This window comes from Pyrus communis, chromosome 6, assembly GCF_963583255.1.
Source record: "Pyrus communis chromosome 6, drPyrComm1.1, whole genome shotgun sequence".
Taxonomy (NCBI): Eukaryota; Viridiplantae; Streptophyta; class Magnoliopsida; order Rosales; family Rosaceae; genus Pyrus; species Pyrus communis.
Genome location: NC_084808.1, coordinates 23,754,146 through 24,005,958, shown reverse-complemented (window position 1 = coordinate 24,005,958; position 251,813 = coordinate 23,754,146). Strand labels below are relative to the sequence as shown.

The following is a 251,813-nucleotide window of genomic DNA, read 5'->3' as shown; positions in this document are numbered from 1 at the left end:
GGACACAAGTCTGAAGGATCGTCCCTAACAACATTCCAATCCATATGCCCTGAAAATGATCATCGTATAAATGTTAATTTTAACAATTGAAGTGCTAATAAAATCTCTCGATGTAAAAACTAAAACCAACGAAATGTTGAGAGGTGAGATTGTGGGAATATGAATGAAAACTTACCTTAACACCCCAATCAAGCTTGTAGCCGAAAATTAGGCCCAAGGGCACCCCAATGACATAGTAACAGGCTATGTTCACATAAGCTACTGCAGCCTGCCATCCTGCTCCAATTGCAACCCCAGAGAGAACTGGTTGAACGTTGTTAATAACAATGCAGGTTGCCAGCAATGGTGTAAGCTGCTTCACGAGAGCTTTAACCTCCGAATCACTTGAGAACAAGGCTGGATATTTGTCCCGGGTGATGATGAGGATGAGCGAGAGGATAGCGCCGATCAAAAGGAAGTTATTACCGCTACTACCAGTGAGAACTTTGCTGTTCTTGGGTGAGCTGCTCCTAGTTCATTTGACACTCTCACGCTGCAAAATGTTTGAGTTCATTACGACAGACATTTTTGTGTGTTCTAAAGTTTGTGGACTTTGATATGAATTAAAAGTTGACCTTATTGCTGCGTTCATGCCCATAGCCAACATGACCGTCCATCCCAATATGTTCATGCTGCGAATTCAACAATGCATATATAAAAAAACTAGTCAATTAAATCCAGTTTTTCATAAACCAGAAGAAAAAAATAGTACATTGATAATATTCAAAAGCTATATTATGTTGAACAAATTAAGGACACTAGATAATTTTTACTACAAGCGATATTTCTACTTTGAATTAGACTAAAGAAAGAAGAGAGAACTCCAACGCGATAGTATATGATGAAGAGGAAGAACATATCTAAATTAGAAAATAGAGATAACTAAGTGTACGTAGTAATAAGGAATGAGGATTCTCTCTAAATCCTCTTTGTGAGGATCTTGAGGATCCTCCAATCACATCCGTTTATCGTACATTATGTGGCCAGTTTCGTCAGGTATTGTTTATATTTAATTTTAAATAAAAAGATTTACAATGATTTCTTACCACATGATATACGATGAACGAATGCGATTGGATCCAGAGAGGATCCTCAGTAATAAGGCCCCTCAATGTTTAAATCCAAATGATGCAAGCTTCCAATACAAATTTGTCAAGGACTTCTGATGACTAGAAGCATGAAATCAAAAGAGAAAAGTGATTTGACCGAAAAAAAGAGAGGGGAAAAGTGCTTTTACAGAAAGATGTTTTTCCAATTCGTGAGTCCAAAAGTATGGGGTAAAAAAAAACAAAATTGATTTTATCTTTTTCTTTATGTGGACCCGCAAAATGGGATAAAATATTGGTAATCATAAAAAGTTATATATATATTATGCGAATCAGGCAATTTTAGATTAAAGGGACGGTTTCTTAATCATATCATTTCTTTGTTTAATTAATTTATAGATTTCATGTTTTATATGAAGTGTGGTCTATGCTAAAAAAAAAAAAAGAAAAAAAAAAGAAAAAAAAATCCAATTTCTTAAACGATAAATTTGTTAGGTTAGATGTTAAATTAAGGAACAAACGAGGTTCAAATTCACGTCGTGATGCAAGTGCAATACTCCTCTGTGGAGCAAAAAATAATCAAGAATAATATGCAGGCGACACGTGGATTTTAGGGTTAAAAGGATAAAATTACCCTCAATAAACACCGGAACTCCTATGCGCAAGCAGTGTGCAATCATCCCACAATCAAGTCAAAAGTGCCCAAAATAGGTATTTGTTCAAAACTTATTTCATCCATCCTCATCAAATCTTCTTCACAAGGTAACCCCCAAAACATTCTTTTCAAATTATATTAATTAGCTAATTAATTGATTTATTACCTAATTAATCTATTAATTAGTTAATTAATTACAAATTACACCCAAAAATGCCACAAAGGGCCGATCACCATCTCTCCGAAGGGGACCGCCCATGCCCTATATATACTACCCCATTTTCTCTAAAAACTGAAGTTCTACACTCTTGCTAAATTCTCTAAATTCTCTAAACAATTTTCCCTCAAAATTCTAACTTTGGCATCGGAGGTTCTTCGGTCAAAACCCCCCTCATTCATAAACAATAAATTTGTTTAAATTAAGGAACTAACGAGGTTCAAACTCACATCGTGATGCAAGTGCAATACTCCTCTGTGGAACAAAAAATAATCAAGAATAATATGCAGGCGACACGTGGATTTTAGGGTTAAAAGGACAAAATTACCCTTAATGAACACTGGAATTCCTACGCGCAAGCAGTGTGCAATCATCCCACAATCAAGTCAAAAGTGCCTAAAATAGGTACTTGTTCAAAACTTATTTCATCCATCCTCATCAAATCTTCTCCACAAGATAACCCCCAAAACATTCTCTTCAAATTATATTAATTAGCTAATTAATTACAAATTACACCCAAAAATGCCACAAAGGGCATGTGACCATCTCTCCAAAGGGGACCGGCCATGCCCTATATATACTACCCCATTTTCTCTAAAAACTGAAGTTCTACACTCTTGCTAAATTCTCTAAACAATTTTCCCTCAAAATTCTAACTTTGACATCAGAGGTTCTTCGGCCAAAGCCCCCCTCATTCATCGTGGGCACGTGAGGCTCTTGACCTTGACCTAAGGTGTTGTTTGTTTTGTAGGTGCAATTTTGTCCAAGAATAAGAAGGAATAAGCTTGCATCCCCAAATTGGTGCCTTCATTAAGAGTTAAGTCACACACTCATAGAAGACTCTCGCATTTAAGGTTTTTCGTTTTCTTGTTTATTTGTAAATTTTTCATATGTTCTTATTCTTAGAATTTTTATTTCTAAAAATAAAGTACAATGGCAAGGGATTTGGAAACCTTGACGAACAAAACTTCCTATGTTCAAAGATCCGGATCGAATGATGGAGGACGAGACGTAGCCCCACCACGACGATCCACAAAGCTCAACACGATGGCAATAGGAGCAACTTTACCACCAAGGAGCACCACCGAGCCATGGGGACTACCATGGCAGTGGGGAGTAGGCCAGCTCCATAGCAGTGAGCCCACAGTGAGTAGGGGGCAGCGAGGCAGCCACCAGCTCAGGCCCACGCCACTTTGCAGCAGGAAGCCCAAGCACTAAAAGCAGCCCAAACCGCTGCCCTAACAACGTAAGCCCTAGCCTCGCACCCACGTGCGCCACATGCCGAGTAGCCTACTCCCGTGGCCCAGCCTGTTCCTACGGTCTAGTCTGCTCCAGTGGCCCAACCTACTCCCGTGGCCTAGCCTGTTCCTATGGCCTAGCTTGCTCCCGCGGTCCAATCTACTCTCATGGCCCAACCTGCTCCCGTGGCTTTCTAAGCAGCCCAAATCAGTCTAATATTAGTTCAACCATCCCGACTTCAAATTTCTGGGCCTAAGATTGAGCCGGGGCATTTTCATCACATTTCTCTGCGGATTTGACATTTCTCAACTCAAATCTCGTGCCCGGAGTCTACCACATTGCTCAAGCAAACGCATTTCTTCCAAGCTTTTCCAACCTAAATGGAGAACAACACTTGTCTCGACAAGGTATAGAGTTGATGAGCGCCCTCGCACAGCAGACGACCTTAGTGAATCAGCTCTTGCAGCACACCGAGATGCAACGTGCCCCTGACGAGGTGTCCCGAAGTAGGACAAGGGCAAACGAAGAACCTCTCCAGCAGCGTCTCGGCAAGCAGCCTTTCAACTAGCCATGATCCGAGCGTTCTAGCAGCTTACCCTCCCTCCTAAGTCCTTGGGATAGCGTGTACTTTCATCTTAGCGCGCGGAGGAGCATGCATTCCTGATCAAGCCCACGGACGAGCATACGTTCATGGTTGAGGCCATACTTCGATTATCAACATGGACAACCTTTTAGGCGAAGTGTTCATTCACAACTAGGCTCAAAATGAGCATTCTCCACCTCACATTGGAGTAGGCAGCACAACAGATGGAGAGAAGCAATCACTCAATCCGACTCAAGTTCAACCGGCAGCATGCAAACAGCCCGCTTGCTCGCCAGAAACATCATACATACACCGCAGCCATGATATAGATGAGTTAAGCATAAAAAAGAGTAGCCTAGACCAATAGGTCACGACTAGGGTGTGAGATCCCGTATTTTAAAATTAAAATAAATATTTATTTAGAGTTTTAGATGCCAATTTTATATGTAATTAATGGTGCAACATGGAAAATGGAGGTGGCAGGGGTGGATATGTTTAAGTGCTTAGTCACTTATATTTCTTACAAGTGTGATTATAGGTTTGATGAATAAGCAGTATAGGTTGCTTAGTCTTCATCAAAAAGTGGCTGCGTGGAAAGATTTTAGGACACCAGATTATCCTTGCCTTTAAGACCGCCAAAACCATCCAATTGCAACTAAGTTGTAGTCGGTTTCCCTAACCTATAAATAGGAGCCTTGCTCTTTTGTTTTTGGAAATGAGGTGGTGTGTAGTTTGTGAGCTATCATAGAAGAAAGAGATGGCGATAGCATGCAATGCATGCATTACGTAGAGGTTGGTGTGTGTGTGTGTGTGTGTGTGTGTTGTGCATATATATTTATACATACGTTAGAGTGGGAGCTTAGAAAGAAAAGAAAAAGGGAAATCTAGGGTTTGAGGTGTGCGGAGATGTTAGTTGGGTTGTCTTGCCAAAGCTTGGATTATCGAGGTGAGTGGTCTAGGTAATGTGTTGCAACTATTCTTATTTTTTGATAAACGGAAACCATGAGATATCATGAGATTTATCTATATTCAAATATCTCTCTATTTCAAGTCAAGCATGTTGGAATTTGTGGAAATGCTTTCGGAACTATTAATATAGTGATATGTGAGTAATTGGAATTGTTCATGGAGCATGAGAATTTTAGTGTTACATTAATCCGAAGGATAAATGTAAACTGCACACGGGGACATTAGGGCATGATGGCCAGTAGGGGTCACGTGGTGAGTTACAATTTATGAAGGATATAATGAACACATAAAGGGATGATGTGATATGGAATTACATGGCTAAAGCTTTGATATTATTATCCTATTTTATAGTACATTTAAAATGGCATTGCCTGATTGGCATATTTCATATTCTACTCACTGAGCGACGATGGTTGTTGCTCACCCCTCACCTATTATTTTACAGAAGAGTTATTTGGCAAGACAAGTGTTATTTGGCAAGACATGTCATAGACGAGCTGAGGTTGTTTTAGATAAGGGTTTTAAGGATTTTAATTTATTACTTTTGTACACCCTGTAAGGATTTTGGAATTATTTTAATAAGAGGAGTTTATTTTCCAACCCGTTCCAATTTCCTTTTAATTATGTAGCTTTTCACTCACGTTTCGGATTCGGGTTTGAGTTTGTATTACCGAGCTGAATCCGGGGGCGTGACAGAACGGTATCAGAGCCCAGTTATTAGATACCCTTGGAATGTTGTGGAGCCAGTTAGATAGGTTGAATTGAATTGAGCTAGTGATATAGAACTTTAAGAGTAGACTCGAAGGTCTAGTAAATTTCGAGGATGAAATTTCTTTAAGGAGGTTAGATTGTGAGATCCCGTATTTTAAAATTAAGATAAATATTTATTTAGAGTTTTAGATGCCAATTTTATAGGTAATTAATGGTGCAACATGGAACCTGGAGGTGGCAGGTGTGGATATGTTTAAGTGCTTAGTCACTTATATTTCTTACTCGTGTGATTATAGGTTTGATGAAAAAGCAATATAGGTTGCTTAGTCTTCATCAAAAAGTGGCTGCGTGTAAAGATTTTAGGACACCCGTTTATCATTACCTTTGAGACTGCCAAAACCATCCAATTGCAACTAAGTTGTTGCCGGTTTCCCTAACCTATAAATAGGAGCCTCGCTCCACTGTTTTTGGAAAGGAGGCGGTGTGTAGCTTGTGAGCTCTCATGGGAAAGAGAGATGGAGATAGCACGCAATGCATGCATTACATAGAGGTTGGTGTGTGTGTGCGTGTGCGCGCGCGCGCATTGTGTACATTCATACATACTTGTGTGTGTGTATATATATATATATTGTGCGTATATATTTATATAGACGTTAGAGTGAGAGCTTAGAAAGAAAAGAAAAGGGAAAGCTAGGGTTTAAGGTGTGCGGAGATGTTAGTTGGGTTGTCTTGCCAAAGCTTGGATTATCGAGGTGAGTGGTTTATGTAATGTGTTTCAAAATATTCTTATTTTCTGATAAACGAAAAGCACGAGCTATCGTGGGTTTTGATCTATTTACAAATATCTCTCTATTTCAAGTCAAGCATGTTGGAATTTGTAGAAATGCTTTCGGAATTATTAATATAGTGATATGTGAGTAATTGGAATTGTTCATGGAGCATGAGAACTTTAGTGTTGCATTAATCCGAGGGAAAAATGTAAATTGCACACGGGCACATTAAGGTAGGATGCCCAGTAGGGGTCACGTGGTGAGTTACAATTTATGAAGGATATAATGAACACATAAATGGATGATGTGACAAGGAATTACGTGGCTAAAGCTTTGATATTATTATCCTATTTTATAGTACGTTAAAATGGCATCGCTTGACTGGCATATTTCATATTCTACTCACTGAGCGATGGTGGTTATTGCTCACCCCTCACCTATTATTTTACAGATGAGTTATTTGGCAAGACAGGTGATGGATGAGCTGAGGTTGTGTTAGATAAGAGTTTTAAGGATTTTAATTTATTACTTTTGTACACCCTGTAAGGATTTTGGAGTTATTTTAATAAGAGGACTTTATTTTCCAACCCGTTCCAATTTCTTTTTAATTATGTAACTTTTAACTCATGCAGGATTCGGGTTTGAGTTTTTATTACCGAGTCGGGTCTGGGGTATGACACAAGGGCAGCCGAAAATTCTACTGCCTCAGCAGAGGCAAATTCAAGAAGAAGTTGACAGGCTCCTGACTGAATGATTGCGTAATTTCTCACGCAACGAGGCTACTGACGATGCGCTTCGATGAGACATGACCAACATAAGCATGTCATCATTCACGGATGAGATCGAGCGGACAGATCCCGCTCGCGGGTTCACTATGCCTTACTTCACTTTGTATAAGAGAGACGAAGATCCGGATCTACATCTTAAGCACTACTGCAGTACCATGATCCTCTTCAGGAACGATGACGCGCTTATGTGCAAAATTTGGGCCACAACTCTACAAGGCGAGGCACAAGACTGGTTTCACACCCTACCTCCGCAGTTAATCCGGAGTTTCAACGAACTTTCCTTAGTTTTCACTAAGGAGTATTCGTCTAATTGCTCAATCAAAAGGACATCCGACCATCTCTTCAACATCATAAAAGACCCTTGGGAACCAATTCGTGACTATGTCAAGAGGTTCAAAGTGGAGAAGGCCAAGATTGTTGGCTACAATGAAGACATAGCAATGACAGCTAGGGGTGGGTTCAAAAAACCGAAAACCGAAAAAAACCAAAAACCAAACCGAACCGAAACTACAAAACCGAACCGAACCGAATTTGGTTGGTTCGGTTTCGGTTTTTGAGGTTTGGAAACCGAACCGAATTGAACCGAACCGAAAAAAAAAATCATATATAAATACTAAAAAATACATGTTGTCGTCAGGGTTTGAACCCTTTCCCTACAGGTTGGGGTTGGTTGTTGCAAGCCAACTTGACTGTAGGCTTTATGTTGTTATAATTGTACCAGTAATTTATTTATAGGTTTCTTATGTTTAATGCTTTATAAAATTTCTTAACTTTACAAACCCTAGCTGTCTCACTCCCATTTCATTTCAGATCTCAAACACCTCTCTGTTCCGTCCGCTGCTTCCTCTTTGCCTTTGCTTCCTCTCTTTCTCTCTCTCTCTCTCCCTCCCTCTCCCTCTCCTTCCTCTCTTCCTCCAAATCACTCTCTCTCCAATCTTCTCCTGTCCTCCTCGCGGATTCCTTCTTCCAAACCATGATTTTCCCTCGCCCTTTTCGAGATCCGACAAAAAGAGGAATTGAAAGAGCTTGTGACGATCATGGCTATATCGCTGCAACAAAGGTTGTGGTTTTATTTATTTGTCAATTCATAGGTTTTTAATTGTATGGTTACCCATTTGAAATTTATGTAATTTAAGGTGAAAAAGTTTGTATTTTTCTCTAAATATGTTTTGGAATTTTCTAGATCTATTGTGGACTTGACTATGAATTTGAATGTGGGCACTGGGCATGCGCTATTGAAGTCCGATTATGGTATTTAGAAGAACCCAATTGCTTCTTCTTTTTTTTCGATTTGCATCGATCAGTTAATTTGTTGAGTTATTTCATGATTTTGTAAATTTTAAAGTTTTTGAATTTTGAATCCTGGCGATGTACATTTCCTTGAAGAATATATGTTTATGTATTTGCTTAACTTTTGAAAATTTGAATTCGTTCTGCTTGATCACAAATAGTTGAATTACTTGAATATATTCAGGATTTTGAGGCTCTCAATTCTCTGATATATGAGAACTGGGAGGTTGATAGGTAGGTTCCTTCCATTTACATCATTTAAAAATAAAAATAAAAAACTGAAACCGAACCGGAAAAAACCGAAACCGAAAAAAACCGAACCGAAAAAAATGAACCGAACCGAACCGAACCGAAATTTCGGTTTGGTTTCGGTTTTGGCAAAAAACCGAACCGTTTTGAACCGAACCCACCCCTAATGACAGCATTCAGAAATGGGTTTCCCACCGAACACCTTTTATTCGAAAAATTGATCATGAGAGAAGAACTGACCCTGGCAACTTCGTATGCTTTGGCAGAAAAGCACGCACTGTAGGACGAGGCCAAGCAGTCTAACAAAAACGAGTCAGAAAAGTAACGCATGGAATGTTCCCCGACCAGAGAATACTCAACGCTTGAAACATTCACCAAGTTCTTAGTTCCAATCGGCCAAATTCTCCGTAAGTTCAAGAATGAACCTTGGTTTAAGCTGCCGCCACATATGAAAAACGATTTTACCAGGCTGGATCAGACAAAGTATTGTGCATTCCATTAAGGACCAGGCCATACTACCAACGGCTGCCAGACGTGGAAACAATACCTTAAGAAGCTAAGAAATGAGGGCCAGTGTGATAAGTATCTTGACAGGTCAACAACACGGCCTATATAAGCAGGGGAAATCTCCATCACCCCCTAAACCCTGTCAAAGTTTTTCCAAATAAGTTCGAAGTCTCAAGCAGCTCGACAAACAAGACCTTACAAGCCGAGGATTATCTAGTTTGTTATGCAATTTCTACCTTCCAACACAATTGATCCATTATGTATTCTCAATGAAGATTCAAGAAGTTATTCATAAGCCAAGCTCAACTACTGTCTACAACGACTACTCAAACCCCCATCCGGGTAAGCTCTTCAGTGCGAAAAGGTAAACTAATTGTTTTCCAGTGCGAGAGGGTAAACTAATTGTTCTTCAGTACAAGAGGGTAAACTAATTCCCCAACACCCATCTGAGTCTGCTCTCCAGTGCGTGAGGGTAAACTAATTCCCCGACACATATCCGGGTTTGCTCTCCAGTGCGAGAGAATAAACTAATTGCTCTCCAGTGCGATAGGGTAAACTAATTCCCTGACAACCATCCAAGTCTACTCTCCAGTCTGAGAAATAATTTCTCTCCAGTGCGAGAGGGTAAACTAATTCCCTGACACCCATCCAGGTCTGCTCTCCAATGCGAAAGGATAAACTAGTTGCTCTTCAGTGCGAGATGGTAAACTAATTGCTCTCCAGTGCGATAAGGTAAACTAATTCTCCGACACCCATCCGGGTTTGCTCTCTAGTGCGAGAAGATAAACTAATTGCTCTTCAGTGCGAAAGGGTAAACTAATTACTCTCCAGTGAAAGAGGGTAAACTAATTGCTCTCCAATGCGATAGGGTAAACCAATTGCTCTTAAATGCGAGAGGGTAAACTAATTACTCTCTAGTATGATAGGGTAAACTAATTCCCCAACACCCATCTGGGTAAGCTCTCTAGTGCGAGAAGGCCACATAGCTCAAAAGATCGAATGCTTGAAGACCAACTAGACAGCGAATGGTCAGGGAGCAGCAGCCATTTTGCACTCAACAGTTCACTCATCCGACTGCTCCATCTACAGCAGCTGAGAAATCAAACTCAAGCAGTTTCCTTAATTTTGGCAAGACGACTATTGACCCTTGCCGGCCGACGTGCCGCACCACCCTGAAGGATGCCCCACGACAGCACCACCTAAGAAGAAGATAAGGAGAACTAAGTTTTTCTTACATCGATGCGGCACGAAGAAGACAAATAAATCAATGGAAGATTGTTCTTTACACGGACAAGCAAAGAAGAGTGCTAGGGGAGGGGGAATAAATATCCTCTAGTTTTCTCTCTTTCTTGTAAGGACAAATAATTGCCCTCTGAAGTTGATTTAACCCCTATTTAAGGTAGGCTTAAATAGGTTTTGGAAGCGATTTATTTCCCTTTCCTAGAAGAATCTAATTCCAAGTCTAAGTGAGAATCTACACCTGCTGCCCTTTCTTGCAAGGAGCCCAGTAAGTGTGGGGGCATTTGTGGAGCAAAAAATAATCAAGAAAAATATGGAGGCGGCACGTGGATTATATGGTTAAAAGGGCAAAATTACCCTCAATGAATACTGGAATTCCTACACACGGGCAGTGGGCAATCATCTCATAATCAAGTCAAAAGTGCCCAAAATAGGTATTTATTCAAAACATATTTCATTCATCCTCATCAAATCTTCTCCACAAGGTAACCCCCAAAACATTCCTTTCAAATTATATTAATTAGCTAATTAACTGATTTATTACCTAACTAATCTATTAATTGGCTAATTAACTACAAATTACACCCAAAAATGCCACAAAGGACTGGTCACCATCTCTCCAAAGGAGACTGGCCATGCCCTATATATACTACCCCATTTTCTCTAAAAAAACGAAGTTCTACACCTTTGCTAAATTCTCCAAATTCTCCAAACACTTTTTCCTCAAAATTATAACTTTGGCATCGGAGGTTCTTCGGCCAAAGCCCCCCCCCCCCCAAATTCATCGTGGGCGCATGAGACTCTTGGCCTTGACCTAAGGTGTTGTTTGTTTTGTAGGTGCAATTTTGTCCAAAAACAAAAAAGAAGAAATTTGCATCCACATCCTCTACCACTGTGATAGAGGACCACTTGTGCCATGAGACATTTTTTCACATGCTTATAAGATGAACTAGGCTTGACAATGTCTCTAAAAAATACCTAAAAATTAAAATGTAATTAGCAGAGTTATGAAGAGATTAAGTACTCACCATATGGATAGGCCATCCACAGAAACTTCTGCATTCTTGAGATACCCAGCAAAGAGAATCAGTGCCATGAAGTACCATACTTCTAAACTGCACAAGATTTAAAAAAACATAAAATCAAATGAGCTTGTTCTGGAAATTCATTTGATCATTTGGGATTTCTATGAAACCAATAGATATAATATAAAATTAGAATTAAACAGAATCTATAATATTGTAGATAATTGTTATTCGCATTTCACAAAATTAATCACGAACAACTAATTTAAAACTTGTTTGATAATTTCTTTATTAAGTTTTTAAAATTTGACCTTATTTAGATTTTTTACCGTTACCAATATAAAAATATTTACTAAAAATAATTATCAAACATGTCCTAAATTGGTTAACTTAGTAAGTGCGGTGTGGTGTGGGCTACTTGTTTGGTAGCAAAAGCCGAAAAGCATAAGAAAAAGTAAATATAAAATCATATGTTAGGGAGCAAAAGGCAGACCAATAGAAGAAACGGCAATTATAAATCATGTTGAAGAATAAAGACATAAAGCTTTCAGCCGGTCCGACCTATGTGTGGATTATTGTTATCCACACATAAAGACACGATGGTGCTTGTTAGCTGGTGTGATCGCAAGGTTGTGTTTCTACTTGTATTTAAAGCTGAGCATTTTTAGTACGTACTTTGATTATCTTCGTGGTTCCAATCTTTCATTTGTCATGGCCCAAGGCACAGTTGTAAAGTTGAATCCACCTCTATAAATTTGAAATGTGTATGACAACGATTTGTTTTGGGATGTGCTATCCACATATCTCTTTTTACTTCTCTCACACCTTTAGTTAATTTTTGTACTTTGATCTTCTTCAATTCATCCAATCCGACGGTCAAAAATTAAAAAGGTGTCAAAGAAGTAAAAAGGGATGTGTGGATAGCACACCCCTATGTGATTGTTTGATACAACCATATTTGGGATATCTGTCTGTCATATCTTATGTGCATCGCACTGGGTGGATATTCACCGGATCTTCTTTGTGAGATCCTCATCAGATCTTCTATGTGAGGATGAATGTCAGATGCTATTTATATTTAATTCTAAATAAAAAAATCTATAAAGATTTTTTATTACACGATTTACGATAAATAAATGTGATTGAAGGATTCTCAAGATCCTCGTAGAGAGGATTCGGCGAGGATATTTTGAATGATTATATCTAATTTTTATAAAACTAAAAATAAAAATCCCACTTGTGTCAGTTTGTGGTGTGGTGTGAAGAAGTGCATGCATCTTCCCAAATTTCAAAAAGCAGCACGTGTGTGGTCATGTGTGACTCTTACCTTTCATCTCTAGTCCCCATCCCTCACACATCAATCAAGACTCCTTTTTTGGTGTGAAAATGATAACTTTTATTCATTTTATTTCTTTCATTTTTCTCATCGGCTTCATCTTGTTTCCTTTCCACTTCTTCTTTCTTTTTCTTTCCGTTTTCCTTCTGTACATTCTCCTTTTTTTTTCTTGTTTCCTCTTCTTCTGTTTTGCATTGTAAATTTCTCTTCTTCAATGGATTTCAAAGACAGGGAGTCGCAACAGTTAAGAAGGTGGTGGTGCACAAAGAAAGGGAGTCAAAGCGGTGGAATTTCTTCTCAGGAAACCTCCACTCCGCCTACACCGCCATCTAGACAGCCGTCTAGACCACCGCCTAGACAGCCGCCCAGGCCGCCTAAGAGCACCTAGGCGAGTGCCTAATAGCTCTCCGATTTTTCTTAACGATTCAGACCTAATCGTATCGACACCACCACGCCCAGCGCCTAGGCGGCTGCCTAGGTCATTTTTTAGAACACTGATAAATAAAAACTTCGCCAAGCGATCTATTAAAAAAAGTGATATTGTTTAATTTCTAAACTCATCCACTCTTATTATAACATGCATGTGTTTTGTGTTTTCAGTACTTATAAACATTTATTTTTGTGGTAATATCAGTTTATTTATGTTATAATTAGTTGGTTTATTTACTAAGACTACTGTATTATTGTAATTGAATTAGTAGTACTACATGACAATGTAACCACGAAAAGTTCTGTTATTTTAGCATTTAAAATTTTTACTTATTTATTTTCAATAAAAGAAGGGTAAGCACAATCTCTTTTTACCTTACATACACTTCTTATTAATTTATGTTCATTAATCATCTTTAATTCATTCTATCAAACGGTCGAAAATTAAATAGAAATTGTGAAAGATAAAAAACAAAAGAATTCAAAGGGCCGGAACAAGAAAACAAAAGAAAGATGCGTGAAAGGGGTTTTAATTACCAGAGCATGATTGCGGAAGCGAGAGACAACTTAACAAAAGCCCAAAGATTATGAAACGCCTTCCATGAGAATCCAACCCAAGCTTGACCACATGTCCCAGAAAATATATAACCCAGCTGAGCTAAAACTACGAACCACCAGGACGCGTTGAGCACGACCGCCGCACCCACCAGTCCCCACCCGACCTTCAATATCAAAATCCAGCTGAACAGCGTATGCAGGATCAAAGCCACCGCCGATATCACCGCCATGACCATCATCTTTCTCTGCGACTGCAAAAACTTGGCTATCGGGAAATTCATGGCGTACGCGAACAACTGCGGTATCATCCATATCGCGAACACTCCCGCCGCCTTCGATATGTCGGCGGTCTGCCCTATCGCTTTGAGAAGTGGCTGAGCAAAGATGTAGAGAAAGGAGAGGAGTACGGCAGTGGAGTTGAGGATCACCCACGACCTCTGCATGTAGATTCCTAACATGTCCAGCTGCCCTGCTCCAAATGCTTGCCCACATAGCGTCTCGAGAGCACTCCCCATTCCAAGCTTCAAATATATTATCAATTAATATGTGAGATTCAAACTCAGTGGGTCTTTGTCACAGTTAAAAAACTGACAATAGCTACTGACATTAATATTAGTAACTATTGCCAGTTCTTGTAGTGAGTGTTGAGCGTGGAACAAAATCCACATTTATGGATATTCATATTTTTTATATTTGATTGAAGGGTATGGGAGAGGGGGAGATATACGTACCATAACGCCGAAGGAGAAGCCGGCGATGACAGAGTTTTCAATGGAGACGGCGGCAAGGTCTAAGGTGCCAACTTGGCCGGCGAAGACTTGAGTGATTGCGCCGAGGGAATACTTGCATAGGGAGGTGAAGATGGCGGGGCCGGCGAGAAGCCATAGCCTTTTGGTTTCTTTGAAGAACTCGCGGAAGAAGTCGCGGACGCTGACGATGGGAGAGATGTCGTCGGCATCGGGAGTGAAGGAAGCGGTGGAAGTAAAAGAAGGGTTTGCCGGCGGAGCCAGGGACTCTAGGTGGTCGTGCAGGTGATGATGATCAAACTCGTCTGTCGGCGGCAGAAGCGGCTGCTTGTTATCCGCCATATATTAAAGAGAGGGAGAGAGTTTGCGATTGCGTTTGCGTAGGTGTCGAGAAATTTACAAGTGAAACGTGCGTGGAAGCCTAAGTGTATGGAAAAGGCGTGGGCGAGGATCCCTTTCCCACGTATGCTAGAGAAATTTTTAGTTGTGGCGGGAACACGGACGTGTTTTTATACAAGTTGTGAAAATTTTTAATTTTTAAGTTATTAATCTTTTAACACACATAACCCATCATTTATATAGGAACACGTGATATACCATTTCGTGTGATGTTCACATGGAAAAATCCATCTACGTGCTGCACGAGAAATTTTTGCAGGTTACCATCACTCCAACACAGATTGACAGCTGGTGTTCTAGACGAATTAAACTTCGACACCTACCCTTTGTTCGTTTTAAATGACTTGACATGGCTTTTGATCTAATTATGGTTAATTGTAATTAATAAATGCTGAAGTAAATTTAAGTTGTTAAATTTCAACCGTAAGATTGATCCAGATATGGGGTTTAGGATTTATTTACAATTTTTACAAGCTCTTGGATTTATTTACATCTGGCGCTTCTAATTAAAAGTTAAGATAACTACTAAATAATGTGGCAATGACAAGGAAATAAAAATAAATTTTAAATAAATATTTTGATAAAGGAATATTGTGAAGTTAAAATAGATCCAGCTTCCTTCCTGATCTCTTTGCCTTTTAAGTCTGCAACTCTCCAACAACAACAACAAAAAGGTTTGCAATATGACAATGACGAAATTCATCATTGTCTTTGATGCAGTGAATGCTTCTTCATGGCTATATAATACTATTTTTTTGCCATGAAAATAAAAAAAGGAAATCGAAACAAGAATGATGTCATTCCAAAAAATTCTTCTATCTGCATGAAAATATGATTTGTCTTCTTCATTCAATTACAATTTCCTCATGAAATTTTAATATCCAACCATCTTTGTTCATGTTTGCAGAGTTTACCACTTTAGTTTTCCTCCCAATTTTAACTTTTTGCAACCATTAAATAGCAAACAATAAACTACTCAACATTGTAAAGTTAATCACATCGTTGGAATTCAGGGAAATCTCCATCCCCCAATCTCCATAGATATAGTAAGGCTTTGGATACGAGTTCACAAGAGTCAAATAGGCTTCTAGGGTTTTTACCTTTTTAGCGAAATTCCCAATTTTTATTCATTTTAAGTTTTAATCTTTATTTATTTATTATATTAGTTAATAATCCACTTCATCAACTATATTATTTAATGACTAAAAGTCTCCACATCACTCTTAATTAGGACCATTGGATGTTATAAAATCTGAAGGCTCAGAAGAAATGTAAAAATATTTTTCAAAATGTTTGTCTCTTGATTCTATCCCTATATATAATTTTCCCAACAACTACTTTTATATATTATAATGTGACATGGCATGTTTAGCTTTACAAATAGACTTGTCGTACACTTTATGTTTTTAATATTATTTGTGAGTATAAACTTGTGGCATGACATCCTTACATTTTATCGGCTCATTACCGTTTACATTCACTTTGGATCCAGAGTTAGGTGTCAGCCTATGTTTTTGTGTGATGTTTTGGACTCGTATGTGATGTGACTAGCACAGCTCACGTGATGTAGTACTAGAATGTAAAACCTACACCCAGTCTATTCCATTGTCTAAATATCTATGCAATGGACTTGTGTGCTTACATAAGTTAATGAGCATTGATTTCTTATAATAACGGTTTGAGATTTAACGTTGAGATACCTTATTGTTGTACCCTGCATCTTTGACATACTTCTGCTGCAGGGTACCTACTACATACTACTATTATGATATTTTTGAGAAACCATATACTTTTTTTACAGCTAGGAATTACACTTTTCGAAAAGGTTTTACAAAATTTTATTTTCGAACTCACTCACCCTTATTTTTCGCCCCTCCAGGATTTTAGTGGCAGAGGTTTTGTGACGACAAGGATTGTTGGTAAAAGCTGTTACATAGGAGACTTCTCCTTTCGGTATAAATATCATTACTCTTCTTTTATTGCAATTTATCTATACTCTAACATCACTTGTATGATATGGATTTAGTTCCGCTCACATGCATGCACACTCTAAATTAGTCACTTTTATGTTTTAATTTATTCACATTTTCCACATCACTACACTTTATCGCTTCGTCACCTTCCAGGGGTTGGCCAACACATCCAGATTTGGGTGTCTAGATGGACATTTTGGGTCGGGGTGTGTCAATTTAAAATTCCTAAATTGTAGGAAATTAGTTGTAAGCTAGCTTAAGTATAGATATATTAAATAGAAAAATGCTAAGTTGGCAATTGATCAAAGTATCTGAATCGAATTTTGTAAAGTAACAAATGTTTAGTCTAAACAAGTTGGAAAAACTATAAGGGATTCTAATTACTCGTATATATGTATTTATTTATTTTGATACAATGACCTAAAAGGAATGTAAAAATATTTATCCATATCCTAACCCATATAATATTGAATATAATGATGTATTGGGGCCATATATATTTACCCTAAGCCACCCAATGAGTGTTGTATATACGAAACTAAACTTAAAATCTCTCACTTACAAATAAAAAAATTTACCCTAAGCCACCCAATGAGTGTTGTATATACAAAACTAAACTTAAAACTTCTCATTTACAAATAAAAATTAAGTAACATTACTAAACTATAGTGCTAAATGGCACGTGACAACATGCTGGTTTTAACATTTTGTTTTTGGTCAACAAGCTAATTTTAATATTTAGGATTAAGTCAATTAACATTTTGTTTTTTTTAAAGAGATGTCAATACCCACAAAAAAAAAAAAAGAAAAAAAAAGCAAGCTAGTATTACAATCATCTTAGTTGGACTAGTTTATTATATTTTTATCGTTACCGTATTGATCAGGTTGATCCAAAACTCTTCATTATTTTGAGAAATTAGCTAAAATAATCATAAATTGAATTTCAGTTGTTGATGGAAACAAAATTAAATACGGTGACATATTAATCAAATATTAAAAACTCAACATTTCAACATTTTAAATTACCACGAGATGGTTCTGAGGTTGTAGACGAATTTTAGGCTCGTATTCCACACAATACGTCCTATGTTTGATTCATGCCGCTAGTGAATCGCACGATAGCGACCAAGAGGAGGCTGAAATGGCTTTGTGAGTCTTCCCAGTCCCCAAAAGGGTGAACTGACGCAATGAAGCCACTAGCTGCTCCTTTTATATATATATTAAAAAAAATCAAAATTTAAATTTAAAAAATAATCATTTTGATCAATTTCCCTATTTTTAAAAAATAATTAAAATCTACTTTGTGAATATTGAACAAGTGATCTTCAGCCTTATTTGTTCGCTTAAAAAAAAAAGCACATGGGATGTGTAGCCTGCTATTTGTTACTAAAGAGTTGTATATGCACGTAAAACCAATAAGATGGCATTTTGCTAGACATATATTTGGATATCAAAACTCTTTCCTCATAATTAATTTTGTTGACAATATCCAAAGGTTGTTAGAGTTGTTATCAAAATTAGTTAGTTAAATAGCTTAGGCTGCAAATTAGTTATGATGACTATATAAACTGTATTCTCATAGTTGTAAAGTTTAATTCAGTATCAACGTAATCAATTACTTTCTCTCTCTCTTTTATTCTCTTTCTGCATTTCTGTGCTTCTCTACACTACTGTTAAGATGGTATCAGAACCACCAAACTCACGCCATGGATTCTGGTGGTTTCTTCGTAGTAGTTTGCAAATTTTTTTTTTTTCCCTCCTAGTTTAGTTTCTTTCCAAATTTCCATTAAATTTTCAGTGCTTCCGCCAGCCTCGCCAAGTCCCGACTGCAAACCCTCTGACGCTCCAAACCCAGAAACGAAAGAATCCGCGACTGAACCATGTTTGGCAGAGTCTGTATAAACATCACCCTGTTTGTGCTTGGAGGCCAAGCCGAAGACGAGGGAAGAGAATCGTCGGCGACTATCGAGTCCAGAGGTTTCATCAGCAACGAGAGGAAGGAGCCGGTGGTGATTGGGGTCGCCGATGACGATGAGGCGCTGAAAGATTGGTTTAGCCACGCAGAAGCTTCGGATTCGGGAGTCGGGGAGGTTAAGAAGATGTCGAAGAGTGGGACCCATTGCTCCATTTCTCCCGCTCCGGCTCTGCAACTCTCTGTTAGGTTTTGGGGGTTTTTTCTTGAGAACCCATTTGATGGATTCAAATCGAGCTTCCAAAACCCAGCTGGGAATGATCACATTTTCGTCTTTCTTGAACCTAAATTCCATCTCTCTGTTGATTCCGTATCAACCCCGTCGCCATTTTTGCGTCTCCGGGCTTCAACAACTACGAACAGTGAGGGAGAGAAAAGGATAAGGAAGTGTCTGCAAGTGATTCGGAGTAAGGACATTGTGTTCTGGGTTTCAAGGTTCAAGTTCTCAGGTTTTGTCTTAGATTACTAATTTTCTTTGCAGCATATCAACTGTTTGTGATAACGTCTCAGTGAGAATTTTCTTGGGAATTTTGGAAGTGTCAAGGCCGATAGTCGTATACTTCAGATTTGTGCACTCGAAAAAGGCCGATTGCCAAGAGTGTGTTGAATGCATTTTGTTTCCTCCATAAGGCCGATAGCCGGAGTGAAAAGTTCTGTCTCAGATATTGTGTGTTATTCCTTAAAGGCCGATAGCCGGAGTAACGTTCTTGAAAAAAAATTTTGTTTGTTGTTATTGTGTGCAACTCCATTAAGGCCGATTGCCGGAGTGCAGTTCTTGTTCCCTTTCTTCATTGAAGGCCGATTGCCGAAGAAGGTTGTGTTTCTTGATTTCTGTGATTGTAAGAAGTTGATTGCTGGATGGTCTGCTTCAATCTCAAACTGGGCAATCCCAGTTGAGATTGAGGGGGGATGTTGACAATATCCAAAGGTTGTTAGAGTTGTTATCAAAATTAGTTAGTTAAATAGCTTAGGCTGCAAGTTAGTTATGATGACTATATAAACTGTATTCTCATAGTTGTAAAGTTTAATTCAGTATCAATGTAATCAATTACTTTCTCTCTCTCTTTTATTCTCTTTCTGCATTTCTGTGCTTCTCTACACTACTGTTAAGAAATTTTGGCCAAATTGTGGACGTTGATCAATCTTCTGGATTCAATTTTCCATCCTCTTTTGAATTTGCTGCCCCTCCCCATTTCTTTATCCTGTCTTCAGCTTTGGATGCCTGCATAAATTTCATCGGTCTCTTTTAGCCAATAACTAAAAAGTGCAACTTCGATATGCTTTTTTGTGTATATCTCTCTTTCCACATCACACATCACATGATTTCGAGAGATGAACACAGAGAGTATATGCTATGTTGCACAGGAAATGGGAGTAAATTGAAACCCTTACCTCCTTGTTCCAGTTGGTTTTATAAACCATTATGAAAAGGACACAAGTCTGAAGGATTGTCCCTAACAACATTCCAATCCAAATGCCCTGAAAATGATGTATAAATGTTAATTTTTAACAATTGGAGTCCTAATAACATCTCTCGATATAAAAATTAAAACCAATGTCACGTTGAGAGGTGGGATTATGAGAACTTACCTTAACACCCCAATCAAGCTTGTAACCGAAAATTAGGCCCAATGGCACCCCAATGACATAGTAACAAGCTACGTTCACATAAGCTACTGCAGCCTGCCATCCTGCTCCAATTGCAACCCCAGAAAGAACTGGTTGAATGTTGTTAATAACAATGCAGGTTGCCAGCAATGGTGTAAGCTGCTTCACAAGAGCTTTAACCTCCGAATCGCTTGAGAACAAGGCTGGATATTTGTCCCGGGTGATGATGAGGATGAGCGAGAGGATAGCGCCGATCAAAAAGGAAGTTATTACCGCTACTACTAGTGAGAACTTTGCTGTTCTTGGGTGAGCTGCTCCTAGTTCATTTGACACTCTCACACTACAAAATGTTTGATTTAATTAAGACAAACATTTTTGTGTGTTCTAAAGTTTGTGGACTTTGATATGAATTGAAAGCTGACCTTATTGCTGCGTTCATGCCCATAGCTACCATGACAGTCCATCCCAGTATGTTCATGCTGCAAATTCGGCGTGTATAAGTCACTTAATACTACATTCTAGTGATATTTCTCTTCACTTGTAAGTTTAAAAACAATATCGTTTGTTCAAAAACAATACATATAAAAAAACTAGTCAATTAAATCCAGTTTTTCATAAACCAGAAGAAAAAATAATTTATAACGTCTATATTGATAGTATTCAAAAGCTGTATTATGAGCTCGTTTGGAAGTGCTTTTAAAATGACTGAAAGTGCTTTTGGTGAAATTTATTTTGAGTTCCAAAAACTCTTTAAAGTGTTTTTTAGAAAAAAGTACCAGATATGTGATTCTCTATCACTCTCTCCCTCTCTCCTTCTATTTCAAAAACAAAAATAATAAATTTTCTCACACACTTTGTGTGTGCCCATATGTGAGTATGCTATAAAAACTGTTATTGACATTTTAAAATTTTTATTTTACATTCTTGACAAATATATATTTTTTTAAATATAAAAAATTTGGTGCATACTAAAAAATTTAAAATGCTAATAACAATTTCCTATGCTAAAAAATTAAATTTGACAGAAAGAAGCTTTTCCATTTCCTGAGTCCAAAAGTATGAAAAAAAAAAGCAAAAATGATTTTATCTTTTCTTTATGTAGACCTGCAAAATGGAATAAAATATTGGTAATCATGAAAAGTTCTATACCTATATATACACACACACATACCTTTTATGCAAAGGGATTCTCCTTTTTTCCAAAAAAATAGGGATTATGTATGAGGCTCACTCTACATCGAACTTCAATGATCCGAATCGTCTATTTTGTAAGTCTCTATTCCTAGATCATCTTTACAAAAATTCAATTGAATCCAAAATCATTTGTCCATTTAATTATCAAGACAAAAATTTCATTGTTTCTTATATAACATAGTATTCGTTAATTTTGTCTTAAATATTTCCAATTTGGCTAATATTTTGCAAGGATGATCTATGAGGTGCAACTTGAAAAATAGACGGTTTGGATCGTTAAAATTCGATGTCGTGTGGACCCTACAATTAATCCCCATTTTTATGAAAAATGAAGATCCCTTCCTTTAAAGGCTTCCTCTATATATATATATATATATATATATATATATATATATATATATATATATTATGCAATCAGGCAATTTGATATTAAAGGGACGGTTTCATAATCATATCACTAGAGGGGTAAGGGAACGGGCTAAGCCTTACAATGGGCTAACAATAATGTGATTCAAATTCGCCTTTGGCCAGAATCGAACCTAAGATCTCTCACTTACCAGTGAAAATGAATACTACTAGACCGTAGTACTGAGTGGCAAATTTCATGTTTAATATGAAGTGTGGTCTATGCTAAAAAAAAAAAAAGTGTGGTCCAATTCCTTATTTGTCCTTATAATGTTTGGTAAACTTCCGCTATGAGATATTTTTTTTCTTTTTTGTCGAACGATAGATTTGTTAGGTTAAATGTTAGATTAGGAAACCGACGAAATTCGAACTCATGTCATAGTGCAAGAGCAATACTTTTCTCTACTACTGTAATAGAGGGCGGCTTGCACCGTGAGACATTTTTTCACACGCTTAGAAGATGAATTAGGCTTGATAATGTCTCTAAAAAATACATATTAAAATGTAATCAGCAGAGATTTGAAGAGATTAAGTACTCACCATATGGATAGGCCATCCACAGAAACTTCTGCATTCTTGAGATAGCCAGCAAAGAGAATCAGTGCCATGAAGTACCATACTTCTAAACTGCACATGATTTTAAAAAATAAAAATCAAATGAGCTTGTTCTGGAAATTCGTTTGATCATTTGGGATCTCTATTAAACCAATAGATATAATATAAAATTCAAATTAAACAGAATCTATAATATTGTAAATAGTTGTTATATATTCGCATTCCACAAAATTAATTTAGAACTTGTTTGATAATTTCTTTATTAAGTTTTTAAAATTTGACTTGATTTCAATTTTTCGTAGTTACCAATCTATAAAAAGTTACAAAAAATAAACTACTTTTTTTTAGCACTACACAAAATGTTGAATGCATCCTACATTAAAATTTAATATTAAATAACTTATGTAATGACAACTTCGACCTTATTATTTAAAAAAAACTAAAAAATTTCTAAAAACATTATAAATCACTTTTAACGTATTATTTACCTTCTTCAACTATTAAAACCCCTCACCCTTCATTATTGAACAAAACCCTAACCAAGCTATGTGCATTGTTTAAGCTATCTGCATTATTTTATTCCCTGATTTTGATTTCAAAGGGGATTAGTCCCAAATATCTGCTTGGGATTTCCCAAGAAACTATACTACCCAAGCCCTATTATTGATTGATTTAAGCCTAATATTTATTTATCATTCCCAGAAAACCATATTACCTAAATGCTTCTCTCTCCGGAGCTTCTCTAATAATATGTTTTTTTTTTTTTACTTTGTGCTATCAAGTTTAACCTCTAACCTTATAACAATTCTTCGGTCCTTTTAGTAATTGGTGACTCACTGTTTTCAGTGGTGAATTACTACAATATAACTCATTCAATTTACCCATTTCATTCAATTGGCACCTCTCAAGTGTCTATTTTCTTCTCTCCACATCAAGCACGCAGGATGTTAGGGTTTTTTCCTTAAAAAAAAAAAAGATTTGAAGAATGTGGGGTGTATGGGAAATGTAAGGCGTATGTTGAGAATATGGGGTGTGAGGATATTGTAGGGAAGTATGTGATGTGTATTACGATAATTTTTAATTAAAAAAACAAATATAAGGTGTATTAAGTATGTAGAGTTCATGCAACAATATACGATTGTTAATATAATAAGGCAAATAAAATAGCTGTTAAACGAGCCTAAATTAGTTAATTTTGCAAGTGTGGCGTGGCGTGAGCTACTTGTTAGCAAAAGCAAAAAAGCATAAGAATAGGTAATACAAATCATATGTTAAGTAGCAAAAGGCAGATGATTAGAAGAAGAGGAATTATGAATCATATTAAAGAACAAAGGCACAAAGCTTTCCGCCGATCCGACCTAGGTTTTTCTATATCTACACATAAAGGCACGACTGTGCTTATTAGTTACTGTTATTTGTAAAGTTGTGTTTCTACTTGTATCGAAGGATGAGAGCATTTTGCATGTTATCTAATATTCTAATGGATAAAATATTAGTTTTTTTAATCATGTTTTTTGAGTTCGAAACTTTTTCATCACTTAAATTATTATAGTACTTTTGAACTCTACTTCTTCCTCTAATAATAGTAAATTTTAAATAAACAAATAAAAGATGAGATCATTTTTAGTATGTATTTGGATTTATCTTCATGGTCCCAATATTCCATTTGGCATGACCTAAGGTATAGTTGTGCATGTAAAAGTCGTAAAGTTGAATCCACTTCTATAAATTTGACATGTATACGAAGCAATGATATGTTTTTCGATGTGGATTGTTTGGTAAAGCCATTTTTTTGAATATTTATAATATGGTATAATTTTCATCCACTCTTGTCATAACATGTAAAATAGTACCCTACGCGTTTTGTGTTTCCAATACTTATAAACATTTTTTTTTGTGATTTATCATTTTATTCATGTATTGTACTTTGCTTATTTACTGAGACTACCATAAGTTTGCAATATATTAGCTATATCATCCACATTATTTTAAGGATAATCCTAGGAAGATCAAAATTTTAAAACAAATTTACAAACCAAATGATGTGTCAACAATAAAAAATAAACACGTTAAACAATATTTGAGTAATAATCCAATCGATCCACATCATTTCATTTGTAAAACTTGGTATAAAAATTGTTCTCCCTAAAATTACTCTTTAAGTAATTGAATTAGTAGTAATACGTGTAAATGTGACCACATAAAGCTACTTATTGTAGCATTTACATTATTTCAATAAAAGAATTCAAGGGGCCAGAAGAAAAGAAAACAGAGAAAGATGGGTGAAAGGGGTTTTAATTACCAGAGCATGATTGCGGAAGCGAGAGACAACTTAACAAAAGCCCAAAGATTCTGAAACGCCTTCCATGAGAATCCAACCCAAGCTTGACCACATGTCCCAGAAAATATATAACCCAGCTGAGCTAAAACTATGAACCACCAGGACGCGTTGAGCACGACTGCGGCACCCACCAGTCCCCACCCGACCTTCAACATCAAAAGCCAGCTGAACAACGTATGCAGGACCAAAGCCACCGCCGATATCACCGCCATGACCATCATCTTGCTCTGCGACTGCAAGAACTTGGCTATCGGGAAATTCATGGCGTACGCGAACAACTGCGGTATCATCCATATAGCGAACACTCCTGCCGCCTTCGATATGTCGGTGGTCTGCCCTATCGCTTTGAGAAGTGCCTGAGCGAAGATATAGAGAAAGGAGAGGAGTACGGCAGTGGAGTTGAGGATCACCCACGACCGCTGCATGTAGATTCCTAACATGTCCAGCTGCCCTGCTCCAAATGCTTGCCCACATAGCGTCTCGAGAGCACTCCCCATTCCAAGCTTCAAACGTATCAATTACTATGTGAGATTCAAACTCAGGACATCTTTGTCACAGTTCTTGTAGTGAGCGTACAGCGTGGAGCAGAGTCCACATATGGATATTAATATTTATATTTGACTGAAGGGTATGGAAGAGGAGGAGATATACGTACCATAACGCCGAAGGAGAAGCCGGCGATGACAGAGTTTTCAATGGAGACGGCGGCAAGGTCTAAGGTGCCGACTTGGCCGGCGAAGACTTGAGTGATTGCGCCGAGGGAATACTGGCATATGGAGGTGAAGATGGCGGGGCCGGCGAGAAACCATAGCTTTTTGGCTTCTTTGAAGAACTCGAGGAAGAAGTCGCGGATACTGACGATGGGAGAGATGTCGTCGGCATCGGGAGTGAAGGAGGCGGTGGAAGTAAAAGAAGGGTTTGCCGGCGGAGGGAGGGACTCTAGGTGGTCGTGCAGGTGCTGATGATGATCAAACTCGTCCGTCGGCGGCAGAAGCGGCTGCTTGTTATCCGCCATATATTAAAGAGAGGGAGAGAGTTTGCGATTGCGTTTGCGTAGGTGTCGAGAAATTTACAACTGAAACGTGCGTGGAAGCCAAAGTGTGGAAAAGGCATCCGCATCCAGTGGTACATATATGTTCAGCGGTCCATTTTGTAGTTTCATTTAGTACTATTATAATAAACATAATGTTTTTGTCGTCGGGGAAAAAAGACACGTAACGAGGTAAAGTCGCGTTTTGATTCCAAAGTTTGCACTGCAAATCTGCACCTACATGTCAACGGCACACCTTAGTAATAATTTGTCAAATTAATTATAATTACTTATTGGCCATCTTTGTTTCTTCCTGCGTTTAACGAGCTAAATAGGTTAAACAAGAGCTGGCCAATCATTAATTCTAATTCCAAACACAATAACCATGTAACGTTGCTATTTATTCAAAGGGTAATGATAGGGAAATTAAAAACTAAATGATGTGTTACCCATAAGAGTGAGCACATTTATCAACGTTTAAGTAATAAACCAATCATCAACTTACATGTCCTTTAGTATTCAAAACTTTGTTTCCAAATTTAGTCTTCCTAGAATTACCCTTATTCAAATTATCACATATGTGCACGGCTTGTGTTCTAAAAAATAATAAAATGAAATGTTAGAGAGATCATCATTTTAGACCATATTAGTAGAGCACGTGATGTGGTGGTTAATGTTGATTTTCTTTTTTAGTGATCTAAAGAGAAGAAATATAACTATCAACCGATACATTATGTGGTTTACAATACATGATCTAAAAAAATAATCTCTCTAACATTACTCCATTATAAAATTTTCTCGCATTTAAGAATATCTTCTTAAAACGGAAAGTTCCATACGTAATTTTTGACGAATCAGCCACAAGGAAACCCAGTTGAGCTGCATAAATGGGATGTCAACAAATGTATTCAGAACTCTATTCCAAGAACACAAACTAGGTATATTACTCATATGTTTTCATATCCATCTGATTAAGACTTCCGTTGCGTCTCCCTATAAGTTATAAGTGCAATGCGAACTTTCGGAAATATTGCAGGCTATGCCCAATCGAGGAGCATGGGTTCGCAACCAAACGGACAGATAGCATTATAAATGCGTGATCATAGTATGTGTATGGTTGTGATCATCATGCCCTTTGTTTGGTATGCCTCACATTCTTCCTTTTTCTTAGTGAGGAAGGGAAGACACGCTTCCTGTAAAAGATAAATTATTACAGTTCAGTCAAGTTTTCTATGTATTACCCATGCAGTAATATAATAAGCATATTTGACCATAAATTAAGGAGATAAAGAAAAAATGATCTTGTCAGAAGAATATTTGCTTGCATGAAGAAGTGATATACATAGATATTATTAATTTTGTTATAGCTGACAACATGCAGCAACAGTACTAGTATTGAAATCTACACCAATCTTGGCATTGCTAACTTAATTTTTTGGGATGATCAGGCGAAGATGATATATACGTTCAAGAAGATAAGTGTCGATCCACGTACATATATATCAATATATGCATGAAGATCACTGTTTTCTTGGGAGGTGGTGCATGCTGTTTTCTCCACGTTATGTCCGCAGTCCCACACCGTATGTATTTTTAGATGCTCTGCCTTTCCAATTAGCTGTTGTATTTTTTAAGACAATATTTGGACGAGGGACTTTAAAATCTTAAATATGAAGTCAAGTTAGTAATAAGAATTGAATTGCAAAATTTCATATGGGGGACAGATAGAATTTCACTATATATGAGTATTAGAAAGACATGCAAGAGAGAGTTAGAGACCGTATGTGGAATGAGTCTTTAACAAATCTCTTATACGTACACGTTTTGGTGTGTGATTATATAATGTATATCTAATTCCTTTTTCTAATATATTTCTTCTTCAGTTATTTGCCTGTATGAAAGAACTGAAATTCACTGTTTGTCGGTCCTCCCACACATAAATCAACCACCACAATTAACTAGATTATGTTGAGAGTGAATTTTACATTGATGAAAAAAAGAATTCCGCATATGTGTATAAACAGTTGAGCTACTCTTCATATTGCCAATTGATTTTACAACTTCTTCAGATTCTAGTCAAGTCATGTACAAATTTTTATTTTTGAAACCAACGGCATCATTCATCAGAACAACAGGATTTGGAACGAAGGAAGTAGGGATTTTTTTTTTTTTTTTTGGAACAGAACCGGAAGTGGGATTTGGAACAAGTTTTAGCTAGATCGGCCAATGTGACAGACATGCATGCTGGATGCTGCTGGAGAATCACATCCTCTGTCAGTTCTATGTGCATTGAAAATAAACTGATTATATATTCAATTAAATAATAGTTGTACCTTATATACTCTCTCTCTCTCTCTCTCTCTCTCTCTCTCTCTCTCTCTCTCTCTCTCTCTCTCTCTCTCTCTCTCTCTCTCTCTCTCTCTCTCTATATATATATATATGTATGTATGTATGTATGTATATAGACACGTACGGGACCATCTTGAAATGGGAGGAAGATTGTCTGCCCTCCTTTTGCCATGCCCTTCTCATACTCTCCTATTTATACGGTCACGGTTAAGTCACGTCAACATTTTATATTCCTATTCCTTTTTGTCTTATTATCTCTATAAAAAAAATCAATATAAAATGTTGACGTGACTTAACCATGATCACATAATATAGGGGGGATGGAAAGGGCATGGTAAAGAGAGGGCAGACAATCTGCCTCCCTTGAAATGACTCCAAGATTGGATCATCGATTTATCATCCATTCTGTATAATTGGATCATCAATTTATCATCCATCCTATTCGCATTTGTGGAGCATATATAGTGCAGAAGATCAGATGCTCTACTGAATATATCAGGGCCAAGTGTTTTTTCAAACAAAAAATCTATTTGTTTGTATGACCACCAAAAATTTCCCAAGTGCCGCGGTTTTCCTGCAGCCATTCAGAAGTGTGAGATTGATAATAATCCACCTGAATTATATAGTGCTTATCATTTTCCTTCAAATTAACCAACATTCATTCAATTAGCATCCAAAAGAACAAATAATGAGTCGGAATGACGCATCTGATACTAAATATTATGAACGACTCATTGTAGTATGTATGGTTTTGTCAAAATCTCTCACTTGTTAGTGTAAATATATCAGCATTATATTTTAAAAAAAAAACTTAGCAACTAACTAATTCAATTCAATTTGTTAGTGCACCAAAACTAATAATTTTTATGAGAGTTTATCTTCAAACTCTTTTCTAACTTTACATACTTTTTATTTATTTAATAATTAGATTAAAATAATCAAGAATCATAGTTGAGGAAGAGAGCAGAAAATTCAAAAATCACTCCCCCATTTATAAATTTCGGCTCTCATAGACCGTTAGGTAATGCATTTTGACTGGTTAAAATATGAATGTGCCTGCAGTTGGTCTTTTATTTTTGTCCCAACAAACTAATTTAGAATAAAGTGGGTAAGACAACAAGGAGATAAATCAACGGCTTTCTATTCCTTTGGTTTGATTAATTTGGCTGCTTTCGAACAGCGATTTAACTCGTAAAGCATTTTCTGGCAGTTTATTGCTCGACAACTAAACTTTTTCCAACTGCACTTTCACATGACCTACCGTATTTGTTAGTCAAATTAGAACATCTATCTTGTTTTGGTCGCCTAATTATAATATAATCTCATCCACCAGTCAACCGGTATATGATTGCTCTCTATACTTTCAAGAACGGCAGTTAACAATCAATCATATCTCAGAAGACTTAGTTACACCACGTCAAAAGAGAATTACCTATGTGAAAAGTGTTCATCGTCATTCATGGTGTTCTAATAAGAGCTTTCGCTGAACTACTTATTATTGTACTAAATAGTAAAGAGAATTTTAACGAAAAGTTTCTGATACTGTTTATTTTAACGAAAAACTATATATTTACGCTAAAAAGTTAATCTTGGTATTATTCACTATACCTTTTATTTTATCCTTATCGTTAAAACTCAAAGTTTTTAAACTTCTTTCATTAGTTTTCCTAATAGTAGTAAAACGGAGCGTTAAAGGCAGAGTCATGGGGTCACATAATTATCATGCAAAATTCTCATTAATTCACTATGAGAGAAGGTTGCTGATTGATGAAAATAGGTAGAAATAAATGTATTTCTACATAATATTGTACTGTTAGCTGGTAAACTCATTCAATATAAGTTAATTTGTCACGAAGAGCAATATGAGAGGATTTATATGATATGAAAACACCAATGTTATGACATCTAATTTTGATAATATGATAGTATATATAAGATTTCTTTACATAATAATATATAAAATGTCATAACTATAACGGTGTATCAGTAATTATAAATTAAATTCGCTTGGCAAATCGAAAGCCAAATTTGATACGTATGTTGAAAGTTGTAAAGGCTAATTAGGCCAGTTTATGACAAAACCTTCTGTTGAACCACTTCTTTGTTTGTTTGTTTTCACCATCCTTATGTGCGATCCCAATTGGATTTATGCACCAGGGACTTGTGGGTGGATCGTCTCTCTTTTCATGTCCACCCACCCACACACACACACACATATAGAGCCTCGTCTCCTTTTGCCTGTCCGTTCTTTCTCGTCTTATGCCTCAAGCAGAATATCAGTCCCTCAGCTCTTGCCCCCAATTATTATCCGATTAAAAAAATCAGAATAATATGCATACATAGATATACTACAAAACATATTTATTTTAATAATTGCCCCCAGTCATTGTCCGATTAAAAATTTAAAATAATATGCATACATACATATACTACAAAACACATATTTATTATAAGGCTAAATAGCCAAAATGATTCATGAGATTTGCATAATCAATATAAATGGTCCCTAAGATCGTCCACCATCCATGATTTTGGTCCTTCCGTTAAAAACTCTTTGGCCACTTTTCAAAGCTTCGTAACTCAATCGTTTCTTAACTAAATTCGACCCATAATATATTAAAATGAAGATAGAAAAGTGTAGAACAAGATTATACCTATTTGGAAGCCCAATGGTTGACAGTGATGACCGGAAAATAGCCTAAAAGGTGACTGGTCGATGGGAAAACTGAAAAACTCGCCGGAAACTGGGTAAATTTAAACATTCATAACTTCTTCAATACTCAACGAAATCAAGTGATTCAAAAACGAAAATCATACTTCTCGACGTACCTTTCTAGATGGCTAACTCGCCGTGGTTTGGCCAAAAAATGGTTTGAAAGTGGCTAACCATTTTCAAGTTAGCCACTTTCGAGCCCAAATGATTAACCGATTAAAATTTAGAATAATAAAATGTGATCATGATAGATTTATACATATTGCAAAGGGCGCGGTAATCCAGTGGTTAAAAGAGCAATCATCCCTTCATGAGTGCACTATCCAGCTCGACGGGTACATAGACAAACACAAATGTATTGCTTCAATAACCTTCGTGGAATGTGGGATAAAATGGATGTCTTCGAGTTTAGGATTTTAGGCCAGTTTGAGATTTTTTTTTTTTTTAATAAAAAAAAAAAAACTACTTATACAATATTTTAAGAATAATCACTTGCAAAATAAAACGGTTGACCGCTTGATAAACTGTATTTTAAAAAAGGAAAACGAATGAAAATGGCTTGAAAACTTTGAGTTTTAACGAAAAGAACAAAATAAAATGTAAAATGAATAGTACCATAATTGACTTTTTAGTATAAAAATGTGATTTTTTGTTAAAGTGAATAGTAACGGGAGCTTTTCGTTAAAGTTCCCTTTTTAAAAGTGTTGTGAGTATGAAAAGTAGTGTAAAAGCGTTTTGTAAATGTTAATGCAAAAGTGATACAATAGTATATAATGACAAAATTGGATGGGCTAGCTGAAATTAGTACCACAAAATTATGTGTTCATTTTTTTAGCCTATATAAAATCATATAATAATCGACATGAAACAACAACGATAAAATGTAAATTTTTCTAAAAATCATCATCTAAACGACAAATTCAAGGACAATGTAAATAATTAACCTGCTAATTAAAGCAAGAATAGTAAATAAAGAGATTAAGAACGTATCAAGTGTGACTTTCATAGGAAAGTCTTAACGGAAAGTAAGGAAATTGCGGAGCTCGGGGTTTAATAGTTGAATAATTTTTTTTTTCTTTTCTTGAGCAAAAAGCACAATGGCTAGATTGCATAGAGTAAAAAGCCTTTTTTTTTTTTTTTTTGTCACATGATTTGTTAGATTAGGGAGCTGACGAGTTTCGAACTCACGTCGTGGTACAAGGACAACTCTCTTCTCCATCACTGTAAAAGGAGGGGGTATAGAGAGAGAGAGAGAGAGAGAGAGAACTTATTTTATTTTTAGCATATAGAGTATTATTTGTTACCTATCATGCACTAAGTATACATTAAATATTAATATGTATTAAAATTGAGTGGGCTATATAGATTACATGCATTAACATAAGCAATTAAAGCATGAATTTACAAAAAACCTCCCTAGGCTACATCCCACCTAAGCCTTGTGGGTGGCTCTGCTGACAACAATAATGACGAGGGCAATGGTTGTGATAGTGTTGGTGCTGGTGCCAATAAAGAAGTGTGGTGGTTGGGCTGAAGAGGTTACAATGGTGGTAAGGGCATAGATAGTGGTGGTAGTGGAGGTGGTTGTGTTTATGGTAGTGGTGGTGGCGTTAATGATGGTAGTGGTAGTGGTAGTTGTCGTTGTGGTGGTAGTGGTGGCGAGTATGGTTATGGTGGTGGTGGCACGATTGTGGTATGGTGTTGGTAATGACAATGGTGGTATAAGAGGTTAAGGTCTGTATTGGTAGATTTTGGTGATCACTTTGTTTGCCAATGATAAAAATCTGTCTAAAATGATAAAGACTGTCATTTTAAAAAAAAATTAATGAGTGTATTTCGCTTCCCTAACTAGATAGAAAGGGGAGGGAGAAACAAACTCTAACTAGAGATTCCTTGGGAATGAATCATTCAACCACAAATATAGGTCAAGAACCTTAAAGAGAGGATCCACGGTCCCCCAGATAACACAGAGAGCCAAAGAAACCCATAAAGCATCACTATGCAACCTTCGTATTTTCCATGACCCCACTCTGAGTATTCCAATCATTGTAAGCATTGCTGCCACCCTAGGAAACCCAAATTATCCAATAGAAAACACCATACAATCACCCAAGCTCTCTCTCTCTCTCTCTCTCTCTCTCTCTCTCTCTCTCTCTCTCTCTCTCTCTCTCTCTCTCAACATGCTAAACTGATGAACTTCTAACTTCCGCATCATGCCTCACTTAAGCAAGTCATTATTTGTTTAATCATGCTATCTTCGAGTCATTGATCCAACTGGAATATTTTCTAAAACTTGCTAATTCTTTCGAGATATTTCGGAACTTGGCATATAACCGAACCAAGAGAGACAAGAGGACGTTCTCAAAGCCCAAATCAACCTTGACCTAAAAGTCCCCAACACCTATCAAAACCAAATCTTTAAAAATTGCAAAGTTGCAGCCCAAACCCAGTAAGGAGCAAAGCTTGGACCTCATCTTTAACTAACATGTGCTCACGGGCCCGATCCGTTTAGTTCATGTCTTAAGAGGGCATTAGTAGGCTTGGCCTACAACTGTAACGAACTGACCTGCTAAAAGTTCGTTGGGCCTCACCGATTCCATTTAGAAGACCGCTTGGCATTTGGACGCATAATATCTTTCCAACTTCCCAAATGGGGCAAACAAGCGAAAAAAATTGGTTAAAAATGGAGTAAGATTATATCCTCTTCTATTCTCTTTACTTTCCCTCCTTTTCTCTTACGTCTTCTATTTTGTCTTTTTCTTTATAAAAAAAATTAATATTGAATGTTGACGTGATTTAATTATTACTGTTCAAATAAGCGAGGAGAAAAACAGAGAAAAAAATGAGAGAAAATCCTATTATGTTGAAATGATTCATTCTCAATTGGTCAAGTCATAAATTAATGATATATTAATTAAATACCAAAATTATCTGTAGCAATTTAGATTTGAAATTCAATTTTGGAAAAATTATGTATGCAAAAATTGAAATTGTACCCCCAGCTTTCTTATTTAATGATTTAGACTTTGAAGTAAGTTGAGATTCCACCATAAAATTAATTGGTTGTGGGAGGTGTAGCTCAATGCCTTTTAAGACATACAAAATTTCTAAACTTTCCTATGTGGGATTCACACTCGTAACACACCCCATCATGTATGAGACCGTTTAAGTTTAATATGTGGGCAACCCATTTTGCATGATGTGGGAACAAGCTTGTTGTTGGCTCCCCGTTAATTCATGAAAAAAATGTTGAAATTCATCTACAAAACCAATGAAATGTATAAAAAATAACTAAACTCTTTACAAACACATGCAAATGCTTGCTATTTCTTTATATGTGATTTATATTCTGAACACGCTGTTAATTTTTCCGAAAAGAAAAATACGGTAGTTATGGATACTGGGTATATTACATACCATTTAGGATGAATACCAACCCACTTGGATTTTAAAACCTATCAACCTAATAATACCAAATAATGCAACCCTAACTACCTAATACTTAATCTCAAGTAGTCATCTGTACAATTGACCTAATGTAGGTGTGCCTATAAAGAAATGCTTGGATCTGAACGTTCATATGCGTGCACTAGGCACAAAGAGGTGGTGGGATCAAAGTACAAGAAGTCTAGTGTTTTTGAACACATCCACTAGGCCATGTCGTCCATTTCACCATTCAACTCAATCAAATCAAAATAACATAAAATAATGGCATCTAACCTTCGTACCTATAATTTAATTTTTGCCATTTTTATGTGTCAGAAGAGAAGAAAGATATGTATAAAGACATCATTATTGAAGTTTCCACTTAAATTCAATCTCAATGAATTTTTTACATTAGGTTATTTTATTAAGTGATTCGTTAACTGATGACAAGAATGAGCTTTGCCTTACTCGAACATGTAATCAATTAATAGGAAAATTAACAAGCAAGCTAATGGAAGTATGAAAATGGTAGAAAAAACTAATGTACGAAAATGGTAGAAAAAACCAATGTTTGAGGCACTATGATACAAAAAGTTGAAAATTAAAAAACTTGAAGATAATAATATGAAAATTGCCTTTTTATTTGTTTTTATATACATACTTCCATTGCTTTATTCAAGGGAAATTTTTATTTTCTGTTTCTATTCATGTTATGGACGAAAAGTAAAAATTATGTAAAAGAATATGAAAGTCACTAACCACGCATTTAAATTTTTCCTCGAAAACAATTTAATCTTATGAATGATAAGTTGATAACAAAAACTTGTGCAGAAAATAAAGCTAAAATTACAATAAGTCTTGTTAAAAAAAAAAAATTACATTGTCATTTCTCATTGATGACAAATCATCTTAAAAATTAGAATATATGATAATTATTCACATCATCAATGTATTTATTGAATACGTGATAACTATCTACCAAACAAATATATATTATTTAATACATAACAATCATTCATGTCATCAGTAATGTCACCAAAAACAGTATGCTAATTGCCAACTTGCAACTTGCAGAACTTCTCTATCATGATGTTCTTGTTGATAAGAGGGTCCAAATCAATCCTCCTCTTTGATTAATTAAAGGAGAGAGAAAATGAAAATGATCACATAAAGAGTATGTAATATTTAATTTCGGTAGATTTTTCGGCGAGATAAGAATACAATTCGATATATTAAATGCTATAAAATAAATGGTATGAGGGGTAGGATACCGAACTATGTCGGTTGCACTGAAAAAGTTTCTTATTTAATTTTGAGCGTTACGGAGTTGGATTGGAGGAGGAGTGACGTGGCAGTAAAGGACCCCACCCCAGCCCACAGATTTGAGATATCAGCAGAACGACGTTTCTTACAAGTGCAAGCTCCTATCGCTCCACTCCATACCTCCTTTGTCCTTATTCTAACCTCTGTTCCCTTCGCCCACCGGCTTTTTATTTTCCCGGAAAAATCAACTGGCCGAGGAAGTGCGAGAAAGTTTCGTTTCGTTTCAATCTCTGTGCCTGTGGGGTTGCTGAGAGTGAGACGACGCAGTGCTGTATGTCAGTGGAATACTACTCCAGTGACTGTTACTACGGCGGATTCGGCGAGCTCGATAACCCTTCCCAATGGCCACAACTCAGGAAAAAGCGACGCCTCGTGACGCTGCATCCGCCGAATCCTCGGCTCTGCTCCGCAAGGCCGGCAAGCCGGTTCACGATTGGACCGGTTCAGCCACCGATCTGGACTCGGATCCGATCCGCACCAGACCGTCCGTGCCGACCTTGATCCGACCCATGGAGTCCCTTCCTGCTCCTTCTACTAACACAGCTGCCACCAAAGGTACTCAGAAATTTACCGTCCTATTTATATTTTACAGCTTATATTTGCTGATCGTGATTTTGACTTTATAAGACAAGGAAGTGATTATTTTTGGTGTTTGGTTGCTGAGAATATGAAGGAAAATAAAAGAAAATGTTGAGCTGCTTTTGAGTTTCTACGTGTACTGGTTAGTTGGTCTATTGAATTTCGCCTTTCCAGTCTTCTGGGGTCCAAAATCTTACACGCAGGAAAATTTTGTTTCCTCTTTTTTTTTTTTTTAAATGTTTCCTTTTCTTTTCCCCTTTAAAAAAAGTTACCTTTAGATTTAACTGCTCTTTGCTTTCTCCAATTGCTGAAGAGGAAAAGGAAAAGCAAGAATTTTTCTTTCAGATTTTGAAAACTGAATGCTACCCATTTGGGCCGGAATAGGATCGGAGATAAGTTTCTTATGATTCTTGTTTATTTGAATAGGCATTCCAGTAATGTTGAGGGCTCAGAGCAGCCACCCTTTGGAGCCTTTATCTGCTGCTGAAATCTCAGTGGCAGTGGCCACTGTCAGGGCAGCTGGAGCAACTCCTGAGGTTAGTTACAATTCGATTATCGATTATGTTTTAGCCGAAAATATGGGTTGGATTCTGTTTACCCAGAATTCAGTTTGGATGATTGATTTGATCATTTAAGGATCATAGGAATTGATTTTATTGTTTTCTGCAGGTGAGAGATAGCATGCGCTTTGTTGAAGTGGCTTTGGTAGAACCAGATAAACGTGTCGTAGCACTGGCAGATGCGTATTTCTTCCCACCCTTCCAGCCGTCATTGCTTCCCAGAACCAAGGGTGGACCTATGATTCCTAGTAAACTTCCTCCGAGGCAAGCGAGACTTGTGGTTTATAATAAAAAGTCAAATGAGACGAGCATCTGGATTGTTGAACTATCGGAGGTGCATGCGGCAACTCGAGGTGGTCACCATAGGGGTAAAGTCATTTCATCCGAAGTTGTTCCAGATGTTCAGCCCCCCATGGTATATAAACCCAGCTACCAGTTGTAGTTTCTAAATTGTTATTTATGTGTTTTCTATTAAATAAAAAAGAGAATTTCATCATTGGTACTGAAAATACAGGATGCTGTTGAATATGCTGAATGTGAAGCTGTTGTGAAGGACTTTCCTCCATTTAGGGAAGCAATGAAGAAGCGGGGTATTGAGGATATGGACCTCGTGATGGTGGATCCCTGGTAAGTTTCTAAATTTAGATTCTCTCAAATAAATACACTGGGAGAAATGATTTCACTCTATGTTATTTCTCTGTATAATGTTGCGGAGTGTGTCTCTTCTTATCAGGTGTACTGGATATCACAGTGGTGCTGATGCTCCTAGCCGCAGGCTTGCTAAACCTCTTATCTTCTGTCGAACTGAGAGTGACTGCCCTCTGGAAAATGGTTATGCTCGTCCAGTTGAAGGAATCCATGTGCTTGTGGATATGCAAAATATGGTGGTTCTTGAGTTTGAAGACCGTAAACTTGTTCCCCTACCTCCTGCTGATCCACTGAGAAATTATACTCCAGGTGAAACACGAGGAGGTGTTGATCGAAGTGATGTGAAACCCCTACAGATAATTCAGCCTGAAGGACCCAGTTTTCGTGTTAATGGGCACTTTGTTGAATGGCAGAAGGTTCTTTATTATTTTATGGAACTGTACCATTGGATTGTCTCACATCAGCATGTATTGATTCTTATTCTCTTTTTATTTTTCTGGTTGGCAGTGGAATTTCCGTGTTGGTTTTACCTCCAAGGAAGGCTTGGTTATCTATTCTGTAGCATATATTGATGGTAGTCGAGGCCGGAGGCCTGTGGCTCATAGGTTAAGTTTTGTTGAGATGGTTGTTCCTTATGGAGATCCAAATGATCCACACTACAGGAAGAATGCATTTGATGCAGGGGAAGATGGGCTGGGTAAAAATGCACATTCTCTTAAAAAGGTCGGGATACTTTCTTGTACCCTTTTCCACTTCATATCTCTTTGTTTTTTGTATTAAGGACACTTTGTGATGTGGTTTTTTTGTTGCAGGGTTGTGATTGTTTAGGCTATATCAAGTACTTTGATGCGAACTTTACAAATTTCACCGGAGGTGTTGAAACAATTGAAAATTGTGTTTGCTTGCATGAGGAGGATCATGGAATCTTATGGAAGCATCAGGATTGGAGGACAGGTTTAGCAGAAGTTAGACGATCTAGAAGGTTGACAGTGTCTTTTATTTGCACTGTCGCCAACTATGAGTATGGATTTTACTGGCATTTTTATCAGGCAAGCTGTCATCAGCCTTAATTTCACTGGGGGTTTAATTTTCTTGTTTTTCCTTGATAACAATCAGCTGCTCCATCATGTTATTTATAAGTTAAAAATGGCCAGTACTGTAATGGGGCTGGGCTACCATCTTGTTGGCATCATTTGAATTCACTTACCATAATTAATATCTGTGTGCTTCTTATCCATTTGACCTACCTGCTCCCTTTCTTTTGGGTATGATTTTGTTGTTTGAGGTGAGCAATTAAAGTGACGGTGACACTTACCAACTTTCGCTTTTTGTAGGATGGGCATATTGAAGCTGAGGTGAAACTTACAGGAATACTAAGCTTAGGTGCACTGCAACCAGGAGAAACCCGAAAGTATGGTACAACTATTGCACCTGGACTATATGCACCTGTGCATCAGCACTTCTTTGTAGCTCGTATGGACATGGCAGTTGATAGTAAGCCTGGTGAAACTTTCAATCAGGTCATACCAGTGTTCTTGGGATCCTTTCTTTGATATACTACAGTAGTTCGTTATATAGGTTTTAAAAACAAAAGTGACATCCAAGTTCATTTTCACAAGTCAAGTCTTTATATCGTTAACCATTTCAAGTCATTTGAAGAACCAAGTAGCCTTGTCTTGCTGTGATTCGATGTCCAGTGTTTGTTCTCTTAAGACTTCTACGATTATGATTCATTATTCATGTCCTGTATTGGTTTGTTGTTCAAGTGTTTCATGGGTCAATTGATTTATTGACTCAATAAAGCTGAGCTTCCGTTGGGTATTGATGTTGCCTTATCTAAGAAAATGTCAGCTTTGCCCTCTCCACAAATGAATTGTGGGAAAAATCTACTCATGCATATGAAATCTGAAAGTTAGCCCAAACCCCAGTAATTAGGAGCCAGTATGAACCCATATGAAGTTCTTGGGATAAACTTTTATGATGTTGGTGCTATATGTGAGATTCTGAAGCTTGGTTTTCTGTTATCCCGTGGTTATTAGGTTCCTAGATTTTCTGAAATTGATGCCAATGCTTTATGAAATGATGGGAAAATTAGTTTCGTATCATTCATAATTTAAAATTTCAAGAGTAGAATTCTAATTCACATTGCTTACATTATTATTGCCTCTGGGTCAACTCTTTCCTCTCTCTCTTTGAATATATTGATAACCAGCCCTATTTATTTCTCTTTGTTTGCTGTTTTCCCTCAGGTGGTTGAAGTAAATGTCAAAGTTGAAGAGCCAGGAAAGAATAATGTTCATAACAATGCATTTTATGCCGAGGAGAAATTGCTGAAATCAGAACTGCAAGCAATGCGCGATTGTAATCCTCTATCTGCTCGCCATTGGATTGTAAGACAACATTCCTTGATTGCTTCAGAAATGAGTCAATTATTTTCTTTACAACTGAAGTATGTTATTGCTTAAATGCCACATGCTATTTTGTTATTTTAGGTCAGAAACACCAGAAACGTCAACCGCACTGGGCAGCTGACAGGTTACAAGCTAGTACCTGGCTCAAATTGTTTACCATTAGCTGGTTCTGAGGCAAAATTTCTGAGAAGAGCTGCTTTTTTAAAGCATAATCTTTGGGTCACATCTTATGCACGTGATGAAATATATCCTGGAGGAGAATTTCCTAATCAAAACCCACGTATTGGGGAGGGATTGGCCACTTGGGTTCAGAAAAATCGGTCGCTGGAAGAAGCTGACATTGTTCTGTGGTGAGTGGGCTTGCATTATCTAATACACTAAGTTGTTACTGTGCGTGTGTGCAGTTGTGTGCGTAGTCACATTAAAAATTGGACGTATCCTAAACTCTGAGCATTACTAGGCTGGGAACAGTAATCGTAATTTTTAGGGTACGATGTTCGAACTAGGAGGGTATAAATGGTCTCCGAAAACTAACTGTAAGTGAATACCGAATAAAGAGGTTCACGATCTGATCAATGTCCGATTGTTACAGGTATGTATTTGGAGTGACACACATTCCTCGACTGGAAGACTGGCCGGTTATGCCTGTGGAACGTATTGGTTTTACGCTCATGGTACGCAACATATTGTTCAACTTCTTCGTAACTGTTCACTTGTCCATAAAATTAGTTGCATTTACCTCTTTCCTAGGACAGTTATATTCAACGTGTGATGCTTTCGACACGTGTAAAATTTGAAATCAGTACTTCATGGGATCAAATGCATATAGATTTAACACGAATTTGCACCTCTGATACTTGTGAGCTGCTAGCTCCCAAGTGCACACATAGATTTGATAAAAAGATTCATGATTCTGGTTCACCTTATTATTTGTAACGCAGCCGCACGGGTTCTTTAACTGCTCACCGGCGGTGGACGTCCCTCCGAGCACGTGCGAGTTGGACCTCAAGGACAACGGGATGGCTGCAAAACCTATTCAGAACGGGTTGCTCGCCAAGCTCTGAAAGGATGACGTACCTACCTACGAATCACTGGGAGATATTGTACGTATCCATCTCCATATACTAATTGAAAATAATGTGGCGTGCTTATGAGAAGCTAATTATTTTTAAGGTAGACGATGAACTGCTAATCATGTTATAATAAAAACATCTGGTGCTCAAACGTCTGTGTCGAGCCCTTTGAATACACGGTGACAATGTGATGCTCCGAATGGGGCTGACTTTTTTATTTTATAATTTATATATTATAATATCTGAAATAATTTGATATTATTAAAAGAAATTAAACATTGTTTTTAATATTTGTTATTATACTATCGCTGTCTCACTCCTGGGTTCATTTGTTAATTAATATTATATATTTTATTAGGTTAAATTATAGGGAGTTTTAACGAAAGCTCACGGTACTGTTCATTTTAACGAAAAACCACATTTTTATACTAAAAAGTCAATCTTGGTACTATTCACTTTACATTTTAATTTGTCCTTATCATTAAAATTCAAAGTTTTCAAACCATTTTCATTAGTTTTTCTTAAATTATAAACGTCAACTTTTGAAAACAAAGACAGTAATCACGGTAAGTAAACTAGGTTTTGTTCACAGAGAAGCTGATGGTGTTGTGCATGGGAATAGGATAGGAGAAGCTGATGGTGTTGTGCATAGGAATAGGATAGGCTCTGCTCACTTTGCCCTTCTTGTGTTTTGTTACAGGTTTAATTAACAGTAAACTAGATTTTAATTCTTAAATAAGATCAAATTTAGATTAATGTATGTACAAGATTTTTTTTTTAATTTTTAAACGTTATTATTTACATTAACGGGGGAGGGAGATGAGCTTAGCCTCACAATGGCCTAGCAATAATGTGATTCAAATTTTCATTTGGCGAGAATCGAATTTAAGATTTCTCACTTACAAGTAAAAAGTAATACCACTAGACCGTAGTACTAAATGGACAAGATTTAAAATTGAATTAAGTCTCTTGGTTCTATTTAAATGCGAGCATTTATATTTCATGACATTTTATTTCTTCTTTATTTTTGGCAATTTCATGATTTTTCTTTTAATTGTATTTTTTTCAAATTTACACTAATTCTTTATAATATTTTTTGGTACATTAATATAGTTCGTTATAGATGGAAGTTTTTAATAAAAAACAATTGTATTCTGAAAATGGTGGTTTTAAATGGGGGAGAAATTTGAGAAATGGAAAATTCCAATCAAAACAGTTGGTCCTTTTGGCAACGACCATATTTTCCTTGTGCACCAAGAAACTGAGTATTTCTTTTTTTCGGAAATATCCCCTCATCCACGCTCCAAGTCCGCGTTTACTAAAAACTCCCACTCCAACTGGACCCCACGCCCTTCCCTAAAAACGTCGAAAAGAAAAAAAAATACAGGGAGGTTGGAAAGTCAGTCTGAACACGAAGTACCTTAAAAAGGGTTACAGAGAAGACTAATTGGCTCGTCTCCCCACTAATTTCCGAGAAATTATAGTATAGTAATGTAGTACCACGTCAGCCGTGGTACTTCCATTCAAATTTATTCACGTGTCATTATTTGTAGAGAATTTTAACGAAAATTTTACGGTACTGTCCATTCAGAGTACAAATCTGTCCGTCCCCTTAACATTAAATTTATTCAAATCTATTCATGTGTCATTAAATGAGATTAGATTCATGCTTGTCATTCAATCTCTCCCTCCTCAATTTCTCACGGCAAGCTTTTGCCCCTGATCCTCCAGAGCACGAATCCGTCCGTCCCCTTAACACCACCAATCAAATTGTCAATTTCGTGTAAAAAAGTTTGGAGCTTTCGTGACTCAGAAAGCATTACATTTCTCAAGATTTCAGATTTCATCTAAAATGGAATAGGAGGAAATACCTCTTGCTGGGGCACTCTTTTTCCTATGACTGAAGCTGAGGAAGAGGCGGCAGCCGGAACATCGACGGCGGAGAATTTGAAATCGCCGAAAGAAGGAGTGTCGTTGGGCCAAAGGAAATCGGTGGGTTGGGTTTCGTCGATGTAATCAAGATACTCTATCCATTCCCCCATTACAAATTACAAGAGAGACTGAGTCCTCTGCTATTAATATGATTCTCTGGACTTTTGATGTAAATTTAAATTTGGTTATTTTTGAAAAGAAAAAAAAAGTAATCATACAAAAGAATAAAAATAAATCAATTTAAATTTTGTTTATGATATAGAAAGTTGTTTATTTTGTTTTATGAATAACTAGTCTCTTATCACACCGATACGCTTCTGACAATTGATTTTTTTTTTATTGTTTTACTTCTTTTTTTTTTAATTTTGCTTATGTTAGATATATTGTTTTTTTTTTTATGGAAATACATTTTGAAAAACAATGAACGTAATCACTCACACTTTCACTGCATGCGTATTATGAAAACAAAGGTGGTTTCTGGTGGGTTTATCTTATTTAAATTTCATTTCATTTGGGATAGGTGGTTTCTGGAATTGAAAAAGGTTTTCTTCGGTTTTCACAATTTTTAAAATTTAATTATTTAAATTAAAAAAGTAAAGCCAGTTTATTTCCAACCGTACCAAATAGGAACACATGTCAGATTTGAAGTGGGAGTACCATAAGTGACGTGGTATTACTGTACCACACTATAATTTCTCCTAATTTCCAATCCACGCGCCCTTCCCGGGAGTGAATTTAATTTTTAGATTCCCCACCAGCAAGAACAAAAGCGGAATTTCAACAGTACACAGCAGTCACCTGACACCCACGCAAACATATCCACGAGTATTAAACTGACAAAATACCCTTCCCTTCTTCTTCCCCCGCATTTTTAACTCGGCCGCTGACTCGCCATCGACTCCATTGACTCGCCCTCTGCAAAACAAAACACACAGTAGAAATTCCGGTGGGCGATGGCTTCGGAGGAGAGGCGAATAGAGGACGAACTGTCGTACCCGATTCTGCTGGCGGAGAGGGTCCGGACCGCCGTCGACGAGTCGGAGTCGTTCAAGCTGGAGTGCTCCGAGGTGGGGAAGCAGGTGGATCGTCTCTCGCAGAAGCTCCGAACCGTGGTCCGGTTGGCCACGGCGGCCCCGGTTCTGTACGAGCGCCCGATTCGGCGCATCGTCGCCGAGGTGTCGAAGAATCTGGAGCGGGCCCTGACCCTGGTCCGTAAGTGCAAGCGCCAGAGCTTCCTACGACGTGTCGTAACCATCACGAGCGCCACGGACTTCCGCAAGCTCTTCAACTTCCTCGAGTCCTCCGTCGGCGACATGAAGTGGCTGCTCAGCTTATTCGACCCGGACACCGCTGGCAATAACGGAATTGAACTCTCCCTCGCCCCGATTGCCAGCAACGACCCGATTCTCTCGTGGGTCTGGTCATTCATCGCCACCGTCCAAATGGGTCAGCTGCCGTATCGTATCGAGGCCGCCAATGAGCTCGCCTCGCTGGCGCAGGACAACGACCGGAACAAGAAGATTATTGTCGACGAAGGCGGAGTCTCACCGCTACTGAAATTGTTGAAAGAGGGCTCGTCGCCGGATGCCCAAATTGCGGCGGCGACGGCGCTCTATAATCTGGCGGGCGATCAGGAGAAGGTGAGGACTATTGTGAATGAGGTTGGGGTGCCGATTATTGTGCAGGTTCTGGGCGACTCGCCGATGAGGGTTCAGAGCCGTGTGGCGACCCTGGTGGCGCGGATGGCGGAGCATGACAGCATTACCCAGGAGGATTTCGCCAGGGAGAATGTGATCAGGCCGCTGGTGACGCTACTGTCGTTCGAGACGTTTGGGGAGGATCAGAATAATGATCAATTGGGTAAGCAAAGCATTCATTCTCTGATTCAGATTAATAGGGAAATGGAGAAGAGCACATCAGCAAAACCGCAACCGAGAGGCAGTAGCTGTAGCAGTGACAGTCTTTATAGACCTTATTCGAATACGTATTCAAGTTCTTCGTATTCTTATTATTCGGAGGGTAGTAGCCGAGGCGGGCATTACAGGAAGGAGAGGGAGAATGAGAAACCTCATGTAAAGCTTCAGCTGAAAATTAGTTGCGGCGCGGCGTTGTGGATGCTTGCCAGGGGCAGTGTTTTGAATAGTAGGAGGATAACGGAGACCAAGGGTTTGCTTTGTTTGGCTAAGTTGGTGGAGAAGGAACAGGGTGAGTTGCAATTCAACTGTTTGATGACTATAATGGAGATTACGGCTGCGGCCGAATCCAATGCTGACCTTAGACGAGCCGCCTTTAAGACCAATTCTCCGGCTGCCAAGGCGGTTGTGGATCAGCTCTTGAGACTGATCAAAGAGGTGGACAGCCCGATATTGCAAATTCCTGCTGTAAAATCGATTGGCTCGCTTGCCAGGGCGTTCCCTGCTAGAGAGACGCGGGTCATTGGTCCGCTAGTCACTCAACTTAGCCACAAAGATCTTGACATGGGAACTGAAGCAGCAATTGCACTGGGGAAGTTTGCTTGTCCGGATAATTTTCTCTGTATGGAGCATTCGAAGAAGATAATCGAGTCCAACGCTATCCCGCCTCTGATGAAACTGCTAAGAGGAAACGAACACTCGGAGCGGCACGGATTGATTCTTCTTTGCTACCTTGCATTGCACTCTGGGAATACCTACTCTTTGGAACCGACTAGGGTATTGACAGTCCTTGAAGGGGCTGATCGCAGTGCACTCCCCCATCATCCCGAGTTGAGAGAGTTGGTGTCCAAGGCGATATATCACCTCAATCTGTACCACACCGGAGTTCATTCGCAAGGGATGACATTTGACATTTGTGCCGTGAATACAAATTCTCCAAGGTAGAAGATCGAAACGTTTTTGCGGGGTATGATCGAAACGTTTTTTAATGGAAGGAAACAGGGATCGTCGAAAGACAGTAGATTAATAAGATAAAAGTGCAGACAGTTACATTTCGTTTTAATCTTTTGAGTTTCGACCTGCACGGGCGATTTGGTCGCGCCCGACTCCATGTTGACCACGGTAGGAGTAGGCATGAGAGTGGCCCTGAGCATGAGTTGTCCGAGCCAAATAATCATGCCAAAGTCTCTCGTGAACAGTTAAATTGTTTGGTGAGTAGGATTCCAAAATTAGTGAATCAGCAGAGGTCGGACCAACTCCAGCTGTAGAGGCTCTCTTGTGCACTCATTATCGGCCTCATGGCCTGTCGTCCCTGTAACAAACTAGCATCATAATCAAAGAACAACTATACATTGTTTACGATTTGTTCATGAAAACTAAAATCAACTTGCACGGGAAAGTTCGAAACTGAGAACACTAACACCTGGATGCTATCCGTCCACCATGGCGAGCAATTATACAAGTTTTCTCATACAAACAAAAATCTCAACTAGCTGAGTTTCCAAAACATGCCTTAGTCACAGTAAAGACATCAAATAATGGTTTACTTGTTTGATACGGGTTAGCAGTGGACTAAATATACCTGAGGGCCAATTCACCTGTCGCTTGCTCCCCCGCTCCTTCTGCAAGGCGAATCCTGATCAACCTCAACGTGTGCTGGAACCGTGAGATTGATATTGTAAATTCACTTCATACAACATGGTTGGCCATCAACAATCCCTTTACAGATACAAGCAAATGCTAAAGTAGAACTGGTATTTCAGCTACAGTATTACTTGTACATCAATCAGGCCACACTTATAGAAGAGTGCATGCATGAACCATTGTTGATAACAAAACTGTCCATATCCAATACAAGAAAGAAACTACCATCACTCATCAGAAGAGGATGACTGCACAACCTCGAATGGTCGCAGGAACCAAAGGGGTATTTACAAACCGTCAAGAAGATGAGGACGAAGCACGCCAATTGTCGACAATACACATTACATGATCACGCGAAGTTGCTGAAAGCTGTTGAAGAATTACATTCTTGACATGAGCCGCGGCACTTTCCCCAGCTCGGGTAGCAAGTTCCAAGTACACTACAGCCTTCATCTTTTCTTGTTTCTGCAGATATTAGCATCAAAGCTTCAATCAGTCATAGACTCCCACATACCATAACAAATTAAATAGTTACACAAAATACTTGGAGCTAATGGAAGACTTAGGAGCAAAACTGAACGCAATAGCATTCTATGATTCATACAGCCGACCCCACTTAGTGGGATAAGGCTTTGTTGTTGTATGACGAAAAAGATGAAAGCTGCTAGGCTGTTTGGCCATACAATCAAATCAATGGATCCCGCTAAAACAATAATTTTATGAATGCAACACATGAAACTTACAGAAAAAAGAGCGACCCCATACTCATATTGAGCTTTACTGTGACCGCAATCAGCTGCCTGCTTCATCCACTTTCTCGCTTGGCTATAACTGCGAACCAATCCTTCCCCAAATTTGTAACACAGAGATACATTATACATGGCACGCAAATAACCACCTTCTGCAGCTTTCAAATACCATCTAGCCTGTACGAACAAAAGAAAGCTTATCAAATGACAGTTCTGATTCTGAATAAGGAAGTACATCGGGCAGACAGCGAAGCACACAGTGCCTAATGCTATCATCATACAAAAATGGCTGCAACTTAATAGCTAGAAATTAAATTGGAACTGCATTTAGTTAGGATATGATGGCATACCGCCTCTTGTATGTTACGATTCACCCCGCGGCCTTGATGCAGACAAAGTGCCAGTTGGTACTGAGCTCGGGTATGGCCGTCGTAAGACGCACAATATAACCATTTTACAGCTTCCTTTGGATTTGGAGGTTCAGCTGCATTTTTCATAAGCACAATTAATGCAGCACTGATTGAAAGCAGTACAATTGCACCCAGATAGACCGTACGAGTAAATTCCAATCCCACAAAAAATTAAATTCTATCACAAATTTTCATAATTTCAATACTAAAAAAGTAGATAATTAGTAAAATTAATACCTTGCAAATACGAAATCCCCAAATTGCACTGCCCAGCAGGGTCGCCCAATTCCGCAGCTTTCTGATACAAAGCGACGGCCTTCTCCTTGAGGCCCCTCTCCCAGTATATAAGCCCGGCGTCCACCATAGCCATGGGGGAACCACAAGCCGCACCCATCAGAAACGCGTCGAGCGCCTTGTCCGTATTCCGGCTGACTCCTCCGCGGCCGTGCTTGAACCGCTTCCCCCACCGCATGTACATCATCGCCTGCCTCAGCTGCTGCAGCGCCTCGCACCACGTCTTGCACGCTAACGACGCCGCGCTCAGGCTCGGGTGGCTGAGCGTCAGCCCGATTTTCGTCACCAGTTCTACCGGCAGCGTCGAGTAATCCCGACGGTCCGTTGATGATGATCTACTAGCGGCGGTTCGATTGCCGTGCTTTGTCCGGTGAAGATCGCTGTGACTTCCGCCCTTGGCGCTCCATAGCGGGAGCGCCTTGAAGCGGGAACCGTCCGATCGACCAGGCCACGTCGTCTGCTTCATCTCCGTTTACCAGAGGATTTGCAGACTCACAGTCACACTCTCGCGGACCGACTGACAGTTTTGTTCATACTCATACAGGCCCGTTGACCCACTTAGTCCCCAGCCCAATCCTTCTTTTTTCAATTAGGTTTTTTTTTTTTTTTTTTTTTTTTTGGGTATCATTGGAGCCTTTGGAGGAAGGGAAACTGAACTTGGAAATTCTTCTATAATTGTGAACATCATTGGCCCAAAAATATCTTTGATTGAACAAGTTCAAAAGAAGAATAACAATTTGGGTTTTTTTAACCCTTCCCATTATGGTTCTCTCCATTAATTCGAGAGTTTAACGACACGCTTAATGTGTTCGTTGGAAATGAGAATTACCAATGCACAATCTTCCCGTTTGAATAAGCTTTAAACTTCTCGCTTACACCATTCACTTTTTTTAGACAAAGTTTGTTAGATCTCTCATTGACTAGGGAAGAGGATCCTCTATGCCTTATATGTACATGCCCACCTCTATATAACACGAGGCATTTTGGGAGCTTGCTGGTTTTGGAGTTCATCGGAACTCGGAAGTTAAGCGAGTTCGCGCGAAAACAATCCCAGGATGGGTGACCCCCTGGTAAGTTCTCGTGTGAGTTCCCATAAACAAAACCGTGAGGGCGTGGCCAGGGCCCAAAGCGGACAACATCGTGCTACAGTGGAGTCGAGCCCGGGATGTGGTGGAGCCCGGGTCGGGATGTGACAAAGTTACTAAGAAAAATTTAAGTTATAAATTACAAAATAGATCAACCATAATTAAGTATTGAACTTCTTCTTCATAAAAACAAATTTGTATTCAATTAGTTACAAGTACAAAAAAAAAAGTACTACTAAATCGTAATATTGGTGCTAAAACCTACAATCAGCCGTTTTAATTTCCTTTAGACCATCTCCAACCCTTGGGCTAAAACCTAAAATTTTTAGTCCAGAAACAGTTTTTCTCCTCCAATCATTCTGGCCTAAATTTTTTAGCCTGAGATTATTAAAGAATAAATTTAGACTAATTTTTTCTTTTAAAGTAATTTTAAAAAAAATTATGTACATTATCATAATTTAATTTTATGAACATTTTAACCTACAATTATTTAAATTCCGATAAATATTGAAAAATCATTTAATTTGGATGAATTTTGAGTTAAATAAATTGTTTAATTATTTTAGCTGTTGGATTCAATAAATCCTGGAAGACATGCCCATGTGGGTGGGATCATGCTGGTGGTGCCCATACCATTTTCTGGGCTAAATCTTGAAGGGAATTCGGCTTTTATTTGGCTTTTAGCTTTTAATCCACACATTTAGCATGGGTTGGGTTGTGTATGAAGGAGGAATAAAATTTTAAAAATAGCATTTAGCCCAATGTTGGGTTTAACCTTAGTGGAAGAACATGGTTAAAATATTTGTCTCAAACATTACACGTGAGCTCCAACATAGTAACATTTATTGACTCATAATATTCAAACTAGGATCAAAGACTCCATGGGGGAGTAGAGTCAAACTTGGCGGTGGAGGCACTGCGACGACCATTGCTTGTTTTGTACGGTGGTGGCTCCCAAAACACCACTATCAAGTCGTTGCTAACTTTTTGAAGCATGAAATTCCAGCCTGTAAAATCCACCCCCCAACCGTCAACAAAATGGACCCCCACATCCACATGCCGCCCAATCACTGATAAGTTCTCTTTCTAATTTTCTATATACGTAAAAGATGGATAATGTTACAGAGATTGTAATTAATCCTATATTGTAAACTATAGAGAGAAATGTTAAGAATATTTTTTCAAAAGTGAGATCCTTTATAGACTTTCTGACATTTTATGTTTTTGGCACAATGTATCATAATGTTGGTACGAGAATTGACGTTAAACTATGAGATGGCTAAAAGTTCATGTAGAGTCCCACTTTGACATAGTCTCCTTAACATTTCTCAACTATATAACGTGGTTGTTGATAATTAAATTATTATTTAATATTAATTAACGTGTTTTATTTTATTTTATTACAAATATGATTTGAAATTTTAATTTATATAGCTTTACTCTGTATGTAAATGTTAAAACGTCGCATGTTAATCGAACTTCAGTCGTCACAAAACTAGTTGTAAATTTCGAGGAAAAAGATTGCTTGCACTATACACATGTTGCCCCCACAAGAAAATAAAACAAGATTTCGATCTTTCCAGTTCATTGTTTATGGAGTGAAGGCCACAAGGACATAACAGCTGCATATATAGAGAAGAACTTACAAGAAACTGCGAAATTCTTAAAACGTTAATGCAGTGGTACTTTAATTACGAGATATTTTTTTTCCTCTTCTCATTTCATCACGTGTCAATTGTTATTAGGTGTACAATGTACTTTTTGAAGGGCCAACATTTGTTGAATGGTATTGTCATTAAGAGTCTAAGACTGAATCTTGATTAAGTATATGAAAGAATCTCTCTTTAGTTATAGTCTTCAATTGTCATTGTGTAAGTAAATTAAAACACATGACAGATGGCTTGATATAAATTTAAGATAGCGTCGCCTTAGTATTCGGATTCCATGTTAGTTTCACTGCTTGTCTACGAAACTTTTAATTGTTAAATAATTTGTCTATAAGTCAAAACTTGGTGAGGACGACGGGTAAAACTTTGATATGCAACTGGAGTGGTTAGTTGACTGGGATTTTGTATTATTTGAAATCGTGATTAGTTGAGTGTATTAACAATTCTTAATCACTTTGGGGTTTAAGTAGTGGTACAAAGACTACATCCAAATCCGTATTTGGTGGTGATATGACATGTTCTAGCATAATCACGGTTTAAAAGTTCTTTCTTCCCTTGTCGTTTTCTAATGTGGTTTAGCAAAATAATATGCAATGTAATCCAATATGAAATATGAACCTTAGCAAATATCTAATATCTTAGTGGATATGTTGTTGAGTTTTTACACATGTTTTTCGGGTTCGAAACTCCCTCATTCCATAAACTATTGTAATAGTTTCGAACTCTCTTCACCTTTCTAATAATAGTAAAATTAAAAAATAAAAATAGCCATAGCATGCCAAGAATCCTTGCTAAATACAAGAGATTTTGCAATGTGCTTAGAACACAGGTGGTACACCTAAGTGCGGATGGAAGTAAGGATCAAGGTTGTCCCAGGACTATCTGAGTCTGAAAAATACACATGTGAAGGTCTTCTGAGGACCCTCCGAATGTTTAGTACAATCCCTTTTGTACTTACTAAATATTTGATGTAATGTATATCTCGACATGTTGCGTTGATAGCATTCGACAAGTTCTCTATATATCACTCATTAGATTGCTTCAGCGTATGCGATATCTGTCGACGTGTGCATAACAAGCCCACCAAGTAAATAAACTGATTTTTTTTTTTTTTTTGCATGCTTCGCATTTTGTTTCTATTTAAAAAAACTTATATTTAACACTGGGACACCTAAGGTTCAAATTCTGGATCTGCTACTAGATACATCATATGTTATTATACAAGTAATAAAAAATCTTATTTTTCAAGTATCTCACCACTTATATAACGACATGTAGTGTAACAATTCGTGTTCTGAGCACACTAAAAATTTCTCGCAAAAAAACCATTTGCTTTCTCTGCCAAACGTTGTATGAGAGCTGCTCTGAAATCTTGCATTATTAGGTCGACTAACAGAACCATAAAAGCTCCCCTTCACTTATTATTTTAACGTACATTTATAGATCTCTATGCAAGACTTATTGAAAGACTTATGAAGACGAGAACAAGTTATATTAAATGAGTTTATTATTATTGTGATTTCTTGATTGGATAATGTAGCGTTCTGAGAAGAAAAAAATATATGTTACATTGTATTATTGAACAAAAAGGCTATGTTGGCGGTGAATTCATATTATGTAAATCTTCTTTTGAAGACAAGATGTTTAAAGAAAAACTTATTGCTACTCAATTTTTGTAAACGTTGATAGAGTTTACTTTTGTTTATTGATAGATTGAGTATTTAAAGTATCGAATGGGCTGCTTTCGGTACTTGAAACCTAAAATTAAAGTGAGTAACAAGTAAGAACTAGAAACTTAGGATTCTCTTTTTTTCTATTCCCCTCTTATCTTCTCACACTTTCATTTTTGTCTTTCTCTCTCTATCAAAAAATCAATACAAGATGTAGATGTATCTTAATCGTAACTGTTTAAATAGGAGGGGAGAAAAGGGGAGAGAGATTAAGAGGAGAGAGAATTATTCTCCTTAAACTCCAAGCTTTAAATGATTATACACCCGGCAACAATTTACATATTAATAAACCATTTCAAACATAAAGAAAAGGTAGTGCTAACCACATTTTTTTACCTCTCATACACCTCTGTTAATTTTTTGTCCATTGATCTTCTTCAATTTATTAGATCCAACAATCATAAATTGAGAGGGGTGTGAGAGGTCAAAAATGGGTATGTGGATAGCACCACAAAGAAAAATTGAACAAAAGTAAATTTTCTCAACACATCATGCCTTTAAAAATGTAGGGTAATGCTATTCACACATCCCCTTTTACCTCTCATAAACTCTTGTTAATTTTTGTTCATTGATCTTCTTCAATTCATTCGATTTAACGGTCAGAAATTACATAAATGTGTGAGAGGTAAATATGGGTGTGCGGATAGCACCACCCAAAAACAATTGAACAAAAGTAAATTTTCTCAACACGTCATGCCTGTAAGAATTATTGTTCAGAGTCAGATGGCTTATAGGGTACCACTATTCACGCACCCTTATTAATTTATGTCAGTTGATCTTTTATAATTTATCCGATCCGACGGTCAAAAAATAAAAAAAAAGTGTGAGAAATAAAATAAGTATGCTAGTAACACCACCTTTGTAAATAATATACAAACCCTGCCATCAACATAAAATCAATTGGGTTTCAAGCCCTTTCCATGATCATTCCATATTCTATTGCAAAATGGAAACTTTAATCAAATTAAACTACAATTTTCAGAGATAAGTGGGATCCTCAATTATTGGTGTGCAAAAACTTAAAAGCTTGGAAGTGCAAAATAAGGGCCATTCAAACTCACATAGGATTCTAATCCTTCCCTCCCACCCCACATGTGATCTGTCCTTTTCAATTAGGGCATGACGTGAGCTATGACTCTATGACTATGTATCAATCTATCACAATTCACAATAGCTGAATATTAGTCCGAGGTGGGTGAGTGGGAGGTCGTCGCTCATGGCGTATGGGACTCTATCACCAGACTCTTAAGTCTTAACAGGATGATGATGGCAGAACTGCACAGCTTTCTCAGCCACCTGGGTCCATGGCTCAAGGGTTCTGTGGCCTGTGGGGCTTCCTTGGCCGATCAGGACGCTAAGATGACAATGTTACATACCAATTATATAGGAGAGGTTTAACAAAACATTTTTGGTATTATTTATTTTTAACGAAAAATCATATTTATAGTTTTTTCTAATACTATTCACTATATCTTTAAAAAGGGCTTTTCATTAAAAGGGAAATTTTTTTGAATTTTTCGTTAGTTTTCTTATTATATAATGCCATGTAACAAAGTTAAAACATTATGGAAATGCATGATAATTTTAGAACACTAGTATGTCAACATGAGATAAACACGTTAAGATGATGGCTAGTTTGTGAGTAAAAACACATAATAACTCGTGATAAGTTTAAGACGCTATCATCTCATCTTTGTGTCGCGTCTACTAAGTCTCAATCAGGGCCGGCCTTGAAGGTAGCCCAAGTAGGCGCCCGTCTAGGGCCTCCACTTCGGAAGGGCCCCAAAAAAATTTTATATCCTGTAATTAACATATAAATACAAAAGAAATATCATAATTCATTTGTTAGTGTAGTGGAAATGTTGGCTTCATTTTTCTTTGGGGTGTTGAGTTTGAAACACGAAGCTGTCTTTTAGTCACTAGATTTTTCTTATTTTTCAAATTTACTCCCAATCCATCTGTCCAAATGCATATAAAGTTTTAAAACTCAAGTCTCTTTGCAATCTTTTTTCTTTCAACTTATCATTCTCTCTATTTCTATCAAATGTTTAAACTAACTTCTCATTCTCTCCATTTCTATTGAACGTTTAAACCAACTATCATATGGTTTTAAAGATTGTACTTTAAGGTAATCAAAACTTTGAATTATATATTTTTCTTTTCAATAAATTTTTATTCAATGGATTATTCTAATATTCAATTCATTAGTGTGATGTTGATTTTAGAAGGAAAAAAAAAAACACAAGACAAACAATTGGCGTTGAATTTATTATACTCGTCAATCAAGTTTTATTGTTATTTACTCTCTTGACCATCAAATTTTATTGTTCTTCACTCTCAATCTTAAACTCATAACTGCAAACATTTAATACATTTGTGTTTAAAAGTGTGAATAGTGTAATGTTTAATTAATGTTTGTATATTTATCTTTTTTTTAATTTTTAATAATATTTGATGTGAAAATATAACTTTTTATGTATTTGACGATTTTTTTTTTTTTATACAAATTAATATACAAAGAATCAGAGATCAGAGAATTTTAAGACCCCACTTCGAAAGCTCGCCGATCGGCCCTAGTCTCAATGCTATGGTCCTATGGAGGAACAGTCGGACCTTATCTTGTAACCCATTGAAAGGGACTTCTTACCCTATAGACTCACAGTTTGACAACTTTTTTGGATGCTTACCAAGATTTGACTTGGAGTTTGTCACTCTCCATGCCTAAGCATGATCATGAACAAGAACTCTCGAAGAAAAGCGATCGCAGTTGGACGAGGAACCAGAAAAAACCATTTCTACGTGAGTTAGGTCGGTTGATAAGCACCGTGTCCTTCCATTTGAACCGAGTTTGATTCGAACAGATTAGAGTAAATTAAAACCTCGCCGTGTTCAAAAAACCAAAAACCAGAAAAGGAGCAAGAGGCAAGAAATGTCAGCAATCTCACTGAGCAGTGAGCAGAAACAGAGCAAAAATTCATGAAGCAATTAAGCTAAGATCTGGAATTTTATTTATTTATAATAATTACCTTTTACATAATCATCTCCTAGCTACCTTCCCAATACGAAGATCCTAAAGATTATCATTTCAGACTAAAAAAACAACAAAAACTAAAAAAAAGCAAAGAAATTGGAGCCAAAAGTGCATCTAAAAACTGAAACTTTCAAAAGTCAATTGGCGCTCTCAACATGGCGTCGTATAAACACGGTTTCTAAATCTGGAGGAGTGAAGAACTCCCTAACACCATTAAATTTGCACTTCGAAGCAGCCGCCGCTTTTCGTTTTCTGGGAGCCGGCGGACACGTCAGAGTCGCCGGAATCCTGGACTCTTCCGCCGTGGGAGTCGTCGAGCACTCTTCCCCGTCATCTTGCTCTACCGGGTTTGTATACAACGGCTTTAACGGCGCTCGTAGTGGGATTCCGGCGACGACCCATGTTTTTTTAGGGTCGGAATCGAAACCCATGTGATCCAGCGGCTGAGATTTCCCGGAAAATCCCATTTCTCTCTACGAAGTTGTAGCGGAATCGGTGAGATATATATAGCAGGGAATAAAGGATGGAATAAAAAAAAGATGGGTTCTTTTTTTGATAAACGAAAGATGGGTTCTTTTTCCTTCCCTTTTTGCGATGAAAACAGAGGAGGCAGGGAATAAATGGTAACCAGTGGGAAAGTGAGAGGGAAAAGATGAAAGGGACGAGAGGGAGAGAGATGGAAAGGTCGTTTGGATTTGGGTGGTCTGATATCAGTGACAGGGAAAAGGGGGGAGGGAAGAGGGAGAGGGAAAGATTGCGCTTTAAATGTGGGAAGAGTTTTCAGAGTTAATGTTCCGTTTATACCAATCAGTCAGAGAGACTTCAGCGATGGGAGTCACAGAAACAGGGGGAGAGAGAGAGAAAGAGAACCCGAGGAAACTCTCGTGACATAAGCAAAGTAAGAGATAAAATAAAGAGAGAGAAATAAAAATAGCATAGGGTTGGGAGGGGTGCCCGTGGAAATAGCTGACCCGGTCCGCGGATGGACAAATGTTTCGAGGATGGTGTCATATTGCTGAGAGTAATGTATATAAAAGTTTATACATAAGATGATATTATTGGATTGAGACGTTGTAATAACGATGAATTTGATTCATATAAATTGTTTTTGATATCGTCACGCAATGTAACTAAAAAAGTTGATGTTATACACAAAATTAGTTGGTGTAATAGGAAAGGTAACTCAATTCTTTCTAAGTTTTTACAAAGTTCGTTTACAATTGACTTTTGAAATTGCTACATTTGTCTTCTAGAAACTCAAAGTCAGTCGACGAATACAAAAAATTCAACAATACTATTGGTGTATTGAAACACTCTTTCAAGTGTTTATATTAAATTACTTATAGCAAAAACATTTATGAATCTAGATAAACAATCTCAAATCGTCTTTTAATTTTTCAATTTGAGACATGCTTTAATTCCTTGCAATTACTAATTTACATATTATCACTATAGTGGGATTGATACATCATGGACCTATGATAATTTTCCTAAATAAACCCACATTCTATGACATGGGGGAATCAAGAATATTACGTAGCTGCATAACAATTATACTAAAAAAATGTTGGGAAATGAACACAAATTCTTTTAGCCTCTTGCACACCCTTGTTTAATACTGGTCGTTAATTTTGCTTGACTTATTAAATATAATGGTTAGAAATCAAGATGAATGTGTGTGAAACTAAAAAGAGTGAAAATTACCCTCCAAAAAGTTTTTTAGATTGGTGAACCGTAACTCACATGTAGCCACAAACCAATCATTTCTCGTTTTCGTGTCATACTCGTTATTTCAACGAGTCGTGTCGTGTTAAACCCGTTATCTTAACGGGTGACCCAATAACGAACCGATTTGTTAACGGGTTAAATTGTTTCGTGTCGGATTACCAGGTCATGCAAGAAATTGTCATCCTAATATCTAGATCTGACAAACGATATCTTATCAGTTTTTAACAAGTCACCTAATAACGTCCTAACACATTAACGAGTTCTTAATGTATTACCCAATAACGCCTCGATTCATTAACAGATTGACCCGAAATCCATTATTTTTGTGTCGATTTAACGATCGTGTAAAAAATTATGAAGCCTACTTACATGGGTGGGGTCCACGGCAGGATTGCAGCCGGGAGCAGCGTGGAACGGGGCCAGGGGAGGGAGGAGGGAGATTGACTTGGATTTTGGCGCCAAGAATTGGGGCCTGGGGATCGGCAACAGTACTCAAATATTCCCTTATCTTTACAGATGCCCGCTCTTTTTCCCATTTATAATTTTATCTTTCGTTGCGTCACTCTGCGTGCCCTTTTCCCTTTCCTTTTTTCTTCTTTAATTCCTGTGCCTTTATTATATATCTTTTATTTTCTCATATTTCTTTGATTGGGATCAAAGCTATCAAATCAAATTAAGCATCGTATAAAGAAAAACAAACAAATTAAACTACAATCGTCGTGGTGTACTCGCAAATAGAATGAAATGTCAGAGCGATATTGGTTTTGAAATTTAGTGTCTGAAGTAACAAATTGTATTTTTTTCTCTTGTTTGATAAAGTGCAAGAACGAACAATAATGTGGAGTTACACGAGGTATTTATATCCTATTAAAGGGTAAACACATCGTACTTTTGATCTACGATTCGATTCCCATCCATTCTACTTACCCATGCAGAGCATTTTTTTTTGTTAGAGCTGGGCACCAAATCGATCAAACCGACCGATCCAAACTATATTAGTTGGCTTGGTTTGGTTTTGACTAAGGAATAAGGTCAAACAATTTAAAAAATTGAATCAAACTGATCTACTTTTGGTTTGGTTCAGTTTTGATACTTTTGAAACCAAACTGAATCAAACCGATTAATAATACTTTGGTTTGGTTCGGTTCGGTTTCAATGGTTGTATTGGTCAAAATTTAACCAAACCAAACCTTTGAATACTAGTTAATTCAGTTATATTTTTAATGTCAAACCAGATTAACCGATCCGCACTCACACTAGATTTCTATGATAATGAAAAGAAGTTTGAGCATCTAAATGATTGTTTATAGGAAAAAGAAGAAAAGCAAAAAGAGGATAAGAAACAAGTACTTTGACATCCAAAATCAACCTTTTCCATGTTCCAAATTCGATGCTCATTCGACTTGTTCATTAGGGTTGTAGGGACAGATCAAGTTCTGCGTAACCAGATCATGCAGATGTCAGAACCTTCCCATTCCTCCATGCTTTTAACAGTCTGGCCACATTGCCCAGTGATTTCTTCACACAAACACAAAACACCACTCACTCCCACGCAAGAAAAGTATAAAAGCCATGTTTCTCAAAGTGGTATTACAACTTGGCAAGACTTTCCCTCAAAATTGTGAGTCTTATATGTTATCGAAGATATATCTCATCTAGTGATAAAATAATGCTTTGTTACATGATAAATAAGATACAATTATGCTAATAAATGAAATAGGTAATTCGCCGATTAAACCTAAAAACAACATGCATTGTGCCAACTTCCTATTAAGTATGGAGAGAAAACATACGAAGACTCATCTGGATTACCTATGAAGAGAACTTGTCTAATCCAATCCTCATAAATTGTCGGATATCATCACCTTATAACTTGTCCATTCTACTTCCCCCCAAAATGAAAACCCCTTCACCTTTGCTCTCATTTCTTACTTAAATATTTCTAGAATCCTATGATTCAATCCAGTTCTATCAAATCCAATCTCAAGCACGAAACAAGTCATTCCTAAAAGAGCAATTTGTATGAAACTAGTTCATCCGACGTGACATCCTGTGCAATAATCAAATATCATGTGAATAAAAACTTACACATAACATAATGTTATTGAATTAAGACGTCATTGTAGTGGCAAACCAGCAAACCATGTAAGTTCTCTTTCCAAAGCTAAAAGAAAAGGGTAGGACAAAGTTAATGGACCAGAATGAGCAGTATAGTAAGGCTTTAATGAAGTCTCCCATCACTATTGGTCCCCATCTAGATTAAAGTTGGAATTTAGTGCTCTGCAATTTTACATCAGAAGCTGGAAAGCAGAATTATAAATACATACAATATTTAATATGTAAGAGGTGAAAGTAATTTTGGACAGAAGGAGGAAGTTTACAATTTATACAGCGTAATGTGAAAAGTAGACAGGTTTGCAATACTAGCTTTGCATAAGCTGGAGGTTATAAGAAATCTTTTGATTTTCCGGATCTTTACATCCTCGAGTAGCCTCTCTGACCTTCGTATTGATCCATGAACTCGTCGTTGAACTTCTTGAAGCTATCCATGATGGCCGGCATGTCTTCCTCAGCCGGTAAGATGGTTGTCCTCAAGTGGAAAACCCTACATGGAGAAGTGAAAATGAAACAATCAGAAACTGTTGTTTGATAGTGCAGCTAGTGTAAACAGAATTTACGGTGTCCCTCTAATACTTCTGTGCAACTTGTTACAGTAGGCTCAGTAATGCGCATCCTAAGATTTGTGTCGCACGCTAAAACTGAAGATTGCTAAAAGTTATTACCCTTCTTTCTGTCCGAACCCTGATCCAGGGACGGTGGAAATGCCAGTGGCTTCCAGAAGCTTGAGACAGTAGAAGACGTCGGGAACTTTTCCAGCCCGTTTAGCAGCCTCTATCGCTCTTGGTGGCAAGCGTATTTGTGGGAATGAATACATTGCACCTAAAACCAATTTTCTTAACCGTTAACATAAACAGCCATTATTTCTATGAGGCAAACTTGAACGAGTTGTAAGGACCTGTAATACTTATTTAAAACAACTTTTTACCTTCTGTGAAATTGCAAACGACATTTCTGCAGCTGTTAAATCCATCGGTCATAATATGTGCTCTTCTCCTCAAAGATTCAAGGACCCCCTTGCTGCAAATCAATAATTTAAATCCATCATTATTTGTCGCTTCAGGAAGGCATCTCTTGATACCACTCATCACCAACGTTCCAAATCTCATATCATATTGTGAATTTCAGATAAACAAGAAATACCTATAGTTACCATTTTTGAAGGTTTTCATGTACATCAAATCGTTTACATGAAAAGATGGTAAAAGCGGAGTCAAAGTTAGACCTATCTAAGCAGCGACTTTGATGAACCATGGAAAAGCAGAACAGCTTTTGCCATTTAGTTTCCATTTAATAATAGGAGCAGAAACATTCACGTATACTTTTATAGGGCATACCTTTCCCTAATAAACTGCTCATATGAAATGTCTCCAGGTTTCGGAGGGTTGACCATCATCCCCATCTGCAAATAGACCAAGTAATTTCCTAATTTAGATAAACAGTTTCGGACAGAAAGATGAGTTCTATAAAGAATAACACATCGACATATTTAGTTTTCACTCACAAATATTTGTGCAGGAACATTTGGACTGAGTGCTATTGATACAACCTTATATATCTCATCAACTGTCTGCAACATGATATCATGAAAACAAACACATCAATGAGCGTTGGAGCTTATATACTGAATTTAAGAATGCTTGAATTTATTCCATTCTACGAGAAGATGGCCTGATTGATTCAACATGCAAGCATCAAACACTAATTTATCAAGGTCTGAAAAAAAAGCTTAACTTGTTCCAGTATTAACTGACATGTAACATGAAAGTTAGGAGGCTTCTAGTTGATCAAATCTTAAACTTGTTTATAATCCCCTTCGTTCAAAACTCGATTTATGCAATGCCAAAAGACAAAATAATGGAGGCACAAACCTTTGGAGGGATGTTTGTCATCTCAAAGTATCCACCCCGCTGTCCACATTCACCCCAATATCCTTTGGAGACGGTGTGGAAAGAGACAAGCTGGACTTCCTTGCTTATAGGTAGCCCCATACCCATCAACACCTACAAGTATTATCAGAATTAAAGAATTACTTACCGATTGGGGCTGAAACTACAAGGAAAGGCACATGCAGTTAACTCTGATAGCTAAAAGTATTTACCTTTCTAGCACTAATAAAGGGGCGCTCGTCCTGGTATACATTCTGCTGATAAACTTCGTCCCCAAGCAAGACTAGGCTTTCATGGTAACAGAAGTTCAATATTTCTCTTAAATTAGCTTCGCTAAGACACTGACCAGTGGGGTTTCCAGGGTTTATAATCACCATCGCTCTTACCTGATTGTATTGCACTAAATATTTAGTTGGTAATAAAAAGCATGACAGAAAGTCAACATTGATTGCAACCATAAGAAGAAATTGACATTTAACCCTATATTCAAAAGGACTTAGATATTAATCCAGGAGGCAAAAGGAGAACATTGGAAAGGAAATTTCTCCAAAAGCATGCGGAAACAACTCTATACTTTGGGAAATCCTTATTGAAAATTAATCAGCCAACGTATTAAAGTGCCTGCTAAATGTCAAATCAGATTGCGGGTTGCTCCTATTCATCCATTCATCTAGTTTACTCTTAGTTTGAAAACACATATCCTGCAATCTTCCATAAACGAGCCAAAGAAAAAGATACTAACAGTGATTCCATTCGCGCGAGCCTGTGCAACTGACTGGCGAAGATTATTAACATCCAGACCCCAATTTGCTGTTTCCTCTAGGTAATATGGAACAAGAGAACCGCCAAACAGAGATATTGTAGCCGAATAGAGTGGGTATTGTGGGACTGGAACCAGAATCTACCAGCATCCAAAATAAGATTATGTTTGGAGAGTATTGAGGTGTCCAAAAAGAAAGCCCGAAAAAGGAGAACATTTATATAATCTGTTATCTATTGTCATTTAGGATGATATATTACCCCATCCCCTTCACCACGGATAATAGCATTCAAGATCTGCATCACACCTTTGCTAGCACCATCGGTGAGATATATGAGCTCTGGGTCACTGTCATTGGGGCACACCAAAAAATTAACAAACACCTTAAATCACAACTTCAGAACCAAATTAACAACTTTATCGCCTCTGGGAAGAAAAAGTACAGTAAAAGGATTGATATCTAGCAACCATCACCTAGGATACCCATCACGTTTCTCAATGAACTCTGCCACTTCCTTCCTAACTCCTGGAATACCTCGGGAATCGCTATAAGCACCTACACATACAACGTGAAGGGAAATATTCGTTTCAAGTTAATAAAAGGCGCTCTTAAACTTTGGCGGCCCCAGAAACAACTTCTCAGCTATTTGCAGATAATGGGGATCAAGCAATTTCATGTTTATAATAACCGGCAATAGCAAGTTAGAAGGTAGGAAGAAATTATTGAAGATATAACATAATAATTACACCAACTATTGACAAGATAAGATGTTTCTCTAGCTTTCAAAATACAAAAGAAAAGTTCCAATTAACATGATTCAGTCAGATACTGAGAAAATTTGATCATCACACCATGAACATGACATCGACTGGTGATCACTAGGGCAGATCATTGAGGAGAAAGGAAAGGAAGATCTTACAAAATATGCTAAATTTTGAAATAAAAGAACATGTCTTTCAAAAAGTTAAGATTGGCAGCACCAGTTAAACTATTTACCAGTTGTGCGAGTGTGTGTAATAAGGTTTTGGGAGTTTAATACACGAAAAATCATTCTTCAGTGAATTGGATATAGTCAAGTTCTTTTATCATGATAACATCACATGAAAGGCAGGTAGGGGAAGACTGATACCTAGACCACCCGAAGTAATTGAAAGATAGTGTTTAGCTCTTGAAATTGCATCAGCAGGAAAGAGCAGCCCTACATTAGGGTCATCTAACAGAAATGGAGCTTGGCATAGAGCAACCACCTGCAACAAAAGATTACTTGATCAGAACAAGTTTTACAGACAATTCAAGTTAGCAACTCAAACAATTCAAACTTAAAAAAGTGAGTAATAGCTTAGCAACGAAAAAAACTATATGAGAATATGAAGGACCTGGCGAGGGAAAGTCAGTGGCTTCTGTCCTAGAGCGTGAGGATTCCCAACATTTGTGAAAATAATCTGCAGACAAGAAACTCAAATAATGAGACAGCGCGAAAATTTGATATAATTGTCATTGGGACAATTAATCCACTTAAACTCTGTTCTGTTGCCATATATATGTTAAGTTGATTGCAGTTAAGAAGACACGCATGCCAATTTTACAAGAGTGAAAGCCAAGAAAAACCGCATTGCCAAAAAAAAAAAAAAGAAAAAAAAGTGGCATCTGTACCTTCTTTCCTTCCTTCTGAAGCTCAGAAGCTCGAAGATACAGCTCACCTCTAACAGCATACTGAGCCTTTTTCACGTTCTCATTCAGTGACTCGTAGTCCAATGCCTTAAGGGGCATGATGATAGTTTTACGTTCTTAAAAGTTTTACTGCAACGCAATGAGAAGGCAAAGCAGCCAATTTATGCACTCACTCCCTAACCTGCAGATTTTCGGAGTAAGTTATTATAGTAACAAGAACAAGAACAAAAACAAAAACGATCATATGGAAAAATAAAAGGGTTCTTCACAAATAATTCCTTGAAAAATCAAAACTCCATTCCATAGTTAAGAACACTATTTTAAAGAAGAACGAACCCTGGACCGCGCCGTTATTGCACCAGATTGTTATTACACAACAGGTGAGGTTTTTTTTTTCCTATCAGTTATCAGGAAGACTACACTCGTTGAGTGAAACATAGCACGAAAGGCGAAAACAAATATATACGTTGTGAAGATGGCAGCTTGAATACCTACCCAGTCACCAGCCAACTTAAATCGCAGAACTCATTATTTATTCACCTAAATTCTGTATGGCCTGCAGTTTTTTCAGTGTCACCATGTAAGGTGACTATGACTGGGGTAACTAAACCAAAAATTAAAATTTCACATTAATAATAAACTAATTCACTGAATGGACTAATCATCCTGATTAACAAACTAAAATTAAGAGAAAGCAAAACCACACCAGCATTAATAAGAGCAACCGCAACCACAACTATCGAACCGAAAGCCTAAACAATTATATCACAAATCATGAATCCTATAAAACTTGGAAAAGATGTAATATTTTGTTCAGAATCACCAGAAACAGGACACCCCAAACGCGGAAAACCAAAAAAGAAACGACTGGAGTTGGCAAATGGGAAAACTACAGATGAACCAATGAGGCACCGATCACATATCTTGACCAAAAACCAAAACTTTAAGTTAAACACCAACCAAAAAGTAAACCCCTTCGGCAGATTGACACAGAGATAATAACCCAATTCACCAAAAAGCTCGAGGAAAAAAAAATAGAGAGAGAGAAACTCAGAAAGGTACCTGCGAACTTCTGGGTTGGCGGCGAAGTCTGTGGAAGTTGCAGGGAAAACCCAGGTGGGTAGTGTTCTTCGGGCAGGGGAGATGGGTGCACAAGTTCACAAGTGTGCTCTGACGTATAAAAAATGAAGGGTTTATTATTATTGTATGGGGGAAAGGATCAGAGAGAGAAAGGTACGAACATTAGTGTGTGGTAAATGACGTGAAGCAGCAGAGCCACTGAAAATATTTAAACGGATTATTGCCGAGGGAGAGGATAAATCTCTTGCGATAAATGTGGTGCAGCTTTAACACTCTCTCGGTCCTTCTTTGGCAGATAACGAGAGCGTTTTGGCCTTCATCTTCCTTTTTCACACAATGTGATTGAGATGCCATTGTCGCTCTCACCATCAGACTTATTCACCCAGAATAATGGAGTGGTTGATATTTTCCATCTCTGTCTCACTTCGGCAATTTTTTTTTCTTTTTCTAACAAACGATAATCTAGGTGAGGAAGTGGAATCACAATCAACTAGTAACCATGCAGTTCAAATTCATTTTTAACAAGAATCAAATATAAGACATATCACTTATAAGTACGCAAGAATATCGATAAACGATGGTACTAGTTAGGCCAAGTCGTGGTATAGCTGCAGTCAACACCACTTGAAGTGTTTGAGTTGATTTGTAACTCCATTTTTTTTATCCAATATTTGTAACTCTTATCTTTACAGAAGTTGGCTAAGTGGGAATTGGATCCTCTTCGAGGCAATGCCTTCGGATCCTGTTGTACGGACAATATAGACGGTTAGATTTTGATCCAACGGTTACAAAAAGAGAGTTCCTCTAAAAGTTTGTTAAAAAAAAGAATCTGAAATTTGAATAATTTTATTGCTAGACAATTGTGAGGCTTAGCCCACTCCTCCAGCCCCTTAATGTATATAATATGTTAAAAAAATAGGAATTAACTTGGTTTCTTAATGGATAAATAGGAGTTCCTCCTTAATTCACTACGTAGCTAATTTACAGATTATACTTATGATCAGAATAATTCATATTATAACACACTTCGTAAAGATCAACCTTACAAAAAATTCAATAAAATATGAGATTGTTTAGTCATTGAATTGTATAAAAACAAATGGACAGATTCGGTGAAAGCATTAAGAATTGCCTATCTATTTACTACAATTGATTGAATAAACAACCTTATTTGTAATTGTTTTATAACCCGATCATGCCACATCAGTCAACTTAACATATGACAGTCCTTTCCAAGCCCAAAAGGCCCATAAACTATAGTTTTTGATGGTCCAGCGGGCTAAGCCCAGGCCCATACTCAGTTAACACTTGCAGAACAACTGTCGCTATCAGCTCACAACATAAAGCTCTGAAAACCCCAGCGAGGGTTTAAGAAGTTCCAGTGGTTCCTTCCGCTCTCTTCCTTTCATCTTCCGATGACGACGACGAGGGAGACCGTGAGGCTTCGGGTGGCATTCAAGGAGCGCCACATTCTGAGCAAGTCGCAGAGGACACAAGGACTCCGGCGGAGCTGGATTCTACTCAAACCTCACCTCCGCATCATCTCCGACCTTGCCGCCCATCTCCTCCACGCTTTCGACCTCCACCGTTCTTGCCCCGATGGCCTCCTCATCTCCGTAAGAATCCCCTCCCCATAACCTAATTCCCCAAAAAAATTTGAAATTTTAACACGCAATTTTGATTTTTTTTCGCAGATGGATGGGTTTGTGCTTCCGCCTTTTGAGTCGACCTCCATTTTCAAGGATAAAGATATTATCAGGTCAGTTTATGCTTGTGTTATCGGAAAATGTGGGGTTTTTTTTATATTGGGTTTGTATTTTGATTTGTGATTTGAACAGTGTGAAAAGGAAAGAGGGCGCATTATCTGAAATTGCATTGATTGATGATGGAATAAACGCTATTGAGGTGGAGGAAATTGTGGAGAGGCAACCAATTAATGGAGGCATGAAGCTTCTGGCTAATGAGGAATTCGAAAAGGAGACCGGAGGATATGATAGTGATTCGGAAGAGGGTGAACCTGACCAATTGGAGGATATACTTCCTGTTGAAAATTCACCCTATACCGGGTCAAACAGACGGTCCAAGAAAAGGAAGCTTTCAGACAAACCTCAGAGCTCTAAGTATGTAGTTTACTCGATTTTCTGGTTATTTGCGACGGCATGCAACAATTGTATCATTTGTATGGTTGGTATACACGTTTATTCCGGGCAAAGGATATCATCACAAGAAATTTGTTTTAATTGTTGACTTGTGTTTTAATTGGAACTAAAATGAAATAGTTATTTCTTCCTCATCCAGTTGAGGTTTCTTAAAATAAAGAAGTAGTTATATATATTTCCTTACCACATCTGCCAGCGATACTTTGGCGTTCTAACTGCATTCCTGTATATTATTATGTAAGTGTTTAAGGTGTTTATGATATTATGCACGTTTGATGAGGCACCTGACTTGCATTTATATATTTCAGGAGGAAGAGAATTAAATCTGCTGCTGCCGCAGAATGTTCAGGTTTACCTGAAGACCTTCAGAATGATGTCCGTGCGGAGAAGAAAGAAAGTTCTCCTCAGTCTCGTGTTCTTACCAAAAAGAGTCGTTCCAAGAAGGAAAAGTCGTTTAGTGTAGAGGATGGACCGGATAATTCAAGCACTCCTAAAACTGACAAAAGAACCAATGGAATAAGTCAATCACTGCTCAATGGAAAGAGGTAGCTTTCTGGCCTTTTTATATATGATGATGATGATGAAATGCAAAAAGTTTTGTTCCCATAATCACCATTTTTGCTAGCTAAACCCTATAGAGCTAGGTTTTTAGAATTTTATGTTACCAAATTTCTGTAAGACTGTAAACATCTAGTACTCACCATTTTTGCTCATTTTTTCTTTTCCCCAATTTTGTTTGATAGGTCCTGTCAGCTTCAAGAGAATGAAAAAAAGGGTGTGGTTTCATCTGATATGCCTAATGAAATTAGAAAGGTAGTAGTTATCACTATAATCTGAGATGTACGTGCTGTCAGTCATACATTTTTTTTTATATCTGCTATAAGTTTAAATTTGTCAACTCTTTTTATCTTTTTTTGTCCTAGATTCCTAGTAGAAGTGCTCGACGTAAAAAGGCCAAAAGGCAATGGTTGAGGGAAAAAATGAAAGCTGAGAAGGAAGAGGTAATGCGGTGTTTAAGATGATAAATAGATAAAGATTCCTCTTTCACACACTTACACCCACAAGTGCACATGTCTGCACACATGTGGGAGTATTTGGTCCTTCAGCTTAAGTTGATTTTCTGAAGTAAATATATCTGCTCTTTACAAGAGGGACTACTTTTTTCTCCCGAAATAAAATTATCTATAGTGTTCCAATTTGCAGTTACATCAGACGCAATTGCTCAAAACAAATAATCAGCAATCAACTGGTAAAGATAAACGTCAACAACCAAACACAAACAATGAAGGAGAGGATGAACAATCAGACACAGATAGTGACGGAAAGGATGAGCAAATGAAAACAGATAACAATGAAGTGGATGAGCAACAAAACACGGATAAGGATAAGGAGGAGGATATTGTTCCTGTAGTAATTAGGCCAGGACATATTCGCTTTGAACCCCTCGGAAAAGGTATGTATGGGTCATATCTTTGGATAGACAATTACTTATGGCATTTGAGTTCAGCAATATTTTTTATGATTTCGTACTTGAATTATGGATAATTTGTTACTCCAATTATCTGATGTGTATACTTGTTCCAGTGGACGGAGATCAGCCTATTCAGCAGAATAGAAATCCAGTGGTATGTTTCTCTTCTTTAGATCATTATAGACTTTTCTTCTTCTGTAGGGGCTACTGAAACTACTCAAAAAAATTTCTTTCTTGAAAAGTAAGTTATAGGGTCTTGGAGGCTTGAAAAGAGTTCTTAATTGGCTTAATCTATTGAGATATGTGATTTCTTCATAATTGTATGTCCTGCCTGCTTCAGGAAAATTTTCAGTGGACTGGAATAACCAGCAAGAAGAGGGGTCAAAAATGGGGTATGGAGAAAACCCCACATTCAAGAAGTGACCATGAAGATCTGAATCAAGAGTCGCCTGAAATACCGGGTAACGAAAAAGATCTTCCCGTAAATGACCACATGGACTTCGATATGCTTGAGCTCTGTACCTCTTTACCTAAGGTTGGTAGCTTTCCTGCTTTCCGTTTTGTTTGCATGGATATTTGTTTCCCTCATCTAAGAAAAGATGTTAGAAAAATAAGAGTTATTGGCAGTTGGCTTTGTACAATCGCACCTTTTAGCTGCTTGAAACTTTCTTATGTCTTTTGCACATTTAGCTAATGCTCTGGACCACTTTTGAGTGAATAAATTGATATAAAGCCAGATGATACTGTAAATTGTTTTCCATATCAAAGTCACTCTTGTCCTTTATATTCCATTTGTTTTAGTATTAAGGAAATAAGTATTAATTTGCATTTTATTGTGTTGCAGGAAGGTGATCAAATTGCATATCGCTTGATTGAATTAACATCATGCTGGACTCCTGAAGTTTCCTCATACCGAGTATGACTCTTTCTTCTCTTAAATATCTATTGACTGTTATGAACATAAATCTTTACCATCAAAGATTTACTTGTCCTGTAGGTTGGAGAAGTGTCACGGTATGACCCTCAATCAAATAAGATTATGCTAGTACAGGTTCCAGAATATCCCATTGTTTTTGCGGAGACAGATGAGGCATCTGATGTGGTACCAGATACATCCCTTTACAGGGAAGATCACTCTCTAGAGGTATTTGAACTACCGCCTTTCGTAGTGTTGCAAAGTGTGATACATTCATTTACTGTTGTACTACCCTTTTTTGATGATCAATATTTGTGTGATCAAGTTATAGTGATGACTAGTACCGTCATCCTACGACCCTTTTTGTAGTTATATGCACTCATCTTTTATTTGCCTATCAGTGGCTGTGATTTACTGCTTCATAGTCTTTGATTGCTAGCATCTGACAAGTATTGATCCTTTTGCAGGTGGATTATTCTTCCCTTATTGATGTCCGCATTGTTAAGCATGGCAACCTCAACACAGCCAAAGCAGTCCATGGAGATAAAAATGCGGTATCAGGTTCCAGGCAGCTCGACAAAGACAAGGAAACTCGTGCTGCTGCAAAAGGTACTAATTGGATTTCCACATTTCGTATCTGTTTCTGCGTACCGGATGTGAAGGCTCAGTTGAAGCGTTAGACATATGAAGAATCTGAATATGATTGGTTGTTGTTGTTTACATATGTAGAAAATGGAAAAGCAAGTGCATGGGATGAAATCAGCAAGGCATTGAACGCAAAGAAGGCAGAACTGTCGCAGGAGGAGAATGGTTGGAGTAAAAACGATGGTTCAGTTAGGAGCTCGTGGTCATATAGGGGCTTGAGAGGTAGCGCATTAGGTCCAACAGTGGCTCGTTTGAGAGCTCAAGGGCTATGAAGACGTAATAGTGGTACGTTGCCCCCGAGGTAACTGCAGTCCTTCGTTTTGTGAACTTTCACAGAAGAAATAGAATACGACTTTCGCCTAAAAAATGGTACTTCCGGGGTTTGTAATGTGCAGTCGTTGGTGCAATTCAAGGCCATTTTGTTGTATATTGTGGTGTCTACTTACATTGGAATGTTTTGAATGGTCCAACGCTGCAAGAACAGAAACAATTACCTTATCAAGCCTGTTCTCTCGATCTTGCCGGAACTGAAGGTTGCGAGCAGAACTTGAGGAGCAATTCGAAATATGAGTTTGATTATCATTTCAACTTAAATGGCAACACCTTCGGTGCTTTACAGGGGAAAAATATATTCTTGATTCACTTATTTCAATCGATACTATTTTATCTGCCGTAAAAACAAAACTTATAATTTCTATCAGTGTAACGCGGACGCCGACTTGTTCTCTGTACATGTTTCTGTACCACTCCAGACATCACTCAAGCCGGTAAGAGGCCCGGGATGCCAACTCCCCTCTCATGACCTGCAACTGTTCTGTCCCGACATCCCTTTAGCTTGGAAGACCACGAATCCACAACCTTCATAAAACCTGATTCTTCCAAGTCGCGATTATGTTTTCTGTATTGATATACGGCTGAGATGGATCAGGAACTGTTCTGGCTCCTCACCTTCTCTTATTATCTGCATAAATAGGCATTCCGGGGCAAAGATTAGATATGCTAATGTGCATTAATCAGATATTGATTAGATATTACAGAAGCAATTAAGCAATAATTAAAAACAGAGAAACAATGTATGGTAATTACCTGTACAGGGGAATTCATAGGCAAACCCACGCGATCGAGGAAGTTGTGTCCTATGGCCTCCCAGTGAAGATGTCTATCCTCACATGTCGGACCTTGCCCTTCCTCGTGCAATACTTCGAGTCCCAACCAGACAAATAAGATACCAGGATTACTTCTGCCTGCACTCGTATCTGGAGCTAGCAAAAGATACGCTGATCCAGTATGAAGTTTGTGATTGTGAGACTGGTGTGCCTCCACTTTATTCAAAGAAGGCCACTGGTACAAAACAGGGTTGATCACTTCCGCTGCATGCGTGATCCTTTCAGATTTCAATTCGTTTCCATGGTGACTAACGTTCACATCTAACATTAGGTCTTCTCTGTTACTTACAGTTTCAGATTGGTTGCAAACAGTGTCCATTGCATCATCAGCCATGTCGGGTAAGGAGAAGGACCATGACCGTACCAGATTCCTTGGAACTTTTGGTGTTTCATCAACCAAAGGCACCAACATTCGAGGTGGAGGATTACTCCCTCTACGCTCCGCAATAGAGGGGGAAATCCCCTTACATGGCAAACCTGTATTTGCCATTTCCAAAGTACAATCAGGAGAAAATGCTTCTGTAGGCGACGAGGGAGATTTTTTGAAAAGCAAGCTTGAGTTATCTGCCAAAGAGATATTCTTGACATTAAATGGATCTGTGGAATCCAAGCCAGAAGGTGAAGGCAGTCGAGAAGACAAATATGACAAGTCCGACCAATTGGAAGACGAGGGTGAAAAGGTAAATGAACTGGAGTTTTCAGAGGTTGAAGGGGAGAGTGTTGGGGATTTGGAGCTGAACTTAGGACTTCTGTCAGGAAAACAAGAAAATGAGTCTGGTGAACCACAAAGACTTGTAGGTAACAGTAACTTATCGGTCAGAGGAACAAAGCGTTCTACCTCACTAAGAGTATCCGTTACCCTACGTGGGCTTTTATTTGGATAGCATTCAAAGGAATCTGGTGAACCACAAAAGTGACGTGATGCTGATAATGGCGATGAAGGCTCAATTGGGGAGACAGAGTCTTCTGCTTCTTTATGAGTTTCCACAACCATATCCGATTCATCAGTGGATGGGGTAGGGCTTCGGTTCACCTCAGAAGATGTGACCAATTCTCTCATAATTCCGCTAGCAAACTTTTGCCGCAATCTACCCCATCCATTTTCTCTGGCTGGAAGGCAAGTTTCTGATTCGGTATTTGACACTGAAAATGGTGGAACAACCCCACCTGCAAGTACCTTATGAAAAATTTCGAAATCCAAATCATATTCAGCAACCTTCCGTCCACCAACCTGACCACACATCCCTGCAGAAACCTTGTCACCTGCGGAAGAAAAAGTTTCTACCTTTTTGGCATCTGCCTTGCTGGAATCTTCTGCTAAAAGTCCGTTGGAAAGAGCATCCCAGAACTCCAACGGTTCTTCACCTTCATTGATGTCCACAATCGGGCCCTTTGCCCTCTCATACTGGATGACCTGAAGGGCAGCTGCCTTGGCATTATCTGACATCATTGTGTTGCAATCCTTTCCAATCCAGACGTAAATAGCAGATGGAACATGCACAATGAACGCCCCACGAGAGTCGAGTCCTTGTGCACCTGGATGTCCTAACATCTTTGGCACCAGATGAAGAGGATCATATGATGAATGCGGGGCCATCCGATACATCCTTAACATGGAATTTGGGCTTGCAGGCACAGCATGTACCCTCTTCTGGCACTGAAGGAGTTGACAAGCAAAACCCATATTCGGGTTGGTCACCCCTCTCGCTGCCTTCACATACTGGAACGCATCTTCAAAGCTGTGGCCCTCCCTCCACATTAGGTATGCAATGACCAGAGAGGTGGACCGAGACACTCCCTGACAACAATGCACGAAAACTCGCCCGCCTTGCTTTCGAACATCTTCAAAATAATCAAACACATCATACAGTATACTCGTAATGTCCTCCGATGGGCTATCTCGCAACCAAAGTGTCTTGTACACAAGATCATTTCTGAAATACTCGGGAGAAACAAACCCAACACAGTTCAGCACATGAGTGATCCCATTCTGCCTCAAAACCTCGCGGTTCTTAGCCACGGCATCACTTCCTAAGAATATATGATCAGCAATTCTCGAGCATTCTTTGTCGAAAAACGCAAGCATATCCTTCTTAAACTCAAACTCTCTCCCAGGTTCTTCTGGGTTCGAATTCGGAAGCGGTTTAGCCGAACCTCTCGGGGTCTGCGGTTGAGGCCAGACCCCGAGATCATCAGACCCCGCCCGCGGCCACTCCTTAACGGTATTTCTGGCTATTGAAAGGGGCTGAAGTGGAGGAAGGCAAGACCTCGCTTTACTAACCAGCTGTGGCCTCGGATATGGAATGTTAGGCTTATAGGGTGACCGGTCAGACCACGAAACCGACCGCAAGTAGGTTTTCCGGGAAGTACTTCCGGCGAGCCGGTTTGTCTCTTCTTCCCCTAACATCTCAAAGTTTTTGACAAAAATTCTAAAAACTAATCGATACCCATTGAAGGATACTTCCAGGAAATAACATAGAACCCATCAAGTTGAAAATTTTGGCATAAATAGTTGGTATTGAAATTTCAAACCCTCTCTCTCTCTCCCCTCCTTTTCTCACCTAAAACCCTTGACCCTCTCTCTCTCCTCACTTTCTCTCTCTAAAGATTAGAGCTTTTCAATCTAGGCAGTTGATTAAGAAGCAAAATTCAAACACGAAAACGACTGAGTAAAACCCTAAACCAATAGAGACGAGCAGAAAGTTGGAACGAAGGAAAAAGTTAATTGGGATTTTTATTTAATTAACTAAATTACTTGGAAAGAAGGAAAAAGTCAGGTATTTTTTAAGAGAGACTCACTTGGAAATTGGAAAAATGGGCAACAATCTTTCCAGCTGAAGAATCGCTTGGTATGTGTGACAGACTTTGAAATCCGGGGGAGAAGAAGGGAGAAGAAGGGGAGGAGGCTGAGTTTTGGGACAACGAGTTGGACTGAGTCACTTGGGGTTTGGAACTTTGGAGTGTTGTTAATGGTGGGGTGGTTTTAGACAGGAGGGGGAATGGGTCAAACTGCCACGTCGTACATGATCTAACATGCAAAGCATGTCGAGTCTTGTGATGTCATTTACACATATATGTCGAGTCTTGTGGAGGAATAGGCACTCAAGTTACGTGATTCGTAAGACAGTTTTCATCATTTAAAAAAAAAAAAAAAAAAAAAAACTACAGGTTTTGTCATGAAAGTCTATTTTTTCGACGATTGAGAAGACTTACAGAATAATTTTAATATTCTTCTAGCCACCATCGTATGATTCATCAACAATAAAAACCGAATTCATGACTTGCCGTGTGAAATAAAGCCTAAAATTCGTCTCTAACCATTGAATCACCATGTTGTAGTTTTGTACAATTTTTATAAAGGTACGAGATTTTATGTGTTTGATAATTTAATGTGGATTTCATTTTTGAGATTTGAGAGACATCAGTTAGACAACTTGTTGAAGTTTTTTTTTACTTAATCGAGATTTTTAGATACATAAATTAACTTGCACATTGAGGAGGAGAGTATCTCCTTATGATAAATTATATTATGTTATATTTATGTCTCTTATTACGTGACCTGAGCTAAAGTTGTTTCGAGAAGGGCATGGAAATGGGTAGCATGTGTTCTCAATTTCAAAGCAAGTAAAAGATCAAATCTTGAACTATAGTGAGGGTCAAGTTCTACACACTACCATCGTGATATAAAATAAATAATGTATTTGACTAGTTTTGGGAATGAGGGACACCAAAATGTAAGTACCAAACCAATATTATATTATATAAAACCCTAATTCATGGTCATGCGTTCTGGTAGTTTTGATCAGTGTTTGAACCTCCTAGTAGAGAATGTCAGAAACTAAACATGGTTCGTCATCTTTGAGGAAGTGTTTTCTTGGTCGTGCCATTTCTGGAAGGCCTCTCCTCAGACTGTTCAAAGTTCTGAAACCCTAATACTTAACGAGGAAGACAAACTGTCACCCGATCAGAGCGGCAGTGACGATTGAGTCCAACATTCTATTTCCCGGTTTTTTTTTTATTTTTTATTTTTACCAATCAGAATCGAGCAGCCAACAAGCATAACACCCCAAAACTCCATTAATAGAAGTTGAATGGAGGTGCCAAAGAGGTAATTATTAATGTTTTAAAAGACGATGGGCGTTAGTTGGGCGGTTGATTGGCGCCTAAGCGAATTAGACGAATTTAAGTAAATTAATTATATATTGTATAGATAAGTGACTATTTATACTTAAAAAAACGTATAATTGTATTAGCATACATAAATTGCAAAATAAAATGTTTTATAGATTATAAAGTATTAGAACATATTGAAAACACGAGAAACAAACATTTAATAAGTGTTCATCTAAGTATTTACCAAGTCTCTTACATCTTATTGGCAAAATAAAATGCAAAAAGAAAGTTTTTGATTTTCTGTCCAAGTGAGAGTCGCAACCTAAGCGGATGCTAAGTCGGTTTTAGACGGGCTATACGGATGCCTAAGCAAGTTTACGCACATTTTCTTAATTTTCAAATGCCTATGAACTAATCGGAGCAATGACCAACAACTTAGCACCTAGGCGACGCTAGATGGAACTTAGACGGCGCTAGGCGGGAATTTTTATAACCATGGTAATCATCATGACAATGCGTATTGCAAATCATAGCTCCAATTAAACAACAAGTGACTAGAAAAAAAACAAAAATATGTGACCAGGAACTGACAAAATTGCCTTCTTGTTAAAGGACGATTGTTCAAACGTCCAAACTGATGGGATGGACAAGCGGTTGAAATTTGACCAACAACTATAGAATAACTTGCATGCATAATCCATGCTTAGATTTTAGGGAACTTTAACGAAAAACTTCCGGTACTGTTTATTTTAACGAAAAATTATATTTTTACATTAAAAAGTCAATCTTGGTACTATTCACTTTACCCTTTATTTTGTCCTTATCGTTAAAACTCAAAGTTTTCAAGCCATTTTCATTCATTTTCCTTAAAATTTTATGCACTAATAAGTTAAGGCAAAATTACATTTTAAATTTACAAATTTCGCCTACATAGAATAAGTCCCTTCACTATAACATGAAGTTATATTATATGTTTGTTTATTTAATTTAAAATGGTATAAATGGTCGATGTTTTTTTTTTTTTTTTGGAATTAAATTGATAAATTATATAATATTTTTAATAAAAAAATAAAAACATTAATCAACACATAATTAATAATTTAATTATCAACTTCCAGTCATTATTATTACGCTAAACCTTTTCAGTGTAGTCCACATGAGTTGCACCAAAAGAAAAGAAGAAAATAAATTATCATAGCAGAAATAGAAAGGATTGGTCAAGAAAGGTGGCCAAGAAAGAAAGAATCAAATTGCTATTTTTATCCGGTCCCCTACCCAACACAGACTCGTCTTATATTGCATGTCATACTTGCTTTTATTTTTTATTTTTTATTATTTTTTAACTGAGCGATAATATTAGTAAATTAGAAGTTAATTGTTCATGAGGATCAAACCTGCACCAAAATACATAGGCTTAATGTTTTCCACCACGGTGGTAAGACGTCCTCTGCATGTCATACTAGTTTATTATTAACAAGTCCGGATGCAAATGAGATTGGGCCAACACAACCTGTCTTCAAAACTCAAAGCCCAACTCAAACCCAAAAGAAACATACTTAACTTCCAATTCAGGCCAGCCCAAATACACAGCCCAACAGAAAATCTTTAAACCCAACAAACCCAAACCCAAACCCAAACCCAAATCCAAATCCAAATCCACCCACCCTCCCCTGCCCGGCGCCGCATTGAGTCCATCGCCACCATTGTTGAAACCAGGTAGCCTTGGCAGCTGCTGCAGCTATACCTCCTATCGAATGGCTTCGGGAACCGACGTCGTTTCACCTGCAGGTACACCTAAACCCGCTCTTCCCTCCGCCGTCTCCATTTCCGGGGCTGTAGTCCCCCGTTTTCCTCTCCGCCGGATGCCATACATTCCGACGCATTAAGCTCCTTGACTGTCTCTGCTATGCATTCACTCTGATATGTATCGTAGTCTTGGCGTTCACCGCCTCATATACAGGAGCCGCATAGTGTACTACGTAAAGACTGGCCTCATCGATCAAGCACTACAGGTGTTCGACGAAATGACCCACTCGGACTGCCGGGTCTTCAGCGTCGACTACAACCGCTTCATCGGCGTACTCGTCAAGCACTCGCGGTACGATCTCGCCGAGCACTACTACTACGAAATGGTGCCGAAGGGGTTCTCATTGGACCCCTTTACTTACTCAAGGTTCATTTCTGGCTTGTGCAAGATTAGAAATTTCACCCTCATTGAGAAGCTTCTTCGGGACATGGATAGGATTGGGGCATTGCCTGACATCTGGGCTTTCAATATATATTTGAATCTTCTGTGCCAAGAAGACAGGATGGATTTCGCTTTGGAATTGCTTCATAGGATGGTTGACAAAGGAAGAGAGCCGGATGTTGTATCGTATACTATAATTATTGGTGGGTTGTGTAAAGCTGGACAATTTGATATGGCAGTTGATATTTGGAATGGTATGATTAAGAAAGGGCTCAGGCCCGATAACATTGCGTGCACGGCGCTGGTTGTTGGGTTGTGCAAGGGTGGGAAGGTTGATTTGGCTTATGACCTTGTCATTGATGAAATGAAGGGTAGTGTTAATTTTAGTAGTTTGATTTATAATGCGTTGATTAGTGGGTTTTGTCGTGCCAGTAGGATTGATAAGGCACAAGCAATCAAGTCATTTATGAAGAGAAATGGTTGCGAGCCGGATTTGGTTACTCACAATGTGTTGTTGAATTATTCTTGTAATCAGTTCATGTCGGAGGAGGCTGAGAAGTTGATGAAGAAAATGGAGAGGGGTGGGATGGAACCGGATGTGTATAGTTATAATCAGCTTCTCATGGGCCTTTGTAAAGCTAATAGACCGGATAAGGCGTATTTGTTGATGAGAACTAGGATGGAGCCAAAAGGGTTGTGTAATGTTGTGTCGTACAATACCATCATTACAGCATTTTGCAAGGCAAGCCGTACCCGAAGTGCATACAAACTGTTTGAGGAAATGCGTCACAAGGGCACTGTGCCAGATTTGGTTACATTCACTATTCTTATAAATGCCTTTTTAAGAGAAGGTAGTTCAGAGATAGCCAAGAAGCTTCTTGATCAGACAACAGCAATGGGTCTGTTGCTTGACCGTATATTTTACACTACAATAGTTGATCACCTATGCAAGAATGGGAAGATTGAAATGGCTTATAGTGTTTTCAGTGAAATGTTTGAGAAGGGAATCACCCCTGATGTGATTTCGTATAATGCTCTCATTAACGGGCTGCTCAAGGCTTCTAAAGTGAGTGACGCTATGCATCTCTATGAGGAAATGCAGACTAGAGGGTGTAGTGCTGACGGGGTAACTTTTAAATTGATAATTGGAGGTCTCATAAGGGAGAATAAGCTTTCAGTCGCTTGTAGGGTATGGGATCAGATGATGGAAAAGGGCTTTACTCTTGATGGAGCTTTCTCCGAGACTCTGGTTAATGCCATCAATTCAAAAGATGGTGCATGAAAATGCTAAACGGTTAGTATAGTATAGAAACCCTTGTAGTTTTTATGTTCATGTACCAATATATGTCACTGCGGTTATACTGATTTTTGTCGTTCATGTTCAGTTGTATAAATTTTTTCGGTAACAAGTGGTGTAAGTTTAGGTGCTTATTATGGAACCTGTGATGCTATGTTATATATGGTTTAGTGGTTCTAATGATTATGCTATCTTACTGTCTGGTCTATCACAGAGTCAATAGTAAGAGGCACTTGTTAGAGAGGATTTCACCTCATCAAGCCTGGTCTTGTTACCACCTTGTGCTCTTTCTGGCAAGCTACAAACAACTCAGGTACGAGCTTGTAGGATTGATTTATGTACATAAATTGCCTTTTGATATGTAGATAAGTACAGGTATTCTGCTGTTTGTGAGTGTCGTCAAACAATATGCATGGGTGTGGATGAGGATGTGGGGGGAAGATAGACAAGGGAGCCATGGATGTTTAGCCCTTACATTGTGTGCTGAATAAGTATAAAGATATCCTGGATATATTCCAGTGTTTATGACAGTATATTTTACCGTCATTAAAAATTGACAGTGGCACTATCATAGTAGAAGGATGTGAGTATTATGCTTATTGAGTTATTGAAATCTTTGGTTCATAATGCAGAATTGGGACCTTGGATTTGTTCAGCCTGAGATTCAAGAGCATGATGCTTATCCATGTATGATTTGCCTCCCTGACTTGACGCATGCATTCCGCTAAAAATGCCAAAAGGTACTTTAACCTACTTTGTTCATTTCTTTGTCCTGAGGGACAATAGATAATGCAAGCGGGCTTTGCAAGAACCAGACTACTTCAAGGTAATTGCTTACCTTTCCTCTCGTTCTAGTTTTATCACCCCCAATTTGTCTAAGGAAGGTCAACTAAAGGGATGCCTAATGAAGATTTCAGAACTACTTATTGATTTGGTATCCCTATTAATTTCTGGACTGATGAAGTCAACCTTTAATTATGGCTGAGTTCTTGGACTTGATTATATGCCTAGTCTTAGGTGTTATTTTCCAATATAGTTCTGAAGCAATCTAGAGTTTAGATTCTCGTTCTCTTTGTTCTTTATTTTCTTAGGGTGCACCGTGACCTTCTTGTGCTCATCGATGACATGCAGAGGCTGCAGATCATTTTTACGAATGTTAATGTGAGAGCACTATTAGTTTGGGCATGAAAATGCTGAAGTACGGCTTCTTATTCGAAATGCAGTGAGTGTCGGACCTTCTGCCACTTATCTTTCCCTCTTTTTCTTACTTGGGTTGGATGTTATTCTAGAAGAATTAAGAACGATGCCATTTGTACTTTTCCTTCGCATGTAGGGACTAACAGAGAGAACAACCAAAAATTTCGGCCGTGTCCTCATGAAGAAAAGTGGATTAAAGAAGCATAGCTGGAGTCTTGAGGATGGAAGAAAGCGACGAGAACTTCCAAGGAATCACTACTAGTTTTCACAATTATAACACGCCTGCTGACCGGGACTCCGAGTCACATCACAACATCATCCGGTAACGATTAAAGATGTTCTCTAGTCATGAACGAGTTAGTGTTGAGTGGTATATTTGGCAGAGAGTGTTTATATCCAGTTGAAATTTGTATCTTCTGTAGCATTTAGCCTTAGGGAAGCTGGATATCAGGGGTAAATATGTAAATTGCATGCTACTCTAAAATACTCAGAACTCGGAAGCACATACAGAAAAAGTTGTCACGGAAGATTACTTGCCTCCCACGCTTAGCTGCATTTTGATTCTTTGCCTTTTCGAAAAAAATCATCCTTGAAGTTTTCTTCAAGTCATTCTCTAACACCAGTTCCTTCCTTACTATTTTATTCTGCATCCACTCCATCCTTCACTTGTTCATTTCTCAGTACTACTCTGTGCCGCCATGTCTCGCCGTGGTGACACCAACCCCCATTTTGTCCGGCCATATCCGTCACAATATCCAGAACAACTTCCCCAAACACCCCCACACAGTTCATCGGTGCCACTCCCACAGCACCACGGGCAGCACCATGAGCCGCCCAACCTCAGACCACAATGGCCTGGACCGCATCCCCCCGAACAAGAAGTTGAGCCAGGAAGAAGACAATTACAGCAAGGCCGCCGGCCCCGGTCTAAGCATCCGGCGGGTCATTTGGTGTCGTTTCATCCAGTCCCTGAAGAACATCCTCCTCGGACAGACCAGCAAACCCCCCACCCTGATCATGAAGACCAACAGCCTCGGATAAAACATCCAGGCCAGAAAACCCCCCACCCTGATCATGAAGACCAACAGCCTCGGATAAAACATCCAGGCCAGAAAACCCCCCTTAGAGTTCCAATGGTGCCAGCCTCGCATCATGGTCGCGAAGACGAGCAACATCATCGGCCATACCCACAACGGCAGCCGCATAGCCAGCATACTCGCCCACACGGCTTGCACATACCACAGCCTCAAAAAACCAATGTCTTCGCATGGTCAGGAGCCATTTGCTGTGCAATTTTTTGGGTTCTCATTATCTTAACCGGCCTAGTGGTTCTCATAGTCTATCTTGTTTTTCGTCCCCGGACTCCGAAATTCGACGTCTCTTCCGCCACACTCAACGCAGCGTATCTAGACATGGGATATCTTCTCAATGCCGACGTTACAGTGCTGGCAAACTTCACCAACCCAAACAAGAAGGTCAGCGTTGACTTTAGCAACCTGATCATTGATCTTTATTATGGAAATACCCGCGTTGCTACCCAGTACATAGAACCCTTCTCTGCATCGAGGCGTCAGTCCATGTTCGCAAATGTTCATATGGTGGCTAGCCAGGTTCGTCTCGGAGTGCTGGAAAGCATAAGGCTCAAGAAGGAGATGGAGACCGATCGGGCCAGATTTGAGGTCAAGGGGTATTTCCGAGCACGAGCTAACTTCGGAAAGATCCTCCGGTACTCTTACTGGTTGCACGGCGACTGCCAAGTCGTGCTCACTAGACCTCCTGATGGAGTTCTGGTGACCAGAAAATGCAAGACAAAACACTAAGTCATTGTTTGCTCCTTTTTTTTATTGGATTGTGTTTCAAGCATCGAGTTTTCGTAAATTACTTCCCAATTACTGCACTGTAATTTCTCAAGCAGCAGAAAATAAAAGTAGACCAACTTTTTGACAATGTTCGAGACAAGAAGAATGATATTTATTGCAATACGTGAAACATGTTACAGAGTGATAGTATACTGAGAAAACATGAACAAACAAATACACAGGGCGACTGCCAAACTCGTTCAGAAAGCGCATCACACCTTATTGTATCGAAAACTTGTTACATTTCATCTTCATGGTACAAAATCGAACAAGGAGAAACTGATGAGAACAGGATATTTACATTAGCTTTCGCGCAAATGTGAGAGTACAGAAATCCAGGGCTCCCGCCGAGCCCCTTCATGTTTGTGTATGCCAAGAAATGACAATCCGGAAAGCAAGAAAACCCCGCTCTTCAATAAGCCACTACTCCGTAATGCACTCCAAGCAAACCTACTAACAATGCAAGAATGAATTTTCCAACTGGCTAAAACCTCCGGTAATGATCCCTGGTAAAGAAGGGATGTCTAAGGGCTTCGGGAGCTGTTAGCCTGCTGGAAGGGTCAAATCTAAGGAGACCTTGCAGGAGGTCGATGAGATCACCAGCTGAATGATCGACATGCTGCATCACTATATTCTGCCAAAAATTATATAAATTGATTAACCTTAAAAGGTTTTATTTGAATAACGTGTCTGGACGTATTCCAAAACAAGTGTGTAAAAGTGCAAGATTCTATATACCTGGAGGCGATGTAGCTTTAAAACAGCTTTAATACTTTCTCGAGAAGTTGCACCTTCTGGCCAGTCCAATCTACCCCGTCTGACATACTTCTCAGCATGACGGCTGAACCAAGAATACAGAAGTAGCAAGGGAGACAGTGGTGAATATAGGCTAACTGATGTGATCTGAACCTTAAGATATGAAAATTACGATGAAATTCCTCAAGAAACCACATACTCCACTCTTTTCAACATGTGATGTGGCATTGGACCTAAAACCCTCTCCATCATAGCTAGGTGTTCCAAGTTCTCGTGTGTCTGAAACAAAGCTTCTCCCTGTAAAGAAATTCATTCTTTTTTTCTCAGAAGTTCTATACATTTTTTTCTAATCCAGAAATCTGGCAGAGACTGATGGACCAATATAATTCAGAGACATACCGAACACAACTCTACCAAGATGCAACCAACACTCCATATGTCACATGGATAACTCCATCCAAGTCCTGTGAATATTAACAATCTTATGAATGTTAAGATATAAATTGATAGCAAATATTCAAAATGCAAATGATTCGCAAGATAACAGAAAGCATAGTAATAGCATACCCAGAATAACCTCAGGTGCCCGGTAGTGCCTTGTCGACACAATGTAATTGTGCTCTTGATGCTCATAGGCTGTGCTGCCAAAATCAATAACCTTGATAGCACTAGACTTTGGCAACCTTTTATAACTGGTTCCATCTTTTGGTGGCCTGGATGTAAACTGTGACAGCAAAGCAATAAAAGCAAACGACAATTTTCATTAAGTGAACTGGATTCAGATAAGAGGTACAAACAATAAGTGAACCGTGCCATCTGAAGGGGCAAAAAGGAATAAGAAAACACTAACTGCAGAACAATATAATTATGATCACAAGAAGAAATACCTTATTGTCGGGTACTTTAATGTATTCTGAAGAAACAAATAGTATGTTCTCAGGCTTCAGGTCGGTATGGATGAGACGCATATCATGCATGACTGCAAAAGTTACACACCGCAGAAAGCATAAAAACTAGTATTGTAAATTCATTGTCCAGTCCAATAAAAGATGCTCAGAAGGTATTCACACATGTCATGGAAGTAAGCTTTACTGAAAAGAAAAAAGCAGAAACTACTGGTAAATTTAAAGAAAGAAAGGTAAAAACTTATGGAATACTACAACTGCTGCTATAAACTTCGAGAGATAAGAGAAACAACAGAGGTCCAACTACACACATGCTACACATTCCAACAGTTGCCTGCCAAGTTCGCGGACAAGATCAACCGGAAATGCGTGATAATTATTTTTCCGGAGGAAATCGTATAAGCTTGGCCCAAGCATCTCAAATACCTGTTAAGACCATTTAAATTCAAAAATGTCTTAACCCCCAAAATATTGGTGAAGTTGGGGAATCATTTTATAAAAAATCAAGCATATACTTACGATACATATATGGTTACGATAGTCAAACCAGTTCCGTATTTGAACACAACTGCAAAGAATAAAGCCACTTAACAATTGACCCAAATTTCATTTTACAACTGCTAAGAAGCAAAAGAAATAACCATGACAGGAAAAGTATACTCACCGACTTCCATTTCTGTCATACTTCCCAAGCAACTGTAGCACATCAACTTCAATCATTGCTGCTTCACGGTATTTCTTGATACTCCTAACAACTTTTATAGCTACCATTTCTTTTGTTTCCCTATCCCAGCATTCCAAAACCTGACCAAAAGTTCCTACACGATACAAAGAGCAGAAATATGAGAAGACAGATCAAAGGTACAGGAACCCATCCAGACATAGGTCTAAATCCAGTTAAAACCTAACCTTCACCAATTTTTCGGTGGATCTTATCTGCAAGTACAGAAACAATAGTTTAACCAGAGAACTACAAATATTTTACAAACAAAAAATATTGACAAAAAACTATGTGTGTGTGTGTGTTAAATGAAACAAATATTCTATACTACTCGGGCTAAATTATTTTGGCACGCACACAGTAAGAAAAAGAATAAACTAAAAGGAAAAGTTCAACACTTTAGATATATACATATATTTTCAAATTCTAGAGCAACCCTAAAGTCCAAAGTAAAGGTCCTAGAACTTTTTACTTGTAAGTAGATTTTCTATGTGAATAATTTTATTGGAAATACACCATTGAGTAAAAAAATGAAAAAGTCGGAAGTACATCAGTGTGATTTATTGAGTTGTGAGAGTTTAAAATACAGCATAAAAAAGACACATGAAGAATGTAAAAGAAAAAACTCTTCAATGGTGATTGAACGTAATTACAGCGAGATGTTAAATTTTCTCCGAGCGCAAACATGTAATGTCCATCTTTGTCATCATCTCGCCGCGGGGGAGAGCCTTTTTGAGTCAACCCCTTTACAAAAACACTAGGATGGTCTGGAAGTACTCTCGTATGTCCAATGCTTGTCCCATTTCCAACATCTTGCTCATAATATATTCCTGACTGAGCCTACACACAGCCATTTATTCATACTCCACTATACAAACATTAATACAAAAACTTCACCCCTTACCCATCTATCATTCATTTCTAACATTTTCCCTTATCTTTTCTAATCAACCAAACAGAAAATCAATGTATGCAAATTATAACACCCGAATAACAAACATTTCGAGCTTCGTCATGCCTCGTACACGATATATCTACCGGGTCATCAAAATACTAACAATTCAGTTATTCAATTCCAAATTATTTATCTATAAAGTTGAATTTCCTCAAAAAATATTAATTCATATCCGAGGCAATATTTTAGACAAGATCAAAATTATCTAAGAAAAGAGAACTAAGAGATCATGAAATTTGGAAAATGGAATCACTTTTATTTTCTACCCTCAAGTTATTTCCTGCCCAGTCGAATTTACCACACAAAAGAAGAAAAGTTGGGATGAATTCAAAATTGAAAAGCTAATTTAATGAAAAAATAAACAAATTAAAGCCTAAATAAAGGAAAAAAAAAAACCACAATTTTGAGAAATTTGATGAAATAAAGGGTGAAAATTGTACCTTTGGGTGAGGCTGAGGGGGGTCCCAAGCAAACCTGGGGCGTTTTCTTGGACGCCGATCAATGTGTGAAAGAGGGAACTCCGACACGTAATCCATCTCCATACAATTCAAAACCCTAACCCTAAATTCACCTATCCGATTAAACGCAGAGATCACGATTCACGAGAGACGGAGAAAACGCCCTAACCCCTGTTCTTCGTGAGCTACCGCAAGCCGTCGGATGTGATTGGGAGGAATAATCTGGACTGTTGGTTGGTAAGTGGAGCTGTTGTGTGGCTGGATTTGAACCCTGGTTGAGTTTGGTGTTTGGAGCATTCTCAAGAGGCTTGAGCTTTTTATGTTGGGTTATGGGCCGGAATTATACTTGGATTTTTGCTCATCAGTCCAACTTGAAGCAAAAGTGGGCCGTAGTTGGACTTGGGCCGGTTTGGAATTTATGCAAATTTGAAAGGATGCGCAAGTAGGATAATGTCGCATTAACAATTCACAGGTTGACTACGGTTGTAATGCTCATAATTTATTTATCATTGGCAAAAAAGTAAAAATAAATTTTTTTTAACCTCTCTTATTTAATTTAGGACTCATTTGGGAAGTATATTAAATGATTGAAATTGCTTTAGTGAAAATATTTCTAAAACCAATCCTTGGTAAAAATGTAAGTTAATCCTGAAAAGCTACTTAAACGGTTTCTTGCAAGAAGTACCAGCTACATGTTTCTTGTATGAAACACTTCAAGTACTTTTGAAACTCAAAAAAAAAAATTTCTCAAATTACCTTCCTCATCCCAAAAGACCATTTTCACATACTCATCCAATCCCCAATTTCCCAATTTCCAAAACCCTAAAATTCTAAAAATCCACCCAATCTCATATTTTGATTTTACTCCAATTTCATACCTTAATTTGTTTCAAATTTCCCACACCACCATCATTTGGTTCAAAATTTGAATGAAGGACTATCTTCCTAATATTCAAGATGAGTTCCGAATAGCATATTTGCAAATGGGACCTTGTAGGCCTACAAAGGATTGTTGAGCGACACTTAGTTGTTTACGTTGAGAGATATGTTTTTTCATGTATTGGTAGTGAAACTATCATGGAACATTTCAGACTATAAAACCTTGTCATGGAAGCAAATTAGGATTTATAGCTTGTAATGTTGTTATGCGTATGATTTATGAATGAAATGTATTATAATTTAACTTTTAAATTTATTTTTATCTATAAATTTTTTGACCTTTATTATTGGGACCTCTCGAGTTTAAAATCCTGAATCCACCATTGCTTACCCTAGCACTTACGATAGCTAGACCCACCGGGAACACATTTATTATTGGACATGGCATCTTAATGCGTTGCAATCTAGACATTTTTTACAAAGAACATTTTATTAATAGATAATATAGATACATAACAACTAATAATCATGCACGCCCCATTTTATATTTGTTTAGATAAGAAAAGGCTATAAAATGTCACTTAGTACGGTCTAGTTATATTTATCTTCACTTGTAAGTGATTGGTTTTAGGTTCGACTTTCGCCAAAGGCGAATTTAAACCACATTATTACTAGCCTATTGTGAGGCTAAGATCACCCCCCTTCTCCTTAGTTGAGATAATATCGGTTGTTAACAATAAAATAAAAAAAATACTATAAAATGTAAGAAGAAAAGCGGTAAATTGACTTTCTTTTGAATGAAAATCAGACTTGATGACTTTCGGTCTAGCTTAATTAGCACGAAAAGGTTAAAAAGTCTCTGGAATTTTCTGTGGTATGCATTTTTATTTAGCCTGTTTACGAATTCGACGACACCATATTGACTTGAGAACTTACGTGCATAATCTTCCAAGAATTTTTCTACTCCTCCAACTGACGTGCATAATCTTCCTAGAATTTTTCTACTCCACCAATGTCGGGGTCTATGGCTTCAAGTTTCATCACTGGAATTTTTCTACTCCGACTCCACCAATGTCGGAGTCTATGGCTTCAAGTGAATTTTTCTACTCCACCAGTGTCGGAGTCTATGGCTTCAAGTGAATTTTTCTACCCCACCAGTGTCGGAGCCATAGCCAAGTGAATTTTTCTACTCCACCAGTGTCGGAGTCTATGGCTTCAAGTGAATTTTTCTACCCCACCAGTGTCGGAGTCTATGGCTTCAAGTGAATTTTTCTACCCCACCAATGTCGGAGTCTATGGCTTCAAGTTTCATCACTGGAATTGATATATTTGACTACCTTAGCGTGATCTAGAAAACAGTTAAAGAAAAAGATAAGCAAGGCTGGATCATGATCGTTGATCATGTTCTTGGCAGGAACGTTTCGTTTAAAAATTACCAAGTATTATCCTATCAAATACATACAAAAACCCTAATTACAGTACCATTTCGCCACCTCCAAATAAGAGCAAGTCTATCCATTTTAAAAAGGCAAGGAAAAATCAAGGGTACGTAGTGAATTGTCCTTACTATTTACTCTAAATAGTAATTGTCTTTGTCAAAATTCATCTATTTGAGAAGTGGAAGGGCAAGGGCAATGACGATTACTATTCATAAATATATATTTTTTATTTTGTATGCATATAAGTGTATACTAGTAAGTTTGTTCTTTGAAAACAAAACTCTCTATCTAACTCCGATAATTTAATTTTAAGTATAAAGCAAAGCGTAGCTTTACAAACAAGTATAATTTAAAATAATAATAATAATAATATTTTTTTGGCAATTTTTTTACCTTTGGATTAACCCTAACTATTGATTTTGAAAAGAAAAAAAATTAAATCATGTGCACCAGATTGTGTGATTCAGTGGACTGAAAACATAAATAGAAAGTTGTTTGCGTCTAGCAAGGTGTGTGAAGCTTATCCGTTAACCTATCAATATGAATATTATCATGAATTTGTCAAAATAAGATTCATTGGAAAGAAGACATAAATAGAAACTTATTTGCATCCATACGTGGCAATATAAACAAGAGAGAGACATGATGACAAAATGGATGCGATTAATTAATTAATTTGTTTTTTATTTGAGAGTTATGGCATATAAGGCAATATCTCAGTTGATTGAAGCAATTGCCTTTGACATATTAAGCATATGCGTATTTTTATTTCTCATATATTTCACAAGAACAACTGTGTGGTTAATGCCTTAGTTAACATCGGTTCAAATCATGCTGCATATTATTTGTGGTCAGACGATCCTTTAGCTAGGTGCAGCTTTTACTTATATTCATGATTTTTCTGTTTCTATTAACTATCTTTTAAGATGATTTTTTACAATATGTTTCTTTGTACATGGGGTTGATTTTTTGTTCCCCTACCGTATTACTTGCTCTATTTTTTTTTCTCAACAAGGTCTGACTTTAGGTCCCCACGTTTGCATTTCTCTTTTATTCTAATAAGATCTAGGGAGCTGAACGGTGAACACTATCATCCCATTTTTTTAATTACTAAAAAAGAGGTTTCTTTTATGCAGAACCAAGTTTAAATATACTTTTTTGTAGTGCTTATTTAGAAAAGTTCTTTTATAACTGCAAAATAAAATTTGTGTAGTTTTGCGAAAAAACGGAAAAAAGAAATTTGTCGTGTGTGTGATTTTCACAACTTTTATTTTCTAGACTCACCTTTTTTTTATGTCTTTAAGTTAGATTTAAATCGAAGGATAATAAAAAGACAAAGTAAATTACACGAGTATGCCGTGTTCACAAAGAGAAAAATGGTTTGTGAAATTTATTAATTATTTTTTCATGCATCAATTTTCTATTTTGTTTTCAATTCAGTTTTCTTATTATGATGTTACAATTGTGAATCAGAATTTATTTTTAAGTGGAACAGATACGGGCGCAATTACAACGGTGTGGGCGCTGGCAGGATTAGCTAAGAACCCTAGACTGATGAAGAAAGCACAAGCAGAAGTAAAAAATGCATCGGAAACAAAAGAAAAGTCACAGAAACTGATACAAATCAGCTCCAATACCTCAAGATGGTAATAAAAGAAACCCTAAGACTGCATCCGCGAGCTCCATTGATCTTCCCAAGGAAACCATGTCCCCATGCAAAATCCAGGGTTATGACATTGACCTCAAAACCCTAGTTCTTGTTATGAGTGGGCAATCTCACGGGACCCCGAGTTTTGGAAGGAGTTATGGCTGGTTTGGTATTGCTGTGCTTTGAAAAAAAAACTGATTCTGCTGTGCTGTGAGAATAAGCAGCTGTGAAATAAAGCAACATAGCGTTTGGTAAACTTTTTTGTAAAAGTGCTTTTGAAAAAAAAAAAAAAAACAGTATTATAGTATTTGATAAACTTTTATGTAAAACAGATGTGAAAAAAATCCGGTTTTTCAAAGTTGGGTTTTGCAGCTTCTTGTTTTTTGGCTTTTTTTCACCTAAAACTGTGAAAAAAAACTAAAGCTGAATGTTTACCAAACACAAGAACAGCTCCTAACTTTTTTTATACCAGCTTTTTTCAGAATCACCTCAGTACCAAACCAAACCTTAGAAGAGTTCTTCCCATAAAGGTTTGATAGAAGCTCTGTTGATTACAAAGGACAGTGGCGGAGCCAGGATTTCGGGTTAGAAGGGACCTCTCACAAATATTTAAAAAAATTAAATCGATAGTAGTTACAAAAATGTTAACCAAAACATCATAGTATATATATGAAAAGTAACCAAAATTCAAAATAACATAGCATTGATAATATTACATACTCCCAATAATTAAAATAATTGTCCTCGATGAGTTTTCATATTTTGAAACCGTTGCATGATAGCCTCGTCCGCTATACTATTAAAAATATCTTTTTCAATATAAGCAACCAAACAATCGTTCATACACAAACTGACACACCCCGATCGAGATCAGGGCATGCTGGCCGTCATCCCACATCGCCCAGGAGAGTGATCCTTAAATGTATATTCCCATCCCTACCTAACACGAGGCCTTTTGGGAGCTCACTGGCTTCGGGTTCCGTAGGAACTCCAAAGTTAAGCGAGAAGGGGGCTAGAGCAATCCCATGATGGGTGACCCACTAGGAAATGCTCGTGAGTTCCCAAAAACAAAACCGTGAGGGAATGGTAAGCCCAAAGCGGACAATATCGTGCTACGGTGGTGGAGCGGTCCCAGGAAGTGATCTGCCCGGGCTGGGATGTGACACAAATCACTCATTCGATTACATAAGGTGTTCTTAACAATGTTCATAGTAGAAAAGACTCGCTCTACACTTGCGGTTGCAACCGGTAAGATGAGTAAAAAAACATAGATTGACTAACTTTAAATTAAAAGAAATATGAACATATATGCTAATTTTACAAACTAAAACAAATTAGGCGATAGTTAAGAGAAATTGCAAGACATCAATTTAATCATAATTTATAAACAAAAAATTGTAAGAGGAATTGAGAGTAAATTACATACTCTGGGTTGTTGACTAATTTACTGAACTTCAATGGCTTTTCTTTGATGGAATGATAGAATAATAGAATTCTTTAATTTGCAAAAAAAAAAAAAAAAAAAAATTATTTGTTAAATTAATTTACAATTGTAGATGACAACATGTATGAATTAGCAAATTGCAAAAAAAATAAAAATAAAAAATAAAAAAATGACAACTTTGGAGATTTGAAGTTCATACCTTTAAGGATTATGGAAATTGAAGACTGATAGAAAAACATTACACATATATCAACCCTAACCCCGACTGGCAGACTGCAGCCAGCTAGAGACTTGGGGAATAATAAAATACTAATTTTTAGTATTAGGAAAATGAATAGAAGTGTTAGAAGTTGGAATAGGTAGGTTTTAGGATTAGACTACATTACATAAATATCCTTAAAATATTTAAAAAGGACCGGATCTTTTGTCTAGAAAATTGGATTGGTTTGCGTGAAAAAATCATGGGAAAATGATAAAAATAATAAAAAATAAGTAGTACTAATTTTTTTAATAAACAAAAGCAAGGTGAACCCAGAACTATTGTGGTCCTATGGTTCCTTCGCCCTTGACAAAGGACAACATGTTTAGTTCCTGCAATTTGGAGGTGGTCGAAAAGTTAGTCCTCCTGAAATATACATGGGAACAACAACGGTGGACCTTGGACTTGCAAAATATTCTCTACTAGTTGGATTGGATATTTCATGATGGAATGAAGGACAGGGATATCGACATGGAAGAAACAAGTGAACCCCTTTCCCTCACCGTCTCTAAGAGAACCCCTCTCAACCTTGTCCCCGTGAATTTTCTCAAAATTAAGCTAATAAGGAAGACCTGTTTTCTTGTTACGGTTACGATTGAATACAACTGATTGTCCCCGTGAACTAATAGCGTTGCAATTTAATTTCATTGTCCAGTCTAATAAAAGATGCTCAGAGTCTCTAGCCTTTGTACCCCTCATCGCTGCTCTGTGTTTGCTTTCCTTGGTTCTTTGCCTCCTTGTAGGTCTCCATGTCTTTTTGGCTTCGGTTCTGGTTATACATATTTCCAGTTCTCCTAAAATAAAATAAAAAGCAGAAACTACCGGTAAATTTTTAATAAAGAAAGGTAAAAACCTAAATAATACTACAACTGCTGCTATAAACCTTGAATGAAATAAAAGAAACAACAGAAGTCCAACCACACACATGCTACACATTCCAACAGTTGCCTGCCAAGTTCGCGGACAAGGTCAACTGGAAATGCGCGATAATTAATTTTCTGAATGATTTAACCATGATTCATGTTCAAATAAAAGGAAAAGGAAAATGAGAGAAAAAAAAAGATGGGTAATAATCCTGCTCCCTGACTGTTCAGGTTGCCTATCAAGAAATACCGTACTGAAGTGGATGTGCTACAATTGCTTGGGAAGTGTGACAGAAATGGAAGTCAGTGAGTATGCTTGTCCTGTTTGATTGCTCTTTTCGTATCTTTTTATTTTGTACGATCACAAATAAATTACATTAATTTTTTATATTAATATTTTTATAAAGATAATAAGATAAAAATCAATAAGAATATAAGAGAATGTAGTCAAATTAGGATTTGAAAGGATTTTAAAAATTTTAAAATTCTAGTGTAGTCAATTAAAAAATTTTAAAAGATTTTGAAATCCATGCAAATCTAGGCGTAATCAATTAAAGGATTTTAGAATCCTTTAAAATCTAGGTGTAGTCAATTAAAAGATTTTAAAAAATTTTAAAATCAATCCAAATCCAAGTGTATTAAAAAAAATTAAGATTTTAGAGGATTTCAATAAGTTGTGGATTTTATGGAATCTCAGAGCCAAAAATATATATAACGAAGACTAAAAAGAATCCAACCTCACCCTCTTAGGATTTCAAATCCTTCTACCACAATCCTTTCAAATTCTTTAAAAATCCATATGAATTTTGTAAGAGTCATTAATCCTATCAAATTTATCACTTTTAAAATCTTTTAAAATCTTAGTTTGACTACACCTCTTAAAATATTGATATGATTTAACCATAATAGTATAAATAAAAGAGAATGAAAATGACATTCAAATGGCAGACAATCTGCCTCCCTCAAATAAATAACCATGACAGGACAAGCATACTCACGTACTTCCATTTCTGTTACACTTCCCAAGCAATTGTAGCACATCCACTTCAATACGGTATTTCTTGATAGTCCTGACAACTTTCATAGCTACCACTTCTTTTGCTTCCCTATCTCGGCAATTCCAAAACCTGACCAAAAAGTAGTAGGATTATTTTCCCTTTTTTTTCTTTTTTCTTCTATTTAAACAGTTATAATTAAATTACGTCAATATCTTACATTAAATTTTTTATAAAAAAAAGAAAGATAAAATAAAAAATATGAGAAAAGAGGATGCAAAGAAATGAAAAGAAAAGAGGAGAGAATACTAGTCCGACCAAAAGTTCCTAGACGACGCAAAGAACATAAATATGAGAAGACAGATCAAAGGTACAGGAACCCATCTAGACATTGGTCTAAATCCAGTGAAACACCAATTTTTCTGGGATAAGGATTGTCTGCCCTCCCACTTTCGGTGTCCTCCTGTTTTGTATGATCACGGTTAAGCCACGTCAACATTTTATATTATTTTTTATAAAGATAATAAGACAAAAATGAATAGTAATATAAAATGTTGACCTAGCTTAACCGTGACCATACAAACAAGAGGACACCGGAAATGGAAAGGCAGACAATCTTTGTCCATTTTTCTGTGGATCTTATCTGCAAGTACAGAAACAATAGTTTAAGCGAGAACTACAAATATTTTACAAACAAAAAAATAACAACAAACAACTGTGTGTGTGTTTTAAATGAAAACAAATATTCTACACTACTCAGGCTAAATTATATTTGCACGCACACAGTTAGGAAAAAAAATTAATTAAAAGGATAAATTTCAACACTTTAGATATATATATATATTATCTAAAAAAAATTGTTATTGGCACTTCAAATTTTTTATAATTAGAAAGAAAAATATATTTGATGAGTGTAGAATGAGATTTATGAATGCATGTTATGTATGGAGATTAATAAAATGAATTCTGTGAATTCTTTTCCTACAATCAATATAAAAGTCTCAATCCTTCTAATTTTGTGGATTACAACAACTACACTAATATTTGCATCATGCATTTCAAGTATTTTTGAAATTTAAAAATATTATTTTTAAAAATATTTTCGGTCATTTAAAAATATTTTCCAAATGAATACTTGTTCAACACCATTTTATTCTTATTATCAAAATTATTATAATGATCAATTTGACTTAAAAAGCCCATATTTGAAAAATAATTTTTTACTTTTATGGATGAAATTGTCTATTTGCACTCGAGTGATGTGATATGCTTTTTTTCTAAAATAATTAATGATATGTTAATATTTAATTAGAATAGTGATATTCACATACTTATTTTTATCTTTTACACACCCATCACAATTTTGGCTATATAATCAAATAAACTGAAGAAGACAAATGATAAAAAATTAACAAGTGAATGTAAAAGATAAAAAGCCACATGTGAAAAACACTATCCTTTAACTAGTCTAAATCCACACATTGTCACATCCCGGCCCGGGGCGGATCACTTCCCGGGCCCGCTCCACCACCGTAGCACGATATTGTCCGCTTTGGGCTTACCATTCCCTCACAGTTTTGTTTTTGGGAACTCAAGAGCAACTTCCCAGTGGGTCACCCATCATGGGATTGCTCTAGCCCCCTTCTCGCTTAACTTCGGAGTTCCTACGGAACCCGAAGCCAGTGAGCTCCCAAAAGGCCTCGTGCTAGGTAGGGATGGGAATATACATTTAAGGATCACTCCCCTGGATGATGTGGGATGTCACAATCCACCCCCCTTAGGGGCCCGACGTCCTCCTCGGCACACCACAGCCAAGGTTAGGCTCTGATACCAAATTGTCACATCCCGGCCCGGGGCGAATCACTTCCCAGGCCCGCTCCACCACCGTAGCACGATATTGTCCGCTTTGAGCTTACCATTCCCTCACGGTTTTGTTTTTGGGAACTCACGAGCAACTTCCCAGTGGGTTACCCATCATGGGATTGCTCTAGCCCCCTTCTCGCTTAACTTCGGAGTTCCTACGGAACCCGAAGCCAGTGAGCTCCCAAAAGGCCTCGTGCTAGGTAGGGATGGGAATATATATTTAAGGATCACTCCCCTGGATGATGTGGGATGTCACACACATTGTATGTGAGAGCTGTTTTTTTTTTTTTTTTTTTTTTTTTTTTTGCAGGGGTTCGTGCAGTTAAGAAGAGAGACGTGAGGTAAAGATAGAGTGAGATGAGATGCTTGATGGCGGAGTAGGATTATGTTCCCTCATATTTTCTTTCCTTTTCCTTTTCTCCTCTAACATATTATTTTCTGTCTTATTATCTTTATAAAAAAAAATCAATATAAGATGTTACGTGGCTAAACCATAACCGTTCAAATAGGAGGGAAGAGAAATAGAGAGAGATTAGAAGGGGAGAAAATCCTCCTCCGCTTGATAACATGCAGGTGAGGAAAGATAAAAAATAAAATAAAACTCTTTTTTGTTTGAAATTTATTTTAATGCCGATGTATTTTCTTATAGTTTTATTAAATTGTGAATAAAAGATCAATTTGTTTTTTTTTTTTTTTATGATAAAGAGAGTTTTGTTAATAAATACTAATATATATGTCCACATACAAAGTGAGTGTAAATTTTTTTACTTTTGTTTTAAAATTGAATGAGAGAGGAAGAGAATGAGAGAGAACGTGGGAGTGGGGAGAGTGGGAGAGAAGTTTGTTTTTTTTTTTTAAAATTAAATTAGATATGATAAAATCACATGTAGATGAGGTTTAAACAAAAAATAGCAAAATTTTTATTTGTGAAATTATGTTACTGTTTTTAACTTTTTTGTTGTGATAGAATACAAAAAAGTTTTTTCACTCTCTTTTGATTAACAAAAAAGATTTCATTAATATGTAGTTTAAATAATATACATGACAACTAATAATCATACATGCTCCATTTTATATTAGTTTAGATAAGAAAAAAAGAATTTTAAAGAAAAGCTCATGATACTGTTCACTTCAACGAAAAACCATATTTTTATACTAAAAAGTCAATCCTGGTACTATTCACTTTACCCTTTATTTTGTCATTATCGTTAAAACTCAAAGTATTCAAGTCATGTTCATTAATTTTCCTTAAGAAAAATGTATAAAAATGTAAGAAGAACATGGGTGATTGTTGTTGTTTTTTAATGAAATCGAATAGGAGGTGGTACGTTACATGTTATTATAAAATTAGAGATTTTTTTTTTTTTTGGGTGTCCTACTAATTATATTTAATAATATGGGGTGTATTGTGCTCAGAGTACATTAAAATGGATTTGGATCCTTTCCTGAGCTAATGGAGAGGATCCTCCTGACCCATCATCGTGAGCCGTTGGATAAAAATTCAACGGCTACAATTATTATAACTTTAAAGGCATCCTCCTGTTTGTAGCCGTTAAATTTTTATCCAACGGTCCACGATGATGGATCAGGAGGATCCTCTCCATTAGCGCATGAGAGGATCCAAATCCCATTAAAATGTTCTCCTTGATTACATTTGGTATGCTTATTTAGCACGAAAAGGATAGAACTTTGTGGAATTTTCTGTGGTATGCTACACGTGTTTAGGAGTACGACAAAAACCATTTTTGATGTGAGTCCACCGTTTCAACTTTCGTGCATAATTTTCTTCGACGTTTTCTACTCCACTAGGCAATCGTCGGAATTGTCGGCTTCAAGTTTCATCACTTTGACTATCTAGCGCGATCTAGATAAATAGAGAATTTATAGTGTGCTAAGAACACGGTTCAACATATTAAGTGTTGTAATATAAGTAGTTGGATACTTAAATTTTTTTCTTCTAACTACTTGTATTATGAGAGTTAATATAGCGAGCTGTTTCTCGGCACACTCCCTAGATAACATTTTCGCAAGGTTCTAAAAGACGAAAAGTGTTAGTCGGGCGGTGGGCTGAGGCCTAGCACCTAGGTGGCTATGCAGAGCTTAGACGGGCGCCTAGGAGGACTATGCGCATTTAAGTAAATCTATTGTATTTTGGATAAATAAGTGTCTGTTTATACTTAAAATATATATAATTTCATCGTAAACTAGAAAATATAATGACATATATATATTATGAAGTAATGGAACATAATGAAAATATGAAGAGCAAACATATAATGTGTGTTTATTTAAATGTTCAATAAGTATCTTACAATTTATTGGAAACAATAAAATGTAAAAGAAAAGTTATTTATTTTCTATCTAAGTGAGTTGCAACCTAGGCAGGTGTCTAGGCGTGTCTGGGAGGGCTAGGTGGTCTAAGCGCCATTTCTTAATTTTCAAACGCCTATGCATTAATCGGGGAGATGGCCAGCCGCCTAACGCCTAGGCAGGGCCTAACCGGCACTAGGCGGAGATTTTTAGAACGGTGATTTTCGTAAAGAAAAGGTAAGCAAGGACGTCATGATCATTGATCATGTTCTCGGCAGGAACGTTTCTTTATCAAGAACTGCTATCTCAGAGTGAGTTCTCTATAGATTCTTTGTCACCTCACAGTTTAATGACAATTCTTGCAAACATTATAGAATATTGTAACAAAAACATGAAGTGGCAGAGAGTTTATGAAGAGTCTCACTTTAAGAGAGTCTTCTTAACATTTTTCTTAGTTATTAGCTTGCTTAGAGTCAGAAAACAAGGAGAGCCTTTAGCTAGGCGAACCTATAAGAGCACTTCCATCCCTACCAAATTGCCCAAGTAATTACTGTCTGGGCTACTAAGCAAGGCAATTATTGTCTTTAGTGAATAGTAACTGCCCAAATGTATCTCTTCCCCTAAACTGAATAACAAGGCTTATGGTACTAACATATATGTTATTATATGTTTATATAAAATAATAAAAGATAATTTTATTTTCAATTTCGGATATGATTTTTAACTAATCTTGTCACACCATATGTCATTAAGCGAAAGTACAATTTTTGTGGATAAATTTTCGAGTAGACTTTTAACCAATTCTGTAACTCTAAGTGTCATGATTCTGTAAGAATTTTGTGGATAGACTTTTGTACGAAATATGATGTAAGGTGGAAGAGCATAGTTAGTGTAACATCCCATATCACCCAGGGGAGTGGATCATGTAAGCCTTATATGTATATTCCCATCTCTACCTATCACTAGGCCTTTTGGGAACTCACTGGCTTCGGATTCCATCGGAACTCCGAAGTTAAGTGAGTTCGTGCGAGAGCAATCCCAAGATTGACCCACTAGGAAGTTCTCATGTGAGTTCCCAGAAACAAAACCGTGAGGGCGTGGTAGGAGCCCAAAGCGGACAATATCGTGCTACGGTGGAGTTGAGCCCGGGATGTGGTGGGGGCCTGGGCCGGGATGTGACAATTTTGTATATTCACATCGCCCAGAGGAGTGGATCATGTAAGCCTTATATGTATATTCTCATCTCTACCTAACACGAGGCCTTTTGGGAGCTCACTGACTTTGGGTTCCATTGGAACTCCGAAGTTAAGCAAGTTCAGACGAGAGCATTCCCAGTATGGGTAACCCACTGGGAAGTTCTCGTGTGAATTCCTAGAAACAAAACTGTGAATGCGTGGTCGGGGCCCAAAACGGACAATATCGTGCTACGATGGAGTTAAGCCTGGGATATGGTGGGGGCCTGGGCCGGGATGTGACAATTTGGTATCAGATGAAACCCGAAGCCAGTGAGCTCCTAAAAGGCGTCGTGTTAGGTAGAGATGAAAATATACATATAAGGCTTACAAAATCCATTCCCCTAGACGATGTAGGATGTTACAATCCACCCCCTTTAGGAGCTCGACGTCCTCGTCGGTACACTTCCAGCCAGGGATTGGCTTTGATACCAAATTGTCACATCCCGCCCCGAACCCCCACCACATCCGGGGCTCAACTGCACTATAGTACGATATTATCCGCTTTGGGCCCCTACCACAACCTCACGTTTTTGTTTCTGGGAACTCACACGAGAACTTCCCAATGGATTACCCATCCTAGGATTACTCTCGCGCGAACTCACTTAATTTCGGAGTTCCAATGGAATCTGAAGCTAGTGAGTTCCCAAAAAGCCTCGTGCTAGGTAGAGATGGGAATATACATATAAGGCTTAAATGATCTACTCCCCTGAGCGATGCGGGATGTTACAGTTAGGTTATATTTTTTTTTGTATTTTTTTAATAATTTTTATTAACTTAATTAATAACGGACGATTGGATTACAAAAAATTGTAATCTAACAACCTAGTTTTGACACGTATGCCAACGGTAACATTTGAAAATTTTCTAAATTTTTTAGGCCCAAATGTCTGGACTGTTGATCTGAAAATCCAACAGTCCAAATTTTGACACCTTACCTAACCGTTTGGAAAGGCCCAGTGTGCCTGCCCGGCGAGCCCCAACTCTTTTTTTTTTTTGTCAGGCCACTTGCCCTCCTCCTGTGTGTAATTCACACGCCTGCCTAAAAAAATATAAAAAGTGGATGACATCAACCACCTAAGGCGATGAGCTAGGTGATTCGAGTTTGTGTTGTCTGTCGGGCTCCCTTCGAACCTAGTTAAGTGAGTTGGTCTGGAGTGATTTTGATGAAGGGGGATTGGATTGCCCAATAGCCCAGGATATATTCATGGGGTGGAAGTGCTCTAAAAGAAGTCTTTGTATAAAACAAACCAATCGTGTGAATACCAATAACATATTTATAATAAATCGTCAACTTGTTTCATACATCTTGGTAACTAAACAATTTTCATATTTAAAATAATTTTTAAAATTATAATCTTCAAATAAAATTAAGAAATTAAACAATTTTAACTATAAAATTTATACGATATTATTAAAAAATGTTAAATATGTTCTAACTCCATGAAAAAAATGTAATTATTATCCGTCCTATCGGATATATAAAGAAACCTTCATTACATGTCCATTTCGCCAGCTATAAGTTAGCTGGAAGCTTGGCAGACGTTCCACAAGCAATAATGGAATAACCCGCAGCGGGTTCATAATTTTAATGGCCGGCCTGATTGCCAATACTATAAAGCTCCAAATCTCTCTTTTGTATTATCTGTCAGACGTTACATTAATTGGAACCGTTGAATTATAATGTAATTGACATGTTACATTAATTGGAATCGTTGGATTATAATGTAATTGATATGATGGATAGGTTTCAACTTTCATTCCATGAGGTACCGTTTGGTACGTGGGACGGGACGAAACAGAGTGAGACAAGACGTTCCGTCCCACGTTTGGTGCGTCTAAAACGGGTGGAACGAGATGTTCCACGGGACGAGTTTTGGGTGAATTTTCGTTCCACCTCACCCCCTGGAACAACTCGTTCCACATCTGTGGAACACAAAATTATAACCTCTCCGTCTCCTTTTTCTTCCTCCTTGTTTCCATCCGAGGGCATCTTTGCTCCCGCTCCGTTCCATTCCGTCCTGTCCCGTCCCGTCCCGTCCCATTTCGTTCCGTCCCGTCCCGTCTGCATACCAAACGATACCTCAAGCACAAGGAGTTCGGTTAGCTGCCTGGTAAGTTTTTTTTTTTGTTGTTGTCAAAGATAGAATAGCTGCCTGATAAGTTAGCTGGTGGATATTTGCGGGATTTTGCTTCCTGGCCGCGCATGTATAATCCTTATCCATAGTAGACATATTAATAAGAGTTATATTATGAGTTTGTAAAAACAGAATTGATTCAGGGAATTGGAGACACATAATAGAATGTTGTTTGTGCCCATTAGCATGCATAATGCTTAACCATCAATCGGTCGTTAATAGTACTATCATGAGCCTGTCAAAACAAAATCTAGTAGACTACAGACATAAATAGAAAGTTGTTTGCCCCAGTAGTATGCATAATGCTTATCCATTTACCGATTAAGATATTATTTTGAGTTTGTCAAAACATGATTCAGTGGAATGGAGACATAAATAAAAAATTGTTTGCGCCAGCAGCATGCATACTGCTTATCCATCAACCCATCAATATATAGGAGTATTATCATGAGTTTGTTAAAACAAGATTCAATAGACTACAAACATAAATAAAAAGTTGTTTGCGCTGGTAAGATGCATAATGCTTATCTATTAACCTATCAATATATAGGAGTACAATCATGAGTTTGTCAAAACAAGATTCACTGGACTACAAACATAAATAGAAAGTTGTTTGCGCCAGCAGCATGCATAATGGTTATCCATTAACCGATCAATATGAATGCTATCATGAGTTTGTCAAAACAAGATCTAGTAGACTACATACATGAATAAAAAGTTGTTTGCACCCATATGAAAAAATATGGTTGAGAGGAAGAGAGATGTATCTTGCATCTGTTGTGTTCCATCTCTTTTTTTTTTTTTCTTTTTTTTTTTTGGAGATTTCTCCACATGAATCTAATTATTTGAAGGATATGGATTGCTATCCATCAACCGATCAATATCGTTACTATCATAAGTTAGTCAAAATAAAATCTTAAGGGCTAGAGACGTAATTAAAAAGTTGTTTGCTCTTATATGTAACAATAAGATGAGAGAGAAAAAGAGAGATGTGACATGCATATGTGTTGTTTTCTTATTTATAGAGATTTTTCCACAGAAATTTAATTAATCGAAGGATTTAAATTGCTAAATTATCCCTATCTATTCCTTTCATGATAACGAAGGCCATTAGAACTAAAAAAATAATTGTCCTCTAAAACTAAACAAAAATGGGCATTGAACCATAAGGCCCTTACAAACTGTTACCTACGACCACTGTTCTAAAAATTCTCACCTAGCGCCGCCTAGGTGCTAGGCGGTTGGCCACCATCCCGAGTAATGTCTAAACTTTCAAAATACTTAAACGAACACACATTATATGCTTGTTCCCCATGTTTTCATTATGTTCCAATAGTTCATAATATATTTGTCATTCTATTTTGTAGGTTATGTTGAAATTATATATATTTTAAGTATAAACACACTTATTTATACGAAATATAATATATTTAATTAAATCTGCCTAGTCCGCCTAGGCGCCCGCCTAGACCCTGCCTAGCCATCTAGGCGCTAGACCCCAGCCAATCATCCGACTAGCGCCTAACGTTTTTTAAAACCTTGCCTACGACAATTTACATGAGTGATAATTTTCGTCGACGTTGAAATACTACTTTGTCGTTTGTTTCCAAAGTCTAGCTATATTTGTCGTTTGTTTCCAAAGTCTAGCTATACAGAGCTAGATACTTAGATCACCAGAGCTTATATATGATGGACAAAATCTCCAGAAAAATAATAACATGTCATTGATAGAACCTCCAATGGCTATCATCACCTCCTTGCTCATATGCCTTCCATTTCTCCTTCTTCTCCCTCTATTTCTACTCCAAAAGAGGAAAAATGTTTATAAGAACCCACTGCAAAAGACCTTTCCACCAAGCCCCCCCAAGCTCCCCCTCATAGGCAACTTGCACCAATTCGGCACCCCACCTCACCAATCTCTCCACCAACTCTCCATAAAGTACGGACCAGTCATGCTCCTCCACCTCGGCCGTGTCCCCACCCTCGTCATCTCTTCCGCCGAAGCAGCCAAAGATGCATTAAAAACCAATGACCTCCACTGCTGCAGCAGACCATCCTCGGCTGGACCCCGCAGGCTCACGTACAACTATCTTGACATGGCCTTTTGTCCCTATGGCGATTACTGGAGAGAGATAAGAAAAATATGTGTGCTCGAGCTTTTCAGCGTGAAGAGGGTCCAGTCATACAGGTCAATCAGGGAAGAAGAAGTAGATGAAATGGTCAATTCAATCTCTGCCTCTTCATCTTCTGGTGCTCCTGTTAATCTAACGGAGAAGTTGTCTGCTCTCACGGCTAGTATTATTTTTAGGATTGCTTACGGAACAAGTTTCCAAGGGAGTAAATTTGAGCATGCTAAAAATATTGATGAGTTGATTCAGGATACTGAGGCCATGCTCGGAGGGATGTCCGGGGCTGACTACTTTCCGTCTTGGATGGGGTGGGTTATCGATAGGGTTTCCGGTGTGCACAAGGAGTTCGATAGGATTTCCAAGGAGTTGGATGGTTTTTTCCAGCAGGTGATTGATGATCATCTGAAACCTGGGAGGAGAGTTGACGACGAACAAGCTCATGAAGATATAGTTGACGTTCTGCTTAAGATAGTGAAGGAGCAAAGTGAGTTTGGAGCTTCTCATCTTGGTCACAACAACATCAAGGCGGTCCTCTTGGTAATTAATCTCTTAAAAGAACCTCTTGTGGTTATTAATTTTGTGTTAATTTGTTATTTGTTTGAGAATTATTTTATATGCAGACAAAAGTTTGAACCCTTTCCCCTTAGTGCCTTTTTATTTTTTTGAACGAACCATATTATCTACAAGGAAGTGAGAGAGTAGACTGAGTCTCACAATAGACTAGCAATTATATAGTTCAAATTTGACATTTTCAAGAATTGAACCTAAGAAGAGGAATAAAAGTTAAGAAAACAGTAAAAGTTATTCTGTTATAACCCCAAAAAATTATTTGTCCAGTTTTGTGAAAAAAGGAAAGGAAAAAATTTAGTTCATGTCCCATTTTGTAAAGGGGTGTGATTTCCGGCTTTTTTTTTTTTTTTTTTTTTTTTTTTGACTTGTACACTTTTTTTTCTTCTGATATTTGAGTTGAAGAAGTCAAACAAGAATAAAAGAACAAAAGTAAACATGGTATGCACACAGAGAAAAGTAGTGCAAAATTCATCAATTATTTTTTTATGCATCATTTTTCTGCTTTGTTTTTTCAATTATTTTTCTTACTATGATGTTGCAATTGTGAATCAGAATCTATTTTTAGGTGGAATAGACACAGGTTCAATAACAATGGTGTGGGCGATGGCAGAGCTAGCTAAGAACCCTAAATTGATGAAGAAAGCACAAGAAGAAATCAGAAAAACCATCGGAAACAAAGGAAAAATCACAGAAACGGATACAGATCAGCTTCAATACCTCAAGATGGTAATCAAAGAAACCCTAAGACTGCATCCTCCAGCTCCATTGCTCCTTCCAAGAGAAACCATCTCCCATTGCAAAATCCAAGGTTATGATATTGAACCAAAAACAACAGTTTATATCAATGAATGGGCAATCGCACGCGACCCTGAGGTTTGGAGGGACCCCGAAAAATTTATCCCAGAACGGTTTGACGGAAGCTCTGTCGATTACAAAGGACAACATTTTGAGTTTTTGCCGTTTGGAGCTGGTCGAAGAGTTTGCCCCGGAATTTATATGGGAACGACAACAGTGGAGCTTGGACTTGCAAATCTTCTCTACCGGTTCGATTGGAAATTGCCTGATGGAATGAAGGAGGAAGATCTTGACATGGAAGAAGCAAGCGGCTCCCTTTCCCTCACCGTTGCTAAGAGAACTCCTCTCAACCTTGTCCCGGTGAAATTTTCTCAAAATGAAGAAAAAATTTAACGGAGGATTGGAGAAGACCTGTTTCTTGTTATGGTTTAAGATTGAGTAGAATTCAGTTGATATGTTTCTTGTTTTTATGGTGTAGTTAATTAATAATGTGGCACTTGTATTGTGTTTCCTTGAGTGTATGTGTACTATTACTCTGTTCTCGTCTTAAATTAAATAAAACACTACAAATCATAAGTTGATACATATTCTAAAGTGATTCGTTTGTAATGTCAAAGTGCTCTTTACAAGTAGAGTATTAATTAGTTAAATCTTTTCTAACAAAACAGAAATTATTATGTTTTTAATTAATATTTGTTATAAGTTGGAACATCACTTAAGCCTCTGATGTTTGAGGTCACTGAACTCGTTTTCAAAGCAACTGGATATGCATGTTAGGCCTTTTCTTTTCTTTGGGGTTCTTCACATGGGAACTGCTAAGAGAGTGCTGAGATATGTGTAAGGGACACTTGACTATGGAATCAAGTATGAAATGGGGAAGTCAACTATCTTAATTGGATTTTGTGACAGTGACTAGGGTGGCAGTGAAGATGATTGCAGAAGTACATCAGGTTATGCATTTACTTTTGGTTCAGGGGTTTTCTCTTGGGCATCAATGAAACAACAAAGTGTTGCACTGTCCACAGCTGAGGCAAAGTATGTGAGTGCCTCAGAGGCAACATCTCAAGCCATATGGCTAAGATTCATACTCAAAGACTTTGGGAAATTGCAAGTTGATGCCACACCACTTATGTGTGACACTTCAGCAATCACCATGACTAAAAATCCAATTTTTCATCAGAGAACAAAGCACATAGAGAGAAGATATCATTTCATCAGAGAAGCATTGCAAGAGAATACAATCAAGCTACACTATTGCAAGACAAAAGATCAAATCGCAAACATTTTCACAAAAGCTCTTCCAAAGGAAAGATTCAATTACTTGAGGGGTTGCTTGGCATGACAACCAGAACCAATTAAGAGGGGAGTGTTGAAACCTAAATTGCTTATGGTTCCAAGGATCAAAGGCAGCAAGTGAAGCTCCAAGTAATGAGTTGCTGCATAATCGAAGAAGAAAGAAGAAGAACAAGGGTTTTTACTCGAACGGCTAGTTTTGTTTGTGTAAATGAGTGACACGTGTACACTCCGGATTAGATCACTAAAACCCCAATGAAGGGCTAGGATTAAATATGGAGAAAGGTAAGTGTAATTCATAGAACATGTTTGTCTCCTAGCACATTTAGAGATAAGTTTGTGGGTTGGCAATGTACCAAAACCCTACAAACATTCTCTATATAAATCAAAATATGGCTGATGCATTTGCATAGCCTTGTAGCCGTCACAAACCTGCAACATTCCTTATTTCTCTTGTTCATTTCAAATCCCTAGAAAACTAATCAAACAGTGAATCAAAACATACAAAAGACACAAACTTTATCAATCTCACGGGACCCCGAGTTTCTGCCATTTGGAGCTGGTCGAAGAGTTTGTCCCATAAAGGCTTGATTGGAATCTCTGTTTGACAACAATTTAACAACATTTTGAGTTTCTGCTGTTTGAGGTTGGTCGAAGATCCTGAGATGTACATTGCAACAACAACGGTAGACCTTGGACTTGCAAAATCTTCTCTACTGGTTCGATTGGAAATTTCCTTACGGAATGAAGGACAAAGATATCGACATGGAAGACACAAGCGAATCCCTTTCCCTCACCGTCTCTAACAGAACCCCTCTTAACCACGTCCCAGTGAAATTTTCTCAAAATTCCGAAAATAAAGACCTGTTTTCTTGTTATGATTACGATTGAATACAACTGATTGATCTGTTTTCATGTTCTTATGGTATAATTAATTAATCAAGTGACACTTGTGTAGTCCGGTGTGACACAATGATTTGTCTATAAAGCCGGACTACATGTAAGGTGCCGAATATTTTCCAATTAAATAATGTCTTTTCTATTTCTAACCAAAAAAAATGATTCTGCTTTTAATTAAAATGTGTTGCAGTCTTACATGATGTTTGAGTCAGTGGCGGAGCAGGTCGGAGAGTTTGTCCTGCAATATACATGGGAACAACATCAGTAGAGCTTGGACTTGCAAATCTTCTCTACTGGTTTGATTGGAAATTTCCTGAAGGAGTGGAGGAGGAAGATATCAACATGGATGAAACAAGCGGCTCCCTTTCCCTCACCGTCTCTAAGAGAACTTCTCTCAACCTTGTCCCCCATGAAAATTTCCCAGAAAGAATAAGGAGGTTCTGTACTTGGCTAAACAAAAAATGAGGAGGTTCTCTACAAGAGGTCTTAGGCGTAGTCAAGTTAGCTACAGCAGTGTGTTTGAGAAATTTTCTCTGAAAGAACAAGGAGGTTCTCTACAAGCGGTCCTAGGTGTAGTCAAGTTAGCTAGAGTAGTGTTTTTCCAAAATTTTCTTAGAAAAAATAAGGAGGTTCTCTACAAGCAATCCTAAGCGTAGCCGAGTTAGCTAGAGTATTTTGTTTCCCCTCCCTAATATTGCTCGAATAAAAAACAGAGCTGCTCTACATGTTACATATTTTTCTTATTACGACATAAAAGTTTTACAGAGTGAGGTTTGGGTGGATTGATGGTACAGTGTCTGTGCTTGTTCATATTCTTGTGTTTCTGGATGTTCTTGCATAATACAACTCAAGAGAAACTAAAACGGGATACAAGTAAAGGAAAACATGAACCAACATCGTAAAGAAAACATGATACGGCATCAGATGTATATTCTCCAAGTAATTTTCCATTTTTATTTGAACTTCAATCGCCTTGGTATGAATAATGTTAAGTTAGCAAGGATGCATACAACAACAACAAAGCCTTTTCCCACTAAGTGAGGTCGGCTATATGAATCCTAGAACGTCGTTGCGTTCAGACTGTCATGACCTCCGTTAGATCCAAGTACTCTTAAGTCTTTTCTTAGAGTCTCTTCCAAAATCTTCCTAAGTCTCCCTCTACCCCTTCGGCCCTGGACCTCTGCCCCATAGTCACATCTTCTAACTGGAACATCAGTAGGCCTTCGTTGCACATGTCCAAACCACCGTAACCGATTTTCTCTCTTCTTTCCTTCAATTTCGGCTACTCCTACTTTAACTCGGATATCCTCATTCCTAATCTTATCCTTTCTCGTGTGCCCACACATCCAACGAAGCATTCCACGAAAAATTTCAACCGGAAACTAAATCACAGTGAGAAAACTGCAACCTCCCCCAAAAGAAGCATGAATAAGAAAGGTTACCTTGCGTCTTAAGTAGCTACCCTGCGAAAACAAGCAATTACATGTCCACTGCAAATAAGAGGGCATTGAAGAGTAGAGAGTTAAAAGAAGCCATTTTTTTACTGTTCTAATTTTGAAATATCACAATAAATACACAAAATAAAACTATAAAGAAAAGGGAAAAGACAGAAAAAAGGTGCTAATCATAAAAGAGGTTCAGAGAGCTCCATTTCATTTGAACTACTCTCTTGTTGTGTGTCGGTGCGACTGACACCAACAAAGTCCAGCCCAAGCCACTGCCACGGCCAGCATACATATCTAGGTCCACTCAGTCCCCTTCTTGTGTCTTCCCGATTTTCAATTTCTTCAAGCTGTCGCGTAAGCTCCTCTAATCTATCCCGGAGCCTGGTTGCCCTCAAGTCAGCCAATTTCAATGATTTCTCAGCAGCATCTCTAGCTGCCATGGCAGCATCAGCTATCTCTTCTTTGAACTTGAGTTTCTTCTCTGCTTCCGCAATAGCCTGCTTTGCCTCTTCAAGTTCCTGCTTAAGCGTCGACAACTGCAGGTTCCAACCGTAGTCATTATGAACATGCTAGTTGAACAATGAAGATGGAATATGTAAATATGAAATGAAATTCGTAAACCTTTTTCTGCAAACTATCAAGCCCTGATTGTTACGATAAAACTTTGGGTCCATTTGGAGTGTGAGATTTCAAACTCACGAACTTTAGTTAAAGCCCAATGCTTTGTAGCGATCTTGAATGGATATTACCGAAACATAAGTCTTTGTTTGTATGGGAAGAAAGAGAAGAATACATGGATTCCAAATGTTTTGTTATAATACGAAAAATTCCAGGTCTTAGGTGTTTGAATCAGTTAAATATTTGAAATGATTGTAGTCTGAAGATTATGAATAGTAATGATATTGCTAACTATACACTTCATCCTGTCACAAGTATCTGTTCCTTTACGATATGGTCCTATATTTCCCTTCGCAATCAGGACGCGGCTAGACATGGTAACAATTTGGATCTATAACTCAGCAAAATGCCACCACACTCCCTTTACTCCTGAAAAGGACTGTGGGGCAAATCTACCTGCTTTATAAAATTATATCAGCTCAGGCCCTAAATATTTATTTCTTCCACTGAGATATATATCATTTGAATGCAAACAACTGGGTAACCAAGCGAAGAAAATGATATCATGCCAAACTTGCAAGATTACCTGTGCCACAAATTCTTGTTCTACACCTGTGCCTGCAGCAGCTTCTTGCTCTGCTGCCGCTTTCCATCTTGCAATTTCTTCTTCAGCAGCAGCAATGTCCATCATTAGCCCTTCAACCTACACGCAGAAGGGTTTTACATGAGTCCTCCAACTGGATCATGAAAAGTAAGTGCTACAATAGATCACTGAAATGTAAATAGAACACAAATAACATACGCTTTCATTTGCTACCCTCTCCTTCTCTTCAAGTTTCTCGATTCTATGCATTCTGTGGTCGAGCTCCTTAGCTTGAGCCTCAACATGCTGTTTGAGTAAACTCAACTCTGCCCTTAATACGGTAAACAGTAAATGTAACATAACAATACCATGTCAGGACAAAGTTAACAGTATAAAAGAAAAAGTATTTCGTTAGTAGAAACGAAACTTCAAGTTAAGGTGCATATGCAAACATCAAAATTGATTTGAAAGTTTAAATAATTTTGGGCACAACAGTGTACCTTAATTCCTCCGCAGAATGCTGCAGGTCAATGATTTCAAGCTGAGCTGCCTTAACAATGTTCTCCAAAGCCCCAGCCTGTATATGATATAACAATTATATCAGCAATGAAAATTGAGTTTGAAACCGAGTCGAATTCAAAGCAACAGTCATCACAGATTAACAGTAAGGGTTACTTACTAATGCGTATATTTCATCTTCCTCCGACTCAATATCCACATTTCCATTCCCAGCATGCTTACTAAACTTGAAATCTATTCCTGCCTCTCTTAAACCATTTTCTGCAACTTGAAACAATTCATTTGTCTTAGAAGATGGACTGGATGTGATTCGCTTTGACAATGCGCTCCTCAGCAAAGATCCAATTTGTTCTTTCTCATTAACTAACCGATTCACTGTTTCATCCAAACTCTTAATCTCACGATTCTTTTCCTCAGACAAATCCCTTGTCTTCTCGACAACAACCCTGGTTAATTCATAAATGGATTCCATCCCAGCCAGAGTTGCACGTATGTTCTCCTCCATGTCCGTTTCTTGAGGGACGAACAGGGACTCTGAAAACTCTGACTGATCCAAATTATTGGCATCAACGATTTTGATAATATTATATAGCCGGTCATGAATTTTGGAAACCAAATTCAATTGATCAAAAAGTAAACCCCTCTGTGCTTCTGTTTTCGAGTCCAAATCCGTCAACTTATCATCATACTCTCCAACTAACTGCTTCAACTGTGAAACCTCACTCTCAGCCTTACTCAACTTATCCTCCATCTCCCTCTCAATATCCGACACTTTCCCACTCTTTTCTGCAATGCTCTTCTCCAAATTCTCAACTGCAGATGTCTTCGTCGCTACTTCTTCTCTCAAACTGCCAATCGTGGCTTCCAGCTGAGAAATTTCAATTGCAATTTCATAATTTCTCTGATCCATCTGCTCTCTCGTTTCGTTCCTAGACTTCACTGTAGTATCAATCTGCCTCACAAGCTCTTCCACAATCTCATTCGCCCGCTTAATCACTCCGTAGGCAACCGCGGGCAATCCCGTGTACTTGTGCGACCTTGGCAATCCCCCGCCCCCAAAATTCTTGAAATTGCTAACTTTCCCCGATATCTTGTCCATTCCAGACATGAGCATATGAGTCGAATTTCCAATCTCAGCCCTCAAACCATCCCTCTCCTTCACCGCCTCCTCCAACTGTTTCGCAATCTCCTCCCTCTGCTGCAACGCCTCCTCTCTGGCCCTATTTGACTCCGCCAACTCCGCCGTGACCTTCTCGTTGGTTCTACAAGCTTCTTCCTTATCACGCAACGCCTCGTCCCTCTGCCTCCCCCATTCGTCCCGTTTCTTTATCGCCTCGTGCGCCAGAGCCTTCAGCCGATTGAACTGAGCCTGCAAATCCGACTTCGAATTCTCCACCGCCTCCCGAGCTTGCCGCTCGCGATCCAGCTCGGCGATCAGCTCGCGAAACCGCTCGGGGGAAATTTCGTCCGACGACGGAGTCTTGATCACGATCGGCACGGGATCGTCGCCCTCCACGTCACTGAGCACCGCATCGTTGTCCTCGTCGCCGGTGCTTGCCATTTAATATATACGCCAATCGCCGAACTCTTGCTATCGCCGATTGTGCAAGCAAAGTATCATTCCGAGTAGGATCAAATCGCTGAATATCACAACAATTCGTAATTCGTAAAAAGGAAAATTTTGAAATCCTAGGGATTTGGAAGCCGAATCGGAAAAGGAACTGGAGAGTTTGTGTGATTGGAAAGGTGGGAAATTTGGGCGGTAACTTTGTTGAAGAAGGATTACGAAAGTGGGAATTTGCAAGTTACTTTAATTTAAAGAGATGGATTTGGGAAAGGGATTTCGTACCTTTAAAACGAGATGGAGCAGGAGGAGGACGAGACAGAGAGGGAGAGTGCCAGCGACGGTGCGTAGCACGGTAGCAGTGACGACAACGATTACTACCAACCAGTCTCCCTCCGTTTTTTTACTAAATATTTTTTAATTTTTACTTCTTCTGTTTTTTTTTTTGTCAAAAAGTTATTTTTGTGTTCTGTTTGATGTAATCTAGGAGTAAGAGGTAAAATGCGACAATCTGTCGCATTTCTCATGTCGTTTCGTCCGCCCTCCGCCGCAGGTGTACCGTGTATATGTTGTAACCTTTCGCTTGATTTTTTTCAAATGCTATATTTTTAAACACTAACTTCTCACTTGTTATGTAAATGTTGCATCAAATAAATATCACTAAATTGTAACGTTATTAATTTAACATTGAAAAATAAAATCGTAAATCATTGGAATTTGAGATATGATTATAAATAATTAGTATTCTCAATTATTAGTTAATTTATGGCATGAAAGTTCTTTTATTATTATTATTATTTTTTAACGAACGATGGTATCTATACTGAGAGGATATGTAAGTGAGTTAAGGTTTACAAAGAGCTTGCCTTATAAAGATATGGTTCAACTTCGTCTTTAGTGAAAATCAAACATCTCCCTTACAAGCAAAGAAGAATACTATCATACCTCTTACTATTGCATCTTGACTCTTGAGTTCAAATCTTGTCTCTATGATTTAATGTAGATTAATATAGAATGTCAATTGCATTGAAAAAAAAAGGTGTAAAACTCTATACAATCTTTTTTTTTAGCAAATGGTATTATCTACATTAAGATGAGGGGATGAGCTTAGTCTCACAATAAGACAGTAATAATGTGGTTCAAATTTTCCTTTGGCGAGAATTGAACATGAAACCTCTCACTTACAAGTGAAGATGAATATCACTAGATTATAGTACTGAGTAGCCTATACAAACTACTTAAATGCTTATGGATGAAGATAATCTACCCAAACGAGTGCATATTTGAATTTGTTGGTTAGGTTATGCTATAATATACGGCTTAAGACGGACCAATTTGATCATGATGTTAACATTGAACTGGTTATTACGGTGGGCATTGGATGGGTTAGTTGGGTTGAACTTCAATTTGTTGGCGAACCTAGTATGTTGGTGTTGACATTATTAAAATACATTATCACCCAAAAATGGGCAAACCCAACCCACCCAAACCGTTCTAAGGCGAGTTGGGTTGGGCAGTTTCCAAGGTTGAGATTATTTACTTTTTTAATTATTCTTAAAGTGAATATGAGTGACGAGTAATGCAAAATATGTGTTATATTAGGCTTAAACAATGTGAGTTTGGTGTTGTAAAATCACTATTTGTTACTTAATATTTAAATTTCGTTAACAGATGTGCTTAATAACTAATAGGCTTCATGTCTATGTCTATGTAATATACATGTACATTTAAGAATGATTAATATTCAGACAAATCAGTTTTAGTCAGGCTAATAATACTTCAACTCAATTCAACCCACCTATTAAACAGGTGTTCGATTTTTTACCTGAAAATAAACTTGGGTTTTTATCATAAATGATCCCTGAAATTGACCATCACCATCAAGATGGTCCTGGAATTGAAAATCAATCAATGCAGTCCTTGAAAAATAGGTGTTGCAAATCAATGTGATACTTCCGTTACAATTTTGTTAAAAATTTCGTTAAGTGCTAATGTGGCACATAAATGGGTCTTATAAGTCCTTTTTTTTTTCCTCACAGATGGTCCTTGAAATTGACTCACGATATCAAAATTGTCTCTGAAATTGACTTGCGACATCAAAATGGTCCATGAAATTGAAAATTGATCAATGTAGTCCCGCAAGTAAGTGTCTCAAATCAATGTAGTCATTCTGTCAAATTCTGTCAAAAATTTTGTTATGTGCTGATGTGACATATAAATGGGTCACACAAGTTTAATTAAATTTTAAAAAATTACAAATAGGCTTAATACTTTAATAGTTAATAAAAAAAATTGTCAACCAAAAAACCCAGTCTTGCAATCACCTCCGATCCCAGTCCACATTTCTCTACCTCATTCGCTCTCTATTCTCTAAAAAAAAAAAAAAAAAAAATTACCAATACACTCATCTTTACACACTTCGACACCATTCACCTAATTGAACTTGGATCGAGATCACCTTTGGTGATGGCTTGGCCCATTGGCAATGACTTCTGTGACATCACCATTAACATTTAGGCGATCAACATTCTCATAACCTTAATCTTGGAGAGCTTGTTCGGCGCTTCCCTGGTAGTCTGGTGATGCAAAGAACGGCGAGGTCTGCCTTGAGATAATGAGGTTATAACCGAGGTGTGTCTATTGTTGGTTGAAAAATATTTCCGCACCCCTTCTTAGGCCTTGGTTAGGCCTTGTGCCTTTGAGAATTTATGGAAGGAATCTCTCTTTGGATTAGACCCTACTATAAGAAAAAAAAAAAAAAAAATCCATTGTGCAAAAAGGTTTTTAGACAATTTATTTAATTAATTATTAAACCCACATCAGCACATAACAAATTTTTTTTTACGTAATAGTGGCGGAATGATCATATTGATATGCGACACTTATTTTCAAGGACTACATTGATTATTTTTTTATTTCAGGGACCATATTGATGGTGTGAGTCAATTTCAGAGACCACCATGATGGTGTGGGTTAATTTCAGGGATCATTCGTGATAAAAATCCATAAATCTTATGGATCCTATTTATGTGCCACATCAGCACTTAACAAAATTTTTAACAGAATTGTGACGGAATGACCACATTGATTTGCGACACCTATTTTCAGGGACTACATTGAATGATTTTTAATTTCAGAGACCATCTTGATGGTGATGGTCAATTTCAAGGATCAATTGTGATAAAAACCCAATAAAATTTTAAAGTCTAAAACCACACCCATCCAACCAATTTCGATTGACTTGGTTGGTTGGTAAACCGTAAACCCACTAAAGGAGTGCCCACAGCAACGGGTTGCGCTTGAGACCCAAAATCAAACCAAATATTAACATTAGGCTTAAACAGGGCCTACATATTGGGCCACTGTGAGTAAGGGTTTCAGTATAAATGGGTCAGCTACAAGGTCCATATTTCTTTGTCTCTTTTAATTAGGCCCAATATATTCTGTAGATCGACATGACCAAGTCTTATAAAAAGGAGTTGAACTCGTACCCACGTTTTTTAAGCAGGAACAATTTTTTCGGCTTTTTATTTGATTTTATTAAATTTTGAAAGGGAGTGGTTGTGACGTGCGAGAAATCTATCAATTTTCAAAACCCTATGATCGGAATCCCCAAGTTAACGGAGTTATAAAGGAGTTTGACCCCATGCTTCAACAACCCTCGGACCCCTACAACCTAACCTAACCCTTTCACTTGTTCAGAACCTAACTTCGTGTTCCCACACTGTTAACTTTTATCTACAACAATAATAATAAATATTTGTACGTTTACAGTATCATTAAATGATTGTCGCACCGTCATATAATATATTTAGTATGTGTAATATGATATTTGTCTGTTTAGGTATTATTATATATTTAGTATGCGTAATATGATACTTGTATGTTTAGTAATAATAATACCACGTAAAAATGTGACCAACGTAAAAGGCTAAATAGTTAAAATGGTCTCTGAGATTTGCATAACACATCACTTTAGTCAATGAGATTGAAAATCAATAGAATGGTCCATGAGATTGTCCATCATCCATCATTTTGGTTATTCCATTAAAAATTCCGTTGAGTGTACCGGTGCCCTTTGCCGGAAGTTTGAGCAATTTTTAAAGCTTCGTAACTCAATCGTTTCTTAACCAAATTCGACCCATAATGTATCAAAATGAAGATGGGAAAATGTAGGACAATATTATATCTATTTGGAGGCCCAATGGTTGTCGGAGATGGCCGGAAAATAGTCTCAAAGGTGACTGGTAAACGAAAAAACTGAAAAACTCGCCGGAAATTGGGTAAACTTTAAATGTTCATAACTTCTTTAATACTCAATGAAATTGAGTGATTCAAAAATGAAAATCATACTTCTCGACGAGACGAAGAGCATGGTATCCTTTTAGACGACTAACTTGCAGTGGTTTGGCCGAAAAATGGCTCGAAATTGACTAACTCGAAAATGGTTAGCCACTTTCAAGCCGTTTTTCGGGCAAACTACGGTGAATTAGCCATCAATAAAGGTACCATTCTCTTGGTCTCGTCGAGAAGTATAATTTTAATTTTTGAATCACGATTTCATTGAGTATTGAAGAAGTTATGAACGTTTAAAGTTTACTCAGTTTCCGTCAAGTTTTCCAGCGGACCAGTCACATTTGAGGCTATTTTTCGGCCATTTCCGGCAACCCTTGGGCTTCCAAATAGGTATAATCTTGTTCTACACTTTCTTATCTTCATTTTGATATATTATGAATCGAATTTGGTTAAGAAACGATTGAATTACGAAACTTTAAAAATTGTCCAAACTTCTAGCCAAAAGCTTTAGGACACTTTAACGGAGTTTTTAACAAAATGACCAAAATGATGCATAGTGAACAATCTTAGAGACCATTTCTATTGATTTTCAATTTCAAGAATCAAAGTGATGTGGTATGTAAATCTTAATGACCATTTTGGTTATTTAGCCAACATAAAATTACATGTTTGTTTCGTGACCTTCCTAAGAAAAAACAAAAAAATTTAATGTGAATCTGACATAGTTCTGCCCTTTCACACAAGAGAATAAGGCCGCCCCATTGCGTGCTAGAATCAATCAGTCTTTTACTTTATTTATTGGGTTAAAGTAGCAGAATCAAATTATCAATCATATCATCAGCCTCAAGAAACACGTTCTGATTCGTTATACTTACACCAGGGCTTAGAATTCATCATCCAAATTAGGTTTAGGTGAGACTGCTACTGTTTCAAACAGCTATTAATTACTTTTTAAAATTAAGATAACGACCCTAGAATTCCTGCCCATTCCACAATTAAAAAAGTAATTATAAGTTTATCATTAATTTTGTGCATCACCATTTCATCCATAGATTTAAATAAAACTCTACTTTTTCAAAAAATTAAAAATTAAAAAATTAAAAAAAAAAATTATGGATAATGGATTCTTATTTAGGTTCAAGTCCCAAAAGCAAAAAGTGAATTGTTAGTTCCAATAATTTTTCTAATACAATGGTATCGACTCGTCGTCTGGATATATTTTTAAAATGATTAGAAACGTTTTTTTAGAGAAAATTTGAGTTTCAAGAGCATTTATATTTTTATTAACTATTGGTTTCAAAAATATTTTTACCAAAAACATTTTCAGCTATTTTAAAAGTACTTCCAAATAATCTCTATATTAGATTAATTACAATATCCAACCACCATACACAAAGTAGCAAATTTGAATAAGTTAGAATATCACTTTGTCTAACCAAAGAAACAAAGTTATGCATGATTGTTTTCTGCGAAGCGCCATTTGCATTTATTTATTAAGAGTCGGACTCTTTTTCGTTCATTGAAACGGACTCTAATTATACACACACATACATATATATATGTGTAATAATATAGATACATAGAGATATATATATAGAGAGAGAGAGGGTCAGAACCTTGGTTTTCATTTAAATCTTCCATCAATTGCCTCGGAGTTTCCTGATGTGCTTGCTGCATCTAACTTGACTCTAAGGGAGGTGTATTTAATTGTGTGCTTGCTGCAGCTAACTTGACTTTAAGAGAGGTGTATTCGGATTTTGAAAGATTTAAATTCTTTTAATGAATTTAGGGGTATTCAATCAAGATTTTAAGTGATTCTTTGAAATTAAAGATGTATTCAATTAGAATTTTAAGATAGTTTATTAAAATCCTTAGAAATCCGAGTGTATTCAATTATGATTTTAAAGAAGTTTATAATATTCCAGGTGTATTCAATTAGAAATTGATTTTAAAGAATTTGAGAAAGTTGAGGAATTAGAGGGAATTAGAGAGATTTCGTAGTGTATTTTAAGTATCCATAAATCTCATATTTTCCCATGAGATTTCGAGAGAATTGAATCAAAATTTTATATAGAATCTTTACAAATCAATTAAACTCCATAAAAATCCATTAAAGTCTCTTAAATTCTCAATTGAATACACACCCTAAGTTTTGGTGGAAAATTAAAAGTAAACGATGAAGCTTCTTCTAATCAATTGCTTGTTTGAATAAGTCGCCTTCCGTTGCCTAAATGTTCTTGGTCTTTATTTGTTTCTTGTGACTATTTTCCACCGGGATTTCGTGCTACATTCTCGTCCTTATAGTTTATAATATTGTGGAGTTTCAAGCATTACTCAGTTTTCAGAAAAAAACAAAAAAAAAAACAAAAACAAAAACAAAAACAAAAAGCAAAAAAAAAAAAAAAAAAATAGAAGAGAGGAATAGCAGCTTTACATATGATTTTTGGTGAAGGGAGATTATATTCACATACCCTAAATTACTTCTCGTACATTTTTTTTATTTTTTTTAATTTTTCTATCAAGTGTTCATGGTGTGTAAAAAATATTAAAAAATTAAAAGAGTGTGAGAAAAGTAATTTGGGTCTATGAATATAATCTCTCTTTGGTGAAATAGCAACCTTTATTAATATTATTATTATTATTATTATTTTAATGAAGCTATAATATTGATGTGAAGGTCGTCGAGGTGTTTTATTCATATAGCTATATATATGCAGGTTGACATTTGAACTGCTTCAGCTTTGGAGGAAGAAAGAAGAACACAGCGTTTGCCGCATTATTCAGAAGGGTTCTTCTGCAGATTCTACTTTCTGATGGGAGCAAAAAGCTCGAAAGATTCGATTGTGAGACAGTTTTCGCACAGAGGATCAACTGCAACTTCTTCATGGAATCAGCATGGCTACTCTGAGCCATCACACCCTCCACACAACCCGTATCATACACCGCAGCATCGCTACGTTCCTTCGCCATCTTTTAACCGTGTGTCTCAGCCAGTTACAGCTCCCCAGCATCGAAGGACTTTGCATAAAAGTTACTCAAGGATTGCTGATAATTATCGTTCTTTGGATGAGGTCAGAAGTTTATATATATATATATATATATACATGTAGCATGTTTTTGTTCTGCCCTGCTTTAAGCACATGTTGTATATAAACTACGGTTTAGTATCCCTTCAGTTACGTTTTTTATTAAAACTTTGTAACCAGTTCTATATGCGGATAATTTACCGAATATTAATTGACCACAGGTTACTGCTGCTCTTTCACAAGCTGGCCTAGAGTCGTCTAATCTGATAGTTGGTATTGATTTCACAAAGAGCAATGAGTGGACAGGTTTAGTATTATTTTAATTCTAAGAATTTCCTTGGTCACAGAATATCAGTTGAAGGAATAATGCAATATGCTTAAGCTTTGTTTCCACCTTTCCTTCGGGTTGTACAGGTTCGAGGTCATTTCACCGGAAAAGCTTGCATCACATTGGAAATGCTCAAAATCCTTATGAACAAGCGATCTCAATTATCGGGAAAACACTATCTGTCTTTGATGAAGATAACCTGATTCCGTGCTTTGGATTTGGAGATGGTAAACAAAGAACTGTCTTCTGCATTATTTCTACTACTATTTGGATCATGTGAATGACAACTTTCATGTGTATTCTTGTAGCATCTACGCATGACCAGGACGTCTTCAGTTTCTATGAGGACGACCAAAACTGTAATGGATTCGAGGAAGTATTGACGCGATATAGAGAGATCGTTCCCCATCTTCGACTTGCAGGTGCAGCCTCTAGTCATTACACTTAGGTTGCCAAAATGTTACTATTGCTACAAAATCAATATTTGGTCCCTTGTTGCAGGACCTACATCTTTTGCACCCATTATTGAGATGGCCATGACTATTGTCGAGGAAAGCGGAGGCCAGTACCATGTCTTGCTGATCATTGCCGATGGGCAGGTAATTCGATTTTAACCTACTTTATTTCAACATGAATCATCCAAAAAATTGAGCAAGATGATCAGAAGCAACAATCTGCAGCATCTTTCTTTGTTCAAGTATTGAATTGTTTTTTCAATCCTAGGTGACAAGAAGTGTTGATACGCATCATGGTCATCTCAGCTCACAAGAACAAAAGACAGTTGATGCAATTGTAAAAGCAAGGTAAACTTTCACAGAAACACATTATTTTACATGCTTACAGCGAATATTTTGTAGTTTGGTTTTTTCGGTTTCTGACCTGTTTGTTTGCAGCGAGTACCCATTGTCTATAGTCTTAGTGGGAGTCGGAGATGGCCCTTGGGACATGATGAGGGAATTCGACGACAATATTCCTGCTCGAGCATTTGATAATTTTCAGGTGATCAGACACATTCTAACATCAATTAGTTCTCGAAAACATGGTTGACTCCTAGAAGTTTGCTTACTTGATTCTGAAGGAACCGTTGTTCTTTGTCCACGCAGTTTGTGAATTTTACCGAAATCATGTCAAGGAATGTAGATATATCCAGAAAGCAGAGAGAGTTTGCTCTTGCAGCCTTGATGGAAATACCTTCTCAGTACAAAGCAACCCTAGAGCTTGGAATATTGGGGTAAAAACTTGCAGCTTAATGTATGAACTTTTACCAGTTTTACGCGAGCATGTTAATAACATGAGAATGATTTGCCTTGAAAAACCAGAGGACGCAACGGGAATTGTCCAAACAGGGTTCCCCTTCCTCCTCCCCATAATGGTGCAGTCTCAGCAGGCAGCAACTCAAGACGTTTCAGCTCGAGCAATAGTTTTCAGGAGAGATCAGCTCCTTATGCTGGATATAACTCAGGAGCCAGCACACCTTTTCATCCAGGATATGCTGGATATAACTCAGGAGCCAGCACACCTTCTCATCCAGGATATGCTGGATATAACTCAGAAGCCAGCACACCTTCTCATCCAGGATATGCTGGATATAATGCAGGAGCCAGCGCACCATCTTATACGGGATATGATAGTCAGGTATTCAAATACGTTTAAGTGAAATCAATTTCGAGTTTGGTAATGTTCATGTAGGAAACACTACTGCTCGTAAGCCATTCTATTGGGAGTTTTTTTTGTTAAAGGCACAGCAAAACTTTTATTGAAAATTCAAGTGCTTTCAGAGCGCTTTCCGAAAAAGCACCTGCTCTTTAAATACTGCAATTTGTTTACTTTCTCCTCTATATGCATTCAACTTGATCTCATTTTTGTTTATACAGGTTTGCCCTATTTGTCTTACTAATCCAAAGGACATGGCCTTCGGATGTGGGCACCAGGTATACCATTTTCTTTGCGAAATAGCAATCCTTTCATAACCTCTGATTTATGCAAGCAAGTTACAAGTAAAGTGCTTTTTTCTCCTTCGTCCTAAGTTGTGCCTTCGTTTTTGTGTGGCAGACTTGTTGCGACTGCGGAGAAGACCTTCAGTCGTGCCCGATTTGCCGGAGCGGAATCCAAACTAGAATAAGACTCTACTAGTCATGTGTGTTTTATGCACATCTTTGAAAAAATTTACCATGAAAGCTGGATCAAATGGTTTACAATGCTGGAAACTTATGTGACGTGCAGGAGCGGACGATCTTAGTTGATGCGTGTTCTTGCACCTTGGAAGCCTGTGTCTCATATATGAACCGCCTGATTTGTCGTGCTTGATGACCTTGTTTATAACTGTATACAAAGAATTTCAGGTTTTCTAGTGTGACAGTAGTTTTGAGATTCGAAAGAGAGTGAGTTTTTGATACTTGATGTTGAATCACTGCAATTTTTTTCCTGATTAATGATTAGATGACAGTGGTGAGATACCATTGATGTTCAGAGAGGATTTTCTGGTATGCATCGGTGTATAGTATAACCGGGATCCTTGGCCACACATCCAACCCCCGTTCATTCACGCGACCGGGTTCATCTTCGAACCTAGTTGTTCTTTTAGTGCAGGCATGAAATGTTCCGAAATGATGGCCAGCATCATCCTAGCATTTCCGGGACGTGTAGCAGGCTGTCTTGGTTTATTTGTTCTTGGCTCAGAACAAGATGGGGTTACCATCAGTACAGAATCAATTCGGAAACACCCAAATTCAAATCCCCGATCGGAATCCCGTTCAAAATTCGCAGAATGTTAGGGCAGATTATGCAAATTTCCCTCATCAAAATTCACGTATCCTTACACTTTTCGTAACTACCAAGAATACAATTAGCTTGACTTACAATAACGGTAAAACATTCTTCAACAGATCCTCCAGGAATCACGGAAGACGGTATCCGCCGTACATACAAATACAATCAGTAGCGGTATCCGCCGTACGAATACTGATTTGAATGTTGGTAATCAACTTCAGGAACATAGGCGTCTGATTCCAAGGACCCCAACAGGGTCCTTCCCTCAGGTTCACGATGGAATTCGTTGTCCTTTATGAACGCCTCGATTTCGGCAATGACCGAGTTCAGATTTGAATCTTGTCGTTCTTTTAGTGCCTTCAGGAAGTTGTCCGAGATGATATTCAGCATCTTCCTGAATTGGGATTTGTACTTTTTGAAGAGAGAGTACCCTGCCGTCTGTTAAAGCATCGAGCCATTTAGCATAAAGATATTTGTCCCATTTTTTCTCTACAAAGAATATTTAACTTCTGTAACAACTTACATATAGGAATGCTTTAAGCGCAACAGCAGCGTATCTGTTGGCAGGGAGAGCATTTAAAAACCTCGCCATCCATGCCCAACCTTCTCTCAGGCCATGCGCATTTTCGACCCTAGCAATTTCCGTCTGCAAAAAAAGACCGAGTAACTTAAAGATGCCAAGAAAACATTAAAAATCCAAGCAGCAAGATCGTAGAGCCAAACCTGAATCAGTGCCCCATACAGTTTCATATAGGATTCTAATCGTGCCAAATAATTGTCAACATTTTCAATCTTTCCTTCGTCTTCTTTGAATCCAATTGCTTTATAATAGGCCTCTTGTGATTGGAATGCTGACTGCAGTAAAAGAAATGTCGAGATGCATTTCCAGAAAAATTAAATTCCCACCTAGATAAAGAAAAACAGATATGACATCCTAAGGGTTGTAGGGTGTAGGGTGGGGGTGGGGTTTAGGAGTTAGGGATTTAGTGGTTTAGGGGTTTTGGAGTTTTGGGGGTTGGGTCGACCCAGTTCGGTCGGACCCGGTTCGACTCGACCCAGTTCAGTTGGCCCGATTTGGTCGATCCAGTTCATTCGGCCCGACCCGATTTGGTGGGACCGGTTCGGTCCGGCCGGTTTGGTTTGACCCAATTCATCCGATCCGGTTTTATTTGACCCTGTTTGATTGGATCCAATTCGGTTGGATCCGGTTTACTTAACCGGAATCAGACAGTCCCAATAGACTCCAAACCCCATCTCCCGCACGATTTGATCTCTCTCCCATTTCCCGAGTGGAGGCTATGAGCCCGATTATTTTAAAAAGATTGGAAACTGCCGGATCTCCTCTTTAAATTGACAAAGGAAGGGGGGTGAAAATTTAATTTTGATTATACAGAAAATCATAGAAACTGGAGAGAAGGCAAACTTGTGCCGGCAGTGAGTTATTCTGATCCAGATGGGGTAAGGATCATTCAGGAACCACCCCACCCCCTTTTTCTCCCCTTCTTAAAAGAAAGGAATGAGACTTGAGATTTGAATCACCTGCGAGTAGTGTTTTGGAACTGTATAGATGCAAGCTCTGTGTAACTCGGCAAGGATAAGATCCATCGCCTGCGGAACCTGATTCAAATGTACAAAAATATCATACTAGAGAAAAGAAAAAGACGATTCATTCTGGGACATGAAACTGAGCATACTACGAAAGGAAATGGAAGTATCTTTCATTAACCCCCCACACCCCCACCCCCCGGCGGCGGTGGCGCTCTATCATCGTGCTGTACCTTTGAAGTAACAAGAACAATGACATAGCCACACGCAAAAGCAGCATTACGCGGGGTTTCACAATTGGAGACAACCTGTAATTAATTTCCAAATGTGCAAACCATTGAGCATAAACATTAGTACCAGTTCCATAAGAGGAAATATATTGTTAAAAAAACATAACGGACGCAGTCCACATGTAGAATGACTAGGAATAAAATATTTGTGGAATGATGGAGCTTCTCAAAATTGGCTCCACCTGGTCTCCAAGAAATACCCTAGAAAAATGAAATTCTGAAGCTTTCCATCAGATAGAGAATTCTGATATTCTAGATGGTAAACTCTACATTTTGTCACTGAACTCAAAAAAGTGACATTACCTTCTTTGCAAACGCTGCGATGCTGATAGATTGGGGGCAACGAGCATCATTAAAGATATTGAATAGTTCATCTGCTTTTTGTCTGAAAAAGGTACGTCTTAGAATGTAAAAAATCTCATTGCATTACGAGCAAGAATTTCAACGATAATCAATTAAGTACCTCGACATATAAAAATTCTCAGTTTTACAACAACACTACTTCAGTTATAGTTATTTTTTGAAAGAAAAGAAGATAAATGGGAAAGTTACAATAGCAAGTGAACTGGATGAAGATATTGCTCTAGATAGTACATGTGCAAGACTAGGGTTTAGCAGCTGATCCCGCATAGGCTCGGTTGTCAACATGGGAGAAGAGAAAACATATGAAGAATGGTTAATTTGCCAATAAATATCCCAACTTGTAGCAAACATCAAGCCAGAACAGATTTTATTGAGCCTTTTGGAGAAATTTCACAAGCATAATGCACATTCCAAGTCCTCTACCAGTGAAAGTAGTTACCTCATGTGCAGCAATGCTCAATACAGTACAGCAGAATAAATATAAGATCAAACAAATGTCAACAAGCCACGTTATATAATTGAAGGCATCCCATCCCGCATCCACCTTACCTGACACTATCTTTTGTTCCTGTAATTTGGCGTATCAACTTAGAAATTTGCCTCTCAATCTTCGCGAAATCCTAACAAAAAGAAAAGACATGACATGACAAACTAACATAATGGACGCAAAGAAACGTATAAAAAATAAAGTTCAAATAACATGGCTTTATCCAAACTTTGGATGCAATACAATAATAAAGACAAAAAAGTAACACAACAATAATCATCGTTTATAATAGGCAATATTACAAGAGTAACAATATAAACAAGAGAATGATATATTAAGGAACAAGGGAACAGAATAAATGGAAATATACATTAACATTGATCTCCACACGCCAAGGTTCAAACAAAACCTATTATAATTTTATAAATTCTATTCGATGTCAGTAAGCGGTAGACAAATAACAAATACAGAAGCAAAAATACTTGGTTCACGGAAAAAAAAAAATAGAATAAAGACTTCAAAGCTCAATGTGTGCCAGCAGACCTGGTTGGAACGTAATGTCAATGCCTGGTTTTCTTCTTCTAACTGTTTAAGCATTTGTAGTCTTCGCTGCTCTAACTTTAGAGCACTTTCTGCTGCCTTTATCTTACCTGCCATGACGTAGCCCAGTTAATGCATCATATGAAGGAAGATTCTTGAAGGAACCAATTGAAAGGGCAATAGACAAAACATGGGTGTCACAAAGTTTTTTCTTTCCAATCAATCTACATCATAATACCTGCTGCTGATAGTTGTCCATTGGACTGCACAGTTAAAGGTCCCAAATTGGCATTTATTTGAGCCCTGTTAGTTTCTTCTTGTGCCGCTCCAGAATCAGCCTTCTTCGAGATTTCAGAAGCTTCTCTTTCTGCAGCTTCTTTAGCTGCTCTGCTCTGAGCTTCCAAAGCAGCTCTTTTAGCATCCTCGTCTCTTTTTGCTTGCTCCACTCTTTTTGCCTGTATTGAGAACATTATCTTATTATGAACTTAGTATAAATCTACATACAGAGTGCTGCCTAGAGAAATAAAAGAATGAATAGAGGCAAAGAAAAAAAAAATAACATTGCAGATGAGTGGTATTAGCGAACCAAGATTAACTAAGATAGCTTATCTCAGTTAATGGTTGTACATGCAAGATAATGTTCTTATACAAAAAGCATGGTGAGCCAGTTAGCGTGGAACTCTAGCTTTTAACCAAGTTCCCTAAAGTTCACTGAAACGGTTCTTACATGAAATGAAAACCTAAAATGAGTGACATAATCTCAACGCATCAAAAATAGAAATGGTTATGTAATGCAGTAACATAATGGGGCCATTGTTTACGCAAATTAACCAACAAAACCATAAGGATATAAAAAAGGCGAAATAAAAAAAACCTCAGCTTCAGCTCTAGCTCGTTCCTGTCTAAGTTTTTCTTCTTGGCGAGCCTTTTCCTTTCTTTTAGCTTCTTCATAAGCTGCATCATTTCTTATTTTTCTTTCTTCTATTTGAGATTTGATTTCAAGGTCCCGCTGGATAGCATTCAAGTGATTATCAAGTGCTTCTGCTCTACAGATGATCATAGTAAACTGTTAAAAATGATATATTGTGGCTAATACCAAAAAGAAATGAATAACACTTTTAATAACAATACACACACACACACACACACACACACACACACACACACGCACACATATATCTCAACCAAGACTAGCAGAATAGATAGTCCATGAACAGAAATTTTGGAGTACCATATTAAGATGCGCTTAAAAAAATGAAATGTGCAAGCTTACATCTGGCGTTGATTTTGAGTATCAAGATTTCTTTCCATTTCCCATCTGTCTTCTCTGTACTTTTGAACCCGAACAAGTGCAGAAATAGACTTTTCCTTTTCTGTTTTCAGATCTGCCTCTAGTGCTGATATTTGGTTTCTAATAACTTCCTGTAAATTAATGAATTACAATTGTCAGCTGTAACACAAAACTTAAATCACATTATACCTTCTTCCATAAGTTTTATTAATCAAAACTGTTTGAAGACACGGGGAAGTGGGATTAGAAATGAGGGGCAACCATTTTTAAATCACAATGGACGCACAAATGTGTCAATTATACTCGAGAGCTACACATCTCAATCTATTGAGTAGACAATAATTATCAAAAACTAGAATAAATCAAACATAAGTGAAACAACACAGACATCACCAGTTACGTAGCTACAGACCTTCACTCTGAACTGATGTTCACGGGATAGCTCGAACAAACTACTTTCCCCCGGTTCAACCTTCTCCATCAGGTAAGGTTGGGCTTCAAGAGATGACTCGTCACTAGAGTCATCGCTATCACTGGAAGATAAAGCAAAACCACATATCAGCCTATTGTGTAATATGGGAGATGAGAACGTAATATCACTATACAACATTTGAGTCAAAAGCTTCAATAGAAATCCACAAAGACGGAAAATAACAGGTATCTTCGATGGTTATGTCATGCTTAGCCTGGTCAAGTTCACAATAGAGAAGCGAAACAATCAAATATTGGCATTGTATGAAAGAATACAAATGGGTAATTTAATTGCACACCTGAGATAGAGGTCATCGAAATTAAACCGTTTGGCACCAACGAAATTTCGATCATTATCCTCCTCATCTTCATCATCGTCAGTGCTGTCCATCTCATCCTCGAGGACGCGCATAACAAACGGGCTAGCAGAAGTTCTCCCATTACTCTTCGAGTTCGAGAAATCTCTAAACAAAGGCGCAGACCCCAAGAAAAAACTCAGACCAGCGAATAACACCGCCATTCGCGGCGGACGAATCCCAAAAACACTCAAATTAAATACGCACTCACCGCGGTTTTTCCTTTGTAAATGACCCCGAAACCTTGGAAGAGCTACTGATCTTTTGTTCCAATGCGTCTAGCTCCGACAGAAGAGATTCGAAGCTCCAATCAGGCATAGGATCAACTGAAATTCCATCGACTGTCTGGGGACAACGAAGCTCCAGCTTCAAAGCTCCCCTAAATTCATATATACCCACAAAAATTCGTAAAAAAATAAAAAAAATCAAAACATATATTCAAAAGATTAAAAGAAATGAACAGAACTTACATCGTCTAATACTCCAATTCAGAGCTTCGACGGCGAAAAACCCTAATCGGCGATATATGTGGAAATTTGAACTGAACCGCCTATTGGAGAAATCGGAACCGGTGGGTCTGAGATTCCGGGGAAGGGGTTAGAACCCGCGAATTGAACTTTCGGATTTGGGATTTACAGAGTCGGCCCCTTCGCCCTCGTCTCTCGCACACTTCAAGACGGTGGCGTTTGGGTTAGGAATCGGACCGTTGGTGAGATAATGGACGACCAACCAATTATCTGCTTTTAAAATGTTTTTAGAATAATATTTAGTAACGATTTGGAGGAGTAATTAAAGTACTTTATAGAAGAAACACATAATAGGTGATTCTACAGAAAATATTTTTAAGTATTTTTGAAACGTAAAAATATTTTCTCTAAAAACGTTTTTAGTTATTTTAAAAAGAAAATTAATGAAAAAGATTTGAAAACTTTGAGTTTTAACTATAAGGGCAAAATAAAAGGTAAAATGCATAGTATCAGGATTGACTTTTTAATGTAAAAATATGATTTTTCATTAAAATAAATAGTACTAGAAATTTTTCGTTAAAGTTCCCAATTTTAAAAGCACATAATATTGATCCCTTGACTAGGGCTGGCATTTTGAACCCGATCCGTTAAAACTAGTATTTGGGTGAGTCCTTAACGAGTTGGGTTGTTAACAGATCATTTTGGGTCAACCCACGAAACCCATTAACACCCATTAAGGACTTTTGTGTAATTTCATAGTTAGAATAGAAAAACCTAGCTCTCTCTGTTCTCTCATGTTAGAACCCAGACTGAGTGGCTGCCATTCTTTCCCTCAGCTTCTTCCTCAAAGTTGGCTGCCGTTCACTAAGTTCTGCCACCCTCTCTTCGGTAAGTTCCGATTCCCTTTCACCTCTTCTTCCATGGCGATTACTTTTCGTTTTTGTAGATTATATTTTTTGTCTAATTTTCTCAGTTTTTGCTTGAGCTTGGTTTGAGGTGGTACTCTTCAGATGAGCTTCGAATTAATTTGGAATTAGTTGATTTGTGTTTGATGATTTCGATAGCGATTGTGCTTTTGTGTATGCAAATGGTGCTTTTTGTGTGTGATTGTGCTTTCGTTTTCTTCCTTTGCAAGTTAGATAGAGAGAGATCTTCCCACTTCTCCATCCCATCACACACTCAATTGTGCTTTTGCTGTTAAAGATCTTCCCACAAATGTTAAGGTCACAATTTGCATTGAGAAGCAAGTTACTCGGTTTCAGGTCGAGGTGCAAAACATTTGCACAGTGTATGTACTTCAATCCCTGCATATATATATAATGTTTGTAGTTTTGGGTAAAAGATGTGTAATTTGTATTGGAATGCAAAATGTAAAAAAAAAAAAAAAAAAAACAAAATAAAACAAAAAAAACAAAAAAAATTGTTAACGGGTGACTTATTAAGCTTAACGGGTTAAGTTCGGATGACCCAACCAGACCCAAACTTAATCAACCTGACCCATTTACAGGTCTACGCTTGACCTATGCGATATAAATTTGACCCCTTGACTTTCACGAAAATATCAATTTCTCCCGTAGATTTTAATGCTTCTGCAATGCACCCCTGCTCTGTGGGCCTATAACTGGGCCGTTGGTGTAGTTACATTTAGTGTTATAGGGTCTGATCCGGACGATATTTGTCGGCTTGACTATTGTCTGTCTATGCGAACACCTAACATCCCACATCGTGTAGCAAATACGGGTTGTTTTTCTCATATATGAACAACTAAGTAACATTTTTGTATCCTTATCTCTCGTTACTTCTCGTATTCCAAGCAAGTAAGTATGGCTAAAGAAACAATAATGCATTTGTACCACATTTCACTTATTGCATTGCGTACCATTCAGTGGCGGATCTAGAATTCGAATCTTGGGTGGTCCTAGTTTTAAATGTTCAAGTTTTTTAGATAGAAGATGAATGCAAATATATACATATACATATATATATATATATATATATGTCAAACCCTTGATGAGTGATTTCGAGAGAATTTGTCGAGTTTTGTCCACACAACTTGTTGAAATATGCCTATCATGTATTACATCAAACACATTGTAGGTGCAAAGGGACCTATACAAAACACTCAGAGGGTCTTCAAAAGACCTTCACATGTACATTTCATAAAACTTCGAGTGGTCATGGGACCAACTAGGTCCCAATGTGCATCCGCTTCTAATACCACTCCCAAATAGGATAAAAAACTATAGTGTGAACACCAAGACCACATGGTTTGTCTGGATGTCTCTCACTCGTTATATCATGTCACACCCTTTCACCTGTGATTCATATCCTTCGTGTTTGATGTCGTATCCTCTTTGAATGCTTATTTCTATAATAGAGATAGACCCTACTCATGCACGTAGAATTCCTTTGTATTTAAAGTTGGCGAATGTAGTAGTGAATGGTAAATGTGATTTGAGCGTTTAGTTGGCCAAAATAATATGTCCATATCTTTGCACGTGAACTAAAATACAATGGCAGAGTTATAAAATTTTCATCGGTTAGGCTAGCTTAAAGATGAAATCTTTATAAAAAAAAAAAGAAACGTGATATTGTATTTTTCACAGTATTAGCTAGCTTAAGAAAATTTTTATAAGGTGAGCCAAGAATTTTCGTTATTCAAACAAATTCAAACTTGTACATGTACATGAAGCGATGAGAAAAAGAGATAGTTTGTAAATTGTATTATATAATTAAACCAAGAGAATTCGAACAATAACTAAATATATAGTGGTCTACATTTTATTTTCTACCAAAAGCTACCTAGGCTATAGTCTAAGGTAGCCCTTAATGTGGCTCTGTCAGTGCTAAAATAGTTATGAACAAGAAATTCCAAGAAAATTCAGTCGAAAATTTGATATCTTGAAAGGAAAGGAATATTTAAGCATTATGTGTGGCATGCCTTGCAAGTGTGTCAAAGACCAAAAAGTCCAAGCACCATTTGATGCTCGTCATTCCATAAGTTAAAGGGTTTGTTGGTCTTGTTACATATTCTTGGCGTTGCTTTTGCTTCGTTAATACTTGCTCGTACGTGAAAACTTCCTATGACTTGCCGTGTTTCCAATTCCAACATCAACGGAACCGATAACGCATCAAACGTTATCTCTTTATGGCAAATAACATATATATAACATGAATAAATTTTATATTATTAACTTATTAATTACAATTTTTTCTTCAAATATAACATGAATAAATTTTATATATTAACTTATTAACCACAATTTTTCTTCAATTATACTTGGCATAATAAAATACACGATGCCTTTTAGACCTATCTCAACTCTTGGAGTAAAACTCAACTTTTAGATTTTAAACTCACTCCAACTTGCTCTAACCTTTGGGCCAAATATGAATTTTAACCAAAAACTTATTTTTGGGCCAAATTTTGGTCAGGATACCACACTGAATTAGTGAGCTGGCCCACCACATGTGAATGGAAGCGGCCATTTGAAAGCCAGACGCGGAACTTCACGTGCCCCAACACCACACTACCAGGGCAAGAGCCCACCCTTGTGGGCTTGTCGACCACAATAATGAGCCCAACGGCTCTTGGGTTCAATTGGACGACACATATTCAAATGGACATTTGGTAACGTTCCATATTCAAATTTATTTAATTTTTAGTTTTATATTTATGAATTCATTGAGTTCAACTGCTAAGATCTAGTATGATCAAATTTAATGGTAAAAAAAGATCTAATAGCCCAAAATTAAATCCAACAGCTAAAACAATTGAAAATTTTGTTTCATAATGTTCCATGAATTTCATGGTCTCAGTTTAGTGATTTTTCAATATTAATTGAAATCTAAATATTTTTAAGTTAAAATGTTCATAAGATAAATTAAGATAGTCTACATAACTTCTTTTTTTTATTTTTTTAAATAAGTTACTTTTAAAAAATAGCCTAAATTTATTCTTTAATAATCTCGTGCTAAAAATTTAACCCAAAAGGGTTGGAGCAGAAAAATGTTTCTGGATTAAATTTTTTTAACCCAATGGTTGAAGATGGTTTAAGGGACGAAATCTTTTTTTTTTCTTTTTTTTCTTTTAAAAAAAAAGAAGGTATTAGTTGTGGTTGTAGGGCACATATCACATCGAAATTTAACGATCCAAACCGTTTATTTTTCAAGTTGCACCTCACATATCGTTCTTTCAAAATATTAGCTAAATAAAAAATATTTGAGACATCAAATTGAATTTAAAGAAACTGGAGAATACTTTATTTTATAAGAAACAATGAAATTTCATAGTGATAATTATATAAACAAATAGTTAAGATTGAATTGAATTTTTACAAAAAAAAAATGATCTATAAATAAAAAATTACAAAATAAATAGTTCGAATTGTGAAATTTGACATGAAATAAGCCCCCAACTAATCACTATTTTTGAATAAAATGAGATTTCTTTACCCTATAAGTCCTGATAAAATATATATAAAGCCTTGCAATAATTGATTATCTTTCTTAAATATGTACTACATGAGTGTGGTGGGCCTTTGAATCATAGTATATAAATTGAAGATTGAGTTCCCATATATTTTCAACAATCCTCCTTCGAAGTTCCAACCATGGCAAAGCCAGTCATCTCACTCTTCTCCTTCCTCTCGATCATTTCCCTTCTCACACTCGCGCCTGCAGCCTCGGCTCTCCCACTCTCCACCTCCTCCCGATGGATCGTCGACGAGAGCGGGCAGCGCGTGAAGCTGGCGTGCGTGAACTGGGCGTCGCATCTCGACGCCGTCGTCGCCGAAGGCCTCAGCAAGCAGCCGGTGGATGCAATCGCCAAGCGAATCGCGTCGCTGGGATTCAACTGCGTCAGGCTGACGTGGCCGCTTCTCCTCGCCACGAATGAAACGCTGGCAGCTGTCACTGTTCGGCAGTCGTTTCAGAGCCTCGGCCTTCTCGATTCCATTTCCGGTATCCAGTCCAACAATCCCGCCCTCGTCGATCTCCCCCTCTTGAAAGCTTACCAGGTACGCTGTGATTTTCCCGGGAAACAAACAGAAAAAAAAAAGGAAAAGAAAATATGCTGGTTATTTTATTTATTTTGCTTAATCATGATATGCTGCATGGACCCCACAATCATGCGTAGGATTAGGTACTCTCTTAAGTTAATTTCATGGATTGGTTGCTATGAGGATAACTTTCCAGTGAAGACACGTTAGTCATGATCATCATACTTTAATGAGTATTTTTGTCAACATGATCGACGGCTTATATTGTTTACACGTAAGAGTATCATGTGATAAATATTTGGTGTGTACGGAATTACCTATCGATGTCAGTCCGTCCCTACCCAGGTACCAAATTTTCAACTCTGTGGTTTCAATTATTATTGTTTTAGTCTATGGCGGCAATATCAAGAGTGATTTTTGTTTTACTAAATCAAATTAAATTACACAGTAATTTGGTTGATGGTGACCCTAATTGTACACCGCCATTGTACCTGCCATTTAGTAACTGCATAATTCAATTTTGTCTTTTGCTGGAGCTCAACAGAGGATTCCCCGGAGTTTTTTTTGTTTAACTATCTATATATTATTACGTTGTGTTATTAATTTATGTGTAAAATATTATATTTTATAATATACTTAATACAACTAAAGTATGATTTTATGTCCTTTTAGTTTGGGATAAGATGCACTTTAGTAAAGGAGAAAATTTCTCTCATTATATATCACACATGCTAATTTTATCAGATAAAGACTCGTTGGATGTGTTGTTAAAATGACTGAAACCGTTTTTGATGAAAACGTTTTTAGAATCAATCTTTAGTAAAGATGCAAATAAATTCTGGAGAAACACTTAAAGTGCTTCTTGGAAGAAGCATGTAACAGGGACATTTTGCAGAAGCATTTAAGTGCTTTTAGAACCCAAAAATATTTTCTTTAAAAGCGCTTTCGGTTACTTGAAAAGCGCATTCAAACGAGTTCTAAATTGACAATTAAGTTGTTGTCCTTAAATTGCAAGAATTAATACACCACAAAGACTTAAGTCGTGAAAATTGAAATTACAAGGACTAAAGTGGAGTACTACAAGCATCAAAACCATGCCGGCATGTTATGAACCGAAATTTTTCTCAGCCATGCGAAATACGATTAGGGCCCATGGTGGGCTGGATAGAATTGGGCATTAGACATAACATTGGATTGGTAAAGACCTGGAAGACATGACTTGTAACTCATGTATGAGGATATGTTACTGTATTATGGATTCATAACCTATCATGTGCACTCCTATCCATCTCACATTTTGACACAACAAACAATAGACTAGACTCAAAGTCTATTTTAATTGATCACAACCTACCTCATCCAACACACTAAACGGGGTCTTAGGTTTTAGATGACATGGCTTTATAAGTTTTTAGAGTGACAATAAGGACTCCCTCATAATTTACTATTTCTAATATTCATAAAAGATAATGACTGGTTTATTTTCATATGTTTAGGCAGTGGTTTCTAGTCTTGGGAGCAACAATGTGATGGTTATACTTGATAATCACTTAAGCAATCCTGGGTGGTGTTGCAACAACAACGACGACAGTGGTTTCTTTGGTGACAAGTATTTCAACCCGGACCTTTGGATCACTGGCCTAACTCGAATGGCCACATTGTTCAAAGGCGTCGGTAATGTGGTGGGCATGAGCTTGAGGAATGAGCTGCGAGGCCCCAAACAGAATGTTGACGACTGGTACAAGTAAGTGCGTCATTTCATTTCCAGCTGAAAATGAATTCACGTATTATAACATAAGTGAATAAGTTATCCCACATGGTTCACATGGCATTTTTGTAACATCAATACATAACCTAGGGTTATATCTATCTTACCTGGATTATTTTGGCTAACCTATTTGGTTTATATTTAATAGTGTAGATAGTGGGTTTTTCCCTAGTACAGCATAATTGATGTCTTTCTTTATGCATACGACTGATCAAAACGAATTAATGGTAATTACTTGTAACTTGTATGAAATATCCGTTGTTTAGGTACATGCAAAGAGGAGCTGAGGCGGTGCACTCGGCAAACGCAGACGTGCTTGTCATTCTCTCTGGCTTGAGTTTTGACACGGACTTATCTTTCCTCGCCAAACGACCCGTGAGCCTCACATTTGCCGGGAAAACAGTATTTGAAGTGCACTGGTATGGATTTTCAGATGGGCAGGCGTGGAAGAACGGCAATCCCAACCAAGTGTGCGGCCAAGTATACAATAACGTGAAGAGAAAGTCAGGATTTTTGCTTGACTATGGGTTCCCATTGTTTGTGAGTGAGTTTGGGGTGGACCACAGGGGCACCAATGTAAATGACAACAGGTACTTAAACTGCTTCATGGCTGCTGCTGCTGAATTTGATGTGGATTTTGCTCTGTGGACCCTGGTTGGGAGTTATTATTTAAGGCAAGGTGTGGTGGGTATGGAAGAGTATTATGGAATCTTGAACTGGGATTGGAGCGATATCAGGAATTCAAGCCTAACTCAGAGACTCTCTGTCCTCCAATCTCCTTTGCAAGGTAATACCGTGTTTCAATTTCCTCGTTTAATTTTGCTAGGGTTAGACGCATGTGATTTCTAATGGTTAATTAGATGTGGACCTTGCTCGCCCACATAGGCCACTGATGCAGCACATAATCTTTGTTTCATTGAAGAGATTTGAACCATATGTTTCATTTTTGGAGGGTTGACGCTAATTTGCTTGTGGCAAACATGGGTGTAGAATATCGCTTGTGTCGGAGAGGTTTATTATGTGTTTGTGTTGATTGCAGGGCCAGGCTTAGCTCAATCCAGGATGCATAAAATCATTTTCCATCCAGCCACAGGCCTGTGCGTCCTAAAAGTCGGATTCATTGGCCCTTTGAAGTTAGGTCCATGTTCTCAGACTGGAGCCTGGACCTATTCAACGAGGAAGGTCCTAACGCTGAAAGGAACGTATTTCTGCATACAAGCTGATGGACTGAATAAGCGGGCAGCAGTGGGGATACTTTGCACGACCAGGAATTCGCAATGGGATATCGTTTCGGATTCTAAGTTGCACCTCCAATCTAAGACCATGGATGGTACCGACGTTTGCCTTGACGTAGACTCCAGCAATACCGTTGTCACAAATTCCTGCAACTGCTTGAGCAGAGATAGTTCGTGCGACCCGGGAAGCCAGTGGTTCAAACTTGTCGACAGCACGATAAATTCGTCGCCTAAAAGCCCCATGCTCAAGCTCAACTCAGTCGTGCAAATGATTGAGGCAACTAGCTAATGGCTGAAGCTACTGAACAAGGGACTGGCCATCATAGGAAAGAAAGTGTAGGCTCCTTAATATTTCTATACAATACCAAATGACGCAATTATATATATATGTATGTATGTGTGTGTAAAGAAATAAATATTTGGTCATGGCAGACTAAGAAATTAAGTACGTAGTAGGGTTGATCAAGTAATTAAGGCTGCTTTGTAAGATTATGTGATCCATTATTAGTTGATGTAAAATCATGATTGGAAAGTAATGTAATTCTAAAGTTAGGGTTTGCTTTGGATATCAAAGATCATGTTTGCTAGACAGGTAAGAAGGAAAATATATAACAATGATTGTAATTTGTTTTGTCAAATTTACGACGTGAGATTGTCAAAGCATAGATAATATTTGCATTCATTCCATGTGTGGAGCAACATGTCCATCCTTGTTGAATAAGGTATTTTCAACATAAACTTTCATAATCAAAATCATTGAATTTCTTAAGCATCGTTTAACAATCATTGCTATAAAAAACATTCAAATCAGAATTTTTTTAGTCGTCTAACTGTATCAAACTAATATATCTAATGACGCAAATATATGTTTGTAAAACATAAATTGTTCATGGATTAATTACAAGCTAGGGTTTGATCATGTAAAATTGGTGATTTGAAAGTAATTAGAAAAAAATCATATTCCAACTGTAATTCATGCTTTATTAGGACGAGCAATTGAGAATAAAATTCTAATAATCATGCTTTATTTTGTCTTCTCCATTGTGTAACAACCGCGCTCTAATACAATATTTGCTACAGGAGTGGTCACCTAAAGTCCTAATACAGACAAATGCGGATGTAACCCTTCATTCATGTCTCTTAGTGACGATTTGGGCCTGCTTTTTCGGCCTAGAACTGCTTTTTAAAAAGTGTTAGGTTGCTAGATTGTTCGGTAAAATTCCCACTTTTTACTTATTTTGAAAGTTAGCGGTGGAAAAAAGCAAACTTCACACTTACGCTTGAAAAGCAGCTGCTTTTCTTCCAACTTTTGCTCAAATCGAATTTGGAAGATGTAAAAATTGTGCTTGGCTCAACTTATTTTTCATTCATCCTTAAATGTACAGTATATAGTAAATACAAGTACATTAAAAATGAAAACCTAATAAGAGGCCTAATAATGATATTTTATTCTCTAGTTCTTTAGTCCGGCCGCTGTACCACATATCCGAATTAATGAGCCGTGATGCAAACGTTGTCGAAAGTAAACTAAAGAAGCACTTCTTGGAGATCAACACCGCCGTGTTTAGAATTCACCAATTCTTAATCAACTTCGACTCCTAGAAGCCCCATTATCCAGATCAACACAGTTGCTCATATACTTAGGCAATTAACTTAATGACCCTTGTATTAAAAACTCCTGCTACAAAGCTAATTTATATGTCTATAGTTGTATTAATAAGGACAATTTAGAATAAAGCAGGCAGAACCAAACCAAAAACATAAAAGTCCGCTTTTACATATGGATGTCATGTTTCTCTTATTCAGAACCTAGAAAATTTTCCAAGTACGAAGTTTTTAACCACAAAGCAAGTTAATAGATACGTAGATGATATCATATTTTTAGGGTCATTTAAAATTTGGAGCCATGTGCAAGGGAACTTATTGCACATGCCCAAAACCACCAGCTCCTTACTATGTCTTGCACAATATTAAATGACGCAAACATATAGTTGTAAAGAAATTACCAGCTATTTGGTCGTGGCAGATTAAGAAATTAATTACATACTAGGGTTGATCAAGTAAGGCTGCTCTGTAAAATTATGTAATTCATTAGTTGATGTAAAATTGGTGATTGGAAATTAATTCAAGGTTCGTTTTACTTACCAAAGATCTTGTTTGTTATTCATCATCTAAAGATACTTTTAGAACTCAAATGTTAGATTTTTAGTCATTTAATTGTATCAGATACTTGGACAGTTTATCGTAAATATGTTATTTGGTACATACATTGTCAACTTGCTTCATACATTTGGATGACTAAACAATTTTTCGATTCTAATGATATTTTGGAGGGATCATCCTCAAATAAAAAATAAGAAATTAAACAATTCCGTTTATGATATTTGCACAATAATAATATGTTTGTTGCAAGAGTTGAATATATACATCAAAGTTAGGTGCAAGGTATTATTCATAAATGTATATTGATAGGATTTTTACCACCTAAAAAAGTAGGGATAAAAATATCTAAAATACTTACAAGAGTAACAAGGTTATCACAATATAGTCGGCTCAAGCAAGGTCATTCTTCACATGATTCTTAAAACAATTTCTATTTAAAACCAATTGTTAATTAATTATTTAAAACAAAGTTTCGAAAATATTGATTTTATGTCTTCAAATTATAAAAATGAATTTAATAAAAACAATTTAAAAGGTTTGGCAAAAGGAATATAACTAAAAGAAAACAGTTTTGAAAATCAATTTAAAAAAACATTAGGGTTCCGCCGTTACATTAACAATTCTATGTAGTTCCTCCCAATTACTTATGAATTGCCCATTTATATTTTGAAAGTTAGGTTTTCCTAAAGTAAGTTATATTTGGACCTCGAATCTATAACGTATATCAAACATGCAATCCGTCCAGACATTCGGATCAAATGTGAACATGAAAGACTTATTAAGCATTATGAAAACCCTTTGAAAAACCAAGCAACCTTGACGGCGTGGTGTTCACCCTAACACTATGTTTGGATGAAGAATTTCTAAATTATCACAGAATTTTAAATGACGGGAATTACAAATGATAGTAATTAAATTCTCGTTAATTGAAATTTCATTGTTTGGATGTTGGATACATAGAAATTACAAAAATGACAAGAATTCCAAATTTCATTGTTTGGATATTCGCTAGAATTTGTATTATATAGAGGAATACAAATTTGAATAAAAACGTTAAACTAGTTATAAATCATCAGGGTTAAAGTCATCAAACAAAAATGAGACATTAGTTAAAAAATCACCAAGTTGATTCAAAATGATACATCAGCAAGACAATGGTTAGTTAAAACCAGAGTCTAAATTTTTCAACAATTAATAGTTGCAATAATGTGATGAGTCTGCAATAATATGATAGAGTTGATTGAAGTAGGAAAATCTCAGTAAAGCACCCTTGCAAATGTTAATGAACTTTCATGACATGCAAGGCTTTTTTTTTTTTTTTTTTTTTTTTTTTGAAAACTAATATCTTACTGAAAAACACTAAAATGGAAAATATAATGAAAACAATCCTATGCGCCTCGTGAAGTAAACAATAATACCATTTTTTTTTCTTCTCAACTGGAAGTGTCTTCAACATGAGAAATTGCTTGTCATTTTCGATTAACCAAGCACATGCTTTGATTTGTTCTTCACTAAGATTTGGTATTGCATTTACTTCATCATATACCTTTGTTGGATCAAGCTTCTTTGCGTCTGCACAAATATAGTCTTGAAAGGATGAAGCCATCCATCTTGGCAAGTGAATCTGCAATCATATCTTTAGGGGTGATTGGTTTTCTCTTTGTATGAGGCACATCAACAAAATTTGTTGGCTTTCTCTTGCTTTGAGTCTTCTGACCATTGGCTGAAGTAGTATCATTAACAATTTCAATATCTTCTAAACCTTGTTTATCATCCAAACCAATATGATTAGGTTCATTATGCGGACGAGCAGCTTCAAAACCTGTTTCAGCACCCTCACCCGTGACTTTATCTTTGCCACACAAATCCACTATATCATCCCAATTTGGAATGACCTTCCAACAAAAACTTTCAGCACCACTATGTGACTAACAGTCAAAACATAAAAATCAAAAAGCAAACCATAAGTATAAGAATAGTTAAAAGAATATCACACACACAAAAGAAAAGCAATGATTTTGTCATACCTTCACGTACTTTTGCCAGACATAGTCTTCATCTACACTTATCATCTTTTTGGTTGCATCCCAACTAAATCCACTTTGACTTAGTATATCACTCACTATTGAGAAGAACACTCTTACTATACCAATGCATGACAATGACAATAACATATATAATTGTACCGACAATAATTTTCCTTTTTTTCCCTATTTTCCTCTTCATTTATAGCACACTTTCGCTTTAACCTCGTTAACATGTCTACAACATTAGTATTTTCCATACATGTTTGAATATATGAACAAAGATATATTGTGATATGCAACAATAGTTATGGGATATGCAACTTTTTGTTTTAACCAAAAGTTGTAGATATACATGTAGTAGACGCACAAGGTTTTTGAGGCAAGAAATTAAGAGTGAGGTTATGCAATCAAAAAACATATGAGGCAAAAGTGAACAGAAAAGAATGAGTAGCCATGCAAGTTACATTCAAATCAACAGTTGGTTCGTAAAGATAGAACGATCTGACATTAGTATCATGAGAGTAATTCTTTTACATTCAAATCAACAGTTGATTCGTAAAGATAGAACGATCTGACATTAGTATCATGAGAGTAATTCTTTCTTTCAATTACTGCTTTGGTGGCTTAACAAAATCATCACATTCAATCTTGGCTATTGTTAACCTTCAAAAGAACATTTGTAATAAGGAACTTCTGAACTAATACCAAAGGCCATCAAAAACTAAAAATGGAGGACTACTAGATTATGTTTTCTTTTCTTCTAGTGAAGGAAACAATTCAAGGGAAGAGCCAATAATGTGTATCCCCCTACCCACCACCACCAAAAACCTTCCCTTTTTCCCAAACAATGTTACAGACCCAAAAACCTTCCCCCTTTCCCAGATAAGGTTACATACCCAATACACAATTCAATTGGGGAAAAAATCCTAATAAGCACACCAAGCGTATGACTATCAGCAAAGTTCACAATTGCTATAAAAAATATACCCAAAAAGCTAAAAATAATTCAAGAAAGAAGAGAGAAGAGGTTGACCTAGAACGAAGGAAGAAGATGAAGCACGAGCGAGAATCCCTTCGAAGATTGGAGAGTTAACAGAGTGAAGATGCAACCCTTTTATTGTGAACTTTGGTGCTAATTATCCCAGTTTGACACCCTAATCATGAAATTTCAAATTTGGTGCATGCAAGATTTCCAAACGATGAATTTTGGGTTCTTGTTGTTGTTGGAATTGTGAAATTCCACCTATTTAGACGGAAATTAAGCTTGGATATCTTCATCCCCAATTTCCCCTTTTTTCCCATAGAAATTGGCTATTCTCACGCTACAAGTTCCCAAATGAGGGAAAATTGCTTTCCCATCCCAAATTCTGTATTTTAAATGAAATTATGTTTTATTTTACTATATCCAAACAGAGTGTAAGTGAACTTACAATTATTAACCACAATAAATCATAGCCAATTTCAAAGAACCTTCAGACCAAAATTGCATCAAATTACTTTTTTAAACATCCTAATGATGGCCAATCATCACAACTATTAGATAGTTTCAAACACGAAGATTAATAATTCAAAACATACATGCATAATATCATAAGTAAATTGAAAAGAACCTACATATTTTTGCAAAGCTTGTGGCCTTGCTCTAGCAAAAGGAATTAGTTACGCATAATCATACTTAAAAAGCAAAATATCATAAAGAAGAAAATGATTGAAGACACCTTGTAAAATGAAGTTGAATGGTCAAATAGCTCTCTAAGCTTAGTTTTCCAAAGTGGTGCTTAGAGGACCATAATGGCCGAATAAGCCTTATTTAACTACTATAAAGCCTTCCTATGAAAGGTCTTCAAAAAACTAGGAACAAAATAATAAAACAATAACTTAAAATCACAATCTAAATCAAGGTAGGAAATTTGGCCAATCGAAAAATTCCCACATTTTGGGACCATCATGGCCAAAACATGTCCAAAATGACTTGAATTAAAGCTTAGGATGTCCTCGGCAAGTTTGTAGAAGAACCCAAGTCCAAGAACCACATCTTGAAGCCCAAATCGCAAATGAGCCTTGCAGCTCAATCTGCCAACATTGCGTGTTGTACCAAAATTAATTTGCTCAATCAAATACTTCGGGATAAAATTCTAAAATTTTGACACAACCTTCTTGACAGACTCACGAACCCTCTCCAATTGGAATTATTAAAAAAATTCCACTGGTTGATCATTTTATACCAAAAATGAGTTTGCATGTCCTACATTAAAAATATAGAATAAAACATCAAAATCTCACCAAAATAATTACTAAAGTATACCAAAAATAAGAAAAAATATATAAATAAAATCGCCTCATCGTGTATTTAGTAAAAAACCTTGTAATAATTTACACAATCCGAAGCATGATAAATGTATACCGGGTAAAAAGCCTTGTAAATTGTAAATTTTTTTATCTAATTGTTGTGAAGTGCATGGAGTGAACTGCATGGAGTGTGGTGGGCCTATCAATCAGCAGTATATAGATTAAGAGCTCCCATAAATTCTCAACTAACTTCCTAGCCATGTCGAGGCCGATCATCTCACTCTTCTCCTTTCTCTCCATCCTTTCTCTCATCGCAGTCCCAGCCCTCCCACTCTCCACCCACACGCGGTGGATCGTCGACGAGAATGGGAGGCGCGTGAAGCTGGCCTGCGTAAATTGGGTGTCGCATCTCGACACTGTCCTTGCCGAAGGCCTCAGCAAGCAGCCGGTGAACGCAATCACCAAGCGAATCACGTCGCTGGGGTTCAACTGCGTCAGGCTGACGTGGCCGCTTTCCTTGGCCACCAATTCGACGCTGGCAGAAATCACTGTTCGTCAGTCGTTTCAGAGCCTTGGGCTGCTCGGTTCCATTTCTGGTCTCCAGTCCAACAATCCCGGCTTCGTCGATCTCTCCCTTATAAAAGCTTTCCAGGTACAAGTTCTCTGATTTTCACAGGAAAAATAATGTAGGTACTTTTTTAGGGGTTGTTAAAAGGGTAATGTTACAGAGATTAAATTTGTAAACTAAATAATACGTCATCAATAAGAATAAACATATTTATCAATGTTTAAGTAAGAAATCAATAATCAACTTTCATGTCATTTAGTTTTTAAAACTTTATTTACAAATTTAGTCTCTCTAGCATTACTTGTTACTATATTATTTCTTTAAAAAAGTCATTCTACGTGTCAAATATTGAGTGATATAAAATGAAAAATATAATTGAGGTGAGTTTTTATTTTCGTTTGCTTAACTATGATATTCTGCATGGACCCCACAAGTATTTGTATGAGAAATTTTTTAGTGTACCGAAAATACGGCTTGTTGCATTAAGTGTTATGGTTTGACCATATGAGTGGGGAGTAATTTTTTTCTTCAAATGTCCATCTATTTGTATTATGACATTAATGTTCCAGATTACATTTCTACACTAAAAAATCTCTGTCGGTGAGATTAGTTTTTCTGCAAGAGACCGTATGCACTGAAAACTTATTTGGCAAGTTCTTTAACTTTTAAAAATTGAAAGCCAAAGTTTGAAAATTATTAAAAGTGAGTTTCCGATTGGTTTTCATTACCAAACAAGTCAAGAACAACTTTAAATGAAGAGCTACAATCTTACAAAATCCAGAATAGACTGGCTCATAGATTGAAACAAATGAGTCCAATGACTAAAGATAATCGTTATATATCTCGGTCCATGCTATCATGATATTTACAAATTTCTTTTCTATAAATCCGTAGTCGACAATGTTAGCACTTGCATCTGCAGAATAAATAACCCAATAAATTGTTGTGCACCATCGGACATTAACACTGCAACCTGGTATTACTAATCTAATTATTGTAACATTGATAAATGACAAGTTCTGTTATACGCATGTTTTAACACGAGTGTAAATTAAAAAAATTATTGATCATAAGAAATAAAAGTTCGGAATTGTTTGATAACCATTTCGTTTTTAGTTTTCATTTTTTTGAAAATTGAAATGTTTTTTTTGGTAACGACTTTAAGTTTTGAAAACTAAAAACCAAGACGTACGTGAACATCCAAGGCCAATTTTTAAAAACTCAAGAAAGTAATTTTCAGTTTTTTGGCAAAAAAAAATGAAAACTGAAAGTAATTATGAAACAAGATTTCGATTTTCAGATTTAAAAAAATAAAATAAAAACAAAAAGTATAAAGTAAAAACGAATTGGTTATTAATTAAACGGCCAGTTTCATATGACATGGTTTTAAATTAGGGGTGGCTGATTACCTGCAGAACAGACTAGAGAGGTGAAGATCGAGAGTCTACATGTTCCAATTTTACTTTACAGGTTTATTAGTTTAAGCAAGGTTAATAACTGCTTATTACGTTCACGTGTAGGCGGTGGTTTCTAGCCTTGGGAAAAACAATGTGATGGTTGTACTGGACAATCACATAAGCAAGCCTGGGTGGTGTTGCAGCAACACTGACGGCAATGGTTTCTTCGGCGACAAGTATTTCAACCCTGACAATTGGATCCTTGGCCTAAGTCGAATGGCAGCGTTGTTCCATGGTGTGCGCAATGTGGTGGGCATGAGCTTGAGGAATGAGCTGCGAGGCCCCAAACAGAATGTTAACGATTGGTACACGTAAGTGCGTCATTTCATTTCAAGCAAACTCACATAGTATAACATAAGTGAATTGGTTATCTCAAGTGGCGATATCCAAGTACATCACAATGATTTCTTTGTGGTATGCATATACCACTGATAAAAACGAATTAATGGTAATGAACTATACTATTATGAACTATGCATGGTATAGGTACATGCAAAGAGGAGCTGAGGCAGTCCACAAGGCAAACCCAGATGTGCTTGTCATTTTCTCTGGCCTGAAGTTTGACGCAGACTTGTCTTTCCTCGCCAATCGACCAGTGAAGCTCACATTTTCTGGGAAAACGGTATATGAGGTTCACTGGTATGGATTTACAGACGGGCAGGAGTGGAAAAGCGGCAACTCCAATCAAGTGTGCGGCCATGTGTACAATAACGTGAAGGGAAGATCAGGTTTTTTGCTTGACAGAGGATTTCCGTTGTTTGTGAGCGAGTTTGGTGTGGACCAGAGGGGCACCAATGTAATTGACAACAGGTACTTAAACTGCTTCATGGCTGCTGCTGTTGAACTTGATGTGGATTTTGCTCAGTGGAGCCTGGTTGGGAGTTATTATTTAAGGCAAGGGGTGACGGGTATGGAAGAGTATTATGGAATCTTGAACTCGGATTGGAGTGGTATCAGGAATTCAAGCCTAACTCAAAGAATATCTGTCCTCCAAACTTCTATCAAAGGTATAGTGTGTTCGATTTCTTGGTTCGATTTTTCTAAGGTCAGTCTCCCAGATATGCATGCTAGTGATTTTTTACTCGAAAATTCCTGCGCGCTCATGGGAGACTGATACAACCAATATGTTATTTTAAACTAACATAAATTGTTGGGATGGAAATTTGAACTCGGGTTGATAGGGGAGACCACATCCGCTCTAGCCAATGTGTGCCACGTGCACGTCTGCTCAAATTTACATACTTAGGATTAATGTACTTGTGGTGTTTGCAGGGGCAGGTTTACATACACCCACGTTGCATAAAATCATATTCCATCCAGCCACAGGCCTCTGCCTCCTAAAAGTTGGAACCCGTGGCCCTTTGAAGTTAGGTCCATGCTCTCAGACTCAAGGCTGGACCTATTCATCCACAAAGGTCCTATTGCTGAATGAAATAAAATTCTGCATACAAGCTGATCAACTGAATAAGCCGGCAGTATTGGGAATACCGTGCACCACCCCGAATTCGCAATGGGAGACCATTTCGGATTCCAAGATGCACCTTCAATCTAAGACCACGGATGGTACTGAAGTTTGCCTGGATGTAGACTCCGACAAAACCATTGTCACAAATGCCTGCAAATGCTTAAGCGGAGACAGTTCGTGCGACCCCGCAAGCCAGTGGTTCAAAGTCGTGGACAGCTTGATAAATTCGACGCCATCGAAGGAAGGTTTGGTAAGCGTAGGAAATAAAAATTAGGTAACTAATGACCGAAGCTACCAAAGGAGGATCTTGTACTTTATGTCTAAAGACGCAAATATGTGTTTGTAAAATAAAAATGTGGTCACGGCAGATTAAGATGGAAAGTAATTCAGGTTCGCTTTGCATATCAACGATCTTTTTTTTGTTAAAAGCCTATATACCGAAGTGGTTGCCTAAAGGAGTAGAAAAAAATTCGAACTGTAATTCATGTCTCTTAAGACGAGCAAACAAGAATGAAATCCTAATTATTATGTTTTATTCTGTCTTCACATTTGCCAAATAATTGTGCTCTGATACCATGTAAGAAGTAGTAGAATTAGAATTGCATATAACCAGTATAATTAATATGTATTCACTTATTGGTCAAGACTTCATATAAACTAGAGACTTGCACACGAATCAGAAAATCATTTTTGAGTATGTACTTTCCAATATTAGGCTTGGAGGCGATAGATGACCGATTGGTGCACTACTGATTGTATAGTGTTATCGTTATCACCACGTCTTTTGTTTGGCCACACTCAAATAGAGTGGGTCCAATGCAGATGGATTCCGCTCTTTGTGAGTGTGGCTGGAAAGACGTGGTCCACTGCCAGATCCATTAACTGCCAGTCTGTCGCATTATTCCAATTTCTAGCTGCTAGGACAACAAAGAAAGCTTGTACTGCCTGTGGTTTTACCATATCAAGTTTATTCCATGGACCAGTTGCCCAAGAAGAACATAGAACAGCAGCCTAGGATTTCCATAAATAGTTAAAAAATAAATGCTCGACAATTCCTCACACTCACACGGTTGTAAGAAACCTAGGCTTGAGAGTTACAAGCAACCCATTCTGCATGTATAGTGTGGTCGTCAACTTTGGAACTACATTATGTTCTTCAACAACTTTAACCTCATACCTCAACAGAATGGCAGCAGCCACCATTTTCATCTGCATGTAGGCAAACTTCTTCCCCAAGCACAACCTCGGACCAGCGTTAAACACCGGATACTTGAACTGATTCTCGCTCACAAACGCCCCGTCTTTAATCCATCTTTCAGGCTTAAACTCCAAGCAATCTCGTCCCCATATGGACTCGATTCGCGCCATGGAGAAAATCGAGTATAGAACCCGGCCTCCCTTTTTCACCATGGTGCCATCAGGGAACACATCGTCTTCAACAACCTCTTTGATGTCAATTGGCACTGCTGGGTAAAGCCTCAGTGATTCTGACAATGCTGCTTGTAGATACACCATTTTCTTTAGTTCTTCCACTGTAAAAATTGGATTTTTCTGACTGCATTCGCGTCCGCCTAAAATGTCGTTGACTTCTTTGAGAATTTTGTTTTCCACTTTTTGGTTTTTTTGCACCAACCAAAAGAACCATGCTAAGGCCACAGAGCTTGTGTCCCTCCCAGCTAAAATAAAACTTATGCAGAAATCTGTTAGGAACTTATCCGAAAAGCGCCTTTGTTTTCCTTGTCCTTGTGGGTTTTGATCAGTGTACTCCATAAGCCTAGACAGGAGATCAGACCTATCTTTTAACCCGCTGAGCTTAATTAATTCGTTCCATCGTGCTGTCACTACCTTCCCGGCAAAGTCATGCACGATTCCAATTGATTCTTTGAGCCTCCTCTCGTACCCCATTTCGAAGAACTTCATAACCTTCCACACAAAAGGTGGAACCATGAACCTGAAGAGAGTCAGTTCAGTGGCTTCTTCGAAAGCTTTCGCGAAAGGAATTTCAGGCAAGTCAAAAGCCAAGCAACCTGGATCAATACCAAGAGCCGTGATGCAAATGTTGTCGAAAGTAAACCGAAGAAGCACTTCTTGGAGATCAACAACACCATTTTTAGAACACACCACATGCTCCATCAACTTCAATAGCTTGTCGTGCACCAAAACTTGCATGGAAAGAAACGAGTGGTCCGAAAACCGGCTCGAATGCATCTCCGAAGTTGCAATTCTTCTCTGTTCCTTCCACATTTCGCTGTCCGCATTAAAAATCCCATCCCCGAGCAAATCACGAAACCTCTCCCTGTAGTACTGGCCTTTTGGGAAGTTGATAAATCTTGTTTTGAGCATGTACTCGATTTTCGAAGGATCGATGGTCACAATCCCGTGGGCCCCGCCGAACCACATTCCCCTGAAGCGAAAGGTTCCTCCGGCCCTGATCAGAGCTGGGGTTGCCCAATCGTAGATGTTGGATATGTTGAGAAAAAGTGAGGGTGCGATCCCCACTACTGGCCATAGCATTGGACCCTTGTTGGTAAACTTTTCTAGCAAGCAAGTGAATATGAAAAGACCAAACAGGGCAAGAACTGCATCCCAGAAGCCTACCAAGTTTATAATTTCGGAGATAAAAAACATGTTTGTCAATTATTCTTTTGTGAGCTTAGTACTTGAGAAATGAAGTTTTAAGGTTGCTAGTTTCATATGAAATGTGCCACCTGCTTTTTTGACCCCAAGTAGAGGAGAAATTTTTTATTGTGCTTAGAATTGGGATGGTACACCACGTGTCATTGAATAAACGGAGGGAAATTTCATTTTTTAAGTTGTTAGTTTTTTTAACACAAGTATCTCATCACTTGCTTTATAAAAAAATATCATCACTTATATAGTGACACGTGATGTTCTACTTCGTGTTCGGGCATAGTGAAACATCCCCCCACATGGAGGGATTAAATTAGAGATTCTTCGGCCGCATGAGGAATTTTTCTAAATGTCATGTAGTCAAGCGGGTACTCCACGTGTCATAAAATAAGTGAAGAGATGGGAAAAAATATATCATTTTTTCACTTGTATTATGACATATATGTAGAGAACCGCTTGAATATTTGGCAATTGGAAAAATCTCTCCAAACGCATATACTATGTATTGAGAGATTTTTCAGTGTAATTATTGTTGAGAATGGATCTCACTTGATGGGAGGAGCGACCTCAAATAAGCTTATAAGAGCTTGTTTGGACGTGCTTTTAAAATGATTGAAAGCGCTTTTGGTGAAAATGTTTTTAGAACCAATCCTTAGTAAAAATGCAAGTAAATTCAGGAAAAGCACTTAAATTGCTTCTTGAAAGAAGCATATAACTGATGTTTCTTGCATAAACCACTTCAAGTGCTTTTGGAACCTAAAAAGATTTTTTTTAAAAACGCTTTCAGTCATTGTAAAAACATATCCAAACGAGCCCAAAGTTAGAAAATTACGCTTTCATTACGGTCGTACAAAATAACAATTACTTAAAATACGTTCGTATCCGCCCAAGGGTTAATAGGTCGGCTCCATAATGACAATTAATTCTATAATGTATCCCCAATTTTCTTTAACTCTCTCCACATACTTTATGACGGGTGATGTATCGGCTTATGTTTTTGCATATATGGAAAAATCTCTCCTACTTTACTGTGCTTATTTCGTTTTGAATAAAAGCATGTTTTCCGAGAAAAGAGAATCAAATTAGCGAGAGAATAAAGTGGGTAGGAGTTGAAGTAATAAAGGAGATCAATAAGTTGGGTGGCAATTAAGTAAATGTGGTTAGCATGTTAATCCGTTGAACTAGATGTGTTTAAAATGTTAACGTGTATATCAAAAGCTATGCTTGACCAACTTTAATTATAAACTTCTCAACTATAATTTTTTGCTTAAGTAAACATTTTTGGAAATCCCTTAAATAAAAGCGATACAGGAGAAAAAGAAAGACAACTACTCGTTTATCAAGCAATGGTAGCAGTTGGGCATTAACCTTAAACAAGGCAACAGAAAAAGAAGATTAATGTTAGAGAGACCAAATTTCTAAATTAAATTATGTGGACATTGATGATTAAATTATTACTTAAGTAATGATTAATGTGTTTATTTTTTATTAGTGAAACATCATTTGATTTAAAATTTTGATCTCCCTAACATTATTCGAAAAAAAACACAACTACTTGTTTATCATTTCGAACACCTAAATTAAAAATCATATAAAGGGAATTAGAATCAAAGTCAATTGACGATGGATGAAGAACCTCATTATATTCTACATTATCATTTTAAACAATCAAAGTTTAATTGTCTAATAAATTATGATAGTTGTTATTCGCTCTCTAAAAATGTTATATACACTCTAAATATGTAACTCACAAAAAAAAGTTTATATAGCTAAAAAGAGTGTATGATGACAATCTTTTTTTGAACCAAATTGTAAACCAAACGATACATCACCGATAAAAAACAAGCATGTTAATCGACATTTAATTAATAATTAATTATCTACAATCACATCATTTGATTTGCAAATTTAGTTTACAATATTTGATCTCCCTATCATTCCACTATTTTTAATTATTAATAACATAACCCCAAATTTTTTATCCAATTCAACCGGGTATATCCTTCTACCAGACTGCCATTTAACAATTCGCATCTCGAAATTAATTTGTATTTTGCCGAAGAAATAGGATGCATCGTTTTGGGGGGTAATTTAAAGTTGTAATGACCTAGGGATAATCTCATACTCTCCTTATAAAAAAGGGTATCTCAGACTCTCACTTAAGTTTCTGAAGGCATATTAAAATATAATTTCTCTGCAAGAAGGGCATTCTGTATGAAAATGTACGTTACTAATCCAAATGTGTTGAGGTTGCACTTAAGAACAAAATTTAACAAGAAATTATATTACTATAACGTTTAGTCGTAGACGTGGATAAAGATCATTATATACTTTTTGTACTCAACTTTAAATTGACGCTCCATATGTTTCTCTTTCTCGAATTTTCTTCCCCGTCCGTACAACCGAGAGCATTCACCCTCAAACTAAACCAAAACACTACGGATCAAACTTGGTGTTTCCAGATTCTTACTCTTCTCGAACCCTAGAACACGGTGATACCTTTTGTTAAGTGGTTTGACTTCGAAAACCTGAGACTCCATAAGCTCCAGCGAGGGGTGTAATTTTCTCCGACATGATCGCGATTAAGGCGCTAATTGGATGATTTATGCGTATTTTCCCAATGAGGGGCATGATGGTAATACTGCATCCTCTGGAATTTGTTACTTACTTATCGGGACAACAGTGAGTTTTGGTATTACGAGCTGCAAACCATAATATTGAGAGTTTAATTGTTGAACTCGTTAAGCAAGTGGATATCTAGGTCCATCTACGTTTAGTTGTTTATTTATTGTTTGGGCTTAACCCAAAGATACCACACACTCATCTTCGGGACACGTGACGCCTACGGGGTGTGTAGATGAAGTTTTTCTATTTTCGGTATTGTTTTCAGTACAACTATTTTAACTTCACTTTATTATATACGTACTTCGACGTTACGCTATTGTAACATCCCACATCGTCCAGGAGAGTGGATCATGTAAGCCTTATATGTATATTCCCATCTCTACCTAGCACGAGGCCTTTTGGGAGCTTACTGGCTTCAGGTTCCATCGGAACTTCGAAGTTAAGCGAGTTTGCGCGAGAGCAATCCCATGATGGGTGACCCACTGGGAAGTTCTCGTGTGAGTTCCTATAAACAAAACCGTGATGATGTGGTCGAGGCCCAAAGCATACAATATCGTGCTACGGTGGAGTTGAGTCTGGAATGTGGTGGGGGCTCGAGCTAGGATGTGACATACAAAACCGTGATGACGTGGTCGAGGCCCAAAGTAGACAATATCGTGCTACGGTGGAGTTGAGTCTGGAATGTGGTGGGGGCTCGAGCTAGGATGTGACAATCATCCTTTAAGAAAAAAAAATATATATATATATATATATAATAAGCATATTGCTGATTCTACATGTCCACATTTTAAAACTGAAACTTTCACTCAAGGAATACCATAAGAAATTTAATCAAAGGAGAAATTAGGTTCTAATTATTCTTTTTCATTGACCAAAACCTTATTTCTTTGTAATTTTTTTATCAAGGTTCTTAGGCTTTAATGAATGTCATTATTTCAATATACAACATAATTACATTAAATTTGTAAAATATTCACTTAGTGTGAGAAAAATTACATATGGTATACCGTATATTTATATTTTATGGCTAAACTTTGTATCTTATATTTATATTTTTAGTTTGTACCCACTTTTAATTTGCAACCCTATTTTCAAATTTGTACTATTTTCTTTTTAGTTTTAATTTGCACCCATTTATTAATTTATTTTTGTGCCCATATTTTGCTAGGTAGAGATGAGAATATACATATAAGGCTTACAAGATCCACTCCCCTGAGCGATGTGGGATGTTAGGCCAAAATTTGTATCTTATATTTATATTTTTAGTTTGTACCCACTTTTAATTTGCAACCCTTTTTTCAAATTTGTACTATTTTCTTTTTAGTTTTAATTTGCACCCATGTATACCCTAGAGATGAGAATATACATATAAGGCTTACAAGATCCACTCCCCTGGGCGATGTGGGATGTTAGGCCAATCCTGATACCAAATTGTCACATCCCGACCCGGGCCCTCACCACATCCCGGGCTCGACTCCACCGTAGCACGATATTGTCCGTTTTGGGTCCCAACCATGCCCTCACAGTTTTGTTTCTGGGAACTCAGATGAGCAGAACTTCCTAGTGGGTCACCCATCCTGGGAATGCTCTGGCCCCTTTATCGCTTAACTTCGGAGTTCCTACAAAAATCGAAGCCAGTGAGCTCCCAAAATGCCTCGTGCTAGGTAGAGATGTGAATATACATATAAGACTTACATGATCCACTCCCCTGGACAATGTGAGATGTTACATTATAAATCTCATAAGATATCAAACAATTAATGTCAAGACTATAGAAATATAAACATTAATAATAATATAATAAGGTGTACAAAATCAAGGGACTTTGATCAAACTTTGAATACTATTAAGATTTTAATAAAAAAAATGTTAAAGACTAAAGACCGCATCCCTTTTTCAAAACTTGTATCTGAAGATCAATTTTATGGGCGGGTGATCTGTATAATGTTATCTAATTTGTGTAGGTTATGCGCCCAACTTGCTTTACCTTTGGCTCTTCTGAGTTTCGAAAGACTCTGGCCCCTATTAGAGATCTTGAACAATAATAATATTCCCCTTTTACCTTGGATTTCTTGAGGCTTTTCCCTGTTTCTTTCATATTTTTGTCTTTTCCAGCTGATAAAAACAAAAGATTTATATTTATCCTTTCCGAGCATATTAGGCGAGATTTTGTTTTCAAGTAAAGCGATACGCTACGTGTCTTAATACAAAGGAACAATTCGATAGTAAGCATGTGTTGATGAGTCAATTGATTTTGAGTCTTATGAATGAAATCCAAGCTACTCAACAAAATGATATATTTTCTCTTATTCTTCCATTTATTATATGACACGTGAAGTACCTGATTGAGTACCGGACACTTTAAAAAAAAAATTCTTGCATATTAGGCTATTTTATGTTAGTATCTTTTCATATATATCAACACTTATTCCTTTTTGTTTCCTACATCCTACCATATCTCAAGCAATCCCGGTCCCTCATGAGCATGGCCAAAGTTTTGGAATCTTATATAAAAGAAAAGAAAAGCAGTGTTAGGACGCATCCCAAACGCATATGGGTATTTTCGTTTTCTTTTCCTTCCAGGGTTCTATTATTCAGTTGGCCACCAGCTTAAATTTATATGCTTTTCTCTATTGGTGAAAGATTTCAATAGCTTATTATACTTTGAGTACAAAAGGCACCAAACAATTTGAGTAAAACATCAAATTATTGGTGGGATGAAGAAGGCAATGAACTTTCTAATTGATTTTTCTTGGTTCCGTACGTTATACTGTCTCCTTGGTTCCTCACTTTCGCTTCTGGGAAAAGTTAAAAAAAGCCAGTGATACTAGCTGGAGTATTAAGACTGAATTAACAAAATTATTATATGATAGTTCCTCGTATTATATTTATACAGATTGGAAAATTCTAGAACTATAATATTATGAAATTGTTACACCATTTTGATAGAATTGCAAGGCCCTCTTGGTTTTGCATGCAAGTCTAGATGATTTAAAGCAGAAGGAAAACTCACTTGCAACTTAAACGTTAAAGTGATAGAGCTCAAACTTATTACGGACTCTCAAGTGTTTTAATTTTCTTACATAACTTCACATAATTTGTTTTGATAATATTACCATATTGGCGTCCTAGTTGCAAGGTAAGTTATTCTCCTAAAAGTACCAATCATGTATGAGTACGTATGTTGATTCTATATGAATACTGAATGCCTAAACACAAAGAAAGTCATGAATATAATAATTCTAATACTCATTTAAGTAAACTTATTTGATGCATGCATGAAATTAATTAGTAATAAAGATAATCAAGTTATAACAAACAAACACTATATAACATGCATATGAATATGTCTCAGGGCAAACTATGCATGAATAACAAATATTCCTAGAGTAAGAATATCAACATAGCTAGGTAACCTTTCGAGAAGGTTAAAAAGGATTTCGAATGCGACCAGATACATGAATAGACAAGCCCTTGTCTCTAAAGAGTAGAAATATCAAATATTATAATATCTACTCTCTCTCCTGGCACTTTTTGGAGCAAACCCTAATGGAAGCAAGGTAGCAGCTACCACATATTGTTTTTGCACTTCTTTTCTCTCCATTTTAATTGCATGCATCAAACTATATAAACCCTAGCTAGCGAGCTTGAACTGAAACCAACAAACATCGAAGCCATTTCTCTCTTCTCTCCCATCCCCTCACAGCCAAGCTTACAGCCTCAACCTTTCGAAAATGGCCCTTGTTCCTCAGAATTTCCCTAAGGCCCCTGCACCTGCTCAGAATTATAATAACCCCCCTGTACCGGCTGCTCAGAATTATAACAACCCCCCTGCACCTGCTGCTCGGAATTATGATCAGGCCCCTGTACCAGCTGCTCAGAATTATACTCAGACCCCTGTACCAGCTGCTCAGAATTATACTCAGACCCCCATCCCAGCTGCTCAGAATTACAATCCGGCTCTTGTACCGGCTGCTCAGAATTATACGGCACCCGAAGCCCCAGGTGCTCAGAATTACTATGCGCCCCGTGCACCAGCTGGTCAGTATTACAATAATCCCACCGCCGGAGGACGCAGAGGCGGAGATCACTACAACCGCCCTCTGCTCAAAAATGGGCGTCGCCAATCTTCAACAACTTCTGATGACAGTATGCTGACCAACCAAATTCTGGCTAGTGACAAGTCTCATGCCCGTCCCTATGATGTCGCTCTTCTTTCTTTGAAACACATTCTTCAAACCGTCGACGTCATCCTGTCCCGCGTTACCCAACCTGACATCCCCGGCATTGTCACTGTAAGTTTGGTTCTAACGAGATAAAGACGATAAAATCACAATGGCATAAAAAACCACTACGTTGAAATTTTATAAATGATTTAGTTTATTTATGATACTTTGTTGCTCATAATGTGACATTGTTTGTGCATAATTAGGGAGCACCAGTGACACATGCCGATGCTTTGGAGCATGAGAAGGCTCTTCATGCTACCATGAATGGCCTCCAAGACAACTACGATGTTCCAACCAGCCTGTTTAATGAAATTTCCTGCGAGGTTTATAACATACATACTATAGCTTATAACTAGTTGTGGCGTTCATGTGATAGATACATAAATGTGAACGTGTATCACACGTTCAGACAACAATTAACTTGATTAATGGTCTAGATTCACAGTCGGTGACATAAAAAAAATCCTTTCTTGCTATAGATAATTAGCACTATTGCAAAACAATCAGCATTATGATTAACTTGTTCCTTTAATTAAATTTACAAAATAAGTGCCCGATTAATTGTCTTGGCACTCTATATGTGTGTGTGTGACAGATGTTCTGCAAGTGGCAGTCCGGGGAAGATGCCAACAAGATAACCATGGACATATTAGACATTGTGCAACACTACGACTGGGATGAGAAGGTTGTTCTTGCTTTGGGAGCTTTTGCTGTGAAAGATGGTGAATATTGGCTTGTGGCTCACCTTTACACCACCAATCCTCTTGCAAAAGCGGTTGGGCAGCTCAAGCAAGTGCAAGAGATACTGGAACGTGCCGGAACTAGCTTGAAGACCAAGTTTGACGCCTACAACAATCTGGTTAGGGCCGTGCTCAACGTGACCAAGTGCATTGTTCAGCTACATGACCTCCACCGCGATCCCCACTTGACAACTGAAGCAAAGTCAGCGGCTAACACTGCTCTTATCCCCACAGCTGTTTACTGGACGGTTCGGAGTATTGTAGTTGCTGGATCACAACTTTTGGGGATCACTGGCATGGGTCCTGAGTAAGTACTCGTTCTTCTGGATGCATGTGTGTGGTTTATATTCATAGTTTGACAACATTAATTAACATTTTTTGACAAGCAAGAAAACGTTATGTTAAAGTTATTATGTTTTCCGTTTATTTGGCTTTTATTAGGTATGTGACAGAGACATGGGAACTGTCATCCTTGGCTCATAAGCTCGAAAACATACACAGCCACCTCAAGGACAATCTCGACAGATTACAAGATATCATCCGTGAGTCGAGTTAACGAGTAGAGCTAGCTTATAATTAATTACCCTATATGTTGCAAATGCCTATCTAGAGACTAATGGTCTGATGGGATGCAGAGAGGAAGAAAGATGATGAAGCCTTAGCTGCAATTGCTTACATCTTGGAAACACCACACATTGATAACACCAAGCCTTTGAGGGTCTTGTTTTACAAGGACGATCTGCCTGCACTCTATGATTGCTACACCAAGAAGAGGGTTCGCTCTGAAATCTCACTTCTCTTCTATCCCCACAATATATATAATCAAATAGAATTGATCAACCAAGATCATTTTCAATATCATCAGGTCAACTAACCTTGATTGAAACAATTAATAAGGAAATAGAAGTGCTGAATGATTTCATGAAGGACTTAATTATTTTTAATCAAGTGAATTCTAACAAGCTCTAATTGATGATCTTTAATTAAGCCATGCATTTAACTTGCATTAACCACATACTTGGAAGGAAAATTAATGTCAGAGTTATGATTTCAATGTTTAATGAACCAATTAACGCCCTCATACCCAATGGATACAACAAACAGGTTGACATTGATGTGCTGAAGAGGAAGGTTGTGATACTGTTCCTTTCGGACCTAGACGTTGTCCACGAAAGCGAGTACATGATTGTGCAACAAATGTACATGGAAAAACGGCAGAACCCAACTAGGCCAGAGAGCCAGTACGAGGTTGTGTGGGTTCCTATTGTGGACATGTGGACTGAAGCCAAGTACCAGCAGTTTGAGGAAGTTAGAAGGAACATGGAATGGTTCACAGTGTTCCACCCTTCGGTTGTCTCTCCGACTGTCATCAGGTACATCAGGAAGCAGGATAAATGGAACTACGTCAAGAAGCCTCTGCTTGTGGTGATGGACCCTCAAGGCAAAATAGTGCACACCAATGCGGTTCACATGATGTGTGTTTTTGGAAGCATTGCCTTCCCTTTCACTAGCAACAGAGAGAAGTTGCTCTGGGACGAGGAGACATGGAGGATGGAGCTTTTGGCAGACTCCCTCGATCAAAACCTAATTACCTGGGTACATCCATATATATTCACTTTATAATATTTAGCATGCTATGTTGTCAAACTGTTAATTAGTGTCCGGAATATTGACAGTTTGATGGCATAACAGGTCACTGAATGTAACAAATACTAATTCTTGACATGACCGATTTCAGATCACAGAAGGGAAATACATTTGCTTGTATGGTGGGGAAGACATAGATTGGATCAGAAACTTCACAAGGTCAGCAAAAAAAGTGGCTCTAGAAGCTGGGATCCAGTTGGAATTGCTTTATGTGGGGAAGAGCAAGCCTAAGGAGAAAGTGGTCCGGAACATCATGAACGTCATCCAAGCCGAGAAGCTAAGCCACACTCTTGAGTGGAACCTCATCTGGTTCTTCTGGTTGCGTCTCGAGAGCATGTGGCAGTCCAAGGGACAACAGATTCAGTCCGAGGCTTTTCGGTCTGGTCAATTTAGGACCGACAACATAAAGAATGATGCAGTGATGCCGGGGATCATATCGATGCTGAGCTTTGGTTCAAGTGACCGCGGGTGGGCTGTGATTGGCGCCGGTTCATCAGAGATGTCTAAGGCTAATGGGGAGCACATGCATAGAAGTTTGAGGGAGTTTAACTTGTGGAATAGAAGGGTGACTGAGTTAGGGTTTGTGCCCGCACTGAATGAGTACCTGGCTGGGGTTTATAAAGAAGCTCCACATCACTGCACCAGTCTCATATTGCCTGCCACCGGACTCATGCCAGAGACTGTGGCCTGCGCTGAATGCGGCCGCCTCATGGAACGGTTCACCATGTTCCGCTGCTGCACTGATTGATGAGCTTCTGTTGCACCAGACCACAAGTGTGATTTTTATGATACGTTGAGTTTCCTTTGCTGATTACAGGCTGCTGCTGCTTTTCACTACTCGAAGTTTGCTATATTATGTATGACAATAAATGTGACATCTAAATTATGCTGGTGCATTAGGTGCCGCCTACAGTGTGTTTTCATATTATGATCCAATATTATCGCCATCAATAAATTTCAATTATTCATTTTTAATATGGGTTCATTTTAATACGTTATTAGAGTACTATTAGCATATCAAACTCGTTCACCAAATGATGCGGTAGTATTTGTTTGGTTAAACTTGGATCCACTTTGAATATTATTAGTTATTAACAAATAAGATATTGACACATATACTAACACATTATTTGACGAACAAAATAGTAAATAAATTTTGTGAATTTAACATTATTCATGTTACCGTTGTCATTTTTGTCTCCTAATTTGTTAGTATTGCCTCTGATGGCATGCGTGGCTGCATGTTAAGATTAATATACACAGAGATGATGAAAAATAGTTAATGAACTAAAGTAGTTCGTTTATTAAAGAATTATTAGAGAGATTATCTTAATTATTTAATTTACTGGGTACTATTTGACTTGAATTGTCGTTGCTATTCACTTTTAACAATCCACCCATTTGTGAAGAGCAAGGGCAAAGGCAAGGGCTCCATTCACAAATATATTTTTTATGCTTTGTAGGCTTGCTCTATGAAAACAAAACAATTGTCTAATTTCAATAATTTATTTCAAATGCAAGGTAATAGCATAGCATTACAACCCGTCAAAGATATGAAAATAGTATTATTCTTAGTAGTTCAGAATATGCTTCACAACGAATGACACTATTTTGTATTTCAGAGTATGCTTTCACAACATTTCAACATTCAGGATTTGTGATGTCAAAATTGAACTGCATTTGTGCTTGTAGTTGCTGAAAAAAAAATTGTGAAACATTTGAAATATACTAATAATGAAATGTTATTACCTCATTTGATAGATTATTGCCACTTCGACAAATTGCTTCCTATTTTGTGATGGCTTCTTGCTAAGATTTCAACTCCTTATGTAGATATTTGTACCAACATAATAGAGATTGCTTGGTCCTGCATGTGCCTTGAATTTGCTTGACAAATTGTGCATGAATCTTCATCCATATTTGTTGCACCCTCATCTCATTTCTTGTGACGAGGTCATGAGTAACATGCACCCAACATTCAAGCAAAGCAGCATCTTCCTTAATTGACCAATTTGTCCTCTTACTCATTTTTTGTAGTAACAAAAGGATTTGGGAAGCATAAACAAATATATGAGATTTTAGTATTGAGTTGTGGTGTGGGGAATGAAGAAGATGGTTGGATATTTATAGAAAAAAAATTGAGTTTTTTTTGGATTTTTTTACCATTAGAATAATTCTGACTGTTTTTCAAAATTAGTACCGTTGGATGCCCATGATTGCGCCAGGTGCATCTGCATTTTATTTTATTATTATTATTATTTTTTTTTTTTTTGCAAATTGTTTAACCATAGAAAATTCAATGGTTCATATCAATAAACCGTTGGAAATCCAATGCCCAAGGGGTGCGAATAAAAGAGCCATTTGGCTCTGTGGCTTGCTTGTGGGGGGACTTCACTCGATTGGTTGGCTGATATCACACTGACGTTGTCACTGCCCATGAGCTCAAACCCAAGTGTCAATTGCAAGGGCAGTTGATTGAGCATCCTGGAGCCCACCAATTAGCTTCCCAATTTTGCACCGGTGGACTACTTTTTCAAGGGACAGGGCAATTTAACCCAATTGCCCTTATAATTGGACTCCTAATGGACTTGCTCTAAGAAAATATTTATTGTTGGAGAACTTTTCCTCAATCTTATTTTTTTTTCCCTTATATGGACCATGGGAAAGAAAATCCAAGTAAAATTGGCCAATATCTATGTTCAAATTGTTGTGCTTTTGGCCGTACGGAATCGAGATTTAGATTACAACCGCTGCAAAATACAAACTACAGTTGAGCAGGATAAATATAAACAAGAAATAAAGACATGAAGAACTAACGAGATTCGACAAATTCTGCCTACGTTCCCTGAGAGATAATTCTCTCTACTATAAGAATAACAAGTACAAAATACACTCGAGTTAAATCAACATAACTCAAACCCTAAACCAGTCTTACAGTATTTCCCCAGATCTCACTCTCTCCAAATGATCGTTCACTCTTGCTCTCTTAGTTTCTCTCCTCCTATGTTCAACCCTCTTAATGTTTTCTAACTCAACCAGCTTATGCATGCCTTTACTTCTATAAACAGAAGCCTTGAGTTAGTCACCTTTCATATCCACCAAGCAGACATGCATTTACTGCATACTGAAGACTTGCTTCAACACACAACCACTTCACTATTACGTACATGGCTGTAATAGTAAATCTATGTCATGTATTCACACAGGTAAGTCAAACATAGCTGCTGCCTTCTCCTTGTAGCAATCTAATCATGTCTTTACTTTGAAGACTTGCACCGTTACACGCCATAACACCAACACAAGTTGGCCTTCAATTGTTGTAACACATGACACATGATATATGCGCCAATCCCCGCACAAATTGAAGCCCAACTGTCTAAGTAAAGAACAACAAAGCTCAAAATCACACGACAGCACCAGTAAAAGGAAACTGAAAGAAAAAATAAATCAGAAAAAATATTTGAAACTTGATGCAGACTCTGAATGTAACAGTGAGCACAGTAAAATGTGCGTCATGATGCCAGTAACTAAAAACATATTCCTGGAGTAAGAAGAATGTGTAGAAACTGACAGAGCCAAAGCCCATTTATCCAAACATCTGTATCTATATATTCTCTCAAGTACCGATGACAGTTTTTAGTTTAAACCCTAATGCAAGCAAGGTAGCAGCTGCACACCCCCTTTTTTTTCTTTACCCCTTTTATCACATCAAGTAATTACTATATAAACTCTAGCTAGCAAATACCAAATGCAACCAACACATTGAAACCATTGCCGGTCTTCTTCCATCTCCTCATAGCTTAGAAATCCCAACCTTATTCGGTAATGGCACTGGTACCTCACAATAAGGATGTCAACCCAACAAGCAGAGACGGCGGCCGTAATCGCGCTCCTCTGCTTAAAGATGGGCGCGACGGACATCGTCAGTATTCGACAACAGCTGATGACAGTGCATTGGTCAACCAAATTATGCTTACTGATAAATCTCATGACCATCCCTACGAAGTGCCTTCTCTTGCAGTCACACAAATTCTTCAAACCATTGAGGCCATTCTTTCGCGCGTCACGAAACCTGACATCCATGATGGCACTCTAGTCCCGGTCTGTCCATGCTTAATTTTGTCACTTAATTATGTACAGAGAATCTTTAGCTGCTGCTAATTTAGTTTCTTTCCTGTGTTGCTCGTCGATTATTTTGTTTCGATGTTTGTGTGTGAATTAGGGAGCATTAGTACCAGCTGCTATACATGCGGATGCTTTGGAGCATGGGAAGGCCCTCCATGCTAGCCTGAGTACCCTCCACGACAGCTTCGATGTTCCAAACACCGTGTTCAATGCGATTCAATGCGAGGTTTGCCTCTACATGTATACTTATTTTCCAATTGTGACGCAACATTATTCATAAGTTCTATTTAAATCGACAGTTTAATAATATAACGAACTTGTCAACTTTGTTGATTAATGTAATGGGAGACAGTTAATGTCCAAATCGCTGCAAGGGGAAGATGCAAACAAGACCGCAATGGACATACTAGACATTGTGCAACACTACGATTGGGATGAAAAGGTGGTGCTTGCCTTGGGAGCATTTGCGATCAAAGATGGCGAGTTTTGGCTCCTGGCTCAGCAATACACCACCAACCCACTCGCCAAAGCGGTTGGACAGCTTAAGCAACTGCACGAGATCTTGGAACGTGCGGGGACTAGTTTGAAATCGAAGTTTGATGCATACAACAATCTGGTTAGGGTCATATTCAAAGTGACCAGGACCATTGTTCACTTACAGGAGATTCACAACGACCCCCATTTGAGCCCCGAACTCAAAGCTACAGCTGCCACTGCTCATATGCCAACAGCTGTTTACTGGACAATTCGGGCTATTATAGTTGCTGCATCACAACTTCTGGGTATCACAGGCTCCGAGCCAGAGTAAGTTATTTTGTGGTTTGCTCTAATTTTTCAAGTAGAAAACTATGTGTACCTACTCAAGTAACTATATGCTGTATCAGGTACGTGACAGAGGTGTGGGAACTATCATCGCTGGCCCATAAGCTCGAAAACATATTCGATCACCTTGAAGAGATCCTCGACAGATTACATCAACTTATCCGTGCGTCTTAACCTAAAAAAGATAGAGTACTAATACTGATTAGGCTTCTCCTGCATAACTTGTTTATGTATAACTAAATAATGGTTATGTGATGCAGAGAAGAACAAAGAGGAGGATGCCTTCAATGCAATTGCACGCATCTTGGAAACACCACACATCGATAACTCAAAGCCTCTGAAGGTTTTGTTTTACAAGGATGATCAGCCTGCACTCTATGATTGCTACAACAAGAAGAGGGTTGGATTTAAAATCTCACTTTCTTTTCTCTTCTAGGAGCCACCATGTTTTGAATGTCTGACTCCCCCAATTAATTGAATTTTTTTCTTTCTGAAATACAGGTTGACATTGATGTGCTAAAGAGGAAAGTGGTGATTTTGTTCATCACAGACCTAGACGTTATCCACGAAAACGAGTACATGATTGTCCAACAAATGTACTTGGAAAAACAACACAACCCTACAAGGCCGGAGAGCCAGTACGAGGTTGTGTGGGTTCCAATTACAGATGTGTGGACTGAAGCCAAGTACCAGCAATTCGAGAGCCTAAGAAATAACATGGAATGGTACACCGTGTTCCACCCTTCGGTGGTGTCTCCGATTATGGTGAGGTACATCAGGGACCCGAGGAAGTGGAATTTTGCCAAGAAGCCTCTGCTTGTTGTGATGGATCCTCAAGGAAAAATTGTGCACAAGAATGCTGTCCACATGATGTGCATTTGGGGAAGCATTGCCTTCCCTTTCACTAGCCAGAAAGAGAGAATGCTTTGGGAAGAAGAAACATGGAGGATTGAGCTTTTGGCTGATGCCCTAGATCAAAACTTATATACTTGGGTACACACTATTCTATCGTATTTGCATCTTATATTGCCAAACTGTGAATATGAACCTGTTGTTTAAGATATTTCTTTTTAGAATGTGCAATCGAGATTCTTAAATGTGTGATATTTGCATGAATTTCAGATCACGGATAGGAAGTACATTTGTTTGTATGGCGGAGAAGACATCGAGTGGATCCGAAACTTCACAAGGGCAGCGAAAAACGTGGCTCTTGAAGCCGGGATTCAGTTGGAATTGCTTTATGTGGGGAAGAGTAAGGCTAAGGAGAAAGTCGTGAAGAACATCATCAACATCATTCAAGCTGAGAAGCTAAGCCACACCCTTGAGGTGAACCTCATTTGGTTCTTCTGGATTCGTCTCGAGAGCATGTGGCAGTCCAAAGGACAAATCCTAAGCGAGCAAAGCAGAACCCAAACTGATCACTTGAAAAGCGATCCCATAATGCAGGGGATCATATCGATGCTGAGCTTTGGCTCGAGCGACCGCGGATGGGCAGTGATCGCCTTTGCCTCAGCAGACATGTCCAAGGCCAACGGGGAGCACATGTTGAGAAGCTTGAGGGAGTACAACAACTGGAAAATAAGGCCAACTGAAATAGGGTTTATCCCGGCACTGAATGAATACCTAGAAGGGGTGCATAAACAGGCTCCACACCACTGCACTAGTCTTATTTTGCCTGCAACCGGAATCATGCCTGAGACAGTTGCCTGCGCTGAGTGCGGTCGTCTCATGGAGAGGTTCTCCATGTTCCGCTGCTGCACCGATTGAGCTTGAGCTCGACAGGCACCCGTCAGATTTCTATATACATTTGAATTTCGTAATTATATGCTGCTGCTACTTCGACACTATGAAAATAAATGTGACATCAAAAGGTCTCATCTATGGTCATTAGGGGGCCTTGTTGATGTGAATCTGGAACTTGTTACTATGCAATAAAGCAATATCTGCATCTTCCACTTTGATATGTTTTTTTGGTATTGTACGCCGGTTCACACTCCCGTTTTTTCTCTTGTTCGAAAACTTCCGTGCATTAAATCCACTTAAAATTCTAAATATTTTTGCTTTTCTCTCCCAGCAAACCCGTGCGTTCTCTCCCCCAGCAAGCCAGATCTGAAACCCTCCCAGCCGCCGCCCCTTAGGCTCGGCGGCATCCCGACTCCCACCTTCTTCTAGCCCTCTTTCCCTCTCCCCCTTCCTTTTCCACCCTCTGCATTTTCCCTCTTCCTCCTTGATAAAACTCAAAATCCTATCGTATCTCAACCTTGGCAGTGGAGCTATGTAGGATAGAGCGAGAGGTAGAAGAAGCAAAAGCCTCGTGTATATTTTTTATTAATAAAATGATATTGCCTTTACAAAAGCAAGAGAGCTATTGCTCTATTTAAAGTAAGAGTAATGTTATTACATACCATGTTTTTATATCACATTTTCATATCATCTTAGGTGACATCTAATGTAGACAATCATATTATTTGAAAATTTTGCAAAACCCAAGGAAAGAAAGGAGAAAGACTCTTCGTATACCACAATTATCATTTAATTAACTAGTTTTTTTAACTATTAGTTTATTAAATAAGGAACTAAATTTAAAAATCTGATTAAGTGGTTGTCCACCTCAAATGCCACCTAAGATGGTATGAAAATGTGGTACAAAAACATGGTATGAATAGCATTACTTTTAGAGTAATGTTATTCATATCATGTTTTTGTACCATATTTTCATACCACCTTAGGTGGTATTTGAAGTGGACAACCACATCATTTAAATTAATCAAATTTTTAAATTTAGTTCATTATTTAATAAACTAATAATTAAGAAAAACTAGTGAATTAAATGATATTGTGGTATACGAGGAGTCTTTCTACTTCATTTCCTTAAGTTTTACAAATTTTTCAAATCATGTGGTTGTCCACATCAGATGTCACCTAAAATGATATAGAAATGTGGTATAAAAATATGGTATGAATAACATTACTCTTCTATTTAAGCCTTTAGCACACAAGAAGTGCCAAATGGACAATCCACTAATAGCTAACGATTGAAAAGAATAGTTATAACAGAAATTTAAACTTCTAAACACAGTGATTAAGCTGCTACTTAGTACTACGGTTTAGTAAGTATTTGTCTTCACTTGTAAGTGATAGATCTTAGGTTCGATTCTTGTCAAATGCGAATTTGAACCACATTATTTCTAGCTCATTATAAGACTAAGCCCGATACCTCCCCTTAGTGTGAATAATATCGTTTGTTCCAAAAAAAAAAATTTCAGCGACGAAGTTGAAAAACCCCAAATTAACATATCTTATCACTCCATCCTTCACACTTAACAAGTTTAGTTTCTGCATTTTTCTCTCTTTTGACCTTTTGTTTTGGGTTTCCTTAAGCTTTGTTCCTTGAACTTTGTCTCAATGAGCTTACTTTGTTGCTACTTTCCTTTGCACGTCCTCAAATCTCTGCTACTCGACATGTGTGTCTTCCCTCAAGTGTTAGGTGGTTGTTAAAGTATTTTTAGTACTATTTGGTAAGATTATGGAAGCGCTCACTATGCCCCCATTTTCCGTTGATCTAGTTGTTTTGTTAGTTGTTTCGTTTGTTCGTTCTCTTGGTGGTGTTGGCTCCATCTGCTAGCTACTGGTTTCCATTCCAGTTTTAGGGTTTTCAATTGTTGTTCAGATGACTTATTTTCGTTTTTGCTTTGAACTTGTATTTAGGTTGTGAGCTGACTTTTGGGTTCTCCTTTCTTTATAATAGTTTTTTTATTTAATAAAAGTAATCTAGTTTGACCAAAAAAAAAAAACTGCATAACATTCATAGCAATTACAAAACAAAAAAAAAAATACAGTTACAAAATTAGGGCTTCAGTGTGTGTAACATTCAGATCATTGACACTAAGGTCTCACTGAAATCCGCTAAGATATTGAAAATTTTCATCATAAGCCCAATTTGGAAGAAAACTCTTGTGCGTTTCTTGTCCAACCATTCACCGTCAAAGTAAATCAAAATCCAAAAGTCACGTGCCATTACAATTAGGTCAAATAATTAAGGGTAAAGTACAAAAAACTACCTCAACGGTCAAATGACACTTTCATACTTCATCTTTTAAAATTGACAATGTCGTACCTCATCTTACGAATTTGTATCAATGTTATACCTTCCGTTAGCTTGGCCGTTTATTTCTCAGTCAAATGCTGACGTGGCTTGATCCGCGACCCTTTTTTATTAAAAAATTACTAAAAACAAAAAAAATCATTTAATATTATTTAAATATTAAAATAATAAATAAAAGTTTTTTTTTTTTTTTTTATAAAAAAAAACTAACATCAATTCGTCCCTTCCCCCCCTTTCTCCCTTCTCCCCATCTTCATCTTCTTCCCCTTTCTGCAACTGCAACCCAGAAAAACAAAAGAGAAGAAAAAAAAAAAAACCAATTTGTTTTCCCTGCTTCTCACCCCCTCTTCTCCCCACACCCACGCACCCAACCTCCCCACCTTCGCACCCCACCCTCTGTACCCAACCTCGCACCCACTACCTACAACCCAAAAAAAAAAAAAAAAAAAAAACCAGAAAAAAACCCATTCTCCTGGGCGAGGAGAAAATGGGCGGCGGGGGTGCCGGGGGGGGGGGGGGGGGGGGGGGGGGTTGGGTTGGGGGAATGGGTGTGGAGGGGAAAGGGTGGGTGAGAGGGGGGGAAGACGAACTGGGTTTTTTTTTTGTTTTTTTTTCTTCTCTTCTTCTTCTTCTTCTGCAGGTTGGGTGGGTGGGTGAAGGGTTTCCCGTTGTTTTTTTTTTTCTTCTCTCTTCTTCTGCTTCCCTATTTTTCTTCTTCTGCATGTTGGGTGGGTGGAGGGGACGGGTTTGCCGTTGTTTTTTTTTTTTTTTCTTTTCTCTTCTTCTTCTGCGGGTTGGGTGGGGGGGGGGGGTTTTGTTTTTTTTTTTTTTTCCTTCTCTCTTTTTCTGCTTCCCTCTTCTTCTTCTTCTTCTTTTGCAAGGGGGACGAACTGGGTTTCCCATTGTTGTTTTTTTTTTTTTTTTGTTTCCTTCTTCTTCCTCCTCCTTTCTAGGTTGCAGGGGGTTGGGTTTGTGGTGGGGGGAGGGGGGATGAACTGGGTTTGGTTTGGTTTGGGTTTTTTTGTTTTTTTTTTTTCTCTTCTTCTTCTTCTTTCTCCTTCTTTTCTGAGTTGCAGGAAGATGATGGGGAAGAGAGAGCGGGAAGATGCACGAAAGGAGAGGTTTGTTTTTTATTTTTTATGTACTTTTTTATTATTATTTTAATATTTAAATAATATTAAATGATTTTTTTTGTTTTTAATAATTTTTTTATTAATTTTTTAATAAAAATGGATCCGGATCAAGCCACGTCAGCATTTAATTGAGAAATAAACGGTCAAGCTAACGGAAGGTATAACATTGACACAAATTCGTAAGATGAGGTATGACATTGTCAATTTTAAAAGATGAGGTATGAAAGTGTCATTTGACCCATAGTTGAGGTAGTTTTTTGTACTTTGACCAATAATTAAAGGGATCTTTAAAGAAAAGCTCTGTTCATTTTAATAAAAAAATCATATTTTTATACTAAAAATTAATCATAATATTATTTACTTTAATCTTTATTTTGTTATTAAACAAAACCAGGTTAGACAAGGAGAAGCCAGAAGAGTGCTCAGACAGCCAAGGGTTGGTAATCAACTTCTGGTTTGTTAAACCCAGATCAGAAACTCTAGTCCATGATAAAATGCTTCATCAATGGACAAAGTTAAACACAATTAAGACAGACCCAAATTAAAATTAGCAACAAAAAAACAGAAACACAAACGAATCAAAAACCTTAAACAATAAAAATTAAGGAGCTCAGACACATCCCTTAATAATCAGCTTCTGGTTCTACTAATTACCAGATCAGAACTACAGCCAAGGGTTTGTTTCATCGTCATTGCTCAATCACTTTCAAATTTCATACTAAAAATACTATTAAAAAATAAAAATAAAAATAAAATGAAAAGAATAATAATAATAATAATAATAATAATAAAAAGAAAATTTTGTACCAGGCGACAGGTAACACAGTGCAAAAGCAAAAAGCTGGCACGGTGCTGTTTAGTACCGGTAATTCTTAATTTTAATCTACGCTCCGGAAACTAGAACATCCCCAACCCGATCGAAATTTACGGGGCGTTCACCATATGAAGCAACTACGACAATTTCGAAGAAAACACCGACAGTGATTTGTAAGACAATGTCTCGACTCCGGCCCAAAACCAGACAACAACCTACGACCATTTCGAAAAATGCGTGGCTGTTTTTGATGAATTTGGGATGGAAACCGAAGCTGATTTACGCTTCCGTTGACACGTCCTTATGGAACTACAAACCAGCCGATGAACGTAACGCCTATCAGAAGCGACCCACAAACCCTAAATTTGAACACTTGTAAGTGCTAGTCAGAGTAAAAAATGGAGATGCATACCCAGAGGAGCGGCGGCTACGGAAGTTAGGGTTGGGGGGATCGCAGGGACGCGGGTTTATATAGAAGAACGCGGCGGGTTGGACGTACACCAGAAACCCTTTGTTTTTGCGGTATAACGATAATGCCATTAGGGCCGCGGAAGGAAACTCTTGTAGTTTGTGGGTCTGGGCTTAGTTGTAGTCTTGGTTGGGTTGGGCCTGAGCCCGTTTGTTTAAGATCCAGGCTTCAATTGCGCAACTTTGTGAGGAACTCAAGCAAGAAGAAATAAAAATGAAAGCATAAAAAATGCCCCCATGCAGGATCGAACTACAGACCTTCAGTTTACAAGACTGACGCTCTACCACTGAGCTATAGGGGCTTCTTGATAAAATTCTCCAAAAATCCATATAATTAATCGTGCTTACACTTTCAGAGCCCACTTTTTTTTTTGGTTTTTTTTTTTTAAAAATCAAGACAGAGCCCACTTAGTTTTGAAGTAAGAGGCTTAGCTTTTGGGTCCCTGAATTATGAATTATCGGCAGCGAAAAGCACAAGTACTAGTACTAGATTGAGCAACTTTTAAGCTGATATATAAATAATAGGGGTTTTATCACAAATGATTCTTGAAATTGACACATCCCATCAAGATAGTCTCTAAAATTGAAAATTAACCAATGTAATCCCTGAAAATGGATGTCACAAATCAATATGATCATTCCGTTACTTTTGTAAAAAAATCTATTATAAGCTAATATGGCACCATATAGATTAAAAATGCTTAAATAATAAAAAAAATTATTTTAATATAATTAAAAACGAAAAAAACAAGAAGTTGAACACAATGCGGTAACAAAACCCACACAAGAACTTTGACCAGAAAAAAAAAACCCAAAACATAAACCAATTAATTAATTTTAATCCCATAGTTACCGCTACAAGAAACCCTTATCCTGCTCCAGCTTCTCCATTGTTGGAGCCTGCAAGCTAATCTCCACATCAATGCTCCTCCCGCCGCTCTTCCCCTGGTACAAATACACCTTCCCGTCGAGCTGATTGTTCGACCCGATTCTCATCCCCTCGGGTTTTCCCCATCCAAAATCCACCTCATAGAGACCTGGAATCTCAGCCAGCTCCCCACCGCCACGCAGTTCACTTCCGCGTCCTTCAACTCGAAAAGCTTCTGCGAGCTTTTCCACTTCGTGCTCCTCTAATCAATCGTTTCGCATTGTTCCCCTCGATTGCCTTCTGGATGATCGATTCTTTCGCGTTTTTAATTATATTAAAATAAATTTTGTTTTCTATTATTTGAATATTTTTAATTAATATGGTAAATATTTAATTATATTTGTGTGACCCAATTATGCATTACGTCAGCACATAATAGATTTTTTGACAGAATGATAACGAAATGATCATATTAATTGACGACACTTATTTTCAAAAATTATATTGATTGATTTTTAATTTTATGAATCATCCCGTACAAATCCTAAATATAATTGCTAGTGACACTTGTGGGCCTATCAATTTTACGGCTAATTGCAAAAGACTTGTCACTCGGACGTCTCGTCCGTTTCAGACGTGTGGCCGTTGAGTTTCACATGTGGAAGAATCTGCTCTCATACCATGAAAAAAGTTAAGGCATCATATATAAAACCAATTGGCAATATGAAGAGTAGTCAGCAATGTGAGATTTATTCTCAACACGCTTTTAATGTGTGACGAATTTTTAAACCTAACATGTGAATAACACAACTTAAGTAATGTGAAATACATTTGACAGTTGGACTTCGTATTAAATACGGTGGATTGTTGTAGACAGCCATATACTATAGTTTCATAACATATGCTATGAGAGAGGTTGGTTGAAACTCGAAAGAGACAGTGACCTTGTTTGCTTGCATGCAACAACTTTCAGAAAAAACTGGGACATAAAGAATAATAAGGCCACTACTTGAATTGTTTGTGGATAAGAGTTTTAAAAGGAAAAGATTTTCTGATCATCTGCAGTGCCAATGCCATAGTGGAGAACAATGCTCCCATCATGTTTTTGGATTTCTTTCTTTCTTTCCCGGTGTCCCGAAGAGGAGCACGTACGTCTACAATAACATTAATACATAAAATATATATATATATATATATATATATATATATATATATATATATGCAAACAACTGGTAGATATTTGATGGAACAGCAGGGCAAAGATAGAATGGATGAGATTTGTAGGCCAGCAAGTTGGCAACTTGAGCCAGAAAGTAGCCAAATATATATATATTGTGATGCGAAGTGGTCAACGACTCAAAGGGAGAGGAATATTACTCATGGTGCATGCATATCCTCACTTAACTACAAACAAAATAATATGATACAACGAATGACTTCTTACACACAACGAGCTATTTCTTTTTGCATTTGTAAATTATAGTCTCACACGTTTTTCACATCGACAGAATGACAGAGAGAAAAAGAGTTGAAATGACTTCAACTACTGTCGAAGCTTTTTATGATAAAATTTCACATCAATCGAACTCTCCAAGTGACACTTAACAAGTTGGAGACAATGGTGTCACCAAAAGGATATTTGATCCGTCTCTCTTGATAATTTGACATGAATTTGATTGTAACTCACAAAAATCACAATATATAAGAAAGCATACATGTTCTGTGGAGAGGTCAACGACTCAAACGCTAGTGAATTATAGTGGGCGCCTTTCAATTCATACTGAATCCAAAAATGCGTTATTAATCACTAGGGTTTGTCTCCTGTCTGAAGGTAGCCATCGGTCGATAATAATTTAGAATGGTTGTCCTTCTTGTTGCAGATTAATCAACGCAATATGTTCAAGGAGGAGGATTTAATTAATTAAGAGATTTATTGTCATAAGAGATATACCCAATGGCTACTTATCCAAGCTCCAAACCACAAAATCCAACCAAGGGTTCAACACTATTATTTCTTGATATTCTTTCGTCGGGAGATTATTTCTCAATTTATTTTCATTCCAAATTGAGTTTAATTGAATATAAAATTAGAAATCAATTGGTTCTGTTTAAATTGAGAAATTTCTCAATGTGATCAGAATACGAGACGGTACGTCACATTTTATCATATAATTTGTGGAATTTTTTTTTTCATATGCCTCTCCAATTGTATAATTACACATGGTGTACCACCCCACAGCTGCACGCTAAAAAATCTCTCATCTAAATCGCCCTTCTTTTATAAAAAAGACAATGAGGAGACAGCTTCGTATTAATTAAGCTTAAGCTTTTGAAGCTGTCTACTAATTGTATCCAAACAAGCCGAAACTGAGATTGATGAACCACTAAACCACCATCTAATTAAGCCTCATAGTCATATGATTAATACATCTGCGTGGATTTGCGTGTAAAACAGAACTAATATACTCATTATTCTATAAACCACCCAGAGTTTCAGAAGTACTTCACCAATTAATAATGAGTAATTTCGTGCAAGACTACTAACTTAATCTTAATTAAGTGATCCTAATTAATTAAGTTATTTGGAACAAATTAAGGCGCAATGCAAGGGGAGACGCAAAGGGTGCCTTGTGATATGGAATGCATTGTACATTTAATTTCCCAATCAATATATGCATGAACACAATTACGAGAGATTTTTCAATGTAATCGGAACATGAGATGATATACCACGTATCATTATGCAAATAATGAGATATGTGTGTTAAAAAGTTAATAACTTAAAAAATAAAATTTATTACCACTTATATAAAAACACATAATGTACTTTTTTTCGTGTTCCGGTCAAAATGAAAAAATTCTCCACAATTACAAGTTAAAGTTAATTAAAATATTAGTAACGAGCTTTGTTAGACATTGATTGGTCGATTAATCGCGTCCTTGGAGGCTGTTATGCAGTAAAGCACATGGATTAACAAAGTGTTTTTTATCTTCATCTGCTGAGGTCTAGTACTCTTATTCCAGCTCTTCAATATATTATTCTTCTAAATCAAGGTAATTGAAAAGGGCTGTAGATTAAAACATTTAATTCTTTCTGCAATTTTCTTTTAGGGTAAAGAACTCCCTTTGACTGTGTAAAAGAGTAATGTTAATGCATGTTACATGCCTATATATTTCTTTGGAATGCACGTCATATTTTATGTACCATATTTGTACTACATTTTTAATCGAGGTAGAACTCACCAACACATGAGATCTCATTGCTATTAGAGAGACGGTACATATGTGGTATGAAAAATATGTAAGAGTTGCATTTTTGTGGATTATTAGTAAAGTTTACGTTAAGGATAAGGGTAATGGACTAAATTTATAGACAAAATTTGCAAACCAAATGATATATCACCAATAGAAAATGAGCATGCTTATCAACGCTTAAGTAATAATCTAGTCATCAACTTCTATGTCACTTAATTTGCAAAATTTTGTCTACAAATTTAATCTTCCTAAAATTACCCTTAGGTTTATGAGTTATTTTGAAGGAAAGGGATCTGGAGAGGATCATTTCCACCTAATCCTCCTCATCAAACAATTCGGATGTCACATCCCGACCCGGGGCGGACCACTTCCCGGGCCTGCTCCACCACCATAGCACGATATTGTCCGCTTTGGGCCCCGACCATGCCCTCACAGTTTTGTTTTTGGGAACTCACGAGCAACTTCCCAGTGGGTCACCCATTATGGGATTGCTCCAGCCTCCTTCTCGCTTAACTTCGGAGTTTATACGGAACCCGAAGCCAGTGAGCTCCTAAAAGGCCTCGTGCTAGGTAGGGATGGTAATATACATATAAGGATCACTCCCCTGGGTGATGTGGGATGTCACAATCCACCCCCGTTAGGGGCCCGACGTCCTCGTCGGCACACCACGGCCAGGGTTAGGCTCTGATACCAAATTGTCACATCCCGGCCCGGGGCGGACCACTTCCCGGGCCCGCTCCACCACCGTAGCACGATATTGTCCGCTTTGGGCCCCGACCATGCCCTCACGGTTTTGTTTTTGGGAACTCACGAGCAACTTCCCAGTGGGTCACCCATCATGGGATTGCTCCAGCCTCCTTCTCGCTTAACTTCGGAGTTCCTACGGAACCCGAAGCCAGTAAGCTCCCAAAAGGCCTCGTGCTAGGTAGGGATGGGAATATACATATAAGGATCACTCCCCTGGGTGATGTGGGATGTCACACCGGACCCTTGAAATTTGATCCAACGGCTAAAATTATTATAACTTTTAAAGTGGGCCCGTATTTTTAACCGTTGGATCAAATTTCAAGAATCTGAATTGTTTGATGAGAAGGATTAGGTGAAAATGATCCCTTTCCTATTTTGAAATATTAGCCTTTTTGAGTTTTATGGTTTTCGCTAAAAAATTTGGTGACATGGGGTTTAAAAAAAAAAAAAAAAAAATTAGGGCATTTTTATTACGAATTGAATTTTTATTTGATTGGAATTATTAGCCGATTAAATAGTGATTGATTTTGTAAATTATTTTGCACTGCCCTTGATTGAAACGTCATAAAATTTATATGATTTTGGATCCCATTTGAGGAAGTGTCTCAACTACGTGGTCGTATAAATAAATAAAATGATGACATCTTGATTAGATTGATCACTAAAAAACTCACATCAACAAACGTTACTTAGAGCGGAAAATATCTAACAAGCCATGCAACTAATTAATACTATTTTTAAGAATATATATTTACCCAAAATCACACAAGTCATCGTCTGCTTCATCCATACAATACAAAAAGGGAAGTGTTATTGGCACTTCAAAAATCTCATTATACACTGCTCATAAGTGTATTTTTCTTTCCTAATATATAAAGTTTGGAGTGTAGAATGAGATTTTTGGAGTGCTAATAACAATCCTACAGAAAAACCATTCTATATAACAAGAGTAATGCTAAGGAGGTTAAATTTTGTAAACTAAATGATATGGAAGTTGATGATTGAATTATTACTTTAACGTTTCAAATCGTGCTCATTTTTTATTAGTGGCACATCATTTAATTTGTAAATTTAATCTCATTAGCATTACTCATATAACAATGAACTAATTGCACTGGTGGGTCCCAAAAAAAATGATAAAGTTTATGAAAAAATGATGCAAGTGTTGTGTCCTCTTAAGTGATATCTTTTCGTTTGATTAGATGTAGTTATGTGAATTTGTAAACATGGAATTGTATCTCTAATAGTGTTGTTCATTTTATTTTAGGCCAAATTAGATTAATAATTTATTTGGTAAAAAATTAAGATTTAAATTCGTGTGTTAAAGATTATTAACAAATTTAACCAAAAAGGTTAATTATCAATTAAATATAGGGATATAAATGTCCGACCATACTATTTCGCCTGCTTCTCTCTTTCTCTCTCTCACTGTAATTGTACCTCCTCTCAGCCATCTACATACAAATGCATCCTCTACGCATCTCTCAAAAACCCTAACCCTAGACCCAAAGATTCTTAAGGACTCCGAATTTGGGGGAAGTGGTTGGGAGGGGAAGCCTATGATTTAATGGAAATTGGAGGCGAAAGGTATGGGGGGAAGAAGGTGCGCGGGATAATTAAGGGGTGGGGCGTAGGTGAAGAGGGGAGCCCTAAGGATAGAGAAAAGTGATGGGAAGGGGGTTGTGTTCGGTGGTGGAGGAACAGGTACGGCCTCGTCTTCGGCTGTCTTGAGGGGAGAAGATGGTGTGGGGAAGCCTTTTGTTGGGTGTCACCCTCCATGTCTCTTTCTTCCTTTTTTTTTTCGTTGTTTTTTCCACTAAGAAATTAGGTAAATGTTTCTTCTAAGATGGAAAACGTTACGAGTCTACGGCGGAGGAGGAGAGGACGGTGGGAGAAGAGGACGCGGGAGGGGAGGTATAATTACACAGACAGAAAGAGAGGAAGAGGGAGGAAGTTGGAGCTGCTGCAATCACATTGCTAATCAATCTATTTTTTTTAATAGTTGCTAATCAATCTTTTAATCAACGTACCAAAACACGTCTGAACGACTTAAACAAACCAAAAGATTGCGGTATTTACGTACCCTGCAACAATTATCTAACAAATCACATCTCTATCAAAAATTAAAAAATACAAATCACATCCATAAAACCAGATTATGATCGCAGTAAGCTTTACGTAAATTGTAATTAATTAATCTAATCAATTACATTTTCAACTGAGACAGTAGGCCCCGCGCACTGTTCACATTCGAAACCGAGACATGCCACGCCTTCACTTCTCCATCCAAGCTCCCACTGTAAACCGTAACGACGCCGTTCGACCCCTCGTCTTTAACCGCCACTAACGACTTCACCGGCTTCACGTGCCCCTCCAAAACCGCCAAACAACAAAAACTCCCGTCCTCGCCGCGTTGCCACACCCTCACGGTCCGATCAGCCGACCCACTGAACAACAAATCCCCGACGTTGATCATACACAGTATAGCCTTCCGGTGACCTCTCAGCGCCCCCGTCACCGCCATGTGGTTGGCGCTGTCTTCCCTCTCCCACACCAGGATTGAACGGTCGCAAGCCCCCGAAAACAGCACCGATCCGTCGTCGTTTAAGGCCAAGGCGTTCACTGCCGACTTGTGCTTCTCCAGCGTGGCCACCAACACGTGGCGCTTCTCCCCGAACGGTTTGGACCACACCCTGATCCGACAATCCGCCGACCCGGTGTACACCGTCCCGTCGTTCGACACCACCACCGCGTTCACGGCGTCCTCGTGCGCCTTGACCGACTCGACGCAGCGGAGATCGGAGTCCCGCCAAATCTTCAGGCTCTTGTCCCAGGATACTGAGTAAATCAGGCCGTTGTAGACGGCGATGCCGGTGACGGCGTCGGCGTGTTGGATCCAGAGGCATTTCTTGTGGCGGCGGACGGTCACGTAGTTCTTGCGGAGGACGAAGCGGCGCAAACGGTCATTGACGGTGGGGAGGGAGTTGAAAAGCTTGTGCTGTTTTCCCGCCGCCAACTTCCAGACTCGGATTTTGGAGTCCTGGTGTGAAGTGAAGATATTGCCGTCGGAAAAATTAACGGACTTAACGGATCCCGAGGAGGCATCGTGGGCGTTGAATGAATCGAGAAGGGTGTGGTCCGTACGATCGTAGACGTTGATCTCGTGCCCCGATGCGGCGTAGAGGAGGTTGTGGTGGACGGCGAGGCAGGTGATTGGGAGGGAGGGGCGGCGGGGCGGGAGAGTGGCGAAGCAGAGGTGGGAGACGGAGAGATCGAGGGGGTCTAGAGGGGAGAGTTTCTGGAGGGAGAGGACAGATGGCAGCGTCTGGAGGGAGAGGTTGCTTTGGAGGCTGCTACTGCCGTTGTCGCTGGCGCTGGTACTAGTGCTGGGAATATCGGAGGAACTGCTGGTATCGGAGGGTTTGAGTTTCGGCCGAGACGGTGGCGTCTCGGGGTTGGAGAATGGGACGGTGGAGTGACGGGTGGTGGAGGAGATGGCTAGCCAGGATCGGAACCTCATGGCGGCGTCGGTGATAGGAAAGCTGAGTGAAACTTTGTTTGTTATTCATATATAGACAAAGAAGATTTTGGACTGTAGGAGTGTGAGGTTAACGCGTGGAGAAGAAAATTTTCAGAGTAACTGTCATACAAGGTGGTATATCATTTATCATTATACAAAAATAGGATATATGTATTAAAAAATTAATAACTTAAAAAATAAATTTTTTCGCTACTTACCTAAAAACACGTGATGTACCACTTGTATTCTCGTTATAATAATCCGTGTGGAGGGTGGGAGGAGAAGTAAATGACGAAAAGGTAAGGGTACGATTGGTACGAGACTCGTATGTTTGACAAATACGATTTCGCAGGTAGGGTTAGTTTGGTAATATGGGGTGTGGATGGAGTGGGGTCCATCTAGGGTAGCTTTGCCAATTGGGAGTTGCCGGACAACACAACTTAGGGTACACCACGTGTTATTATATAAAATCTATGATATGTGTGTTAAAAAATTAATAATTTTAAAAATAAAATTTACACTACTTCTATAAAAACATATGACGTTCCATCTGTGTTACGGTGACAAAGAAATTTTTTTTGAGAGAAGGAAGAGGGTGGCTTTGGCAATTGGCAATTGGCATTTGCCTTTGGGATTTAAACAAGAGGAAGATGCTAAAGCCGTAAAGCGATATTGGAATTTGGAGGTCAAAACTTTGGGCTGCTTGTTCCACCAAGTTGGCTTTGGTCTATTTCTTATCCGTGTCTGAGCTGTGACCAGTAAGATGAGACTATTATTAGGATAGTTTCTTCGTGTAGTGTGACCAAGGCATGATTCGGGTGACTTCAAAATATAAGAGAGTACCCTGCTTTGGTGAATGTTGTTTTATGGATGACGTGATCGAAATATAAATTTCAATTTTTCTCCTTAATCAGGGAGATGTGGTTGTATTTTATGGTATTTTTTCGTGGAGTGAGATCAGAGCATTATTTAGGTGACATCAAAATATAAGAAAGTATCTTGTTTTGGTGAAAGTTGTTTTATAGATCACGTTATCGAAGTATAAATTTGAACTTTCATTCCCAATTAGGGAGAGGCGGTGATTTTATGGTTCACCTTGGTTGCGATTGTAGGACGTATAATATGCAGTAGTTCTCAAAGTCAACACTATATCGACACTATTCTTTTAATCAAATATATCATATATTATATATTATATATCATCATACGCGTATAATGACCATGTATTGATCACATATGTCTATATTTGTGTATTTTTGCCCTTTTTTGGCTCTATGGTATGAGGGGTGCTATGTAGGCAATATACGGTCAATATACAAACAAGACGAAGATATTATTGGTCCAGCTTTAGGGAACAGTGGAGCGGAGTTCCTCTTAAGATGAGGCTCGTGTGTGCAAACACTGAAACACACAAAATTATGGTAATCGGTATAATTGATAACATATCTTTTTATCTAGTGATTTGGCCATGGAAGACTGTAAAGCTGTGAACTGATATCTGTTCTAGCAAAGTGGAATCCTTTTATTGTCTTAAACACTAATAATATAATCCGCAAGATTACAAACCTTAATCTCTACTTAACATGACGTTTAGTTCATATTCAAATACACATATGTAGAGCGATAACTTTAAATAAAGGATTTGGAATCAAACTTGAATTGTCACCATCAAGTGGTAGTGTTTATTGCAGAATTAAAGCTTAATTAATCAATCTAGTTAATATAATTTTTTACAACTTAATTAAGAAAATTATCTGGCTTTTAGCCTATGACAACTCATGGAGTGTAAGCTTACCGTATGGGGTTAAAAGGTGGCATTGGAGCTTATGATGTGACCGGCATTACCAAGAAATCAGATGTCAACTGGTAACTATCAACACCGAAGTGTGATCCTTTTTCTGCAACCTTCCCATTAACTATCACAGCGATGGAGTCTGCTCTCTTACTTGTGGACAGCCTGTGAGCTACAACTACTCATGTTCTACCGACCATCATCTTCTCCAATGCTTCTTCGACTAAGTTTTCCGACATGCTGTCAAGAGCGCTGGTTGCTTCATCCAACAGATGAATTGTTGGGTTCTTTAGGATTGCTCGAGCAAGTGCTATTCTCTGCTTCTCGCCTCCGGATAGCTGCACTCCTTTTTCTCCACAGTAAGTCTTGTATCCCCCTGATGTTTTTTATTTAAGGCAACTTATGTAGTTGTATTTGTCACTTTATCTTTGTACTAGTAAAACTTAGTGTTCAAACTCTCTGGGGTTTTTTTTTTTTTCCCCTGATGGATTCCGGAATACTGATGAATTAGAATTTATATTTTTAGATTTAGGCTTTTGTCAATCCTATCTATCTTGTTTCTTGCTACGTCAACAACTGTTTATGAAAGTGTATGTGTTGTAAATGGAGTAAATAAATTGTAGCCATAGCTTATAAATTCATGAGCGTTGGCAAGTTTTGCAGCCTTCCTTACTTAAGTTACTGTTGCATTTTCTTTACCATACACAAAGTTTTGGTGGATGGTTCCTCTGTAAAGAGTAGGCTCCTGGCTTACCAAAACAATTTGCGACCTCAATTTCCTCAAATTAGAGCTTGATGATTCATCCATCTATCGATACTGATCCATTTAGCGGGTCACAAATCCTTTTGATCAAGCCAATGACAGTGGATTATCCAGAACCACTCTGTCCCACTAGTGCTATTGTATTTCCAGCTTCTATTTTCGGATTCAGCCCCTTTAGCTCATCTGGTTCGCCCTCACTGTGTAAGCGAATACAACATATTTTAGTTCTATGTGACCCTTGAAACTCTTCTTTTATCCCTTCAGGCTCTTTGCCACCACACATATGCTTCCGACCATCATCTTGTCGAGCGTTTGTTGGAGTAGTCTCCGACACACTGTCTGAGGGCACTTGTTGGACTAGTCTCCAACACACCATCATCTTGTTGGGTTTTTCAAAATTGCACAAGCAAGCGCTATCCTCTGCTTTTGGCCCCTGGATAGCTTTACTCCTCTTTCTCCACAGTAGGTTTGATATCGATCTTTCATAGCACTGCATAGAAATGTGCCTTGTCAGAAAGTAACAAATGTTATGTGTCTCAGTTTTAATGAGAAGATAGGGAGATGTATAATGTATGTGCACCTTATAAATTCGGATTCTCTATAATTCTCTCTAACGTAAACTACGTTGCCATGGATTGTTCCTGGTAAAAGCCTTGGCTCCTAAGACACTACACACCACTGCGATATGTGACCTCACCTGCCTCAGGTTGTAGTTCTTGATGTTGTTTTGATCTATGTTCACCGATCCCTTTACTGGTTGGCAAAGTCTTTCAATTAATCCGATGACAGTGGATTTACATGAAAATCATCTCTTCTGGCCTTGCCGGGTGAGCCAAAACCACATTCGTCAGTTCTATACATGCAGTGATGGTTCTGTGATTGAGTAGAGTAGCCTATTGCTGCATGTTAAAAACTTAACAGTAGCCACAAACAAGTTGCATTTTCTCTTCTGTCTCTTACTTTGTTTGTTGTTCACAGAATATAAAGGAAATGGTAAATATTTACCAACCATACTAACATGGTTATTGAACAGGCGCAGGCCAAGTCCACACCCTTAGTTTGATATTCTTCATTCTTCATAGGTATAAAGGTTACGCTACTATTAAATTTCATCCAATGATCAAAGGTCGTTAGTCAAATTATCCACAATCCAATCCACCCTTGCATTTAGATTTAGTACAAAAAAAAATAATTTTTAATGTAGGAAGAACAAAGTTACAATCATAATGGAGAGGTTGAAGTTTACAAATAGAGACCTAATACTATGTTTGGACGAGGAATTTAGGTTACAAAAGATTAAGTGGAGGGATTTGAAGAGTAGATATAACGAACTAAGGGGTTGAAGAATGACTATTTGATGTGAGTAATTTATACATAAATCTCTTATTTAAATTTTTGGAATGATCATGTAGTACATTTTAAATTCCTCCATTTAATATTTTGATAGAATGTCCTTTTTAAAAAAAAAAAAAAAGGACTAACTAGTGACTTCGCCACGATAGTCCACCCTTCTGGGGGCTGGGAATGAAGACTTATAAAGACAGTTCAGCCTCCTCTAGTCAGCATCGTGACGTGCCGTGTAGAATACGAATTTGAAATTTATCTCCAACTACTGGATCACTTTTGATAGAACGATGATATCAGTTTAGCAAAAAAGTATTCTACAAGTCTGATAACGTTATCATATGTTTGTTGTATCCAAAAGTAATCTTGTGATCATGAAAAAGATAACAATGGACAAAATGCAAAGATAGAGAATCACGCAAGTTTCACTTCAAATTATCAACCTTTTGGAAAAGAATTCGGTTTCATGCCAAGACAGGCAAGTCCTAAGCGCTGTACTGCACCCGTAGATAGGCTTGCAAGAAATCGTGCCCTAAAGCTCTGCAACAATGCATAACCGATTTGTCACCATACAAACAAGTTAAACTAGGTCACGTGTTTGGCATGCAGGCACAAGATTTGAACCAATAAAATACAAATTCCACCTCCAAAAATAGAAAAGCTTTTTATAAATAGCAACAACATTTATCACATGATGTATCATTTTATGCGATATGTTATGTGTAGACGATATGATTAATATGTCTCACTTTTCAAGTATATTAAAAAAAACACACTAGTTAAAGTGTGAGAAAATATAATAGCATCATGTAATAGTATTTAGATGAACTTCTGAAAAAGACGACCGCCTTTTCTCCATATTTTCTCTCTACAGCTAATAAAGTTGGTACGTACTTATAGTGCTTATCCCACTCGAAAAATGTATATAAGATCGATATGCTTCCATTGCTAGTTCAGACACCTCCATCTCCCATAATTCTCAAAACCCTAAATTTCATATTTTCTTGATTAAACTATAATTATAGAGTGATGAACTTGGGGAAGTTTATTTTGGTTGCCCTAGCTCTAGCTCTGGTCCTTGTCCTGGCTGAGAGCTTTGAATTTCAAGAGAAGGACTTGGCTTCTGAAGAGAGTCTGTGGGATTTGTATGAGAGGTGGAGGAGCCACCACACAATCTCCCACGACCTTGGCGAGAAGCGAAAGCGCTTCAATGTTTTCAAGGAGAACGTGAAGCATGTGCACAAGGTGAACCAGATGAACAAACCCTACAAGCTCAAGCTGAACAAGTTTGCAGACATGACGAACCATGAGTTTGCGAGCTCCTATGCTGGCTCGAAGGTTAGCCACTACAGATCACTGCATGGCAGCAGAAGGGCTACTGGCTTCACACATGAGATGACCGACGATCTTCCGGCAAGTGTTGATTGGAGGAAGAGTGGAGCTGTCACTGGAGTTAAAGACCAAGGCAAATGTGGTAAGTCTCTTATAATTGAGCAAAATAAGGGGACGTTGGGAAATCCCTCAATTAGAAATACTTTTGTTCATAAGTGCTTTTTTACAGGTGAGTCGATTGTTTTTTTATAAATATCCATGTTCTTCTTCCAAACGAAGGACCCAGTCTCAAGGGACGAGCTTCCCGGTATAGGCGAATAAAAGATAACGATTTTCGAAGCGCAGTCGAATGTCCGTTCAGGCGGAGAATCCGGGGAAATAAGTCTTCCCTTTGCTTTAGCAACAACAATACAAAACAACATCAATATCTCTCAACTACCGGCTACCTCTCCCTTCCTTAATCCAAATAGTCATAGGAGAAGCTGAGCTAGCTAACCTATCTATCTGCCTAGCTGGTAGATTTCCTCCAACGCAATCCACAGAAATTCCACGAATCCCTTGGTGGATAAGATCCCAAGTCCCGAACAAGATGTTGGAGCAAGGGCAGCTACTAGAAGCTAGCTCTCATACCTGGCTCAAGCACTTCTAAGTGTTTTTGTTACACATACCCGCTTTTTAATATTTTCTACCAACCATTATTAGAAACGCTTTTAGTTATCTGAACAACATTCCAATAATAAATAGTTCTACTTTTATATTTAAAATTGACCCTAAAAAGGTTTTTGAAGTGCACATATATAAGTAATGCTAGGAAGACTAAATTTTGGATATTAAAAAACATGTAAGTTGATGATTGGTTTATTACTTAAATCATTGATAGACGTGCATATTTCTATTGGTGATACATAATTTAGTTTGCAATTTTAATCTCTAAATTTAATCTTCGTAGCATTATTCGCACATATTTACAACTTTCAGGGGGAAATTGGCAGTTGAGCATGGATGATTATCAACATATTATGCGATTAAAATCAAGAGCTGAATAAAATTCACTGCATGGTATTTTGATGTTATAGGTAGCTGCTGGGCATTTTCAACTGTAGTTGCAGTGGAGGGCATCAATCAGATCAAAACAAAGCAGCTAGTCTCTCTGTCTGAGCAAGAGCTGGTTGATTGCAATAGAGATCCGAACGAAGGGTGCGAAGGTGGATTGATGGAAACAGCATTTGAGTTCATCAAGAAAAATGGTGGAATAACAACGGAGCAAAACTACCCTTACAGAGCCAGTGATAATCCTTGTGACTCATCCAAGGTGAAAAATTAATTACCCATTTCAATATTTATGTTATTTGTATGAGTACTACACTATTATCTTCTTACTTAACTTCGTGTTAAATTTGCAGATGATGAATTCTCCTCTGGTGCAAATCGATGGTTATGAAAACGTACCTGAAAACGATGAGAAAGCCTTGATGAAAGCTGTTGCAAACCAACCTGTGTCAGTTGCACTTGATGCTGGTGGTAAAGACTTCCAATTCTACGCGGAGGTAAACTAGCTTCTAATTAACCAACTAAACACCAATAAAACTTGATATTTCATAAGTTCCTATCCACACTCCTAGTAATATATAGCATCTAGCACAGTAAACAATCTAAATGAAAAGAAATTATTAGATATGAACGTGCGTGTCACGTTACTTATTTACTAAAAACACATAAAAAGGAGACCTTGTCATTGAAGTCCACCAAAGTGTGCACATGTTGGGTCCGAATGCAATGTGAGGAGACATCATTTTGCGTGTTTGGACAAATATATAATATGACACAGACGATCGTACCTAATAATTTCTCCCTAACAAGTTAATCACAGTAATTAAACTACTTTATCTGAAGCATATAAATTCTTTTCAAAAGCATGGACATGTTTTGGTTTCCAACTTTACCCATGCTGGTACTATGCTCCTCGAATAAGTGCAGAATGACAAAGTAGAAGTGTAACAAAGCATCATCGAACATGTATATGTGTACTTATGTGTCAAATGAGACGTTAATGTTTTAAATTTGCAGGGTGTGATGAATGGAGACTGTGGAGCAGAACTGAATCATGGAGTGGCAGTTGTGGGATATGGAGAGACTCAAGATGGAACCAAGTACTGGATTGTGAAGAATTCGTGGGGAGTTGAATGGGGAGAGAAAGGTTACTTGAGGATTCAACGAGGAGTTGATAAAGAAGGAGGGATGTGTGGAATTGCTATGGAGCCCTCTTACCCTATGAAATCATCACCAAACATCACCAGAAGAAGCTCATTCAAGGATGAACTTTGATGATGCCACTATATATACACGTACACACGCATATCTATATATAGTTTAATAGGTAATTTTAAATTTCGTTGCCAGTTTAGTAAGTGATCAGGCTTTGTCATAATAAATAAACAAATAAATAAATAAGAGAGAGGTATAAAATCTTATAAGATATGATATAGTGTGTGCGTTTGTGTTGTACTGAATTTACTTTTCATTTAGATGAAAATAAATGTTTATTGATGCTGAAAAATCAAATGAAATAAAGAGTTGAAATCAGATATCATATATGGTTATGTCAATTCAATTTTAAGGCAAGTAGGGTATTGCTCTTGTAGTTTTAACATTTCTCTTGAATCATCTGTCTTTAAAAGTTCCGCTTTCTTTTTAGTTTTAACTTAGACTAGTAACATTACTTGTAATAAAAAATTAAAAATATTTTTATTCAAAAACTGAACACAAAAAGGATCCTCATCCGGGATAGAGGTTGGCAGCAGCCTGACAATTAACAAGATGGCCACAACAACTACAAGACATGACACTGAAACAGGGTAGTGGAGGATAAATGTCTGATGGTCCGGTGGCTGCGCCCTGTGCCTATAGCGAATTGACATGGATGGCAGGGATGCTACTAAAATTTTTATGCGGATTTTACATTTTTTTACTCTGTAATATGGTATAATTCAAAATCGTTCCTTTTTTAACTTCTCTTTTTATAGGCTGATTTTATTAAAAAAAAAAATCAACTAAATCATAAACTGTTTAGTAAAGAATAAAATTATATTATAAAAATTGATGTGATATGTTGCCTACTTAATTTTCTCGTAAAAAAAAGTTATACTCTCTATTACATTAGACAAATAAAGTAGACAAAATTATACTTTTTTATTTATTTCATGTATAATATTAATTTTTAATTTTATCATCTTTCTCGACATAAAATATCATACGATAAAAAGATATGTGAAACTCCATTATTGTAGGCAATGTTGCCAACTTTGGAGAGTAGGGAAAGTTTGCTTAATCTGCCTGCTCAATTGACTACTTTATAGAGCTTGATGTTGCTCAAATGTCTCATCAAAGACAGTTTGAGTGCTCTTTTGATTACACCATAACTCTGCAACCCTAACTTGTAGGGATCATTGAGGGTCAAAGGCTTTAGAGCCACATGTACGCTATATCACCCAACTTTTTTGTCATCAGATTCGAATTACCTGTCACCAACTTCACGAGCAACCCTCTCTCTCTCTCTCTCTCTCTCTTCCCCCCCTAGGTACGCAGATAACTGAGCCAAACCTCTACAGGCGATGGCAAAACATGGACGCAGCTGCAGTCAGCTTACTATCCAAGCCATATGTTTAGCAAAAGTTACTTGCTTTTTGTTCAGTACTTTAGCAGAAGAATTGTCCATGTAATCACGTGTAAGTTGAAGCGTATGTATTATTGTCACGAAACGAAACCTGCCAATATAATTGTGTTTTGAATCTTTGATTTATGGAAGAATTTCTCACACTTTTTTAGAGGTTTTTTTTTTCTTCCTGTCAAAACACTTTATTAGGGCTGTGATGCCGGTTGCTCGGACTTACATTGGGAGGCTGCCTGAATAGTGGTATTAGTATTGGACCTGGCTTCTCTGCCTTTCCATCCCTATCTATATTATACAGTCACGGTTAAGCTATGTCAATATTTTATATTAATTTTTTTATAAAGATAATAAAACAAAAAATAATAGTAATATAAAATATTAACGTGATTTAGCCGTAACCGTACAAATAAAAAGAAATAGAAGTGTATGTGAAGTGAGAGTGCAGAGAAGCCAGGTCTATTAGTATTTGAAGTAATCAGAGACTTGCAGGCAGGCATGCATACTTCTGGGCGGACAGTCACAGACTTGATCGTAAATTAATGTAATCTGACTCCATCGTCAACTTATATCCCAGAGAGATATGCAGTGCAGATCGGGTACACTACATAACCAGACCAATGCCATAGAAAGTACTATTCCATTTTTCTCAATCTCCTTTTTTTGGAAAAAACACCTAACCAAAAAAATTATCGATACTAAAAGGTATGGAAGTGAGCTAAATCTCACAACGAGTTAATAATAATGTAGTTCAAATTCGCCTTTGGTGAAAATCGAAACTAAAATATCTCACTTACAAATAAATAGAAATATCAATAGATCATAATATTAAATGACCCCTAATCCTATTATTATACTACCATATATGTGAATGCTTTAAAGTAAACGTACAACTAAATGGAAATGGATGCTCTCCGGATCCCTTCCACTAAATCCTCTCTATCAATCAATCTGTGCTCTTGAAATTTGATCCAACGGCTAAAGTTATTATAACTTTTAAAGTGAGCCATATTTTTAACCGTTGGATCAAATTTCAAGTACCTAGATTAGTTGGTGGGAAGGATTTGGTGAAAGGAAGGATCCCTTTCCTAGCTAAATTGTATGAATGTTAATGAAACGATTAAACAATACAATTGAAAATGATTAAGGAAGTTTTAACAAAATACTCATGATATTGTTTACTTTTAACACAAAACTATATTTTTACCTTTTCATGTTATTCTTTACTACATCTTTATTTGTCATTTTTCATTAAAACTAAAGTTTTTTTTTAACTTTCTTAGTTTTTCTAATGATTAAACGATATTATGTTTGTTCAATAGGAAAATGTACGGCTGACCAAACCATTGCAGTACTTACAAAATTCAAAGCAGAATATTGCTAGCAAATCTGAATTCGCGGTATACATTTTTTAATTTCAAGGGTGGAAATTAGCTACACTTTTTAGAGTTCAAATTATTTTCCATGAAAAATATTCTAAATTGATGTACAACAAATAGCATAATGGAACAAAAAAAATAGAAAATAAACTATCGAAAAACAAAATGATACATGCGGAAGTTTACAGATTTAGCATCCGAGTTACGATTTGAATCCATAATACTTTTTCGGAAAGGAAATGACACCATGATTCAAATTCACAGCTTTGTTGTGATATATGATGACTTTCAGCCAACCTCCAAAACTGTGTTTAAAGTTTCATAATAAAAATCAAACCTTTCGATTTTCATCCGATTAATGTTTAATTAGTCATTTTACTTCCTGGAAGTCCCGGACCCAAAAAACATATCCTAAAAATCATTTGAGTTGTTAACGGTTGTAATCTTTATTTAAGGCATGCGGACGTATTAATTGTATTCATTTAACCATTAATCAATTCAACCCTTTGAGATTTCTCTCAAATTTTTAGTAGATTACAAACTTGTTCTTCAAGCGATTTACGTTAGTAACCCTTTTGATTACTCCGTGCTACATCACGAATGATTATAAATTCAGCAGCATTAAGGAGAAGATGAAGAAAACACACTAGATTAATTCAAACTACATTAGCAAAACAAGAAATCAATACGAGCCCTTGCAATTTTGCTTTCCTTCGAGAATATACGCTAGTCAACTTTGGACTGAAAGGAAAAAAGAAAACTTACAAAACACGACATAACATGGCGGTGGAGGTAGCCGCTGCCGGTTGCCTTTTTTTTCTAATGAACTTATAGCTAGGTAGGTGGTAGTTGTATATCTTGTTCATCATCATCGTCAGCCATGGCGCCGCCGTTCTGGCTGCTGTCGTCGTCCGTATCACACGCGGACACAGGCGCGTCGTAATCAATATCGTGATGGTGAGGTGGCGGGAGCAGGAGAGAAATGGTGGAAGAGGAGGAGGTGGTGGAGGAGTGGGTTTTATTATTAATTTGGGCGCCAACGCCAACAATGGGAAGTGGCTCGGTCAGTTGCTTCCCGTCCCGAGGCGGAGAAAACACCACTGGCAGGTAGTGCTCCATGTCGCACGGGAACTTCGAGTTCTTGAAATGCTCCTTCAACGCCTCCAATCCCTTCACATTAATTAATATTTATAGCTAATAATAATTAGCAATTTTGATGGTGGATTATGCTGAAATAAAAATGTTTAACGAGGAAATTAAAGAGACTTATTACCTGAACTCGAGCGTAGGTGACTTGGCAGATTTTCCTGGAATTGAAGACCTCCCAATGTTGATGGTGAAAGGCTTTGTACAGCCTCCATGTTGCCTGCGGAGTCGTCATGTTCACGAATCCATATCCCACATTGCACTTGTTGCTGTGCTTTCCACACATTTGAATTCGACCCATGAATTTGATATTTGACAAATGTGTACCAGAACATCATCACAATTTTGGAAATAAAATTTACAACGAGAGAAGATAAAAATGATCGCAGAAGCATTTTGGTGACGAACTTCAAACCATTTTTTGTCCAAAAAATGTTACTTTTACTATCTAATTGTAGCATCACTTGTATCATCTCTCTAATAGAGATGAGACTTACATGCGTTGGCAAACCCTATCTCTATTACAGAGATAATACAAATGATGGTACAGCTAAGTGATAAGTATAGCATAATTCAATTCTTTGGATATGATTCTCTTCCTTCCTAATCTCTCTTCCCTCCCCTTTTATTTAATCGATTCCAATTAAGCTACGTCAACATTTTATTTTAAATTTTTTATATAGAAAAAAAAAGGACAAAACATAATGTGAGAAGAGAAAAGGAAATGAATTGTAATAAGAACGGAGAGAATCTTAATTCTTACCTTTTTTTTGTCGCCGAAGAGAATGTTCATATCTTTACTAATATCAAATAAAAATTCATGACCAAGCCAGTAGACAATTTTGTAAATTAATCATTCTGAAATTAAAGTTGATGTTTTCACCATTTTAGCTAATTCCCCTATAAATAATTCGTACAATTATAAGGTATAATTTTGATATTTCTAAAGAAATCAATTAATAAAACAAAATAATAAATAGAATAAAAGAAAAGGAAAGTTACTTGAAATCAATGGGAAGATAAACGAAATCGTAGGAGGAGAAAGGCTGCTTTTCATCATCATCACCACCGTGATCGCCGGCGCTAATGATCTGTTCATTACAGTGGATACAGTGGTTGTCCAGCATGTTCAACAGCAGCTTCTGACTGCCACAATAATCCACCACCAAAAAAACAATTTCATCACCATCACAGCAAAAACAAAAACTGAAAAAAATAAGAACAGAAATATGAATTGCCCTAAAAAATATATTTACCTGTACTTGTTGGGTATGTTCTTGATCATGACGGTGGTTCTGGTATCTCCGCTGGTGGATTCCGATATGGCATCTTCTTTGATTAAAAATTTAGAATCTAACTTCTTCGCTTGTCTTGCCTTCTTCCCCCTACTGCTCTTCGGCTGCTTCGGACTCTGCGAGCTCCCGCAACTCATCTTCTTCGAAGACGAAGACCACCTTTTCTCTTGGATTGCATCCAAATTTAAACCCGCCATTTTGGATTCAACATTGTTTCTGCTAATTACCATTCCCTTGCTGCCGCTAGAACTACTTGATCTATTATTGCTCCTAGTCGATGAAAATTGGATTTGCGTAGAGGATGTACAAAGACGAGGCCGCGGCCCCGCCAATCTAAAACTGTTCGAGCGTCTAGAGAATTTCACAGCCAAGTCCTCCGGCGGCAGCGGTGCAAAGAGATTGTGAGGCGAAAGTAGAGTTGGGGCAGTGTGAGCCACCGCATTCAAAAACTTCCGGCTGTGGCCGCCGGGCCGACTGAATTGAATCACAACTGATTTTCCGTTGATTTCTTTGCCGTTCATCTCCTCGAGAGCTCTCGCCGCGTGTCTGACGTCGAAGAACTCGATGAATTTTTGGTGCTTCTTCGATGGCGTCTCTCTCAATTCCTTCACAGCACCTGATAAAATTACAAAATTACACCCGACAAAATTGAAACAAAATCCAGGTCCCATGTTCTCCCATTGGCCATGAAAAACGTTGGACAAAGACGCATGAGACCTACTCCTTAATTATCCCCACAAAAATCCGGAAAAAATAACGTGAAAAAACAAATTAATGGAGGAAATACTACCAAAAGCTTGGAATATGTCTTTGAGAGCGGAGGTGGTGACGACCGGGTCCAAATGGAAAATGACGATTGTGCCCTGATTGTGGCCGTCCGGGACGGCTTTCAAGGCCGGAATGACGAACTGGGCCCACACGGCCTGCCCGGCGATGAGGCCGCGACCCGGAGGAAACGGAAGCGGGAAAATAGGAGGCGGCAGAGGTGATGTGGCCGTCGTGAACGACAAGGCGGCGTAGTGGTTACGAATCCTGTCTTCCTGCTGCATGTGCTGCTCCCGAATCTCCCGCAACGCCCTCTCTGCATGCCTCAGATCGTAGAAATGGACGGTCACGATACCGTCGCAAGCCCTCTCCATCTGCACCCACCTCACCTCCCCGAACCCCTCCAACTCCCTCCGCACAGTCCCCTCGCAGACGTCACTCGGAACCCCGTTCAGAAGCACTGCGCGTGTGGCAGCCGCCATCGGAGGCGGCAACGGTGCGCATACAGTAGCCCCCGCACTAACGTACGCGGCTGGCGCGGAGAACGGAGCGTACGATACAACTTCGCTGATTGGCGGTGGTGGGTAGGGATAGTAAACCTGGTGGGGAGATGGAGACGGTGGTAGCAGTTGTGGCGGCGGCTGAGGAGGCCCGAAGATGGGTATTTGGTTCGGGTTACTGGGTCTGAACTCTTGGGCTCCGGGGTCCAGACTTCCCGGAAACCGTACAAAGCCGGTATCTTCCATGTGGTGGATGATGTCGGAAAACCACTGTAAGTAAGGAAAGTCGTGACTTTCCGGCGAATAAAAACTGGGAGATATTAGTTGATTATTTGTTGCTCTGGTCAAATTCCACAGCTATCTTCCCGTGCAACAGTACATCTCTCTCTCTCCCCTCTTTCTCTCTCTGGAAAATGGAGCTGGGATGTTAAGTATAGGCAGCTGTAGTATAAAGAAAAGCAGGCACAGCACAGTTGTGTCGAGGCCACAAGGGCGTTACATCATTTTTTATTTTTATTTTTAACAAACGATATTAATTATACTGAAAAGAAAGTATAGTTAACCTCAGATTATGCTAGATACACATAATTAGTTTTTTCTAAAATTTAATCATTATTATGAAAATTGAAGAATTCAAAATTATTACAATAATTTAAAAATAAAATAAAAAGTTTCGAACCCCAAGTGTATGAATAATCCTAATACCCTCCTACTTATTAATTTTACATAAAGAATTTTAGTTTTTAATTCCTCCTAGTAATAAAATAACACATGATGTATTGCTTTTAAAAATTAAAAAATAAGAACATTTTCGGATTCCTTCCTTCTAATCTATCAAATTAGAGAATTTTGGTTGTTAAAATTTGATTCAACGGTTACAAACAGGAGCCTATTTTAAATTTTATAATAAATTTAATCGTTTGATCAAATTTCAACAACACAAATTCTTTAATTTGCTGAATCAGAAGGAATGGATTTGGAAAAGATCCCTTTCCCAAAAAAAGTACTGAAAAATCTCTCAGCACAGAGGGCCTTGGGCTTGGCATGTTTCCTTTTCCACTACTTTCTTTTTTCAAACCAAAGTTGCTGAAAATGTACTTCTATCCATTTAAAAAACGCCGTGAAATTACCATACTACCCCGGAGTTATCCGATTACCGCGGGGCATAGTTTGTACGTTGGGGTTATGGGGGTAATTGAGTCCCTGTAAAGGATGAGAATGAACGTGGGTCGTACACGTGGAAAACAGGACGAGTGGAGTGTGCGAAGATGCGCGAATGAAGGGGATTGGAGGCTATGGAGGGTAAGAAGAAATTTTTAGTTGTGACGGAAATACGGATAGTATTTTATGTGTTGTGAAAATTTTTAATGTTTAAATTATTAACCTTTTAACACACATAATCCAATATTTCTATAAAAATATATAATGCACTACTTCGTATGACGATTATACTAAAAAATCTCTCAAACGAAAAGGAACAAGCTAGCAAGTTGCGACACAAAAGAGGGATTTCCGTAAACGGATGATAATTATTGCTCTGCTACCACCTGCATGGTACTTTTTGAGTTCGGATGATTTTTTTACAAGAATTTCGAGAATTCGTAAATTGTATCTATTTATCGAACATTATAATATTAAAAATTATTTTAAATATTTTTATTTAAAAATAAACATAAACAGTATTTCATAAAAAATGATCACATGATATACAATTAATTAATACAATTCATAGATATCTAAAATTCTTATCAAAAGAATCCGAAAATGATTCAGTTGGGTACTTTTTAATGCGACCTTGTTTTGACTAATCATCCTCGGTTTTTTTTTTGTTATCTATCATATTTTTGCTATAAAAAAATGTACCCCTTGGGGTATCTCGAGGCTTGAGATTGAGAAATACATTTTTCGTGTCTTTGTTTTTCGTACAAGTAATATTGAGAGATGGTATTCAAATATAAATGCTCGAGTAGTGCACGATTAATGTTCTTATAATTACTTGAATTACAAACCTTATGATTTGATGGAATAAATATAATGCTTTATTTTATTCTTGCAATTAATTGAACATTTAATTATTTACTGGTGAACAAAATAATTAAATTTATGTCATATAGTATTGGGAATTTAGGGACTATCTTAAAAGAAGAATTAGGTTAAATCTCTGAGTCAAACAAACAATGGGAGAGAATAATAATATTTGAATAATTATAGGATGGTTATCGGAGAAATTGATGTTCTACTGTAAAATTAAGAATAATGTTAGGAAGATTATATTTTGAAACTAAATTTGCAAATCAAATGGAGCATTAACCTAAAATCAATTGGTAATATGAGGAGTAGCCCAATTTACTTATAAGGTCATTTAACGTTCCTCATTTTCTTGATGTGAAATTAATACTCTTAACATGCTCATTCACGTACAATAAATTTTCAAACCTAATACGCAAACAACATATATTGATCAGTGAAGTAAAGCATGTGTGGCTGTAAGCTTCACACATGAGACAATTTACTAATACCGTAAAAAAATATTAAAATTCCACTATAAAACCAATTATTCCTCTTAGCAGTTGTTTTACAAGTGTATACAAGCAACATGGGAAACAGGAAAAGCTTTTACTTGCTTGGTTCAAGAATGTCCGCAGATTGTTGGCATTACCACTCGCTAATTATTATTTCCAATTCTTTTAATTTGTACGATATATATGTTTAATCATCTTATTAGTCCGATTCGTACATAGTTTGGTTGATGTCTGCAAGGACCAAGGTGCTTCGCGGTATTCGATAAGCGACCTTAGAATTGGGAGTTGAAGTTCTTAAAATTGAAACTCTTTATAGATTTTCTGTCATCTCATATTTTTAACATAATAAAATAATGTTGATGCTAAATTGTAATGTAACAGAAAATTCATAGAAAATCATACTTTAAGAAAACCTCGTTAACATATCTCTTTAAATCTTTCTTCTTAAAGCTCTTCATCATGCATTGAACTATTTACTTTTTAATCGTTTTTTTTTTTTTTTTAGATTATCTCTATAAAAAGTTAATCATCAAGTAAATGAATCAACATTTTTTAGTTACAACACTAAAATTATTACAATGGTAATTAAGGATGACTCGAATAAATAGATAATTATGATTATCAAGTAACATTGTAAGATTGCAACACTAAACGAGAAGTTGGAGGGAAAGGTGTAGATGAGATAGTTGTTTACATTCTCCTTCAAGATTTACGTTCAATCTCTATGTTAGACTCTCATCATTTGATATAAGAATGCACCTTACATTTAAGAGTATTTTTGCACATAACAGGTAGAGAAGTTTCATTGTGTATGTCTGCCACATACACAATATGTCTTCAGCTAATATCGAATTACTATGAGCATTAATTTAATTCAAAATCAAATAATATGTGAAGGAATTAAAAAAAGATTTCATTTTTTACTGAAGTTTCATAGTTTATCATTCGATGAGAGATAATATCACATGCCATAAGTTGTTCAAATTAATCAATATCGCTCATTTGTTCATATTTAATTGTCTTTTTGGATTACTTTTTAAATGATTAAAACACATTTTTGTTATCAAAAGCATTTCTAAACACGTTTGATAACAAAATTTAAAAGTATTATCAAACACAAGTTTAGGGTTTAGAAACGTCTTCTTAAAACACATTTTAAACCTTAAACTCGTGCTTTCAGGTCCTAGAAGTACTTTCTAAAGAACCACGAGTTTTGGGTTTAAAGTGTGTTTTAAAAAGACGCTTAAATTTTTAGTAAAAGTTTAATGTATTTTTAAAAGCAATTGTAAGAAAATCGCTTTGGACATAAATATTTCTCACAAAAAACAATCTCAAACGAGCTCTCAGATCTCAAATGTGATCAAAATAACATTTTTCTCCACCCATAAATCCCTATTTTTAATCCCAACAACAACAATACAAGCTCAAACTTCGAATTGCTTCCACGAAGATCCACCCAACTTCCATCCTCTCTTTCGAGACATAAACAAATTAAGATGAACTCGAACAAAAATTTGTGTAAATCTAGTACTAGCTACTAGTATATATTACTTAAGAGTAGCACACGTGCGCCGTAGTTTCCACTATCCGGTCATGGGGTCCAAACATGAGATGAGACTACCAATGCGGTCCCGACCTTAATATCCCCAAACATCGATACTTTGCATGCTCTTGTCTCCCTCTCTCACATTAAGGTACGTGCAAACATTTCGATACGGTCTTATTTATTTATTATCTCTCCTCCTCGTTGTGGTCCATCTGCATTATTTACTCCTCAATCTTTGAGTTTGGTAAGAACTGCACCATATGTATAATTTGCACCACTACATCGTATATATTGTCCCACTAATGTCAGTGTGGTAATTAGGGTTATATGGTTACTTTGTTATTACATATCAAAAGCTATATTATATGCCAGAAAGGCGGATAATACATTGTCATTGAACTTAATGATACTTGATGTCTTAAGTTCGATTCACAAAGAAGCAAACATGATATATCATTGTAGGTGGATTAAGGACATGTTGGAGAAGTATTTTTGCCAATATCCTATCGTTTTGACTTAAAAAACAATGATAAACAAGGTAAAATGCATTATTATTTTGAAGAATTGTTGAGATAATGGGTCGGTTTTGTGTGTTCATACAGAGGTAATGTTTTTATACACAACTTATTAGCTAACTAGTCATATATAGGCTTATTTTTAGTTACGCTATATGAAACTCGATTTCGATCCCACTTTGGCTCCTAAAACTCTAAAGTTGCGACTTTACTCTCTGAAACTCAATATTCGCTCCACTATGCCTTATTTCTGTTATTCCGTTAAATAACCATTATGTTGATGCTTATTTGTATTTACACTCTTTGAAACTTTATTTTGTTCCCACTTTGCCCCTTAAAACTCAAAAGTCACTACTTTACTCCTTGAAATTCAAAATTCACTTCACATTGCCTTGTTTCTGTTATTTTCGACTTTGATGATGCCACGCCTTCATCTTTTCCTATTTCTCTGTCTTTCCTCATCTTCCTCTTTCCATAAACGAAATCCAAATTCCTCATTTTGCCTTGGCTCATAAAAATAGCAAAATCAATGGAACTGATGATAAGGTGGCTAGAGATAAAGAGAGAAGAGATGAATGTATGAACAACGTTTAGAGAAGGGGACGGAGGGTTATTTAACAGAATACACATACACAAGCAAAAGTGAAGTGAATATTAGGTTTCAATGAGTGAAGTGACGACTTTTGAGTTTCAGGAAGCAAAGTGGAATCGAAATCGAGTTCTAAGAAGCGTAGCTAAAAAAATTTATTCTAAAAAAGTATGTTTTAATCCACATCAGCATATTTGACGATTTTTTACGAAAATAACATAAACATGACAAAATGAATTTCAAAGAGCAAAATGAGATCAAAATCAAATTCTTGAGCATAGCTAAAAATAAACCATATATATTGTTGTGATCCCCATTTGCTTCACATGATTCATGGGCCACTACTCTCTCTCTTGCACTATACTTTGTAATGGAGCCCTTTTGATGGCACACAGAAGTGAAAGAGATGTTTCCTCATTTGTTTTAATCTCCATCGACCCTATTTTAAGGAGTTGAGTCACGCACAATTGTGAAAAAGTTGAAAGCAGGCAAACAAACAAGAGACACATAATTAAGGAGACATTCCCTATGCACCTATGCTGCTGCCTTGCCATACTATAACCTTTGTACCATCTTTTGTTTCTTATTCCTGTGCCTTCGACATAAAGTGCGCCCCACCAACGTATAAAGCTGTCAAAACAAAGATAGGTCACCACTACTCATCACTTCATTATGGACGAGGCCAAATCTAATAACAATGGCATGTGAATTATACAATGCATCAATAGTTAAGATTTGTTTGCGCGTTAGTTACCACTCACCAGCTCATTTTGGATAAAAGCCAAGTGTAATAGTGTTCTAGATAAATGTTACGGACAGTTGCTTGCTTGAGTTGGAAAACTTTTGGCCGATTGAGTCGTTCGCATTCTGGTCACATGTGATCATACAGACAAATGTAACAACTTCTTAGAGAGATGATATAGACAATCACATGTGCGAGTTTCCGACTTCTAACAGTTGATTCCATAATGCGATTTTTAATTATTGATACAGATATGTCTCATAATGCATCAACGGCCACACAAATAATCATGTATAGGCTTTATTTGATTGGCCCAAGTGTGAGCTACTCCTAAGTGGTAAACTAGGAATATTGGGTGAGACAAAAAGGTTCTTTAGACCATCAAGTTTTGCTTCCCCTTACCTTGGTACAAGGAATATTGCCTGCTCCTCTTGTTTTGTTCATGCCTTTGGTTTGCCACCAGACCAGCTCACCCACAAGACACATACATAAAGCATAACTGCATATAATCGCATTGCGGACCATGTCGTGTCCTTCTACTGTGGCGAATCGTTTTGCAACTGCCACACACACACACACACACATATATATATATATATATATTATACGCACATGTATATACACGTACATTCGTTGGGACAAGTGTTCCTTTCTTATGTCTTTTTTTATTGGGTACGATATGATTCGTTTGGAAGTACTTTTAAAATAATTGAAAGCGTGTTGGTGAAAATGTTTTTGAAAGAAACTCCTAAGCAAAAACACGAGAATATTGGAAAGACACTTAGGGGGTGTTTGTTTCCCCTCACTAAAGTTCACTGGACTGGACTAGACTAAAGATTAGTCTAGTCCTGTGTTTGTTTCCTTCTGGACTAGCTTTAATGGGATTAGCTAGGACTCGTTTTCACTAACAACCTCACAAGTTGTTCTTAGCGTGTCCCCTCGAAAACCATCGGACTAGCTAAGAACTTCTTCGTCCTGCTCGAATCACCTCCCCGACGTCGATTTCGATAGCACAAGCTTCGAGCACGACTTCATCTCCAATGATGAACTCGTTGACTTCTTCATCTCCGACGATGACCTCGTCAACTGGGTCATCTCTGCCATCTTCTTCTCCTTCGCTATTGCCATGGTTGTGGCTTTGAAGCTATTGATTTTGGATTTGCCTTCAGCTTGCCTCCTCATCGACTGGGTCATCTCCACCATGAATGCTTCGCAATCTCAATAAATCGATTTTTGTTCTGGGTTTTTGGGTTTTTTTTTTCTTTTGGTTTCTGGGGTTTATTTTTTATTTTTTTCCTGGGATTTGCAGGTTTAATTGGTTACTGGAAGGCTTGCCTTTCTTTTTGGAATCTCTAAAGGCTTGGCGAATGGTTAACCAACAAATTATCTTAATTAAACAAGAAAAGTAAGAGATTCATGCATAATTTGATAGAGAGAAAATGATGGAGAAGAGAAACAAGGAAGGGTAAAGGAACGAAAGGGAAAGAAAATGTGCTTGGGTCCATTCATTTCCAGACTTCACTGCCTTTTAATTATTAATTTTTGTTTAATTTTTAAGCCAAAAGTGAATTAAAAATGGCAAAAAAAAAATAGTCTGTGACTTAGTCCGACACTGCACCAAACACTTAACTAAGCTAGTTCAGCTTAGTCTAGTCTAAGCCAGTCCAGCTTAGTCCCTGAAGCTAGTCTAGTTCGAGACAGTATGGTGTAACAAACACACTCTTAAAGCGCTTCCCAAACACAAAAATGCAAGTGAACCCCAACCCAGATTTATAGCCCCTGAGAGAGCGCGAGAATTTGTTGGCAGAGCACATGTAACTTGCAAATTTGAAAGATCTTTATCAGGATAAGATGGTGTTACTTGGGTAGCGGTATTCAAAATATTCAGAAGCCCAATTCAGGATTTTGGGCCATAGGCTTAGGTTTGTATTTATCCTCTGCTAAACAGTTTTGGGAGGGATCAGCCCGGAGTCCGATCTCAAGCCAGGCCCATACCAACTAAACTCTTGTGTCTAATAAGCCCTTGGAGTTGTCCCGACTGCTGTAATGGGTTAAAATTAAGATACATTCAGAGTTCAATTCGCTCCAATTTACCAAAATAAGCTCGTATGTTTAAAATGACACTAGTTTGGACGTCGAACATTTCTCTATAATTTCTCAATTTCGATACAAAAGGTTGGATGAAAGTACAATGGAGATACAAATGCCTTACGGTTAAAGTGAATTCAGCGGACTCAACTCTCTCTCGACTTGGACGGTCCAGTTTTGAGGTTAGAGAAGTAGGATCTGTACCTCTGTGCTAATCCAAACAAGCCTAGAGTGCCTCCAGTGTGAATCATCACCACCGTTGCACCTCCTTCTGCTTCCTGTTCACGAAGGATCGTTGCCATCTCCCACGCAGCAAGTGTATACACTGGATCCACCAAAATACCGGTTTGTTTTGCAATGTGTTGGCATGCCTCTACTTCCCCTTCTAAAACATTGCCAAACCTGACAGATATAGGGCAGGGTTTAACTTATATTACAGAAAACAGATGAATATATAAATGAAATATTGTAGAAGCTGTGGAGAGGATGACAGGCTACTTACTTTCTTGGATGGCGACGTTCTACCCAGTGCACGATTCCTCTATCCATTTCATCGAAGCAGCTGTCAATTTGGGAACCAAAATGCCTCTTGAAATCGGAAATCAAGCGCTTCTCCTGATGTCTATACCCGTCAACTGTACCAGCCAGCATCACTGCGGTTACCTCCCATGGAAGCCTGACACGACGAAAAAGAAATAGTTTAAATGCGGCAATTGACAAAAGTCTGCTTGCACAAGAAGCTACGTTATTTTGATGACATTTTTAACATGTTTGAGAAATAATACGTATGAGGACATACCCCAAACATATGGCTCCAAGTGCTAAACCAACAGCAGTTGTCCCAGTTCCAGAATCTACAACAAACTTCAAGGGCCTCTCTTTCCCAAGTAAGTGATTCTGGGATAAGTACTGCACTAGGCGAATCAGACCTGAGAAAACAAATTAGGAGAAAGCAAGACCGAGCCGTCAAAGATGTGTGAAATTGCAGACATGAAACAAGGAGCAGGAATGTTGGGGGATTGGATTCAAAAAATCAGATGTGCTTACTGACATCCAATAACTATATAACACCCCCTCCCCAATTAAAAGAATGCGGATATGTATACATGGAACCAAAAAGAGGTTTATTTTTTCCTAAAAGTTACGTTACCTAGTAATGCTACAACATCTCCTGCACCTTCGTTAACGATTGCAATTTTACAAGGACGGTCACTCTTCCAAGCATCCTTTTGCAAAAAATTCTGAGAACCATCATCTTCTCTCAAAGAAGCCTCCAAAATATCATCGAACCATACGACACTACTACTACTGCCTGCCAAATCATCAGCATGGCTCTTTAGCATCTTTTCCCTGTTGGCATACAGAGATCTCGGAACATACATGACACTTCCATACATTGTTGAAATCAAGTTATAGCCGGTCAGTATTTCTGGCTGCTCCCCTCGTAGAAGCAAGTGTGGTTTAAGTCCTCTCTCTGAACATGAAACAGCTGCAGAACACAAAAATCGCCATATATGAGCAAGGATGCACATAGCTCTTTACACCAAAATTGCAGCTATATCCCATAGCAATTGCAGCTAGAAACTACCCACCAACAGCTGCTGTATGTGCGCTTTGACAGCCTCCGCATGTGACCTACACAATAAAAAAAAAACGCAGCTGAATGCCATTTGGTCTCGAAAGGAATTCAAATTCAACAAATCACAATCCTGAAAGTTGAACACAATATGCATGATGCAATGTAATCATCCCTCACAATCTTAGAAGGATCAGAATCTCACCACATGAGTCACGGAATGATCTTCCACGAGGGGAATCAGCGCGTCCAACTTTCGCGCTTTATTACCATTTATCAACGGATGCAACAAATCATCCCTCACAACAAAAAAAGAAGGTTCTTGATCATTCTTGCTCATCATAAAAGATGGGTTGGTATTGTTGGAGAAGGAAACATCAGACAAGGCTTTGCCTGGCTCTGCTACTTTGTTGCTAGAAAACACTATTTGGTGAATTTTGGCATCAGGGGCAGGCAATGCCCATCTTCTATCAAGCAATTTTGACACAAAATCTCCACCGCTCAAGTTCAAATTGGAAACACACTGCCAAATTGGGGCAAAAATAAAACACTCATCAATCTGCAACACGTACGACATTATAACAATTTAATTAAAATCCGAAGTCATGAGCATGCTGGACCGATTAAATTAAACAAAGGGTTATCGTTTTAATCCAACTTTAATCCAGAACTAATATGCAAAATCCAAAATTTAGTCCAACCCATTACTTGCAACAGAAAGCTTAGCCTGGCTTCAATGGTGAGAGGTAGAGAGAGAACCTGAATCCGACGGCCTTTCGAAACGACGCCGGAGTGAAAGCCGCGGTTAATTGCTGCCGAAATCGCGCTCTTACTGGTAAAGCATTCAACTTTCATCCTCATCACACCAGCAGATAATTGGAAGGGGATGATGAACTGGAGTCGGAAACCAGAAAACGTCACAAGATATGGCGCGTTTTATTATTAACCGTACGATGACAAGCCGTAAAGATCGAACGGTGGGAAATGGGCTTAGGGTCCCACCCGGTTTAAGGTTTTATCAATTTTACCGTCTCATCCAACACTAAAACCCCCCAAAAATGAATCCTCGCCGCGCCAGTATCGGAGCGCCGCCGGCGGCGCTCTCGACGTCGGGTCAACGCTCCAAGAAGATGAGCTTGCCCGCGCTTCAGTCGAAGATGAAGTGCGACCCGGAAGAAGGCATGGAAATGAGGCCCGTCGTCAAATTTTCCGTAGACTATTCAGTTTCAAGTAAATTGTTCGAATGCTTGTGCAGTATGAACTTTGAACACACGATACATGTAATGGTAAACGCTCTTAACCATATGACACCCGATCTGATAGGCAATGTCTATTTCTAATGAGTCTCAAAAACATTTATTTACATTAGATCCCACCGTTGCATTTCACCCACCTTTGACGAAAACCAAATTCGCCACGTGACAAGCGTTTATTCGACGAACAGTTCACTTTTTAAACACGTAACATCACAGTATATTGTTTTTAACCAAATCCCGGTAAGAATTTTACTATGAAACAAAGATTGCTCCAATGTGGAACATTAACGCTGACCAGGAGGAGCTCCACGGGCGATGTCATGTCCCAAATGAAGGCGTAGAGAAGACAGAAACCATTAGCAAACTATCATTACGGCACCAAGGGTTTTTTCCATGACACAGCCTACATTAAACTCGGATTTAGGGTGGAAGAAGCGAAAGATAACCATAATCTAATACAACAAAGGTCGGGCCAAGAGATGCCTTACTCTTCACCAGAACACGAAGGCAAATCGCTACTCTGGCCAAAAATATCAGGAATTCCATCCCAGTTGTTCTCCCTAGTTTCCCAATACCCTCCCACATAACTATAACAACCCTCCTCGTCTTTCCGAAACCATCTTGGCTGCCACCCTCTCTCTTGCAACTTCCTTGCCTGCACAAAATTATCAACAGTTGCTAAATACAATTTCAGAATAGAATATAAGTTTACAAATAAATTACACTGCATACAGGAGCCCATCAATGCCCCGAAAACACCAGGGAAATGGCTTTAGCTACAAATTCAGTTTAGAGCTGAGTCCTGAATCTCAAACTCTCAAGATCATTGGCCAGATATGAGATTGAAGTCATTTTCATTTCAATTAAATTCAAGCGGACATTAGGCTCGCAATTAGAAGCAAGAATGCATGAAAAGAGGAAGATGAATGGATGAATAACGGATCAAAAGGAGAAAGAGGATGTACTGTACCTGTCTTTGAAGCTGTTCAAGTCTTAGCTTCTCTGCATTTGCCAATTCATATTCACCATTCTCCAAATGTCTTTGATCTGGCCTTAGCCTTGAGTCCGTCGGCGGTAACTTCTCCAATAAGCCAGGTGTCAGTTCATTAAGGGATATTGCAAAAGGGGAGAAATTGTATCTTGTCTTGGTAACATAGTCATCTCTTTCCCAGAGAAGAACAGCCTCTGTCATTGGATCATAACCCTTTGGTTTTGTAGTTGGATCTCCCAGCACATAGTACATTGCCTCGTCCCACTTACCCACCAACATTGCTACATTCTCTCCAGTTCTATTGTCTTGAACAAATCCATGAACCTGAAATTTCATGAATTTATGTAAAGCCCAGCAATGTCTAAAAACTAAGTGTAACATAAACATGAAAATCGGGCCGCAATTGAAAGCTATTGTTCTGGGGAGAATTTAGACTTTAGCCAACCTGATGTGGACTTCGGTCTATGATAGACTGCTCCTTGAACTTTAGCTTGCAGGAATAATTGCCACTGCCCCTGATGCGCATGGTGCCATAGTGGTCACAATAAATTTTTCCTAGTATGATATTGTATATAGAGGTAGTGACCTTGCTCCACTGAAATGTCTCCCCATCCTCAAACTGCAAGGAAAGGGTACCCACAGGATCAAGCTGAATAGAACGCCCCCAAAACTTGCCCTTGAGATTGGAGTCCGCCCAGAATTTCCAACCTCTTCCTTCACAATGACAAGCAACAACCATTGGGTGGTGACTCACCTGAGTGCAAGCTTGCCCTTGTTAGCCAACAATCAATGGTTCATAAACATTTGACAATTATCTGTGATGCTTCAAATTCAATGAGTCCTAACAACACAAAGCAACAAAGAGGCTACTTTTATCTTTTACCACTCTTCATACTTAATGGACACAAATCCATTTAAAAGGGTGCTACTAGACATCAACGCTAAAAAATTTGTCAACGTGCATTACCTTTTCAGAGAAAAAACGAAGTCCTTTATCTGGATAGTCAGCCTCATAGGTCTCCCCGAGGAGAGGATTAAAGGGTTTGCACTGCCGACCTTCTGTTGATGCATAGCCAGATACAGCAAAAGCTGCAACGTTTAGAATTCTCATTAAATCATTCCCCTGCACCACATGAAGTCCAAATTAATTTAAGAACTCAAACAACATGGTCGGGAAGAGTAAGCCTTGAGCTAAGGCTAAGATTTGAAGACTATGAACAACACTCCCTTGCTCCAAATTAATTCATGTTCCAAAGTGCAGACAATTAGGTGATGCATAGAATGGGACAGCAGAGGACCTTACCTGCTTTCCCCATTCCGATGCTCGATCAACCAACTTTGAATATTCCAGATCTTCAAAGCACTTTTGCAACGATGAGAGTGGTTCATTAAAATAAACGGGAAGGCAAACTCCAGACAAGTCCTTCCCAATATTATCCTTGATAATTGACCACAAGCCAATATGCTTCTCTTTCTCCTTGGGTTCTGGCAAATCATCCCTCCTTTTCACGTATGGATATTTAATTGTCTTGATCTCCTCAAGTCCACGCAATCGATCAGAAAAGAAAGAATCTCTTTCAAATATACAACCATTTCCCAAACCTTCCCTGCTCCGGTAGGAAGCACTTCTTAGAGCATCTGAAGACAAAATAATTCATATCAAATTATGTTTCTTTAACTAATCAGAAAGAAAGAATCTCTATTGTATACACACCATTTCCCAAGCCTTCTCTATTCCGATAGGAAGCACTTCTTAGAGCTTCTGAAGACAAAATGTCATATGTATCAAAATATGTTCCTTCATCTTCATCTGTTTCAACATCTGCCCCATCTTGACTTTCGTTATCTGCATCAGAATCACTTGCACTGCCCTCAGATAAGACGGAGTAGAAATCTGTGGCATGAGCAAAACCATAATACAGTCAAAACTAACGGTCAAAATTAAATATTCATTGATAATAAATCAGAAACTGAGTATGTGGCTTGAAACATTTTTAGCACTACCGAAGCTTAAATCATCATTAGACATCTCATATTTGAAAACATTTGAGCTCAACAAAATACTAGGATAATGGAAAGATAACCGACCACTAAATCTCCTATCCCCCTGTCCGTATGACTCACGCTCCTTTGTTTCATCCACTACTGTAGTTTCCAGCTCGATTTTTTCTGTCTGCAAAAGGAAATTTAGATAGGGATTTACTTTCCGACTTGCAAGCTTTCCACCACCCTTATTGCAGCACATGTATAAAGCAGAAACTTAGTGATTAAATGCATGGAAATACCTCTAATTGCCTCAATGACTCCAACAGCATCACATGTTTACTCTGAAGACCCTTCAACTGATTTTGAAGCTCTGACACTTCTAAGAGCATAATTGACTCGCATTCTTTGATCACCGGCTCACCAATTCCCTCCTGTGTTAATCTTAGCCTTAGCTTCTCTGTCGAAACAACTATATCTTCCGAAGGTACCAAATCATTGCTCGTAAACACTCTAGGGAAAAGATCTTTAGCACCCAGCAGTGCGTCAATCCATGTAGCTCGGTCCTCTCTGGTCACACACCGCAAGTGAAGAGTTTTAGTTCCTGTGAATATGGAAAGCCGTTTATCATCTGATTTGCTGGCACGAATTGAAGAGACCTGTAAACCAGACCACTTCGAATTCAGTAACCAAAAACCAAAAACTCAAAAGTACAGACCATGCGCTTTCGAGCACGCATTTTTATGCATCATCAAACAAAACACAAACATTCGTCCCAACGTATTCGAGTTTTTGTTGGTCCTTCAAGATTGATGAATACTTTTGGTGGGTATCAATCAATGTTTTTTTTTAAATTCCGTGAAAAGTGTAGGAATAACATTTTCTGTAGCTTTCGACTCCCACCACTCACATTACAAATATACAAACTCAGCAAAAGGACCCAGATAATCCCAAAAAATAAACTCAATGCATACATACTTCTGATTTGCTAAATATAGCATCAGCTAAAAATAGCATTGCTTACTATATCCCAAACAATGGCTTCACATTTCTGTGATAAGCAAAAGCTCATACCTTCAAATGCACTTCTCCGAAAGGCTTCCACGGCCTCGCCGGACCTCCGAGCCGATTACTGCCCCAATTCGCCTTCTTCATGTACCTCAGCGAGTTCTCTCCGATCACCCTCAATCCCTTCTCTCTCACCTGGCTCACCAAAATCTTGTCCGGTCCATGAACCTTGTAGTACGAAAACACGCCGTCTTCGAGCATAAACCACCGCGACCGCCACCCCTTCCCGTAGTTCACCCACTTGTACAAAATCCCAGCCAAGCTGCCGCTCACGCCGCCGCCAAACACCTTCGAATCCCGAGCTTCGCTGATCGTATCCTCAACCTCGTGGCCCGCCGCGGCGGAAGCCCTGTCCGATTCGGTCCCGGCCGACGAGACCTGAGCCGAGTAGCTCGGCTTCGAGCCGTAGCTGACGTTCCGGATCGGAGCCTCCGAGCCTACCTGGCACTGACCCGACTGCTTCGCCGCCACCGGGGTGCCCCGGTCCCGATCGATCGAAACCGGCGCAATGCAGCACAGCGGGTTCATCTTCAACCCAATCAGACAAAAAACGAATCCGATCCTTGCAATCCTTATCCCATGCACATGCAGCGCCGATCACACAGCTCCGATTTGTAGAAATGCAGGACCCGATCCGAAGCGAAAACGAACCGTTTCGGAAATGACATAAAAATTCTCGGAGCTTCTGGTTCTAGAGAGAGAAAGTAGAGAGAGAGAGAGTTATGAAGAGCTCTACTCACACAGGTCCATTAAGACACTTCTGCTGCTGCTGCTGCTCAGTGATTACATATTTAAATAACTTAAATTAATTTAATTAACAGCTAAAAAATGGCGTGATTAAAATAATTAATGGCGCAATTAATGTAAATGCATGGGGTTTGGTTTATGGGTTTTTGGGTTGGGGAGGCATAATTGTGGGTGGAGGCAGAGAGGGGACAGCTAACGTGCGCGTTAGTGCGCAGGTGCTAGTGATTGCTGTTGTCCGGTGGGAATTATGAATCTCCCTTGTGAAATTATGGCACTACCCTTGTATGTTTGGCGGGTGTGCAGTCAGTGGATGGGGATGTTTTGGATAATTGGGAGGTTTTTGAAAGCGACGAGTGAACGGACGGACCGGGGTGTCCGTGGAGGGAACGGGGGAGTGGTCGGGTGGGCTGGAGAGCATCGTGGACGGTGGAGCTTCGGGGCAGTTGGCCAATCGATGTGCTTACCGCGAGTGGCTGTTGTTGACTTGCGATCAATATGTTCAAATTTGGGCTAACTGGATTGGCTGCCCGGTTGTGACAGAAAATTTTCAATGTGAACGAAACATAGAACGATACAAATTACATAATCGGAGAGAAATTTTTTTTTTTCTTCAATTGTATAATAACATGTATGTCATGACATACGTCTTTAGAGATGCCAAACTAATGAGTGAATTGTAGCTTCTTCAACTTTAATTGAATTAGAGCAATAATTTCTTAAATAAAAATCTATTACCGTTGATCTCTTAATTCATCAGAACCCGCAGTTCGTGAAACTCCGTTAAAATTTTCTTCAAAATACCACTCATTTTAACTTTTTGAAAAGCATAGAAAATGCGTTCCATAATTCCATATTATTTGATTGATCAGTGGATCCACTAACTAACTAATTGACAAAATTAAGGTAATGATTCGATTTGCAGCACGATTAGACCTCAAAGACGACGACAATACAGTTTGTTATTAGGAAAGGGGACAACTTGCGGCCACGTGGTTGGATGGTTGGGCCTTTGAGGCCCTCGTTCGAGGGTTTCAGGTTGGGCTATGGCTAGTGGGACCAAGGCCTGTACGAATTGCTGTAAGTTGGCCCAGCCAATTCTAGCTTTGTCTTTGCTTTTTCAGCTTTATTTGTAAAATTACCTTCCTTGGAGGGACAAAATTAACTGCACCAGTCACCGCCCCTTTGGCACTAGTCTTAATGATATAATAGGCGCCCCTACCTAAGAAGAAAACCACTATACATAAGAAACTTTTCCGATATCATGTTGTATTCACTGTAACGTGAAATATATTATAGTTTTAGATTTTGTGAAGTACTATATGTGCTTTTTCATTTTTACTTTCGAATTTAGAATATCGTCTTCTAATAGTGGGAACAAATTTACGATTGAATTAATAGCTAGATGATAAGTTTGTATAAATAATGATTAATACTTGTTGTGAGAAAAAAAAAAAATCATCTTCTGTTGTTGGTTTCTGTTTTGACCATGTGGTTGGCGGCCACCTTTCGTAACAATTTTTCTTGATCCCTTCCTTCTTTCCTTTTATTTTACTTTGGTCGTTGGTGCCGAATCGTCATCATAAAACGCTAGAGTCGCTAGGATTCTAGTTTGTTAGCACACATACACATCCAACACAAGGTATTGGCTCTAGTTGACAGCTTCGATATGGATTTGGAGATGCACAAAGTGTGGAAGTTGTCGAATTGCATAGGTTTAGCCAGTACGGTGCTATGACTCACATCGGAATGCGGAGAGGATGTGGGGCGGCGATGCCATTTGGTTCTTTAGTTTTGATTCTGTTTTTTAATAATTTTCATAAACTTTATTGGTTCTTATTGTTTTCTTTAGGAAAGTTTTGTTCTTTTTAATTTTTGTGTCGGATCTCTTTCATATCTGTGTGAAGAGGTGGAGCTGCAGGAAGTTGAAAAGAAGACTCTCACCACTAGAGTAATCCATCATTTATAAGAAAAATATCAATTTTGTATGTACATTGCTCAAAACTAAACAATTCACATCAATAAAAATAAAAAAAATCACAATGATCCATACAAAATGTCTCGAAAAAATTTTAATTTGCAAAAATTTGTCACACATTACACTGATGCTATTTAGTGTTTGCATCTAGAAATTTCACGTGCACTCTAAGTTTTTTTTAATTAAAAAGAAGCACATAAAAATGCGAAATAAAAATTTTAGAATGTCAATACAACACCTACACATTAATACACAACTCAGTCCTATCATGATTGTAGTAATTTTTGTTCACAAGTTTCGCCCAAAAAAATCCAAGATCATGAATGTCGATAATGTTAGGTAAATCGAATTTTTACAGCAAATTTACAAACTAGGTGATGTGTCACCGATATAAAAAGCACTTTGATTAACAGTTAAATAATAATCCAATCTAAAAATTATGTTATATAATTTATAAAGTTTGGTCTAAATAATTTACCCTAAAGTTTTTTAGAAAAAACTAATGAAAATGAATTGAAAATTTTAAGTTTTAATAAAAAAGAAAAAAATATGTTGTAAGTAAATCGTATCATAAGTTACATTTTAAAATAAAAATATTATTTTCATTAAAACATAAATAGTACCGTAAATTTTTTTATTAAAATCCTTCGAATTTTCTTCCACAAAATGCATAAAGTACAATACAACTATACAGATATACAATTCACCGACAGTACCATTTCGCTACACTACAACAAGTCCACGGGCCCCACGACTGGGTTCCGACCGGAGGCAAAATTGGATCAGAATCCTCTTTCCTGATCTAAGGATGAGGATCCTCCTGATCAAGGAATTTGGATCGTTGGATGAAAATTAACGACTATAAACAAGAGGATCCTTTAAAGTTCTAATAATTATAACCGTTAGATTTTCATCCAACGGTCCATATTCCATGATCAGGAGGATCCTCATCCTTAGATCAGGAGAGGATCCTGATCCGGCAAAATCTGACCCGTCGCTCCATCCCATCAGCGAACAAATCCAACGGCCCCAAACCAACGTTCTATTTCAGAACCAAACAACAAAACGTAACCGGCCAAAAAGAGAAGCCCCAAAAGAGAAAGCGAGAGGGGGGTCGACGTTGTTTGATTGCCAATAAAAGCATCGAATCGGAGAAAATTTGCCGAAGCTGCAACGATGATGATGCAGTCGACGAGAGCTGCCGCCATTGAAATGTTCAGCTTCTGCGTCTGTCACTGAAATGGGTGGGGCACCAATCGCAATCACCAACTGCCGCGAGCTACCGAGCTGTTGGTTGAGCCGCCGCTTTCGCTTCCGATCCAAGTCTGCGTCGCCATCATCAGCACCACCACCAGCTTCCACTTCGTGCTTTTCTTTCCCGCGCTCTTCAAAGCTATGATCATTTGCCTCGCACCCTCTATTGGATCTCAGCTGCAGATCCACCTCCGTAATAATCAAAGCCAATACCAGTTTCAAGCTCTCTCATGGACCCGGCCTCTCGCCCAGCTGTAGTCATCGACAATGGAAGTGGGTACGTAATTAAGCTCGAAAACTGTTCGGCGAAATGCCCCAATTGACTTTTCACTCTTGTTTTCCGATTGAATTTGGAGTTGCACGTATTGCCCCCCACCTGTTTGTTACAATTCCCAGGAGGATTTTGCTCTAATATGTGCATTTGCATCCATATTTTGTAGGTATACTAAGATGGGTTTCGCTGGAAATGTCGAGCCGTGTTACATTGTTCCGACTGTAGTTGCCTTAAATGAATCGTTTTTGAACCCGTCCAGAACGTCCTCCAAGGCCGGCTGGGTAGCGCAGCACAATGCTGGCGTGATGGCTGATCTTGATTTTTTTATAGGGGATGAGGCACTGGATAGATCTCGATCTAGTACGACTTACAATCTGAGCTATCCCATTCGACAGGGCCAGGTCGAGAATTGGGATTCAATGGAGCGGTTCTGGCAGCAATGTATATTTAACTACTTGCGTTGTGATCCTGAAGACCATTGTTTTCTTTTAACTGAGAGTCCGCTTACTGCCCCGGAGAGCCGGGAGTACACGGGCGAAATCATGTTCGAAACTTTCAATGTTCCTGGCCTTTACATTGCCGTGAATTCAGTACTTGCTCTTGCAGCTGGTTACACTACCTCTAAGGTTGGTATTGAAAGTTCAAGATGTTTATTGTATTTTTTCGTGTTATGAGATATGTGTTACCCGAAGTGCTTAGTAATGTGTGTTATCTCGATTTTTTCCTCTTTGATTGACCTATAATTTTCTTAGTGTGAGATGACAGGGGTTGTAGTGGATGTTGGAGATGGGGCAACTCACATTGTACCTGTTGCAGAAGGTTATGTTATTGGGAGCAGCATCAAGTCGGTTCCTATTGCCGGGAAAGATGTCACTCTATTCGTCCAGCAGCTTATGCGGGTATGCTGTATTCCATTCCTTTTTTATTCTTATTACCTTTGTTGTCATCATGAAAAATGATTAGCTAGGGTTAGCGTTTGGAACCAGACAGTATTGCGTGTGAACTTTGAAAAATTTCATCCATAATGCAATTACACAATATGGCTAATTAAGAGTACTTAAGGTTTACAGATAAAGTGTTTGTGAGCTAATGCTTCTTGCATTATATTCAGGAAAGAGGCGAGAATGTGCCACAAGAAGACTCCTTTGACGTAGCTCGCAGAGTGAAGGAAATGTATTGCTATACTAGTTCTGACATAGTCAAGGTGAACTTTACTTCCATGACCATAGTAAGGTTTGAAGACCTTGGTACAAATTGGTGCAATTTTTTTATACCTGTTGTAAATTGTTATGAGCAACTAAGTATTTTGCAAGTTCACAACTACTCGTGTTACTTGGTTCATTTGTGTGAGTTTATATTCTATTTGGATATTGTTTTGATGACAAACTCTTGTTTCTCTATTGATTGCAGGAGTTTAATAAGCACGACAAAGAACCTTCCAAGTATATTAAGCAATGGAGAGGCATTAAGCCAAAGACAGGGGCGCCCTACTCTTGTGACATTGGCTATGAACGATTTCTGGGTCCAGAGGTTTACTTCCCCTCCTCCCTGAAACTTCCTCTTTTCTTTGCCTAGTAGGAAAATTGCTCCCCAATTTCTACAATCACTGCTTGTTATCTCAGCTAATCTGTCTCAAATTTTTAACAGGTTTTCTTCAATCCTGAGATTTATAGCACAGACTTCACCACTCCCTTACCAGTTGTAATTGACAAGTGTATTCAGTCTGCTCCAATTGACACCAGGAGGTCTTTGTATAAGGTGAAGTAGGCTTCGGAAGAAGTTTATAAATGGGATGTGTTTTAATTGAATAAATAAGAATTAATATGCTGTATAGCTACAATTTGGTTGTTGGACATTGTAACGGTGTTCAGGATCTATTACGGAATGATCTTTGGACACTGGTTGAATATAGTCTCTTTATTTTTGCCTTAATATCTGAGTACTGTTTTCTACAACTTCATTTGACTGTACATACATTGGTTCGTAGTTGTTTTTAAACTCTAGCACTAATTTCCTCCTATATTCATAGTCCGGTGCTTGAATTGTTTTAAGCTCTAAGGTCCAGACCTAGTCCCATACAAATATTTTTATTCATATGTAAAATAGTTGGTTATAGTACTATGACCTCATGTAATTAGTTATCTTCGTTCTTGTATTTAAGATTTCTTGTTGCAATTTATTGATTTAGTCATATTATTGTTACTGTTATTCTCAGAATATAGTGTTGTCCGGAGGTTCAACCATGTTCAAGGACTTCCACAGGAGGTTGCAACGGGATATAAAGAAGATTGTTGATGCCCGGCTTCTTGCATCTGAAGCTCGAGTTGGCGGTGAAGTAAAAGTAAGGATTTTAATATTAAATGTGTGTGCAACGTGTATTTGTCTATAAACATGTTTACATGTGCAGTGTATTTACAATACATGAGTTTGATTTTTATTTTGTTATGGGCATTCAGTCACAGCCAGTGGAAGTGAATGTAGTTAGTCATCCCATCCAGAGATTTGCAGTTTGGTTTGGAGGCTCTGTACTTGCATCCACACCTGAATTCTTTGCGGTATGAATTTCTTCTTCTAATCTGTGGGCATGACGATTATGAATTTCTTTCCATCTCATGTTACACTTCGATCTATATGTTGGACCTATTTGTAGTAACTTTCGTATCTCCTTTGAGTTTCCCTTGTATTTATTTATCTAATTATGTGCACCGATTACCATCTCCTCAGATTTGAAAACATTTTCGTTAATCTATGATACCTTGAGTCCAGTTATTCAACCTTCGAATGGCATGAAGGGGAACTTAACGGATCATGGAGGATGAGGTCTCCTCCTCTCCAAAATCATACAAAGAATCGAATTTGATTTTGATAGCAACCTCAGCATTTGATACTGAGCTTTCACCTTCTTTCATGTTTATATTTAAAACTGCCGAACTATCATTCTTCTGTTGCTAAATTGTTGTTGTATACTGAGAAGTTTCTATTGGTACAGGCTTGCCATACAAAAGAAGAGTATGAGGAATACGGCGCAAGCATATGCAGAACAAATCCTGTTTTCAAGGGGATGTATTGATGCAAATATCGATTTTGGCTGGACCACTTGCTGGCAATTCCTGATAAAAATGGTATTCCCCGTCAATTCCACCTCCTACACCCTCAGTAATTTTACTTCCTGAATCTGCCTGGTCAGATGTGTACTCATGTGCTGCTAGGGGCAGTGTAAAATATAGTTTCTCAGTTGTTAATTTTGTAAGAGAAATTTCATTAGGAGGCAATAGGTCTTCCTAAAAGCAGATAGGAAAATAGTCTGCAGTGTTTTTTAGTCCGAGTGGCCCCTGAAGGATCAGACGAGAATCGTGATGTGGGTGGACATGAACCTGCCTGAAATATGCAGTTTTGATGTTCAACTTAGATAGATAGAGTTTGCTTAAGATTGTTACACTGTAGTGCATTTCCGGTAGGTAGTTTGATTCTTTCGGATTGGATTGGATTGGATTGGATTGGATTGTTGTAGCACAATAATTTCTAATTTGAGTTCAAATATATTTCTATTTCAAGACATTTGTTACAGAAAACACTGATGCGGTTGTATCTCAAATCTAGCACGCACCATCAAAAATTTAAACTTGCTGACGTAGTTTCGCATAATTCAGTTAAGATATCGTAACTTTGAGATTTCAATTGTACGTAAATATTTTTTTTCGGAGAATGGAAGTTTACCGGTGTAACTTTTTAAAGACAAGATATTATAGAAGATGCATGTAACTTCTGGAATACCGTATGGGATGTGACTTCATGTTGTCCTTTCTTCGTATAGTCTTCCTCCCTCATAAACAGGGAAGGACGATTGGAGATGAGACATTAAGACGAAAGGATAGGAGTTGATAAAATGTAAATTGCATTCACTCCAAGTTATACGCATGTCACTCTCTCCACGCTTAAAAACTTAAGCAGAAAATAAAGCGGTCGATAAAAGTAAAAGAGGAAAATCAAAATTCAGTAAGAAAATACTTGAAGTGCTTTTTAATAGAAGCCTTGTTATTGAACATGGTTTTTTTTTTTTTTTTTTTCTCTTTTCTTCCTACAAACGATAGGATAAGCTATATTAAATTACAAGGATGTGGATTGGAAAAGGGAACCTCAAGAGCAAGGACGATTGCTCTTAATTAATTAATTGAGCTACAAGCTACTTGCATTATTGAATTTGAAATTGCTTTTAAATAAAAATGTTTTCTAAAGAACATTTTGAAATGAAGTAAAACAAGCATGAGCATTTTAACATATTAGGGCTCTTTTTGAAAATGTTTTTAAAAAAGGTCGAAAACGTTTCTGATTAAATTGTTTAAGGACCAATCCTAAATAAAAATGAAAGTGAATCATGAAAAAACATTTATGCTTCTTGCATAAAACATTTTAATTGTTTTTGAAACCTAAAAACATTTTCTGTAAAAACACTTTTTAGTCATTTTAAAGCACTTCCAAACGAGTCTCCTAATTTGTTGGCCAAATAGGAAAAAAATCTTAAATTTTTAATATAACAAAAGAAAAAAAAAATAGCATGGGTTCAAACTCCGTCGAGCTCTAATCTAACACCTAATCTAACAAATTTATCATTTGATCAAAAAAAAAAAAAAAAAAAAAAAAAAACAAAACAAGAAAAAACTAAAACAAAGTTACAGTTGAGAATTAACAGGAATTTACAGACCACCGAAAGAGAAGAAGGGTAGAAACTTTGACTCGATCGAATGGAATGCGTGTATGGTATCACTGTGTGCGGACATTGCGTAGAAAATAAATATTAAAAATCCAAACACAGATAGGAAGAAAGAGAATCGCTTAGTTGATGTTTGTTGATGTTGATGAGAACTTGAGAAGACGCAGCTGCTGCTGCTGCGAGTCTGTCGGACGCTTCGGTACTAGTAACACTAGCTCAGCCTGAGAGAGATATCATCTGTAAGACAACAACAACAACATCCTCTGCAAATCGAACATGTTGGAATCTCCTCGTCCCATGATTCTTTGTTTGCATTTTCTCCTATGCATTGTCTGTCAAATCTCGTTAAGCTAAGTGTTGTTATAAGGTCAAATCTTGGTGGGTGTTTGTGTTTTCTGTTTCTTCTGTCAGATTTGCAATTTCATTTCTTTCCTGCGATTCTGTGAACCGCGTGTGCTTGGGTTAATCTGATATTTAATTAATGTAATTATCCTGTGATTTGTCAAGCGGATTATGGTATTTCTGATTTAGGTTTAGATTTATCTTTTTCCCAGCAATTTCATGAGATGGGTAGTTGGTGGGCGGTGGACATTATGTTGCTGCTGTTGTTTTCTTTAGATCGTGTTATTGTCTTTTTGTCGTCGATGATGATCGAAGTTATACCGTTTTGAATTTGATTAGTTGATGATGGAAGATGGGCTGTTTTGTATTTCATTTGTTGCTAAATATGTTGTTACAACTTCCTTGTATCCTCATAGTTTCATAGTTGTTACCTCGTTTTCAGGCTGTATATCCGAGGTAGAAGAACCGATTTGAATTTTCGGGTCCTCTTCTTACTTTCTGTGGTTAACTTATGTTTGTATTCGGATCTGTATCTATCTGTATATCTAGTTTGCAGTATGAGATGGGTCTAAGGACGGTTCTTTTTCTTGGTTATGTATTATATAGGTAGAGATAGAGCTTGGTCAACTCCACGTCGAGTATATATTAGTTGGCCTAGATGGATCCGATGGGTGATGAGCAAATAGATTATGAAGATGAGGAATATGGTGGGTCTCAGAAGCTTCAGTATCAGGGAAGTGGAGCCATCTCTGCGCTTGCAGATGAAGAGCCGATGGTAGAAGATGATGAGTACGATGATCTGTATAATGATGTTAATGTTGGAGAGGGTTTCATGCAGATGCACCGATCTGAGGCACCAGTTCCACCTGGTGGCGTTGGCAATGGAGGACTCCAAGCACAGAAAACTAATGTTCCTGAACCAAGAGCTCAAGCTGGTGTCTCTCAGGACCTGAAAATTCCTGGGGTTTCAGTTCAAGGGAAGTATTCTGGTGCTGGAGCCCAGTTTCCGGAACAGAATCAGCCACTAGTGGTGAAGGAGCCAGAACTGGGATCCACAGGTTATGTGGGTGGGGCTTCTGGATCACAGAAGGGGAGGGTTATGGAGATGACTCATGATACTCAAGTCAGACAAATGGGGTTTCAGGGGTCAACAACTATACCCCCAAATGTCGGTATTGATTCTTCTGATATTACTGGAAAAGGTAATAGTGAGTTTATTCCGTCACTGAATCCTGGCACTGCTGGTCCTCCGGGAGCTGCACCGATACCGACTAATCAAATGAGTATCAAGATAAATGCTAATCGTCCAATGGTTAATGAAAACCAAATCCGGCCACCAATTGAGAATGGTTCGGCTATGCTGTTTGTGGGAGAACTACATTGGTGGACAACTGATGCTGAGATCGAAAGTGTTTTATCTCAGTATGGAAGGGTCAAGGAAATTAAGTTTTTTGATGAGAGGGCCAGTGGTAAGTCCAAAGGGTATTGTCAGGTTGAGTTTCATGATCCAGCTGCTGCGACTGCATGCAAAGAGGGAATGGATGGTTATGTTTTCAACGGGAGAGCTTGTGTTGTAGCTTTTGCTTCTCCGCAGACCTTGAAACAGATGGGAGCTTCTTATTTGAGCAAATCACAAGGCCAGGCTCAGGCTCAGCAACCAGGAAGAAGGCCCATGAATGACGGTGTTGGGAGGGGGGCAGGTGTGAATTTTCAAGCGGGAGACACAGGAGGGAGGAATTTTGGAAGGGGTGGATGGGGACGAGGTGGACAGGGAGGAAGAGGTCCTGGAGGTGGAGGACCAATGAGGGGAAGAGGAGGGGCCATGGGTGTGAAGAATATGGTTGGGAATCCTGCTGGTGTTGGAACTGGCGCTAATGGAGGAGGCTATGGACAGGGCCTCGGGGGTCCTGGATTTGGTGGTCCTGTAGGAATGATGAATCCTCAGGGTATGATGGGTTCTGGATTTGATCCAACATATATGGGTCGAGGAGGCGGTTATGGAGGGTTTCCAGGTCCTGCCTTTCCTGGAATGCTTCCTCAATTTCCTGGTGTTAATACAATGGGACTTGCCGGGGTGGCTCCTCATGTAAACCCAGCTTTCTTTGGCAGGGGAATGGCAGCTAATGGGATGGGGATGATGGGTTCTTCTGGAATGGAGGGACATCATGCAGGGATGTGGAATGACCCAAGCATGGGGGCCTGGGGAGGAGAAGAACATGGTCGAAGAACTAGGGAGTCAAGTTATGGTGGTGATGATAATGCTTCTGAGTATGGATATGGTGACACAAATAATGAGAAAGGAGCAAGGTCAAGTGCTGCCTCAAGGGAAAAAGAACGGGGATCTGAGCGTGACTGGTCAGGAAACTCTGAGAGGAGGCATCGTGATGGTAGAGAACAAGACTATGAAAGGTCGGAAAGGGGGGAGCACAGGGAGCATCGTTACAAGGAAGAAAAAGATAGTTATCGAGACCATCGGCAGAGAGATCGTGACGGGGTTTATGAGGATGACTGGGACAAAGGTCAGTCTTCTTCAAGACCTCGTAGTCGTAGCAGGTCCAAAGCAGTGCCAGAGGATGATCATCGGTCTAGATCAAGGGATGTTGATTATAAGAGGAGACGGTTGCCATCTGAGTGACAGAGTTAGATCGTTACCTTCTATGGCAGGTCTTTAAGAGACTGCAGAATATAAATTCTGACTATTACTATATGTAGCTTTTGATACGTACAGTGAATCTGCATTCTTCCTCTGGGCTTCACTGGGCCTACTGCCTACCGATAAGCGTGGTTTCTTGAAGGAGAAGTAAGTTCTACCAGTGTGCATAGGAGGGAAGGATCAGTTCCCCCTTTGCTTTATTATACTGCTTTCCACAGAACATTTAGCTGTCACTATTAATATTTGTGTGCTTAAAAACAATTAGAAACTTTTAGTAGCATACCAATGAAGATATAGCTGTGGGGTTTGGCTACTCATTTCCTGCAGTAGTATCTTCTTGGTTTAATAACCATGCTACCTAGTTTCTTCAAGACAATTGCTTTATTGGGTTTGTGATATTATAGTTTGAAAACTTCTTGTGTTCTATGTGATTGTGGGAGTTCTTCTCTTTCTATATTATATCTTGAGTAAATAGCATGAGAAAGATGTTGGCATGATTGGTATGTTGTTACGGATATCTTTGACCTGAAAACAGAAAAAACAATTGGGGAGGGACTCACTTGATGTCATTGTTGTCTAATGTGTCTCATACCTATAGGGAAGTTAATTACACAATGGATTGGATACCGTTAACTTTGGTTGCTATGTTCTTTTTTCCTTTCTTGCTCTTATTATTGTTCTTAAGTGGCCGTTGTAGATTATGAGGTGGTGTCTTGAAAGTTATTTTATTTGATGTCTATTGACATGCGGGTTTTCTTTCAATCATCATATCCAGGGAGTAGAGTGGGCAACTCCTTCTTTTCATTATTGAATCAGCCTGTGCTGGTCACATGGCGGAAGATGTGTTTTATGGATGCGTTGCCAACTGTGCAAAAGAAAAGAATGTTCTTGAACTAGTGAAATATTTAATGGAGACTTGTCATTGTGCATGTAACAACTGACTGTCTGTGTGTAATCGTAGACTTCTTGTATTAGGTACACTTGTAATGCCCTTTTTTTTTTGTTTCTATGACTGTATTAGGATTTTAGGCTTAGCATTGAGCTTGTAAAAGTCTTGTACAATGTGCTTAGTTGTACATATTCATTGTGTTGTAACTGTCGTTGCCTGCTCTATGCACTATAGGGAGTTAGGATTGAGCCATTGATACGTTGTAACAAGAAGCCACCGTGCTAAATTGTAATTAGTCAGTGAGATTTGTACAAGCCAGTTTCTGCTGATGCCACTTCCTGTAAATAATCTTACTTTTTCTGTATTATATGTAACAGTGAGTAGTTTGGGGTTAGGGGTTGTGAGTTGCAAGTCAGTGCTGCATTGTAAATGAGTTGGAACGGAAACAGTTGTTTAGACTAGGGTTTGTTTTTCTCTCCAGGGAGACATATTCTGTGCTCACTATTGTACATTTTTTGGACGTAGTTTTGTAACTCTCATCATAGATTTCATGTCATCTATTTCTCATCAATGTATCGCTTAGTGAGGTTGTCTGAAATGGTTGTTTAGACAAGTTGTATGGTTTCTCAACAATGTATTTTAGAAATTTTGGTGTATTTTCATGTTTAGTGCATGAGAGGCTGCATCGTTCTTGAGGGAGGCATTCACTGGAAATGCTTTGCTTTACATGTCTTCCTGCTGGCAGTTTTGAAGGATTGTGCTTTGTTTGAATTACCATCATATAATCTTTTGTTGTATCTTCATTTTTCTCTCCTTTCTGTTTTTTCGTATTCAGTTTCTGTATTAGTATATAAAGTAACCGTGCATGTACTGTCCTGCTGTTGTTTGAGTTCTGCCCTTGTAATTTTTGTGTTAAGCTTCGTAGTTGCCGATTCTGTATGAAGTAACTGAAACTCTAGGCAAATTCACAGTTGATGGAATAATTTTCAGGAGGCAAGCGGAAAGGCGCTTTTGTTTTCAGTCTTTTGAGCTCTATGGTTTTTATCTTGAAGCTCTGTTTGTCAGTAATCAATAGTTGAGGGCATTCGTGTCTGGCTTTTCTGTTGCATCATAGTTCTTAGCTGCAACTGTTAACTCACAGATGGTCTTTCATTTCTCTGGAATCTCTGCCGTTTTATAACTGCTTGGTTATGTTTATTTGAATCTGCGAATGGTTTTTGCTTATATTTGATCGCAGTACATACGGGCGTGCGCGTGACAGCGGTAGGCAGGGAGTTTTGGTGTGCATGTTTTGTTAGTTTGTTTCTCTCCAGTGCCTCGATGGCTATCGTTGTTCTGTTATTTCTGGGATTTCTATTACGAATCTTGTGGATTTTTTAGCAGCTGGTTAGATTATTACCTAGGCAGTGCAGTTTAAAACCAGATCTTGGCAGTGCCTTCATTCTGCATCAAGGCACTTTATCTCCTAGTTGAATTGCTGTAACGAATTATACACCCCCGGGTCCCAATAGATCGTATTCGATGGAGAAGAACTTTCATGCAACCGTATAATATATATCATCTTGCAGTTAAGATGGATTAGTTGGGTATATATCGAGGTTTAGTTCTTCGCAGTCGTTTTGTTCAAAATTTTCAGACTTAAATACGAGGGTTTAAAACTACAATCTAGTGGTAACAAGTAGAATTACAACACAAAAGAATGACGTTTTAATTTGTAACGACGAAAATATTTTGTTCGATTACGTATGTACGAGCATCCGGTACAATCACTAAATATACGGCCAACGAATATAGCGATGGTTCTCGTTTATTTCCATTATTCATAATAATATGGAGCACAAACATTTGCATGGGAACTAGATACTATGCATGCAAGCACGGAGCTTAGAACAAGAAGGAGGCGGCGATGCCTGCGGCAACAACTACTCGCGCTGAGAGGTATCCCACGGTGGCAGCGCTAGCATTAGGACCCTCGGCATTACCACTGGCAATGGAGCCGAAAGCTGAATCAGAGACAGGTCCACCAACAGAGCCGGCGGTAACGCTGTCGGCACCACCAGGAGAAGGAGCATCGGAAGCACCAGCACCGGAGCCACCAATGGCACCGCCAGGAGAAGGAGCCTCGGAAGCACCATTACCGGAGCCACCAACGGCAATGGTTCCCACATCGTTATTGTCGGGGACTGGACCGGCCGAGGGCACACCAGCGAAGGTTAGGAGGTCGGGTTTGGTAGCGGCGGCGGGGCTGGCGGCGTCGGCAGCGAAAGCCAAACCCACGGTGGCCAACAGAAGAAGAGCAACAACAACTTGTTGGCGTGCCATTTTGTATGATTAGAAGGGTAAAGGGCTAATTATGCGCGCAGTTGGTTCTCGTTGGTGGGTTTGAGAACACTGCAGGCTAATGGAAAGTGGCGGTGGGTGGTGGTGGGGTTGGGGGAGAAGTGGGTATATATAAGAATTTTTGGGAGGAGGAGATTGGCGGGCTTGGAGGGCGTTGCGGAGTAGAGCTAGGAAAGCCGTCGGTGGCACCGTGGCGCGCAGTTTGTTAGTTGCTGCCGTTATTTTTGGTTGGAAATATCTTTTGTGAATTGAGGTATTTGTCGGTTTGTTCATGAACTTGTATAGAGCTGTCAATATTTTTCATAAATTTTAATTTTAGTTAATCACCTCCATAAGCTTTTATAAGCCAATTTTCCACCTCTCTGGAATTTTAACTTTAACCGATTACCTCCTAAACTTTTATAAATAGCCAACTTACGCTTATCATTATATTTTAAAATTTCTCATTCTTTTTGCCCCATACAATTGTTATGTGTCAAAATGGATGAAAATTTTTAAAATCTAGGTCGGGGGAAAATTAGCTAATTATAAAAAGTTTAGGATGGTAATCTGCTAAAATTAAAGTTTAAGTGAAATTAACAGCTCTATACAAATTCAGAAGACAAATTGATAAATATGCCCTTGTGAATTCGCTCAAATATAACAAAAAGAAAAAAGAGTGGGCCAAAAAAACCAATCTGGGCCGAAGCCCAATAGTGTTTTGTAAAGCCCATAAGTAACACGACATCCAGAGGGCTTCCCACTTCAAACAGTCAAAATCTCAAACCCCAAACCCTAGAAGCAGATGCTTAAACAGAGACGAAGATCCTCGACCTAAACGGAAGTGGGAAAAGCAGTGAGGGTTTGAGGAACAAGTGAATCGGATTTGGTAACAGAGTGGTGGTGCAGCAATGGCGTTGGCGTTCGATGAGTACGGGCGCCCGTTCATAATACTGAGGGAGCAGGAGCAGAAGTCTCGATTGCGCGGCCTCGATGCTCAGAAGGCCAACATTTCTGCCGGCAAGGCCGTCGCTCGCATCCTCCGGACCTCCCTCGGACCCAAGGGCATGGACAAGATGCTCCAGAGTCCCGATGGCGAAATCACTGTTAGTAAGTATCTCTCCTCTCTCTCTTACTCGCACAGAATATGAAGCTTTTGTTTCTGCTTGATTCGCATTTTTGGTTTTTTTGTTTTTTATTTGGGTGTGGATCTATGTGCTTCTGTTTGTCTGTTCATTGTGATTTGGGTTCATTCCCTTTCATTTTCGGCGTCTGGCATGATCTTTTTCAGTTTGAAAATGCTAATCTTGAAGTTTGTATGCTTTTCTGAGTAATGGGTTAGTGTGTGTTTTACCTCTGATCGGCGCTTGTCATTTTTCCCATCTTCGTGCCCGTGTGGTTATAATTATACCTGCCCTGTAGTGTGAACATGGCTATTTGGCGTGGGAGCACCCACTTATCTGGAGTATAAGCTTTGGAATCTTGGCTTTGAGATAACCTTTGTGTTACCTTAACTTACCTTTCTTTTGCATATATCAGCAAATGATGGTGCCACGATTCTGGAGCAGATGGATGTCGACAATCAGATTGCGAAGCTGATGGTTGAACTATCCCAGAGCCAGGACTATGAAATTGGTGATGGGACAACTGGAGTTGTTGTGTTGGCTGGTGCACTTCTAGAGCATGCTGAGCGGCTGTTGGAGCGAGGTATTCACCCCATACGCGTTGCAGAGGGATACGAATTGGCATCTAGAATAGCTTTCGACCATTTGCAGCATATATCACACAAATTTGAATTTGATCTGGATAATATAGAGCCTCTGGTTGGAACTTGCATGACCACGTTATCGTCCAAGATGTAAGTGAAACTTTTAGATTTACTTTTCACTTATGTGCGTTGCTGCTGTCTAGTCAGAATTATGATAGTAAGTTTACTTCACCACTTTGTTATACGATGGTTTTTGTCATCATAATATAATGGATAATTGTATAATCTGGTAAAAGCTCACACTTTCTTTTTGACGAGTTGGATAATTTTTGTGATTTATTGTAATAGTATAATGTTATTCTTCCGCTCTCCGTCTGCGTTTGCAAATTTTTAATAGATTGTTGCGTTAAAGTGTCTTCTATTGTCATTCCATTATTGGCTTGAATTTAAAATTTTCTTGTTCATTTTGTAGTGTGAACCGGTGCAAGCGTGACCTTGCTGAGATTGCTGTGAAAGCAGTTATGGCTGTTGCAGATTTAGAGAGGAAGGATGTGAACCTAGATTTGATAAAAGTAGAGGGGAAAGTTGGGGGTAAGTTGGAAGATACTGAGCTGGTATATGGTATTCTTATTGACAAGGATATGAGCCATCCACAAATGCCAAAGCATATTGAAGATGCAAAAATTGCTATCTTGACTTGTCCCTTTGAGCCACCTAAGCCAAAGACAAAACATAAGGTTGATATTGATACAGTGGAGAAGTTTCAGACTCTACGTTTGCAAGAACAGAAGTACTTTGATGACATGGTCCAAAAATGCAAGGTCGGATTGCATCCCCTACTTGCATAATGTTATCGCTATTAAAGAAATTCTGAAATTCATGGCTACAATTTGGTTATCTTGGTATTAAGGATGCTTTTCTGTTACTATGTCATCTGGGTACTTATGGATAATCATTGGTTGCAGGATGTCGGTGCTACCTTGGTCATCTGTCAATGGGGGTTTGATGATGAAGCAAATCACCTGTTGATGCACAGGAACTTGCCTGCTGTCAGATGGGTTGGTGGTGTGGAGTTGGAACTAATTGCAATAGCTACAGGTATGCCTTATTTTGAAGACTTTATAGAACTTGAGATTTGGTATATAATTTTTAGCAGTCTATGGTTTTTATACTATTTTGTCATCATTCTCCACCAAAAAAATGATGTCTTTATTTATTTGTAGGAGGAAGAATTGTGCCCAGGTTCCAAGAATTGACACCCGAGAAGTTAGGAAAGGTATAGCTCTTTAAGTATATTGTTTGCTATTTAATTATAATTAGCAAGCAATGTTTCATAACAAGTAGTTATTTTTCCAACATTTTTTTTTTAATTTTTCTTGATTGATATCCGTTTGTCCATATACATTCCATTCTTGTAAACATAAGAACCCTAACTTGTGGTTTTTTTTTCTTTCTTTCACTAGGCCGGTATAGTTCGCGAAAAATCATTTGGCACAACTAAGGATCGCATGCTGTACATTGAACACTGTGCAAATTCAAAGGCGGTGACCATATTTATCCGTGGTGGTAGGTTTCTTTACTTGTATCTTTCCTGGTACTTCCAAAGTGACTCAGCATTTCGCTTAAGTGAAAATGATGTCAATAAGATTAGGTAGCGTCAACTGATGAAATGAATATTATGTATGGCTAGCAGATTTTGCAACCTTTCGACTAGCCTGGCTTTTTGTTATCCTTTTCTGTGATTATGTTTATTCTTCAAGCCTAATTTAGAGTTTTTATAAGAGGTTTTGGTATTTCTTTGGACTCATTAGGTAACAAAATGATGATAGAGGAGACTAAGCGCAGCATCCACGATGCCCTCTGTGTTGCTAGGAATCTCATCCGCAACAATTCTATTGTCTATGGTGGTGGATCAGCAGAGATATCTTGCTCCGTTGCTGTAGAGGCAGCAGCAGACCGATACCCAGGAGTTGAGCAAGTATGAAGATAGTCTCCTCCCTCTTTTCTTTGCACTTTTATAAAAGTATTAAATAAAATGTTATAATCAAATCTTCCTTTTCTCCACAGTATGCCATTAGAGCATTTGCAGATGCTTTGGATGCTGTCCCTATGGCGCTTGCAGAGAATAGTGGCCTTCAACCCATCGAAACGCTATCTGCAGTGAAGGCCGAGCAGATTAAGGTAAATGAAGCATGATAGCCAATCTATTCTCGACTCTCTCTCTCTCTCTCTCTTTGTATGGCTGCGATTCTGAATTTTGATCATCAATTTGAACTGTTAATGCAGGAGAACATTCCCTACTACGGAATAGACTGCAACGATGTTGGCACAAATGATATGCGCAAACAGAATGTCTTCGAGACTTTGATCGGGAAGCAGCAGCAAATCTTATTGGCAACACAGGTGGTGAAGATGATACTAAAAATCGATGATGTTATTTCCCCCTCTGATTACTAGTTTGTTTTACCTGGGGATGAATTTCTGTAATTTTTTTAGCTTGATTCAGAATTTTGAATGACTCTTTAAGGACATACTGGTCGCTTGTGGAAACTTGTTTGTAGAATTTGGAGTGGTTTGTAGCATGATCGCTCTTCTTTCCCTTTGTTTAATTGGTGTGAGGTAGGCCAAGTGATTGGTGAAGAATTGGAAGAAATTGACATCAACTTGTATCACTTCATCTATTTGTGCGAATCTTAACGAATAAGTTTCCTGCACGATCAATCCATTTATTTCCTTCCGCTTGGAAGAATTTTGGAACTTGACCCTCGTTTTTCACTTGCATTCTATCCAATTCTAGCCACCACATCGACTAGCGAGCCTGAGCTTGGCGTTAGATAATCAAGTAACTTGGTTTGAGGAAACTCTCGACGTAATTTTTATGTTTTTTTTGTAGGAGTGTTTGGGGTGGGACATTTTTTTTTTCCTTAGTTCAGGTTAAAATCTCCGACAAAGTTTTAATCGAGGGTCATTGTTAGTTATACATATTCCTTCTTCATAAATCAATATCGTACTTGAACACACAAGAAAAATGAAAAAATGCTTTCTTATTTTCTAGCTCCTTGTCTATTTTGTAGATCCACCGCAATGCCAGTCGATAGAAAAGATGCCATCGTGCTCATGATTTGTCAGTCTTCCCAATGTGCATGTTGCTCTCAATGTCTGATGAATGTGAAAACTTGGGACTTGAGATTTTGTCTTCATAGCAAATTTTGTAACTCTTAGATAATAAAGATCCAATCTTTCCATGTGTGGCTTCTAAGATTTATATCTGCGTCCAACATCATAATCAGAAAAGCTTATGAAATTTTTACTTAATTTAACTGCTAAATGTACGATTAAAATACAAAAGAACAGAATATACACGATACGTTGCCGTATAGTAGGCCCCTAAAGTCAGAATTAAACTTCGAAATAAAGTAGTGGGGAATGAAAAAGCTGTAATGCCCCATTTATTTATTTATTTTTGACTAAATAGCCAAAATGGTCATTGAGATTTGCATAACATATCACTTCGGTTCCTGAGATTGTTTACCATCCATCATTTTGGTCCTTCCGTTAAGTGTCTCGGAGCTTTGAAAATTGCCCAAACTTCCGGCCAAGAGCTCTGGAACACTCAACAGAGTTTTTAACGGAATGACCAAAATGATGGATGGTGGACAATCTCAGGAACCATTTCTATTGATTTACCAAAATAATGTGTTATGCAAATCTCAATGATCATTTTGATTATTTAACCTTTATTTTTCATTTCTAAATGAAACTCTGCCGACCATATAGTTTGCAATTGTGGAGGGCACAGTGATAACATGGGTCGATTAGGAGTTGTGGTGACAACATTTATGGCAAACTGGGGGCAAAAAATTTAATGGTAAGCACTTGGGTTGTTTGTGGCTGTTGGATTGGATGGAGGCAACGTGATCTGATCAAACGCTTGGATGTTCTGCAAATTTGTCAAAACACGTACATATCCTGTTGAAAATCAACCACTTTTGGTCTGCAGAAGAAGAAGATGATGGCCCCATAAATTCAGTCCAGTGAGAGCATTTATTTGCTCACAACTTTAGCTCAACTCATCCGTAACCACTGCACCGACCCCATGTGAGTGACACTCTAGCATTATAGCGTCACAACGATGTCTCGTGCTAATAAAACAAACGTGGGATATTTATGCCATGCAAATTCTTCTTCAAATTAGAACCTCAATGCATATCCCCCGAGTTTCAACGACTAGTTGTATGTCTCTCTCATTATGTAAATAAAATATGGTAGTACACAGTCGGTAACACTCAAAAACTCAAGAGAAAAGTACGAAATTTTGCTTTCATTTCATATTCAATTATATCAACACTTGGCCTTGTTTCTTTCACGATCAAGACATCTGGGAAAAATTTACACATAATTCTCAAAGGTGAAAAGCCAAGGTTGAAAATTACCAAAACGTTAAAAGCGAAACACCGATATTGATATACAAGAAAAATCAAAACACTAGCTGCTGTAATTACAGTGGGTCTTATTTTTCCCATTTTATCCTTCCCTGTGATGGTCAGCAACGCGAGCCCTTCTTGCACCTGAGCGAACCAGCTCCGGCAGTGAGTGAACTCACGAGCGACGACGGTCTTGCACCCAAGCTCGATGCCTTGGCGTAACTAGAAGATGCTCCGGCACCGGATGCTGTGAAGAACGCACCGTTTAGCAGCAAATCTCCCGAGGACCTCCAGTTCCATTTGCTCCACTCCTTCTGTGGCGCTTCCTCATGCTTGGTGACCTGAAAAAAGTAATTCAAATTTTCACCTTAGAAAATCTTGATTTCGAGAAGAATTATACTGAACAAAATTTAATGTGTTGCAGTAATTAATTGAAATTATTCTTTGCCTTACTGGAATTAATGCTCACTGCTCACCTCTTTGTTGAATCTATCATTTGGTGCTAGAAATCTGTTGCCTTGGCTGTTGATGGTTGGAGAAGCACTCCCGCCAATAGCATACATTTCCCAATGGGTGTAGTCATTGTTCACCACATGAAAGTTCCCATGTCTACATCTGCATAATTCATAAAAAAAATAAAAAAGGGAACTTTAACGAAAAGCTCCGGATATTGTTCATTTTAACGAAAAACCATATTTTTATATTAAAAAGTCAATTCTGGTACTATTCACTTCACCCTTTATTTTATTAAAACTCAAAGTTTTCAAATCTTTTCCAGTAGTTTCCTTAAAAAAAAAAAAAAACTTGTTGATTCACCTTTCCACTGACCCGTAATTATATATTGATTAGTTACCTTGGCATCCTCTGAACAAGGCCTTCTCCAAAGTGGTTGAATGCAATGGTGACCTGCATATTCTTGTCCTGAGTGTAGGAATCACTGTGCCCCAAGAGCATGACCTTGTCATGATGCGTCATGTAGTTGTTAGAAATGGTGATGGAAGTGGAACCATGGATGGCATCGATGAGCCCGTCACGGCAGTTCGAAAGAGAGTTATGATCCACCCAAACATGACTACCACCAAAAATGGAAACCCCGTCTCCGTCGGAAAGCGTCCGCCACCCAAAATGCTCAGGCGAGTCCCTCACGTAGGCGTTCCCTCCTTGCTTGCAGTCGTGAATGTTTAATCCGTGGATGATAATGTTGGTCACGTACTGTATGGTAATGCAGGGCCCACCGGCAATGTGGACGCTGGCTCCTCTGCCGTCGATGGTCTTGAAGGAGTTCATCATCAGTTCTTCTTTCAGCTTGATCGTCATGTCACGCTGGAATACGATCCAGAGCGGTTCGTTTTGGATCACGCCGTATCGGAGGGTTCCGGGTTTAGGGTTCACCGGATGGTCGCCTGAGTCCGTGACCACGTAGATTTTACCGTCCCTGCCGCCAATGGCCTGCTTTCCGAACCCGATTGCGCAGTCGGCTAGCCGCTGGCGGTTCTTCTCCCAGTTGGGGTCACACCTCCAGCAGTCGTCAATGGGGTTTCCGGTGCCACAGGAAAGATAACCCAAATTTCTCCTTGAGGCATTGATGCTCCTGTAAAAAGAGACAATACCCAAAATTAAGTACACGTTGTTCGTAATTACCTACTTTTACTCGAGTAAATAACCAGAAACTCTCTGTACATGATGAGGTTGATAATGTGTCGATATTTTCGAAAATGTAACAAATGCATGTCCATACATTTTATTAGTGACGATGATATTAACACACTATCAATAGTCAGTTAGCAAGACTAAGTAAATAACTATGAGAAAAATGATGTTTGCACCCTTTTTTCTCTCATGCACTGCACCTCTCTTTTACTCAAACTGTTGGGTTGAGTAAATCAAAAGAGAATCGAAGACAAAGCAAAAGTGCATAATGATAAAACAAGAGTGCGAAAATTATTTCCCAAGCTTTAACTTTGCTAGTGTTGGAATATCGATCATACTCTTGTACTTGTTGCATCACCAGTTCAGGATCTTTGACTGGGGAGGAGGAAATGGTTGTTGGGATTAGGAGGAGAGAGAGGATCAGCAAAAGGGAGAGTGGCATTGCCATAATTTCTTTCTACTTCTCTGCTTGAAACAAAAGCAGGGAGAGAACAGAGTAGGCAGAGAATACTTGTGAGGAAGTTGAGGGAAAGTGAGATTATATATAGGGGACGAAGGGGTTTAAGAACCTCAATATTATACAATGTGATGGTATGTGGGGCCATCCATCCATCATTTATGATTCAAAGGATCCCATTACGCTAGTTTGGCCGTTAAGTAATGAGTGACGTTAGAGAGATTGTCTTTTTAGACCATACTTTATCAACTATAATGTGACGTTTGATAGTTAAATTTCTTCTTTAATTCACTAAAAAAGGAAATCAATCATCAATCACTCTACAAAATATGGTCGAAAAAATGATTTTCCTAGCATTTTCCTCAAGTAATCTATCTTAAAAGAATTTTTGCAATCCAATTTGCTGATTTGCATACTAATCCATAATGCTTTTGTTTTTGGGTGACGATTCTACGATTTTGTGTGAGTCGAACTTGATGCCTACTGACTTTATAAGTGTATCCAAAACCAACAAGTTACAAAGAACCAAACCTAAATTAAAATGTTTAATCAAAGAGTTTATGACCAACCTTTGAACGAAAAGAAACATGCAATTCTTGAAAAGAAGGGTGTAATATTAGCCAAAACCCTAGGGCGAGAGAAAACAAGAGATACATTATTTATCTACCGAACTGTACACCGACACTTTTCTCGATGAAACTTGTGTCGGCATGGCATGATGCGGTAAATTTTGTAGACAAACTTCCCTTCTTTCTCCATCTCATTTCACAAAAATAGCAAGCTTCTATAGTTCTATTGCATCTTGTTATTGCCATTCCATCGATGACATATTAATAGTTTCTTATTTTAGTGCCTTGCAGCTAAGTTTTTGTCTCTTAACTCTCTCTTAAATCACATCATGCATTACCATCGTCCTACTGAAAATAATGTTTGAAGAATATAGATCGAACATAAAATTTCAAATACGAAAATACAAACTCTTAGTGAAGTGTGAAATGGTAAAAAGTAACGTTGGTCCTCGGGTCCCTTTAGGCATCCAAACAATTTTGACATGTTATGTTTGGAGTGCAAAGAGTATGTACAATGGTGTGGTGAGCACATAAGAGAATCTAATGGTGTGTGGGTTGTGTAAAGTTTGAATCTAGCTCTTCTCTTTCTGATAGTGGGAAAAGTTAATTAGATAAAGGATCATGTATAAATACCCGATTGACTTTTGTGCCTTGTTGCATGTGGCAATTTGGCGACGATCTCACCCTTCTTTTTTTAATTTATTATTATTTTGCTAAAAGTTCCCTCTCCCTAATTATAGCATGAGTTTAGGGTTGCATTAAAAAACATATGTGTTTAGGGTTTGATAGAAATGGTAGTAAGAGTGCTAATGAAGGTTGATTGAGTTGGTAATGCTCATTTTCTTCGTTAGCTCAAGGCTAAGTTTCGAGTCTTATTATCGACAATCTCTCTTGGTGGTGCTCTGTAAAAACCAAAAAAAAGAGGTTAGGACCCCCGTTGTAAGTCATAAAAAAAGCTTGTGGTATACTCTGACACTCGGATGGGTAGCCTCCCCTCTGTCTAAACTTTATTCAACCCAAAAAAAAGGTAGTAAGAGTCGAGATTTGGACTAAATCACATCGACATAACATATCACTTATAATTAGATTTCAAATTCTCTATTTATACAACTCCAATCGAAGATCTTTTACTTACAATCAGTGAAAAACGAAAATGAATTCAAACATTGATGGTCTTATTATTGTATGTTGAATTTGTAAATGAATGATGTTATTCACACACTTTTTTTTATTTCTCACACATCTCGTATTAATTTTTGTCTTTTAATCTTTTCTAATTCATGTAATTCAACCGATGGAAATTGAGAAGATTTGTGGGAGAAGATAACAAAGGGTGATGTGAATTCCTGTACACCAACTTTTCTCTTTGCACCCACTGAAATTAAGATAAGCCAAAAAACTCATGATGACAAAATCTGTTGACACTGGAGTGGGGCCTATTTAGCCTTCGAGACCACATGGGTGGTCCGTACTATCCTCCACGTGATGACGTGGCGTATTTCTGTAGGGTGGCCACGTTCTCCCATGTGAGCTTTGTTCCCTTAAACTTTCCGGAGATGAGTCCCACGGTGTTTGGGGTCAAATCTAAACCCTCTGATATTCAATTCTCAGAATCTGGGGTCGTTAATGCTGGTAGTTGATCCGGTACCGAACTGCACCCGCCAATGTGGAGTTAGGGTTTTGTTTTTCCATTTTGATATTGGCCTGAAGTTGCATTGCATGGGTTGAAAACTTGAAACAAGCAACTATACTAATATGAAAATTCACGGCTAGCTGGCTACATATATACAACTAGAATTAAAACGATCAAATTTGAAAGTTGGAAGCGTTGAAGAATGCATCCCACATCAATAATTTGATAGAATGAATGATTCTACTCTTTATCGTACAAAGATTTTTTCTATTAAATTAAACTCAACATTTGTCGGGATGTTGGCAAGTGGCTTCAGGGAGACTTTGTAAATATGATTACAAATGATATGTTGGTTCGACTTTGAAATTTTGACACGAAGAACCAAGTTATATACCGAATTGTAATACCAACATTAATACGAAATGCATTATTACTTTTCTAAGCAAATGCTAGCTGGGGACTGAAACTATTTTTTCAACTTCACCTTTGTCCATCTCATATGAGGCGGTGGGATCCATAGAAGTCGTATGATATTATTCTTTTTTTCCTTTCTTCGAAAGAGAGCACTATAATTACTCTAGATCTCATGAAACAGGAAAGAAAACAAATATGATTGATCCTCATGTGCGTCACTATTGGAGAATATTTTATCATTCGAAGTCATACACTCGCGAACGGTAAATATTTTTTCGATCAATCGTTTTCTGCACCTACTTCTTGAGATCCAAAATATTATAAATCTAGAGGACCCTCCTAAAAATGGCACTGATTAAGTTTTCTGTTGTCGTCCCACTATCATATATGTTAAAGTTGAGAAAACAAATGAAGGTTCATGCTTGCAGGATGATGAGTTCTTACCATGCAACGAAGCACAATACTTGTTGGTCTTCGCGATACGGACTGAAGATGGGGAAGAAGATGGAGTACTCATTGAAATAATGTAGGGTTTGGAGATCATTCTCCTCAACTAGATTCCCCCAGTGTTCGATCAAATCTGAACCCTACGCATAATTAGTTGCATTAATTGTCATTGTATGAGTTTATATTTTGGTCGAAGAAGGACAATCACTCATTCTTAAAACTAAAAATTTGTACAATAATCTATAGATAAATTAAATTACTGAAAATTAAAATGGTGATGATGCCCAATAATTTAGGTAATGAGCAAAAATCCACTCAAAACTTAAAAAGGGTGGTGACCAAATATAAAATGCACTCACAATAAAAGGCAAATCCCATTTGTTGCCATTTGCATGAGTCGATCTCCATCCAGAAATACTTATTGCTGTGTGCGGGTGAAGAGTTATGAGTGTGGTGACTACTACTGTTAGGCCACATGCTCATCCACTCAACACGTGTCAGGGAGTTGATATTGCCATCTGGCAAATCACTACAAATGACATAATTAAGTATCTTGATTCTTGCTTACCAATCATTGTGGCACAGAAAAACGAGAAATTTTTAGTTGTGACGGGAACACAAGTGATACAACACTGTGGGAAATTTTATTTTTTAAGTTATTAACCTTTTAGCACACATATCACACAATTTGTATAGTAACATGTGGTGTACCATCCCGTGTACTGGTCACATTGAAAAATTGCTTACCTAATTGTGGGTGTTAAATTTACAGCCAGCTCAGAAAATATTTCACCCTTAATTGCCTCGACGGAAAACCCTAATTGGGGATTATAGCTTCGTAGGCTCATTTGATCAAGCAACTCTTAAATTTTTTGTGAGTACTTGGTTGCAATGTGTTATAATCAGCAGACGATAATGTTGATATGCCTCATATTTTTAAGATATTAACAAAAATCAAACATATTATAATTTGAATAAAATTATGACACCACGTAAGAATAGTCTGAAAAATTGCTTTATAGGGACCAAACTTATTTGGTGGGTTGATAGGGTTAACTCCCGTTCACAAACTGCAGCCCCTTTATTTACGTAGGGTTCCTCTTTGACAACAGTCTCTTTCAAAACTTTCTGATCTACTTATCTTATTGAGATTATGCTCCATCTTTCAGAACTTTTCACATCTGCAATACATTCACATAGGCCTCATCTTCTGTAGAACACACACACACACACACACACACACACACACACACACACATATATATATATATATATATATATATATATGTGTATGTATGTATATACACACACACACACTCATACTAGGGCATTAACAAACTGTCACAATTTAATTTAGTAATCTTGTACCATATTTAATAAAACTGAGATCCATTTTCGTTACCGACACTCTAGCTAGCTAGAAAACAAGATCGATCCTCCTACGTATGCACGTACGTTCGTATGTACGTGCCTCACAAGACTCACATTCCCATAAATAAATGCATGCAAAGTACCACAACCGGGTCTACGTATGAACAAGCATGTGAATTGCTCAAAGCTACAGGCAAAGAACATGTGTGGGGAAGGAAATTAAAGCTTTGCTTCTTTGTTTTCCAATATTTCAACCAAATAATTGAACAGCAGAGGAGGCACTCGATCGAAAATTATCTGTGTCCAATCGACTCTCCACTGTACGTAAGAGATTCGATTAGCGATGTGTACGGTACTTCGGATTCTCATAAACAAATATTATTAGTTAATAAAAATGTGTATCCTCAACTTTGCAGGGTCGTCCAATTACGGATTATAATATATAACTATTAATAATTAATCACTCTCGTATTTTTGTATGTTTTGCAGGGTTGTCCAGTAGCTAGCATTTGTATCTTCTGGAGTCTGAATTTTATTTCACTGTTAAAAGTTAAAACGAACGCCGCCCGTGAATCCTGACCCATGCACGGCCTGGCCATGGTTACGTAACTGGTGGGGTTTGAAACTCCATACGACTGATATTTGTATAATTCAACATATAACTACATAATATGTGCAACTTAATACTACGGGTAAGTGAGAGAGATCTTATATTTGATTTTTTAGTGTAGATGTAATGACCTGCCCTGGATTTTCATGAAACAGAAGGGTAATTTGGTAATTTCACTTTGGTTGGGAGATATGTTGTCATGGTTGCTCACAGCTCTCTCTCTCTCTCTCTCTCTCTCTCTCTCTCTCTCTCTCTCAAACTCTCCCAGTTCACTCTCATTTCTCTCCCTTCTTCCTCGGCAAGTATCGAGATGGTGCAATGGCATGCCCCACTTGAAACCACCACATCCATGACAAGACACCCAACTTACCACCGCATGTGGACTCTCTCTCATCCCTCTCAACCCTGCAACATCACCACCACGGTAGAGCCGCCATCTTTGCGAGTTTCTTGACTTCTCGACACGAGGGTAAGGTTTTAAACCCTTTGAACCATATTTCCCTCGTCCCTTGTTGAATACTAACTCCTTCGTTCGTGTTTTGGACATCAAAACAATGGAAAACCAGCTCAGGGATACTTCCCCAGATTCCAGCGAGAACCCGAAACTTGCAGGCCGTTTTCCGGCCAACTCTTAACATGACTGGCCACGTGAGAGGTATAATATTCTTCCTTGTTGCTTGGGCTTCAATTTGATATATTGTATGACTAGTTTTAGTTGAGATTTGGGGTTGAGTGGAGCTTGGAAAGCTCTGGCTTTCTTTTTCGTGGAAACCGGCCAACGCAGCTTGAAACTGGGTTGACTCGACCCGCTACCCAGTAATCGGATCCAAACCCAACCTTGCTACTCATCCCAAACCTCTGGACCATACTACCCAACCCAACCCAGAACTTTGGCCCACTAAACCAAGCCCAGAAACCGGCCCAACCCAGATCCAACCCGACCCGACGGGTTCCTAGGTCAACGCAATGAGCACATGTGCCTTTGTGCGGAGGTACTGTGCTCCGTCGGTAACTTTTCCGGCCAACTTTTCAGCAACCCAACTCGACACGTGGTGGCGTGTGGCCTTCCGGGCCGCCGCCCCGTGGCAGCGAGTGGGGGTACCCGAGGTCCCCCCTTATATTTTTTGACATCCTGAATCCGTTTATGACGTCTGTTTTCCCAAATTCAATCATTTTGGTAGAATTTTATTAATTGGTCCTTTATGTGTTTAGGTGCGTTGTTAGTGGCGTTTTCGTCTTCTCTAGTTGCATGGCTCTTCGATGACAAAGTATCTGTGAGTGGACCCCTTCCAAAATGCATGATTTTATTACTAGAAATGCATACATGAAAAGCATGATTTCATGACTACGTTTTATGAAACGTTTATGAGTAAATTGGATTTTCACTTTATGAAATATCATGCTTTAGCGAATTTATGTTAGTCAGATATTTATGAATATGATAATTGAGCTATTGAGCTCCGATGAGATATATTTTGGAAAGATTATGTTCATGATTTTTTGTGCTTACTTAATGGATATTCATACATATGTGCCTTCGGGTGGGCAATGTAGTGTCTTCGAGCGAATGATATGTGTGCCTTCAGGCGGGCGATGTAGTGCCTTCGGGCGAATGACATATGTGGTTCAGGCGGGCGATGTAGTGCATTCAGGCGGAAGATTTATATGTGCTTTTGGACATAAGGTTTATATATGCCTTAGGGCGGACGATGTAGTGCCTATTGGTAGAAGATATTTATATATGGCTTCGACTGGGCGATGTAGTGCCTTCATGCGGAAGATATTTATATATGGCTTCGGTCGGGTGATTGTGATACCACTCTTAAGCACATTTTATATGATATATATTTTATGAAGGTTTTATGGCATGCTAGGGTTTTTGGAACACCTATTATTTATTATGCTATATGAGTTTTCTAAAACTGGGGGTTAGTACGTTGAATAATAACTGTCTTAGTATTACTTATATATAAACTTGGTCCACTCATGCTTTGTTTTGAGCCCCCTCAGGACTTAAATCGAGGCGTAAAATTCCGGAGTCAAGGCATTCCCACATCAGTATCTTCAAGTCCTCTCGGCGTAGGACCTATTCCTTTATTCGCACAGTCTTATAATATTCCTTTTACAATGTTCTGAATTAGTTGTAAGCTTTGAACATGTTCCACAATTGCATATTCATTATAGTTAAATTTACGAGTTTCATTTGTGTTCATTCTTTCATCATAGTTCTCATACATGTTAGTATAGCTTCGTCACCTTCGGGTGTCGGTCAGCACGTGCCTACCTTGGTGTTTGGAGGATATTGGGGGTTAGGCGTGTCAGTAGATATTATCGTTTGTTCAAAAAAAAAAACTACATAATACGTAGTATTGTTTTGTCGATTTATCTTTACTTATAAATGAGAGATTTTATGTGACAATATATTTTGTGAATGATGATTTTGATACTAATTTATTTTACCACCCGCTGTGTACATATATCTTTGTATAATATAAAAAGATAGGGAAATTTGGAAAACAAACCAAATTTTGGACCCTAAATAGAATTCTAGCCACCTTTTTAAATTTATGATAATTATAACCAAAAGTTGATATGAAAGTACTAATAGACCTTCAATAAAGTTTTCTCAAAAAAACCAAAAAAAAAAAAAAAATGTCATCCATGGAAATTAAATAAAGCAAGATTCAATTAAGATAAGGAGATTCGAAGTAGAATTGAATAAGTTCAAAGCCACCCGTGCTCCTTGAAGTTCCTTAAACAACCCAAAATCCCAATTCAATCATAGAAGAAAACAAAATCCAAAGTTCAACCTTTGGAGAAAATGAGAGAAAAAGAGATAGGGACCATCGCATTTTGGGCTTTTCACCAACGATTTGGTTTTGGAGCTAATCTTAGAAGTGGAGGTCCCAATTGAGGAGCTAAGATGTTGAGGAAGGGCAGCGGACACTGAAGTGAGTGAAGGTCTCGTTGTAAGCTTGATGGTGCAAATGCTCGAACTCAAGGATTACATCGTCGTAGTTGAAAATAAAAAATTGGAGAGTAGAGGAGGAAGTTGACTGAGAGTGAGAGTGAGAGTTGTCTTCATGTGGAGGAGGTCGAAAAAATTTTGGGGGTTCGGAACTAAACGAAGGATATGTGTGATAGTATAAAAGAGGAAGAGGAGGAAGAGAGAGGGATCGTGTTGCATGTCGTGGCTGGCTGTGCTTGGGTTGGGATGTGTGGGTTGGGTTTTTGAGATTTTGGATTATTGTCTATACTGCAGAAAGGATAAAGATGGCGGTAAAAGACAGCCTAGCCTTTTGTTTTTTCGGTTTTTTTTAAGAAACCCTTATTTTAAGGGTGTATTAGTATTTTCATAGCAACTTTTGGTTAATTATTGAAAATTTAAAATGGTGGTTAGAATTCTATTTAGGGAAATTTGGTTATTTTTCTAAATTTCCCAAAAAAATGGATTAATATGAATATGATATAATATTGGGTCTTCGTTTAGGTGCTTAAGGTGCATGATTTATTAGTAGCTGTAGGCAAACACCCTTAAGACCGGGGCTTCTCTGAGTCCGAGGGTCAAAAAACTCCATGATTAGTGTTGTTTCATTCTTCAAATAACACAACCAAGTCTCCTGCACATCACATGCCAACATATTCTTTCACGCACGCCATGGACAGAATGAATAGGGATTCGCGAACTTGGTGCGAATTTCATCATGGCAACAAATAAATAAAAAGAACAGTTTGGTACAACAAATTAAACAAAAGACAGGATGCTTGAAGGCAGTGGCAGATCCAGAGTTTGAACATTAGGGGTTCCAATGGTAAATACAAGTAGAAACTGAGCGCGAAGCATTAAAAAAAAATTTCAACTTATTCATTGAGACATTTCTTTGAACGTTTGTTAGGCTTGTTGTCATCAGCCAAACCATGTTGCACACGTGTTAAAGATAACGGCATATGCCGAAAGGATCTGATGAGTGATATAGAGAGATTTTGTCGAGTGTTGTCGACACAACCTGTTGAGATATGCCTAGTATGCATTACATTAAACATTTAGTAGGTACAAAGGGGACTTGTACCAAACATTGGAAGGATCCTCAAAAGACCTTCGTATGTATAACTTTCGGACTTTGGGTTCAGGTTGTCCTAGGACCACCTTGGTCCCTACTTCCATCCGCCCGTGCTTGAAGAAGTTGCTTGCTTATTATTCGGTGTATTTTTTTTCTCACCAATCATTGCCCTAAATTAACGGTGAGTATCATCACAACATTGATTGTCGCTAAATACGTATGATTAATTTATTTACAATGACAAATTTTGTAATTTAAACTCATTTCATCACTACTTAAAGTGGTTAGTAAAACTATTTCCCTTACCATTTGGAACTTTCAATAGATAATAAAATGATATCTTATTGAAGCATATGCCCTTTCTTTGAAGCTCAAATGATATCTTATTGAAGCATATGCCTTTCTTTGGATCCTAGCAAACCTTAAACAAATAATATATTTTTGAAACATTCATTTCTTGTGGTACAAGGAGACCTTGTCGTGCATAGAAGTCGTATACGATTGGTGCGGCCAGCTACATGACATATACAATTCGTGATCTATACCGCATACGTTTAAGAGAATTGTAATTCATCCTGTTACAATAATACATAATGTTTATATAAGTCATGATTTCCAGCTGAGAACTCGAGGGGACTCTCTCATTTATCTCATGTTTTTTACACAATATTTTATAACATTAAAACGTGAATTAACGTTAAACTGAAGAGAATGCCCCCTTTTAAGAAAGTCTCCTTAATATATGTTAATAGAATTTAATAATCAAATAATGATTGGATCATGTGATAAGTTGTGAAACTAATGATGTGAACATCTTCCCCTTGATATTTGTTTTATTGTATTTTTTTTTTCCCACCCAACTAGAAGTCATAGTTGCATTATTGTTACCATAACCATTCCATCCTTTTTGTGTATCCCTTAACTAAAATGATAATGTATCATCCTATTAAAAAATGATAATGTATCACCTCTTTCATTCTAATCTCTAGATGCGGATAAATAATAGGGTCATCACTTGATTTCTCGATTAGATCAATGTGATTTAAGTCATATTTATAGGGAAAGGAATATGGTGGCTGAAGATTTAGCAAAATTAAAAATTTTGAGGAATCTAGATTGTATTGTGTTGGACGTCCCTCCTCCTTCAATCGTTGGTTTGCCACCACATGTTATTTCTGAAGTTGGTAGGACTGAGATGTTTGTGTAAGCCCCTTAAACTGATGCCATGTCATTCTTTGTTTGATGGTCCCACTTGGGCTTTAGGCCCTCTGTAACCAAAAATAAATAAATTCTTAGAGGACTACTTTATTATTCATATTGTGAAATTATGATCATCTGGTGTTGTTCAGCTGAATTTAGATAAATTTCAGTCCGATCCAACATTGGATTAGAAGATAATCCAATTTCAATTGGTTCAAATGATTGAGTTTACAAAGAAAAAATGGAAAATGAAAATTTTATAAAAATGGATAACCATATAAGAAAATAGAATTTTCATAGAAAAAGCTTAAACAAGTGTTGGAAGTGGGTGCAACTCAATTCACAATTTAACAATAAAATTCTTGATTGGAGTTTCAAATGTGCCTTAAAACGAAAATCCCACTCAAATATGAGCCATATTCAAATACTCGATTTGCCATATTCTTTTCTGTTTCAGCCTTTGAATGGTAAAATATAAATAAGAGTTCAAGGATCTTTATTAAAAAGGGGTGTAGAAGATGAAAAAAGATGTGCATAAATCATTTTTCAAACAAAGAGAAATTTTCTAATTTACCGAAAATACAGTTCGATACACTAAAACATCTAACCAAACAAAAATAGTTTTTTTATTTTTTAGTACAATGATATATTTTACACTAAGGGAATAGGGGAATTAAGCTAAATCACACAATGGACAACCTAATTTGGTATTGAATTCGTGATCCATGAGATTCTAACTTAACATCTCTCACTCACAAGTGAAGAGGAATATCACTAGACCGTAGTACTGAATGACAACCAAACAACAATAGTTGAGGTCACCGCCCATAGTTCAAATGCATATGGCTATTCACCTATGTACATCAATGTCTTAAGTGTTTAAACCAATGTCAAACCTTGTTGCGTAAATATGGAACTAAGCATAATATTAAAGTGATTAGTTATAAAAATGTGATTAATTATTGGAAGTAAAGCCAGACCTTTTTTTCTTTTTATTTTTTTTATTTTTTATTTTTTAAAAGGAAAAAAAGATACTATCTACATTAAAAAGGAAGGGGTGGGCTTCCTCACAATGAACTAGCAATAATGTGGTTCAAATTTACTTTTTGCAAGAATTGAACCTAAAACCTTTCACTTACAAATGAAGAAGAAAATTACTTGATCGTAGTACTAAGTGATAAAATCAGACCTTAATTCTTAGAAGGGCATCCACTCTCTAGGTTGGGCCCCCAATTTTTAGCACTTTGCTTTGCTTTGCTTTGCGGGTTTGTTAGCCATCATCATGTACAAGAAATCACAAACCAACCTCCCATCCCAATTCATAGCCATCCAAATCCAGCAACTAGAAATGCCAAATTGATGGAGTCAAGAATGACCGGCTGGCATACTTAAATTGACAGTCAATTCTCACCACTCCATTCTCTTTCCCACTAAGAAAACTTGCACGCAACTAAACAACTAGAACACCAAGGTGCCAATATTTCAAACTAATTATGCGATGCTATGTAAAAATGTTAAAAACGCATGATGCGCATTGACACATTGACGTTCTAGTTGCATGTAAGTTTCTCTCGCTCCCCACTGAAAACTTAGTTTAGTGATCCCACAATTAACAATGACAATGCTCAAAAGATAACTCAAGCCACCTCAACCGTCACAATGCTCAAAGAAAAAGGGAAAGTGATGCATGAAAATTGCCACTGAACCCCAGTTTTCACTTTCCACCCCAGCAGATAAATTATAAATTTAATCTTGAGATAAAATAAGTCATGAAATAAACCTTGACAAATGTATCATCTGCTATCAACAACTACCTGAAGCCTAAGAGCAAGCCAAATTTTCAGATATAAACAACCATTGAGCAGTCTGGTTTAGGCCCTTATTAACCTAATAACCTTTAAACTTCACAATTTTTTGTTTCTATGTACACAATAGACATGGGAATGCAAACATCAAATGCAATGAGTTATGATGATAAATTAGAGGATAGAGCATTATGGTGTGGCCGGGAATGCCGACGATATTGATGAACTCTATCTGAGATCAATATCGACCAGCTCTGGCTTTCCCCTTTCGGTCTGGTTGGCAACAAGTTCAATGCCTAGTTGCCCTTTGTCTCCGGCCCCAAATGCGTATAGCTTCCCTGTTTCGGTTAGTGCGAAAGTGTGGGCGTTCCAGTATATGGAATTGGTGAGACTGATCTGTACAACCCGCTCATTCACTTGCTTCAGCGATGTCACTAGCTCTGGTGCCAACACATTTGCATGCCTATTTCCCTGCAAGAGACGCAACAGAAGAAATAAGATTCAGAAACTTGGTTAATTGGACGACCTTTCATCCTACAAACCGGAGCCAACAAATAACCAGTCACATAATACAACTTCGCAACAAGAAGTTTGTGAGTTATATCTACGACGAAAACAGTGTCAAATCTCTTCTAGGATGGTGAAGTCATTCTACAGATGTAAGATGATGTGCAGCAATTTGATACCATTTTGAAACAAGTAATTCGTGTTCACTGATTTATGAAGTTCATATATTGACTTTCTGCAATGTGAGTTGAGGGGCACAGCCTTACTGCAACCTGGAAACTAACTCAATTACCATATGAAATATGAAATAGAGCGGTAATAAACAAGACCTGTCCATCGGCAGCAGTACTATGTCCAAGACTAGCTGATTCTCCACAACCAAATGAGTACACATCACCAACATCCGAAACCACAAAGGTTGTGTAATCCCCTGTAGCAACGTGCACCGCTTTCACCTGGCTCAATGCTTCCACAACCTTGGGAACTGATTCACATTCTTCATTCCCGTGACCCAAGCAGCCATAACGACCCCAACCCCAGGTGCAGACACGTCCATCCTGCCCCACCACAGCGGCATGCCAAGCTCCGGCAGCAACCACCATCGGCTGAAGGTTCAAAACCTGAAATTGTTCAATAAGTCGGGGGTGCTTCTCATCGGTTCTTGAACCGTGTCCGAGCTTCCCACCCAAGCCACAGCCAACAGAGTAAACTGACCTGAAAGTTTCGAGATCGTACAAATGAGCAAATAATAATTTTCATAAAAGATTTAACGCAAAGACTACAATAAAGGAAACTGTTTCGGATTTATCAAGGAACAAACATGAATACGTCAAAAAAGAGTAATATCAAATGCTTTAGGAGAAAACAGTTTGAACAGGCTCCCAATAATTTTTTTAATTTTAGTAACATTCTCAAAAATTGTGAACAAGATTCTGGAACAACTCTTTTTGGTTCCGAAAAAGCTGATTGTTCGATATAATCAGAATGCTCAAGGCTATCAAGGCAAACTGATGAAGACAGATAATCCTTACATGCCATTAGGTTGACAAGCCAGAGCAAGAAGGTAGCAGTATCCAGCTGCAATTTGCACCACAGGTACATTCTCAAGTGCCCCCAATAAAGGATGGGGCTCAACATCAGTTGGCTCAGTTTGGTGACCAAGTTTGCCATCGCTGCCCCAAGAAAATGTATAAACCCTGCCCTCTCTTGACAACACAGCCGTGAAGAAATTTGCAATTGCAGCTTGTACCACAAATATGTCTTTCAAAGACTCAACTAACTGTGGAGTGGTAACAAGATTTGATCCTTGAACCCCGTACTCAGTTTCGCCAAAAGAGTCCTTTCCAAAGGCATAAACTTTCCCAGCGTCACTGATCAGCATTGTCCTGCCAGCCCCAGTAGTTGCGTGAATAATTCGAATGCCTTGCAGAGATCTGCAACACAACGGAGTTCCATCAACTTTTCGTGTAAAGCAACTATTTCTCTTTCCTTTTTCCTGCATTTTACAGAATCAGATCAGAGGAGGAGTCAAGAGTTCGCAACCTGATTGGCCTAGGCCGGCATTCCTCTTCAGTTGTGCCATGTCCGAGCTGTCCTGAGCTGTTTGAGCCAAATGAGTAGACAGTTCCTTTCGAAGTCACAGCAATGCTGTGACCGGGCCCTGCTATTGCCTGTGATTTCTCCCTTCGGAAACATGCCTCTCCAGCCAACAAAAACCTCAGGACAAGTTTCCATGAACCCCCACATCTTTGCTTCAATTCTTGACGCTGTTCGGCTGTCATTGGCTTAAATATAGCTCTTTTTCGGCACATGTCCAGGGCAGCTAGCTCGGATATGGACAATTCAAAGTCAGGAGCAAAGTGCGCAGGATGCCTAAAAAAGGAACATGTTGCCTGCAACACACACACACCCAAATACAAACCAGCAGCATTATAAATCCAAAAACTTAAAACACCGCTGCATTACCAAAATGTAGAGAAAAAAAGGTCACTTGCCTCTAACTTTGCAAGGTCTTGAGGATCCAAATTGCAGGCAGTAAGGACATGGAGGACAATGGAGGGGTTTGCAGCTAAAGGGAACTCTCCGGGGGTGGAGGTCCCGGAGCAATGGCGTTGCCGCCTTTCAAATGTTGGTACAGGAGTGGCAACAATAGTGGTAATTGGCTGGTCAGGAATGTTATGGTATTGTATAGTTGGGGTTCCGCTCGCAGTGGCATCCATTTGGCACTGCCAAAGTTCACAGTGGCCAAGCTTTGCAAAGGAGTTCTAAATTGCTGAAATTACGAAATATTGGTACAACAATTACTAAATTACTCCTCTTAATCATCCAACATTACATTAGAATCTAAATTTTCAAACATTCTTGCTAATTTTATTCACCAGATAATCTACGCTGCGGTATCTACCTCGATAATTATGTTATTGATCAACAACTTCAAGTCTCAAAACCTACAAATAAAAAAAAACATACCTATAAAACATGACAGCAAGTGCAAGAACAAATAATGCAACAAGTTATGTCCTATCAACATGTCATAACATCAAACATCTGCAAAATTCGACAAACCAGAGAAATTCACAACCCGATCATTTGATCACAGTTCGATCAGACCAAAACCTGAAAATTTTCGGACTTTCCGAATCAAGAGGGGTTAACAAAGAAACCCCAAACCTCAAAATAGTAAAGCAAACTTGAGGAACACCAAAAGATGGAAACTTTGAGGAGAAGAATACTAGTCTTCCACAAATGGATAGTCCCACCGGCAAAAGACAACCAAAAAAAGGAAAGAGTTTTGACATCAAAATACAAAATTTAATCCATGTAAACTCGTTTTTACTGATACGGGTCAGATTAACCCGATCAAAATAACCTAGGCAAGTAAAACCAACCTCCATATTTTTATACAAATAACAGGGGTTTACAGATAATTGTCCTGTAAAATCAAAACTTTTGACAAACCCAGATCAGAAAATCATCGGAGGAATAAAAAAACCATTTACAAAAACTTGATCAAACATCAAAAGTAATCAAAGAGACAGAATCCAGCAGAAACAGAACACAATCACATGCTCAACAAGCTTTGTCAATTCTACATTATGATCGGCCCAGAGATCGAGACCCAACATCTAGGAAACGAAGAATTACATATCGGAGCAACCCACGATTCCTGAAAACCCATCATCTGCATCCGTCAACAAATTTGCAGAGAATTTGACGTTTTTTCTTAAGACAAAAACAGCAAAAAATGGATCAAATGAAAGAGCAGAGAAGTGGGGTTTTGATCAAAAGGCAGAGAGAGTGGGATGGGATATTCCTCAAAGGATTTATAGAGATAAAAGGGAATGGGAATTTTGGATTTTGTCTATGGAGAAAGAGAGTGGATGAATATATGAACAAATAGTTGAGAGTTTTTTGTGTTTTTTTTATTTTTTCAATGGGGGGATTTTGGGAGGTGACTCTCTTCCCTTCTATCTCTCTCTTATTAGCTTTTGGGTGGTGATAAAGCTTTTCTAGTTACTATATATTTGTAGTATGCCCATTCCTACACGTCAGCTTCTTCCTCTTGACTATGGAGATGGTAACTCCAACTAATTCCTATGGTTTTACGAAAACCAAGGTGAAAACTATCGCAAACAAGATAGGGAGAGATTGTTTTTAGTGTTTCGGTAATACAGCTCGGTACATCTGATATTATATTACAAGTAATTAATTACTTAAAAAAAATAATTTACAATAATTTGTATTATACATCGTATTCTGGTACATTGAAAATTTTCTCTGACTTCTCATAAAGTTTTTTATTTGATTGAAATTATTTTGAAAGTCTAATTGGTTGCTTTAGACACGAATGGTGACAATATAAAATTACTTGGTTCTTGTTTAAGACATTTTGAAATCATATTAGTAGAGGGTACCGTGTGTTTTCTCCCAAGTCCAATATAATTAGGACTGTAATTTTAATCATTTTTAATTCTAATTTAACATTACCACTTCACTAATACATATATAAACGAGATTGTGGTGTTTGTGGTTCAATCAGTTAAGAGTGTTTATATACGTACAGGACAAGCAAAAATTCATTTTCCTTCTAATTATCACAACAACACGTATATAATGTCTCACAAATACGTTTTTGAATTGAAATTAAATGTAGAGACACAAAATCCCTGTGTAACATTATGCGGCGACTTAGCATTCTACATTACTGATCTCCCTTCCATTAGTCCAAGAAAACAAAGTAGAAATTAGGCAACTTAGCATTCTACATTATCGATCTCTCTTCCATTAGTCCAAGAAAACAAAGTAGAAATTAGTCGACGGCAGAGGTATATATAATCATAGTAGTTGACAACCTTCAATCGTCATTGAGGAGTGAGAGCTGTAAGTTGTAAGTAACGGGCCATGGTTTGTGCTTTTTTGGGGGACCAGGTCGAAAAGCTAAACTATTACTAGTTGTGAAAGTTATTCTCCAACACCTGATTTGGCATTGCAAGAATTCTCGATAAAACATGAGGGTAAAGGGTTGGCAATGTCAAACCATCACAAGAGAATAAATTACAGGCCTGTATTCCATACAACAAGTTTTAAATTCAATTCTTGGCTAGTCTTACCTGTCCCCCAAAAGGTAGACTGTCGTAACGAAATCACCAATTGATACCCTTAACAAAAAAAAAAGGTTCGCAAGGTCCACATTATAAGGTGATCGAATTTGCAGACAATTAGAACGTTAAGATAGTAGTTGATAAGTTAAAGCATCTAATAACATACATTCCGTTACGTTAGTATTTTAGTTGCATGTAGTTTTTCTGTTCAAGGGGATGACTCACAGAATTAAAGTTCATATCTACCATAGCTTGACTTCTACGGTTCCTTGAAGGAATTGAAGCTTGAAGACAATAAGTTGAGAAACCTTTTTCTACCCAATTCGTAGATAAATGGTCCCAATGCATTACTTCTTAGTGCTCATCTACCTAGCGCATGACCATCACCTGTGCCTCTAACTTAAATAGTCATAAATTATAAAAATTACGAAAACACCTAACTACTATAAGTTTGCACAAAATTACTTTAAAAGTTCAATGGGAAAAAAGAAAACATTTTTTTGGCATAATAATTTATTTGCCCTTAGAAATTGCTATTTAGTCTTATTTTATCTCTTGAAACTGGTTTTGTTTCATTTTGTCCCTTAAAATTGTTATTTTTCGTCTCATTTAATCTCAGTCCAACCCTTTTCGTCCATTCTTTTGGATTGAACGAGCAGCTTGAATTGGATTTTGAAACACAACCCATTATTTGTTTTTGCCAACTGCTGCAACTACAATTCTACACCAATTCGCAAGAGAGGCAGACGAGGGTTTGAATTAGAGTTATCGAAAATGGAATTGGGATGGTTTTAGCATGCAAGTTGGAGGCAACGAATTGTCCATACTACACTTTAATTTAACGTTTATTTGACTTAATTGATGAAAATAGGGTGTGAGTCTAAATGAGACGAAAATAGTAGTTTCATATGGCAAAGTGAGATAAAACCAGTTTTAAAGGATAAAGTGAGATTAAATGGCAGTTTTAGGGGGCAAATAAATTAATAAGCTTTTTTTTTCCACCTGTTTGTACTCTAATTGACTCTTAATTGTAAAATCTTTTCAACATTATCAACTCAATTTTCTGAGTTATTAGATATGAAATGTTTTTCTTTAAAATGTAATGTTAGAGAAATGTTATTGGCACTCAAAAAAATCATTTACACTCCTCATACGTTTATTTTTACCAAGGACTACTACAGTAGAGGCTGGTATCAATTATCTTCAAAACTGTAAGTTGAAATATGAACATCCATTTAAAGAGGGAAATTTGGAGAAGTAACCATATTTTAGACCCCATATATAATTATAGCCATCATTTTAATTTTATGATAATTCTAACCAAAACTTGATGTAAAAGTACTAATATACCCTTAATGACAAAGAAGTTCCTCATTGCTCTTAACCATGAAAAAACAACAATTAGTTGAGATCTTGAAGCATAAAAGAGGTAGCCTCTTCAATACTACCCAATACACCAACTCTCGAACCCCTCCATTTCCTACACTCTTTTTTTTTATTAATAAATATATATATATATATATATATATATATATATATAGATATTCAAATGTAATCAGAGAACGTGAAGTTGAAGATAACCCAGTAAACTAAACATAAAAATTAATCAGGAACTAAATCTCCAAAGCAAAATTTGAATCTAAAAATAGAGGAGCAAAAACCCTTTTAAGCTAAAATCTGTGTGAGGTTTTTCTGCTAAACTGGTGATTGAAAATATAAAAGCCAATAATGTGATAAATCCCGAATAATATAAAAGCCAATAATGTGATAAATCCCAAATAAAAACATTCACATCATGCGCTGGAATGGAGTCTAATTGGATTCTTGCAAGTTTGGCGATTGTGGCCTGTCCCACCATAACGACTGCACTTCTTCACTATCCTTTCCTCCCCCTGAGATGGATTCTGTTTGTCTTGCGTCTTCCAGATACAACTTGTCTGATTAAAGGTAAAACAACTATATTTTGCACCTTTTCTGGTACACTCCATTCACTCTTGTTTCCAACCGGCCAAATGGGCTCCGCATACGCTAGCACATTTGCATTGGCTGTGTAGAATTTGGAGCACATAGTGTACACTGATGTATTGCAAATTCGACATGCAGCAGTTGCATGGACACATGGAAGTTGGTCGAGATCAAACCTTCTACGCGTGCATGACTTGGCATTTAGATCAACTATATGACATAAGTCTGCCTCATGTACTTGCAATGCATAATGATTAATGGAAGATACTTGCATAGTTGTTAACCATGTGAAAAAAGAAAAATTAAAAAATGCACACACAATACCTTGAAGAAACACCAATGGGAGAAATTAGGGACTTAAAAACTTATTAGAATACTTCAAATTATGTGCAAATTGCAAATCTTCTAATATGACAAGTGACAACCAACAACAAGAGACCAATTAATCATAATTATCATATTCTTTTATCAACCTGTTTATTTGTTTGAAACATTTTAACTATGTTTTTGGTTAACAAAATATGTGCACTAACCACATAGATTTGGCTATCATCCAGCTCACTCAACCATGAAATATTACATGCTTCCTGGCCACAATTGATTAAATAAAGAGTTAAGAGATGATTTTAGCTTATAGCTTTTGGCTTTTAGATTTCTATTTAAAACAATAGGTGATTATCGTGATCCTGATAAGAACAAAATGTTGGTCTTATTCGGAAAATTTGGAGAACAAGTTTAGGAAGTTTTTCTTCGGCAGAGGCCTCAATCTTTGACTACAAAGAAGCACTTTTGGAAAAAGAAAAAAAAACGGAGCTACTATTCTACCTAAATGATAAAATCTTTGTCAACACTACAAGTATGGAGGGGTATCGGTTCTTTTTTTTTTCTTTTCTTAGTATGTTCTTGGTATGGACACTATGTGGATTTAGGTGTCCAGTGTGCATTAGGAATGTGAGAGTGCATAAAAATGTAAACAAATCATACATACCGACATACGCAAGCCTCTATTTTGATTATTGTGTACTTTTTCCTTTGCCCACTTTGTCAAGGTCGAATTCCATCAACTTGTTGTGTTCCAACGTTCGTTGAACCACTCTTGGAGTATACCTCTAAGGTGACCCGCTAGAGCAGTGATAGGCAACTTTCGAGCATCCTTTAGTTTTGCATTCATAGATTCGGTAATGTTGGTTGTCATCATGTTGTATCGTTTGCCACTGAAATGCGCCCAATCCCATCTATGATACCCAATTTCTTGAAGATATTTTCCTACTTTTCCATCTTTGATTGCCCAAATATCAGTCATAACACTATTAAACTCTAACACAAGGTATGTTTTTACCGCAGTGTAATATAACTTAAACATCGTTTCATCATCACCAAGTTTATTCCTCATGTTGCCAGCTACATGATACATACAAGCTCCATGATATGCCTTTGGAAACACAATTTGCACAGCTTTACCAAAATTTCCATGTCGATCAGATACAAACACTAAGTCTATTACCTCTCCAATGGCACTTCTCAATTTTGTAAGAAACCATGTCCATGAAGCGTCATTTCTGAGTCACCCACACCAAATGCCAAATGATGTATTTGATTTTGTCCTTCATGGCATACAGCGACAAATAAGGTGCCAAGATATTTACCCCTTAGAAAAGTCTCATCAACTGCTACCACATGCCTCATAGAACCACGAAACCCCTTATAGAGGCTCTCATTGCCATGAAAAGGTATAAAAAATGATTATTGTCATCCGTTTCTATATGTGTTACTGTCCTAGGATTTTTACTTTCTAACATGACACAATAGGCAGGAAGTGCGGCAAAAGATTCCTTTGGCGATCCTCGGATCATGTCAAATGCATACTCTCTTGCTCTCCAAGCTTTCTCGTAACTTATATTAACCCCAACATGTGCTCGCATATCCTCAATGATGTCTTTAGGTCTATATACACGTGATTCCCCCTCATACTTTGACTTTATAAATTGACCAACAACATAACTGCTTGCTTGCCGATGATCACGCTGAACAACATGTAATGAACAAGAATGATTAGTTTCAAATTTTCTTACTTAAAAAAATTCTGACACTTGTAACTTGGTTGCACGAAGTCATCACTTGCAATTATCATCTACACATCTAATTTCCAAATGATCCTTAGTTGATCTTTCCACTTTAAACTCATAATTCTTCCTCATTGCAATCATAGCTGATTGATTTTGCAACTCTTTCTTACTCGAGTACAATTGTCCGACCATAATATCTCCATCTATATTCAAATCTACAATATTATCATAGTCTTGTATGCTCTTACGTTTGTTACGATGAGACGACGATAAATTAACATTAGCATCGTTAGACTGCACATTATCAAAATGGGTATTGTCATGATAGTCATCAGTAAACTCAAAACTCACATCTATTGAAGTCTCACTAATTTGGGCATTGTCTTGAAAAACTTGACTTGGTTGTTCATCACCCAAAATGTCATCATTCTCTTGAATTGCCACTGTTGGTGATGGGGAACTGCATGCAATTGGGTGTTCATCTTCAGGTTCATTTAGAGGATATGTTGTAACATATAACGGAATCTTGTTTGGTTTTGCAAAAAGACTTTCACATACCCAACTGGTCACATCGTAATTGTCTACAATCTCCATCATATTTTGCATCCCTAAGTTGCTCATGCATTGATAATGTACTGAGATTCTAAATTCACTCGAACTAACACGAAGACGTTTATATATACCATGTATAAGATCTTGATGAGTAACCTTGGTTGACACTACCATTGCTTTCACTTGACCATCTGTGTATTGGCTATCAACCCTCCTCCATCCGTAATGGATCACGGTCACAAATTGAGTCAATATTCTGAAGGAAAAAATTAATTAATTAGCACATCTAACTAACCTGCTAATATATTAAAATTAGGAAAAAGTTTTAGAGCAAAATTAATTAGCACATATAACTAACCTGCTAGGGTTTTGGGTTTCGGGTTTTGGTGGTGAAATGGACACCTCCCTGATATATGGTGGTGATGCCAAAGCCTTAAGAATTCACGCCAAGCAAAAGCTCCCCCTTGATTCCAATCCCCACTTGCAGGTCCTCTCTTCTTCTGATTCTCTTCAATTTTTAATCTCTCCCTATTTTTCATTCTTGGTTGATTACTGTTGATTGCCATGAAGGTTTAGTTTTTGTTGTGAGAAACCCTAATATTAAGGGTATATTAGTACTTTTACATCAAGTTTTGATTAGAATTATCATAAAATTAAAATAGTGGCTATAATTCGATATAGGGTCTAAAATATGATTAATTCCCAAATTTCGCATTTAAAGAATAGAAATTAAAATCATAGTAATGAGCTTTGAAGAATGATCCAAACATTTGGGTGCTCTATTTGATTTATGAAATTAAGGGATGATTCAAAAAATCTATATTACAATAAAATGGTAATCGAATATAATTTTTAATGAATTAAAAATCTT

The 251,813-nt window shown here is 37.9% G+C and overlaps 31 protein-coding genes, 3 non-coding genes and 1 pseudogene across 43 annotated transcripts; 15 read left to right on the top strand and 20 right to left on the bottom strand.

The window, feature by feature from the left end:
- Positions 1-14,868, bottom strand: part of LOC137736275 (protein DETOXIFICATION 29-like) — a 15,709-nt pseudogene extending 841 nt beyond the window's left edge.
- Positions 14,869-18,133: 3,265 nt separating this feature from the next.
- Positions 18,134-25,948, bottom strand: LOC137737977 (protein DETOXIFICATION 29-like). Its single transcript, XM_068477570.1, has 8 exons — positions 25,499-25,948; positions 24,805-25,346; positions 22,488-22,574; positions 20,771-20,827; positions 20,331-20,688; positions 20,133-20,219; positions 19,860-19,962; positions 18,134-18,247 (listed from the first exon to the last, which is right to left on the bottom strand). The coding sequence occupies exons 1-7, from the start codon at positions 25,856-25,858 to the stop codon at positions 19,879-19,881; spliced, it is 1,575 nt and encodes a 524-aa protein (XP_068333671.1). The 5' UTR covers positions 25,859-25,948; the 3' UTR covers positions 18,134-18,247; positions 19,860-19,878.
- Positions 25,949-35,742: 9,794 nt separating this feature from the next.
- LOC137736901 (amine oxidase [copper-containing] zeta, peroxisomal-like) lies at positions 35,743-41,176 on the top strand. The gene is made up of 12 exons (XM_068476216.1): positions 35,743-36,239; positions 36,690-36,799; positions 36,933-37,238; positions 37,338-37,450; positions 37,557-37,887; positions 37,979-38,194; positions 38,284-38,520; positions 38,806-38,991; positions 39,721-39,861; positions 39,964-40,232; positions 40,475-40,556; positions 40,824-41,176. Exons 1-12 carry the CDS (start codon positions 36,026-36,028, stop codon positions 40,944-40,946), a joined length of 2,328 nt encoding a protein of 775 aa, XP_068332317.1. The 5' UTR covers positions 35,743-36,025; the 3' UTR covers positions 40,947-41,176.
- Positions 41,177-43,576: 2,400 nt separating this feature from the next.
- LOC137736980 (uncharacterized) lies at positions 43,577-46,112 on the top strand. Its single transcript, XM_068476311.1, has one exon. The coding sequence runs from the start codon at positions 43,841-43,843 to the stop codon at positions 45,743-45,745; it is 1,905 nt and encodes a 634-aa protein (XP_068332412.1). The 5' UTR covers positions 43,577-43,840; the 3' UTR covers positions 45,746-46,112.
- A 358-nt stretch (positions 46,113-46,470) lies between these two features.
- Positions 46,471-48,409, bottom strand: LOC137736981 (F-box protein At1g70590). Its single transcript, XM_068476312.1, has 4 exons — positions 47,841-48,409; positions 47,544-47,677; positions 47,188-47,370; positions 46,471-46,909 (listed from the first exon to the last, which is right to left on the bottom strand). The coding sequence occupies exons 1-4, from the start codon at positions 48,361-48,363 to the stop codon at positions 46,742-46,744; spliced, it is 1,008 nt and encodes a 335-aa protein (XP_068332413.1). The 5' UTR covers positions 48,364-48,409; the 3' UTR covers positions 46,471-46,741.
- Positions 48,410-55,356: 6,947 nt separating this feature from the next.
- Positions 55,357-56,333, bottom strand: LOC137738133 (cyclin-dependent protein kinase inhibitor SMR6-like). Its single transcript, XM_068477760.1, has one exon. The coding sequence runs from the start codon at positions 55,875-55,877 to the stop codon at positions 55,548-55,550; it is 330 nt and encodes a 109-aa protein (XP_068333861.1). The 5' UTR covers positions 55,878-56,333; the 3' UTR covers positions 55,357-55,547.
- Positions 56,334-59,340: 3,007 nt separating this feature from the next.
- LOC137737582 (glutamate--glyoxylate aminotransferase 2) lies at positions 59,341-64,874 on the bottom strand. The gene is made up of 14 exons (XM_068477114.1): positions 64,640-64,874; positions 63,560-63,758; positions 63,283-63,348; positions 63,036-63,153; positions 62,380-62,461; positions 62,166-62,253; positions 61,888-62,046; positions 61,358-61,531; positions 61,128-61,259; positions 60,761-60,826; positions 60,594-60,658; positions 60,185-60,276; positions 59,922-60,078; positions 59,341-59,743 (listed from the first exon to the last, which is right to left on the bottom strand). Exons 2-14 carry the CDS (start codon positions 63,674-63,676, stop codon positions 59,614-59,616), a joined length of 1,446 nt encoding a protein of 481 aa, XP_068333215.1. The 5' UTR covers positions 63,677-63,758; positions 64,640-64,874; the 3' UTR covers positions 59,341-59,613.
- Positions 64,875-66,013: 1,139 nt separating this feature from the next.
- LOC137737581 (coilin) lies at positions 66,014-70,464 on the top strand. 2 transcript variants are annotated; one of them, XM_068477113.1, is made up of 13 exons: positions 66,014-66,273; positions 66,352-66,416; positions 66,496-66,777; positions 67,125-67,361; positions 67,560-67,629; positions 67,740-67,817; positions 68,020-68,269; positions 68,401-68,441; positions 68,628-68,822; positions 69,132-69,203; positions 69,285-69,431; positions 69,671-69,812; positions 69,933-70,464. In XM_068477113.1, exons 1-13 carry the CDS (start codon positions 66,073-66,075, stop codon positions 70,118-70,120), a joined length of 1,968 nt encoding a protein of 655 aa, XP_068333214.1. In that variant the 5' UTR covers positions 66,014-66,072; the 3' UTR covers positions 70,121-70,464. The 2 variants fall into 2 exon arrangements, with proteins under 2 accessions (XP_068333214.1, XP_068333213.1); XM_068477112.1 differs by having other exon boundaries at positions 68,005-68,269.
- On the bottom strand, positions 70,396-73,987 carry LOC137737580 (protein-tyrosine-phosphatase MKP1-like). The gene is made up of 2 exons (XM_068477111.1): positions 70,935-73,987; positions 70,396-70,809 (listed from the first exon to the last, which is right to left on the bottom strand). The coding sequence occupies exons 1-2, from the start codon at positions 73,419-73,421 to the stop codon at positions 70,738-70,740; spliced, it is 2,559 nt and encodes an 852-aa protein (XP_068333212.1). The 5' UTR covers positions 73,422-73,987; the 3' UTR covers positions 70,396-70,737.
- A 2,823-nt stretch (positions 73,988-76,810) lies between these two features.
- On the top strand, positions 76,811-80,843 carry LOC137737209 (pentatricopeptide repeat-containing protein At1g13040, mitochondrial-like). Of its 2 annotated transcripts, none has more exons than XM_068476626.1 (4): positions 76,811-78,609; positions 78,827-78,925; positions 79,245-79,834; positions 79,956-80,843. In XM_068476626.1, the coding sequence occupies exon 1, from the start codon at positions 77,050-77,052 to the stop codon at positions 78,595-78,597; it is 1,548 nt and encodes a 515-aa protein (XP_068332727.1). In that variant the 5' UTR covers positions 76,811-77,049; the 3' UTR covers positions 78,598-78,609; positions 78,827-78,925; positions 79,245-79,834; positions 79,956-80,843. The 2 variants fall into 2 exon arrangements, with proteins under 2 accessions (XP_068332727.1, XP_068332726.1); XM_068476625.1 differs by having other exon boundaries at positions 79,946-80,843.
- LOC137736274 (NDR1/HIN1-like protein 13) lies at positions 80,508-81,629 on the top strand. Its single transcript, XM_068475573.1, has one exon. The coding sequence runs from the start codon at positions 80,508-80,510 to the stop codon at positions 81,627-81,629; it is 1,122 nt and encodes a 373-aa protein (XP_068331674.1).
- Positions 81,630-81,756: 127 nt separating this feature from the next.
- LOC137737208 (serine/threonine-protein kinase AFC1-like) lies at positions 81,757-85,737 on the bottom strand. 3 transcript variants are annotated; one of them, XM_068476622.1, is made up of 12 exons: positions 85,446-85,737; positions 84,704-84,890; positions 84,239-84,265; positions 83,994-84,147; positions 83,849-83,897; positions 83,641-83,755; positions 83,312-83,403; positions 82,992-83,148; positions 82,824-82,888; positions 82,624-82,721; positions 82,407-82,509; positions 81,757-82,302 (listed from the first exon to the last, which is right to left on the bottom strand). In XM_068476622.1, exons 1-12 carry the CDS (start codon positions 85,545-85,547, stop codon positions 82,153-82,155), a joined length of 1,299 nt encoding a protein of 432 aa, XP_068332723.1. In that variant the 5' UTR covers positions 85,548-85,737; the 3' UTR covers positions 81,757-82,152. The 3 variants fall into 3 exon arrangements, with proteins under 3 accessions (XP_068332723.1, XP_068332724.1, XP_068332725.1); XM_068476623.1 differs by lacking the exon at positions 84,704-84,890 and having other exon boundaries at positions 85,446-85,575; XM_068476624.1 differs by lacking the exons at positions 83,641-83,755; positions 83,849-83,897; positions 84,239-84,265; positions 84,704-84,890; positions 85,446-85,737 and having other exon boundaries at positions 83,994-84,129.
- Positions 85,738-102,261: 16,524 nt separating this feature from the next.
- On the top strand, positions 102,262-104,608 carry LOC137737638 (cytochrome P450 71B26-like). Its single transcript, XM_068477179.1, has 2 exons — positions 102,262-103,199; positions 103,785-104,608. Exons 1-2 carry the CDS (start codon positions 102,273-102,275, stop codon positions 104,418-104,420), a joined length of 1,563 nt encoding a protein of 520 aa, XP_068333280.1. The 5' UTR covers positions 102,262-102,272; the 3' UTR covers positions 104,421-104,608.
- A 3,098-nt stretch (positions 104,609-107,706) lies between these two features.
- LOC137737058 (uncharacterized protein At3g49055-like) lies at positions 107,707-111,315 on the bottom strand. Its single transcript, XM_068476408.1, has 5 exons — positions 109,546-111,315; positions 109,367-109,443; positions 109,086-109,197; positions 108,870-108,986; positions 107,707-108,201 (listed from the first exon to the last, which is right to left on the bottom strand). Exons 1-5 carry the CDS (start codon positions 110,944-110,946, stop codon positions 107,845-107,847), a joined length of 2,064 nt encoding a protein of 687 aa, XP_068332509.1. The 5' UTR covers positions 110,947-111,315; the 3' UTR covers positions 107,707-107,844.
- A 6,649-nt stretch (positions 111,316-117,964) lies between these two features.
- LOC137736715 (E3 ubiquitin-protein ligase RGLG5-like) lies at positions 117,965-121,056 on the top strand. The gene is made up of 11 exons (XM_068475952.1): positions 117,965-118,316; positions 118,493-118,577; positions 118,686-118,826; positions 118,908-119,021; positions 119,101-119,198; positions 119,323-119,402; positions 119,493-119,598; positions 119,703-119,830; positions 119,919-120,234; positions 120,474-120,530; positions 120,652-121,056. Exons 1-11 carry the CDS (start codon positions 118,059-118,061, stop codon positions 120,730-120,732), a joined length of 1,464 nt encoding a protein of 487 aa, XP_068332053.1. The 5' UTR covers positions 117,965-118,058; the 3' UTR covers positions 120,733-121,056.
- A 304-nt stretch (positions 121,057-121,360) lies between these two features.
- On the bottom strand, positions 121,361-127,435 carry LOC137736712 (mRNA export factor GLE1). The gene is made up of 15 exons (XM_068475949.1): positions 127,182-127,435; positions 126,923-127,090; positions 126,655-126,819; positions 126,297-126,417; positions 125,867-126,015; positions 125,468-125,639; positions 124,832-125,048; positions 124,597-124,703; positions 124,116-124,186; positions 123,507-123,588; positions 123,147-123,221; positions 122,908-122,985; positions 122,092-122,223; positions 121,892-122,014; positions 121,361-121,806 (listed from the first exon to the last, which is right to left on the bottom strand). Coding segments are annotated over exons 1-15 (1,935 nt in total). The 5' UTR covers positions 127,184-127,435; the 3' UTR covers positions 121,361-121,533.
- Positions 127,436-131,772: 4,337 nt separating this feature from the next.
- On the top strand, positions 131,773-135,819 carry LOC137736700 (glycosyl hydrolase 5 family protein-like). The gene is made up of 4 exons (XM_068475935.1): positions 131,773-132,196; positions 133,675-133,922; positions 134,213-134,733; positions 134,986-135,819. The coding sequence occupies exons 1-4, from the start codon at positions 131,792-131,794 to the stop codon at positions 135,468-135,470; spliced, it is 1,659 nt and encodes a 552-aa protein (XP_068332036.1). The 5' UTR covers positions 131,773-131,791; the 3' UTR covers positions 135,471-135,819.
- A 6,100-nt stretch (positions 135,820-141,919) lies between these two features.
- LOC137736713 (glycosyl hydrolase 5 family protein-like) lies at positions 141,920-145,646 on the top strand. The gene is made up of 4 exons (XM_068475950.1): positions 141,920-142,312; positions 143,749-143,996; positions 144,172-144,692; positions 144,958-145,646. Exons 1-4 carry the CDS (start codon positions 141,920-141,922, stop codon positions 145,422-145,424), a joined length of 1,629 nt encoding a protein of 542 aa, XP_068332051.1. The 3' UTR covers positions 145,425-145,646.
- Positions 145,647-146,212: 566 nt separating this feature from the next.
- LOC137736714 (cytochrome P450 86B1-like) lies at positions 146,213-147,778 on the bottom strand. Its single transcript, XM_068475951.1, has one exon. The coding sequence runs from the start codon at positions 147,776-147,778 to the stop codon at positions 146,213-146,215; it is 1,566 nt and encodes a 521-aa protein (XP_068332052.1).
- Positions 147,779-153,940: 6,162 nt separating this feature from the next.
- LOC137737909 (protein SIEVE ELEMENT OCCLUSION B-like) lies at positions 153,941-157,997 on the top strand. The gene is made up of 7 exons (XM_068477491.1): positions 153,941-154,701; positions 154,839-154,958; positions 155,231-155,682; positions 155,817-155,917; positions 156,011-156,150; positions 156,480-156,971; positions 157,114-157,997. The coding sequence occupies exons 1-7, from the start codon at positions 154,141-154,143 to the stop codon at positions 157,768-157,770; spliced, it is 2,523 nt and encodes an 840-aa protein (XP_068333592.1). The 5' UTR covers positions 153,941-154,140; the 3' UTR covers positions 157,771-157,997.
- Positions 157,998-160,692: 2,695 nt separating this feature from the next.
- Positions 160,693-163,917, top strand: LOC137738189 (protein SIEVE ELEMENT OCCLUSION A-like). Its single transcript, XM_068477818.1, has 7 exons — positions 160,693-161,123; positions 161,245-161,373; positions 161,500-161,951; positions 162,032-162,132; positions 162,230-162,369; positions 162,471-162,962; positions 163,092-163,917. The coding sequence occupies exons 1-7, from the start codon at positions 160,848-160,850 to the stop codon at positions 163,734-163,736; spliced, it is 2,235 nt and encodes a 744-aa protein (XP_068333919.1). The 5' UTR covers positions 160,693-160,847; the 3' UTR covers positions 163,737-163,917.
- Positions 163,918-165,819: 1,902 nt separating this feature from the next.
- LOC137738535 (small nucleolar RNA R11/Z151) lies at positions 165,820-165,906 on the bottom strand. Its single transcript, XR_011068978.1, has one exon. It is a non-coding gene; the product is annotated as a small nucleolar RNA R11/Z151 (small nucleolar RNA).
- A 2,100-nt stretch (positions 165,907-168,006) lies between these two features.
- Positions 168,007-168,159, bottom strand: LOC137738546 (small nucleolar RNA snoR137). The gene has a single exon (XR_011068988.1). It is a non-coding gene; the product is annotated as a small nucleolar RNA snoR137 (small nucleolar RNA).
- Positions 168,160-168,719: 560 nt separating this feature from the next.
- On the bottom strand, positions 168,720-168,791 carry TRNAT-UGU (transfer RNA threonine (anticodon UGU)). Its single transcript has one exon. It is a non-coding gene; the product is annotated as a tRNA-Thr (tRNA).
- A 6,539-nt stretch (positions 168,792-175,330) lies between these two features.
- Positions 175,331-176,959, bottom strand: LOC137737811 (protein JINGUBANG-like). The gene has a single exon (XM_068477373.1). It carries the CDS (start codon positions 176,877-176,879, stop codon positions 175,566-175,568), a length of 1,314 nt encoding a protein of 437 aa, XP_068333474.1. The 5' UTR covers positions 176,880-176,959; the 3' UTR covers positions 175,331-175,565.
- A 4,848-nt stretch (positions 176,960-181,807) lies between these two features.
- On the top strand, positions 181,808-184,435 carry LOC137737995 (vignain-like). The gene is made up of 4 exons (XM_068477592.1): positions 181,808-182,252; positions 183,187-183,422; positions 183,514-183,657; positions 184,178-184,435. Exons 1-4 carry the CDS (start codon positions 181,808-181,810, stop codon positions 184,433-184,435), a joined length of 1,083 nt encoding a protein of 360 aa, XP_068333693.1.
- A 3,354-nt stretch (positions 184,436-187,789) lies between these two features.
- LOC137737994 (protein terminal ear1 homolog) lies at positions 187,790-191,251 on the bottom strand. The gene is made up of 5 exons (XM_068477590.1): positions 190,388-191,251; positions 189,559-190,213; positions 189,305-189,448; positions 188,430-188,571; positions 187,790-188,326 (listed from the first exon to the last, which is right to left on the bottom strand). The coding sequence occupies exons 1-5, from the start codon at positions 191,106-191,108 to the stop codon at positions 187,991-187,993; spliced, it is 1,998 nt and encodes a 665-aa protein (XP_068333691.1). The 5' UTR covers positions 191,109-191,251; the 3' UTR covers positions 187,790-187,990.
- Positions 191,252-198,885: 7,634 nt separating this feature from the next.
- Positions 198,886-201,907, bottom strand: LOC137737369 (D-cysteine desulfhydrase 2, mitochondrial). Its single transcript, XM_068476822.1, has 7 exons — positions 201,200-201,907; positions 200,646-200,963; positions 200,457-200,499; positions 200,015-200,353; positions 199,664-199,793; positions 199,367-199,540; positions 198,886-199,266 (listed from the first exon to the last, which is right to left on the bottom strand). The coding sequence occupies exons 1-7, from the start codon at positions 201,299-201,301 to the stop codon at positions 199,011-199,013; spliced, it is 1,362 nt and encodes a 453-aa protein (XP_068332923.1). The 5' UTR covers positions 201,302-201,907; the 3' UTR covers positions 198,886-199,010.
- Positions 201,908-202,042: 135 nt separating this feature from the next.
- Positions 202,043-206,603, bottom strand: LOC137737368 (oxysterol-binding protein-related protein 1D-like). The gene is made up of 9 exons (XM_068476821.1): positions 205,745-206,603; positions 204,973-205,329; positions 204,776-204,860; positions 204,402-204,581; positions 203,991-204,325; positions 203,655-203,810; positions 203,133-203,441; positions 202,667-203,011; positions 202,043-202,351 (listed from the first exon to the last, which is right to left on the bottom strand). The coding sequence occupies exons 1-9, from the start codon at positions 206,264-206,266 to the stop codon at positions 202,181-202,183; spliced, it is 2,460 nt and encodes an 819-aa protein (XP_068332922.1). The 5' UTR covers positions 206,267-206,603; the 3' UTR covers positions 202,043-202,180.
- A 2,953-nt stretch (positions 206,604-209,556) lies between these two features.
- Positions 209,557-213,544, top strand: LOC137737453 (actin-related protein 3). Its single transcript, XM_068476930.1, has 9 exons — positions 209,557-209,991; positions 210,155-210,614; positions 210,741-210,887; positions 211,100-211,192; positions 211,399-211,518; positions 211,636-211,746; positions 212,204-212,329; positions 212,445-212,543; positions 212,978-213,544. The coding sequence occupies exons 1-9, from the start codon at positions 209,945-209,947 to the stop codon at positions 213,056-213,058; spliced, it is 1,284 nt and encodes a 427-aa protein (XP_068333031.1). The 5' UTR covers positions 209,557-209,944; the 3' UTR covers positions 213,059-213,544.
- Positions 213,545-214,723: 1,179 nt separating this feature from the next.
- On the top strand, positions 214,724-218,950 carry LOC137737276 (uncharacterized). Of its 2 annotated transcripts, XR_011068821.1 has the most exons (3): positions 214,724-214,938; positions 215,648-217,841; positions 218,470-218,950. XR_011068821.1 is itself a non-coding variant. In XM_068476712.1 (2 exons), the coding sequence occupies exon 2, from the start codon at positions 215,700-215,702 to the stop codon at positions 217,674-217,676; it is 1,977 nt and encodes a 658-aa protein (XP_068332813.1). In that variant the 5' UTR covers positions 214,724-214,977; positions 215,648-215,699; the 3' UTR covers positions 217,677-218,153. The 2 variants fall into 2 exon arrangements, 1 of the variants encoding a protein (XP_068332813.1); XM_068476712.1 differs by lacking the exon at positions 218,470-218,950 and having other exon boundaries at positions 214,724-214,977; positions 215,648-218,153.
- A 1,517-nt stretch (positions 218,951-220,467) lies between these two features.
- Positions 220,468-220,905, bottom strand: LOC137736273 (anther-specific protein BCP1-like). The gene has a single exon (XM_068475571.1). It carries the CDS (start codon positions 220,903-220,905, stop codon positions 220,468-220,470), a length of 438 nt encoding a protein of 145 aa, XP_068331672.1.
- A 774-nt stretch (positions 220,906-221,679) lies between these two features.
- LOC137736696 (T-complex protein 1 subunit epsilon) lies at positions 221,680-225,324 on the top strand. Its single transcript, XM_068475927.1, has 9 exons — positions 221,680-222,012; positions 222,442-222,760; positions 223,083-223,431; positions 223,576-223,708; positions 223,834-223,886; positions 224,074-224,176; positions 224,422-224,588; positions 224,678-224,791; positions 224,897-225,324. Exons 1-9 carry the CDS (start codon positions 221,814-221,816, stop codon positions 225,065-225,067), a joined length of 1,608 nt encoding a protein of 535 aa, XP_068332028.1. The 5' UTR covers positions 221,680-221,813; the 3' UTR covers positions 225,068-225,324.
- A 1,590-nt stretch (positions 225,325-226,914) lies between these two features.
- Positions 226,915-229,180, bottom strand: LOC137737059 (probable pectate lyase 5). Its single transcript, XM_068476409.1, has 4 exons — positions 229,023-229,180; positions 227,888-228,625; positions 227,511-227,649; positions 226,915-227,375 (listed from the first exon to the last, which is right to left on the bottom strand). Exons 1-4 carry the CDS (start codon positions 229,130-229,132, stop codon positions 227,154-227,156), a joined length of 1,209 nt encoding a protein of 402 aa, XP_068332510.1. The 5' UTR covers positions 229,133-229,180; the 3' UTR covers positions 226,915-227,153.
- Positions 229,181-241,180: 12,000 nt separating this feature from the next.
- LOC137737168 (ultraviolet-B receptor UVR8-like) lies at positions 241,181-245,248 on the bottom strand. Of its 5 annotated transcripts, none has more exons than XM_068476564.1 (7): positions 244,903-245,248; positions 244,137-244,205; positions 243,753-244,030; positions 243,301-243,650; positions 242,790-243,191; positions 242,088-242,472; positions 241,181-241,722 (listed from the first exon to the last, which is right to left on the bottom strand). In XM_068476564.1, the coding sequence occupies exons 3-7, from the start codon at positions 243,975-243,977 to the stop codon at positions 241,480-241,482; spliced, it is 1,605 nt and encodes a 534-aa protein (XP_068332665.1). In that variant the 5' UTR covers positions 243,978-244,030; positions 244,137-244,205; positions 244,903-245,248; the 3' UTR covers positions 241,181-241,479. The 5 variants fall into 5 exon arrangements, with proteins under 5 accessions (XP_068332665.1, XP_068332664.1, XP_068332663.1 ...); XM_068476563.1 differs by having other exon boundaries at positions 244,163-244,205; XM_068476562.1 differs by having other exon boundaries at positions 244,137-245,248.
- Between the last annotated feature and the right edge of the window lie 6,565 nt (positions 245,249-251,813).

Excerpts from the sequence above, each read along its gene's own strand:
- LOC137737977 (XM_068477570.1), bottom strand. The coding sequence starts at position 25,858 with ATGGCGGATAACAAGCAGCCGCTTCTGCCGCCGACGGACGAGTTTGAT. Across the intron at positions 25,347-25,498 it reads GCTTCTCCTTCGGCGTTATG|CTTGGAATGGGGAGTGCTCT; the intron begins GTACGTATATCT and ends ATACGTTTGAAG. Across the intron at positions 20,220-20,330 it reads AGCTTGATTGGGGTGTTAAG|GGCATTTGGATTGGAATGTT; the intron begins GTAAGTTCTCAT and ends CATCATTTTCAG.
- LOC137736901 (XM_068476216.1), top strand. The coding sequence starts at position 36,026 with ATGGCCACAACTCAGGAAAAAGCGACGCCTCGTGACGCTGCATCCGCC. Across the intron at positions 37,451-37,556 it reads CTCGTGATGGTGGATCCCTG|GTGTACTGGATATCACAGTG; the intron begins GTAAGTTTCTAA and ends TCTTCTTATCAG. Across the intron at positions 40,557-40,823 it reads GTATTGGTTTTACGCTCATG|CCGCACGGGTTCTTTAACTG; the intron begins GTACGCAACATA and ends TTTGTAACGCAG.
- LOC137736980 (XM_068476311.1), top strand. The coding sequence starts at position 43,841 with ATGGCTTCGGAGGAGAGGCGAATAGAGGACGAACTGTCGTACCCGATT.
- LOC137736981 (XM_068476312.1), bottom strand. The coding sequence starts at position 48,363 with ATGAAGCAGACGACGTGGCCTGGTCGATCGGACGGTTCCCGCTTCAAG. Across the intron at positions 47,678-47,840 it reads GGGGATTTCGTATTTGCAAG|CTGAACCTCCAAATCCAAAG; the intron begins GTATTAATTTTA and ends TGAAAAATGCAG. Across the intron at positions 47,371-47,543 it reads ATCGTAACATACAAGAGGCG|GCTAGATGGTATTTGAAAGC; the intron begins GTATGCCATCAT and ends TTGTTCGTACAG.
- LOC137738133 (XM_068477760.1), bottom strand. The coding sequence starts at position 55,877 with ATGGGATTTTCCGGGAAATCTCAGCCGCTGGATCACATGGGTTTCGAT.
- LOC137737582 (XM_068477114.1), bottom strand. The coding sequence starts at position 63,676 with ATGCCCCTTAAGGCATTGGACTACGAGTCACTGAATGAGAACGTGAAA. Across the intron at positions 63,349-63,559 it reads TTCAGAAGGAAGGAAAGAAG|ATTATTTTCACAAATGTTGG; the intron begins GTACAGATGCCA and ends TCTTGTCTGCAG. Across the intron at positions 61,260-61,357 it reads CCTTTATTAGTGCTAGAAAG|GTGTTGATGGGTATGGGGCT; the intron begins GTAAATACTTTT and ends TAATACTTGTAG.
- LOC137737581 (XM_068477112.1), top strand. The coding sequence starts at position 66,073 with ATGACGACGACGAGGGAGACCGTGAGGCTTCGGGTGGCATTCAAGGAG. Across the intron at positions 68,270-68,400 it reads CTTTGAACCCCTCGGAAAAG|TGGACGGAGATCAGCCTATT; the intron begins GTATGTATGGGT and ends TACTTGTTCCAG. Across the intron at positions 69,204-69,284 it reads CTGAAGTTTCCTCATACCGA|GTTGGAGAAGTGTCACGGTA; the intron begins GTATGACTCTTT and ends CTTGTCCTGTAG.
- LOC137737580 (XM_068477111.1), bottom strand. The coding sequence starts at position 73,421 with ATGTTAGGGGAAGAAGAGACAAACCGGCTCGCCGGAAGTACTTCCCGG. Across the intron at positions 70,810-70,934 it reads CTATGAATTCCCCTGTACAG|ATAATAAGAGAAGGTGAGGA; the intron begins GTAATTACCATA and ends CTATTTATGCAG.
- LOC137737209 (XM_068476626.1), top strand. The coding sequence starts at position 77,050 with ATGTATCGTAGTCTTGGCGTTCACCGCCTCATATACAGGAGCCGCATA.
- LOC137736274 (XM_068475573.1), top strand. The coding sequence starts at position 80,508 with ATGTCTCGCCGTGGTGACACCAACCCCCATTTTGTCCGGCCATATCCG.
- LOC137737208 (XM_068476622.1), bottom strand. The coding sequence starts at position 85,547 with ATGGAGATGGATTACGTGTCGGAGTTCCCTCTTTCACACATTGATCGG. Across the intron at positions 84,891-85,445 it reads CCCCTCAGCCTCACCCAAAG|GCTCAGTCAGGAATATATTA; the intron begins GTACAATTTTCA and ends GGCTGTGTGTAG. Across the intron at positions 84,266-84,703 it reads AGAAAATTTAACATCTCGCT|ATAAGATCCACCGAAAAATT; the intron begins GTAATTACGTTC and ends CTGTACTTGCAG.
- LOC137737638 (XM_068477179.1), top strand. The coding sequence starts at position 102,273 with ATGGCTATCATCACCTCCTTGCTCATATGCCTTCCATTTCTCCTTCTT. Across the intron at positions 103,200-103,784 it reads ACATCAAGGCGGTCCTCTTG|AATCTATTTTTAGGTGGAAT; the intron begins GTAATTAATCTC and ends ATTGTGAATCAG.
- LOC137737058 (XM_068476408.1), bottom strand. The coding sequence starts at position 110,946 with ATGGCAAGCACCGGCGACGAGGACAACGATGCGGTGCTCAGTGACGTG. Across the intron at positions 108,987-109,085 it reads AGAGGGTAGCAAATGAAAGC|GTTGAAGGGCTAATGATGGA; the intron begins GTATGTTATTTG and ends TTCTGCGTGTAG. Across the intron at positions 108,202-108,869 it reads AACAAGAATTTGTGGCACAG|TTGTCGACGCTTAAGCAGGA; the intron begins GTAATCTTGCAA and ends TGGAACCTGCAG.
- LOC137736715 (XM_068475952.1), top strand. The coding sequence starts at position 118,059 with ATGGGAGCAAAAAGCTCGAAAGATTCGATTGTGAGACAGTTTTCGCAC. Across the intron at positions 119,599-119,702 it reads GAGCATTTGATAATTTTCAG|TTTGTGAATTTTACCGAAAT; the intron begins GTGATCAGACAC and ends TTGTCCACGCAG. Across the intron at positions 120,531-120,651 it reads CCTTCGGATGTGGGCACCAG|ACTTGTTGCGACTGCGGAGA; the intron begins GTATACCATTTT and ends TTTGTGTGGCAG.
- LOC137736712 (XM_068475949.1), bottom strand. Across the intron at positions 122,986-123,146 it reads TTGTTCTTGTTACTTCAAAG|GTTCCGCAGGCGATGGATCT; the intron begins GTACAGCACGAT and ends CATTTGAATCAG. Across the intron at positions 122,015-122,091 it reads TGTATGGGGCACTGATTCAG|ACGGAAATTGCTAGGGTCGA; the intron begins GTTTGGCTCTAC and ends CTTTTTTTGCAG.
- LOC137736700 (XM_068475935.1), top strand. The coding sequence starts at position 131,792 with ATGGCAAAGCCAGTCATCTCACTCTTCTCCTTCCTCTCGATCATTTCC. Across the intron at positions 132,197-133,674 it reads CCCTCTTGAAAGCTTACCAG|GCAGTGGTTTCTAGTCTTGG; the intron begins GTACGCTGTGAT and ends TCATATGTTTAG. Across the intron at positions 133,923-134,212 it reads AATGTTGACGACTGGTACAA|GTACATGCAAAGAGGAGCTG; the intron begins GTAAGTGCGTCA and ends TCCGTTGTTTAG.
- LOC137736713 (XM_068475950.1), top strand. The coding sequence starts at position 141,920 with ATGTCGAGGCCGATCATCTCACTCTTCTCCTTTCTCTCCATCCTTTCT. Across the intron at positions 142,313-143,748 it reads CCCTTATAAAAGCTTTCCAG|GCGGTGGTTTCTAGCCTTGG; the intron begins GTACAAGTTCTC and ends GTTCACGTGTAG. Across the intron at positions 144,693-144,957 it reads CCTCCAAACTTCTATCAAAG|GGGCAGGTTTACATACACCC; the intron begins GTATAGTGTGTT and ends TGGTGTTTGCAG.
- LOC137736714 (XM_068475951.1), bottom strand. The coding sequence starts at position 147,778 with ATGTTTTTTATCTCCGAAATTATAAACTTGGTAGGCTTCTGGGATGCA.
- LOC137737909 (XM_068477491.1), top strand. The coding sequence starts at position 154,141 with ATGGCCCTTGTTCCTCAGAATTTCCCTAAGGCCCCTGCACCTGCTCAG. Across the intron at positions 154,959-155,230 it reads TTAATGAAATTTCCTGCGAG|ATGTTCTGCAAGTGGCAGTC; the intron begins GTTTATAACATA and ends TGTGTGTGACAG. Across the intron at positions 156,972-157,113 it reads ATCAAAACCTAATTACCTGG|ATCACAGAAGGGAAATACAT; the intron begins GTACATCCATAT and ends GACCGATTTCAG.
- LOC137738189 (XM_068477818.1), top strand. The coding sequence starts at position 160,848 with ATGGCACTGGTACCTCACAATAAGGATGTCAACCCAACAAGCAGAGAC. Across the intron at positions 161,952-162,031 it reads ATCACAGGCTCCGAGCCAGA|GTACGTGACAGAGGTGTGGG; the intron begins GTAAGTTATTTT and ends ATGCTGTATCAG. Across the intron at positions 162,370-162,470 it reads ATTGCTACAACAAGAAGAGG|GTTGACATTGATGTGCTAAA; the intron begins GTTGGATTTAAA and ends TCTGAAATACAG.
- LOC137737811 (XM_068477373.1), bottom strand. The coding sequence starts at position 176,879 with ATGAGGTTCCGATCCTGGCTAGCCATCTCCTCCACCACCCGTCACTCC.
- LOC137737995 (XM_068477592.1), top strand. The coding sequence starts at position 181,808 with ATGAACTTGGGGAAGTTTATTTTGGTTGCCCTAGCTCTAGCTCTGGTC. Across the intron at positions 182,253-183,186 it reads TAAAGACCAAGGCAAATGTG|GTAGCTGCTGGGCATTTTCA; the intron begins GTAAGTCTCTTA and ends TTGATGTTATAG. Across the intron at positions 183,658-184,177 it reads ACTTCCAATTCTACGCGGAG|GGTGTGATGAATGGAGACTG; the intron begins GTAAACTAGCTT and ends TTAAATTTGCAG.
- LOC137737994 (XM_068477590.1), bottom strand. The coding sequence starts at position 191,108 with ATGGAAGATACCGGCTTTGTACGGTTTCCGGGAAGTCTGGACCCCGGA. Across the intron at positions 189,449-189,558 it reads AACATACCCAACAAGTACAG|TCAGAAGCTGCTGTTGAACA; the intron begins GTAAATATATTT and ends TTATTGTGGCAG. Across the intron at positions 188,327-188,429 it reads TCACCTACGCTCGAGTTCAG|GGATTGGAGGCGTTGAAGGA; the intron begins GTAATAAGTCTC and ends ATTAATGTGAAG.
- LOC137737369 (XM_068476822.1), bottom strand. The coding sequence starts at position 201,301 with ATGAGGATGAAAGTTGAATGCTTTACCAGTAAGAGCGCGATTTCGGCA. Across the intron at positions 200,500-200,645 it reads ATCATTCCGTGACTCATGTG|GTCACATGCGGAGGCTGTCA; the intron begins GTGAGATTCTGA and ends TTTATTGTGTAG. Across the intron at positions 199,541-199,663 it reads CTTGGAGCCATATGTTTGGG|GCTTCCATGGGAGGTAACCG; the intron begins GTATGTCCTCAT and ends TCGTCGTGTCAG.
- LOC137737368 (XM_068476821.1), bottom strand. The coding sequence starts at position 206,266 with ATGAACCCGCTGTGCTGCATTGCGCCGGTTTCGATCGATCGGGACCGG. Across the intron at positions 203,442-203,654 it reads TTCGTTTTTTCTCTGAAAAG|GTGAGTCACCACCCAATGGT; the intron begins GTAATGCACGTT and ends GCTTGCACTCAG. Across the intron at positions 203,012-203,132 it reads TAGACCGAAGTCCACATCAG|GTTCATGGATTTGTTCAAGA; the intron begins GTTGGCTAAAGT and ends ATGAAATTTCAG.
- LOC137737453 (XM_068476930.1), top strand. The coding sequence starts at position 209,945 with ATGGACCCGGCCTCTCGCCCAGCTGTAGTCATCGACAATGGAAGTGG. Across the intron at positions 210,615-210,740 it reads CTGGTTACACTACCTCTAAG|TGTGAGATGACAGGGGTTGT; the intron begins GTTGGTATTGAA and ends TAATTTTCTTAG. Across the intron at positions 212,544-212,977 it reads CCACACCTGAATTCTTTGCG|GCTTGCCATACAAAAGAAGA; the intron begins GTATGAATTTCT and ends CTATTGGTACAG.
- LOC137737276 (XM_068476712.1), top strand. The coding sequence starts at position 215,700 with ATGGATCCGATGGGTGATGAGCAAATAGATTATGAAGATGAGGAATAT.
- LOC137736273 (XM_068475571.1), bottom strand. The coding sequence starts at position 220,905 with ATGGCACGCCAACAAGTTGTTGTTGCTCTTCTTCTGTTGGCCACCGTG.
- LOC137736696 (XM_068475927.1), top strand. The coding sequence starts at position 221,814 with ATGGCGTTGGCGTTCGATGAGTACGGGCGCCCGTTCATAATACTGAGG. Across the intron at positions 222,761-223,082 it reads ACCACGTTATCGTCCAAGAT|TGTGAACCGGTGCAAGCGTG; the intron begins GTAAGTGAAACT and ends TTCATTTTGTAG. Across the intron at positions 224,792-224,896 it reads TGAAGGCCGAGCAGATTAAG|GAGAACATTCCCTACTACGG; the intron begins GTAAATGAAGCA and ends CTGTTAATGCAG.
- LOC137737059 (XM_068476409.1), bottom strand. The coding sequence starts at position 229,132 with ATGGCAATGCCACTCTCCCTTTTGCTGATCCTCTCTCTCCTCCTAATC. Across the intron at positions 228,626-229,022 it reads GTGATGCAACAAGTACAAGA|GAGCATCAATGCCTCAAGGA; the intron begins GTATGATCGATA and ends CTCTTTTTACAG. Across the intron at positions 227,376-227,510 it reads ATGATAGATTCAACAAAGAG|GTCACCAAGCATGAGGAAGC; the intron begins GTGAGCAGTGAG and ends TACTTTTTTCAG.
- LOC137737168 (XM_068476562.1), bottom strand. The coding sequence starts at position 243,977 with ATGGATGCCACTGCGAGCGGAACCCCAACTATACAATACCATAACATT. Across the intron at positions 243,651-243,752 it reads AAGACCTTGCAAAGTTAGAG|GCAACATGTTCCTTTTTTAG; the intron begins GCAAGTGACCTT and ends TGTGTGTTGCAG. Across the intron at positions 243,192-243,300 it reads TGCCGGCCTAGGCCAATCAG|ATCTCTGCAAGGCATTCGAA; the intron begins GTTGCGAACTCT and ends GTTGTGTTGCAG.